The sequence below is a fragment of the Crinia signifera genome, chromosome 2 (assembly GCF_055691185.1).
Source record: "Crinia signifera chromosome 2, ASM5569118v1, whole genome shotgun sequence".
Classification (NCBI taxonomy): domain Eukaryota; kingdom Metazoa; phylum Chordata; class Amphibia; order Anura; family Myobatrachidae; genus Crinia; species Crinia signifera.
Genome location: NC_139218.1, coordinates 21,076,571 through 21,320,889, shown reverse-complemented (window position 1 = coordinate 21,320,889; position 244,319 = coordinate 21,076,571). Strand labels below are relative to the sequence as shown.

The 244,319-nt window shown below is 45.9% G+C and overlaps 1 protein-coding gene across 3 annotated transcripts; it reads right to left on the bottom strand.

Moving 5' to 3' along the window:
* Positions 1 to 41,954: 41,954 nt before the first annotated feature.
* Positions 41,955 to 242,656, bottom strand: KCNJ6 (potassium inwardly rectifying channel subfamily J member 6). 3 transcript variants are annotated; one of them, XR_014470243.1, is made up of 4 exons: positions 242,220 to 242,656; positions 95,983 to 96,895; positions 53,240 to 53,618; positions 41,955 to 43,223 (listed from the first exon to the last, which is right to left on the bottom strand). XR_014470243.1 is itself a non-coding variant. In XM_083171702.1 (3 exons), the coding sequence occupies exons 2-3, from the start codon at positions 96,869 to 96,871 to the stop codon at positions 53,293 to 53,295; spliced, it is 1,215 nt and encodes a 404-aa protein (XP_083027828.1). In that variant the 5' UTR covers positions 96,872 to 96,895; positions 242,220 to 242,656; the 3' UTR covers positions 48,981 to 53,292. The 3 variants fall into 3 exon arrangements, 2 of the variants coding, with proteins under 2 accessions (XP_083027828.1, XP_083027829.1); XM_083171702.1 differs by lacking the exon at positions 41,955 to 43,223 and having other exon boundaries at positions 48,981 to 53,618; XM_083171703.1 differs by lacking the exons at positions 41,955 to 43,223; positions 242,220 to 242,656 and adding an exon at positions 221,742 to 221,867 and having other exon boundaries at positions 48,981 to 53,618.
* Between the last annotated feature and the right edge of the window lie 1,663 nt (positions 242,657 to 244,319).

Below are 244,319 nucleotides of genomic sequence, written 5' to 3'. Positions count from 1 at the left end.
TAACGCATCAGTTACTCATCCATCATGGTTTGATAATCAATTTCCCAAAGTCCTAGTTTGAACCATCTTAACGAATTCAGTTATTGAGAATAATCCTAGACATGGAGCTTCAGAAGGTGTTCCTTTCTCTGGACAAGGCTCGGTCCATACGGGGGTAGATCAGATTTATACTGAAACTTCAGTGGGTTTTAGTTCACCTTTGTATTTGCCTTCTAGGTAAGATGGTCACTGCCTTCAAAGCTCTGCCTTATGGTTGCTTCCACTCCATAACCTTTCAGCTGGATCTCCTCTCCAATGAAAAGGGTCTCGCCTGCACCTACATCAGTTCATCTCTGCCCTCAGATGAAAATGTCTCTTCTGTGGTGGTTACAGTTTTCATCTGCTGGAGGGTCGTCATTACTGGAACGTGGAACTGAGTCGTCCTGGTGGACTACAGCCTCCGCAGCTTGGGACAGCAATTATGAACATTTACTTCCATGGCCATTGGTCACCACTAGAATCATCCCTGCTGACCAATGTCCTGGTGCTCCGAGCGATCTTCAAAGCTTTGTGCTAGGTGTTTCCTCTCCTCCTGAGGCAAGCCATTCATGTCCAATTGGACAAATGCCATGGCGGTGGCATACATAAACAGACAATACGGTATGCAGAGGCATAGCGGCCATGCGGGTGGTAACTCCCATCCTTTGCTGGGCTGAAAAGTAAACTCTAGCTCTCACAACAAAACTTATCACAGGAGTAGAAAGCTGGAAGAGGATTATTGAAGCATCCTGGGGAATGGGCTCTCCATCCTCAGGTACGGCAAGTAGTGGTTCAGTGTGGCCTTCCTCAGATCGATCTTATGGCATCCCAATGCAACATGAAGCTTCCTCTATTCTGATCCCAGAGCAACTGCAGTTGACACCTTGACAACTTTGGCGTTACAGCTGGTGTACCTGTTCCCTCCTTTTCCGTGGCTTCACAAGCAGGTGAAGCGAGTAGACATCATTGTCATTCTCTTGGCTCCAGATTGGCCTGGCAGGGCATGATATACTGACCTCCTGTTCCAGCTCGTAGACTATCCTTGGTCGCTGCCTCTCAGACTAGATCTGCTCCGTTTTTCTTTCCCAATTTTCAGTGGCTTAGTTTGATGGCTTAGCTGTTAAGAGGGCAGTGTTGTGGAAATGAGGAATTCCGGTGGTAGTGATTCCAGCTATGCTTCGGGCTCCTAAACCGGTGACCTCAAAGCACTACTATAGGATTTGGAAATCTTATGTGGTTTTGTATTAAGATCGTCAGCTCCCAGCCTCGTCTTTTCGACTAGGTCACCACCTGTATTTTTTTTTTCAGGCATGCTTTGGGGAGTATTCAATGCCGGGGTGAGCAGGGCTGCCTGCTCGCTGTCACCACTCTGAATCAGAATTCAGCTGACCCCCCTAATACACAGTTTTCTGAGTGAGGGGGAATCGGCGTCTGTGGCTGCAGAAGCAGCGAAACCCATGGTTAAATGCAGCGGGTTTGCTACATTAGCTTCGGGTCTTGCTGTTTGGGGGAATCCTCGCCGTGCGGTGACAGTGCGGATTCCCCCAGAACATTGAATAGGGCGAGCGGGTTAAACAGCGAGGATCTCTGGTTTTCTGCGATCCTCACTGTTTAACCCCCTCGCTGGCTGCTCCCCGCGGCATTGAATATGACCCTTTGAGGTGGGGTTACTTTTGGGTTTTCTGAAAGTGCAGAATTCTGCTCTTTCTGTGATTTTCGGACGCCGACCGGCTTCTACTAAGGAAATACAGACCTTTTTTTTTATTTGTTTATTTATTTATTAACAGTTTCTTATATAGCGCATACATGTTCCGCAGCACTTTACAGAGAATATTTGAACTTTCACATCAGTCCCTGCCCCAGTGGAGCCTACAATCTATATTCCCTACCTCATACACACACATAGACATTGTAGGGATCATTTTGTTGTGAGCCGATAAGCCTACCAGTATATTTTTGGATTGTGGGAGGAAACCGTAGTACCTTGAAGAAACCTACACAAGTACAGGGAGAATATACAAACTCCGCACAGTTAGAGCCATGGTGGGAATCGAACCCATGACCTCAGTACTGTGAGGCAGTAATGCTAACCACCATCCGTACTAAGCCTATTGCTCCTTGGGAACTCAAGTTGCTCTTGATATTTTTAGTCCTCCTTGTTTGAACTGTTGAAGACCACGGATCTCAAGTACTTTTCTTGGAAGACCGCTCTTCTTGCCCTAGCATCAGCTAGGAATGTATCTGAGTTATGATCTCTGTCCTGTCGTTCTCTGCATGTCCTCTTTTCATGGGTACAGCGAGGAGGTTTGTACTTGCTTTTGCCAAAGGTGGTTTCTGCGTTCCACATACCTATTTGGGACCGTTTTTTCCTGAAGATTCTCTGACCTCTAGGTCCTTGGTGCCCTTCGCATTTATGTAGATAGGACTGCTCAGCTGTAGGAGACTGACTCCTTTTTGTCCTTTATGATGCGCATAAGCAGGGCTGACCTGCTTCCAAACGGTCCTTGGCACGCTGGATTCAGTTGGCTTCCATCAATAGTTTGCCATGTTCTCTGCCAGTGGGTTCTTCTTGGGCACCTGCCTACAGGGTATGTGCTTTGCAGTTATGTCGTGCCGATACACAGTTTCTTAACTGGTCTTGGGGGAGGGACATAGAAAGGGAGGAACCAGTTACACTGCTAAATTTAAAGTGCCAGCTCCACTGAAAACTCATCTGTACCGCACTGTAAAAGGCTATCCAGTGTCCCCTATGGAATCCAAGAAAGGGATTTATCGGTAAGTACCAACATCTAGTTTTTGCTCTCTTGCTGAAGCATTTGGCACCAATGATCTTTTTACATTTGTGGAGGTCTTTCCCCTATCATTTAATACTTGTGCCCCTGGCCTACGGTGGAATACAACTTAGAAATGAGGACAACAGATTAAAAATAAAATTCAGCAATGTGAAATTTACTTATTTCTGTTGAAAACAATATCTGCACTGTTTTATGAACTTGTATGGTCAATGTATTGTAAACCTTTACCTGTGACATCACTGGGTCACTTTGTAACTCCATGATGTCACTGTTTTTTTTTTAGAATGAATATATTATACTACATTCTCTTAATTTGATTGGTTCAAACCACTAAATTATCACCTAAACTAGGTGACAGGTGTAATTGTGTTACGATTACCAGCTGCAGGGATATTTAGTGTTCTGCAGCAAAGATGGATGTGTAGTTGAATTTGGTGCTTTAGCCTGGCCGCATGATGGTTTCCATACTGAGGTAAGGTAATATTGTAGTTTGGAACTCCCCACATTTGCATAACGAAGGTCAAGTAAACCGAAAGAAAGCAACATTTTCATATATAATTGGAGTGATCGATCTCACTCTCGCTTTCTGCAGTAGCTCTGTCAATGACCACTTAATCTTTGTTTCAATGTTTATATATGTATCTGCAAATGCTACAAAGCCTTTTTCTTATTTGATCAATACATCATACTTTATTTTCAGTTTTATTGTACTTTTAAAAGGTTTAAAAAAGGCCTGATTCAGGTTGGCTTGCTAGATAGGGTACAGTGGCTGCCTAGCGAGCGCCTTCACGCTGCTCCGACAAACGCTTGCCCACCCCCTGCCGCCAGAACAGAATTCAGCCTCGCTCGATCAAAGCTGAATCACCCCCAGAGTGTTTAATTGATTACTAAAGTCTGCTGCATAGTACTATGCTCTTATGATATTCATTCCTATGTTTATGTTTTGTGCAACGTTATTGTTACAGAGGAGACTGCAAGACGACCATTTGTATGTGGTTTATTTTGCCTTCTTGGCACTGCTCTTATCCCCATTGCAGTGCGGTCTAGACCTAGAAGCTCCACCTCCCTTCCACAACATCAGACCTGTCGACCAGAAGAAGTGAAATGGAAAGAATGCTGGACCAATTAAATATCATTCATTTAGAATTGATGAAAGTCGTTATATTATGTAAGTCTCCAGTGTTAAGTGGATATTTTGGCACAGTTTGTGTGAAAACCTTATAAACCAGTAATATTTGGTCTGACAGAATGGAAAAGAAGATTATTGACCGGTTCTGGCATATGGAGACTTGCCTACCATCCGGTACAAAAGGTTATCACCCCGTGTAATGTATTATTGCAATTACCTGAGTTTCGTTATTTGGGATTTTATTACCGGTAACTCCTTTTTCGTCAATTTTTTATTACAGGACAGATAACTGCATAAGTAAATGGAAGGGATTGTCTTGGAGAATTAGCCAGTGTGAAGTCGCCAACCACGTTTTTAGCGATATTGAGAATATACACTAGATCAGGGATCCTCAAACTATTTTGCTCTGGGACCCCATCAGACAATAAAAATAATTGCAGGACCCCAGCAAGTTACTGCAGAAGGCCATCACATCACATGTGTAGTCAGCAGACAGCACATACATGGCAGCATTGTGGAGGCACAAAATGATGGAAGGAGTCTAATATAACAGACAATTCAACAGGCATTTCAGACTCCTTGAATCACTGACTGAGATTTGAAAAATCATCAGCCTGATGGTCAGCAACATGGAGTCGCAACCCCATGCTGAGAAGATCGGGACCCACTTTGGGGTCAGGGCCCACAGTTGAGAACCGTTGCACGACTAGATCATATGAACAAACCCGCTCTTTTCTTAATAAGCTGCAGCTCCTGTGATCAGGGCAATCACCCCCATCGCTGTGCTCGAAGTGTGCCCGATTTACTTCCAACAGCTTCTTCTCAAAGCCTGTGGGCAGCAGTGACTGTGCAGCCCATGCCTCGCCACACAGTGAGCGGCTGCATATCAGGCAGGCCGCAGTGCACCCCCATATGGCGGAGGTCCAGTGGCACCCTCCTCCCTGCTCAGCAGGGTGGCCAACGGCAACTCCCTACCTGCAAAGCGGGCATATCACAGCAACCCCCTACCTGTGAAGCGGATGGCCCGCGGTAACACCCTCCCCACACAGTGGGCAGCCCATGCACCCCTGCATAGTGGGCAGAACGTCAGGCCCAGCCACAGATAAATATATGGGGTACACACACTTGGTCTTGGCCTGAAGTTCAAGTGCCCCCAGGTTCATATGGGCACACAAAAAAAATAGCTGCTGTATCTGACTAATTTATACTTGCCGGCACAAGTAAGCAAAAAAAAAACATAATCAGGTTGCCAGGTCACCCACTTGGAGATTGCCCAGATCCCGTCCCTGCTTCAACTGTGGCCTGCTGGGCACCCGCAAGGAGATTGACAAGATCCCATCCCTGCTGCTGGAGCTCTACATTGCACCCTCCTGGGGTAACCGATTGTAGTGTGTACGTAAGGGTTTGCAAGTAGAGTCGGTATCTGTCTGTGTGTCAAAATCTATATTTGTGTTTGTGTCAGTTTCCTTCTGTCAATGACTGTATATCAGCATCCATGTGTCCTTGTCTGCCAGTGTGTAAGTGTCAGTGTGTCAACATGTGTCTGTACATCAGCACCTATGTTTCGGTGTCTGCCAGTGTAGCAGCATCAGTGTGTCAACATTTGTCTGTGTATCAACATCCATGTGTCAGCGTCAATGTGTCAGTGTCTGTCAGGATCAACATCTGTCAGTGTGTCAGCATCCATCTACATATAAAAAATCTGCGTTTCACTTTCAGCATCTGTCTTCGTCCATGTATAAGTGTGTCATTGGCTGTCTACAGCATTGTTGGCATTGTTTATGAATAACTGCTAGAATAACATGAGGTTGGCCTGTAAGGGAAGCAGACGTTTATTATTTGAAAGACTAACCATTTCAGATTGTGCTGAAATTTGGTATAAGAAACGCTGTCATTGGTGTATAGAAAACACCCAAATCTCAGAGTAATATATACCACACAAACAAAAAGGAAATCTAAAAAACTTTGCGTTTTACTTTTTTTAATATGTATTGTCATTTAATTGAATGAGAAAAACTTTGACAACTTATGCTCTCATAAAGATGATTTTGGTATAGAAGAAGAGTGACATTTTTTCGCAACTGCTCATGCTAAAGGTCCTTGTGATGGCATTGGTGGCACAGTGACGAGGCTAGCATCCAAAGCCACAATACATACAAAAAAGTAGCGCTGATGTATTCTAAACCATATATAAATAATAAAATTAGATGGGATTGCCTGCAATATTTTAACAATTTATTAAATACAAATATAATATAAAAACAATGGCATAAAAACAAGTGAATACTACAGTTTTGGTGTGAGCCTTGAGGGAGTATAGTGGCAGTCTTTCTGGTAAGGTTTAAATCCTCTTTGTAGGCTAGATAGACTGGGTATACAGCTGTAATTGTCTCACTATGATTCGGATGCGCAAATGATGGTAAGGGGCCGCTGGAGGATGATCACAGACCTTTTGGGGCTTCTCAAAAGTGGTGTGTTACAAGATCTTTGCTGTAGGGAGATGGAATCCAGTCTTTGTGGTTAGCCAAGATGAGGTTGGAACCTTAGTACCAGTCACTCCGTTCAAGGGTCTGCTCACTGTGCCACCAGGATCTGCTCACTGTGCCACAAACGCGTTTCACTGAGCTTGGTCAGCTTTTTCAAGGTAAAAAAATAAAAAAAGCAACCCATACCAGCGCCTAGTTCATTTTTTTTTATAAGAAACCCTGTAGCATCCAAAGCCAGCCTGCAACGTCCATATGATAATCCGATTCTTTTTGATTGGGCAGAGGAAAACATTACAGGAATGCATTTTGCTTTCTCAACACAAAAGGACCACGTTGAGACAACAATATTTCTGGATGATGGTTTCAAAAACAGTCACAATTCCAGACCCCAGATATCCTATGCTTTCATACCTGCAGCCTCCACAACAAAAATCTTTGCGAAGGTTTCTTAAAATATGCGAAAGACCTAAAATTATCACAAAAGTTTTAAAAATGAACATACTGGTTCATTGTACATCATATAAATCAAAGCAATTGTTTTACGGGCTAAATTAAAAGTAATTAACAGGCCCAGATAGATCTCATTTTCATCATCAAAGTGAAACTTCTCATCGCAGATGATCTCAAAATAAAACTTTAAAAACATTATGAACAATTTTTGAGATTTTTTTAAAAATTTTTTGTTTTTTTTGAGAAAATCGTAATTTACATTTTTACAGAAACATACCGATGTTAGGTAGCATATGAAAGCCCATACAAAGACGTTTTAAAATGAGACATTGCCCAACTCTACCTCAATTAGGTGAACTGGAAATCCAATTTTGAAAAATGTTAATAGCAAATTGTTTGATATAATTGAAGCTTTAAGGCATTATTCAATGTTGTCTGCTATTTACCACAGGGGAAATAGGGGCCACCTAGTCAATGCTGCCGTTTCCGACAGCATTGAAGGCGGATTTTGACAAAACAGATCCGACTTTAAAACAAGTTTAATCTGTTTTGTCAGAAACGGTTGTGGATTGTCGAGTTCACGGCCGTTTCTCGACAATCCAATTCAATACAATTCTGCCGGTTGAGTTGCAGGTGACCTGACTGAAAACGGCCTGGGATTCCGACTGTTGAAATCACACATTGAATACCCCCCTCAAAAGCATATACTTTAACTTAAAAAACCATTGTATGTATCAATCTAAAATTACACCGTTTTCTTTACACGCATGGCAGCATTTTGTATACCCAATTACATCGCAGTATGAAACCTTTATTAAGTTGGTTACTTTACACAAAAGTGTGTATGCCCCAGTGATGGCTGAATAGCGATAATGCGCGCTCCCGCACCACCGCTAGCAAAGTGGGCCGTCGGCTGGTTTTACCAGCACATCTAGTGATGATCGCTTGTTTTTGTGCCATCATCGCTAAATGTGTACGGCAGTCGGGCTGAAAGATGAGAGACTTTCAGTGCAGTTGACTGCCCGCTCCCTCCCTGCTGCTCATACTCACCCCACCTCGCTTCCATGATGCCCGGCTCACATGCGGCTTTCCTGCACGCAGCACGACCTCCTCTCTCCCTCCCGGCTTCACAGCCCAGCGGAACGCCACGCCCCTGGCAGAACGCCCTGCCCCTGGCTGACTGGTCGCTCCCTCCCCCTGCTCCACTGTGTGGAGCATACACACAGTCGCTGCCCCACCAATATTTTTAAGACAGTAATATATACATTGCTGGCACATGCCAGCAATGTATATATTACTGGCCCCACCGGGCCCCAATGTTATTTTAAGTGCAGTAATATATACAAAAAGATTGGTGGGCACCGACTGTATGTGCCACACAGTGGAGCAGGGGGAGGGAGTGACCAGTCGCATGCGATTTTGCAGCTGCAGCTCCAGGCTTCCACATAAAAATAATCCCATCATGATCACCAAACACAAGCTGGACACATGGTTGGCCATAAATGATACGTTTTACAATTGCATTATCCTATTTTACATATTTATGTAATTTTTTTGTATGATGTTTAACCCTTCAAGTGCCAACGTTGCTGCAAGAGATCCTCGAAATATCCGCTAAAAATGCGGATTAATTATTGCACCTGTTTTTTGGGGCGCAATATTTAGCTAACGTCAATGAATTGACTCGGCCGTATTTGTGTTTATTTCTACTAAAAGAACAGTCGCTGTGAGCGGCGCTGGCATTTTTAGCGGATATTTTGAGGATCTCTCGCAGCACCGTTGGCATTTAAAGGGTTAACGGCAGGAAAAAAAAATAAAAAATGCAGCATGCGGAAGCTACACAGTATGTGTCCAGGTTTACACAGCCAATCTCTTATCCGATAACACATAAATATAAAGTAACATGATTTACTGTAATCCTACTTATGCATTAATTATGGCTGGGTCATCCAGGGTCATTACCAAGGAATCTCCTGAAATAATTGGCACATTGGACAAAATGTGTTGAATGAACTGAAATAAACAATTTAGATCTCAACTGCTAGCTAGTGCCTGGGATATATATTTATTTATTATCCATTTTCTTATATAGCGCACACATATTCTGCAGCGCTGTACAGAGAATACTTGAACAGTCACATCAGTCCCTGCCCCAGTGGAGCTTACAATCTATATTCCCTACCACATGTACACGCACACACAGACATTCTAGGGTTAATTTTGTTGGACGCCAATTAACCTACTGGTATATTTTGGGATTGTGGGAGGAAACCGGAGTGCCCGGAGGAAACCCACGCAAGCACGGGGAGAACATACAAACTCCGCACAGTTAGGGCCATGGTGGGAATCGAGCCCATGACCTCAGCGCTGTGAGGCAGTAATGATCATCTTTGCTCACACGTTCTTAATGGGATTTTAATTTGAATGCTGCCGAACAAATACTGCAGCTGTCGCTAATCACATTTGGAATAGAAATACTGCAATGTCATTGGCTATAGTCCTGCTCCCAGAGGTCATAGAAATATCTAAGTGACATGCACATGGTCACTAACTATGCTCGGGTATAATGATTTTAGGGGGGAGTAGGCAAATATCCAGTTTTCCCCCCCTTTTTTCCATTATCGGGCAGAATGGTTAATCTTTGCTTTTCTGGTAAAAATCTGAGCTGTGGACAGAATTGTGTCCAGAGTGTGTATGGTGTCGCAGGGCAATGAAAGTATACAACTTTTCAACAGGAGATATAGATAAGGCCGAACGGAAGTAACAACAGTCCTATTAGTAAAAGTTAGATCAGTGTCCTCTCGGTTCATATGATGAAGGAGAGTGTCCAATCCACCTCTTTGGCCGTATAGGGGGGGCAGTACTTCCGGTCGCTGCATATTCCTTGCCATGTGGTGTCCCGCTTCCGTTCGCTCCTGCCCCACTTACGCTCGTGCTTCGTATCCGCTTCCTGTTGAGCGGTGCCCCACTTCCGGCTGTGGCCTCCCTTGTTTATTCATACATGGATGTTCCGCTTCTGATGTCCATCATTACTAAGGGGCTTTATGTGACCTATCAATGTCGGGAGTGGGCAGCTCATAAAACATTTAAATATAGAATCACCAAAAGAAATATAAAGAAACATGATAAAAACTCAAGATAAAAAGGTGTAAAAAATAAGATAACAAATGATAATATAAAAGGTATAAAGTAAACAATACAATATAAAAACCATTTAACCGCAAATTCAGCGTTAAGGTGCCCATACACGTTACAATTATTGTATACAATATTGTGCGCAATATCGCATCTCATTGCATATCGGTTTTGCGATGAGATCAGATGAGATGAGATCTAGTACAAAAAGTATGTGCTGCACATACTTTTTGTACTAGATCTCATCTCATCTTATCGCAAAACCGAGATGCGATGAGATGCGATATTGTAGACAATATTGTATACAATAATTGTAACGTGTATGGGCACCTTTAAGACCATTAGGTTTGAGTGTGTCATATTCATCTACCATCTTCATCTCTTCAAGTGCCAAATGAGTGGTATTATTCTTTTTCCTAAAATAATTATGTACAGTATGGCTTTGATGCCCAAAAAACCCCCCGAACAATGGTGGAAATTTACTAAGAATTTGTATACAAAAATTCGTATTCTTAATACAAATGAATATGACTGGCATCGCGTCGTGTTTCATTTAGGAATTCATATTCCGGAGGGAAATTTACAGAGCAGTCGTATTTGACTGCTTCGTATTTTCCGATGGTGTATGGATTTTTACCGATAGGAATTCAGATTTTAAAATACAAATTCGTATTGGCAGCCTGCACGGATCAGTCAGATCCATGCAGGCTGAAGTGTATAAAAAAAATAAATGTGAAAAATAAATAATTTTTAAAAAAGGGAGTGGTGCCCCCCCCCCCCCCCCCACAGGCATAACCAGCCCCAGACTCAAAGAGCCGGTCCTGGTTTTAAATAATCAGGATTCTATTAAAATAGTGGGCCCCTTATTTTTTAAAACCAGCACCAGGTCCAAGGGCCGGTACTGGTTCCCAAAATACGAGGGACACAATTAGTAGGGGTCTCCCTTATTTTAAGAACCAGCACCAGGCCCAACCACCCAGCAGGGTAATGCCATAGCCGGGGGAGACTTTTTATAAAAGTCCCCCCAGCCAAAACATTAACCCCCTATTCTGCCAAATACGCCTGGAAAATTAAATGTATTTTCAAGGCGTATTTTACTGGTAATTAGCAGGCATATCAATTGTAGTATATTAGGAAATGGTGATTCCTATTCGTCATTCTTTTGATGGTGTATACATTAGTATTTGCAAATACAAAAACGAATGGGCCATCAATACAAATATGAATTAACGTATTTTCGGGATAGTAAATCGAGAAAATACGAATACGTATAAAATAGGCGTATTTTTGGATATGAATACGTCTATATTTTACGTATTTTTCTTAGTCAATTTCCCCCATTATGTTTACTTGAAGCATTATAAACAACTTTAAAATGTTTAGACAGAGAATGAGTTTCCAGTCCCTTTTATTTAAATGTTCACCTAAACGAATTTTAAAAGTTCTCAAAGTTCGACCGGTATAAAATTGGTGACCATAACACTCAATCCCATAGACAAGGTTTTTCGTATTACAGGTCATAAAATCATCTAAAGTGAATTTTCTTTAATTAATCTTGATTTAATTTAGTTTACTTAATCCATGACTCTTAATTTCTCTGCATGTTTTACACAGGCCACATCTATGGAAACCTTTGGTCAAGATCTTTCCTATAGGTGAAGTCACTTTTAACTATAATCTATCATATATTAGGGGCCCTCCTATAGACAAACTTAGGTCATATTGGAAGAGCTTGGAAGATATAGGAGGTGAGATTTAATAGGATGAGAGATTCAGAAAGTGAGAGATTTGGTAAGAAATCCCCAGTTTTTTTAAAGCGGCAATCAAGTGTAAATGATTTCCGCTTTAAAAAAACTGGAGATTTCTCTCCAAATCTCTCACTTTCTGAATCTCTCATCCTATGAAATCTCACCCCAAATCTTTTTTTAAGAATTTTCCAGTTTTTTTGGAATGAGTGTTTGATGATTTTATGCTGGGCATTATCCCCCTCGTAATGAAAGCACAATTAAAGTCTCCTTTGGTTTTATTGTTAGGTTTAATATGCTGTAATAAATCCTCCCTCTCAATTCTTAACCAGAATTCAAATAGCTTCTGAATCGTAGCCACTCTATATAAATTTGTCTTCTATGCTATCGGCTTGTTCACGGAATATCTTCTCATCAGTACAATTGCATCTAACATGCTTTAATTGTCCACCTGGAATCAAATTAAGCCAATTTATATGATGGCAACTGCACTTCTGGATGTATGTGTGTGTTTGTTGGTTTTGATACCGTTTTTGTTTTTAAACCCCCATCTTTATAAATGTCAGTCTTAGAAGTTGACTGACATTCTACTGATAAATCCAAGGATTCAATTAAACCTTTCTCTGACCTCTCAGACTTCAAAGAATTCGAGAGCAGGATAGAGACTAACATTAAATGAATTGAGAATGGATTGATTGATAAAAAAGTAATGACATTTATTACAGATGTTTGGGTGTTCAAACATCAAGAGAAGTCAATGACTGATCAAGTGAGTGAGGAAATCCCCACACCGCATGAGGCAAGAGTCCATATCAACACAATGATAGATAGGAGGTACAATAGAAGATATTCTATTATCCATAGGGGTAGTCGCGTTCCCATGGAAATCACCCTACTGAATGCCCCCGCACATCTAAGGTTACCTCAGAGTAACCTTAGATGTGCATGGGCCTTCCACATTGTTCGATGGTCGGCATCAGAGGTGAAGATGACACACTCAAACCTAATGATGATTTTGTGGTTATATGTTTTATAATGTACCGTTTTCATTATACCTTTTTTATATTATCATTTATGTTATTTTATTTTTTACACCGGTTTTTCTTGTATGTTTTTATCGTATATTTCTTTATATGTTTTGTGGTGATTCTAATGTATTTAAATGTATCTATTTTTGTGTTATTAGCGGCTCACTCCGCACATTGATAGATCACATAAAGAACGCTAGTAATGACAAACACCAAAAGCGGGGCATCCCCGTATGAATAAATAAGGGAGCCACAGCCGGAAGTGGGGCGCTGCTCAACAGGAAGCTGATACGAGCTGCGAGTGGTAGAGGGGCAGAAGCGACCGTAAGCGGTGCATCACGTAGCAAGAAATATGCCGTGACCGGAAGTACCGCCCGCTATAGGGTGAAAGAGGTGGATTGGACACTCATATTGGGGCAGTATGGATGGTGTAATGGTTAGCATTACTGCCTCACAGCACTGAGGTCATGGGTTCCATTCCCACCATGGCTCTCCCTGTATATTATTCCCGTACTTGCATGCGTTTCCTCCGTGTACTCTGGTTTCATCCCACAATCCAAAAATATACTGGTAGGCTAATTGGCTCCCAACAAATTAACCCTAGAATGTCTGCGTGTGTACCTGTGGTAGGGAACATAGATTGTAAGCTCCACTGGGGCAGGGACTGATGTGACTGTTCAAGTATTCTCTGTACAGCGCTGCAGAATATGTGTGTGCTATATGAGAGACTGTTAATAAATAATAAAATACATATTAACTTGGAGGGGACACAAGACTCTCTCCTTGAAAAATAACCTAGCAAGGATTAAGACGTGTTGGTGCTTCACCAGAAGGGGGGGACTCCCATCCGTGTCTTCTAGTGGAACCATCCTGGGACTTATTACCATCTTATTATTCACTTATGCCCCTCTGAGTGCCTGGTTCTCCACCTTTTTCCGGTAAACTTCCCCCCTTCTATTTCTGGGATTCACTTATTTTTATTTATTTATTAGCAGTTTCTTATATAGCGCATACATATTCCGCAGCACTTTACACAGTATAGTTGAACATTCACATCAGTCCCTGCCCCAGTGGAGCTTACAATCTATATTCCCTACCACATGTACATGCACACACAGACAATCTAGGGTTCATTTTTGTTGAGAGCCAATTAGCCTACCAGTATATTTTTGGACTGTGGGAGGAAACCGGAGTACCCGGAGGAAACCCACGCAAGTACGGGGAGAATATACAAACTCCGCACAGTTAGAGTCATGGTGGGAATGGAACCCATGACCTCAGCGCTGTGAGGTATTAATGCTAACCATTACACCATCCGTGCTGCCACTTCCATGATTGTCCCCTGTGTGAACGCCTTTGGTGACATTTCTGACCCAAATGAAGGTCAGTATAGACCAGTGGTAGCCAACCCTAGCCCTCGAGAGCTACCACCAGTTCACATTTTCCAGACAACCTAGCTGCTGCACAATTGTACTCACTGAGACATTTTAAAAGATACACAGATGGAGCTAATTAGCTCAATTGTGATTCTGTGAGGAGAACTGCAAAACATGCACTGTTGGTAGCTCTCGAGGACTAGGGTCGGCTACCCCAGGTATAGACTGACTTTTGTTTGCCAACAGGGGAAAAGTCATTTGATGGTCGGCAAATTGCTTGCAACGAAGGTAGATGTTTCCCCTGGGCCCTTGTGGGCTAGTCCTGCCCTGCTGCAAGGTGTAGTTTGATAATAAATTGTACTTGTATAAGTATAGAATTTGAGGTCCTGATTGGTTATTAGCCCTGCATTCTGCTTTGGTACATCCCAGAAGTAAAGGCTGCCATGGAGCTGGACTACACCTGCGTTCTGTGGTCAGGGGAATGGCGGCTGTCGCTTTATATTATAGTAAGAGATGGAATGTTCTGAAACATTTTTTACATTTTTTTATTATTTTCCTGCGTTTTTTTTTTTTAAATCTAATATGTTTAATAATAAGCAGACTGGCGTTTGGGTTTTCGGCAGTCAGTATACCAATGCCAGAATACCGACACTGGTGGGAACACTTACAGTTGGCACACCGGAATCCCAGCTTTCAGCATTCCCAATGGAGTGTGGTGGGGATTCTAGGGAGGATTAGGGTTGGAACTATGGGGGTACGGTTAGGCTGTGGGAGTATTGTTTTGTTTGGATTATAAGGGGGCAGGTTGGGGTAGACTACATGGGGGGGGGGTTAGAGTTGGAATGCAGGAAGTGGTAGGGGGAGGGTTAGGACTGGGCACTATGAGGTTTACGGTTAGGCTGTGGGAGTGGTTTTGTTTGGATTTTAAAGGGGCGGGTTGGGGTAGATCACGTGGGGGGGTGGGGTTAGAGTTGGAATCAGAGGCAGAACTCTGGGAGGCAATGGAGTCATCTGCCGCCGGGCTCCTGCTTCAAAGGGGGCACCTGTCCTCCACTGCAAGTTTGAATTAGTTCATTGAAAGCTGTCAATATCGCTTCTGTGGCTGACTCCCCCTCCTAACAGGACAATATCATGCTCTCTTTATTTTAAACATAACATACATATATATATATACATACAGTACATGCATAAAGTTATATAAGGTGGTGTGTGAGCATGTATGTGGGGGGACACCAATATTTATCTTGCCTCCGGGCAACTGGGATGAACTTACGCCACTGGTTGGAATGCAGGAAGTTGAAGGTGAAGGGTTTGGATGCTGATGTTGGTCTGCTACAATAATATAACCACATGTTTCTAAAATATAATTAGTATGCGGATTATTTTTTATTTTAATACTGTAAACTGTCCTGGAAATCTGAAATAAATTCTACCTTTGCTGTTTACCCACAATTTAATTAGCAAAATGATGTTGCCCAAATACAGGATGATTATCCAGGCTTCTAATTCCCACTTGACGTTGAAATTCTATTTTTAGTATGCAAATTTACCTTCATCCTTACTGGTTCCCAGCTTCTATTCTGGGAACAGAGAAGGTTCCGTCTGCTTAAAATATAAATGTAAAAATGATGAGCTTCTAAACGTTAAAGTGAGTGCTTCAGTTGCTAGGAGAGCGCCCGTCGCTGTCCTTTGTGTGAGCTTTTGGCATTTCCTGTTAAGTGCAGGGTAATTACTGCTGCGGGCAATGAGCTATTGCTGTAAGCAGGATCTGTTTGAGGACAAGATTAATTACACTATTACAGCCAATGCTGCCGTGGATTTCTTCCTGCTCATGGTAACTGGGAAAGGGTTATCTATCATTCTATCTCTCATATAACACACTCATATTCACAAGGCTTCATAGAGAATACACATCAGTCCCTGCCCCAGTGCAGCTTACAATATTCCCTATTAGAGGAAATAAGTAAAAAAAGGGACTATGTAAAAACCGGACCCGAACTACACTCCGGACCGCCGGACAGGACATCAAAATCTGAAGTCCGGAGCTTGTAGGGTCCGGTCCAGGGGGTGTCCTGTCCGGGGGGTGTCTTGTCTGGGGGGGGGTCCCTGTTATAGCTATCACCAGGGACATGGGGGAGGGGAGATTACAGCCTCCCTGGGTGGTCCGGAACGTCCGGTTTTTGCTACATGCCCGGACCATGCAGGGAGGCTTTATTTTCCCCCTCCTCCTCTACCTGGTGACAGGTGTGACAGACAGCCCCCCCGGACAGGACACCCCCGGACAGGACACCCCCCGGACCGGAGGCTACAAGCCCCAAAATGCAGAGTTTGTTGTCCGGTCCGGTGGTCCGGGGGTTTTGTCCTGGTCCGGTTTTCACCCATACCCGTAAAAAAACGGCCCCGGAGCACCGGGCATCAAACTCTGCCTTCCGGAACTTGTAGTGTCCGCGGTCTGTGGAGGTGTCCCATCGGGGGGGGGGGGGGGGGGGGGAAAGGTAGGGGGTGTCTTGTCCGGGCTGGGGGGGGGGGTGTCTTGTCCGGGGGATGCCTGTGATAGCTTTCACCACTGGAGAAGGGGGAGATTACAGCCTCCCCGTGTGAACCGAACCCTTCCGGTTTTTGCTACATGCCCGGAACATACAGGGAGGCTTTATTCTCTCCCTGGTGACAGCTGTCACAGGCAGCCCCCCGGAAAAGGACACCCCCTATTCCAGGGTCTTGTCTGGGTCCGGGTTTTACCCATACCCCGTTTTTAAAATATAAACTATAGTTTTCTTCTTTTTGTTTTAACCCATTCAAACACATGGTGAGCGTGCAAAACTCTATAGTAGTATAGCTTTGGGGGATATAAACTTAAGACCTCAGTTCATGATCTATCTCATACTTACCAACATTTCTAAACACTTCCCCCCGGATAAGTCCGGAGAGGAGGAGCAGCTGAGGTCTTCTTGGGTCAATCATTAGGCCCCGCCCCCTTGACGGCCTTTCCCCCTAACACACAAAGCTAAAATGATGGCTTTTTGTGTCATGTGTCATGTTAGCCCCCCCCCCCCCCCGCCCTCTGCGAGGCGTATGGGTCATAATGCATATTAGATCAAAATGCATTGGGTTGACAACTGAAGTTCGACGGGGCTTAGGGCAAAACCTGAAATAGTTTGACATGAGTAAGGTTGACATGGTTGGAAGGTTGACACAAGCATAAGGTCGACAATGGGAAGGTCAAAAGGTCAACATGAGTTTTTCACGTTTTTTTGTCCCGAATGTCAACATGGACACCGTCAAAGTGTGCCGCACTATTTTTTTTCCGTAGTGGACGGTTGGGCATGAAACACCACCTGTCGGCACATGTCGGCTCAATACAAAAGTGAAAAACTCCACTTTTTTACTGTGACCTTCCCATTTTCGACATAGTGCTTGTGTCAACCTCCCAACCCTGTCAACCTTAGCCACGTCGACTTATTTCAGTTGTCGACCTAGTGACTGTATCCCCTCAATACCCTGCTTTATCTATGTATCCTGCCCACTGCTCTAGAAAGCATGTGATATGTGGAAGGCACACTCAGGCTAACCACCAGAGTCTCCCACGACTTCTGGGAAGTGTCGGTAAGTACCATCTACCTATCACAGGCACTTATGGCAGTTTCCAGTAAGAAAGATCAGCACCATAAAACAGTTGTTACACATTTACTGGCATCACTATGGGGGTGCCGGCTCCTCCTTAGTGACAGAAGCCAGATGCAGCACTTTAACACTACATGCAGCACTTGGCTCCTTTCTCAGTGTACTAACCGGCACCGCTGACCGTCTCCGGGGGCAATCCAGCATTTTTGGGATCCCCAGAGTGATGAGAATGGGGTCAGGTCACAAGCACACCCCTTTTAGTTGTGCGTGGCTATGTTTCATGCAAGGAGACTTTTATGCACACACGGTGTCACCAAAGCTAGCGACATCCCTGGGGGGATGTATGAAACATTTAAGAGAGATAAAGGGGAGAATTTGCCAATAGCAACCCATCCGCTTCTTGCGGTCATCTTATAGACTGTGCTAGATAAATGATGTTTGCTTTGGGTAACGCCACTTTTTCTGGAAGGTTTGCTACATCTTCGCCATTAAGTGGTAAAACAAGAGACCACAATATTTTTGTTTTGTATCTTTAATCTGTGATCTACCCTTCCCCAAGTCATAGCAAAGTCTAATTGTATTTGTATTCAGTTATTTTCTGTATAATCGATAACCACTACCCAGAGGTGGTACAAAAATGCCTCTATGGTGTCTCTGGCTCTCTACCCTATTTCTGTATATTACATCACCATTCTCATCTTGCCTTTACTATCGAATTGTTACGACTGAAATCTGTGTAATGTAAAATATAAAGGACTAGTAAGACTGCTCAAAGAAGAAGGTTCGAAAGCTAGTCTGCTGCCTTCTGTATTTGTGCATGTGTGAGAAAGAGATGATGTTTCACTCTCCGCCAGCAGATGGCAGTGTTTCAGAGACTCACGGACACTGGACATATATATATATATATACATATATATATATATATATATATATATATATATATATATATATATATATATATGTATATAGTTATATCTGCTGCATAGTACACTGCATTTTGGCCCTTTTTCAGATCTGATCGCAGTACAGATTTGTTCTCAAATTGGGCAAAACCACGTGTTCTGCAGGTGGGGCAGATGTAACAGGTGCAGAGAGAGTAAAATTTGGGTGGGGTGTGTTGAAACTGAAATCAAACTTGCAGTGTAAACATAATGCAGCCAGCATTAACCCTTCACAGAAACAAAAGGTACTCTTTACCTAGCACGGCGCCCATCGCGGGCATCGCGGCCATCGCATGCACTAAAAAACGGGTGCGACGCGATGCCCGCGATTTCCCATAGGGAACAATGTTAAAAGTGTCAATGGACGCGATTTTAGTGTTCAATGCCTCAATGCCCGCGATTTTTCCATAGGAAACAATGTTAAATGGGCCACAGAGCCCAAATAGTCCCCCTGAAGTCTGAAATGGCCCCCACAATTGTTAACGCCACCCCACGATCAACGTGAACCCAAAGCGTGGCGAGCGGCGGCGGTACGCGTCCTCCGACCTTTTCATACCCCCACTATCCACGTCGGCGTGGAGTTGAGAATAGAATAGTGTGGCGAGCGTAGCGAGCCACCAAGCCCGAAGCGTGGCGAGGGGACGCGGATACCTGTGAAGCCCGCGAAGGGACGCGTGGCTCGCTGCTTCGGGCTCGGTGGCTCGCTGCGCTCGCCACACTATTCTATTCTCAACTCCACTATCCCACGTGGATAGTGGGGGTATGAAAAGGTCGGAGGACGCGTACCGCCGCCCCTCGCGGGCTCGCTGCGCTCGCCACGCTTCGGGTTCACGTTGATCGTGGGGTGGCGTTAACAATTGTGGGGGCCATTTCTGGCTTCAGGGGGACTATTAGGGCTCTGTGGCCCATTTAACATTGTTTCCTATGGATTTTTTACCCCCGATGACCGCGATGGACATCGTGGGCGCCGTTCTAGGTAAAGAGTACCAAACAAAATAACTCACACAAATCTAACTCTCTCTGCACATGTTACATCTGCCCCACCTGCAGTGCACATGGTTTTTCCCATTTTGAGAACAAATTTGTACTGCGATCAGATCTGAATAAGGACTTTTGGCTTCTTATCCCACATCCACCTACTCACAGGTGTATCATTTATCACAGTGGTTCCCAAACTGTGTGCTGTGAAACCCCGGGGGTCTTAGGTCGACATGCATTGTGTTGACCACTGAATGCCACTGAATGCCGACATGGACTAGGTCTACACATGAAATAGGTAGATATGGCTAAGGTTGACAGGGCGGGAAGGTCAACACAAGCATTCCACACTCAAAAGCTTGGCACAAGTTTTTCATGTTTTTTTTGTCCCAAATGTCAACATAGTAGACATGGACACTGTCAACTTGTACCGCATGGCTCGCTGCACTCGGAACACTATTTTATTCTCCCTCTATGCTGTAATGGATGGTAGGGCATGAAATACCGCCTGTCGACACATATCGACAGGCAGTATGAACTTTTGACTGTTGACAATTGTGCCTTTGTAAGTATATGGCTTTGACTTTTTTGTTATGATGTATATGTTATACTGTATATTTGAAATCACATTAAGCATTCACTTGTAGTGATTTGCCTTATGTTATTTTCAGGCTCCTTGATAAAGGTCCAGATGTAGGACCGAAACTTCGGGGCTCTTATAATTTATGGCATAAGAATATTGGATATCTCAATATGAAATAAAGCAAAAGTTGGATTTTATCAGAGCAAGTTTTCTTTGATATTGTGGAGAGTGCACATTCCCTGTTGGGAGAATCTTCTACATTTGGAGGCACGGATCCTGGTCTGTACCCCCTATGCGCACCCCACCGATACCCCATTTCCCACAAGTGAGAGTGCGGTCAAAACCACTGGACTATATATATATATATATATATATATATATATATATATATATATATATATATATATATATATATATAGAAGAAGTAAATCACAACAGCGGCACTCTCAAGGAATTTTTCAGCGTGTAATAAATACCAAATCCAACGTTTCGGGGCTAGTGGTGCCCCTTTGCACCTAATAAGAAGTGACCGCAGCAGATATATTATGCAGCGGCTTATCCTACCGTTTTAACTGTTTTAATTATAAAATTTACGTTAAATGAAACCGTCAGTTTTTTTTTAAATGATCTGTTATTCCAGGAAATAATTCAAATAAATAAAACTGGTTCTTCATCTATGTAACCTATATAAATGCGATGTTCGGACAGTAAGGAGTTAATGTGCGGATATTATAGGAAAACCTCCGGCTAATTCTGGCTGCTCACAGAGCAGACCTAATTCTTTGTTGCAGTCACCCCCTATTGCAGCATAAAATAACAGGAATTCCAGATCTTCCCCTCAGAGTTTGAGTCTGTAGTTATTTCGCATTATAACAGGGTTTAATCGTGTGTCAGCAACGCTGCCTGTGGTTAGAATAAGTAGGAAGAGGTTCCTCATTAGGAAAGTGTTAAGGAGCGTAAACTCCCGACATTAATACAGGGACGTCGCTCTGCTGCGGCGAGAGGAATCGTTCTGCAAGTCACTGATATTCCTGAATAAGGTCACCCCAAAGACAAGTCACTTGATATGTAGATTGTCAGTGTGTGGAGTGATTGGGACTCCAGCAGAGTCTGGGGGATTACAGGAGTGAGTGCGGATCCTAGCACACTGTGTATGGAAGCAGCTTACTGAAGGGTTGTGATTACATTTCACTGCGCTGCCCGGGAGGCTGGAACTGCTGTCACTGTGCCTGGGCTTTCTTATGCCGACACGCCAGCAATGGGAAACCGAATCATAACATTCTGTAGGAGAAGGGGATCTGTGGGAATATTGTGAGGAACGCTCTGTACAGACATGTCTCTTACTCAGCAGGACCTGAGCACTGGCCATGACTATAATACATCTATTACACCCTATACTGACATAGGACACTACAGCCCAACATGTCCTGACCACTGGCCTTAATACATATATTACACCCTATACAGACATAGGACACTAAACCCCAACATGACCAGATCACTGGCCATAATACATCTATTACACCCTATACCGACATAGGACAATACACCCCCCAACATGTCCTGACCACTGACCATAATACACCTATTACACCCTATACAGACATAGGACACTACACCCCCAACATGACCAGATCACTGGCCATAATACATCTATTACACCCTATACCGACATAGGACAATACACCCCCCAACATGTCCTGACCACTGGCCATAATACATCTATTACACCCTCTACAGACATAGGACACTACACCCCCAACATGACCAGATCACTGGCCATAATACATCTATTACACCCTATACCGACATAGGACAATACACCCCCCAACATGTCCTGACCACTGACCATAATACACCTATTACACCCTATACAGACATAGGACACTACACCCCCAACATGACCAGATCACTGGCCATAATACATCTATTACACCCTATACCGACATAGGACAATACACCCCCCAACATGTCCTGACCACTGGCCATAATACATCTATTACACCCTATACAGACATAGGACACTACACCCCCAACATGTCCTGACCGCTGGCCATAATACATCTATTACACCCTATACAGACATAGGACACTACACCCCAACATGTCCTGACCGCTGGCCATAATACATCTATTACACCCTATACAGACATAGGACACTACACCCCAACATGTACTGACCGCTGGCCATAATACATCTATTACACCCTATACAGACACAGGACACTACACCCCAACATGTCCTGACCACTGGCCATAATACATCTATTACACCCTATACAGACATAGGACACTACACCCCAACATGACCTGATCACTAGCCATAATACATCTATTACACCCTACACAGACATAGGACACCACACCCCAACATGTCCTGACTACTGGCCATAATACATCTATTACACCCTATACAGACATAGGACACTACACCCCAACATGTCCTGACCGCTGGCCATAATACATCTATTACACCCTATACAGACATAGGACATTACACCCCAACATGTCCTGACCGCCGGTCATAATACATCTATTACACCCTATACAGACATAGGACATTACACCCCAACATGTCCTGACCGCCGGTCATAATACATCTATTACACCCTATACAGACATAGGACACTACGCCCCAACATGTCCTGACCGCTGGCCATAATACATCTATTACATCCTATACAGACATAGGACACTACACCCCAACATGTCCTGACCGCTGGCCATAATACATCTATTACACCCTATACAGACATAGGACACTACACCCCCAACATGTCCTGACCGCTGGCCATAATACATCTATTACACCCTATACAGACACAGGACACTACACCCCGACATGTCCTGACCGCCGGCCATAATACATCTATTACACCCTATACAGACATAGGACACTACACCCCAACATGTCCTGACCGCTGGCCATAATACATCTATTACACCCTATACAGACATAGGACACTACACCCCAACATGTACTGACCGCTGGCCATAACACATCTATTACACCCTATACAGACATAGGACACTACACCCCAACATGTCCTGACCGCTGACCATTATACATCTATTACACCCTATACAGACATAGGACACTACACCCCAACATGTCCTGACCGCTGGTCATAATACATCTATTACACCCTATACAGACATAGGACACTACACCCCAACATGTCCTGCCCACTGGCCATAATACATCTATTACACCCTATACAGACATAGGACACTACACCCCAACATGTCCTGACCGCTGACCATAATACACCTATTACACCCTATACAGACATAGGACACTACACCCCAACATGTCCTGACCGCCGGCCATAATACATCTATTACACCTATACAGACATAGGACACTACACACCAACATGTCCTGACCACTGGTCATAATACATCTATTACACCCTATACAGACATAGGACACTACACCCCAACATGTCCTGACCGCTGGCCATAATACATCTATTACACCCTATACAGACATAGGACACTACACCCCAACATGTCCTGACCACCGGCCATAATACATCTATTACACCCTATACAGACATAGGACACTACACCCCAACATGTCCTGACCACCGACCATAATACATCTATTACACCTATACAGACATAGGACACTACACCCCAACATGTCCTGACCACCGACCATAATACATCTAGTACACCTATACAGACATAGGACACTACACCCCAACATGACCTGACCACCGGCCATAATACATCTATTACACCCTATACAGACATAGGACACTACACCCCCCAACATGTCCTGACCGCTGGTCATAATACATCTATTACACCCTATACAGACATAGGACACTACACCCCAACATGTCCTGACCACTGACCATAATACATCTATTACACCCTATACAGACATAGGACACTACATCCCCAACATGTCCTGACCGCTGGCCATAATACATCTATTACACCCTATACAGACATAGGACACTACACCCCAACATGTCCTGACCACTGACCATAATACATCTATTACACCTATACAGACATAGGACACTACACCCCAACATGTCCTGACCGCCGACCATAATACATCTATTACACCCTATACAGACATAGGACACTACACCCCCAACATGTCCTGACCGCCGGCCATAATACATCTATTACACTCTATACAGACATAGGACACTACACCCTCAACATGTCCTGATCGCTGGCCATAATACATCTATTACACCCTATACAGACATAGGACACTACACCCCCAACATGTCCTGACCACTGGCCATAATACATCTATTACACCCTATACAGACATAGGACACTACACCCCCAACATGTCCTGACCACCGACCATAATACATCTAGTACACCTATACAGACATAGGACACTACACCCCAACATGACCTGACCACCAGCCATACTACATCTATTACACCCTATACAGACATAGGACACTACACCCCCAACATGACCTGACCGCTGGCCATAATACATCTATTACACCCTATACAGACATAGGACACTACACCCCCAACATGACCTGACCACCGACCATAATACATCTATTACACTCTATACAGACATCGGACACTACACCCCCAACATGTCCTGACCGCCGACCATAATACATCTGTTACACCCTATACAGACATAGGACACTACACCCCCAACATGTCCTGACCGCAGGCCATAATACATCTGTTACACCCTATACAGACATAGGACACTACACCCCCAACATGTCCTGACCACTGACCATAATATATCTATTACACCCTATACAGACATAGGACACTGCACCCCCAACATGCCCTGACCACTGGCCATAATACATCTATTACACCCTATACAGACATAGGACAGTACACCCCAACATGCCCTGACCACTGGCCATAATACATCTATTACACCTATACAGACATAGGACACTACACCCCAACATGTCCTGACCACCGGTCATAATACATCTATTACACCCTATACAGACATAGGACACTACACCCCAACATGAACTGATCACTGGCCATGGCGTGCGGTGAGGCTGGAGGCTGCGGAGGCACCCTGCCAGGCTCCATCACCCATCCACCCCTCCCACACTGGGGTTTTGGAGCTGGTCCTGGTTCCCAAAATACTGGGGACAAAGTTCAGAAGACTCCACTAGAGTCAAAAGAAGGTAGGTCTATTTCTAGGATAGAGAGACTGGGAGTATGGCTAACCGTCTGGCACAGAAATATTTGTGGCTTTCCTTCCCGTGCCCAAGCCACGCATCTGCAATGGTGTCATCCAAAAACAGCTGTATTATAACGTATGAACAAGTGTTTTTTTAAACCAGGAAAAACTAATCTATAGTTTTCATGTTCAAGAGGATGCAGAAGAACTTCCTGTATGACAAACACTTCCTGGATGACAAACACGTCCTGTATGACAAGGTGGATGACAATGATTCAGCCAGGGCCGCCAATAGAGGGGTGCTGTGGATACAGCTGTCCGGGGCCCCGGCGTCTGGAAGGGCCCGGGCAGCTCAATTTGCCAAACGTAAACTGCCCCCCCCCCCCACTGCCTCCGCTGTGCTCAGCGCGCTGAACATAGCAGGTCCCAGAGCGCAGGCTTATTTAACCCAATTAAAATGCTGCACCGGCTTATGATTGGCTGCCAGTACGTGAGCCCTGATTGGCTCACCAGCCGGTGCTGCATTTTAATTGGCTGTCGGCATCCTGAGTTGAAGAAGGTTGCTCTCCGGAACCTCCGGGCTGCAGCTCAGCGGAAGAGGAGATTGAGGAGCAGTAGCCGGGTTACAGTAAATCTAGTGAGGAGGGGGGCCCAGACTGGAAATGAGTCCCGGGCCTCAAAATTCTTGATGGCAGCCCTGGATTCTGCCTCCACCATCTGCAGTCAGTATTCATCTACAGTTGCAGCATGAGTCAGATATACAGTAGAATATACCTTATACAGATTCTGCTTTTCAGAACAGACATAAATGCAGTCACATTACGTAACGTAACTAAATTAGACATTTGGTGCCCAGTAATATCAGAAACACCATACACTCAGGCACCGCAGGCACTGAGACATGAAACCTATTCTGAAGGTGCTTGGATGTCCATTTATCTACATCAGAACCTGGAAATTTACTGTATGCTACTGTTACATCGACCTGCCACTAGATGGCAGCAAATTAAAAGTAAATTATCTGTAGATTTAACTTTTATTGCTTCTACTGTACAATTAATGTGATGATGAAAGTAACAAACCTATCTACAGAGCAGGAATAGAAGGAAGCTTTGGGTTTTGTCTACTGCAATCGATCATAGGTTGCCCCCATGATTGAGAGAGAGAGAGAGAGAGAGAGAGAGAGAGAGAGAGAGAGAGAGAGAGAGAGAGAGCAGACTCTCTCTTGTGTTGATCTGCTGCTATTTCTGAGTGTTTACTATTGAGGGTTTCTTCGTGTTCAGCACCACGGACTGTGGACAGAGGGCCCAATTCAGACCAGATCGCTAGACTGCGTAGCAAGCAGGTTAACACTGCCCCGCAAAATGCAACCCCCCCCCACTGACCAGGTCCCCTCAGTACGCTGCGAGCGTGTGTGTGTGTGCACTTACACATCTGGGCAGCATTTATATGGGTGTGGCCACCATTTTTGTGGGCACGCCAATGAATCGCCAGGTGCCCAGCCCAGAACGCCCCCTGCCTATCAATGACGCAGCGAGTGCCCCAGCAAATAAAACATTTTACCAAGGCGTTATCGCCAATGAACATGCGCAGACTCTCACCATCGGGGACAGGGCCATATTCAGATCTGAATTGGCTCCAGATAACGCCGACTGCATATTTATTTCTATGCTTAATGAATGAGCTGGGCTCGCTTTTCTATCTCGTATCCTGTTGATGGATCTACGATCTCTAGATCGACCAGTTTATGGTTGTCCATGCTTAGTCAATCACATCTAGTTAGAAGCCTAAATATAGTCGTCTAGATCATCAGTAATGGAAGATAGACACAAAAACGTTAGGTCGCCAAGAGTGTGGTGGACATGAGTTTTGGTGCAGGTCAACTCGGTTCATACTTTACTATCCAAGTGGGCGTAGAGTTAGATTATAATTGTGTGCCCGAAGCATGGCTAACCCAGCCTGTACACTAATACAGTGTCCACGTTAACCTTTACATAGCCACTAGAAAAACAAGAAAAGCTCATGTCCTCTATGTGCTCGTCGACCATCGGTTTAACGCTTGCGTCTATCTTTCGGTTAGATCTAGACGTGGTTGACTATCTTAAGGCATCTAATTAGACAAGTTTGACTTAGGGTGGTCAACCATAACTTCTATACCATAACCCCCTATCTTTCCTCCAGCCCAGGGGTTTATTAGGATAGGGATGAGAAGGGGGAGGGCACTGAGGGGCAAAACATGAGGCCTTGTTATATATGCAAATATAGGACAAATTAAAGAGCATGCGAGGATGGTATGATTTGAGTTAGGGCGTAGGGAAGGGACATGACCTGAGTTACACTGTAGGGAGAAGGTGTAAACTGACTTACAGTGTAGGGAGGGGGGCATGGCCTGAGTTACACTGTAGGGAGGGGGCATGACCTGAGTTACACTGTAGGGAGGGGGCATGACCTGAGTTACACTGTAGGGAGGGGGCATGACCTGAGTTACAGTGTAGGGAGGGGACATGACCTGAGTTACACTGTAGGGAGGGGGCATGACCTGAGTTACACTGTAGGGAGGGGGCATGACCTGAGTTACACTGTAGGGAGGGGGCATGACCTGAGTTACACTGTAGGGAGGGGGCATGACCTGAGTTACACTGTAGGGAGGGGGCATGACCTAAGTTACACTGTAGGGAGGGGACATGACCTGAGTTACAGTGTAGGGAAGGGACATGACCTGAGTTACACTGTAGGGAGGGGGCATGACCTGAGTTACACTGTAGGGAGGGGGCATGACCTGAGTTACACTGTAGGGAGGGGACATGACCTGAGTTACACTGTAGGGAGGGGACATGACCTGAGTTACAGTGTAGGGAAGGGACATGACCTGAGTTACAGTGTAGGGAGGGGACATGACCTGAGTTACAGTGTAGGGAGGGGACATGACCTGAGTTACAGTGTAGGGAGAGGGCATGACCTGAGTTACACTGTAGGGAGGGGCATGACCGAAGTTACAGTGTAGGGAGGGGGACATGACCTGAGTTACAGTGTAGGGAGGGGGCATGACCTGAGTTACACTGTAGGGAGGGGGCATGACCTGAGTTACACTGTAGGGAGGGGGCATGACCTGAGTTACACTGTAGGGAGGGGCATGACCTGAGTTACACTGTAGGGAGGGGACATGACCTGAGTTAGAGTGTAGGGAAGGGACATGACCTGAGTTACAGTGTAGGGAGGGGACATGACCTGGGTTACAGTGTAGGGAGGGGGCATGACCTGGGTTACACTGTAGGGAGGGGGCATGAATTGAGTTACACTGTAGGGAGGGGGCATGACCTGAGTTACACTGTAGGGAGTGGGGCATGGCCTGAGTTACACTTTAGGGAGGGGGCATGACCTGAGTTACACTGTAGGGAGGGGGCATGCCTTCAGTTACAGTGTAGGGAGGGGGGCATGGCTTGAGTTACATTGTAGGGAGGGGGGCATGGCTTCAGTTACAGTGTAGGGAGGGGGCATGGCTTGAGTTACAGTGTAGGGAGGGGGGCATGGCTTGAGTTACAGTGTAGGGAGGGGGCATGGTCTGAGTTACACTGTAGGGAAGGGACATGACCTGAGTTACACTGTAGGGAGGGGGCATGACCTGAGTTACACTGTAGGGAGGGGGCATGACCTAAGTTACACTGTAGGGAGGGGGGAATGGCCTGAGTTACACTGTAGGGAGGGGGCATGACCTGAGTTACACTGTAGGGAGGGGGAATGACCTGACTTATAGTGTAGGTAGGGGGCATGGCCTGAGTTACAGTGTATGAAGGGTGCATGGCTTGAATTACAGTGTAGGGAGGGGCATGACCTGAGTCACAGTGTAGGGAGGGGGCATGGCCTGATTTATAGTGTAGGAAGGGGGCATGACTTGAGTTACAGTGTAGGGAGGGGGCATGACCTGAGTTACACTGTAGGTGGGGAGCATGACCTGAGTTACACTGTAGGGAGGGGGCATGACCTGAGTTACACTGTAGGGAGGGGGCATGACCTGAGTTACACTGTAGGGAGGGGGCATGACCTGAGTTACACTGTAGGGAGGGGGCATGACCTGAGTTACACTGTAGGGAGGGGACATGACCTGAGTTACAGTGTAGGGAGGGGACATGACCTGAGTTACAGTGTAGGGAGGGGACATGACCTGAGTTACAGTGTAGGGAGGTGACATGACCTGAGTTACAGTGTAGGGAGGGGGCATGACCTGAGTTACACTGTAGGGAGGGGGCATGACCTGAGTTACACTGTAGGGAGGGGACATGACCTGAGTTAGAGTGTAGGGAAGGGACATGACCTGAGTTACAGTGTAGGGAGGGGACATGACCTGGGTTACAGTGTAGGGAGGGGGCATGACCTGGGTTACACTGTAGTGAGGGGGCATGACCTGAGTTACACTGTAGGGAGGGGGCATGACCTGAGTTACACTGTAGGGAGGGGGGCATGGCCTGAGTTACACTGTAGGGAGGGGGCATGTCCTGAGTTACACTGTAGGGAGGGGGCATGGCTTGAGTTACAGTGTAGGGAGGGGGCATGGCTTGAGTTACAGTGTAGGGAGGGGGGCATGGCTTGAGTTACAGTGTAGGGAGGGGGCATGGCTTGTTACAGTGTAGGGAGGGGGGCATGGCTTGAGTTACAGTGTAGGGAGGGGGCATGGTCTGAGTTACACTGTAGGGAAGGGACATGACCTGAGTTACAATGTAGGGAGGGGGCATGACCTGAGTTACACTGTAGGGAGGGGGCATGACCTAAGTTACACTGTAGGGAGGGGGGCATGGCCTGAGTTACACTGTAGGGAGGGGGCATGACCTGAGTTACACTGTAGGGAGGGGGCATGGCTTCACTTACAGTAAAGGGAGGGGGCATGGTTTGAGATACAGTGTAGGGATTGGGCATGACCTGAGTTACACTGTAGGGAGGGGGAATGACCTGACTTATAGTGTAGGTAGGGGGCATGGCCTGAGTTACAGTGTATGAAGGGTGCATGGCTTGAATTACAGTGTAGGGAGGGGCATGACCTGAGTCACAGTGTAGGGAGGGGGCATGGCCTGATTTATAGTGTAGGAAGGGGGCATGACTTGAGTTACAGTGTACGGAGAGGGCATGGTCTGAGCTACACTGTAGGGGGGGCATGACCTGAGTTACACTGTAGGTAGGGGGCATAGCCTGAGTTACAGTGTAGGAAGGGTAGCATGGCCTGAGTTACAGTGTAGGAAGGGGCATGGCCTGCATTACAGTGTAGGGAGGGGGCATGGCCTGCGTTACAGTGTAGGAAGGGTAGATTTACATTTATGATCCATATGTATTTTTTGCCGCTGTTTCCCCCAGCGCATGCATAATGTGTATGGTACTGTCTGTACTCATGTGCACACATCCGATAATAGCTCAATATCATATATTCTAATTAGCAATCCATGCTGAATTAGGCCCATTGTTACATATCCAATAGACCTAATATGAAGCTCTGCCCCGTTGGAGGCTGCTAGAAGAGTACCGTGCGCATGCTGCGAGCCTACAAGTTACATCAATAAAATAGGAAATCCTTCCAACTGTGTCAAACTCAATGGGACAGGCAGGATTCATGGCCATTGAAAGGGGTGTTGCTTACTGAGAAGTGGGAGGAGCAGTGTCAGAAAGGGGTTGTGATTGAGTGGGTTTTGGTAGTATCTATCTATCTATCTATCTATCTATCTATCTATCTATCTATCTATCTATCTATCTATCTATCTATCCATAGGTGTGTGCGGGGGGGGGGAGGGGGGGTACCGGGTGTGCCCAGTAACCCCCTAATGCCCAACACAACCACACCCCTTGGCAATGAACATGTAAGACCAGAGCCGAATTTCCCATTAGGCACGTGAGGCACGTGCCTAGGGGCGGCACATGTTTGGGGGCGGCACTTGGATGCCTGTGATAGTACTGTCAGCCCAAAATGTACCAATAACTGCAAAATATCCACTGTACTGTACTATATTCCATCTTAAATAGAGTGTAAATGGATAGGACATGCAGATACTGCCCCTATAAACTGTCCTACTTAGTAAACATTATTGTTGTGCCCCATGGGCGCCCTCATCCCTAAATCCGCCCCTGTGTAAGACCCTTAGCAATGAGAATGTAAGTCCCCATGGCAATGAGAATGCAAGTCCCCTTGGCAACAAGCATGCAACCCCTCCCACTGACAACAAGTATATAACTCCTCCCTAGCAACGAGCATATAACTTCCCCCTGGCAATGAGCACTGCCTCAGTGTCTGCTTCAACTGTCTTTTATTTACAATGTACTTGTCCTAATTTCCATCTGTACTGTAAATTGTTGTTTTGTTTTTTTGCTCAACTGTATATTGTTTGTTTTGTTTTTTTGCTCAACTATGTATTGTCAGGCGCTGCGGAATCCTTGTGGCACCATAAAACTATACGATAATAATGTTGGTAAGCTTCACTTATGTGGCATAATATGTAAAAGGCATTACAGTGTTTAGTATAATGTGGGTGGCAGTATGTGTAATGGGCATTATGGTGGATAGCATTATGTGTAATGGGCATTACAGTGTATGGCATTATGTTTAATTGGCATTATGGTGTGTGGCATTATGTTTAATGGGCATTACGGTGGGTGGCAGTATGTTTAATTGGCTTTACGGTGGGTGGCAGTATGTGTAATGAGCATTATGGTTTGTGGCATTATGTGTAATGGGCATTACAGTGTATGGCATTATGGTGTGTGGCATTATGTTTAATGGGCATTACGGTTTGTGGAATTATGTGTAATGGGCATTATGGGGGTGGCAGTATGTGTAATGGGCATTATGGGGGTGGCAGTATGTGTAATGGGCATTATGGTGAGTGGCATTATGTGTAATGGGCATTACAGTGTATGGCATTATGTTTAATTGGCATTATGGTGTGTGGCATTATGTTTAATGGGCATTACGGTGAGTGGCAGTATGTGTAATGAGCATTACGGTTTGTGGAATTATGTGTAATGGGCATTACAGTGTACATTTTTGCAGCGTGTCTTAATTGCGCACTGTCTCTATTTCTGGTGTGTGTGTGTGTGTGGGGGTAATGATTCATTCTGAAGCCCATATACATAAATAAGTCACCTATTTAGTTTGCATTGATGCCTAGTAGGCTGTGATAGACACGCCCAGTAGGTTGTGATGGACACGCCCCTCCAATGGTGCACCCCTTAAGAAGATGGGCTGCGCACGCCTATGCATCTATCACTATGTGTGTGTCATTGTCTTCTAAAAGGAGACAGAAATAAATGCAGCCTGGTTTTTTGCATTACGTTCCATGATTTCCAATGACAAACAGATCCTGATGACAAATCCAGACATGCCAATCACACCGCAATCTTGCACGTGTCAATTACAGCGTCGTTTTACTCTTCTTGCTCAGACCTGTGCATAAATCAAACTCTTTTCATAGAAGTGTTTATTACTTACATCGGTGTAAAACTAATCTGCATATTTAATTATAATAATCATTCCAGGATTGAGTTAACACTTTGTAACGAGCATGGTTTGAAATGTGAGTGTTTTGATTGGCTGCTCTCTCTGCCACTCAAGAGAACCAATCCCTGTGTGTTTCTGGATGCATTCTAGACCCTGTAATTAAAAATATACATTTCCATTTCTAAACTAAAAGGGCATGTACCCCTAGCTGCCTTTATGATATTCCAGACATTGGCCATGATTCAGTAAGGCCCGCTAATTTCCAAAAATCCGAAACCAACTGTGGTTGTGTTGTGAAAAATGTGACCGCAGTCTAGGACGATTGGGGGCGACGGGGTGTTTTTGTTGCATGGTCCAGACAATGCAGACATGCAAAACTAGATCAGTACACTTATGGCAGGCATGTCCAAACTATAGCCCTACAGCTGTTGTGAAACTACAAGTCCCATCATGCCTTGCCACAGTTTTGCTATTAGGGAATGCTAAAACTATGGCAAGGCATGCTGGGACGTGTAGTTTCACAACAGCTGGAGGGCCACAGTTTGGACATGCCTGGTTTATAGTGTGTCGTTGTGGCTGTTTTTTCCCCCAAAAGATATGCACAGGGGTGTAACTAGAACTATGTGGGCCGGATAGCAACATACTGTATTAAAGGTAATATGCCCCATTGTAGTGCCCTGGTTTATTTTAGGAACCATCGTAGTTCCATAGTTTACATGATGCCAGTATACATCATGCTAAATAGTATCCCCATTATTATGTCATACTGTGTCCCCAGTTCATATTATACCACATTACCGTAACCCCTGTCCATCCATGGCATACTGTGCAACATATTAAAGGGCCCAGTTCTTATATTAGTGCTATAAACAATACAATGAGCAGATCAGGACATGACACATTACAGTGCCCTCCCGTTCATATCATGCCACATAAAAGTGACTCCTTACCATTATAACACCCACTACACTCCCTCTCACTGAAATTGCCACGCGATTCAGGCTGGGCAATGATCTTTGTAAAGCTTCTTCCTTAAGAACAAAGTTCTAAGAGATAAATTTCCATGCAAACGACTACAGATGCGTGGAGCAATCACTTGTGCCGCGGAACTCGCTGGTGTTAAATAGGTTAATCCGTCTCTACGCTGCTAGCAGGAAGATTTTCTCATGATGAATGATCAGGAACTTAAAACAAAAAGTTCAAGCGGATAAAAGTCTTACAATGGGTGCCAAGTGGTTTTTCTTCTTCCTTTATGTTGTTTAATTGCTACTTTCTCGTGGTTTCTGAAACACTGCCGCAATAGAGCTAAATTAGAATATTTTGTCAGTTTACCTCCTCGGAAGTTATTATTTAAACGTCAATCAGGGCTGAGCTGAAACAGGTGAATTAGCAGCTTATTTGTGGTTCTAAATATATCAGTGCCCCCACAGCTCAGCACAGTGTCTCTGCTGTGTGACCTTTCCAGACTATTATTAGACACGCCACTTGTACTCTTTAGGTGTTCCGGTAACAGGTTTCCAGTAATAAGGGGCTTTTCACCGGTTCCAAGGTTCCCTTTGTTTATAAATACGCTATTTTGTCATACACGCCTATGCTGAAACATTTTTATTGTAGTTGACCTATTTTTTTTAAATAAGGTACCATTGAGTGGTAAAAAAAGGCAATTGGGAGATGTTTAACGCGTCTAAACATGTTATGCTAACTCTTTTTAGATTTCATTTGTGGCGTGATTGCCATACCTTGGAGAAAAAGAACCAAATAACTGGCATTATTATTAAGAATAGGGTATCATTTTACAGTTCTATTGAAAATGGTCTGTTGCCCTTAGCAACCAATCAGATTCTACTTCTTTTTTATTTAGCACATTCTAGAAGATAACAGACAGAATCTGATTGGTGGCCCACCACAACACCCCATCTTCAATAGAACTGTAAAAAAAAAACATTGTGTAGCATATTTATGAAAGGTGTGTTGGTTTTCATTCTGTGCTCAAAGATTGTGGTGATGTACGCAGTGGGGTGTGGTACAGAAGATCTGCAGTGTCTAGTGGCATCACTAGGGGGGTGCGGGCCCCACCTGGGAGTCACCCGGCCACCGAGGGGTGACATGAAAGTGCCGGCTCCTGCTCAGTGACCGGAGCCAGATGCTGCCCTGTAACATTATGTGCAGCATTCGGCTACTGTCAGTGTGTAGAAGCAGGCCCTTGCAGCCACAGCACTCACGGGGGGGCAGCCTGCACCACCAGGACCCCCAGTAGTGACATAGAATGGGGGTTCGGCTTGCAAAGCCATGCCCACTCCTGCAAAGCAACGCCCCTTTCCCAGGACGCACGCTATTGGTGCATGTTAAGAGTTCTAACTGTAGCAGCCAGTGTCATAGGGGCAAGTGACACCCCTGGGTTGACCCCATATGGTCCATGTATATTAGGTCGTCAGGTTCAAAAGGTTGACATGACAGTGTCAAACTGTCGACCTAATGCACTTTTGGTCTGTAACGTATCGACCTTCTGAGCATTTCAACCATATGTCTGTTGATCTAATTCATGTCGACCATCTGGTGTCGATCTATCATCCGGACCCTTATGCAATGCTGGTATTTATGTAGTTGAGCGATTATCTGCTACACACAGTTGCAGTGCGCATGGACCAAGGTACGTTGGCGACATCACTTGAGAATTTATTTGAAAAAGCAATTGTTGGATTGTTGCCACATAAATATGGAGTCGTGCTTATTCAATCCGCTGGAACGCCTAGAGCGTTCTGTCTTGGTGTGCTGTTTGGCGAGAACGGGATGCATGTGTGAGATGCTTACACGCCTTATTCGTGGCAATGGGACGTGCGTGCACGTGAGACACTCGCACGTCCCCATCTCGGCAAACGGCACGCCAAGACGGGAAATTTATTGTATTTCGTGCTCGGTCTTCATCTTATGTTAAACAGGTGTAGTTGCACCGAGGCAGCTGCTTCTTCTGTGGCCGGCCTTCCCTGTGTCCTGTGGGTCTAAGGGGGTTATTTTGGTTCACTCTTTCTGACAAATTCCTTCTTATACCCCTTTCACACCAGCCTAAATTCCCGGGTTGAGTCCGGGAACAACCCGGTACTACCCCGGTACTTACCCGGTTTGCCAGTCCTCGGTGTGCTGTCTGGCCGAGAATCCACGCAGGCGGCCGCAATAAATGACGGGACAGGCGGTGGATGATGATAACGCAGCTCTCCGGCGGCAGTGAGGGCGCCGGAGAGCTGCGTCATCTTCATCCGCCGCGTGTCCCGTCATTTGCGCCGCCGCCTGTGTGGATCCCTGGCCTGCGTGGAGGACCAATATTCTTACCACCTCCTGCCCACCTCCGCCACCATCCCAACGACTGCCCGACGCCATCCCGCCGACTGCCCGCCTCCTCCCCACCTCCTGACGGCCTCCTCCCCGCCCCCCAGGAATGTCCCTGCTTGTCCCGGGAATGTAATTCCCGAGTTTGTCCCTGCATTTCTGGTGTGAAAGGGGTATTGGATGGACAAAACCATGTGCACTGCAGGTGGGGCAGATGTTACTTGTGCAGAGAGAGTTAGATTTGGGTGGGGTTTTACTTCAAAGTGAGATCTATATTGCAGTGTAAAAATAAAGCAGTCAGTATTTTCCCTGCACAGAAACAAAATAACTCACCCAAATCTAATTATCTCTGCACATGTTACATCTGCCCCCCTGCAGTGCACATGGTTTTGTCCATCTAAGGAATTTGTCAGAAAGAGTGAACCAAAATAACCCCCTAAGTCCCAAACTGTGCATGTGCCTACGCTGTCATACACCCCTTACAGCAGCTACAGGAGAATTAGGGGCAGATGTACGAAGCCTGCTAAATTATTAAAGTAGCTAGTGATAAAGCAGCAGCCATTCAGCTGTCATATTTCAAACCCAGCCTGTAACTTGACAGTTAGGAGCTGTTTGGCTGGTGTATCGCTTTACCAGAATTAATACACCTATCCCTCAGTGTCTTCGCTGGGTGACCGTGCACATCTGGCAAAGGTATGTCACTGCAAAGTATTGATTGGATGTAATGATACATCAAGCCACTGTACATGAACCTCTGTATGATGGTGCAATGTATGGTTACATGCTGCATGTAACAACGCCACGCTGGACATGGAATTGTCCCATTGGAAGTGCAGCACATCCAATGGGGTGAAGCGACCACCCAGCTTATCAAATGAGGAATTGTGTGGATCTGAGAGTACGCACTGTATGATGGCTGTTAGGATCCATATGTGAATACTGAGTTTTACCGATCTCAGCAATTTGGCCCTTATTCTGATCGGTGCGGAAATTCCCGCATGCGGACGGACCGCCGATGTTGATCGTCTGCGCATGTGCAGAGGTCACTCTGCGCATGTGCAGGCGATTTCGCCGCACGGATTCTTTATACGCCGCACAGGGGGCGTAGAGGGGCGTGAGGGGCTACTTAGCCTCATTACCCTATGCATACGCCCCCCGTTTCATGGGCGTTCCCATGCAAACGCGGGGCGTATGCATGGTAATGAGGCCGTGACGCGTGGGTACGGGGCGGGCATCTGACATCGCCGGATGTCAGCTGCCCGCCCCTATACATGATTTCACACGGACAAGTGTCCGTGTGGTCTTGTGTTGCGGGACCTGGTGGAGCGTGCGGCCCTGCATTCGATGTTCGGCGACCATCGAATGCAGGGGCTGCTCCCACCATGGAGGAGGCGTATCCCCGTACAATTTCATGCGGATCGCCTCATATCCGCATACGGACGGCAGGTGGCGATCCGTATGGAAGGCGGGGATTCGCCTGCACGGTTGCGGCCGCATATTCTGATCGGGCCGCACCGATCAGAATAAGGGCCCTGGTGACCAACAGCTGAATGGTCATCACTGGGTCTTCACTTGTAGGTGTGTGTGATGACGACTTCTCTCCCGGCCTGACCTCTAGGGGCGGTGTATTCACGGCTGGTGCAGGTTTTTTTGGCTCCCTAGGCAAATGTTTAGCTTACTGCCCCCACCCCCTCCCACACACCAATACGACTTTCCAGAACCTCAGGTGAACGTGACGTCCTAGAAGGTCAACACTTGCCGAAGCTCAACAAGGACGCCTCTCTTTGAGTCAAAACAGCAAAATTATAAGTATAAAGTAGGAATATGGTCATGAGGTCAACAGTCGGTCAACATGGAAAAAGATTGACATGAATTTTTCATGATATTTTTTTTTTAATACCAACTTGTTCATACTTTACCATCCCAGTGGGTGTAGAGGGAGAATAAAATACTGTGCCGAGCGCAGCGAGGGGACGCGGAACACTTATTTATGTTGATATAACTTATGTCGTCCTTTTTCCATGTCGACCTTGGGCTTGTGTTAAACTTTTGAATGTCGACCTTTTTCGACAACCCATGAAATAATGGTGTTCTTGTAGTGATCGGGCTGAAGACCTGGACACATCAATACAAGGACTTGAGTAGACGTGGCCTTTTCTGTATTCCTTGTGTAGTGTTAATGACTTCACCCCTGGTTCCTATACTGTGTGTGCTGTTCCCCTGGTTCCTATACTGTGTGTGCTGTTTTCCAGAACATAAGTGGGACATTTCCATGCACTTATATATTTATGCCTGAGAGCTGTATTACCGTCTGATTGATTTCTCGTTAGGGCTGGAGTGAGTAGCGATATTGATTGCCGACACAATTTTTGCTGAGTGTCATAATCAACTTATGTTCTTTCTTTTCTTGCCTGCACATTAATCTCATCTAATTGTTACATAATGGCTCCAAGCTTCTGGATGCTGATGTTATGTCCTCAGCTTGTAACAGAACTGGAGGATACAGTTACATTTGTTGCTTAGCAACAGCGAATGTTGTATTAACTCTTGCCTCTAGGAATGACTGAAAGCTAGTGTGAGCCCTCACATATAATATATAACTCTAGGAGTGGCGGATCCAGAGAGGGGGGGGGGGGGTGCAACTCAGTTCAAAATGCAAGTAGGGGATGCACACCAACTGCCATTCTAAACTGGCTCACTGGCAGTTGGTCTTACTCCCCTATTTGAATTTTGAACTGTGCTGCACCCCCCCCCCCCCGGATCCGCCACTGCTCCCTAGAGTTGTGATTAGTATGAAATAAGCCGTGCCTGTTCCTCTGAACTATCCCAACCTCCCATTCCGTCTTATCCTGACTGTACCAGAGTCGCAACAGTCTCATATGTATTGGTCCTGCTCACAAAATGGCCGCCTCCATTGTAATCCGACCACAGGTGCACTTTAAGGCAGCCTTCTGGTTACATCTCTCGTACATACGCATCTGTTCCTGCATTACAGGTGACAAACTACAGGTTACGTGTCTGTGTGATTGGCAATATAATGATGGCCATCATGACGGATAATAGGGGCCTTGCAGACAGGCTGCCTGCAGCGTATACAGTCCTGTCAGCTGCTTAAATGATTCCTACAAGTGATGTGCTGACATAACATTGCACATATATTTGCATACAGCATGCATATTCTTTATGGAGAATTGCATAGATTACCATAATGAAGCAGCGTACCTCCATGACTGTTACCTGTTCCTCGCCGCTCTGGTCGGGTTCCCGCAATGTGGAAGATCGGGCGCTGTAGAATACGAAAACACTGGAGCAATATGAAACAATAGTGTACAATTATCACACATAATGAACAGATTATAAATAAACTGTGTGTGGTTTTGACCATCGATATGTAAAAACATTGATGGTCATCCATTCCATAGTTATACACTATCGATGGCCAGTTGCACTTTTACTGTCGATGGCAAAGGCATCGATGGCCATCCCTGGATGTAGTTGGCATCCTGACATTCACATTACCGGCAGTCAGGAGCCCGGAACCTGAATGCCAACAGCCATACTTTCTATTGCAAGCATCCTGGCTGTCTGGATCCTGTACCCAAACTGGCCGATCAGCTAATAATAATCTGGCTGGGCCAATAATTGAGCAGTGTATTGCCATGACCAATCAGTGTTTATTGGCCTGTCGAAGCATAGTCCCATAGATCCGATGATTTGTCATCCGTATCGGGAAGTGTGGGCGATTCCTCATTGGACTGCACAACGTCTTCCCCCTGTTCTTTCTTATTGGATAAATGGGTTGCCCCGGAACCCCCTCCTCTTGGCAAGTGGCTTAAATTATGACAAGAGCAATGCTATGTAATATGCTTACTAGAGCTGCCCCCACATCATGCAGTGTAAGGGACAGAGCGGAGCTGCTGCACATGCCCAGTCCTCAGTCAGCACGCTGGACCAGAGAGGAGCTAGCAACGAAGAAGAGACTGGAGCCTTGCCATGAGGTGGGAGAATATTTATAAAGTTCAGTACTGGTTCTATTATTTTTGTGTAATCATTTGTTATGCTTAAATATAGTTTTTTCCCGGCCCCTTATTTATATTATTTAAATGTTTGCTTCAGCCTATACTATAGACCAGGGGTCCTCAAACTATTTTGCTCTGGGACCCCATCAGACAATAAAAATAATTACAGGACCCCAGCAAGTGACTGCAGAAGGTCATCATATCACATGTGTAGTCAGCAGGCAGCACATACATGGCAGCATTGTGGGGGCACAGAGTGATGGGAGGAGTCTGATATACCATAACCCATAACATCACACGTGTAGTCAGCAGACAGCACATACATGGCAGCATTGTGGGGGCACAGAGTGATGGGAGGAGTCCGATATACCATAACCCATAACATCACACGTGTAGTCAGCAGACAGCACATACATGGCAGCATTGTGGAGGCACAAAATGATGGGAGGAGTCTAAAATAACAGATAATTCAACAGATTTTTCAGAATCCTTGAATCACTGACTGAGATTAGAAATGTCATCAGCATGATGGTCAGCAACACAGAGTCGCGACCCCATGCTGAGAAGGTCGGGACCCACTTTGGGGTCAGGACCCACAGTTTGAGAACCACTGCTATAGACTATCCATAGCATTAGATATTACTATTGTATTTCATACAGTGTCCAGTGTAGAAAAAGACCAATGATTACATTAATGTCCAGTGTTGTTCTTCTTCCGCTCCTCCCGGACTCCTGCTCTTGCTCCAATGTTCCGCAGAGTGGGAGATTGCAGACTGCATTTGGAACCCCCTCTAGGAATCCTGCGTTTGACACTGATTGAGGTGGAAATAACTGTTTTTCCTTTACACCGGAACAGTCTAATTAGCAATCAAAAAGTTCTACTGATTAATATCTTAGATCAACACTTTACCATATCTCGAAAAATCGCTGCTGCACCATTTTCCTGGTGAACCATGCTCCGTGGGCCCGATTCAGACCTGATTGCACAATTGCAAATTCACACAGCGGCCGATTATCGATTCAATGAGCATGCGTATGGTTCACAGTATGCATGAGCGATGAACTCCTGCAACTACTTCTGTGCGCTGGGCATTTACAATGTGATTGAAAGGTGGGGCGTGTGGGGGGTGGAAACCTACCGTTTTTCAAAAAAATATTGAGAGTATGGGGGGAAAACGCAGTCATGCCGAGTCGGCTTAGGGTTTGTGACTTCAGTTTCAGCCCGGATGTGCCTGTTTTTTACCACGGCGCCCAGTAAGTCTCAGGCTACGCGGCGCCGCCAATAACTTGTTCCCTATGTAAACATCATTCAATAGTGAGCCTGTTACGAAGGATTTCGGACATATTCGCACGGGTGCACCCATACACGTCCCTTCGCACAGCGAGCACATTAATCCGCAAGGTGGGATTTCACTGGAGCAGGGCGGCGGCTTAAGTGATCGCTGGCTCCTCCGAATTCGCAGCAGAGCGATCATCTCTGAATTACCCACTGTGCACGATTCTGAATCACGTTCTCGGCGTTCTCAGGCATAGTGTTCAATTCAGGAGAAAGTTTATATTTAAAGTCTTTTCCAGTGTATCAGGCATTGTAGGGTCAATACTGCTAGCTTTGATCAGACATGGAATATGGGAATATAGCTACAGTATATGAGTAATGATTTAGCGGTAGGCAAAAGAAGAGATAGACAACAGACTCGTTTTGAATAGTTTTTTTTTTTTATAATTGTATAACAACTTGCATAATTATTTTACATCTCTCATTCATTGATTTTTTTTTATTGATTACAGTTGGTCTGCAAGAAAAAATAAAGATACAAAGCAAGAAGACAAAGCTTGGTCATTTCAGTCTGAGTTCTTAAATGAGAGCGATCATCGGAATAAAATGCGTTGTGCACAGTTACATACAGTAAAATGGAACACTGCCAGGCATTACGTTAGCAAGGCTCCCATAGTGTTAATTTGGGATGCTCCTCCTTATTATCTCATTATTAGCTAAACGTTTGTTATCATCACAGAAAGCAACGGTGACACCTCTTATAAAATCACAGTAAAACCAAAGAGGAGGAGCCTCAGAATAGAACAAATATAATAAAAAAAACAACGATTTTTTTCCTATTTAAAATTGTGGTCTACATCTCATTCCAATAGAATTATAATGATAGTTTTCATCTAAAGTTTGCCTATTGCCTAGTCACAGTGGAGGGGCCATGTTTTTTAGTGGAACCTATATCCGGTACAGTATTAATGGCCAATTCAATAAGAGCCAGAGGTCACCACGGTTCACAGTCATTGCTTACAGTTGAGTTTTTAGGAAGACCCAGTACTATTGGGTGAGGCCACAACATGGCTGCCCCCGATGCGTGTAGACAATAGCTTTACTTCAAAGTAAAGAGGAATTTAAACTGTTGCCATCAAGTGGTGACATCACCAGAGCGGAAGATTTGTGTGTGTGGATATAGTGAACCTTTAGAACCACCTGATTGGCTTTTTATTTTTTACATTTTGACAAACGAGTAATCTCGAATTACAAAAATTAGACATAAGACACTTTAACCTCATCTGTAGAAAAATAGACATATCTCAACTTGGACATTAAGGTACAAAGATGGTCGTAGAAGCCTTGGAAGTTTTTATGCTTAAGTAAAAGACAGAGAACACAAACAAACAAGCCCCAAAAAAACCTGAAAACAAAACAATTTGGCCAACAATACAATTCTGATCTTAAACATTAAATTGAAAATATATATTTATTAAAAGATCACACTGGGTACAGACGCATAAATCTGGCATCTTCAGGAAGTTTATTCAGCTCTGTTTTATCAAAGTTGTAACTAGAGTAGGAAATGTATGTCGGGATATCGTCAACACTGTTGAAACAAGTCTTCACTGTAATTTATCACTGTGCACGGCTTGGGTGAGGGTGAGTAAAGTGTAAAGCACTTTCTGGTCCGCCATTAATGGATAACCTAAAATAGATAACAATTACTACCGTTTTTCCACCCCAGGGGTCATCTGCACTTAGACATGTGATACTTAGACAGCTCCACCCATAACTGGGGCATTTCTTCTATTTAAGCAACATCTGCAACTCGCAGGGAAGAATTTTGTGTCTACTTAGCTGAGAGACAAGAAACCCTAGGGCCTCCTGTGGCCCCCCAAACCATCATCTGCAGACCCCAGCTCATTTTTGCTTTATTGTCATATTTGTTTGTTATAGCTTGTTTAAAATGTCTGCTGATATGTCATTAACTATATTGTAAATGTAATGTTTTAACATATTACTAAGTTTAAGATAATGGGTGGCGCTTTTGAAACTTAGAGGACCGCCCATGAGGAACTGAAAATGGTTACATACAACCAATGTATGGGTAAGTCACATAAGTGGGAGCTGATAATAGGAGACTGGCATATTCCTTATCCTGTTAAATAAGGAATAAGATCTTTAAAGAGTTGTCTACTATAGGATGGTGCGGGGGACTTGGCTAAATACCAATATCCATTTATGGAACTCCATTTGGGACCACTAAACCAATCACTGAAATAGATGTTATTTATTGTAAAAGCAGTAATCATTCAATGCAAGTTGTTATAATTAGAACATACATAACAGAACGTAAGTTTAAAATGGTTTGTAGCCCTGTTATCACTAGAGGCCTTGGAAGACTATTCTATGATGTCCTGTGCGATGCTGAAACATAGGATGTCTGTTATACTTTGGAAAGAGAACTCTCCCCCCATGTGACCTGTAAATGTGTGTCCTTTACATATGCTCAAAGCTATATAATGTGCAGTTTTCAAGTTATTTTTACAGAAAAATGCTGCACTAAAGATTAATCTTTGAAGCGCTTTGTGCTGGAACAAAAGGTTCTACACTGTGCAGTCTTTATTTTTATCCCTCCATTTCAAACTCATGTCAATGTACAAATCATCATCATTATCATTGTAAAGTGCAACGGAATATGCCATGCTATATAAGAAACTATAAATAAATAATCATCATCAATCATCTGCAGGGGACCTCTTGGGTGGATACTAGGGATGGTCATCGATGGTTTATGGCCGATATCGAATACTTTTGCCATTGATGGGGGAGAACCAAATGGTTTCCCTCCATCGATGGTACAGCAAAACGATGTTTTGCTGTTTTTGTTTTTTTCAAAGTGCCGGAGGCACGGAGCATAGCCCCACCCCTGACACCCGAAAAATCCTGCCCCCATGTTTTGATTGGCACACAGGCCAATCAGTCAAACACAATGGATGACCATTGATAGTTAAAAATATCGATGGTCATTCATTGCATATTTTAACACTATCGATGGCCAGTTGCACTATAGCCATAGATAGCAATGGCAGCGATGAGACTGCTGTACTTGACTCTTGTGGTGACCCCATGAGGCCCTTCTTCACAAATGACTTTATTTTGTAAACTTCACCACATCCCTTGCAAGTGTTTTTGTTTTGTTAACTTAGGGGTAGATGTATGAAGCAGTGATAAGGAAGGAGAAGTGAGCCATAGAAGAAGTGGCCCATGGCAACCAATCAGCACTGAAGTAGCATCTATATTTTGCATAATATAAAATTATACAGAGCAGCTGATTGGTTGCCATGGGCCACTTCTCCACTGGCTCACTTCTCCTCCCTTATCACGTCTTCATACATCTTCTCCTTAACTACAGGACACCATACATTATTTAAAAGCATAGAAAAAAATAAGTATCAGTAAGCTTGAACCTTTGTAACCTCTGATAAATCACTGAAAAGTTTGGTTATATATTTACGAGCGGCATTTCCAGCCGGTATAATATAAATACGTGTTAAGTTTAGTGATCCATCAACAAAATGCCAATATTATCCAGGTATTGAATAAACCCCATCACAAAATGACCTAATACTCTGACCAATATGGTGCTATGTAAAATGCTGTGTCTTCCTATGTTTTCCAATGATTTGCAAATGAGGAAACTGCAACGGCACATCTATATATAGCTATGGTCAAGAGAAGCTGCAGATTATATTAAGTTAATTAAGCATATTCATTTGGTGCCCCCTTAGGCTATTGCTCATGAATGTGTATCTGATGTGTGTTGCTGAGGGAGTACAAACAAGCACAATATGTTTGTACAGGATTATGCTGAAGAACTCGGACCATGCACCGCTTGTATTGCAAACACAAGAACCCTCAGTGTTGTCAGATGGGATTTGACTTTTTAGAACAACACAACATGCTCTTTCTTTATGATTTTTGACCAGTTGATCTGCCCTTTCTCTTGTACTCATCCCCTAAACATACTTGTTCTTGAGAAAACAGCCTATCAATTTGCTAGGAACATGTGACATCACTGAGGTAATTTGTGTCTCATATCTCAGTGATGTCATCAGCTCCATTTCAACTTTAAGAGCCTATATGCTACTGAAGAGTTTGGCAGACCACAAAATGGCTGCCTCTGCAGTGAAGGGTATGTTTGAATGAGGAAATAGTCAAGAATAGATTACAGAACCTAAATAGTAACACATCTTCTGGCCCAGATGAAATACACCTTAGGATACTAAAAGAATTGCGTTCTGCCATAGCAGTACCATTATATCTGATATTTGAGGAATCAATAAACTCGGGGACGGTACCAAGGGACTGGCGCATAGCTAACGTAGCTAACGTAGTACCAGGATGAAAGGTAGCAAAACTAACCCTGAACATTAAAATTATAGAATGGTCAGCCTTGCATCCATTGTGGGGAGAATTTTAGAAGGAATAAGAGATAGTATCCAAAATTTCTTAGAACAGGAGAAGGTGATAAGTACAGTAAGTCTCAGCATGGGTTCCTCAAAAATCGATCATGTCAGACTAATTTAATTAGCTTCTATGAGGAAGTCAGTAGGGAGCTGGATTTAGGGAAATCTGTTGATGTAATACTGCTTGATTTCACTAAAGCTTTTGACACTGTGCCTCATAAAAGGTTATAAATAAAAATAGGTAATTTAGGGTCAGGAGATAAAATTTGTAATTGGATTAAAAACTGGTTGCACAATCGGGGACAGAGAGTGGTGATAAATAGCATACATTCCAGCTGGGGTAAGGTCTAAAGTGGAGTCCCACAAGGTTCAATATTGGGACCCACCTTGTTTAATATATTTTTTAATGATATAGGAAGTGACATTGGCCCTTATTCTGGTTGGTGCGGCCAGAGCCGCACACGGTGCTCTGGCCGCACAAACCAATCCCCGCCCACGAGACGGATCGCCACGGCCGTCCGTACACGGACGGCTGGCGATCCGCATAAAAATGGTGGAGGCGTACGCCTCCACCATGGTGGGAGCTGCCCCCTGCATTCGATGGTCGTCGACCATCGAAGGCAGGTCCGCACGCCCCAGCAGCTCCCGCAAGCTGAGACCACACGGACAATCGTCCGTGTGCTAGCTTGTATGGGGGCTGAGAGCTGACATCCGGCGACGTCAGCTTTCCGCCCCCATGAGTTGCGTCATACCCTCATTACCATGCATACGCCCCGCGTTTGCATGGGAACGCCCATGAAACGCGGGGCGTACACATAGGGAAATGAGGGTATGAAGCCCCTCACGCCCCTATACGCCCCCTTTGCGGCGGACGAAATACGTCTGCGGCGAAGGGGGCTGCACATGCGCAGATTGACCTCTGCGCATGTGCAGAATAAAAACATCGGCGGTACGGCCGCACGCGGGCCGTACCGTCCGAATTAGAATAAGGGCCATAGTGAGTAAAATTGCATTATTTGAGGATGACACAAAATTGAGTAAGGAAATTAACGCAGGAGAGGTTTCGGATACACTACAAAGTGATTAAATTAAACTGGAAAGGTGGAAAATGCAGTTTAACATTGATAAATGTAAGTAATTCATTATGGGAACAAAAAGGAACAAGCTACTTATAGGCTAAATTGAGTTATTATAGGGAATTCTGCTGTACAGAAGGACTTGGGGACTTGAAAAACTGGGTAATAGTGCACACTGCTCAAGTGCAGCAGCAAAGGAAAAAAGAACACTGGCATGCATTAAAAGGGGGATGGATTCAAGGTATGCCAATTTGAGAGTGCCTTTTTACAAGGCATTGGCGAGACGACACTTGGAATACTGTGTTCAGTTCTGGGCACCGCACCTTAAAAAGGACATAAATGAATTGGAACAGGTACAGTGAAGGCTGACTAATATAGTAAAAGGTCTCAAATCACTAGAATACAACGATTGGTTAACCAGGCTGAATATGTTTTCACTAGAGAAACAGAGGTTGAGAGATGATTAGTACTGTATGTTCAAATACAGGATTGGGAATCATATGGAACTGGGAGATGATTTGTTCACTAACAGGCCTACACGTGGGCATGTACTGAGGTTCGAGGAAAAGAAATTCCGTACTGAATTAAGAAGAGGATTATTCAACATTAGAACATTAAAATTCTGGAACTCATTGCCGGTTTGGGGGGGGGGGGGGGGGGGGGGGGGGTTTACAGCAACTACTGTTTAAATAAAAAAAAAACTGGATACATTATTGGAAACTAAGGGAATCCCATAGATATGACTTACTCATGTCAGTAGTTACAAGTCAAATAGGTTGAACTCGATGGACTATCGTCTTTTTTTAACCTTAATTACTATGTTACTATATAATATTGTGCCAAGCCTTCAAAATGGCTGTCTCCACCATGCACATCCTGTTTCCAGCTATTACTTCCTTATATCCCAGCTGAAACCATATTTATATATATAAACATACATGAATACAATATTGCAAAATGGCTCTTTAAATAAAACAAAGTTTTCAAAGTTAATTGCGTGACCGTATATTATTACTCTATATTTGTTCTAATTTTAAAACTGGCAATCTTAGCAGGTACAGATTAAGGGGGAGAATTATCAAAGCTTAGAGAGAGAATACGTAATAACCAATCAGCTTCTTATCTCTATCCAAGATGTGACGCATCTCCCCCTGAATCATTTAAACACCATGTGCTGCATTTCTGCAAAGCACTTGTCATAAGATAGTTGCATTGAAAAACACACAGGACATTGGGCCTTATTCTGTCTCATTCGCTCAGATGTGAATTTGGAAGGGGGGCCAATGTTTTGCATATGTGCATGTGTATACCCTGGGTGCGTGCGAATTCGGCGAGAAGTCTGGTTGCCGAATGCAAGCACCCCGCCATGTAAGCGGGGGGGGGGGGGGGGGGGCGGTAGGGGCGGGGGGTGCTGGGCTGGGCCATTAGCATATGTGCATGCCTTGCATTTCATTCCATTAAAGCGCTGGGCATACATATACTAATGCGGTCGTGACGCAAGTGCAGGGGGAGACAGCTGACATAGCTGGATTTCAGCTGCCCATCCAATGCCCTGCATTTCTTTGCTCATATGTATGAGTGGTCTGGGCCTTCACCATCATTTAATGGTCGGCGACCATCGAAAAATAGGGGAGACTCCCACTGGCATGCGAGTGGATTTTCATGTAAAACATCCGTTCGCAAGCCTTGCGAACTAATTCGGTGTGTGAATGGGTGGTGCAGGCTAACCATTCACAAGGCAGAACCAGAATAAGGCCCTTAGTATATGATGTGAAATTAAATGAGAAATCGTTATCACAATGCAACTACCCAAATGCACACGGGGTCTCTCCTGAGATTTATTTTTCCATTTTCTATAGAAATAAAAAAAATATTCTTCAAGATCAGACAAGGCAGAGTCATCATTTTAATTTTAAGTTTTTTTTTTTGGTGGATCATAAATTTAATATGAAAATATAAGTAATTCAGTTACAGCTGTCTCACAGGATGTTACTACGATCTGAAATCTATTAAGAATAGTGCAAAATTCACGGAATTTTGCGGATGCTCAAATAATTCTGTCCGGCTTAATCAAGGGTTTACAGTAAATTCTCTCATATTTATAAAGCTTTAGGTGTTATGAAGTTGATTTAAACTTTTAACCTTTAGAGAACAGATTTTAGGGTGGGATTCGGTCCATAGGTTGACGGTGTCTAGGTCGACACTATATGGTCAACATTGACAAGAGGTCTTTAGCGAATTCCGATGATCTCACAAAACTGTTAATATTTATAAAGTTGGTAATAACATGTTCATGGCTGGATCGAGAACTTTAGAGGCCCTAAGCACTTAAAACATTTTGGTGCACCCATGTATATGTATATCTCCACAAAGAAACGTTATCTTTAAAATTCTCACCCATAGTTCTTCCTCCTCAAGTGCTCAGTAGTTCCATATCCTAAAATACTCATTAATTCCTCATCCTTAAATACTCAGTAGATCCTCACATTCAAATACTGAGCAGTTTATCAACCCTAAATAATCAGTAGTTCCTCATACATTAATACTCAGTAGTTCCTCATAACTAAATACTCAGTAGTTCCTAATCCTCAAATACTCAGTAGTTCCTAATCCTCAAATACTCAGTAGTTCCTCAAATACTTAGTAGTTCCTCATCCTCAAATACTTAGTAGCTCCTCATCGTCAAATATTTAGTAGTTCCTCATCCTCAAATACTCAGTAGATCCTCATCCACAAATACTCAGTCGAGCCTCATCCTTAAATACTCCGTAGATCATCATCATCCTCAAATACCCAGTAGTTCCTCATCATCAAATACTTAGTAGTTCCTCATCCTCAAATACTCAGTAGTTCATCATCCTCAAATACTCAGTTGTTCCTTATCCTCAAATACTCAGTAGTTCATCATCCTCAAATACTCAGTTGTTCCTTATCCTCAATACTCGGTAGTTCCTCATCCTCAAATACTTAGTAGTTCCTCATCCTTAAATATTTAGTAGTTCATCATTATCAATTTCCTCATACCTAAATACTCAGTAGTTCCTCATCCACAAATACTCAGTAGTTCATCATCCTCATATACCAAGTAGTTCTCATCCTCAAATACTCAATCGTTACTCATCCTCAAATAGTTGACTCTCATCCTTAAATACTCGGTAGTTCCTCATCCTCAAATACTGAGGAGATCCTCATCCTCAAATATGCAGAAGTTCCTCGTCCTTAAATATTTAGTAGTTCATCATTATTAAATTAATCATACCTAAATACTCAATAATTACTCATTCTCAAATACTTGTCCAAAACACTCTACAGAAACTTCTCTGCAAATTCTCATCAGTTATACTTAATAGTTCTACCATACCATGCTATTAAATGTCATACACAGAAGAGGCTATTTATGTGATACTCCATGCCAAAGATCTTTATGAAAGTGTGTGCATCCATCTGGAGGAGATATGTGATTATTGAGAATAAAAATGTTTATCCACATTTCTACACCCATGTGATTTCTGTGCTGCACGATGTCTGGAAGCTAATGAAATAATAATCTCAGCGTTTTTCCAGCAGGAATCACACCGGATTGGCTGTTACAGAACCACTAAGGCAGCAGGCTGTCAATCACCAGTGTGTCAGGATGTCAGCAGGAATGGGTTCAGCACAGAATGGTGAGAGACAGTTCTGCAACCATCGCCTGGGTCAACATGCACTTGGGGATAACTTAATTAACAGCTTAATGAATTCTAGTAACATGTATAATTAAATAGTCAAGTCTGTTGTCGAGTGATAATCCCAAGTGTGCTTTGCTATTAAATTATTGCTAAGAAAGACTTCTGCACCTCTGTGCTGGGGAACTTTATGTGGTTAAAGCAAAAACAATGGAAAATCAAAGGTGTCTAATGTATAATTTGTAGAATGTGCATATTTATATATATATATATATATATATATATATATATATATGTATAATTTGTGTGTTTGTGTGCATTTACATTTTGCTGTAAATACTGTTTAGAACGGCACTCATATGGTCTCATAAATAATGATCAAAGCAGAGACTTGAGACCGCAGGAGTGCTGTTCTATGGAGGATATACAGTATAACATTATCTCTGTCCTATATATTGGAGTGTGGTTAGTTCCGCAGATTGACCTTTCAGTTGCCTGGATGTAGATTTGTTCCCATTTATGAGCTCTAGGTACATATATTGTAGGTCTGGATGATACTGTATGATATGACTACCACAGAAAGGTTCTCCTCCATAGGTGCAGATATCAGGTTGGGATAATCATTGAAAGCAATAAGATACCCTGGGGTAGATGTATGAAGCAGTGATAAGTGGAGAAGTGTGCCGTTGCAACCAATCAATTTTATAGAATGCCATTGCATACCTCTCCACCGACACACATCTCAATCATACGTCTACCCCCCCCCTCCATCCCCAGTGCCCTGCAGTTTTAATTTGATGGACCTAGAATAATCTAATATGACCATTAATGTGTTAATTGTCCATAGTTTTCATTTGTCCAGTGTTCTTCGAATCCTACTTGAAATCGTGGTAGTCTACCATACGGCCCCCTGATATTAAGCACTCCCACTTTGAACACATAGAGGATTCTTTGAGAAGATAATTTGTTGGCTTCTGAAACCTCAAGGAAAAGATCTCAACAAGCCTTCTTCGATGATCAGTAGATGCATTTATGTTGTTGATATAATGTTGACAACAACATATTGTTATAGTTACAGGCATGTCTACCTTTTAATGTATGTTGGCTAAATATGAAGGGATGTGAGTTTTGATTTTAAAAGGGTTCATTTGATTTCGACAACAATCTTCTAAGAATGCCTTCAAACATTTATGGGTTCCTCAAGCAGTTTTCAAAGTCATCAAGGAGGAAATGTATCACACCTTGGAAAAAGATAAAGCCTCTTACTGTCATTTATCGGGCACTGTCTTCAAAATGATAGTTTATTATATATATATTATTGGTTGCTTTTGGCAATCGCTCCACTTTATCACTGAGGCTTAAAAAAAGAGCAATCTTTATGTAATCATTTAAGGAAGACACTCTTAAATTGACCATGGACCTTCCCTTTTCTTTGTCCACGATGCCCTGATAGATGTGCATAACTCTGGTTCATGTGCTATTATATTGTGGATTAGATATTCAGTAATTGTTCCAAGTCTGAACAAAACTTTCAGACTCAGCCAGCAAAATCCCTCAGTGAGATTGATTAAAACGTTTTGTCCAAGTTTGGTCCTAATTATTTCCCGAGACTTTAATTAACCCCACAGTACTTTTTAGCTTTCTAAAACCTCAGTAGAAACAATCTAAAAAAAAAAAAAACCAACATAATAAAAAGAAAGTCCTACAATTTTATTCAGCAATTCTGCGGTTTTGGGCAGATAGGAAAAAAGGGCATCCATTTTGTCTGTAATGAATAATTTCCCAAAGAACGATGGGAATTGTGGTGTAATAAGAAGAGGCGTTAGTTAGATTATTATGTAAACGGTGTCACAGTTTGTTTGGTTCTCTGATCCTGTCCCTGACATCTTTTTTGTCACCTGGTATATGGCTTTTTAGAAGTCGTTTAATATATATAGAAATACTGAGGTACTTGAGATACTATAGCTGCCAGTCTGCTTAAGTGAAGAATACATCAAAGCTTTATACGCTATAATGTATGTGAAATTTTCATGAAGGACAAAATGTTTTTCTTTATTTTGTAAAAATTTAGTGCTTTTTAAGCTTACTTGAATTTTTTGCATCATCCGTCCTAGTATTATAAATCCAAACCTACAATTATTACACATCTATGTATATGAGTTCATTCCTTTGTACATGCGCGGTTAATTACCAAATTGTAAGAGAATAATATTACATAAGGCGTATGTACAGTGTACTTATGGACTTATATTTTTTTCCTGACCGTAAAGCAAGCTTTCTTTTGGGATTTAATATCCCCCCTCTCCTTTAAAAACCTTAATTCCAAGGAAGATGGAGAACCATCTCTCCACGTTTTTTCATTTTTTTTGGTGTCACTGCTTGAAATGTTTCAATTGCAAGCCCCAAAAATAAGAGCACGTGCATTGTAATTAGCAATTTGCAGTAATTGGACACGTATGTGGTGTCAGAGCCACGTGTTATACCAACCAACCTCCTTAACTCACTACCCACCGGTTCAAACAGCGGCATGTATACATCAGAGACTGTTTTTCTAATGGCTTTCTTTACACTTTTGACTCATTTTCAATGTTGGCAACATCCCCGTTCCTCTCTGTTGGGTCCTCAAGGTTCTTCTCTCCATTTTCATTGACCAGCTCTTGGTGCTGGTTCAGTTTGCTTGAGACTGACCAGCTGAGAGGCATCTCTGCCCTGTTCATGATTTCGGACAGATCTTTGGCGCTGCAGGTGGGTGTGTTGGTCTCGTACGCGTCATGGAAGCTGTTATAGTCCACTTCGTAAAAGCCATCTTCTAGGGTAAGAACTGGCGTGAATCGATGGCCCCACAGGATTTCTGATGTGACGTAAGAGCTCCGAGCTTGACAGGTCATGCCTGTAGAGATTAAAAGAAACAAAATTCCAGTGGCAATATGTTGAAGGGTTACATCAAGGTAGTTTAAACTTTGACAAGTGATTATAAACGTCTAAAGATGTCTAGTTAGCATAAAATGGTTCTAAAACTCATAAGTTGGGAACCACTTGAGTCCAGTTATCCTCAATTCCAGTGCTACTGTATGTCTGCCCACCAGTGATGGTTCCTCATAGGCCTGAGACAGTACAGTCCTACACAGGGCTTAATGTGGTCCAGGAGAGGTGGTGGAACTCATTTCACTCTGCCACCTAACACTCCCCTTCCCCTCCCCCATGAGGTAGAGCCAGAGCCAGTGGTAGTTTTTTTTGGCACTCCCTTGCAATCTGTAAAGCTTTTCTGACAGAATTACTGTGCATGGCCAATGTAAAAGTTGAACTAGTTCCAGATCACCATTAGAGGTGGTGGAACTCAGTTCCACCCTATTCCTTCCCACTTACCTTAATGGAAGTCAACACAGTTAGGATTTGAACACCTTGTTGCAAATCCACAGGTATATTTTGGACCACTGTGTGATATATTGAGACACACAGCTTCCGAATACACAGGGGTATGCACAGAGGTGTCCAAAAAAATCAGGCGCACTTTGAATGTATTATTGTAGTTTTAAAACATAAAAATACATATACTTACAGATTGACCTCCAGTATAATGATTGCTGCTCTTAATTGGGGATTTCTGTATACCCCACAAGACCAACCAACACATAAATTACCAACAAAAGATAATTAGAGAGCGCACTGGTACAATACTGTCAATTAATAATATTTATTCGCAAATAACAATGTAAAACAATTTAATAAAATCTAGGACAGGTCAGTGATACAATTCTGGGGACCACAGATTTTTAGCTGGATTATGGAAATCTTTCAGATTTATTTTATAGCGATAAGTCACTAATTTCCTCCAGACTTAATAGTTGTGAATCCAACATAAGTAATAGCCCCGATAATTTTATCCTTGTGACACCAGATCAGAAAAAAGAGGTGGTTTTAGTGAAAGTTACTGGCCAGTACTCGCCTGACTTCTTCTAATCAATCATGCAATCTGCAAACTTTTGCTTGACACAGTCTGTATACAACTCTACAATCGAGAACCACTGTCTGTGGATAATTGGTAGAATGGGTATTGCTCAATTGCAGTGGGATGGTAGATAGCAAGCGAAAAAGCCGGTGTTTTTGTCCTCCTTACCGAACCTCAGTCGGGAGCTGCGGCTTATGGGGACAGCCGTTCCTGATGTCAGCTCTCAGATCTCCACTCGGCCTCGCTTGTCCTGCTGCTCACACGCTCGCGGCTGGAGACTAGCACCTCCAGCTGACAGGATGAGGTGAAGTACGGCTGTTTGTGGATTAACCCCCCTCGTGCTGGCTCTGTTTATTGTTGCCGGTATCAAGCGGCATACAAGGTTTACTTGGATAAAGTCTGTTTGTGCAGACCGCCCGGGGCAATAAATTGGATAGTCGGTCCAAAAGTCCCACTGGTATCAAGACCTGTCACAGGAAACACCTTATTGGAAGAAGTCAGGCGATTACTGGCCAGTAACTTTCACCAAAACCACCTCTTTTTTCTGACCTGTTGTCACAAGGATAAAATTATCGGGGCTATTACTTATGTTGGATTCACAACTATTAAGTCTGGAGGAAATTAGTGACTTATCGCTATAAAATAATTCTGAAAGATTTCCAGGTACTTGTGAATTATCCGGGCTGCCGATTTTGTCCTTAAGTTTAGTTAACTTAAGGACACCCGACCGACGCAATGCCCGCGATTTACCCCCAAATCGCGGGCATCGCGTCGGTCGCGGCCGTTATAAGGGGCCGCGAAGCGATGCCCGCGATTTCCCATAGACAGTAATGTTAAAAGACGCGATGGACCCGATTTCCCATAGACAGCAATGTTAAAATTATTACAGTAATGTTAAATGATGTGCAAAATAAAATGACAATGTGAAATGGGCCAATATGGCCATTTCACATTGGATATGTTTTTTAAAAAAAATGTTTCATGGCCCCCCACCACCATTAACGCCACCCCGCTTTTGACGCCAACCCGAACTATCCACGTCGGCGTGGAGTTGAGAATAGAAAGTGTGGCGAGCGCAGCGAGCCACCGAGCCCGAAGCGTGGCGAGCGCAGCGAGCCCCGCGTGGGGACGTGGATACCTTCACAGGTATCCGCGTCCCCTCGCGGGCTTCACAGGTGTCCGCATCCCCTCGCGGGGCTCGCTGCGCTTGCCACGCTTCGGGCTCGGTGGCTCGCTGCGCTCGCCACACTTTCTATTCTCAACTCCATGCCGACGTGGATAGTAGGGGTATGAAAAGGTCGGAGGACGCGTACCGCCGCCCCTCGCGGGCTCACTGCGCTCGCCACGCTTCGGGTTGGCGTCAATAGCGGGGTGGCGTTAATGGGGCCATGAAACATTTTTTTTTAAAACATATCCAATGTGAAATGACCATATTGGCCCATTTCACATTGTCATTTTATTTTGCACATCATTTAACATTACTGTAATAATTTTAACATTGCTGTCTATGGGAAATCGGGTCCATCGCGTCTTTTAACATTACTGTCTATGGGAAATCATGGGCATTGCGTCGGTCGCGGCCCCTTATAATGGCCACGACCGACGCGATGCCCGCGATTTTTCGGGCGCGATGAAAAAATCGGCAGCCCGGATAACTCACAAGTACCGATTTCCACAATCCAGCTAAAAAATCTGTGGTCCCCAGAATTGTATCACTGACCTGTCCTAAATTTTATTAAATTGTTTTACATTGTTATTTGTGAATAAATATTATTAATTGACAGTATTGTACCAGTGCAATTATCTTTTGTTGGTAATTTATGTGTTGCTTAATGGAAGTCTACTTTTTTTTTCAAAATCAAATTACATTATGAATAAAACGGAACAATTCAAACATCCCATAACCACAAAGAATGCCTTTTTCTTAATAATAAGACTCATCTACTGATTGACTGCCTTACTATTATTACTTATTTATTTAATGTTATTTTCTATTGGGATCAAGACAGGAACAAAGTGAGAAAATTATTATTATAATTTGTTTTATTGTTTTTTTTTATTTTAGAATGGTCAACAGTGGCGTATCTAGCGTAAGGCAGCCCCCGCAGCCGCTTGGAGGAGCGGGGGCTGCGTGGGCGCCGACACCCTCCCGGCGCATTGACAAATATTTGCTTAGATTGTGCCGCTGGCTGCTGCCTGTGCGCTGGCTGAGCACAAGCTAGTCGGCCGTGGCACGGGCACGTACATGACAGTCACTGACAGTGACTGTCAGTCAGATAAAAAAGTCTCACTTGATTGGCGGGCGGGCGGGTGGGAGGGAGATCTGGCTTGCTGTAGAATGGACGGGCGGGCGGATGGAGGCGTGGCCTGAGATGTTTGTGTCAGAGCCTGTCTTCAACTTCCCCTATACGTGTGACGTCAGGACGTCACACGCTGGGGAAACATGCCAGGCCTGAGGAGCCGGCCCGGGAAACAATCAGAAGCATTGAGGGAGCAGAGACAGTGTCCCACCAAGTCAGTCAAGGTGCGTTCAGGCAGCGCAGCACTGACTGCCTGTATGTGCTGAAAAAGTTTACCTGTATACCTGTATATCTATATAAATATATATATATATATATAGCTATATACACACACATCTATCTATATACCTATATATATATATATATATATATATATATATATATATATATATATATATATGGATATGTGTGTCTGTGTATATATATATATATATATATATATATATATATATATATATATATGTGTGTATGGATAGGGTGCATATACAGTGTGTACAGATGTAGTGTAATGGGCATTATGGTGTGCAGCATGTGCAATGACCATTACGGTGTGTGGCAAAATATGTAATGGGCATTGCAACTTGAAGCGACCCTTTTTTTTAAATGTGCACACTCTTTTTTTTACATCTATTCAAGGGGTACAATTTTAATAAAAGGGGGGCGCCAGAAACATTTTTGGCTTGGGGGAGCAAAATTTATAGTTACGCCACTGATGGTCAACCAATAGAGAAACAAACATATATGCAAAGGGCAACAAAAGCCCAATACAGACCACTGTTTTTTTTAAATATATCAGCAAATAACAGGAAAACAAAAATCACAGGTTTCTAATGGAAAGTGGAGGGATCTATCGAGGGCAGGGGAAGAAAAGGGAGGAGAGGGGACCACAAAACAGTATCGGAAGGGTAAGCCTACAATAAGCATCCAATAAAAATATATATTTTTTCTTTTGTGGTGCCAATCTTTTTTTTTTTTTTTTTTAAAGTGTGCACTAATTAATAATTGATTGTATATGGATGCACTTTTAGTTAAGTGTAATGTTAAGGGGCCACATTTATATTATTTAGTCTAGTAATGGCCCCTTTGTTTTTAATAAATTTCAAGAATGATTCATATATTATTAACTGTTTTTACCTGGAAGTATAGAGCCACAAATTATATTATATTCATTATTATTGTCACCCTGGTACTAAAAACCAAAGGGGTAACACCATTGGTCCTGTACTATTCAGCATTGGCCCTGGGTTTCTAGGAAGGGAAGAGAGGGGTGCATGTTTGTGTGGACCCCTTCCCTTGATAACCAGCCCTGAAGCTTAACAGCTTGGATAGACCGGACAATTCCCCCAGGCATATGTAGGTTGTAGACCTTATACACTTCACTGGCAAATGGTTTCTCAGCCTCAAAAATCCCAGTGATTTGGAGGCTAAAACTAATGTCAAATAGCACAAAATGTGGATTCTAATACGCTCAATCCTAAATCTCATTATGGAGCATGCCAATGAAAAATGAATGCCCTCGGTACCAAACAATAGTGGCAGAGTTGTTCTATGACTTGAGTTCCTGTGTCGGTGGCCTCTACAGAGTTTACAGAGTATTATGCTTTAAATAAACACCCTGTTGCCCGACAGCCAACTCTCGTTTTGATACCAGAAATTGTTGCTTACATTAGCCAAGTAGAAAACTAGCAAAGCAATCGCCATCGCGATTAGTAGACCATGAACATGGGGAACCCAAGTCTGAGTTTTTCGCGCCATGCGAGAACCCTCCTCCTACAGACACGTGTCCTCCAGCTCATGGTTCATACTGTAATGACTGTGGCTGCGATGACTCTGCTTGCTTGCTTCTTGATCAATGTAAGGGCAAATTGCTTTATTTCTAATTAATCAAAAGCATTCAATCAAAAGCATTGATCAATGCGATTCTAATTTCCTTTATCGTACTCTCAATTTAAAGCAAAAACAGTGCACTGAAGAACTACAAGACATCCACAAGCAGAACTAGGAAAAGTACACTGGTTGTCAATAAAGCAGGTCATTCACTCATGCCCAACTGAAGGCATATGTTTGGAAAGTTGTATTTTCACATAAAATGTAAGGAGAACATATTGATGATCATTTACTTTGTAACAAATAACAAAACAGCTATTATATAATCCCATCTGCTTTAACAGATCTCCTTGATTGCCTGATTTCTAAACAACAAGGGCCAGTGAGGCCCCCCCCCCCCCCCCCCCCCCCTACTCCTCTTTCATCCAGCACAAACCCCCTTTTGTGCAACAACTTATCTGGAGGCACTGAGATGAGAGAGAAGGGACACTGATGAAAGTGATAGAAATGAGGGATGAGGACAGCGAGGACTGAAAGAAAATGGAGAAAGGGACAGATAGAGTGTGAGGGAGACAGTGATGGGAGAAGAGGATAGAGAGGAATATGGGGGACTGGGGCGGAGATGAGGGAGATGGGAGGAAGGGGAGAAATATGGATGCAGTGAGCAGAGATGAGAAGAGCAGAAGTTTGGGAAGGAGATAGAGATGAGAGAAAAGATGATGAGGGGAGGAGACATGTGGAAGATTGGGGCAGATTTATTAAGCTTGGAGAAGAGATAAAACTGGAGATAAAGCGGAGAAAAAGGTAAAAGGAGATAAAGCACCAGCAATCAACTCCCAACTGTCTTTTTTAAACACAGCTGATTGGCTGGTGCTTTATCTCCTTTTACCCTTTTCTCCGCTTTATCTCCAGTTTATCTCTTCTCCAGCTTAATAAATCTGCCCCAGAGAGTGGAAAAAAAAGGAAGATGGGGAGGGACAGAGATGAAGAGAGAGAATAAAGGGTGATTGAGTAAAAGAGAAAGATGGGTGAGGGGAGGCAGAATGCGAGAGGGGGAAAGGAGGGGCAAAGATGACTCAGCTGTGAGGAAAAGGGGGGACACAGATGACACAATGCAGGTGAAAGGTGGGACAGAGATGAGACAGCTGTAAGGGAAATGGAGGGCAGAGATGACACAATGCAGGGAAAGGTGGGACAGAGATGAGGCAGCTCTAAAGGGGAAATGGAGGGCAGAGACGACACAATGCAAGGGAAAGGTGGGACAGAGATGAGACAGCTGTAAGGAAATGGAGGGCAGAGACGAACAATGCAGGGAAAGGTGGGACAGAGACGAGACAGCTGTAAGGGAAATGGAGGGCAGAGACGACACAATGCAGGGGAAAGGTGGGACAGAGACGAGACAGCTGTAAGGAAATGGAGGGCAGAGACGACACAATGCAGGGAAAGGTGGGACAGATGAGGCAGCTGTGAGGGAAATGGAGGGCAGAGACGACACAATGCAAGGGAAAGTGGGACAGAGATGAGGCAGCTGTGAGGGAAATGGAGGGCAGAGACGACACAATGCAAGGGAAAGGTGAGACAGAGATGAGGCAGCTGTTAAGGAAATGGATGAAAGAGAGGACACAATGTAGGGGAAAGGGTAGGACAGAGATGAGACAGCTGTAAGGGAAATGGAGGGCAGAGACGACACAATGCAGGGAAAAGGTGGGACAGAGATGAGGCAGCTGTGAGGGAAATGGAGGGCAGAGACGACACAATGCAAGGGAAGGTGGGACAGAGATGAGGCAGCTGTGAGGGAAATGGAGGGCAGAGATGACACAATGCAGAGACAAGGTGGGACAGAGATGAGGCAGCTGTGAGGGAAATGGAGGGCATAGACAACACAATGCAGAGAAAAGGTGGGGCAGAGATGAGGCAGCTGTTAAGGAAATGAATGACAGAGAGGACACAATGCAGGGGAAAGGGAGGACAGAGATGAGACAGTTGCAGGAGAACGTGGGTAAACAGATGAGAAACCTGCAGAGGAAAGGAGCACAGTTGAGAAAGATGTGGGGAATGGGAGAATAGAGATAACACAATTGTAGGGGAAAAGGGGGACAGAAATGAGACTAGGGGAATGAGATGGCAAGGTGGGAGAAGACCTGCAATGCTGCGCACAATAGCTTCTAACCTGGTCTAATATCTTTATCTATAAGCCACTAACTGTAGCTTATATAATTTATTACTTTCAGTAATACACAGACGCTGTTCAATAAAGTCTCCGCTTCACTGTGCGCAGTGTGAGGATTATAAACCACGTTTGTATTTACAGATGGTATTGAGAGCCAGCTGGGTGCTATATTGTGGTGGATAAGAAATCTCTCTCCTCTGATGCCTCACACAGGGTGAACCTTCCCTCCTCCTATGTGCTGTACAGTACCTCCAGCCAGCACTCCCCATTATGTTTCCTATCAGCTGTGTTAGGAAACATAAAGAAAGCCAAATCCATCACTAAACACCTTGAGAATCCTATTTTCTGTCCGGTTCTGTTCAGTGAATGTAAAACAGCGACACCACAAAGCACAGATTCATTAACCAACAGCTTGTCCTACCTCCCACTGGCGTGCCATCTGATCACGCTGCTCTGATATTAATCTCAAATCTGCCCGATGTATAGAGGCAATCTCTGTCCCCAGTATAAAATTGGCTGAATGACCAGTAAGGAACATTGGACAGGTTTGATGATAACATAATGACTTGTTTTTCAGCCTCTTCGGCATGCATGATGCAGAAGGTCGTCCAATCTACTCTTCCGCTGGGAACTACCTGGAAATTCCCAGGTGTCCCAGATGTTCTGGGAAAGTGGGTAAGTACAGTGTATGTGCTGGTAGTTACTAATACCACTTTCTGATCACAAATGCAGGGACGGTTCAGTCCCGGTGCGACCCTGTATGTGCAGTCTGTTCAGATCGCATAAGCGAACCAGCATTATTGCCGGTTCACTGACATCATGTTGGGACGTGGCGGAGCGTAATCGGGGGAGGAGGTAGCGCGTAGAGCTGGCGCTGCTCCAAGCACTGCCTCCTCCCTAGTGTAAACGGGAAACGGGTCGCTTGACCCGATTAACCCGTTCACACTGCACAGCAACACGGCAACGAACCGGAAAGAACACTTCTCTTTACCCGGTTCATATTGCCGTTATGCTACCGGTTAGCTGTAACCGGTAACCCCTTTGACATCGCACCAATTACCGAGTCGTACTGGCAAGAAACCGGCATGAACCCAGCAATTTTGTGCAATGTGAAAGGGGTATTAGCCAATAAATGGAGAATCCCCATATTTTGTTCGGCGGGTGCAAATTTTTTTCACTGCTGTAATTCGGACTGATTTAGACTTGTACAGGTCCGAATTTGGCCCCTTCTCCAATGGTGGGGGTGTGCTCTGTGCGCATGCACATAGGGCCTTATTCTGGTCGATGCGTACTTTCCCGAACTCTTTTGGATGGCGTTTTTTAGCCGTCTGCGCATGCGTAGGCAACGCTATGCGCATGTGCCACGCAAGGTCTCCGTACTTGTTCTCACTAATACCGTACAGAAATGTGCACCGCATTCACTCTGGAGATATGGGCGTATTATGGGCGTCATTCGGAAGTACACAGGGGCGTAGTTTCAAAGTGGGCTAAACTGGGCGTAAACATGGGCGTACACGAGGGAGTGCACTAATTCTGGTACGCGTACATTCGAACAGCACACCGAATGCACACGAACAAAAAGGCAGGAAATATGCGGTCTTCATAAGCAAGTATTGCTTTGCGGACACCACTCGGTCATGCGCTAGGCATTCGGAACGCCCAATCAGTACGGCCACACCTCAACCAATGTCAGCTGAACACAATACAATCCACTCCTTTACTCATTACTCATTAATTACACTATTGTCATTGCTTCAATTGGAACCATTGCAGCTTAAATGGACCATTACTAAACACACAAATATATGCTGCATAAAGTGATAGTAAAGTGTTTCATTATCAATTTGAGAAATAATAGATGACCATTAAAAAAAATCCCTTTTTAATGAGGTTGCCTAATTGCATAAGTGGGTCATGTAACAGATTTCGGAGTTCAGATAATAGTGGTGAGTTTTGCGGAAATACACCGCATCGGTGCGTACGGGCACGTTCCCGTCCGTTCTGACGCGGTAAGACCGTGCAGACGCTGTAAGACCGTGCAGAATATGTGTGTGTGTCCACCGCACACGCAAGGTTTGGATGTCGTCCGTAAACACGCCCTCTTTTTAAAGTGTGAGTCCGTCCGAATGCGGAGGACCGGTGGGCGTTTCTTCGTACCATGTCTGCACAGCGTGGCGTGCGGACCGCTCCGAAATAATTCGGAAATTTACGCACCAACCAGAATAACCTCCATAGTCTCTCACACGCATGTGCAAACCCCTGGAGGGAAGGCATTCATGAGTTTTTCACTTGCCCGGGCGTTCGCTAAATGAGTGAGAGGGAGGGGCCAGCAGCTGGGGTCCACCCAGCGTTTCATGGCCATGCCCAGCATGACACATCACATGACATTAGCGCCTGCCCTGAATTCGTCGGAAAGCGGCCATTTGAGAAGTAAGTTAAGACTTTATCAACAAGTGATACAAGTAAATGGTGCTTCAGCCAATCAGCCCCAACTGTCATTTTTACAAACACATTGCAGTTGGGAGCTGATTGGCTGGAGCACCATTTTTCATTTTGCAAGGAGTTGAATTTTTCACAACGCGTTTACCACTTGGTGATCAATGAGCCCCTTCGTTTTTAGCTGAACAATGAACATTTTCACCATGCTGTTTCTCAAACTAGCCACGCCTTAAACTAAACCACACCCACTATTTTGCATAGTCGCCCTCAGTGTTTTCCATGATACCCAATTTGCCCACTGCATTAATGAGCTGATGCAACCACAAAACATATTCAATCAAATGGGTTGAAACATTGTAACAGAGCTTTAATTGCACGTGTTCCACCATAAGCTAGGCAAGAGTCAGAATCTTTTAACATTTTTTATTTTTTCTCTCTCACTATCTATACATAGCTTCGGCTTCCTATCACTAATATTTATTAACACTATAGTACAGGGGTTCCCAAACTTTTTTGAATCACGGCACCCTAGAGCATCAGAATATTTTCAAGACACCTCTAGGCTTCTTATCGAGAAATTCCGTAAAAAAATATTAAATTAAGTGCATTGTGTGTATATGTCACAGTTATCTGGTGAGGGACAGGATTTGCTTCTGTTTGTCCACATATATTATGATTGACAGCCACCAGCACTGATTTTGCCTGGTACATTGACCATGAATAATATGAATAGATCTTGGTCCACCAACCCAAGGCACCCCTGCAAGTGTCCTGAGGCACCCCAGGGTGCCTAGGCGCACAGTTTGGGAACCACTGCTATAGTATATTCACTGGTGTGCCGCTCTGAGCTTTCTAGCTTATGCTGTTTTTTTGGGGTGCCGCACTCTTCACCTAGATATAGTGCTAGGGACCCCCAATATACGGAGAAGCCTTAACGACGGCTTGGGGGCTTATACATAAATTTGCGCAAATATATGTAACCAATATCTCTGAATTCTATAATCATGTAGTGTTCTAGACTGGTTACTAATACCATTCAGTGAAACCTTGATTTTTTACTTAAGAGTCAGAATTAACTCATTAACGAAATTGCTGGCTTGGCAATGTGTAAACACGCCTTCAATCACTTTTTCACACCAACTATAAGCGAGGTCTCGTATAAGGGGGCAGATAGCTTGCAAAACTAACTCTATGGATGGCCATCGGTGCAGTCACCGTGGATACTGCAGCGATACTTCAACCAGCCATCGAGGGTAATAAACTATGTAATGGATGGTCATCTGTTTTATTTGACTGACTGGCCCATCAGCCAATCTGAACATGGGTTCGGTGCTATGCTAAGTGTCCCGGCACCTTGAAAAAAAAATATTGGTTCTACTGTGCCACCGAAGGAGGGAAATCATCTGATTATCCCCATCAATGGCAAAAGTATTCAACATTGGCCATAAACCATCAATGATTTCAAATCATTGATGGTTGATGGACATCTCTATGTAACTCTATATACAAGGGATTATATGCATTACCGTATATGTGTGTGTATAATGTCAATTATAAAAACCTCTGGCTTCCTAGACGGAATTTTGTTCTACTGTAGCTCCGATCAGATTGATGATGGCTCCCTTTATACCGTTTATGCCCATAAGCCATATATTATATACTAGGTGATTCATTGCGCCCTACGGGCGCTCTTCACACCGGCGTAAGGGGCTGCGCCCCCTTAATTTGTGAACATTTGTATATGAGAAAGATGGTTAGAATTGTATGAAAGATGGCCTGTATTGCAACTTGTGTTATAGGTGAAATGTGTTAAATAGAGAGCATATGATGTGGAAGGGGGTGTGTATTGTTTTGTTTAATTAAAAAGCGGGGTACTCTTTACCTAGAAGGGCGCCCGTCGTGGTGATCGCGGGTACATTTATGTCTGGCCGCGACGCGACCGACGCAATGCCCGCGATTTCCCATTGAAACCCATGTTAAACATGGAAATCGCGTCGGTCGCGTCGCGGCCGGCCATAAATGTACCCGCGATGCCCGCGACGCGATGCACCCGATTTCCCATAGGAATCAATGTTAAATGGCCCGACCGACGCGATTTTACTGTTAAATGCCTCAATGGACCCGATGTGGCCATAGGAATCAATGTTAAATGGGCTACAGAGCCCAAATAGGCACAATTAACCCTTAAATGTCCCCCCAAATTTTTAACGCCACCCCACGATCCACGCCAACCCGAAGCGTGGCGAGCGCAGCGAGCCCGCGAGGGGCGGCGGTACGCGTCCTCCGACCTTTTCATGCCCTACTATCCACGTCGGCGTGGAGTTGAGAATAGAATAGTGTGGCGAGCGCAGCGAGCCACCGAGCCCGAAGCGTGGCGAGCGCAGCGAGCCCCGCGAGGGGACGCGGATACCTTCACAGGTAAACGCGTCCCTTCGCAGACTTCACAGGTGTCCGCGTGGCCACGGACACCTGTGAAGCCCGCGAGGGGACGCGTTTACCTGTCAAGGTATCCGCGTCCCCTCGCGGGGCTCGCTGCGCTCGCCACGCTTCGGGCTCGGTGGCTCGCTGTGCTCGCCACACTATTCTATTCTCAACTCCACGCCGACGTGGATAGTAGGGCATGAAAAGGTCGGAGGACGCGTACCGCCGCCCCTCGCGGGCTCGCTGCGCTCGCCACGCTTCGGGTTGCCGTGGATCGTGGTGTGGCGTTAAAATTTGGGGGGACATTTAAGGGTTAATTGTGCCTATTTGGGCTCTGTAGCCCATTTAACATTGATTCCTATGGCCAAATCGCGGGCATTGAGGCATTTTACATGAAAATCGCGGTCAATCAGCCTTTTTAACATTGTTCCCTATGGGAAAATCGCGGTCATCGCGGGCAGCAGATTTTTATGTACCCGCGATTTACCCGCGATGCCCGCGATTTTACCCCCGACGCCCGCGATTTCAATCGCTGGCGCCCTTCTAGGTAAAGAGTACCAAAAGCGGTTACAGAGTAAGATGTACATTGATAGTGAGGAGGGTACAGTGACATTTGTGGGTGGGGGGGGGGCTGTGTGTGCATGTTGTTTAGGTGTGTGTGTGCAATAGTATAGTAGGGTGTTTTTGAGTCAGCAGCTCCCCACTGGCGGAGGTCACGACACAGGAAAACAGGAGGCTGGGTAGTGATAGGGGTGTATGGGCATAAGGGGGACTAAAGAGGAGGGTGGGAGACACAGTGCAGCTTCTGCCAGAGGGTGAGGGTCCAGTGTGGCAGTACAGGAGTACAGGATGGTGGCCCTGAGTCAGTGTCTCCTCCTACTGGGTGGGAGTTCGGGTGCATGAGAGCAGGAGGCTGGGCTATGAGGCATGATAGGGGTATGTGGGCAACACAGCGTCAGCGACTCCCCAGTGGTGGAAGTTACGGTTCAGGAGAGCAGGAAGCTGGGTAGTGATAGGGGTGTGTGAGTATACGGGGGACTAAAGAGGGGCTTAGAGGTGCCATGAATTGCGGGAGGGGCGGGATGGGGGGTTCCGTGAATCAAGGGAGGGAGGGGGCGCAGGTGTCCGCAAATCGCGGGAGAGGGCGGGGGTCCGCAAAGTGCGGGAGGGGGCGTGAATCGCGCTAGGGGGGGTTACGAATTGCGGGGGGGGGGTGCGCGGGGGTGACGTGAATCGTGGGAGGGGGGCGTGTATCGCGGAGGGGGGGTGCGCGGGGGTCCGTGATTTGCGCGAGGGGTGGCACGGGGTGCGATGAATCAACCTAGTTGGTTATATATTCTTGTAGAAGGATGGTAGGATGTTGCGGTCATTCAGAATGCATTTACATAAACAGTAATAGTAGCAGTAAAAGATCTGACTTAAAGCACCTACAGTAAAACAGAACAGGTGTTATATATTACACAAAGAATTGGTTGATGATGTCTAGGTTGACGTGCACATAGTTGTCACTGGAAAAAAATTGCCACAAGAAAAAATCAACACAGAAAGGTCAACACATGTAAATGTTGACATAAGTGTGACACCTCATTGGTGTCTATGTCAACACATGAGAATGAATATGAAAACATTCAAAAAACGAAAAATAAAATTTCAAAAACTCATGTCAACCTTTTTCATTGTTGACCATAGCCGTGTCAGTGTTTTGCATGTGCCATTTAATCCTGGGGTTGCCGTGAATCACGTGCGGGGGGGGGGAGGGAGGAGGTGAGGGGTGTCCGCGAATCACGGGAGGAGGGGTCGTGGGTGGATGCTGTGAATTGCGGGAGGGGGGGTCGCGGGGGGGTGCCACGAATCGTGGGAGGGGGGGTTGCAGTGAATCGTGGGAGGGGGGGTCGTGGGGGGGTGGGGGTGCCGCGAATCGTGGGAGGGGGGGGGGGCGCGGGGGGTTGCAAAGAATCATGGGAGGGTGGGTCGCAGGGGGGTTTGGCGCTAATCATGGGAGGGGGGTCGCAGGGTGTGGCGAATCGCAGGAGGGGGGGTTGTCACAGGGTGAGGCCGCGAATCACGGGAGTCGCTGGGGGTGCCGCAAATTGTGGGTGGTGTGCTGCGAATCGCGGGAGGGTGCTGCAAATCGCCACAAGAAAAAATCAACACGGAAAGGTCAACACATGTAAATGTTGACATAAGTGTGGCACTTCATTGGTGTCCATGTCGACACATGAGAATGAATATGAAAACATTCAAAAAGTGAAAAATAAATCTTCAAAAGCTCATGTCAACCTTTTTCATTGTCGACCATAGCCATGTCAGTGTTTTGCATGTGCCAATTAATCGTGAGGTTGCCGTGAATGAGGGGGGGGAGGTGGGGGTTGTCTGCGAATTGCGCGGTGGGGGTCACGGGGGGTGCCGCGAATTGCGGGAGAGGGGGTCGTGGGGGGGTGGGTGACGCGAATCGCGGGAGGGGGGTCGCGTGGGGGGTACCGCGAATCACGGGAGGGGGTCGCTGGGGTGCCGCAAATCGCCACAAGAAAAAATCAACACAGAAAGGTCAACACATGTAAATGTTGACATAAGTGTGGCACTTCATTGGTGTCCATGTCGACACATGAGAATGAATATGAAAACATTCAAAAAGTGAAAAATAAATCTTGTCAACCTTTTTCATTGTCGACCATAGCCATGTCAGTGTTTTGCCTGTGCCATTTAATCGTGGGGATGCCGTGAATGGGGGGGGGGGGGGGGAGGAGGGAGGTGCATACCCAACATGACCCTCTCCAGGAGGGACACATTGCTCTGTTTCTGGACTTTCTTCTTAATTTATGGATTACCATCACCTGTGCTTAAACACCTTTCTTATCAATTACCCTGTTTGAAATAACAGGTGATGACAATCATAAATTAAGATGGAAGTCCACAAACAGAGCATTCTGTCCCTCCTGGAGAGGGTCATGTTGGGAGGTATGGAGGTGTGGGGCGCTCACCTGGTGTGTCTGGTGTGTAGCTGTGTCTTTGCTGTGTAACATGGAGAGGCAGAGGGTGTCTGGCACTGTCTGTGGGCTCACTGGGCTGGTTCTCTGTCATGTGAGTCAGTCATGTGAGTCAGAGGCTCCACCCAGCGTTACATCTCCAGACACACTTTGAGTGACAGATGTAGCCAAATATATAAGATATATATATATATATATATATATATATATATAATATTCCTATAACAACCAAAGAGATTATGGGGGGGATGCTCTAACATCCGCGCCCCCTTACCGCCGCCCATCGCCGGCTACCGCAAACATAATTATTGCATATGTGATGATTATTACAAAAGACAGCTCTTGCCCTCTCTTACCCGGCTGGGGGGGCTGGCTCTCCTCCTCCTTGCACCTGGAAGAGGATGTAAAGTGCAGGGAGGAGGAGGTCACAGGTCTGGGCAGCACTGCTCTGCGGTAACCCAGCGGGGGATGCTTAAAGCATCCCAAAATGAGGTAAAAACCCCGATAACGGGGTTTTTACCGCATTTTTAGTTTAGAGAATCTCCCCCTATACCTGTAGCTATAATTTACCTATTACTGTTGCCCAGGGGTGCAAGTATGGCGGTACGGGGTGGTACGGCGTACCGTTAAAAGATATGTTGCCGGTACCCCGTACCGCCATAAAAACATCCTTGAAGTATTTAATGCGCATGCGCGCATATATAAGTGGCGGGGGGCGTGGTCTCCGACGCCCCGCCACAGCTGTTCTAAAGCGGGCCTACAGTGAATAACCCGGCAGCGGCTAACTACTGTACTGATGTACAGCACCACTTCCGGCTCCTGCATTGAACGAGGGTAGTGAAGGCTGATAGCGCCGGCTACCGCACTTTCCCCTCTCAGCTCCCGGACTCATCATGAGTTCAATTCACGCCCCCCAGCAGCGTGGCTCCCGAACATCCAGATCAACACACCGCCTTCCTTCCTCCATTATACAGAAGCGCCAGACTGTGGGGTGGGCGCAACAGGTGACCATTAGTGAGAACTGACAGGTGAGAGTGCCGGGAACTGCACAGGCTCATGAGAGGGGAGGCAGCAGCTCTGCCGCAGGCTGTCTGAGAGTGGCTGCACACGTATCTGGCGCTGGGGGCATACTTAGCACTGTGGGGGCATATATGTGGCACTGTGGGGGAATATCTGGCGCTGGGAGCATACTTGGCACTGTGGGGGCATATGCGTGGCACTGTGGGGGCATATCTGGCGCTGGGAGCATACTTGGCACTGTGGGGGCATATGCGTGGCACTGTGGGGGCATATCTGGGGATGGGGGGCATACTTAGCACTGTGGGGGCATACTTAGCACTGTGGTGGCATATGTGTGGCACTGTGGGGGCATACTTAGCACTGTGGGGGCATATCTGGCGCTGGGAGCATACTTGGCACTGTGGGGGCATACTTAGCACTGTGGGGGCATATATGTGGCACTGTGGGGGCATATCTGGCGCTGGGAGCATACGTGGCACTGGGGGCATACTTGGCACTGTGGGGGTATGTGTGGCACTGTGGGGGCATATCTGGCACTGGGGGCATACTTATCACTGCGGGGGCATATGTCTGGCACTGTGGGGGCATATCTGGTGCTGGGGGCATACTTAGCACTGTGGGGGCACTGTGGGCATACGTAGCACTGTAGGGCCATATGTGTGGCACTTTGGGGGTTATATCTGGCACTGGGGGCATACTGTGGGGGCATATGTGTGGCGCTGTGGGGGTAAATGATATCTGGCACTGTGGGGGCATATATGTGCACAAGCCCAAACAGAAATGTCATTGTGTTTTAAAGTTTTGTCATGTAGCCACTCCCCCTCGTGTCATATGACCACACCCCTGACCACGCCCATTTCCCCCCCCCCCCCGGCACACAGTACCACTAAGACATTTTTTCTACTTGCACCACTGCTGTTGCCTAATCTAGAATCCGATTGGTTGATGTGGAAAATACCCCACTTGACCTCTTTTATTGGTTTGATTCACCTCATCCTAAGATTGTCAGCTCCTTGGAGCAGGGCCATCTTCCCTCCTGTTCTCACAGCCCTCTTCTTACTGCTAGCTGCATCACAGCGACCTTCTATACCCAGAGCTACAGTATTCGCACTAGTAATCGTTCATCTCCTCCTACTGTAGGCCGCCCCTGGAAGTACGTGGACAACTCCTATGCTTCCCTACATCCCAGCTATATTGTGTACTGGGAATTGTGGTGATAATTGTTACCTGTGCTCTGTTTTTTCTGTTACTGTTACTGTTTTTTCTGTTACTGTTAGCAGTTCAGGGGGCATTCAGTGAACGGTACGGTAGTTGGGCTGACATTTTGCATGTAAAAGATAAACGCATCAGTAAAAAAAAAAAAAAAAAAGAAAAACCCTCGGACAAGAAAGTGGAGTAAAATTAAGTGTTTCATCTTAATGTCAGACGTGAGTATTTAACTATTAATGTTCTTCCCAAAGTATGCAAAGAGCTTATCGCTGCCTCAGTGACACCTTCGGACAATATGTGATTTATTATATAGTTTAGTTCGATTCCCTAGGTACTGTATGTCCGGAGAGTTGCTTTGTGTTCCCACTCGCCTCTCTTTTATATCACTGAAATATCAGGTGAGCGCATCCATCATATAATTCTAGGGTGTATGTGATATGTCCAGCGGCGGCTCTTACCTCTGTGGAGGAGGGGGGCTGCCGCGATGCAGGCCCCCTCTGCTGCAGCCACTTTGCTCATCCCCGCCACTGCCACCACCAATCACAGTCCCAGTCCTAACCGTCGGTCCCGGTTCCCGCCGCGGGATTGACGCATGTGCAGTGGTTTCTTCAGTACTGCACATGCGACGGCCCACAGCCTGTATTGGCTGCTTTTGCAGCAGCCCCCAGAGGCATATTCCGGGTCCGGTGCATGTGCAGTATCGTCCTCGTACCCGGTTTTTATGGGCTGCCGAAAAGCAGACCATGTAGAGGCATCCTGGAGAGAGGGAACAACTCCCAATTGGACTGCCTTGAGTGACTGGCAGGTCGGACTTCCAATAGGAAGGCACTGCCAGTCACAGTGAAGCCAGTGCAGGCTTACAGACTGCATCTGGCTTCACTTTTACCCCTTTTACACCGTCTCAAAAAGCCGGGTCTTCGGCGGGTCAGAGGCGGTGTAAATGTGACACGCTGTGTCCCTTTACACGGGACTTCTACCCAGGTCCTGACCTGGGTAGAACACGGCCAGGACTTGGGTAGAGGGTGGTATAAATGGGTACGCCGGGTGATCCGATCCGGCTCCCATTTACATCAATGCAGGACATACAACCTGCAGACCGCAGCGTCCGCAGGTTGGACAGTGGGGGGGGGGGGGCACAGACAGCCTGCGCTGCTGTCTGCTATACTCTGCAGACAGCAGCGCCGGCACCGGAAGAGGTGAATGGATGCCTGTGTGCGGCATCCATTCACCTCCCGGACGATGGCTGGGGGGGTGCACGGGGGCTGGGGGCAGCCCAGCAGATTACCTTGATGCTGGGCTGCCCCCAGCAAGGCGATCAGCGGTCCCGGCGTGGATGACCGCGGTCCCGGCGTTTGGAGATGATGTCAGCGTGTAAAAGCCGCTCCACTGCGTTCCCTACCCCCCGCCCTATGGGGGAACATCACTCACCATCGACTGAATTCCCCCTTTTCACAGCGCTGAGTAAGTCTAGACTTACCCTGAGCTGCGAAGGCCACGGGGAGAAGGAGCCCTCTGACGTCAGCAGCCCTTCCCAACGGCCGTGGAATGCCTGGACACTCCCAGAAGAAAGCCAATCTTCACATGGACCGTTCGCATGCGGGGTTTTTCGATAAACGTCAGGGCCGTGAATTTGCAGACCTGCGTACGGGTCTGAATCGTTCCCCCAGTCTGGATGCAGTGGAGCAATGTTTTTTTTCTACTGCGCATTTGTCCTGATTGATAGCACAGAACTGATACAGATACACCATGTCCTAACCCCCCCATGGCTAGGGCACTGCCATCTATGGCACCACCCCACACCCTGCCACAGTCACAGATGCTGGAAGTGTCCCTTCCCACACACCCCAAACACCATATGTACATGTATACGTACAGTATATAAGAGAACAATCCAGAATTGATTTCTATAAATCTTGCGAGCATGCGCAACATTTGTTACATTATACATTGTTTATCTACCCAGGATTAGAACCTGTGGCCTGTCTCACTGCAGGCAGACACCTTACTGCACAGTAAGTCTGCAGATTCTGACTATGTCTAATTGTTAGTTCAAATCCATTACTATTAGGCAGAGCTACAGTATGTAGTGCAGTAACTTCATATAGCTGGAATGTGCATGCTTCCTATGCAGGAGTAAACAGCTCTGTCAGTGAGGTGTCTGCCTCCAGTGAGAGACATCACAACTTTTCAGAGCCATTTATTATTACAGGCGTGGAAATGCACTAAGTTATACATTGCTAATTAATTAACGGAATGTGTGCGTCTCAGCCACGGTGACATTGTTTATTACTGTAGTTACTTCTTTTTAGTTGAATGTTCTTACATTTTTTATTTCTTGCTTTAATAACACATCACTGCCAGCGGAGTTCAGTATTTTAGTCCCGATCCCAGTATTTGTAGTAAAGCCTTTTGGCAATGCTGTAAAATAAATGCGACGTGTTCTGGTGCACAGGAACGTATGTCCCCAGGAAATCATTGTCAGGCAGCTGGGAGCTGCAGTAAGGGAGTAGCGCAGCTTTTCCTCTGCCTCCGTCTTCCTTGCAGAATAATGAAACTTTGTCTAAGAAAATAATTGATTTTTACATGCGCTTGGAGGGGTTGGTGATCAGGTCTCTGCGTGTGCCCTGAATAGGATTCCTCTAATAACTTCTATAGGTAATTTATATCAGGGTTGCCGACTTTTGTATTGTGGGGGGGGGGGGGGGGGGGGGGGATCTTAGAATGCACACCCAATATACATGAGGTGCTATAATATTTCACCAGCTTGGTCCCTGGTAGCCACAGACTGCAAACTGTAGGCACAATGAAGGTAAGAACTAAAAATTTACACTTATTGCTAGTCTTGGAGATGGATTTGGGGCGCGGCTCCCCTCGGGTTGGTGTACCCGAGTTGCCTCCAGGGTGGCACACCCTAACATTTATTTAGCACTATTTAATTTTCACTAATATTATACTTTCTCTAGCACTACACATTTTAACCTCTAGCTTCTGCTACTTTCTTATTAACACACTTCTAGCTTAGTTTTTTCACTTGTGTGCTGCCCTGGGGTGACTTGCTTATGCTGGCCTTTTTGGGGTTCCGCGCCCCAGATCCAAACTTAGTATTAGGGACCCACCATAAATGAGGTTACCGTGAAGCTGGTTGGTGGGCAAATATTTCTTGGCCAATTGATATACCAAGAACCTCTGTTATTGATTGATTAATAATATGGAGTGTGCATCTGCACCACGTGTTTTTCTTTGCAGAACTACAAGTCCCAGCATGATAGCACCTCATAGGATTCAGTAGGAAATCCCGGCGGTCGGGATCCCGGCGTTCAAAAACCGCCGGAATCCCGACCGCCGAAATCCCGACAAGGGGGGGACGTGGATCGCCCCCCTCCCCTTGCGGGCTCGCTGCGCTCGCCACGCAGCGGGCCCGGTGCCTCGCTACGCTCAGCACGCTAATTTATTCTCCCTCCAGGGGTGTCGTGGACACCCACGGAGGGAGAATGTGTCGGGATTTCGGCGGTCGGGATTCTGGCGTTGGGATTCTGAATGCCGGGATCCCGACCGCCGGGATTTTAACTGCATCCCACCTCATGTATATTGGGTGTGCATTCTAAGATCCCCCCCCCCCATAAGCTAAAATTGTATACACCTGTACACCTGAAGGTTGGGACTCCTTCAACTTAGAGTAGCACCCCGCCCACCTGATCTGAATATTATTTCACCAGCTTGGTCCCTGGTAGCCACAGACTGCAGACTATAGGCACAATGAAGGTAAGACCTAAAAATTTACACTTATTGCTAGTCTTGGGGATGGATTTGGGGTGCGGCTCCCCTCGGGTTGGTGTAACCTAGTTGCTTTCGGGGTGGCACACCCTAACATTTGTTTAGCACTATTTAATTTTCACTAATATTATACTTTCTCTAGCACTACACATTTTAACCTCTAGCTTCTGCTACTTTCTTATTAACACACTTCTAGCTTAGTTTTTTCACTTGTGTGCTGCCCTGGGGTGACTTGCTTATGCTGGCCTTTTGGGGTTCCGCGCCCCAGATCCAAACTTAGTATTAGGGACCCACCAGAAATGAGGTTACCGTGAAGCTGGTTGGTGGGCAAATATTTCTTGGCCAATTGATATACCAAGAACCTTTGTTATTGATTAACAATATGGAGTGTGCATCTGCACCACATGTTTTTCCTTGCCGACTTTTGTAGTCTCCTCTCTGGGAGTAGCGCGGAGAGGAGACTTTCAGCAGGACTTCGGGGGCGGGGCTTGAGTGTGACATCATTAAGCCCCGTCCCCAGAAGGGAAATTACCTGATTTGCCGATCTCCGTGGGGGGGGGGGGATTAACATTAACATGCTCATTGTCAGGGGTAATATATACCCTTCAAGGGCTGAAAGTTAACCCTAAGCACTGTGGACTAGACTCTCTGGGCTGCCGATTGGTCACCTGCACCGGCTATATTGTGTTGACATTAAACTGTGGTGAATACAAATCATCCTTACCGCAGAAATCAGCAGTTTAAAAAATTATGACGCTAAAAAATTGTACATTATTGGGTACTTGTGTAGTTTCACGGCACCGCCGCCACGCGCACATTCTGTCTCAGAAACTTAGCAGCCTGCCAGAGGCTCGCGTGCCGCTCTAGCTATAATGTAACGTGATGTAACGTAGCGCTGCGCGTGCCACTCTAGCTGAAATGTAATAAAATGTACCGTGTAAAAAGGAGACAAACGGGGCTTCTAAATCGCACACCCCGGCACACCACTACCACAGGGGGTGTCCCCAATGTAGACACTAACATTTTAGGCGCTTTGAGACGCATTTAGCATCTGAATTCACACTCCCGGCACTTCTGCTTAGCCGCGTGCGGACAGCGTTACGTAGTCAGTCAGAGCGCTATGCAGTTAGCGTAGTCAGTCAGTCAGTAGTAGCCCTGTGAGAGAGACGGAGGTGCATAATGGCAGTGGCGAACCTGACTATGGCGATGGAGCGTCTGACGCTGTTTAATCTGCTGCAGACGGAGGAGGAGGCGGTGGCTTTCTTGCAGGCCCACCAGTTCCTGCCGCAGACCATGACCTGCCCCAATGCCCTCCATGAGGCTCAATTTTAAAGGAGCGCATGTGGCGCTGCCACATTCGCAGCTGCCGGAAGAAGGTGAGCGTCAGGTCTGCTCTGTGGTTTCGGGGGTCTCACCTCAGCTTTGTGACCCTCATCCGCTTCATATATTGCTGGGCAAAAGAGCTGACCAGCATTAAATTCTGCGACAGACAGCTCAATATTTCGCAGAAAACAGCAGTACAACAACTTGATGAGGGAGGCCTGCACGGTGGACCTGCTGGCGCAGCCTCAGCGGCGAATCAGAGGCCCGGGTCATGTCGTCGAGGTCGATGAGAGCCTCTATGTAAAGAGGAAAAGTAATGTTGGACGGCTCCTGCCCCAGCAGTGGGTATTCGGGGGCATATCCAGGGAGACCGGGCAGTGCTTCATGACTGCGGTGGAGCGGCGGGATGCGGCCACCCTGATGGCTGCCATCGAGGCCCATGTTGAGCCCGGCACCACCGTCTACACGGACTGTTGGAGGGCCTACAACACCCAGCAACTCCAGCAGGCCGGTTAAGTCCACGGGAAGGTGAATCATAAGTTCAACTTTGTTGACCCGGACACTGGGGTGCACACCCAGAATATAGAGCGCCTCTGGGGCAGCTGCAAGTGGCGTAATAAGCGCCAAAGGGGTACCGCGCGCCATCACCTGGACTCCTACCTCCAGGAATTTATGTGGAGGCAGAGTTTAGGTGCCCAGGACCCCTTCCTACGCATCCTACATGCTCTGACCCTGCTCCCCCTGGTCGAGAAGGAGGATGAGAGCGCCGAGCCGGCCGACTCCTCTGAAAGTGCTGGCGGTGACGTCGACGCAGAAGCTCCTTCCTGTTCTACCGATTAATCATTACTTTTTAATTAATGTTGGACTTTTTGTTACGCTGATTACTTACATGTCATTCAAATCATTTATATTCTCAAGTTATCTGCCAGTTAAATTTCAACTAAAAAAAAGTTAACAGTTGCCGAAAATGTCGTCTTTACTGTCTCAGGTGTGTGAGTGTGCAGGTGTGAATGTGTTCCTGAATCAACACCACTATCCACGCCCACCCGAAGCATGGCGAGCGCAGCGGTACGTGTCCTACGACCTTTTCATTTGCAGATCTGGTGGGCAGCAGGCATGTGAGTAAAAAAGATGGTTGGCAGAGAAATATGTGGGTAAAAGATGGTGGGCAGGGGTTCATATAAGGGAAAACATATTCATGTTTGTTTGTTTGTTTTTTAACATCCCGTGTGAAATAGAACTCCCATGACAGTAAATTTCCCCCAACATATACACTACGAGAGATGTTACTCAACATGACTGGTCTGAGCTGTGGTGGTGGCGGTGTTTTTATTGGTTACAGTGTTTGACGTGTTACCCACCAGGCTGCTGCTCAGTCTCCCCCCTCCCTGGGGTCATGTGGGACAAAGACAGCAATCCGTTGTGCCACCAGACGCAGAATACCAGATGTCATGCAGAGGAAGATACAATAATGCCCAGTGGCCACTGAGGAATAGAATGGGCACCAGGCCAAAGTAGTTGGGTAAACAAATGATGAGGAATTATTTATATACAATCTGTCATTTAGAAACCCCTAAGCATAATGGGTCACGCTGGTTATATTACCGCATGATGTTATAATACGTCATTACAATATCTAATCTCTAGACATTGTGGCTTTATTGCATTATGTGTCATTAGTGATTTTCAGTATCACATCAGTACTCTGTCCGTAGCTTTTAACATTTGGACAAAGAGCTGACAATCTACACATTGTAAGACCCTCTCACTTTTTCCAGAATTGCGGATTCACATTGGCATAGTCCTAACACAAGAAAGCAGCAATGCAGGACCTGCCAGTATCTGCAAATGGGGTGGGGCCTTGGGGAGAGAGGGTGTTACCTTGGGTGGAGGGGCTTAAATGAACAACCCCCCTTTTTTGTCATTTTGGGGAGATGCCCTGTTCTCCCAGTGCAGCTGAGCACCCCCGGCTTCCTTCACATGAGTATAACATCTATTCAGTGATTAATGGCTGCTTTGCAGAGCAGTGGTGGTCACCGGCTCCCCCAACTCTCCCCCTTCCGCCTGGTTGACACTGCAGCCTGTGGGTGGGACAGCGGGACAGGGTCCACATAGCAGCAGAGTCCTGCTGTAATCGTGACCAGGGTTGCCTACTTTTAGGCTGCCCTCTCCGGGAGAAGCAGGCGGCATGGCCGGCGGCCATGTGGTGAAAGGGGCGGGGACAGGAGCAGGCTCAGCAACTGAGCCCTGTATGGGGGCGTGGCCATTGTGATCACATTATTGTGGCCAAACCCCCTTCTGTGCAATGCTGGTAGTCAGGCATTGCACAGTGCGAGGCGGGGCCACGATGATGCAATTTGTGTCATCAGGTCCCCGTGGACCCCCACTGAGGGGGAGATTTTGTGAGGCTAGGGGGGATTGCGGGGGACGTGCCTGCCTTCCCAGGGGGGCGGGAGGTGGACCCAATTTTCGGGAGCCTCCGGGCCTTTACGGAAGGGTATGCAAGTATGATCGTAACAGTTGAAACGTATGCATTAGAGTGTTCATAAACTCAAGGGTTCCGGGTTTATCTCTCTGGTTTGTGGTCTGGCTGTACATTGGGGAGTTATTCTGGTTCCATTGGGGGGTTATTCTGGTTGATTCACAAATTGGCAAGCAGGGCATGCAAATGGATGTTACACAGTAACATCTATTTGCTGCCTGGTGGGATCTGCCCTCATAATTCGATGGTCGCCGACCATTAAAGGATAGCGAAGGTTCATGGTAAGGTTGTCTCAGATGCCTGTCTGCTCGGGGTGAAGTAGGCGGGCAGCTGACATCCGGTGATGTCAGTTGCCGCCCCCCTGCCTGTCCGTCATGCCTCATTAGCATGATAACGCCCAGCATTCTCATGGGAACGCCCATGAAACGCTGGATCAGTGGCGTAACTATAGCCCCACAGCCACCGCCATGGCGGGGAGGCGCAGAGAAAGTGTGGGCACCAGAGGGTCTGCGGGGCTATAGTTACCCGCTGCCATCCGCCGTGACCTGCCACTGTCCGCATTGACCTGCCGCCGACTCATCTGCCCCCATACTGCAGACTATTTTTGTGGATGCTAGAGGAGGTGGCGGCCTCCTCTAGCATCCTTAAAAATGGTCTGCTGTATGGGGGTAGCCATTTTGTAAGTGTCCCTTCTCATTAACAGCAGGAGCCAGGAGAGCCAGGACAGGACCGCAGACAAGTCCAGCGGCGGACGCGGGAGGGGTAAGGCGCGGTGGGGTAAGGTGTGTGTGGGGGGTTAACTGTACTTGGGGGGGTGCTACTAAAAAAAATTGTGGGGGGGGAGGGGGTGTGCTGTCAACGTTTTTGGCAGGGGGGAGAAAAATTAATAGTTACACCACTGCGCTGGATGTTCCCATATGGTATTGGGGCAGCCTGCTGCTAATGACCTGTTAACCAGTGGTGAGTTTTAGCTGCAGATTCACCTGTGAGCATGCAGGAGCCGCGTTCCCACTGCACTGACACTGAGGTGTCTCCACTGCATTTACCACCAGTGGGTCTGCTGTTATTACACCGTCAGTTTATTTATCGCAGTACTGACTGGCACAATATATCTCTGTGTAATTGCTGGATCTGGACGCTATCTGCACTATACATTACAGTGACACTTTGATATATGATCCCATTCCTCAGCTCACTAGTACCTACTAAGGTGATTATTCAGCATGTGTCACATTCTGTTATGTTTATAGGAGGCGAATATTCATCTTGAGTTTGTGGTGATGATTATATTATACATACATTGATTTTAATACATTCCCAGGAGTGCTATTGCTATTTTAGGATTATATTGTGTTGTTTAATACACGTGCTTTATTCATAGTTAAAAGCCTATCAAAACGATGGCTTCTATAATGTACTTTCACTTTGAGCTGTGACCGTTTATGGCCCACAAACTCTCCACCCCACCCCCAGTCCCTATTGGCTCCTACCTCCAAAATATGGGTTCACAGCTCCCTCTCTCCATACCCAGCAAGTTTGAGTGTCCCTGCAAACACTGCTTTCACTTTCTGTCATGACATATTTAACCCTTTAAGTGCCAAGTGAATTTGTCAAAATGGGTGTGAAAATCGCTAAGCAAACATTGTTATTTATCATAACGGTCTTTTTTTTTTTTTTCACAACATTTTTTAATTTGAATTTATATAACAAATGTGAGCGACGCCGGCCCTTTTAGCGGATATTTTGAACATCTCTCATAGAGATGTTGTCACGCAAAGTGTTAAGCACACAAAGGTGTAATTTGGTCCATTGAATGGCCTCTAGTGGTCACTGGCAGTACTTCACTACATAGAGGTGAGGAGTAGTTAGCCATATATATATATATATATATATATATATATATATATATATATATATATATATATATATATATATATATATATATATATATATATATATAACAATTCCAAAGGGTGGGAGACACTCAAAACAATCAGCCAATATGTTAAAACAATGCTGTGTATTGCGCACCAAGCACTTTCGGGAATCACCCCGTCCTCAGGGCACAGATCACACAAGAGAGAAGCCATATTGGCTGATTGTTTTATTTGAGTGCCTCCCACCCTTTGGAATTGTTGGATGAATACATCGGGAAGGCACCCTGCATTGGCTATATTAGGAGAGTGCCGGCATATCGTGGACCTTTATATATATATATATATATAAATATATATATATATATATATATATATATTAGGGATGTTCACCGGCCACTTTTCGGGTTTTGGGTTTTGGGTTCTGATTACCTTGAGGTTTTGGGTTCTAATGGGTTTTGGCAAAACACCTCCTAAGTGTTTTGTGTTTGGATTTATTTGGGTTTTGGGTTCTGATTTTTTTGTTAAAAAAAGCCTAAAAACAGCTAAAATGGCAGAATTTGGTGGTTTTTTTGCTCCTACGCTATATTGACCTCAATAACATTCATTTACACTCATTTCCAGTGTATTCTGAACACCTCACACCTCACAATATTGTTTTTATTGCCAAAGTTTGCACTGAGGTAGCTGGATAACTATGCTAAGCCACACAAGTGTGCGGCACAAACACGTGGCTCATGTAAGAGTGGCACTGCAGCGGCAGACATGATGGCAGTTTAAAAAAATAGGCCCATAAAAGATACCTATCTGGCTTGATCATGCACTGTTTACCATGTGCAGCCAAGGAGCGGTGGGCATTTTGTGCAGCACAGAGTTTGTCTGCAAGTGTGTAACTGTTTCGATCACTTTAACATCCAACAAGACCCCTATCTGGCTTGATTGTGATTATGATTATTTATAATTAATTTCATCTGATTTTTAATTTGGTGATTAGTAATATTATTCATTTATTATTTATTATTACCATTCGTCTCGTCAATCATTGCCTAATGGGTGGAGGGGAGGGGGCTAATCAATGACTAGGTGGCAGCTGGAAGAGTTCTATCTGGCTGCGACTTCTGTAACTCTATTGATCGCTAGGGTGGATTCAGGTGATCTGGCTCGCTAGGCGGGTGTTCCCTTTGCTCACTGCTTCACATGCGTCCCTCGTGAAGCTGTGCGCTCTGTCGAGGAGGATGTCCTTTGCCGGTAGAGAAGTACTGATCTTCTCTCAAGGTGTTACGACTCGTAGCTGCACTCCCCTGCTACAACCTCAAAACAAGCACCAAGACCCCTATCTGGCTTGATTGTGCACTGTTTACACAGTGCAGCCGAGGAGCAGTGGGCGATTGGTGCAGCAATCAATTACTCTCATTAGTGGAATGCAATCAGTTGTATGCATTTAAAAGACAAGTCCCTCATACGAATGACTCTCAGCAGTGGGCACCAGACCAGACAGGTAGATGAAGCAGTACTAGACACCACACGGTAGATAAGTCAGTACTAGGCACAAGACCGGTAGATAAGGCAGTACTAGGAAGTACTAGGCACCAGACGGTAGATACGGTAGTACTAGGCAGTGGGCACTAGACCAGACAGGTAGATGAGGCAGTATTAGTTGTGTGTGTATCTGTTTTGGTCAGTTTAATATTTAACAAGACCCCTATCTGGCTTGATTGTGATTATGATTGATTGATTATTAATTAATTTTTTGATGTGATTGATTCATGGTCGAAACCCCGTTTAACAACCTGGTTGATCCTGACCCTGATGTGCAGTTTGTCTCTGTGCTGAAAGATCCCAATCTCAAATGGCAGACTGAACAACCTGTGGATAGCCATATTTCAAAAAATGTGAATGGGCTTGTGTGGCAGCCCACTACAGGATACCCCCTGTGCCCCTGGAGTGCCCCCAAAGAAGTTTAATTGCAGCCAATGCTGCTCAGAGGAAAACTGCAGGGATGTGAGGGGTTAAACAGCCCCAGCTCAGTCCACGTGCAGGGAGCCTGACACCCCCGATTGGCTGCCCAGGGATTGTGGCAGTCCACCCCTGGTGTACTCTTGTGCCCCCAAAGAGATTTTAATTGCAGCCAATGCTGCTCAGAGGAAAACCTCCTTTGCTTGTGGAAGCTGCAGGTCTGTGAGGGGTTAACAGACTCAGCTAGTGTCCTAGTGTCCCAGCTCCCCTGCACATGAGACAGGAAGCTGGGAGGTCAGAGGTGATCCCAGCAGCAGTGTGTGAGAGAGAGAGAAAGTGTGCAGAGGGGTGAAGAGCTTGTATCCTGAGCCAGGAAGCATGCAGACAGAGATGCTGTGCAGAGAGAAGCACACATCTGAGACCAGGCACTGGGAGCAAGGACCCAGCAGTTAATGACAGCCAGCACTGCTGACCAGAAGAAGGGGTGAGCAGCATGTGAAGGGAGATAGAGCCCAGTAGGAGTGACTGCAGAGACCTACAGCACGGAACTAGGCAGAGAGGGACATTGCCGCCCATCTGGGAGTCACCCAGAGGACCACACAGCACCCAAGACAGGCAGTGGCCAGCCAGGAGTCGTGACCAGCAGGAGCTGGCAACTGCAGCTGATTGTTCAGGTACTGGGGTGTTGGATACCCCCACTAACAGGACTGCCTGTTTGCCTCTGATACAGGAGATTGCCCTAAGGGATGGGAATCTGCCTGCCCCTCTTAGAGAGGATTTTTGATCACTTTTGTTATACATAAAAGTAGTGTGCACACTAAGTTATGGCCTAATCACCTTGTGAGGATTTCCTTCGCGGGACCGTTATTCAAATTCAGGAACTGTGTTGTTTTGCACCAGGGACTACCGCGCAGTGTATATAGGGTGCATAGCGCCACTTGGCGGACATGTTGTGACGTAATATTATTCTGTCATATTGTTATTGTTGTGATGTAATTTTTTGCGTAATCGTTCTCTCTTTAATCTGGTCATTGATTAGTTATAGCTTTAATTACTGAATGATATAAAGTGACTGTTTTGCATAAGTACGTGAGTGTATTGCAGCAACCCATTTACATATCTCCTTTAAATAAATATTTGTTGCTGCTAGCCGTAGTAGCCTTGTCTTTTGTGGGTTCTCCTTGGGTTGTGCCATTCCCTGCCACAGGTTCTCCGGAAGAAGCCGTGAGGAATCCAGAAGCTGCCGCCGTAATCAGCTCCAGATTCAGGTACTATTTTGCACCACACTGTTACAGGGGCACTGGCACAGGAGCGCAAAAGGAGAGGTCAGAGGTGAAATGAAACTGTGCCGGAGGAGGGTTTGCAGCAGCGTGAGAGAGGATGACACGTGCTTAGAGAGAGAAGACAGGCTGGGCACCCTAAAGATCCACAGAGAGGAGAGCAGCAGAGTGCGCAGCCTGGAAGCGTGCAGAAGTGAGACCCGCTAGAGAGGAGAGAGCCGGGCAGCGTTTCCGTGCAGGAGACCCGGCGGTGATGGACAGCAGCGCACACAGAGAGAGCCAGCAGCCAGCATCATGAGGGAGGCAAGAGGGAAGCCGTGAGGAATCCAGAAGCTGCCGCCGTAATCAGCTCCAGATTCAGGTACTATTTTGCACCACACCGTTACAGGGGCACTGGCACAGGAGCGCAAAAGGAGAGGTCAGAGGTGAAATGAAACTGTGCCGGAGGAGGGTTTGCAGCAGCGTGAGAGAGGATGACACGTGCTTAGAGAGAGAAGACAGGCTGGGCACCCTAAAGATCCACAGAGAGGAGAGCAGCAGAGTGCGCAGCCTGGAAGCGTGCAGAAGTGAGACCCGCTAGAGAGGAGAGAGCCGGGCAGCGTTTCCGTGCAGGAGACCCGGCGGTGATGGACAGCAGCGCACACAGAGAGAGCCAGCAGCCAGCATCATGAGGGAGGCAAGAGGGAAGCCGTGAGGAATCCAGAAGCTGCCGCCGTAATCAGCTCCAGATTCAGGTACTATTTTGCACCACACCGTTACAGGGGCACTGGCACAGGAGCGCAAAAGGAGAGGTCAGAGGTGAAATGAAACTGTGCCGGAGGAGGGTTTGCAGCAGCGTGAGAGAGGATGACACGTGCTTAGAGAGAGAAGACAGGCTGGGCACCCTAAAGATCCACAGAGAGGAGAGCAGCAGAGTGCGCAGCCTGGAAGCGTGCAGAAGTGAGACCCGCTAGAGAGGAGAGAGCCGGGCAGCGTTTCCGTGCAGGAGACCCGGCGGTGATGGACAGCAGCGCACACAGAGAGAGCCAGCAGCCAGCATCATGAGGGAGGCAAGAGGGAAGCCGTGAGGAATCCAGAAGCTGCCGCCGTAATCAGCTCCAGATTCAGGTACTATTTTGCACCACACAGTTACAGGGGCACTGGCACAGGAGCGCAAAAGGAGAGGTCAGAGGTGAAATGAAACTGTGCCGGAGGAGACACCAGGGACACCAGGGAGACACCAGGGAGACGCTACCGGCCGGAGCCGGCAAAAGCAGCAGAGTACAAGGGTGCCCTACCCCCACTCAGCCTGTACCCTTCCTGCCCCAGCCCTGACTCCCCCAAGTCAGGGAGATCACATTCTCACCCATAAAGATGGTGACACAATTTTAAAAGAGGACAGAGAACAATCTCATGCACATGAGACCACTGTGCTTGATACAAGACAGACCAGAGTCCACCTAAAGGTGTCGGCTAGTACAGCATCCCTAAAAGTCTCAAGGCTCCAAAAAAAATTAGGCAGTGAGCCCCTGACCAGACAGGTACAGCAGTATTAGGCAGTGAGCCCCAGATCAGACAGGTAGATACGGCAGTATTAGGCAGTGAGCCCCAGACCAGACGGTAGATATGGCAGTACTAGGCACCAGACAGGTAGATAAGACAGTAGTACTAGGCACAAGACAGGTAGATACGTCAGCAATACTAGTATTGTGCACCAGCAGAATTTATAATAATTAATTTTCTTATTAGGTACTGTTCGGCCGTGGCACTCAGTGGCAGACGTCAGTGCACAAGCAGCATGGAATTCTTTTTTACAGTCCCACACAGCACAAGTATTATTTTTATTTTTATCAAATTAGATATAGCAGCTGTGTGGTTGGAGGAATATGGCCGACGTGTCGCTGGATGAACTGATCAGGAAACGGGGAATGTCCGTGGGCACCGGGATGTACCGCAGGGTCAGTAACAGGGGAGGTATAGGAAACGTGAGATCCAGACTCCAACCATCTGTGAACAATCGTCCACTTGCCACCAGTTTTCAGAGAACATTTGATGCTCGTCAGAAAATTGGTGTGACTGATGCACGCCAAAAACTAGGGATAAAAGATGCCCGTGAAAAGTTGGTGGCCAAAGATGCTCGCTTCCGCATAAGGGGTAAAGTGCAGGACGCCCGTGAAATGCTGAATTCGAATAAGCAACAGATCATGGCAGGAGACAAGCCTATCAAAGTGATGGACGCTCGTGAAAAGATTACTTTAAGAGGAGTGCTCCAACAGTGGTCGAAACCCCGTTTAACAACCTGGCTGATCCTGACCCTGATGTGCAGTTTGTCTCTGTGCTGAAAGATCCATATTTAAAAAAATGTGTGGCAGCCCACTACAGGATACCCCCTGTGCCCCTGTGCCCCAAAGAAGTTTAATTGCAGCCGCCCCCAAAGAAGTTTAAATGCAGCCTCCCCCAAAAAAGTTTAGCCGCCCAAAAAGATGTGTAACTAATTGTACCCAACTGGTCATCAAAAATAAATCAATCTTTATTGTGAAAACAAGGTATCAAGTGGCAAAGAAAAGGAAGCCAGTGATGAGAATTTTGTGAGCTGTGAAAGTATTATCAAGGAAACATAACTTTACTTAAGTTTTGAGGAAAGGCTTTATCGGACCATTTCATGAATAAAGAACAGTTGATGAAGAAATTAAAGAAGTATTCATCGTTCTTGTCATTAAATAAAAAGGAGAGAGATGCGAAGGTCAAATCATTACAAAGGTTATCTGATGAGGAAAAAGCAGTTCTCTCTAAAAGGCTATGCACATATGACAAATACTACAAAATGTTTGCAAATCAATTAAAAATTGAAAAGGGGGGCCAGAAGGTTTGTACAGCTTTATCTCCTAAAAAATTTCCAACAACTTGTTCCGAAGCAACTGTGTCTGTTAGTAGGTCAGCCTGTACAACTAACGGCAAAGAAAGTGACTATCTTCAAAACAAAAGGATTTTTGCCGCTTCAGAAACTGATCATGCTCAAGGTGAAGGCAGTCAGTGTACACCTCAGAATGCTAACCAAATACACAAAGTCCATGCAAAGATAAAGGATATTGTAAAAGAAAATTGCACTGACAAGTCTTCAACTTACAAAAACCAAGCTATGTATAAAACTGCAGTAACTGGAAAACTAAAAAAAACTTTAGCCGCCCACAAAGAACTTTAATTGCAGCCGCCCAGGCTTGATTCTGATTATGATTGATTGATTATGATAGATTGATTGATTATGATTGATTGATTATGATTGATTGATTATTAATTATGATGTGCCTGATCCTGACCCTGATGTGCATTAAAAATGACTCTCAGCAGTGGGCACCAGACCAGACAGGTAAAAAAAGGTTAGCCGCCCAAAAAAAGAAGTGTAATTGAGCCTTCCTGCCCCAGCCCTGAGTCCCCCAGGTCAGGGAGATCACATTCTCACCCATGAAGGTGCAGCAATGAGGTGGAATGCAAACAGCTATATGCATTTGAAAGACAATACCCTCATTAAAAATGACTGTCAGCAGTGGGCACCAGACCAGACAGGTAAAAAAAAGTGTAGCCGGCCAAAAATAAGTGTAATTGAGCCTTCCGGCAACAGTCCTGACTCCTCCAGGTCAAGGAGATCACATTCTCACCCATGAAGGTGCAGCAATGAGGTGGAATGCAAACAGCTATATGCATTTGAAAGACAATACCCTCATTAAAAATGACTCTCAGCAGTGGGCACCAGACCAGACAGGTAAAAAAAAGTGTAGCCGGCCAAAAATAAGTGTAATTGAGCCTTCCGGCAACAGTCCTGACTCCTCCAGGTCAAGGAGATCACATTCTCACCCATGAAGGTGCAGCAATGAGGTGGAATGCAAACAGCTATATGCATTTGAAAGACAATACCCTCATTAAAAATGACTCTCAGCAGTGGGCACCAGACCAGACAGGTAAAAAAAAGTGTAGCCGGCCAAAAATAAGTGTAATTGAGCCTTCCGGCAACAGTCCTGACTCCTCCAGGTCAAGGAGATCACATTCTCACCCATGAAGGTGCAGCAATGAGGTGGAATGCAAACAGCTATATGCATTTGAAAGACAATACCCTCATTAAAAATGACTGTCAGCAGTGGGCACCAGACCAGACAGGTAAAAAAAGGTTAGCCGCCCAAAAAAAGAAGTGTAATTGAGCCTTCCTGCCCCAGCCCTGAGTCCCCCAGGTCAGGGAGATCACATTCTCACCCATGAAGGTGCAGCAATCAAGTGGAATGCAAACAGTTGTATGCATTGAAAAGACAAGTCCCACATATGAATGACTCTCAGCAGTAGGAATAATGAATGGTGATGCAAGATGGAATTGTCCTTGGGCCCTCCCACCCACCCTTATGTTGCGAAAATAGGACATGCACACTTTAACAAACCAAACATTTCAGCGACAGGGCCTACAAAACTGTGGCTGAAATGATTGGTTTGTTTGGGCCCCCACAAAAAAATAAAACAATTCATAATATCTCCCTGTATAAACTGGCTCTACAGTAACAAGATGTCATCGTCACTCATCATCATCATCATCATCCTCCTCCTCCTCCTCCTCTGATTCCTCGCCCCCTTCAGTGTGTACTTCCTCATTCTCAGAGATTATCAATTCGTCCCCACTGGACTCCACAATCACAGGTCCCGTTATAATCTCTGGAGGCAATTCCTGCTCTTCATTGAATAAGTGATAATTCATTTTTATAAACATCATTTTCTCAACATTTTTCGGGAGCAACCTCCTTCGCCGCTCACTGACCAGGTTCCCCGCTGCACTGAATACTCTTTCGGAGTACACACTGGAGGGGGGACAACTCAGGTAAAATAGAGCCAGTTTGTACAGGGGTTTCCAAACTGCCTTTTTTTCCTGCCAGTACAGGTAAGGACTGTCTGACATGTCTACTTGGATGCTGTCACCAAAGTAATCATCCACCATTTTTTCAATGTTGACAGCATCCAATGCACCGACAGTAGACATGTCAGCAATCGTTGGCAGGTCCTTGAGTCCAGACCAGATGTCCAAACTCCCTCCTGCCTGCCCTGCATCCCCGCCAGCGGGTTGTGTGGGAAATCGCAGCTGTTTCCTCACAGGCACAGGTGGGGGAGAAAATGAAGGAGGAGCTGGGGCCATGTCACGGTCCCCTTCAGATGACAATCTCCTGACCAGCAGGTCTTTGCACCTTTGTAGACTTGTGTCCGCCGGAAACAGAGACACGACATACGCTTTAAACCGAGGATCGAGCACTGTGGCCAAAATGTATTCCTCTGACTTTAACAGACTGACCACCCTCGTATCCTGGCAAAGCGTATGGAGGGCTTCATCCACAATAGCGACATGCTTTGCGGAATCGCTCCGCTTTAGCTCCTCCTTCACTTTCTCCAGCTGCTTTTGTAACAGCCTGATCAGGGGAATCACCTGACTAATGCAGGCAGTGTCGGAACTGACTTCACGTGTGGCTACTTCAAACGGCTGTAGAACCTTGCACAACACGGAAATCAGCCTCCACTGCGCTTGAGTCAGGTGCAGCCCCGCTCCTCTGCCTATGTCGTAGGTGGCTGTGTAGGCTTGAATGGCCTTTTGCTGCTCCTCCATCCTCTGCAGCATATAGAGGGTGGAGTTCCAGCGCGTCACCACCTCTTGTTTCAGCTGATGGCAGGGCAGGTTGCGGAGTTTTTGCTCCCGCTCCAGCCTTCGGCAGGCTGTGGCAGAATGCCGAAAGTGTCCGCAAATTTTGCGTGCCACCGCAAGCATCTCCTGCACACTCCTGTCATTTTTTATGAAATGCTGCACCACCAAATTTATTGTGTGGGCAAAACATGGCACGTGCTGGAAATTGCCCATGTTTAATGCCCGCACAATGTTACTGGCGTTGTCCGACACCACAAATCCCCAGGAGAGTCTAAGGGGGGTAAGCCACAGGGAGATGATTTCCCTCAGTTTCTCTAAGAGGTTGTCGGCGTTGTGCCTCTTCTTGAAACCGGTGATACACAGCGTAGCCTGCCTAAGAAGGAGCTGACATGCAGGAGATGCTGCTGCTGCGGAAGGCGATGCATCTACCCAGTGGGCTGTCACAGTCATATAGTCCTTAGTTTGCCCTGATCCACTTGTCCACATGTCTGTAGTTAAGTGTACAGTGGGTACAGCCGCATTTTTCAGGGCACTGAGGACACTTTTTCTGACCTCCCTGTACATCGCGGGTATCGCCTGCCTAGTGAAGTGGAATCTAGACGGGATTTGGTACCGGGGACACAATACCTGCATCAACCGTTTAAATCCCACTCCATTGATGGCGGACACCGGACGTACGTCTAACACCAACATAGCTGTCAAGGCCGCAGTTATCCGCTTTGCCATAGGATGACTGCTGTCGTATTTCATCCTCATGGAAAATGACTGTTGGACGGTCAATTGCTTAGTGAAAGACGTAGCGGTCTTACGACTTCCCCTCTGGGATGATGACTGACTTCCCCTCTGACTTCCAGGAGCAGCAGCAGCAGCGGCAGTAGTAGTAGTAGTAGGCGTAGTGCTGCAGGATCCTCCGGAGGAATCTATGGAGTCATTCATGCAGGTGAGATGGACTGCAGGACTCCCCCCTATCCGGATCGAGGAGGAATTTGTCGAGGAGGGAGTTGGTGGTGTGCTTTTCAGGCATTTGGCTCCAAAAGGAGGACCAAGTGATTTAGGTGTCGCTGGACTGCTAGCCGCACTTTCTGGACTAAACACTGAACCATGACGCTTCTTTAGGTGACGTTGAAGGGAGGTTGTCCCTAGGTGGGCAAGATCCTTACCCCTGCTTATTGGAGTTTTACATAAGCTACAAATGGCAATACTTTTGTTGTCCGGATGCGGATAAAAAAAATTCCAGACCGCAGAGGTGGATTTATTGGTCCTTTGTCCAGGCATGACGATGGGCTTTTTCATCCCATGGACAACAACTTTTTCCACCACAGGTGCCTCATTCCCCCCTGGTGCGTCATTTAAGCAAACCAAGTCTCCATCCTCCTCGACAACTTCCTCCTCAGTGACAGCTACATCAATATCCTCCTCCTGGTGTACAACATCATCTTCACTAATAAAATCTGGAACTAGACTGTGGGTCATCCTTCCAGCATATGCAGAGGGCATACTGCAAATGGTGGAAGGAGCCACCTCTTCACGTACAGTGATAGGAAGGTCCGGCATCACAACCACCGCCACCCTCGGACTCTCTGTGGGGATTTGGGATATGTCTTTAGAAGGATGAGTTATTTCCAGATTTATTTTCTGAATTTTTTTCTGTTTCTTTTTCAGAAATTTTGTCAGACTTTTTTGAGTCGGTGTCAGCCTAACTCTCTTTGATTTCCTATTGGGCGGGGAGAGAGGAGGAGGAGGACTTTCCTCGTCATCTGAAGCTGCACCACTAGTCATGAAGTTAGGCCATGGCCTTAGACGTTCCTTGCCACTCCGTGTCGTAAATGGCATATTGCCAAGTTTAAGTTTCTCTTCCAACGATTTACATTTCATAGTTTTATTCCTTTTACGGAAGTTTGGTTTCAATTGTACATGCCCTCTGCCTTCACACTGGGCATCGGCCGTGGCAGACGACGTTGTTGGCATTTCATCGCCTATGTCATGACTAGTGGCAGCAGCTTCAGAACTATGAGGAAGTGCATCTTCATCTTTCCTTTGTTTGTTAACCTCCATATTTTGGATCTCCATTATTATTGTGGAGTTATGTCACAGAACAGCGCCACTGGTGTGCAATTATATATGTCAGTGAGTATGCACCAGCAGGCAGTTATACAGATACAGCAGTATTAGGCAGTGAGCCACACACCAGACAGGTACGTCAGTATTAGGCAGAGAGCCCCAGACCAGACAGGTAGATAATGATATACGGCAGTATTTAGGCAGTGAGCCCCAGACCACAAAGGTAGAGATATACGGCAGTATTTAATTATTTATTAGGCAGGCAGTATTTAATTATTTATTAGCCGGTGAGCCCCAGACCAGACGGTACATACGGCAGTATAGCCAGTGAGCCCCAGACCACAAAGGTAGAGATATACGGCAGTATTTAATTATTTATTAGCCAGTGAGCCCCAGACCAGACGGTACATACGGCAGTATAGCCAGTCAGCCCCAGACCACAAAGGTAGAGATATATGGCAGTATTTAATTATTTATTAGGCAGGCAGTATTTAATTATTTTTTAGCCGGTGAGCCCCAGACCAGACGGTACATACGGCAGTATAGCCAGTGAGCCCCAGACCACAAAGGTAGAGATATATGGCAGTATTTAATTATTTATTAGCCAGTGAGCCCCAGACCAGACGGTACATACGGCAGTATAGCCAGTGAGCCCCAGACCACAAAGGTAGAGATATACGGCAGTATTTAATTATTTATTAGGCAGGCAGTATTTAATTATTTATTAGCCGGTGAGCCCCAGACCAGACGGTACATACGGCAGTATAGCCAGTGAGCCCCAGACCACAAAGGTAGAGATATACGGCAGTATTTAATTATTTATTAGCCAGTGAGCCCCAGACCAGACGGTACATACGGCAGTATAGCCAGTCAGCCCCAGACCACAAAGGTAGAGATATATGGCAGTATTTAATTATTTATTAGGCAGGCAGTATTTAATTATTTTTTAGCCGGTGAGCCCCAGACCAGACGGTACATACGGCAGTATAGCCAGTGAGCCCCAGACCACAAAGGTAGAGATATATGGCAGTATTTAATTATTTATTAGCCAGTGAGCCCCAGACCAGACGGTACATACGGCAGTATAGCCAGTGAGCCCCAGACCACAAAGGTAGAGATATACGGCAGTATTTAATTATTTATTAGGCAGGCAGTATTTAATTATTTATTAGCCGGTGAGCCACAGACCAGACGGTACATACGGCAGTATAGCCAGTGAGCCCCAGACCACAAAGGTAGAGATATACGGTAGTATTTAATTATTTATTAGCCAGTGAGCCCCAAGACCAGACGGTACATACGGCAGTATAGCCAGTGAGCCCCAGACCACAAAGGTAGAGATATACGGCAGTATTTAATTATTTATTAGCCAGTGAGCCCCAGACCAGACGGTACATACGGCAGTATAGGCAGTGAGCCCCAGACCACAAAGGTAGAGATATACGGCAGTATTTAATTATTTATTAGGCAGGCAGTATTTAATTATTTATTAACCAGTGAGCCCCAGACCAGACGGTACATACGGCAGTATAGCCAGTGACCCCCAGACCACAAAGGTAGAGATATACGGCAGTATTTAATTATTTATTAGGCAGGCAGTATTTAATTATTTATTAGCCAGTGAGCCCCAGACCAGACGGTACATACGGCAGTATAGCCAGTGAGCCCCAGACCACAAAGGTAGAGATATACGGCAGTATTTAATTATTTATTAGCCAGTGAGCCCCAGACCAGACGGTACATACGGCAGTATAGGCAGTGAGCCCCAGACCACAAAGGTAGAGATATACGGCAGTATTTAATTATTTATTAGGCAGGCAGTATTTAATTATTTATTAACCAGTGAGCCCCAGACCAGACGGTACATACGGCAGTATAGCCAGTGACCCCCAGACCACAAAGGTAGAGATATACGGCAGTATTTAATTATTTATTAGGCAGGCAGTATTTAATTATTTATTAGCCAGTGAGCCCCAGACCAGACGGTACATACGGCAGTATAGCCAGTGAGCCCCAGACCACAAAGGTAGAGATATACAGCAGTATTTAATTATTTATTAGCCAGTGAGCCCCAGACCAGACGGTACATACGGCAGTATAGGCAGTGAGCCCCAGACCACAAAGGTAGAGATATACGGCAGTATTTAATTATTTATTAGGCAGGCAGTATTTAATTATTTATTAGCCAGTGAGCCCCAGACCACAGACCGCCAGACTGGCAGATTCAGTGCAGGCAGCAGTGCAGCACCAGTGGACTATATATATATTTATATTTAATATAATTAATTAATAATTATATATATAATAAATGGCACAGCACAGCACCAGAGGTATGCCCCAGCACAGAGGAGACAGTACTACAGGCAGGTACACAGTTAGACTGTTCTCCTAAGCAGAGGAGAACATAGTACACAGCAGCACTGAGGGAGACAGCCCTAGCAAATAAAATAATTAATTACAGCACAGTTCACCAGAGGTAGACCGCACAGAGGAGACAGTAGTACTACAAGTACACAGTTAGACTGTTGTCCTAAGCTGAGAACAGAGTACACAGCAGCACTGAGGGAGACAGCCCCAGCAAATAAAATAATCAATTACAGGCAGCACAGCACACCAGAGGTAGACCGCACAGAGGAGACAGTAGTACTACAAGTACACAGTTAGACTACTACACAGCAGCACTGAGAGACAGCACCAGCGATTGCAAAAGCTCAAGGACAAGCTCAAGTTTAAGCCCCAGCAGCAGCACCAACACACCCTCTCCCAACCCACTACTTAACTGGAGTGAAGATGGCGGGGGCGCGGCAGCTGCTTATAAAGCCTCGCGAAATCCGACGCCGGGAGATGACGTTCTAATCACGCGGACGGACCGAGTCAGGCGGGAATCTCCGAGCGCTGCTCGGAATCGGGCTCGGAATGATGACGTCCGTGGGGGCTCGGATCTCTGATATCCGAGCCCGCACATCTCTAATATATATATATATATATATATATATATATATATATATATATATGGGGGTGTATATATATATATATATGTGTAAGTATACTATATTGATATTTTATTGGCATTCCGGCTGATGTGTGCTGTGCCTCTTACTACCTTTTTGTCCGCGTCTTATCTGTATCGGAATTTTGCCAGTCTCACTGGTTCATATCTCCCTCTCGCAGCATGTCAGTTCTCAGCCGTATACGATGAAACACTCGATTCCCTCCATAGCCTCTCCCAAAGCTAAGCATAAATTCGCTCTGCTTCGCTGAGCACTCCCTGGCTTTATCATCTTACATAATCAGGCCCCGCAATCAGCTCTCACTTCACAGCTCATAGAAAAATAAATGTAAAAAATATATAAAAAAATTTAAATTTAAAAAAGTGTTCTATGTACATTATCTGTCTTCCCCATATAAGTTACCATTGGCTATGGCTTCTGGTTATGGTTGGCGCTGACAGGGTTAAAATCAGGTTATAGAGTTAATAAGCCGTGGTTTGTTTGAGAGTTCGACCGATGGATTTCAGATGGTAACAAAAATAAAATACTGCCAGGTTTAGCCCTTGTGGCAGCTAAGACATATCACGGCTTAGTAAATCTACCACTAAGTCATTACATGCAGGTGCAAAGTTCCCAAGATACAAGGCCTAGTTCACAGGTGGACACACCAATGGAATCGGACTCAAAGGGTGGTAATTAATTGTTATATTGCGCCCGATCTTCTGTCTAGAGTGACGGGAGAATGTAGCGCGATATTCAATTGTCTTTTTTTGTGTGCATATCCCACTCATTATGGCCAGGTTTAACCATGCATTTGTGCATTTCAGCTCACCGTCCCCGTGGATAGCGTGCTGAAATTCTGGTGAAAAACAACTGAATACCGCCCAAAATGCTTTCAGTGTGAGTATGCTGGATGCTCTGGTTACTGCTCTGCTATGCAGAGTTGGAATGTAACAACGTAGAGCCATGAAATTTCCATGTCCGTATCTGGGTGGTAACTAGGGTGTTGGTGTGCCACACTAAGCATCAGTGCCTAAATCTAAAGTCTCTGATAGCAAGATTGGGAGCCTTGCCCAATCTACAATTCCTCATACCTCCCAACATGTGAGGGACGGAAAGCGAGTCTGAAATTTTGGGGGGCGGTCTAGTGGCAAGTGGGTGTGATATATACTCGCAAAGTTCCCATAAGGATACTCCCCCTTTTTTGCCACTCTGGAGGCATGGCCAGTGGCTCACAGCATTGCAATGCGTAGGTCACACCCCCTTAGTGCTAGGCCATGCCCCCAAATTCCATCCACTGGCCTTAACTCCTGCAGCTATCAGAATGTTGTGCGGTATGAACGGGCAATACGAAAGAAATGATCCAGACCTTGAGCTATATCTACTAAGCAATATTAATAACAAGTGCTTTGTATTGAATATTATTTCTGTTTCATATTTCGGGGCCAAGACAGCTTAGAACCGGTGGCTTGCAGCTGCCGCTTAGTAAATCTAGCTCCTAGAAATAAACACAATATAGTATAATTAAAAACACCAATTAGTTTTTACCTGTCGCTTCCACCATTCCTTCCAATATAACCACGATCTCGAGGTCTTCTTTTGGTAACTGAGCTTTTGATATATCCCAGAACGGGCTGTGTTCATTGATTTCATGGCATATAATAAGAGGGGAAACCAAAAACAGGCGGTCGTCCCCGGTATCGTACCCGACATTGATGTCCGTCTGGTTCAGTGGTATGAACTCGCCCTCCTTTGTCTGTTTGGATTTGATCAGTTTGGCTCTGATTGATGCCTCCACAATATGAGAGTTCCTGAGATCTCCCACCCGGAACATCAGACACAGTTTCCCATCCCTCATGGCGATGACAGCGTTGGTCGAAAAGACCAAGGTCTCGGCCCTCTTTTTCGGCTGGGAAATTTTTACAAACATGCAGCCAACCATAAAGGCATTCACAATGGAACCTAGAACGGACTGTACTAAAAGAAGTATGATACCTTCCGGACACTTATCCGTGATGACCCTATATCCATAGCCGATAGTGGTCTCTGTCTCTATTGAGAATAAAAAGGCGGAAACGAACCCGTTGAGGTTATCCACACACGGATTCCAGTCTTTGTCTTGCAAATGCTCCAGATCTCCTCGTATATATGCTATAAGCCACCATATCATCCCAAAGAACAGCCACGTTATAGTGTAAACCATGACAAATATTAATAGGTTTAACCTCCATTTCAGATCCACCAGAGTTGTGAAGATGTCACTTAGGTATCGGTAGGTTTCCCTCACGTTCCCATGGTGAACGTTGCATTTTCCATCCTTGCGAACGTATCTCTGGATTTTCCGTTTTGCGCATTTTTGTTTAACGTGGTCCTCCCGGGCTTGCTTGGGGAGCTTCTGTGGCCGTACGGAGATGGGACTCTCCACGTCTTGCTCCATCAGGGTTTGTTTGAGGCTCGGTAGCTGGCAGAAGGAAACAAAAAGGGAAGAAGTTTAAAGTTTTATGGTTAAGTAATGTGTCACATAAACTGGTGCCATAGCGTTTATCAAACTTCTTCTGCAAGAATACTGTACAGACTGCGCTGTAATGGGAAATAAACATTACATAGAATGGACCATTTTTCACCAAACTAAAAAAGTGTAAAGCTGGGTACACACATATACAATTTTTATGATTGATTTGCATGATGCATGATGCATGATTATGATACCATTAAAGATATCACCATGCATATCTTTTAGTGTGTACATACTATGGGGGAGATTCTCTAAAGTAAAAATGCGGTAAATGCCCCGTTATCAGGGTTTTTACCGCATTTTGGGATGTTCTAAGCATCCCCCGCCGGGTTATCGTGACGGGGGGGGGGGGGGCATCGCCATAAAAATCTGGCGATGCCCCATAGAAGCCTATGGGCTTCTAATGCGACTCGCCGCCCCGCACTGACCCACCGCCACCCTGCAACGACCCCCGCCGCCCCGCACAGACCCCCCCCCTCACCTGTGTCCAGGCAGCACAGAGCTGTGCTGCCCGGACCTGTGACCTCCTCCATGCACTATGATCCTCTTCCGGGTGCAGGGAGGAGGAGAGCCCGGCGCAGCAGCAGCACCGGGTAATGGAGGGAGCCGCTGGGTCCCTGTGGGAACCATTGTCTCCCACCGTAAAGGACAGCTCTTAACGCAAGAGCTGTCCTTTGCCATAATTATCGCATATGTTAGAGCATATGCGATACTTATGTTTGCGGTAGCCGGCGATGGGTGGCGGTAAGGGGGCGCGGATGTTAGAGCATCCCCCCTATATCCTTAACGATGACCCCGATCGTCTGATAATGACAACTGCTTTTTCTCTAATTAGCAATCCAAGCTGAAAAAAGCCCACCGACTGATCGGCATGATAATTAAGTATACGCAGGAGCACTAGCCAGTAAAGCTCCCTGTAGGATTGGGAGGGTGCATCTTTTTCTGTGCAGTTTAAGGAAAAATTATTATTAAATTAGGGAGAATAAAGGTATATAATAATAATAATAATAATTTTACTGAGAAGATTAAAGTATTGAGAAGTTGTGCGAAGATGTAACAGTCTGCAAATGACCCTGTAGTTATGCAGAATGTGGAATCGCCAGGAGGGTCCCGAAAAATGGGTCCCCCTCCCAGGCCCCTGGGAAGGATAGGCAAAACCCCATATTTAGGGGGGCTCCCACACCTCTGCCGGTCAAATACCGACATTCGTGGCTCTTTGGGGAGGGGCTAAAATGATGCGAATCACCTCCTCCCCCCTGCCCAAAGAGCCAGAAATTCATGGCATTTATAAGAATGGGGGTGGGGAAAAGCTGCAGAGAGTCTCCTCTCTGGGCTTCTCCTGGAGAGGAGACACTTAAGGTAGGTAAGTATGCATCAGAGAGAATATATATAACTAGCGGAAGGTGAGGCAGCATTATATAGGGAGTGTTATTATAAAACTAGAATACTGTGTAACTAAAATACAGGTTGGTTGTTGCTCTCATAGGTGCCGATTTGTTTTTGCTGGTGGGTGCTCAAGACAAAAATATAGGGGAGTGGCTTCATGGGGAAGGGGCATGGCTACAAAGTAATACCAATTTATATTACACAGCACAGTTGTCTCCAATATTCAAATTACGGCAGCAGTGCCAAGTACATAAATGGCCCCACAGTGCCAAGTACATAAAGTGCCTGTGCCAGCGACGAGGGAGGGGGAGTGCAGTGGGACACGAGCAGGTGGGTTGCTGCTGAGATAGTCAGTGTGCGCTATGCGTGCTGTGCGGCGCCAGCATCAGACTCCGGCACCGCACAGCACACACAGGCTGGCCCACCGCACGTCCGCGTATTACTCCGCGGATGGAATACACTCTTCCCACCGTCCCGACATACTGTTTCCCAGGCAACGGGTCTGGTGATGCCCGTGCTGCAGCCGCAAATTAGCAAGTTAATAGGACGGCCCAGCAGCAGGACTCAGGCCCGTGGGTGCTTATCAATTTCCGTGGGTGCTCAGGCCCTTGAGCAGAATCGGCACCTATGGTTGCTCTACGGTATATGTGTGATAGTTCCCCCAGGTATATAAATCTTCTGCATGGGGAGATGTATTTATGATACACTCATGAAAGCACCGCCACAGACAGAGTTTAGGAATCTAGGAGAGCGCAGAAGTGTCCCAGTAACAAGGACTTCCCAATGTGACTTGTGCACAGGGCCAGCATGATCAGCAGTGAAAGGATAATAACTTCAGTTCAGCTGCCTACGGACAGTCATGGAACTGAACCTGCTAAACACTGTATAATAGAGTTCTGTACAGAGAGCTGGGTCAATTATTATTTTAATGAGAGAGAAATGTAAAATTCTGAGTTTCTGATTTTTTATTTTTTTAAACCTACACGGAATTCTGTGAAAATGTGTTTTTCTTGCTGTACTCAGGGGCAATGCGAATGGGAAATGTAACCACGTTGCTATTGGAAATTGGGTCACTTTGGAGAAATGTGCGGACTTAATGCAGCTCAACAATATGCATTTTTAATAAGTCACAAAACTATTGGTCTCTGTCTGTAAACATCCAATGTTACCCTTCAGTAGGTCTGGCTTTGCCTGGCACAGTGGTCACCCAAGGTTCCGTTACTCCGTTACAGTGGTAGAAAGAGTTCCAAAAACCCTCCCACTGAAGGATCTTATGATAAGATGGTAGAGATTGCTGAAGATGTGACTAAGTAGAACCTACACCCAAAGCCGGATTAAGGGGAGAGAGGGCTCTGGGGGTGCGTACCCGCCACCGCAGATCAGATCTCTATTAGTGATCTGATCCATGGCGCTGCTCACCCCGCTGTCGCAAGCTGCCGGCGCATTAGAGCAGGGACTGGGAGATGCCGGGCTCAGTGACTGGTCTAGGTCAGGGCTGGCCAACTCGGCCCCCTGGGCCTTCCCATGGGTACACGGGTGTGAAGGCAGGAGAAATCAAGTCATGGTCGCATGGTTTCTCCTGCAACGGAGGCATGTGAGGGGTGGTATATTTTTGGTACACATCCCCTCGCATGGTACTGAGGGGAATCGTCAGGGCCGGCGCCACCACTAGGCAGGACTAGGCCACTGGAGGGCGGTACTGAGCCGCCGATGGAGAGGTACCATAGAGAGGTCTTCCCTCTCCCCCCACTCCCGCCCGTGAATCAACGCTGCCCCTGGACACAGGGGGTGCGGGCGCCCACCTCAGTATCGCTCGCAACCCCCCCCCCATGCCGCAGTATCATCCGCACCTTTCACCCCCCCCGGAGCGCGGGTAGTGCCACGCTGAAATCCCCCACTCCTCCAGAGGGGAGCGGGGAGCAGGCGGCGGGCGGGCGGCTCGGGGGGGATTTGCCTTGGGAAGGGGACGAGGACGACGGACGACTTGCACCGGCCCAAGGAATCGGCTACGAGGGAAAGCTTAAGGGGCCATAATATGCAGTACAGGCAAAAACACAGGAGTGTCAGGTTTTACGAGCTACCAACAGAGCTTCCCAACCAAAACAGACATAGGAGGGTGGAGGGATCTTTACATGACTCAGGTAGCACAGCTTTTCCAATCTGGGCATTATTAAGCTATTATTTTAAATGTATTATACACAATCCATATTTCCCGACTATTTACATCTCAGTTTGCACCCACCCCACCCCAATCTATGGACCATATTGGCCTGTAGCGATAGGTATCGAGGGAATAGCAAAGGTAAAACTGCCTATTGGCATGCAAAATGCGAAACTTAATATGTTGCTAAGAGCGATTGCGTCTCCTTAGGATCAATACAATAGTGATTACTTGTCTCTGTATAAAATGAAGAACACAGAAAAGCAAAGACAGGAAAGTGCCGGCAATTCTAGTATAGAGGTAGAGACGTAGTTACAGCAAAAGCCCTTAGAATGCATTAACAGGATTTGATTTCTCAGATCCCCAGGGCAAGCTTTAGTACCCACTCATTAAGTAGTAAGGGGTATATTTACTAAATAAAAAACCAATCCGATTTTGTCTATCATTTGGTAGGCTGCAATAGAGATTTGAAAGGCAAAATGTTATTGGTTGCTACGGGCAACATCACCTCTTTTCATTTTTTTTATAACCTTTAGTAAATTTACCCCTCAAAGTGCTACTTGCTCAGTCTGCGCTCCTGTAGAGCCTGTACACAGTGTCAGATTAACAACATTTTCACCAGCAATGCTGGTAGCTGCTTGAGGCAGAACACATGGGCGGTGATCGATTGGGGAAGTGGGTGGGGTTATGCAGACCACAATGGGGTGGAGCCACAGTGCAAACTTTGGCAGGGAAGTGGGGCACATAATTGACATCCAATCAGGGAAATGGGTGGGGCTATATAGGAGCAGCACGTGCTTCAGTAATTGCTGGGCAGCCTTGGCAGGGTGCTGGGCAGAGGGCACACATAGAGAATAGTGGGATGGGAGCCCCATTTGTACGGGCCCTTGGCCAATTCCCTGGTGGTTGTGTTTTCTGCTCATTCACAAAACAGGATGGTAATTGCTAAATTCCTATATAATAAAAGGCTAAGGGCCTGATTCAGATCCGTTCGGTACTGCGTGTATTCGCAGTACCGATGTTGTGTGTCAGCGCATGCGCAGGCGGGTATCTGCGCATGTGCAGGCATATGGTGCGTGCACCCACGGCGACCTTTCGAGGTCGCCGGGTGGACGCACCCATGCCGGCGGGGGGGGGGGGGGGGGGTTGGGGGGGGGTGGAGAGGGGAGGGGGGCGCCGCCCTGCCCCATTACCATATGGGAACGCCCAGCCCAGGATGTTTATGCAAAACATCCATTCGCAGCTGTTCAGGCGAAGCCGCACTATGAGGGGGCGGCAGGTGGGCGGTCGTTCGCCGGGCGGGGTTTGGTGGACTCGCAAGGCTGCGAATCAACCTGAATAACCCCCTAAATCTGCTTCCACCTCTTTTGGGGTGGGGGATTAAGTGTAGTGCGCCCCGGCGCCCAGTAGATGGCGCCTGATAGAGCAATTCAGGTGTTGCTCCGTATGGGTGCACACAGCCGCCAGTGCTGATATTACGGTTACGTTGTTCTGTCATTTGGGTGTGGTATGGCGGTCTGACAATCGGGATACTGGCGGTCAATATCCCGACATCGGAATGCCGACTGCCGGTGCTCTGACAGGGGGGGGGGGATGCAAAAAAGTCCCTTGTGGGTTGACAAGGGAGAATAGCCCCTGTCAGTCAGGATCCCAACTGTCGGGCATTTAAGCATTATATAGGGAGTGTTATTATAAAACAAGAATACTGTGTAACTAAAATACAGGTTGGTTGTTGCTCTCATAGGTGCTGATTTGTTTTTGCTGGTGGGTGCTCAAGACGAAAATATAGGGGAGTGGCTTCATGGGGAAGGGGCGTGGCTACAAAGTAATACCAATTTATATTACGCAGCACAGTTGTCTCCAATATTCAAATTACGGCAGCAGTGACAAGTACATAAATGGCCCCACAGTGCCAAGTACATAAATGCCCCCACAGTGCAGGTACATAAATGCCCCTACAGTGCTTGTGCCAGCGACGAGGGAGGGGGAGTGCAGTGGGACACGAGCAGGTGGGTTGCTGCTGAGATAGTCAGTGTGCGCTATGAGTGCTGTGCGGCGCCAGCATCAGACTCCGGCACCGCACAGCACACACAGGCTGGCCCACCGCACGTCCGCGTATTTCTCCGCGGATGGAATACACTCTTCCCACCGTCCCGACATACTGTTTCCCAGGCAACGGGTCTGGTGATGCCCGTGCTGCAGCCGCAAATTAGCAAGTTAATACGACGGCCCAGCAGCAGGACTCAGGCCCGTGGGTGCTTATCAATTTCCGTGGGTGCTCAGGCTCTTGAGCAGAATCGGCACCTATGGTTGCTCTATGGTATATGTGTGAGAGTTCCCCCAGGTATATAACTCTTCTGCATGGGGAGATGTATTTATGATACACTCATGAAAGCACCGCCACAGACAGAGTTTAGGAATCTAGGAGAGCGCAGAAGTGTCCCAGTAACAAGGACTTCCCAATGTGGCTTGTGCACAGGGCCAGCATGATCAGCAGTGAAAGGATAATAACTTCAGTTCAGCTGCCTACGGACAGTCATGGAACTGAACCTGCTAAACACTGTATAATAGAGTTCTGTACAGAGAGCTGGGTCAATTATTATTTTAATGAGAGAGATGTAAAATTCTGAGTTTCTGATTTTTTTTTTTAAACCTACACGGAATTCTGTTAAAATGTGTTTTTCTTGCTGTACTCAGGGGCAACGCGAATGGGAAATGTAACCACGTTGCTATTGGAAATTGGGTCACTTTGGAGAAATGTGCGGACTTAATGCAGCCCAACAATATGCATTTTTAATAAGTCACAAAACAATTGGTCTCTGTCTGTAAACATCCAATGTTACCCTTCAGTAGGTCTGGCTTTGCCTGGCAGAGTGGTCACCCAAGGTTCCGTTACTCCGTTACAGTGGTAGAAAGAGTTCCAAAAACCCTCCCACTAAAGGATCTTATGATAAGATGGTAGAGATTGCTGAAGATGTGACAAAGTAGAACCTACACCCAAAGCCGGATTAAGGGGAGAGAGGGCTCATGGGCGGTGATCGATTGGGGAAGTGGGTGGAGTTATGCAGACCACAATGGGGTGGAGCCACAGTGCAAACTTTGGCAGGGAAGTGGGGCACATAATTGACATCCAATCAGGGAAATGGGTGGGGCTATATAGGAGCAGCACGTGCTTCAGTAATTGCTGGGCAGCCTTGGCAGGGTGCTGGGCAGAGGGCACACATAGAGAATAGTGGGATGGGAGCCCCATTTGTACGGGCCCTTGGCCAATTCCCTGGTGGTTGTGTTTTCTGCTCATTCATAAAACAGAATGGTAATTGCTAAATTCCTATATAATAAAAGGCTAAGGGCCTGATTCAGATCCGTTCGGTACTGCGTGTATTCGCAGTACCGATGTTGTGTGTCAGCGCATGCGCAGGCGGGTATCTGCGCATGTGCAGGCATATGGTGCGTGCACCCACGGCGACCTTTCGAGGTCGCCGGGTGGACGCACCCATGCCGGCGGGGGGGGGGGGGGGGGGGGGTTGGGGGGGTGTGGAGAGGGGAGGGGGGCGCCGCCCTGCCCCATTACCATATGGGAACGCCCAGCCCAGGATGTTTATGCAAAACATCCATTCGCAGCTGTTCAGGCGAAGCCGCACTATGAGGGGGCGGCAGGTGGGCGGTCGTTCGCCGGGCGGGGTTTGGTGGACTCGCAAGGCTGCGAATCAACCTGAATAACCCCCTAAATCTGCTTCCACCTCTTTTGGGGTGGGGGATTAAGTGTAGTGCGCCCCGGCGCCCAGTAGATGGCGCCTGATAGAGCAATTCAGGTGTTGCTCCGTATGGGTGCACACAGCCGCCAGTGCTGATATTACGGTTACGTTGTTCTGTCATTTGGGTGTGGTATGGCGGTCTGACAATCGGGATACTGGCGGTCAATATCCCGACATCGGAATGCCGACTGCCGGTGCTCTGACAGGGGGGGGGATGCAAAAAAGTCCCTTGTGGGTTGACAAGGGAGAATAGCCCCTGTCAGTCGGGATCCCAACTGTCGGGCATTTAAGCAGTCAGAATTCCGATGTCGGAGTACTGACCGTCGGAATCCCGACTGTCGGACAGTCATCCGGCACCCCTGGCTGGTAAATAGTATATACAGATGGGGCAGGTCCCATCTTTGCAGGGGATGGCGATGGCGACGCCAGCCGCCACCCCCCACCACCATCTGTATAGCGAGAAGGGGACGCGCGTGCACGAGAGGCGCGCGCGTCCCCTTCCGACGGCGTTTCCAGCGCTTCCCCTGGGTCACCGCCGGCTTGTCAGCGGTCACCTGGGGTCCCCGCCGCCTGCCCGCACCCCCCCCCCCCCTAACCCTGTCTGTCTCCCTGAAGCGGAGATGGACAGGGTGTCTGAGTCAGATGGTGAGCCAGGCTGCTGGCGGATCGCCGGCGGTGACGTTCTGGCGATTCGCCAGCAAAGAAGAGGCCTGCCCCATCTGTACATAATAATAATAAGCACCTGTGGAAACAGTAGAAGAGAGTTGTCTTGCCAGGTCCCTGAGATGGCCACCAAGGCCATGGTACATACTTGCTATGGTAGTAGAACCCAAGGCTCAGAAATGATATCATTAGTGGTGAAGAGCAATACATCAGTTCGTTCTCTTGGATTGTGGGCATTGAGGGTTATCGTCCGCGCTGTTAACAGCATCTGGCAGGTGATTAACAACTGGCCAGTAATCAGATCCCGTAATTGACTTTATCCACGGAACGGCGAGTCTGCAAAGCTGTTAACCTCCCAATCAATTCATCAGCGAGGGGCAGATAGCGGCAAGATCTGTCAACACAGGGCTCATTTATAACATATAAAGCCGTTTGTACCTTCAGCTGTCAATTCATTACGCCTGAACTTTGATCGATTTGGCGTTCGTGCAGTGTCCTCCGCTGGGTATACTGTGCAACAGGAACCTCTGTCTTATGATGTTATATAGATATATGAACGTAGCACAATATCGTTGTTATATTAACCCTTCGAGTGCCAAAATCTCTGTGAGAAGTGTTCAAAATATCCGCAAAAAAAAATGCCGGCGTCGCTCACATTTGTTATATTAATTCAAATAAAAAATGTTGTGTAAAAAAAAAAGATTATACTTCCTATATAAGGTAATCATTACAGGACATTATGATGAATAAAAATGTTTACTTGGCAATTTTCACACCTACTGTATTTTGACAAATTCCCTTGGCGCTCAAAGGGTTAAGATTCATTTACGCAGCTATAAAACTGTGGACCCTAAAGTTATGGTTACTGTTTGTAAGTTGTATGTATGAATGAAGGCTGATGGGATAGTGCTTCCGGGTGTGGACAACTGTGCGTCGAAAAACCACAACCGCTATGTCAGGGCACACAGAGTACGACGCAAAGTACCATCATCACTTGCATATGTGCGGATGTGCAGTCACATGCCGAGTTTTGTGCATCAATGTCCCTATCCACCACCATTATCTATTGCACCATCCTGGTGCTTGGTGCATGCGATCCAACTGAAAATAGACAGATTCCTTGCATACCTACGCAACGTGCACATGGTTGGCCGGCGTACCATCATTCGTAAGGCAGGATCTGGGTGGCTCACAATGATGCTAATTTGCATTTGAGCAAATCAACCAGAATAATCCCCTAAGCAGTGGCGTAACTACAGAGGGTGCAGCCGATATCGGGCCTGGGCCTTTGGGGGGGGGGGGGGGAGGATTTTCCCTACATTTTTTAATATACTGTGGTGCAGACGGTGGATGCACCAATGTCCTGTGTCTCCCTTCAGCAGCGGAGACCCGGCTCACAGGAGAGTGCCAAGCTGAGCTGAGGAGAAAGGAGACTGATAAACAGCCAGCCAATCAGCTCCTATCTGCCATGTCACAGGCTGTGTTTGATAAACAACCAACCAATCAGCTCCTGCCTGACATTTTTCACTCTCCATTTTATCACTTTTGAAGCTTAGTGGATCTGGCCCTCTCTCTCTCTGCCCTAGTCTCACTCTTTCTCCTCTATTTTTCTCCTCCCTTGCTCTTTCCCCATACTGCCTCTCTCTCTCTCTCTCTCTCTCTCTCTCTCTCTCTCTCTCTCTCTCTCTCTCTCTCTCTCTTCCCTTCCTAACCCTCTCTCGGTCAGTCTCTCACTCTTTCACTCTTTACTCCCCCTCTCTCTCTACCTGAAATGAAACCTCTCTCTGTCATTTCCTGTCTCTTACTAACACCCCCTCTCACTCCCTATCTCTCCTCCTTCCTCACCATTACACTCCCTGTACCTCCCCCTTTCTCTCTCCCCTTCTCAATCACTATCTTTCCCTGACACTCGCTCTCACACTCTTTATCTCCCTTACACCATCTCTCACTCTGTCTCTTATCGAAAAAATGAGTGCAGGGTGTGCAGTCTTGGCCCCTCACACATTGCACCCATTATAGACGCTGCAATGCTTCTGCTGCAAGTGGAGATAGGACCACGTTTCATACCACTGTAGACATATGTGTTCAACTCAGAGCATGTGCAATGTGAAAGCATGTAAGGTCCCTCTGCTCACCCCCAACGTTACGGCTATTGGTGCCCCTCTCCCCTGCTGCCCACACCTCCACAGGGGGGTGATAAAGTTGTGGTAACACACTCTCTCTCTCTACAGCAGGTAAACTGTGTGTATGTACAAGCCTAGGGGTGGCCCAGAGAGTGCTGGAGAATCCACGTTCCTTACCTAGGCCACGCACAAATATTGTAGGTATGCGTTTGCAAAACAGTCTTGTTTTCCATGCAACATTGGCCCCACAGTTTGCTCACTTTACAAATCATGTATTGGTTTATTTATCCCTTCTCACATGAGAACGTCTATTCCAAGTAGGTTCCTAGTGTTGCCTAGCTATCAGCGTCAGTGTATGCTACAACATCTCGCTAACAGTTTACCTGTTTCCCACGCAGCTTGGAGAGCGGCCATTTTCTGTGCTGAGGTAACAGTCAGCCTATGGGAATGCTGGGAACGTGTCCTCAGTAATGTCCCTGAGGAGAATATTCCAACACCTCTCCGAGATCCGAATAGACCCGCGAGTTTTGTGGATCAGAATCAAACCAAAAACTAGACGAAGACAGGGCAGGTGGCTGATGTCCTGCAACGTCAGCAGCCCATCCCCAGCAGGCATCGGCCCGCATAACCATGGGAATGCCTATTAAAAACAATGGGCATTCCCATGGGGGCGACCGGCGGATCACCAGTGTGGGGGCGTGGCCAACATGATTGTGTCTTCATGGCCCCGCCCCCCTCTGTGCAATGATGGTATTTCAGGCATTGCACGGCGGGGCTACAGTGGAGTGATTTGCGTAATTTGCTCCCACGGACCCCCCCACCGCAGGAGACTACCTGGAATTCTGGAGTCTTGCCTACCTTTCTGGGGGGCCGGGACGTTGACCTGATTTCTGGGACCCTCGCCATTCCAGGAGGGTAGGCAACCCTGCCTTAGTTTAATGTAGGGATGGCCATTGTTGCCTTTGCCATCAATGGTTGCCATCGATGGTAAAAGTGCAACTAACCATCGATAATGTATATCTATTCAATGGATGACATCAATGTTTTTACATATCGATGGCCATCCATTTTCTTTGATTGATTGGCCTGTGGGCCAATCAAAATATGGGGGCGGGGCTAAGCTCCTTGCACCGGCTCCTTGGTGAAAAAGCAAAAATGAAACTATTCGTTTAAGTTTGACATCGATGGGGGGGAAACCATCTGGTACCCCCCATCGATGGCAAAACTATTCGGCATCGGCCATAAACCGTCGATGATTTCTGATCATCGATGGTCGATAGCCTTCCCTAGTTTAATGTGTCCAAATAAAAACATTGTCCCTTTCCTTTTATTTCTGTCCTTTTATCCTCCGTGTGATTTATCAGCCCGTGTTCTCTCCGCAACCACCACAGAAGTACTGATCACACATACCGCCCCCTCACTGTATAACTTTCCATGAATCCTGCCAGTCTGTCCTGTGTGCCGCTGCCAGGCCTCACTCTCTGTTTGCTTATCAGGCTGTAAAATGTTATCTGCGTTTACCTCAGCTATTCACACTATTGTAATTAGTCGCTGGGACCAGTGTAATAAAGCACGTTGGGCATAATTCATGTTTGTATGCTGTGCCAATGTTCTTGCACTGAGAACATCTACACAGAGTGACTGGCAGAGAGGGAGCATTTGGGGCAGTTAATGGGGAATGGGGGAAAAAACGCAAGAGCCTCTGCCTTCATCTGCGAACATGTGCGTATTGTAGGGCCTAGCGGTTGTTGGGAATAAGTTTATGATGGCTCTGGTGGGCGCCCGTCATCTCTTCTGGGCGGTCGATTCACCAGTTGAGATGAGCAGTTCCGAACACAATCGCATTTGAAAATGCAAATTTTAAAACTGCGACTGCTGTCTCTAACATGTCTAGTCCCATATCTAGTGCTATTTTATGGCAAGCACATCGCAAATATGCGGAGGACAGCCAGCTACAGGGGAAGGAGGCGTGACTGGTGGGCGTGTCATGAAAAGGGATGGAACCAGGGGCAGGGCTACCCAAAGAAACATGCAAGGGGGTGAGACCATTGTGATTTAATCATCATTGCCATGCCCCCCACCGATTAATGTCAGTATTACAGGCTGGGGGGCGGCACCACGGTGACGGGATTCACGTCATGTGGTCTCCAAGGACACCCCCTTCCCGCTGAGGTTCCAAAAAATTAGTAATGTCCCAACAGCATCATGCCAGCTGGTAGACAGCGCTGGTCTCCTACTTCTTCTTACAATGGGCCAGATTCTCTAAGCTTCAAAAGTGATAAAATGGAGAGTGATTAACAACCAGCCAATCAGCTCCTACCTGCCATGCCACAGACTGTGTTTGAAAAATGTCAGACAGGAGCTGATTGGCTGGCTGTTTATCACTCTCCATTTTATTACTTTTGAAGCTTAGAGAATCTGGCCCTATGGCTGGTGTATCTGACGCTGTTTGAGCATATCCAACAACAAAATAATAGGTACTATTCACATCATGGAAAGCAGAGCAACATAAAAATGTCACTCCCCCCTCCCCCTCCCCAAACAAACCCAATATTAAATCGATGGAAACCCCATTTCATATATCTCCCCCCCCAACTAATCCGTCATTTAGCTAATAGCCCCCACACTTTACGCAGAGACCCGGCATTGCATTACTAGGGACTACTTATATGTTATAGCGGCAATACCTGTATCATAGATATTTTTAGAAACATTTTTGCTTTTTGGAAATAACGTCTTTCTGTCACTTATGTAGACATAACGACTGTCCTCAGACGTATACAGATACACACAGAACAACCTTTGTGTATTTCATATTAATGCAGCCCGGAGCGGAATGAGACTGAGGTAATTAGTTAGCGTTCACCTGGCAGATGTTGCTGACAAATATGGCCGAGAGCACAGAGTCCTCCAGGGAAACATCTGACTCCAGTGGAGTTTGTAGCGGCAGTCACATGGTAAGAGTCAGCCACTGGTGGATGGGTTGTATCGCTGAATGTTACATGCGCCAGGAGGCATCTGTTCAACGCATGACTTTATTTGCAGGTCCTTCCACAGTATCTCCGTACTAGGGGCACATTTCATACCTGATCGCATGACTTTAAATCATGGCCGGAGGAGGGTCCTAAAAATTGGGTCCCCCTCATGATAGGCAGTCATATGGTCGACAGGGTCTAAAGGTCGACGGGTAAAAGATTGACATGGTTAAAAGGTCGACATTGAAAAGGTCAACATGGTCAAAAGGTCGACAGGTAAAAGGTCAACATGGTTAAAAGGTAGACATAAAAAAGGTTGAGATGGTCAAAAGGTCAACATGGAAAAAGGTCGACATGAGCAGTGCCGACGCAAGGCCCCGGAGGTCCCCAGGCGGGTGGGCAGGCTTTGGGTGCGCCGGTGCTCACCTGCTCCCCGGGGAGGGGGGGTGCTCAGATTCGGCCGCTCTACACGGGTGGGGGCCTGTGACGGTAATTGTGGTGGCAGGCTGCCACGGCGTTCCAGGGGGGGTGGGTGGGCATGGGTTGCTGGGTGATGCGGCGTCCGGTGCTGCTAAGTGTACCAGGTGATGCGGTGGCGTCATTCCACGGGGGGGGGGGGGGGGGGGGGGGTGTTCGCTAAGTAACTCCAGGGGTGGGAAGGGGGATCAGGTGATGCGGTGGCGGTCGCCTAGTCGCTCCGGGGTGGGGGGGGGGAGTTGCGTTTGCCGCCAGTGCCACTCACCTCCATCCAGGGGGGGGACCTGCTGCAAACTGCCGCCATCCAGTTGCCGGCACCCTAGGCAAATGCCTAGAGCTTCCTAGTGGTGGCGCCGGCCCTGGACATTAGTTTTTAACCCCTTCACGACATTTGACGTATATATACGTCATGGCCGGGAAGTACTTCCCGACCGTTGACGTATATATACGTCATGGCTTAAAACTGTCACTGCGTCTAGAGACGCAGTGACAGAGGGACGATGTCTGCTGTCCCTGACAGCAGACATGTCCGTGCATGCCCAGGGGGGGCTGCGATGCCGCTCCCCCGTCGGCGATCGCTGTGATTGGCTGTTCAGCGTGAACAGCCATTCACAGCGTTTTCTGTGTCACCGGCGAATAACGTTCGCCGGTGACACGGGATCGGAGGTGATTGGTGCTGTAAAGTACAGCACCAATCACCGCGGGGTGTCACCCCACCTCACCCCGCCCGCCCCCAAAGGCCGTGATTGGTCCGTCGGACCGACGGACCAATCACAGCCAAGGAGGGGGGTTTAAACTAACGGTGACTGCACTGCAGACGCCATTCCGGTCTGGAATAGCGTGCAGTGCGGTCACCGTGCCCAGCTGCCGCCAATACTGACCAGAACCCATCCAAATACTTACCTGATCACTGCCTAGATATTGCTTATTCTTGTGACATCTTGTGACATCCTGTGACATCTTGTGCTGCTGCGAGTTATTAGATAGTTATTAGATAGAGAGAGAGATAGAGAGAGATAGAGAGGCCTAGTGCTATATTTTGTGCTGCTGCAGTGTGATAGATAGAGAGATAGAGAGAGATAGAGAGAGAGAGAGATAGAGAGAGAGATAGTGACAGATAGTGACAGATTGTGCTATATATTTTTTATATAACTGAAAGAGATATAGAGAGATAGAGAGAGATAGAGAGGCCTAGTGCTATATTTTGTGCTGCTGCAGTGTGATAGAGCTATAGATAGAGAGATAGAGAGAGATAGAGAGAGAGAGATAGTGACAGATTGTGCTATATATTTTTTATATAACTGAAAGAGATAGAGAGAGATAGAGAGAGATAGAGAGGCCTAGTGCTATATTTTGTGCTGCTGCAGTGTGATAGAGCTATAGATAGAGAGAGAGAGATAGAGAGAGAGATAGAGAGAGATAGAGAGATAGTGACAGATTGTGCTATATATTTTTTATATAACTGACTGCTGCCCCCCCTTTTGTGCTGATCAGTATAAATTAACTGATCAGCAACTTTTTGGGGGCGCAGGTTTTTTTTTATATATAGATATACCTGTCAGTGCTGCTGCTGCAGTGTCATAGAGTGATAGATAGTGAGAGATAGAGAGATAGAGAGAGATAGTGACAGAGAGTGATAGAGAGTGCTAAATTTTGTGTCTGCTGCCCCCGCCTTTTGTGCTGATCACTATATCTGAGGTGATCAGCAACTTTTTGGGGGTACAGAGGTTTTTTTTTTTATATATACCTGTCAGTTGCTGCCAGTTGCACTGTCAGTTGCACCAAAGGTTGTGCACCTGCTGCCCCTCACTGGTAATCAGTGTCGCATCACTGATCACCTTTTTTTTATTTTTTGTGAGTGCTGTGGGGTCTTTTTTAAATTTTTTTTTTACACACACTGTGATTTTGTGTGTGTCCTGTGGCCACTGTGCGCTGATCAGTGACGTACATCACTGATCAGCTTTTTCGGCACAGGGTTGATCTATTTTTTTTTTTTTGATCAAATTCCTGTTGCCTTTGAGCGCTGTTCAGTGACGGACGTTACTGACCAACATCTGTGCTCAATTTTTGGCGCAGGACCTTTTTTTTTTTTTTAACCCCTTCCATTTTTTTTTTTAACCCCTTCCATTTTTTTTTTTTTAACCCCTTCCATTTTTTTTTTTTTTAACCCTTCAATTTTTTTTTTTTTTGTATTTTTTTTTTCTGCACTACATACACACCACACACTACATACCCCCCTGGTTGAAATAAAGTTTGTACCCCCCCCCTACACTATACACGTGTTGAAACATTTCACTACCAGTAACACAAAAATATAAATGGCATCCCAAATGTCATCCCAAATGTCGTCCCAGTCATCCAGGAGAATGTATTCAGTGGAGGAGGCATATGCCATGCTTGCCTCTGACTCTGACACAGCCAGTGAGGCAAGCGGGGAATTTGAAGGATTCGTCTTAAGCTCTTCTTCCTCCTCTGGTGATGAGGGACCCCCTCAAAGACGCCCCCGTAGAGCAGCTGAGACCCCCCCCCCAATAATTGATCTCGTATGGACCCCACCACCAGACAATTTTGAGCCCCAGGTTCCTGAGTTTTTGGCCATCCCAGGAATCCAATTTGATTCAACAGGTCTCAGAGAAATTGACTTTTTCAAATTATTTTTCTCTGATGATTTTATAAATTTAATGGTGGACCAAACTAATTTATATGCCCAGCAGTTTATTGCTCAAAACCCCACGTCATCATTTGCTAGGTGGACCCCTGTAGATGCAGTAGAGATGATGACGTTTTGGGGTCTGGTGTTACACATGGGCATAGTAAAAAAGCCACAAATTAGGCAATATTGGAGTACAGATGTTCTGTACAGCACCCCATTTCACCGTATGGCCATGCCCCGGGCTCGTTTTGAGGCAATCCATAAATTTATACATTACACCGATAATGCACAGTGCCCACCCAGAGATGATCCCACCTTTGACAGGCTATTCAAAGTCAGGCCGGTCATTGATCATTTCAGTGCCAAATTTGCAGAGCTATACATCCCTGATAAATGTATTAGTATCGACGAGTCCCTTATACATTTTAAAGGAAGGGTTAAATTCCGCCAGTACCTTCCCAGTAAGAGGGCAAGGTATGGCATAAAAATGTATAAGCTGTGTGAAAGCACCACAGGGTACACCCACAAGTTTAGGGTATATGAAGGGAAGGATTCAAGAATTGAACCACCAGAATGCCCCCCCTCCCTCGTAGGTGTTAGTGGAAAAATTGTCTGGGATTTAATGCACCCCTTCCTGGATAAGGGTTATCACCTCTATGTGGATAACTTTTACACCAGCATCCCCCTGTTTAAGGCCCTTGGTTCAAGAGGTACAGCAGCTTGCGGTACTGTGCGCAAGAACCAAAGAGGCCTCCCCAAAACGCACATTGCCCAAGTAATGAGAAGGGGTGAAAGCAGGGGAATATGCACCGAAAATATGTTGTTGGTCAAATATAAGGACAAGAGGGATGTCCTTATACTGACAACAATTCATGGAGACAGTACCACCTCCATCCCTGTACGAGGTACCAGTACCCACACCTCAAAACCAAATTGTATCCTAGATTACAATAAGTACATGGGCGGAGTGGATCTTTCAGATCAGGTACTGAAGCCGTACAGTGCCCTGCGGAAAACAAATATCTGGTACAAGAAGCTGGCCGTGTATATCATCCAGATGGCACTGTATAACGCTTACGTGCTATTCCGTTCTACCGGCCAGAGGGGGACATTTATGCACTTTCAAGAGGAAGTCATAAAGAGCCTAATATTTGGGAATCAGCAGGCAGAGGGCCCCAGTACTTCTAGTACTGGCCCCCGTATTGTACCAGGGCAGCATTTTCCCAACGAAATCCCCTCCACTGCAAGAAAGGGCAGGACACAAAAAAGGTGCAAAGTTTGCTATAAAAAGGGAATAAGAAAGGATACTATTTTCCACTGTGAAACTTGCCCCGACAAACCTGGCCTATGTATAAAGGAGTGTTTCAAAATATACCACACATCTATGGATTATTAGGTTCATCATTTCACCGTGCTTCGGGGGTCTTGCTAATGCCACATAGCACCCACCATTCATTCCACCAGAATCTGAGCTGCAAAATCCAAAAATCACTCCTTCCCTTCTGAGTCCTGCCATGCACCCAACTGGTATTTTTTGGTCACATGTGAGGCATTGCCGTACTCTGGAGAAATGGGGGCACAGATTTTGGGGTGCTTTGTCTCCTTCATTCCTTGTGAAAATGAAAAATTTTGAGCCAGAAGTACATTTTTGTGTAAAAAAATGTATTTTTTTCATTTTCACTGCCCAGTTGTACCAAAATTGATGAAACCCCTGGGGGTTTGAAATGTACACTATACCCCTAGATGAATTCCCTGAGGGGTGTAGTTTGCAAAATGGGGTCACTTGTGGGGGGGTTCCACTGTATTGGTAATGCAACATAGCACCCACCATTCATTCCACCAAAATCTGTGCTCCAAAATCCAAAAATCACTCCTTCCCTTCTGAGTCCTGCCATGCACCCAACTGGTATTTTTTGGTCACATGTGAGGCATTGCCGTACTCTGGAGAAATGGGGGCACAGATTTTGGGGTGCTTTGTCTCCTTCATTCCTTGTGAAAATGAAAAATTTTGAGCCAGAAGTACATTTTTGTGTAAAAAAATGTATTTTTTTCATTTTCACTGCCCAGTTGTACCAAAATTGATGAAACCCCTGGGGGTTTGAAATGTACACTATACCCCTAGATGAATTCCCTGAGGGGTGTAGTTTGCAAAATGGGGTCACTTGTGGGGGGGTTCCACTGTATTGGTAATGCAACATAGCACCCACCATTCATTCCACCAAAATCTGTGCTCCAAAATCCAAAAATCACTCCTTCCCTTCTGAGTCCTGCCATGCACCCAACTGGTATTTTTTGGTCACATGTGAGGCATTGCCGTACTCTGGAGAAATGGGGGCACAGATTTTGGGGTGCTTTGTCTCCTTCATTCCTTGTGAAAATGAAAAATTTTGAGCCAGAAGTACATTTTTGTGTAAAAAAATGTATTTTTTTCATTTTCACTGCCCAGTTGTACCAAAATTGATGAAACCCCTGGGGGTTTGAAATGTACACTATACCCCTAGATGAATTCCCTGAGGGGTGTAGTTTGCAAAATGGGGTCACTTGTGGGGGGGTTCCACTGTATTGGTGCTTGGGGGGTCTTGCTAATGCGACATAGCACCCACCATTCATTCCACCAAAATCTTTGCTGCAAAATCCAAAAATCACTCCTTCCCTTCTGAGTCCTGCCATGCCCCCAACTGGTATTTTTTGGTCACATGTGAGGCATTGCCGTACTCGGGAGAAATTGGGGCACAGATTTTGGGGTGCTTTGTCTCCTTCATTCCTTGTGAAAATGAAAAATTTTGAGCCAGAACTGCATGTTTGTGTAAAAAAATGTAATTTTCCATTTTCACATCCCAGTTGTACCAAAATTGGTGAAACCCCTGGGGGTTTGAAATGTACACTATACCCCTAGATGAATTCCCTGAGGGGTGTAGTTTGCAAAATGGGGTCACTTGTGGGGGGGTTCCACTGTATTGGTGCTTGGGGGGTCTTGCTAATGCGACATAGCACCCACCAAAATTCCACCAGAATCTGAGCTGCAAAATCCAAAAATCACTCCTTCCCTTCTAAGTCCTGCCATGCACCCAACTGGTATTTTTTGGTCACATGTGAGGCATTGCCGTACTCGGGAGAAATTGGGGCACAGATTTTGGGGTGCTTTGTCTCCTTCATTCCTTGTGAAAATGAAAAATTTTGAGCCAGAACTGCATGTTTGTGTAAAAAAATGTAATTTTCCATTTTCACATCCCAGTTGTACCAAAATTGGTCAAACCCCTGGGGGTTTGAAATGTACACTATACCCCTAGATGAATTCCCTGAGGGGTGTAGTTTGCAAAATGGGGTCACTTGTGGGGGGGTTCCACTGTATTGGTGCTTGGGGGGTCTTGCTAATGCGACATAGCACCCACCAAAATTCCACCAGAATCTGAGCTGCAAAATCCAAAAATCACTCCTTCCCTTCTAAGTCCTGCCATGCACCCAACTGGTATTTTTTGGTCACATGTGAGGCATTGCCGTACTCGGGAGAAATTGGGGCACAGATTTTGGGGTGCTTTGTCTCCTTCATTCCTTGTGAAAATGAAAAATTTTGAGCCAGAACTGCATGTTTGTGTAAAAAAATGTAATTTTCCATTTTCACATCCCAGTTGTATCACAATTGATGAAACCCCTGGGGGTTTGAAATGTACACTATACCCCTAGATGAATTCCCTGAGGGGTGTACTTTGCAAAATGGGGTGACTTGTGGGGGGGTTCCACTGTATTGGTGCTTTGGGAGTCTTGCTAATGCATCATAGTACCCACCATTCATTCCACCAAAATCTTTGCTGCAAAATCCAAAAATCACTCCTTCCCTTCTGAGTCCTGCCATGCACCCAACTGGTATTTTTTGGTCACATGTGAGGCATTGCCGTACTCGGGAGAAATTGGGGCACAGATTTTGGGGTGCTTTGTCTCCTTCATTCCTTGTGAAAATGAAAAATTTTGAGCCAGAACTGCATGTTTGTGTAAAAAAATGTAATTTTTCATTTTCACATCCCAGTTGTACCAAAATTGGTGAAACCCCTGGGGGTTTGAAATGTACACTATACCCCTAGATGAATTCCCTGAGGGGTGTACTTTGCAAAATGGGGTGACTTGTGGGGGGGTTCCACTGTATTGGTGCTTTGGGAGTCTTGCTAATGCATCATAGTACCCACCATTCATTCCACCAAAATCTTTGCTGCAAAATCCAAAAATCACTCCTTCCCTTCTGAGTCCTGCCATGCACCCAACTGGTATTTTTTGGTCACATGTGAGGCATTGCCGTACTCGGGAGAAATTGGGGCACAGATTTTCGGGGGGTGCTTTGTCTCCTTCATTCCTTGTGAAAATGAAAAATTTTGAGCCAGAACTGCATGTTTGTGTAAAAAAATGTAATTTTTCATTTTCACATCCCAGTTGTACCAAAATTGGTGAAACCCCTGGGGGTTTGAAATGTACACTATACCCCTAGATGAATTCCCTGAGGGGTGTAGATTGCAAAATGGGGTGACTTGTGGGGGAGGTTCCTAACTTTTAGCACTTATGGTGCCTAGAAACCTACATGGTGCCTAAAAAAAAATCTCATAAAAAGGAGGCTCCAAAATCAAGTAGGTGCTCCTTCTATTATGAAGCCTGTGGTTTGGTCAACGTGCACACTAGGGCCACATATAGGATATTTTTGAAAACAAAAGAATTGGGGGAATCAATTTTTAGTCACATTTCTCTAGTAAAATCTACTGTATTTGTTAGAAAAATGTATTAAAATTGAAACTCTGCAAAAAAAAAGAAATTTTGAAATTTCACCTACACTTTGTTTTAATTCCTGTGAAACACCTAAAGGGTTAACAAACTTCCAAAATGCTGTTTTGAATACTGTGAGGGGTGCAGTTTTTGAAATGGCATCATTTATGGGGGTGTCTCACATACAAGTCCCTCAAAGTCACATCAGAACTGAACTGGTCCCTAAAAAAATCAGTGTTTGAAATTTTCTTGAAAATTTGAGAATTTGCTAGTCATATTTGAAGCCTCCTAGTGTCCAAAAAAATGAAAAGGGGGTTGAAATAATGATGGCAACATAAAGTAGACATATGGTCTATGTTAGTTATTAACTATTTTGAGTGGTATGATTATTTGTCTCACAAGCAGAAAATTTAACATTTTGCATATTGCTAAATTTTCCATTTTTTCACGATATTTTGGTATTTTTCACAAAAAAACACAGACTGTATCGACCAAAATTTACCACTAACTTGAAGTACAATGTGTCACGAGAAAACAATCTCAAAATCACTGGGATAAGTAAAAGCAAAAAAAAGTTATCCCCACTTAAGTGAGACATGTCAGATTTGAAAAAAAGGGCTCTGTCATGAAGGCACAAACTGGCTCTGTCATGAAGGGGTTAATGCTTTTAGGTCATAGGACATAGGTCAACATGGACACTGTCTAAGTGTCCCGCAACCCCTTGCTGCGCTCACCATGCTTCGGGCTCGGTGCCTCACTGTGCTCACCATGCTTCTGACTCGCTGCGCTCAACACACTATTTTATTCTCCCTCCACGATGGTGGTGTGCCTGTTACGATAGATTTTGCACATTTTCGCCTGGCTGCAAAGAAATGTGTAGCCATACACAGCATGCACATTGATTTCACTCTAGCGGGACGGTGCCTTAACTGAATGCTGGCCGCTGCCAATTTGAGGCCGTGTGACATGTCTTTGTTAGAGTGTATTTATCTGAGGTAAAACGACAGGCTTCCTGTATACTTCACAATCGCCCAGAGTCTGTACGATGTGTCATAACCCGGCAACCAGTAATAATCCATTTCATGCATGGAGTGATAAGCCAGACTTTGAAAAGGACCAGAACCCAGGCGTTATATCACGTCATTCCATGCATTGTTAATGGCACAGGGAACAGCTTGCAGGAAAGGGACCTGAGAAAAAGCTGAGTGTAAAGTAGGTTTCGGGTCTGTCTATCGATAAATCAATTTATATCATTAGATTATTAGATGTGGAAACATTGTCATTAGAAGAACTTAAGAGGCTGTGATATAATTGTCATTAAGTCGCCACTGTTTTTGGAAAGTAAAAATGTAGGCATAAAATGAATGGGGACGTGTGTCCAGCGGGGAGATGGGTTGGTTGGGGGTGTGGTCTTACAATTGCACCATCATTGCCCTGTCCCCATTATTCAGGGGCGTAAAAACAGCCACTGTATAGCAGTGACCGGGGATATGATGACACAATTCAGTGCAAATACCATCATCGGGTCTTACTTGGTTCTCGCTCTTGCGCTAGGTAAGTGGGCTGCCGATTGATGGGGAGGGGGGTATTTGCCAAAATTCTGATTTTCATGACCTTCCTGGCTGTTCTGGTGGGGTGGGCAAGTATGAACAAAAGCCGCCTATTACATAGGCCAGAAATATCTTTCCAAACCAGAGATCGCTGGCCTCTTCCCTCCCCTAACCAAGGCTGCCCACTCCTCGCCCCACAAATGGCATCAGACTCTATGACGCAGATTTATTAATCTTGGAGAAGAGATAAACTGGAGATAAAGCGGAGAAAAGGTAAAAGGAGATAAAGCACCAGCCAATCAGCTGTGTTTGAAAAAGACAGTTGGGAGTTGATTGGCTGGTGCTCTATCTCCTTTTACCTTTTCTCCGCTTTATCTCCAGTTTATCTCTTCTCCAAGCTTAATAAATCTGCCCCTATATTACTAACAGCCTGCTGCCGTCCTGCTTCCACCATCGCAGGACCCACTCTAGCATGCACAGAATAGGTCCTGGGTAGGTGCAAGTACCGATAATCGCATTCCGTAGCAGATGCTCCGGGATTTGAATTACCTCCAATATCTTTATGAATGGTGAGGTCTTAAAATGAGCAAAGGCAACAGATCAGAGAATACATCTTCCTCTTTGAACTTCTTTTTTTTTCTTGACATTAAAAGTCTTTTCGAGGTGCCATGCTGCTCGTGCTGGTAGAATGTCACACACCGCCTGCCATGAGACAGTCTGCGCAATGAGACCGCCCCATCCAGCAAACTTCTCTCTTTGTAGTCTCAGATTGGCTTGTACAGGTCTTCTTTATTGCAGAGAGTTTGATTGAGAGTGTTCCATATCTGTCCCGGCTGGTACGGTTATGTATGGCTACGATAAGCAGCTATGCATAATAACGGGTTAGTGAAATAAGGACGCTACACTCAGGGCCAGATTTAGGGGTCAGGCTGCCCCTAGCCCTGGTGGTCTATGCTAAAATGCCCCCCCTCCGCCCTCCCCCCACTGGCTAATGCATCTACCCCAGGCGTGTTCCCTCGCAGTCTGCAAATGGATGTTTATGTTTAACATCCATTTGCAGCCAGTGCGTGCCAACACAAGCTGCAAATGGGTGGAGGCCGGGCCACCATTCGCAAGGCGGGGTTTGGTGGACTTGCAAAGCTGCGAATTCGAACCAGAATAACCCCTAAGTGCATTGTGAAATTGTTCTTCGAAGAGTCACAAGCCTTTGTTTGCACTTTTTTTTTTTTTTTAAATCCGATTATATATTTTCAACTTCCAACTGAAGAGTTGGTTGCTGCAGATATTTATTTTTTGGGGGCATTTAATTGCTTTAATGAGCTCATAGATAGACATATGGCTCCATAATGTAAGTAATGAATACATTTCTTCAGCAGATAGATAATAGCAAGCTGTTGTGCAGAAATAAGCAGAAACAGGATTGTCAAATGTAAAAGATCATTTTGCAGCAAATGATAGGCTTGGGGAAGTGTCCACTTTGAGAGAATCCCAGAGAGGAGAAGCAGTTTGCCACTTTGGGAGGTGGGAGCCAGGTCACTAGGCACTGCCCACAAAATGTGGCAATTTCCAGGTCCACAGGGAGGGGCTAAATTACACGAATGTGCTTTATTAAGCCCCACCCCCAATTCGGAATCACCATTTCCCATAAAAAAAAATCATCTTGCCGGCTTCACTAGGAAGGCAGGATTTGGGAGATCTGGCCACACTGCCATGGGTGCGGCGGGACAGCACGAAAAATCCTGAGTCTCCAGCAACTTCTACCCATCCCCTACCCATCCCCTCTCAACCCTCTTGGAGCTAAAGAGTTTGTTTTATACAAGGCATGCTGGCCAGCACACTCCTGTGCATATCTGTAGAGGCTGGCCCAGGAAATCAGTAAATAAGTATTTTCTGCTCTGGCTTGATATGAAGGGAGATTTATCAAAGCTTACAGAGAGATAAAGCTTCTGTAATTTTGCAGACTGTTTGAAAAATGACGAAGACTGATTGATTATACACTCCTTGTTATTCTGGAAGTATTTTTTATTCAGGATGTGGCTCTGCACAACATGACTTGCAGTTAGTAAAGTCCCACTTTTGCAGTTCCCCAGATTCCTGCAGTGATTTGTAAACAGTCCACAATTTCTGTCCGCATTTGGTGCTTTATGTTGAACTCTACATAAAGTCATACTTGTTTACACCCCTGTGATGGGTGACTCACCAAATATTTTTCAAAAGTAGGTCACACTCTCACCTTCAGCCCACTTACTATTGTGATGGAAGGAGGGGGGAAGGGTGCTATGTTGCGGTTCTGAAAGCATCATTTAATCTTTTTCGCAAACCAGTAATTTGTGGCATTATGTTGCGTGGCGGTGGAGCCTAACCTTTACAAGTGCCTGATTCCATGATTAGCAGCATATGCCCTCTAGGAAAAATGTCAACTTTGGCAAGTAAGCATATGGCCTGCAATTTGGGGAAATGCCACACCCCTTCCCTCATTATTTATGGTTATATTTGTTCCGTATCGGTAATGTGATACACCAGTGATCCGGTATTGCTCTGCAATTAAAAATGACTAATTTATATATAAAAAGCTTACTCCTCCTCACCTTTCTGAGGTGAAGTACCGCCAGTGAACACTTGGGGCCACTCAGTGGTTTAAAATTAGTCCTTAACAGAAAGTGAAACCAAAATGATATGGTTCAAACTTTCTGGAATGTGGACAGAGAGAGCTGTGAAGATAGAGATTGGAGTTAGGAGCAGATAGGGATTGAGCCGTCATTTTGACCGGCTTTGGACTAGTATAATATGACAAATTGCATTTCCGCTCATTATCACTATATATATATATATATATATATATATATATATATATATATATATATATATATATATAGTGATAATGAGAAGTTGTTGTGTTGGGCTCCATATCCTTGTCGTTGTCAGAACTCTCGGTTTTTCCGCTCACCCTGCTCGTGCTTAAATCGTAATTGTAAATATTGGTTTGTTGGGCTCCACTGCTCACTGGCACTTGCTGACTTCTGGGTTCGCTGGGAACGTATTAGGTGCTAACTTGCTAAATAAACTGAGAAAGCATTCAAGTCACAATCAATCAGCTGCTTTCTGAAAGTTCGTTACCAGAGAGAGACCGATCAACTGTGTGGTGTATAATAGCAAAGGCGCCCATATACTATAGAAATTTAGTGCAGGGTATATAACCTCACAGATCTTATGCTACATATGACTAAATTAATGTACTTGTTTTTGGATATAATTATGACTTCATTAACTGATGCAGTCTAATTAATGAACCAGATTTAATTGCAAATTAATGGTTTACTTTTGCATACACTACCTACCAACACACTGCGCACACTCCATATTGCTACTATACCAGGGAAGCTACATTCCTTGTACCAATATGGCCGCTGATGTTTCTACTGGGCATGTAAGGAGCCATCTTGAGACTGTGTGTTAGACTGCAGCAGTAGGAGACAGTAGTCTTCCACTTAGCAACAATACTGTAGATCTGGGATTATCGGCGGTTTTAGATGCTATTCCAGAATCCTGCATTGCTACCAAGTACCTACATTCCAACACTGCTCTGTACAAGCTCCGCTACATCTACCCAGGTTTATAACAGTGAGTACGGCTGTACCTGCTTTTTCCTTAATAAAACCACTCCATTGGCAAAGAAACTAGTCTTTTCTTAGTTTTAGGGAACCTGTTGTTGTGTACAGAAAATCTGCTACATTCTTAAGCCTATACACACATATTCCCAACAGTCAACGGTAAGCGGACATTAGGTCAACAGTCAAAAGGTCGACTTAAACAAAAGAATAAAGAAATTATAGTCTTCCAATGGGCTCAGACCATTTGATTGCAGCTAATAGAAACACATAGAAACTTTCCCCACAAGTTCTACAATAATAATCTTAGACAAAAATTGGGTATCGTGTTCTACAAAATAGCGCCACCAACAGTTAACTATTCACCGTGAAAAAATGTTTATGAAACACTTTCCTCTCAATTATCCATAAAAACAAGGTAGTCTCATTTTAATGAGAGACCAGAGCTATGATCCAATCAAAGCCCTTTGCTTGCCATTTAAATTGGGGGTTCAACCCATGCCATTTGTAGCTTGCATGGTCAAAAGTCTCACCTCCTATAGTGATGTTTATTAGCCACTGTGAAGGGTGCATCTGCAGTCTGATGGTGGAGAGTGGACAGTGAAGGCCTCCCAGAGAAGGAAAACTGCATTGAAGATGGCAAAAGAGAAAAAGAAGACCGGCAAAGAGAGGAAAAGAGACATCATAAAGAACAAATATGACACCGGAGAGACGTTAGTAGATGTCACTGTGCTGAAGTCAAAAAGAGTGCTGGACGGAACACAAGGCCAGAAAGAACAATAAGACAGATGATGCCTGATGAAGGTAGAAGACGCCAGATCAAAAAGAAGTGGAAGAAGTCATGGGACGGGAGAAAGAAAAAGTCAAGAGGGGACACTGAGATCAACTTCTGTAGAAATGTTAGGCAAACTGAGGAATCTGGTAATAGCTGAATATAGAGATATGAACTATTTTAAACATTTCCTCTGTATGCCAGCTGAGGTTGATAGAGCATCTAAAGGGCCCCTTACACTTGTGAGATTTTGTCAGATTTGACCCAATTTAGGTGGATTGGGGCAATTTATCTGACAAAATCTGATGTGCCTGTCTGCCAAAATCTTATGTGCCTGACGTGTAGGACCCAATGCACAATCCCGTGCCATTGGATATAACCAAGAAATTGCAAGAGATTGGTCCAACTTGTTGGACAATAAGTTGGACAAGTGTAAGGGGGCCTGTGTCCTTCTATAGGGGCACCTACTAAGGAGGGCAACCTATTCTTGTGGCAGTTGGTGGATGGTGGGGAGTCCATGAAACTTGTGGGTTCTGAGATCCCTTCAGTGTGAGCAAGTTTGATTTACAAGCAACAGCCCATACTCTTTGTGTTCATAATTGAATTCTTGGTAAATATGAGTGGGACAAAGGTTATCATTACTGCCAACCTGGGCACCACCACCATGGAAGTCACATGCTGCCCCTGATGTAATTTAAACTTCTGTGACTTCTAAAAACTCACTAGTATTTTGCTAGACCGCTAACAAAATTGGTAAAAATTGGTCCTGGAGTCTTTATAGATTCACTCAGACAGGTCCTACTGATCCAGTATGATCATAATCACATTTCAATGAATGACTGCACAATGCCACTTCTCTTGTTGTGATGGCTGAATGCAATCCTGAGTGTTATGTGTGTACAGATAACTGCACAGAACAACCTCTTCTGCAGGCTGGTGCCTGTTATCAATTTAGTGAAACCAGAGCTATTCAATAATAGCATCTAGGGTACAGCAGTACTGTATGACCACCAACAAACTCAGTCATTTTGTGATTTGGGGGGTTATTCAGTTCTGATCACTGGGCTGCTAATTTGCAGAACATTCAAGTATACTGTGAAATCCCGCCTCATGTAAGTCTATGAATTACTCAGCACAACTTGTGAAAATTACTCCGGCGGCTGTGATAGAAACAGCCTGATCGGGGCTGGAGCTGATGTCACACGCCTTCCCTTCAAATGGCTGGGCATGCCAGCGTTTTCCCTGACGCTCCCATAAAACAGATGGCTACCACTCCCAAACACCGGCTTCCTGTCAATCAAATTGCGTATGACCAGCGATAAAAAAAAGTAGCAGGATTTTATCACAGGACACTATTAGCGGCCTCTGGGAAGCGATTTCCAGGACACTGTTTATAATTTCCCAGAGAGGAATCTACCCGCTCTTCGCGCCGCAGACAGGACGCAGCTGTCTGGCAGATGAGCCGGGTCTTGCTGCAGTTACATGTGCACAATCGTGCGGGCCGTAAATAAGCTCGTTTGCACCTCCGCCACTCAAGTCCGCAAGCCCCCACAACTGCTAATAAATAATCTAACAATGCAAATGGAACAAATTACAGCCCACCGCTGCTGCTGCCTCAGTGGGCATTAAATACCCAGCTACAGCCAAGCCAAGCAATAAATTCCATTAAATTAAATAGATTTCTATGCTTAAATTATGAGCTGCTGCTGTAATCAGCTGCTTAACATTTCTGCAAGGCTTTTTTTTTCCTGCAAATTTGTATATTCAGCTTCATTGACACCTGTCAAGCCTCCACTGGTCTCAGCCATCACTTCGTTATACCATGTGACAGCGGCTAATAACTTTCTGCCTCTCCGCTAACCTCACGTTGCCGCTGCCACTGTCGTGGTTTCATCCTGTTCTCTCCAAGCGGCTTTCTCGACATTTCAATAAACAGGGGATGACAGTGGGGGGAAACCACACAAGAATTAGTCATGTTCTGGAGGTGGGCTTAGTTAATAAGTGTGACATTAACGTGGTACAAGAATCGGTCATCTCCTTTTCTGCCAGGGTGCCACTTAAAGAGCAAATACAGGTCCCAATGTTTTAAGTTTACTGTATGTTTTTATGCTTCCTTTGCATTTAGAGTAATACTGCTTTGAACCCTTGTACCCTGCCACCTAACCGTGCCCCCCCCCCCACCCCAGCGGCACCCTAACTGACAGTCTTGCACAGTATGCAGTGAAGAGATGAGGCACTGAAGAGAAGAGGAAGATTGTGGCTGCCTGAACTGACTATAGAAAAGGTGTAATCACCCTGATCCCCCATCCCCTGGATCTGCCACTGTGCATTAGGAATGGGCAGAGACAGTTTATAATTGAAAGGAGGATATGTATTAAAGCCTGGACATATATATATATATATATATATATATATATATATATATATATATATATATATAAGAGAGAGATAAGAACCAGCCAAACAGCTCCTAACTGCCATGTTTGGGCTATGTTGAAAAAACAACACCTTAGAGCTGATTGGTTGGTACTCTCTCCAGTCTCCACTCTATTGCTCTCCAAGATTTGATTGTTAAGTTTTTAATCACTGTGTGTAAAGAGCTTGTCTTCATCGAGTGTTTCCTCAGAAGACGACATCTGCAGCTGCCCCAATGGAGCTTACAATCTAATTTCCCTAACAGACTCTACAGTGAATGGAAGCCAATCACAAGTACTTTATGCAAATGAAATGGCAATAAGATTTGTATTTGCAGTAAGAATTGCCTTTCCTGGAAAAGCGGATAATATCCCAGAATATAAGTATATAGGGTGAGTTATTGTTAGGTAAGGGGGCTGGAGGGTTAGGCTTGGGCACTAAGGGGGGACTTAGGGTTAGGGTTTGGCTGCGGTGTGGGAGCACTAGGTTTAGGGTGCGTAGTAGGAACATTAGGGTTAATCACTAACAGGGATTGTTAGGGTTAGGCTGCGGAAGGAGGGTTAGGCTGTGGTAAGGGTTGGGGGGGGGGGGGGAAGAGGACACACATGCATACCTCCCAACATTCTGATAGCTGCAGGAGAGACCTCTATGTTTGCCGAAGGCATTCGTCCAGAATCTGGGGGCATGGGCTAGAGGTAAGGGGGCATGGCCTATGGATTGAAAGCGATGCTCACATGAGGCCACACCCCCATTTAGGCACTCTGGGGGCATGGCCAGCACAGGCACAGAATGTGCACTTGCACACAGCGTCTATTCACAGATGCTCTGCTGGGCAGAACAGTGCCGGGCCCCGGGGAGTTTCCCAACTGCCCCCCCCAACGGCATGACATGGGGCTGTCCCCAACAAATCGGGACACTGAGGAGGTATGCACACATGTACAGTGAGAGTGGGTGAAAAAAACATCAAGGGAGATAATACATGGCAGCCTTGGAACAATATGCCCTAGAAATTGGGAAAATAAATGAATGACCTGGAGATCAGCTTGGGAGCCAAAGCTTCTGCAGTTGTTGTTCAGCTCCGGTACCCAGCATGGTCTGCCAGAGAGGTTGCTTAATATTGATTTAAAAGAACAACACCAGAGGCTGGCTGCTGGTACGTGTCTTAAAAGGAATAAATATAACAATTGTCCATCCCGCGGAGGATAACATTAACGTGAAACGGATGGGAAATACTTTGCAAACTGCATAAAACCCCTACAGCAGATATCAAATGATCTGAAAACTAAAAGAAACTTTTCTTATTGCTCAGAAGTCAAACCACAAAACCTTTACTAACAGTAAATGGCCATCACTTAAAAAGGTGGAAATGTATCAAACCTTCTAAAGAGGAGAGAAGTGAGCAAATAGAGAAGTTATTCATGGCAAAAAGAAATTAACGTTTTTCCTGAATGTAAGCATGCATCTTTGCAATGTGTAAGAAGTCACATGACGTGTAAGAAGTCACATGATGTCTAAGGTCTAAGAAGTCACATGATGTGTAAGAAGTCACATGATTGTGAATGCGGTCATTTTAATCCTCTTTCAGGGTTCTGGACCCCAGGGTGCTACTGCGCATGTGTAGTGGCCATTGCTGAAGAAGGTTCCTCTCTGGGTAATTTGTACGAATTACAGCCCATAGGGTACAGAGGATACCGCCATCGGAAGATGCGGGGGCCAGCTTTGGAATACAATGTATAGGTCCAGGGCCGCTGACAGGGGGGTGCTGTGGTTACAGCTCTCCTGGGCCCGGCCTCTGGAAGAACCTGGGCAGCTCATTTTGCCCACCTCAGCAATCCATTGTGCACAAGTACAGGCTTCTTCAGTGTAGGACGCCGGCGGCCAATTCAAAAGCTGAACCGGCTTTTGAGCCAATCAGAGCTTGTGTACCATTAGCTAATCAGAGTGGATGCCGGTGCATGAGCTCTAATTGGCTGACCAGCTGGTGCTGCATTTTAATTGGCCGCTGGAGTCCTGCATTGAAGAAGCCTGTGCTTCGGGACCTGGAGGAGGGTATGAGGGAGCAGGAGTCGGGTGGTAAGTGAAGGGAGGGGGGGAGTTAATGGGGATGGGGATGGAGATGGGGGCAGCGGTGTGGCTAGTACTGGAAATCATTCCCGGGCCCCAAAATTCCTAGTGGCAGCCCTGTATAGATCTTCTGCTGTTAGAAGCATAGGGATATGCTGCATCCTTAATTTTTGTGGGCAAGCCCCAGGCAAATTGGGCATGTTTCCGAAATGAACCATGTGCAGGAAAATGCGAATCTTCACCCTTATGCAGAGTTGTGTAAATATAGAGCGTGTGTGTCCAAGTACAGAACCGTTGGCTAAGGAGCGCCGCAGACGCTCACAAGGTACTGTAAGCAGCTGTGACAGCCGGGCAGAGAGCTGCGTGCTGCCCGGCTGTATACACAAAGCAGGTCCAACACTGTGGCTATTGAATGCTACTGCTGGACCGCGAGCCAATAGGAGCTCGCTGTCCGGCAGGCAATAAGGTGTGGCAGTTGTGGCTCCTTATTTTCTGCCGGGCCGCAATCTTCTACTGGCTCGCGGTCCAGCGGGAGAATTCAAAATAGCCGCGGACCTGCTTTCAGTATACAGCCGGGCAGCACGCAGCTCTCTGCCCGGCTGTCACAGCTGATTACAGTACCTTGTGAGCGTCCGTGGCAGTGGTGCTTACAAACTCCCCGTTGACAACGAGCAATTTACTCCCTCTTGGCAACCAGCATGTATTCCCCCTTGGCATCCATCATGAAGCCCCTGGCGTCCAGCAAAACCCCCCTTGTAACGAGAATGTAGGTAAGTGGCACTTATGTTTCAAATATGTAATGTGCATCATGGTGTGTGGCATAATGTGTAACTGGCATCACAGTGTGTAGCACAATGTGTAATGGGCATTACGGTGTGTGGCCTTATGTGTTCTTGGCATTATGGGGTTGGGCTTTATGTGCAATGGGCATTAGGACTTAGAACCTGTTGTTACTTTATTTGAATTCCACCACTGCCCCCAAGGTATTGTTAGAGTCTGCAAAAACCCAGAGTAAAATACGATTTTTGTTATGTAGACCAGAAAGTTCTGCAAAAAAAAATACAAGAATAGAAGTGGAATGAAAAAGCCTGGAAAACTCTGAGAAATCAGAAGCCAAGAGACAAGTGGGACTCTTCCAGCAAGTTTATCGGCTGTCACACTGCTCTCAGAGATCTCTTGTTTTGAGTCCCTTTTCCCCTATCGCATTAAATAGTGACACATAATTCCAAGAAAAAAAGAACTCTGTATCATCCAGTCTGAGCTTCTTCTTGGATCAGGGAGATCATATACATTCAAAGTTGTATATTTTTTATCCTAAAAACTTTGAAATACCTGCAGCAAGTTGCCGGCTGATGGGTCCCAGCTGAGGTAATGAAATATAGTGTATCAAATTCATGTTATTTTCTTTTGGTTCTATCAAGTTGTTTTAAGTTAACAAATGTTTCCTGTACTGTATGTTTCTTGGGTAAATTAATAATTAACCCATAGGGGCCTACCCTCCCACATCCTGCAGGAGGCTCCTGTTTCAGTCATAAATCTTCTTATCGACTCTCATTGTCCCCACTTGTGGAGCTCCTGACAGAAGAGAGAGAGAAGCAGCACATGATCACACAGGGTCTTCTGTGCTGGTGTGCACTGACCCATATCCTGCTGCTGATTCCACTGTTAGTGAGTGACTTAGGGTAAGAAGTTTTGCTAGTAATCTTTCTTAAGTTAAACACATTTGTTTAATTAGAGTATTTTGGTTTCATGTATTAACAATAAAATAACATTTAATACATCAAAAACATACTAATTTGCTTCCCAAAAACTTCCCAAAATACATTGTTACTAATGTTATATGTAAATATCTTGCACCATCAAGCATTTAAGCATAGAGACACCCATATGCTAAACTAGACATGCCCTTTGGCACGACACGTCGTACGGTGCATCCTACTGCTTCAGTAATCTTGCCCCACATTTTGTGGGGCAAGATTACTGAAATGAAACAGAGTGGGGCAATTTTCGAGGTGCTTTTTGATATGCAGATGGGCCATTTCCACCTAGACAAAGGAAATGGTTTTGCACGAGCTCTGAGCTGGCAGATCTTGTATCATCCTGTATTTTTATTGTGGCGCATTTTGTAACTCTCATTTGAATCACAATAGAGAAGCGCATTTCACCCAAATGTGAATAAAAGAAACACTTCATACACACAAAAGTTATCCATGTAATAGAGCTCAGTGGCGTAAGTTCATCCCAGTTGCCCGGAGGCAAGATAAATATTGGTGCCCCCCCCCCCCCCAAATAGCTCAATCAATAAGGTGTCTGTCTCCAGTAAAAAAGGTCATGAGTTCTAATAGAGGGTGTGACACTTGCAAAAATGATGTTAGAAGGTGGAGTCAGCCACAGAAGCGATATTGACGGCTTTCAATTAACTGATTCAAACTCGCAGGGGAGGAGAGGTGCCCCCTTGGGAGCAGAAGCCCGGTGGCAGATGACTCCATTGCCTTCCAGAGTTCTGCTTCTGATAGAGCTCACTTGGGGGAAATAAAAGGAAGCTGTGTTTGTGGTACCAAGTATTTCGGCTAAGGGATACTCAACCTGTATTATTAATTGTAATAGTGCTTACTATTAAGGCCCTTATTCTGATCGGTGCGGCCGGATCCGAATATGCGGCCAGGACCGTGCGTGCCAAACCCCGCCTTCCATACGGATCGCCAACTCCGTCCGTGCGCGGTAAGAAGCTGGCCGAACGGACCGCACGTGTATTTTTCATGGAATACGCCTCCTCCATCTCAGGGAACCTCCCCCATCATTCGATGGTCGCAGACCATCGAATGCAGGACCGAGTGGTCCACCAGCTCCCGCAACCTCAGACCACACGGACATTTTTCCGTGCAAAAGCAGGGATCTGGGCGGGCAGCTGACATCCGGCGATGTCATATCTCCGCCTCCTACACGTGCGTCACGACCGCATTACCATACGTACGCCCAGCGTTTGCATGGGAACGCCCATGAAACGTGGGGCGTATGCATATGGTAATGAGCCCAAATAGCCCTTCACGCCCCTCTCCACCCCCTACTCGGAGTGTTCACATTTCATGCGGGATTTGGCCGTACGCCCCGCTCGCACATGCGCAGAGACGTTATTATCATTATAAGTACATAAGTTCATAAAACTGGCAGTTCATTAATACAGTGTATATCTTTTGACTCTGTGTTCATAGCACAACCTAGCTTGTCTTTTTTGCGTGAGTTCTAGAATTCCTCTTTGCAGGTCACTAGCTGGTAACCCCTTTTGGGTATCCAGATGATAGTTCAACATTGTCTAGGTCAACAGTCAATAAGGCGACACCAAAAGGTTGACATGGACCAAATGTCGACATGCACTAGGCCGGCATTGACAAAAGGTCTACATAATCATGTCGACAAGGCAATGGTCGACACATGGAAAGGTTGACATAAGTTTTTCACAATTTTTTTGACTTTTTCATACCTTACAATCCACGCATTCTACGATTGGGAATGGCAAAGTGTGCCGGGCACAGCGTCGGCATAGTTAGGCACCGTCCCCGGAACATGGCGAGCCAGTGAGTGTACACCCTAGACTAATTGGGGTTCCATGTTGACGGGTGTCGCCATTGTCACCTATTTTGGGACAACCTTTTTTCCCGTTTTGCTTGCGTCAATCTTTTGTCAATGTCAGCCTTTTGTCTGTCGACCTGTTGGTGCTGACCTAGACACTGTCAACACTTTGATCCACATCCATCCTTTAGGGCAGGGGTGTCCAAACTTTTTGCGACGAGGGCCAGATTTGGTGAAGTGTAAATGTGTGGGGGCCAACCATTCAGCCTGACATTCTTTTAATTATTAATCACATCAGAATGGTCCCCCACTCTGCCCCCATTCACTTTATGTCCCCCAGCCTACCCCTTCACTGTACTTCCCCCAGCCTACCCCCATTCACTGTATGTCCCTCAGCCTGACCCCCTTCTCTTAATGTCCATCAGTGCCTCCATTCATTGTATGTCCCCAAGCCTGACCCTCCTTCACTGTATGACTCCCATTCACTGTATGACCCCCATTCACTATGTACCCCACTCTGCCCCCATTCACTGTATGTCCCCCAGCCTGCCCCTGATCCCCCATCTCTGAATGGCCATCACTGCCTCCATTCACTGTATGTCCCCCAGCCTGACCCTCCTTCACTGTATATCCCCCACTCTGCCCCCTCCCTTCTCTGTCTGTTTCCCAGCCCCTTGTGTGAGCCAGAGGAAGGAGAGGCAAAGCAGGAACTGCAAGGACAGGAGATGCTTGGGCTCCCGCTGCTGCCCTCTGCATGTTACGGGAGCAAGCTTCCCCCTTGCTGCACCCCTCCCCAAACACTGCTGTCACTGTGATTGTGGAGTAGGGTGATATACGATTGCAGCAGCAGGGGTAGGACGCCAAACACATCTGACTGTGGCGGCCGGCACCTCCTCACTGCAGCAGACAGCAAGGTAAAGGCACGCTCGCCGGGGCCCCACCATTAGTGTCCTGTGCTGTGATTCCCACATCTGATGCTCTCCCGCTTCCAGCTGGAGGCTGCGGGCCGCTTCAAATGGCAGCACGGCCGCAATTGGCCCCCGGGCCTTACTTTGGACATGCCTGCTTTAGGGGGTATCCAATTACCTGTGATCATTGGTCGTGGGTTATTGCTTTGCCGGCGGCTATCCTATTCGCCCCGATAAGCCGCCTGGAGCTGCGGCTTGCCGTGTATTTTATTTTAAAAGTCTTTCTTTCACGGGAGATCTAATAAAAATATTGATTAAACATCGGGAAAAAAAATCCTGTTCTTCCCTTCCAATGTTCATGGCACGTAACTGATGCCTTCATTAGAGCCTTTTTCTGGACTCCACGCTGTTTGGCTGCAGGATTTGTTTGTGCTCGTGGTGTTCCCATGATTAATGAGCAGGAGGCCTGCACAACTTCCAGAGCAATCTTTTGCAATATATTTATTTTAATAACGTAAGAAAAACAAAAATCCTTAAACCTTCGCCATCGTAACGCCATGAAATTAAGCGTACAAGAAGACGCAACACGCGTTCCTGAATTCCCATCACTTTCAGGGGGCTAGGGTTGACTCAATGAAAGTTGACATACATTGGGATGACCACTAAAAGTCCACAGGGCATATGTCAACACCTGAAATAGGTCGACAGGGTCAGAAGGTCGACATACGGATTAGGTCGACAATGGGAAGGTCGAAGGTCGACAGTCAAAAAGCTGACATGTGCCAACAGGCGGTATTTCAGACCTTTCCGCTACGGGGTGGTGTGCCGAGCCCAGCGAGACATTATGCCTGAAGCATGGTGAGTTCTACCAGCCATGCAAGGGGAAGCGGTACGCTTAGATGATGTCCATGTCAACTATGTCGACATTCGTGACAATTTAAAAAAAAAACCTCATGTTGAACTTTTGACTGTCGGCCTTCCCATTGTCCTATTGCTTGTGTGGACCTTCCAACCCTGTCGACCTACAGCTTTTACAAACACTGCAAAAGGCTCCGACTATAGCAGCCAGTAGTCATGGTGCTGGGAAATTGCATTCCATATTTTCTATGACATTTTCTGTGTCATCCGTCCCTGATACAATGAAAGGGAAATGTATCTGACAATTGACTTGTGAAGAGATAAATCAGCGGCAGTGACAATTACTAGAAATCAAAGATGACTTTGATAATTCCGGTGATGTAACTGAAGTTTCCAAGGCAACGCCCAGCGTATATAAGTAGTAGAGAGAACATGGGGCCTCATTCAGAACAGTCTGGATGGTTACGAATTGTGAGCCGTTTTCGATGTTTGGGTTTGAGCATGTGCAGACCCCCTGTGCGCACGTCTTTGGCACATTGGCCGCGGCGTTTGCACTGTAAGAGAAGGGGGCGGTGGCGGACAGGGGGCTGGTCCCCATAAAAACACTGGGTGTGTCGATGCCCGCTCCATGCGGGCCCCAAATTCGGCCATCTTTGGGCAAGATAAAGTTGCCATCTAATGATTATTCACCCGTGCGGCCGCATGTGAGGGGATGCGCATACAAATGCGAGGATTCACAATTGCATGCAGGATGAACTATTGGACGGGCTTACCTATAGGCTGCAAACATACGTGGCCTAGCGAACCGGTCTGAATCAGGCACAGGCATTTGTCACCGGCTGTGTCTCACCCTAAGTGACAAACACAGGGGGCGGGCTCTCACTCTCTTGTCTGTACAAATTTGCAGATTTGCGATCAGGTCTGAATCAGGCCCTTAGTTGGGGCTGGTGTTGCTGGTCTTGCAAATTAGAGGTACAGTGGGACTTATGACTGCAAAATTGTCGGAGCGCACCTGAAATTTTGTGGGTGTAGTCTAGTGGCACAGGGTGTGGCCACGCCCCATTTTTGCCACTGTGGGGGCATGGCCAGTGGCTCTCTGGGCTGCTGGCTATGTCCCCAACCCTTAAGGCTACAGAATAGACGCTGTGTCTATTCAACTGTCCCCCCCCTCCCCCGCTGCGGGACACTGCTCGCCCCAGGCTGGATGCTGGAATGTCCCTAAAAGCTGGGACGTTCCTGTGAAAAGTAGGACAGTTGGGAGGTATGCCATTTACATCTCAGTTTAACCACCCCATCCAAATCTAACGCTCTCTGCACATCTTACATCTGCCACTCCTGCAGTGCAGCAGGGTTTTGTCCATCTTAGGCCCTGTGTCTCTGTAACTGATTGGTGCTGTGTGAATATTTATATTAATTATACCTGAATTTTTTTCCTGAACATGAAGGAGAAACACAATTAAGGGGATTACTGTGGACATCCAGTTCTAATTTTCACATTTGGAAATGTATTCACACATGTAGTCTCAGCTGAAACAATGTATTAATGCGAAAACCACAGATAACATGGGCAGTGAAGTGCCTAATAAGCCCGCGGTGCTGCTAATCTCCCCATAAGACCACAGCAAAGCTCTTGTAGCGCACTTCTTGTTATACTAGCTCCGTCACAGGGCCTGAGAGCCACCTGATCTGTACTAGTATTATTCTACTTTAATTATAAGGCGCCACAAGGAGTAAAATTATAAGGCGACACAAGGCAGCGCCGTACATAGGGCACATATTTAAACCATACAGGGTACACAGAAATAAAAATAACAGCAACTGACAAACTAGAACAGAGCTGTACTAGAGTACGTGGGAAGAGGACTGTGAGAACAGGAGAGAAGAGGGCCCGGCTCCAAGGAGCTTACAATCCAGTGGGAGGGGAATACAGACAGGTGACTTGAGGTGCAGGCAAGGAGGCCTGAAGGCATGAAGAGAGCATGGCATAGATGACCAGGACATGAGGTAGGAGAGTGGCCTCAGTACTACAGTAGGTAATGCAAAAGGGTACGTTGTGATGGACAGGTGGGTTTTCAGCGCCCATTTGAAGCATTTTAAGGTTGAGGAGAGTTTAATAAAATGAGGGAGCTCATTCCAATTAAGGGGGCAGCGCAGGCAAAATCTTGGATTCATGTTTGGGATTTGTTGACCAGGGTAGAGCAGAGGCGATGGTCATTGGCTGACCAGAGGGATGGGGGGTGTGTCTGTAGGGAAATTAGGTTGGATGTAGGTTGCAGTGGATATAGACAGGGCCTTGTATGGGGTATGGGTCACCAGCCATGGTGCTCATGGTACGGCCAGGGGAACTTGTATAAAAAGTGTCCCCTGGCTGTGGCATGACATCGTTGGCTGTTGGGGCCCGGTGCTGGTTCCAAAATACAGGGAACCCCAAGAGCCCAGGGCTGGTTTCAGAAATACGGGGGGACCCCTACGATTTTTGTCCCCCATATTTTTGGAACCAGGACCGGCTCAATGAATCAGGGGCTGGTTTTGGCTCAGGAGGGGGGACCCCACACCATTTTTTTTTTTTTTTTTAATTATGACCAAAAACCGCACATTACCATTTGTAAAAAAATCACACGTGTAAAAATTTGCACATTTCCGTGACCAAACATCGCCAGGAATCGCATGCAAAATTTGACTTTGTCCCATGACTCTGCTCTGGTTTTACGCCAGTCCTACAAGTATTACTGTACTAGCACCTGTGCCATGCTAGCGAACGTTGTGATGGTACAACAAAGCCCTATGGAAAACAGGTCAAATAAAGTGTGGAAATGAATTAGTCCGAAACCGGCTGCATGGTCACAGTGGTTTTCTTACGTTACGTTCCACACAGAGCAGAGGAAATCCTACAGATCCATCGATAAAGTCTGTAACACTGGTCGTACTTCAGAGGTCAGTAATGCGTACTATTAGTGTAATTATGTGTTTTCACAGCATGCAGGGTTCCTGCCTAATTACATAGAAGTGATTGCTCATTCATTTTATACCAACTAATTGATTTTTTTCTGTTAATAATAACAGGGTTTATACCGCATGGCTTTTGTGGAAAGTGCAGTCCGGCTTCATTGCAGGACCATAGTACGGATTTTCGCATTTTCATGATAATTATATGTTCCGAGCATAAGTTGAACAATAATAAACTGTAATTTGTTGGTTTTCTTTAAACTGATGGTTGCGGTGTAAGGTCAGTACAGTAGGAGCATGAAAAAAAAAATTACCCCCCCCCCCCCCCCAATTAGGCGAACCTGGGCCAGTGCCAGAGTTTTGGGCACCCCCCTGCAAACTACATTTTATGCCGTACCTCTCATACTTTAAAAAGGGACAGTGGTCATACAATTGCACCAGCAATTAAAATTATTTCACAGACTAGCACAATCTTGTTCACATTACACCAGATGTAGTGCCCCTTACTCACGGTATGACACTCAGTAATGCCTCTTTTTCATGTTACGCTACACAGTAGTACTTCGTATACATGTATCCAACACTACTTATACGCAATGCCCACAGTAGTACTGCCCCTTACACAGAGGCCATTATTCAGACCTGATCGCAGTGCAAATTTGTTCTCAAAATGGGCAAAACCATGTGCACTGCAGGTGGGGCAGATGTAACATGTATAGAGAGATTTGTGTGAGTTATTTTGTTTTGTGTCAACACACCCCACCAAAGTGGTGTAACTAGAAAATGTTCTCCCCCCTGCCAAAAAAATTTCCGGCGCCCTTCCCCCCTGTAAAAAATAAAAACAGTGCCTGCATTTTTTCAGTGAGGCCTGAGGCCAGGAGCAGGACTCGGAGGGCTCAAGTTAGCAGAACCAGAGGGCTCCTCAGGCTCAGTCTCATGGTAGGAGAAAGTCTGGAGGGCTCCTCAGCTGCAGGAGTGGAGGTCAGTAGGCTCAGGGCAGGACTGGCCAGAGAGCTCCTCAGCCTTAGCAGGCAGGAGCAGAAGCCTCAGGGCCAGGAACGGATGGCTCCGGCTCTGCAGCCTCAGCCCAGGAGCACTGGAATAGAGAGCTCAGGGCAGGGTGGCAGAAGAACAGCCTGGAGGTGCAGGGGCGCCGCTGGGCATTGCTGTGTTTCCTCTGCCAGCGGCAGGCGGCTGACAGTGTTGATCGGAGCAGACTCGGAGGTGCAGGGCCGCTGGGGCGAGATGCTGTGTTTCCTATGCTGGTGGCAGCTGGAGGTAAGAGTCCTGACTGCTGCCAGCAGCTGCAGGAGATCCGGACACATTTTGCGGGCACCGGTTGGCGATCAATCATGAGGGGGGTGCCGAGATCATTAGGAGGTGCCTGTGCACCCCCCCTGCGCACACATATACCTGCGCCACTGGGGCACTCGCTCCCCAACAACCACCTCTAGGGCTGCAGAGCCCTAGCTACGCCACTGCCCCACCAAAATGTAACTCTCTCTGCACGTTACATCTGACCCACCTGCAGTACACATGGTTTTGACCATTTTGAGAACAAATTTGTACTGCAATCAGATCTGAATAAGGGCCATAATGTCCACAGCAATAATACCTTGTGACAGCTAGAAATCACATACGGTATGCCAGAAAAGAAGGCTGCTGGGACAGTCTTTTCTGTTGAAATTACTGTGAAGGGCTGTGATGGAGTGGGAACTAGTTGTTCCTTGGGTTTATTCTTAGATGCCCCATTGGATTCGGTAACATACAAGGAGTATCAGAAGTCCGCAAGGACCAAGGGCGGGATGTATTAAGCTGAAAATGCGGTAAAATCCCTGTTTTAACGCATTTTCCTATGTATTAAAACCCGGCCACACCGATACCCTATAGAAGCCTATGGGCTTCTTTTCGACGCCTCCACCACAACCCCGACGCCTCGCCGACCCCCCTCTCCCCCTCCATCCAGCTTACCTTCTTGCAGGTCCTCCTGGACCCCGGAAGGTAAACCCCTCCTTCCCCTAGCAATGCAGCCGGACCTGGGGGAGGAGGCGACGGGACAGCCACGCTGAGCTGTCCTCGGCGTGAGGGGAGCAGTAGGCGGCTGGGAGGTGACGGAGACCCCCGCACACCACAGTACAGGTATTGTGGGGGGGGCCTCCATCACCACACCGCTATGCCAGCCGCATATGTTAGTACATATGCGCTGGCATCGTGGCGGGGGCGTGACCAAGGTGCGGCGATGTATATTAATACATCCCGCCCCAAGACTGGGAAAATAAAGGTGGGCCGCAGTCAGAGGTGGATTTTTCATATGGCTACCTGTGCAATTGCCTAGGGCCCAGCAGATCACATGGGGTCCTATAAAGATATTCTGGCCATTAAAAAACTTTCCCAGAGTGCATTGCATAACTACTGCGTGACATCATGATATCACATTTACCTGCGCACGCTCCCAAAGTCTCTTTGATTACATGTTTGAACACACAAAATGGTTTCATCCGGTCTATGTGGGCAGTCAGGTTACTGTACATGTGACACAGGTACTAAGCTACTTCCTGGAGCATGATTCAGATTTTTATGCAATGCCGATGTTCACGCAGCTGTGCATTTATCGGTGCACGCGTCACGGTACTCTATCGATGCCGGCTGCAATCAGCAGCAAATGGGTCCCAAGCCGGAATCTTGCCTAGGGCCTGATGAGGTCTCAATCTGCCTCAGGCAGACGTACTAATAACAGACCATGAACCAGTAGAACTCCGGCCAGGACCAGGTCCAGGACCCTCAGCAATGCCAATATAAGACATTGCTGGGAATTCAATGCCGCTGGGCTTGTTACACAGTATGTGACCATCTCCACCCTAATCCACTAGCTTGTCTTACTGTAGCTTTGGAAGATTCTCCACGCCTCAGCTATTTAATATTAAACTCTACAAAACAATGTAAAACACTACCATACCCTCCAACATTTAAAGATAAGAAATCGGTACACACCCAGAAAGGGGGCGTGTCATGAACAAATGGGCGTGGTCATGGGCAAAAAGGGGTGTAACCACGTCCCCTTTCCGAATGTGTACTGTGCACCAACTACTACACGTATCATGCAGCTCATGTCACATGGTGGCTTGGTGGGCTACTGGCATATTAAATAAGTATATTAAATATACTTATTTAATATGCCAGCAGCCCACCAAGCCACCATGTGACATGAGCTGCAGGCCTGGCAGTAGGTGCACATAGGCATACCCTCCAACATGACCCATTCCATTAGGTACAAAATGCTCTGTTCCTGGACTTCCCTGCCAGTGGCAGTTACAGATGTGAGCCTACAGCACAGTCCAATATTCAAAAAGGGGAGCCACACCAGCTGCCATCCAAAACATCACTGAGAGATGATGTGACCCCCCCTCTTTGAATATTGGACTGTGCTGTAGGCTCACATCTGTAACTGTCACTGGCAGGGAAGTCCAGGAACAGAGCATTTTGTACCTAATGGGATGGGTCATGTTGGAGGGTATGCATAGGTCACACGATGAAGACTGGTCAAGTGAGGAGATTATACATTTTATTATTGAAACTGCAGCCTGAGCCACCTACTCGCTGCACTGACTGACTTGCTCGGATCATGTGGAAGTGGCAGGCTCCGATGGCAAAGATAATCATCCCCCTTCACATGCGCCCGCCGCCGGGGCTGGCCACCGCATCCCTCTAAGCCCTCATGTAGCGCAGAATCGTGTCCACAGTTACAGTCTGCGCATGCGGAGACTGCGGGCTAAGTCTGTCCTTTCCTATGAGTGCGCAGGGTGCTGGCCCGTGACGTCATGACGCACGGGTCCGGACCCGCAATGCACTCTTGGGAACGGGGGAGAGGGGAAAGCCGGCGCAGCACCACCAGGCAGCTCAGACGGAGCGGAGCCAGGAGGATTTTGATTATGAGTGAGTAATAACTGACTGTCGCGGGGAAAAGCGGTACATTCGGTACAATTATAATTTGCCGGTACAGACTGTTAAAAAACGGTACTGTACCGGCAAATTCGGTACTGTTGGAGGGTATGCAATACTAATGATGAGGAAAATATTGTCCAATGATGTGAAACACCTCAAGATGAAAGTATGACTTGGGGCGGGATGCTCTAAGCTGAAAATGCGGTAAAAACCCTGTTATCGGGTTTTTACTGCATTTCTGCATTCTCTGAAGCCACTCTGTGGGGGCGGCGCTGCTGAGGAAATCACCAGCTTTTGCTATGAGCTTCTCTCTGCAGCGCTGTGTGAGGGACCCGTCACGGATTCCCCGCCATTCCGGTGCCATCACTACGCATGCGCAGCGGAACTCCTGGGTCCCAGACCTGGAAGTCAAGGAACGGCGCTGCATAGCAAGAGACAGCTCTTATCGCAAGAGCAGGGTTTCTACCACATTTTTGGTTTAGAGTCTACCGCCCAAAGAGCGCCTGCTGAGGCCTATTTTCTTTGCTGTCATGTGAACCCACCCCTCACCCTACAGACAGCCAATTGCATTGCATTCATTCTCTTATTCCGTCTCTGCAGTACGGTAACTCTGCCATCCAGTGCTGTTGCCATGGTTACAGGGCATGTTATACCTTTGGTGCTGCCTATGTTTGGACACTTCTACATCATTTTCCAGAACCCCTTTTAGGTTCCGATCCATCGCTGCCAATATGAACATATAATTGCTAGCTAAGCCCCGACCAAGCACTACTTCACATCCCTGGTGTGTATTATGGGGGGCGATTCAGCCTGCTCGGTGCAGGCCGAATTCACTACCATGGCCTATTGTTGGGGTATGTGCCTGTGAAAGCACCGGGATTTAATGCCTTCAGCGAGTTTCACACTCGCCAGGGCGTGCACTCCAGAGTGGGCGAGCAGGGGTCATACGCAGGCATGTCGGTGCCCAATTGGGGCGGGTGACGGAGGTCATATGACGTCAGCTCCCGCCCCCAATTCACCAGATAGCCGACATATAAAAAGTAAATATAGACTTAATTTTCAGAGCGAAGGCTTGAGAAATCATTGGATGGTGAGCCGCATGCGAGTACAGGGATCCGATTGGCCGGGGTGGGGGGCATTCAACGGGACTACAGTAAATGGGATCATCAGTATTTTTTCTTTCTCTGCCCTTACATGTAACACTTCTGTAGAACGTTGCCTGGATGTAAATGTGTAGTCGTTAAATATGACAAGTCGTTCACAGATGTTAATGATTGATGTATTCAGAAAGATCTAATTTATCTCCCTCTCATACATTCACAGACTAATGAGAATATGACTGCTCAATTAATTACAGTACTGCAGCTATCACATTTTGGCAGCAATTATGAAATTACCGTGGGTGTGCGAGGTTACAAGTGGGTTTTCATATCTCAAAATGTATATACCGTATATGGAGAAGAGCAAAGCTCCGGCTTGTTCCTCAACTACAGCTCCTATCATTGCCCAGCACTAGTGAGTTGTACTTCAGGCTTGTCATAGTAGTATATAGGAATATAGGGGCATGCTGTACAAAATCTCACCAGTAAGAACAAACGTATCAAAATACAATATTTCATTGATACAGAAAGATATATATATATATATATATATATATATATATATATTTAAAGACATGGTTTTCAACATCTTCCACAAATTTTGCAATCACACATTATCCATTGTTCATGTTCAATGGGAAACGGAATAAACCATATGCGTTTCGTCCATTAGGACTTCCTCAGGGGTGTAATCGTTTCAGCGGTAGATTGTGGTCTTATATCAAAAGCCTTTGTGGTTGAAACCAAAGTAAAATGATCCCTTTCATGGATTAGGGGCCTAGCAGCAATCCTCCAGGGGAATAGCAGAATGGGATATCTGTGAACAAATGTAGCCTCTATGGCAGGGGTGGGGAACCTTTTTTGTGCCAAGGGCTATTTGTATGGGGAAAAAATCCTAGTAAAAATTGCTCTTACAAATTGTCCTGCTGCAGCCGTCCCACACTCCGGTGGCTGCCACTGAATAGGGCTGACAGTCTCTGGCTGCTGTTGATTAAGAGGAATCTGGCAAGAACTACCGTCCTCTCAGGTGGGTGAGAGGGCCACTCAGACCTGCCACAGGGGCCGCATGCGGCCCCCTGGCCTGAGGTTCCCCACCCCTGCTCTATGGTATATTTATTTAATGCTTTTTGCGAGCTGTCAACGCTTGCATGGTCCGTATTTACAGTAACTGACCCCCTGCACATGCCGTTTCCACCTCGCTGGGTTTTTGTAGTGACTGAATTCCTGTCCGCACTGCATTACTACTGTAGGTGGAATTGATACTGTAGCATTTGAATGAAGCTGGGAAATACTTTCCTATCTCCCAGAAGCTGCGGGAGGCTCCAGATTTTTTGCTCATCTCCCACAGTCCTGGAAGCGTAATATGCGATTGGATGCGATGCAACATTGCAATGCGATGTCCCATAGCGTCCGATTGAATCTTGTGGTGCCCAAGTGCTTTTTTCCAGCACCCGATGTCATATGCCATCTGTGATGCCACATCCGGTGGTGGAAGAGGGCTGGCGGCGGGCATCGGTGTAGCGCAGCGCAGTGCAGAAGGGCTGGCAGCGGTGAGCGGCAGAATTTGAAAAAGCTATTTAAAACACTGGGTGGTCCACTGATTGGCTGAGGGAACTCTCAGCCAATCAGAAGCCTCACATTCAGGCGGGCGTTGATTGGCTGAGAGAGCTTTCTTTCAGCCAATCAGAGGGCTTCCCAGTGTCTCAAATTCTGAGCCCCATAGCCACCAGCCCTCCAGCACAGCGCTGCACCGCCACCAATGCTTCTGCTGCCCGCTCCCCAAACCCGCCGCCAGTGCTCCGGCCGCATGTGATCGCTCATACAATTAGATAGATACTATGGGCAGCACATCTATTGATGTGACACTCGACCAGCGATGTGACATTCGACTTCTCAGGTGTCTTAGCTTTGCGTGGGCCTGGTGCGAAGACAGGGCGGGCAGCTGATGTCAGCTGCCCACCCCCAGCAGCCGCGTCACTGCCTCGTTTCCATAGGAATGCCCAGTGTTTCCATAGGCGCGTCTATCTACCCCCGCCCCAAGTCCACTACCCACACTGTTGGGTGCAAATGGGACGACGGACTTGCAGTGCAGCGCAGAAATGCACATGCACATTATGCAAACTTAGCTCCCCTGTGAGGACATGCAGGGGAGCGTGTAAACCAAAACCAGGCCCAGGGTCTAATGGTAAGTATAAGCTGGGACAACCACAGATTTGTCTACTGCATGCCGGGGTTAGGGAAGCCCTGGGAACAATTAAGCCCAAATCCTGCTGACAATGCACATGAGTGCTACGGCAAGGTGCACATAATTCCACTCATCCTGCTAACACAAATCCTCTCTGTAGCTTCGGAAACGCTCCAATGTTATCTTTCCTATTGGAACAACCTGACAATTATTCATCTTTTTAAATTGTAAATAAAGGATCTCAGAGACCTTCCCGAGTCCTCACATACTATAGGAGAATGCGGAACCGGCTCGAGCGCTGCAGAATATGAACAAAACCGCAATCAGACATTTTTTTTCGTACGGGCTCCGGGTCTTTTATGCAGAACTGTAAAAAAAAATATCCAATATAATTTTCTATGGCGCCAATTCCAAGATCTCGTCGTCAAACTGTGTCACAGTGGGCTGAGTGAATGAGTTCATTTTCTTTAAAAATAAGTCTTACACTGCAGAACACATAGGACCGGCTTAGCTAGAAATCCCGTTCTGGAAAATGAATGTCAGGCAGGAAGGTTGGTTACGAAACAGGGAGATTTAAATGACTCAAGGGGCCTTATTTTGGTTCATTCTTTCTGACAAAATCCTTCTTAGATGAACAAAACCATGTGCACTGCAGGGGGGGCAGATGTAACATGTGCAGAGAGAATTAGATTTGGGTGAGTAATTTTGTTTCTGTGCAGGGAAAATACTGACTGCTTTATTTTTACACTGCAATATAGATCTCACATTGAAGTAAAACCCCACCCAAATCTAATTCTCTCTGCACATGTTACATCTGCCCCACCTGCAGTGCACATGGTTTTGCCCATCTAAGAAGGATTTTGTCAGAAAGAATGAACCAAAATAAGGCCCAAGAAGACGATATTCCTGGTGCTGTCTGCTGTAAAACATCAAACCACCGCTTCAAGATCCATGAATCTGCTACAAAAGGCTCCCTTTTACCTTCCAGAGGACCCAGCGCCAATCTGGGAGACTCTGGGAGATTAATCTCATTTTAGCAGCAGCTGCCTCTTAAACAGGCACAAATGATTAATATTCACCCTGTAAGTGAGGGCCGTTGCTGTGGATCAGTAGAAAGCTCTAAAGGCTGGCACGCTGTGTGTTGTTCGCTCTGTGTCACTGTACACATACTATAGTTAAAGGCAGGTAAGGTACTGGAAATGTCCTTATCCGTCCTGATCTCTTGTGCAGCGATCTCCCAAATAGAAAAGAGAATCAGGATCAAATCAAACAGAACGTGTGCACAAGTAGATCAAGCGATGGAACACGTGTAGCTAAGGCTGCAACATGCATGGAAGGGTCAGGAAGTCGCTGGTTAAAGCAAACGTGCCAAGGACTTTCATGTGGAAGATCACAAAGTTATACTTTATGGCTCGGGGGCTGCTTACAATGATGTCTGACAGCGGTTTCCTATAGCCTCAGATCAAGAGGCTCCTGGAACTCACTAGACTGACTTCTGTGTTTTATTCTTTCTTGTCTGACTAATCCCCCCAGGTCTGCACTCTCTGGCTCTAACTGACTATCCCGATGGCCCTACATCCCGGTCATGGCTGGCTGCCTCCCAGACATTCCCTTGCTCTGACTATCCTGCTGTCCCTGCATCCAGGTCATGGCTGGATGCCTCCCAGACACTCCCTTGCTCTGACTATCCCACTGTCCCTACATCCCAGTCATGTGTGGCTGCCTCTCAGACACTGCCTTGCTCTGACTGACTATCCCGCTGCCCCTACATCCCGGTCATGTGTGGCTTCCTCCCAGACACTCCCTTGCTCTAACTGACTATCCCGCTGTCCCTGCATCCTGGTCATGGCTGGCTGCCTCCCAGACACTCCCTTGCTCTGGCTATCCCACTGCCCCTACATCCCGTTCATGGCTGGCTGCCTCCCAGACACTCCCTTGCTCTAACTGACTATCCCGCTGTCCCTGCATCCTGGTCATGGCTGGCTGCCTCCCAGACACTCCCTTGCTCTAACTGACTATCCCGCTGTCCCTGCATCCTGGTCATGGCTGGCTGCCTCCCAGACACTCCCTTGCTCTAACTGACTATCCCGCTGTCCCTGCATCCTGGTCATGGCTGGCTGCCTCCCAGACACTCCCTTGCTCTTCCACTGGCTCCCACATCCTGGTCATGACCAGCTCATACGCTCTGACTCCACCTAGTTATCTTGCTGCCTCTATTTCCAGGTTCTGCCTCATTACCATCATTAGTGGAGCCCGGTGCTGGTTTGAAAAAATATGGGAGTTCTCTAGTTCCACCGCCCAGTATATTTTGAACCAGGACTGGCCCAAGAGCCTGCTGCTGATTCTTTAAATACAGGGGGGTCTCATGCAATTTTGCCCTGTATTTTTAAAACCATCACTAGCTTAAGGAGCCAGGGGCTGGTCCTGCTTAGGAGGGAGGACCCCACGCCCTTATCTTCATACTTTTTTTGCATGCCAGGGTTAGGGTAGCCCTGGGAACAGTTAAGCCCAAATTCTGCTGACAAGACCCGTAGGTGCACAAATTCCACTCATCCTCCTAACACGAATCCTCTCTGTAGCTTCGGAAACGCTCAATGTTATCTATCCTATTGGAACAACGTGCATCTTATTCATCTGTTTAAATTGCAATAGAGGATCTCCAAGACCTTCCCGAGTCCTCACATAGGAGAATGCAGAACCGGCTCGAGTGCTACAGAATATGACAAAACCGCAATCATACATTTGTTCATACAGGCTCCTTTGTGTCCTAGGCACCGGAACCAAGATTGTGCAAACCACATTTGGCAGAAACCATCCTGGAATACTCTGCATTCACCGCTGTATAAAATAACACAGGGAAAAGAGTTCCATCTACAAGACTTTCATTATACCAGCCTCAGCTCCTTAGCGAATGCTATGACACCTGCAGCACAGACTCGGACCGCTATGTATTCTGCACACATACCAGTGTGACATGCCTGCTAGCGCTAATTGAGGCCCTGTGCGACGTTTCCACTTCTATGTTCCAATTTCATATGTTTACTGTCATTACTAAAGGATGTGGCCTAGGTGTGCTCCAAGCCTACAGACAGAAGTATACAGTAAATAGTCTCTCGAGACTGCTAAGTGACCTGCTGCCAAGTCCTCATCCAGGGCCGGCGCCACCACTAGGCAAGTCTAGGCATTTGCCGGCCACTGGAGGGCGGCATTTCGCCCCCTATGCCACGGGGTACCTGTTGTGCCGTCTGGGGAGGAAGGGGTGTCTATTCCGGGATCTGACAGGAGCCTGCGCAGGTACCTGTCCTGCGACGCTTTGTGTATAAACCTGGCGGCGGGAGTCCCTGGCTGCAGTGAATAATAACTAACTAGCTCTATCCGGATTCCGGCGGCGCGGGAAGCGCTTCTATTTTGAAAACACTTGCCGCACGCTGATTCAGCCAATCAGCGTGCGGCAAGTGTTTTCAAAACAGATGCGCTTCCCGCCCGACCGCCGGATAGAGCTAGTTAATTATTATTCACTGCAGGGACCACAGCCGCCGCCAGGTTTATACACAAAGCGTTGCAGGACAGGTAGCTGCGCAGGCTCCTGTCAGATCCCGGAATAGACACCCCTTCCTCTCCAGACGGCACAACAGGTACCCCCCCCCCCCCCACACACACACACACACACACCATGGCACCGGGGCGCCTCCACCCCGACTTGCCTGGGGCGCTCTGGTGCCTTGCACCGGCCCTGTCCTCATCCCTGCCTATTGGGGATTCCCAGACCTAACTCCGCTTTCTGGATGACAGTAGAATTGTCCCCTCGCACAAGTCAGAGTTCAAATCTCCTTTCCCAAATGCACTGAACACTTTCCATGAACATCTAGACATGTATTTAATAAATATCCGGTATGATATTGGAATATCCCCTTTACATCCACTTAAAGAGTGACAAGAACATTAGAAATTAATGGCCGCACAAGAGAAAAATATAAAATAACTGATCAGGAGCGTATTAAGATAAGAAGAGGTCTGTGTGCAGCCTCCTCTGGCCGTACCCCCTCCTCTCTACTGGGGTAGTAGGGTGTGAGCACTAGTGTGCTAGACTGCAGGATGGTCATTCTTAGGAAAGTGGGTGCAGTGTACGCATTGTGGGCCCCCCTGGACATTTGATTTAGTCTGAGCACCTGTGTGTGTGTGTGTGGGGGGGAGGGATCTAGCATGTTCTGCAGGAAACAGCTGGTGGTCAGTGGGTTGTAAAAAGGTCCTACTTGCTGACTTTTTAATTTCCCAGTGATGAGAGTTCTGTGGGCTGTGGAGACATGCAGCAATATGACAGCTAAGCCCCTTACTGTACACTGCCATAATCCAGTCATTGGGCCTGATTCAGATCTGATGTGTGGGCTGCCAAGTTGCAGTTGAATGCTAGTACTGTAGGTAGCCACCGACCAGACAGAAACAAAGAATGCCCTATGAAAATCTGTGAATCTATTGCAGATTGTTATCCGTCCGCAAATGTATATGATTTTTTTATTACAAAAATGTAAGCTAAGAATAGGCTGATTAGATGTTAGCAGCTCTGCAGCAACTAATAATATTCTTGCTTTCTCTTTCATTACAACCCTTGTCAGGAATCCTTGGCTATCATATTAATTAATATAAATTATGGATTCAGAAAACTTAAGATAATTGGTTGGTTAGTTAGTTAATGGATTTAGTTTCCAAAAAGTTAAATTAGACATAAGGTGCCCATACACGTTACTATTATTGTATCCAATATTGGATACAATATCGCATCTCATCGCATCTCGGTTTTGCGATAAGATGAGATGAGATCTAGTACAAAAAGTATGTGCTGCATAGTACATACTTTTTGTACTAGATCTCATCTTATCGTAAAACCCGAGATGTGATGAGATGCGATATTGTATCCAATATTGGATACAATAATTGTAACGTGTATGGGCACCTTAGCCTGATTTGGATACTTGGCCAATAATATTGTATTAATTAACTCATTTAAATGATTGATTAAGAAAATGTAATATGGTTGATTGCAACTTTTAGTTTTCTTGGCTTCTCTTTCATTTCAACCCTTGTCAGGAATCCTTGGCTATTGTATTGACATTGTATTATTTTATGGTTAAAAATGTATTTTATTGCAAATTAGTAATGTATTAGAACAATAACAAATATGGGTTGTTAGGTCAACAGTATCTAGGTCGACAGTCAAAAGCTCGACCACTATTGGTTGACAGTCAAAATGTTGACACATGAAAAAGGTTGACATGCAGTAGGATGGCATAGTCAAAAGGTTGACTTTGAAAAAGTTGACATAAGGTGTCTGTGTCAACATAGGTCGACATGGACCTTGAATAAGTGTACCAAATCCCCTGGCATGACTTGCTGCACTCGCCATCCTTCGGACACGATGCTTTGATGCTGCGACTATAATATTCTCCTTCGGAGTCCACTGGGGTGGTAAAGTATGAACAAGTCCTTTTTTTTTAAATCAAAAAAGGAAAATTGTTTCAACATTTTGTCCATGTCCACCTAATGCATGTCAACCTTTTTCACATGTTGACCAATAGTGGTCAACCTTTTGACTGTCGACCCAAACACTATCGACCTAATGACCGCATCCCACCAATAAGAATAGTTGTCTCTACAAAATTGACAGTCCCCAATGCCGCACAAATTTACAGCCCATTATGAAAAGTGGCGCAAGATGGAATTGTCTTTAAACCCTCACACCTACCCATATGGTATATATTAAAAACATCATGTACTGCTTAACAAACCAAGCACTTCAGCAATAGGGTTGCCACTTTTGTGGTTGAAGTGCTTGTTTTGTTTGGGTGGCAGTAAACAGAACCACACATCTCTAAGCAATACCAGAGCGTGCTAAAACCTTCACAGGTGACAGTTCCCAAAGCCAAATGTAAGCAAGAAAATTGTATGCCCGAGTCTCAGCGTTCAGCTCAGGATTTGAATAAAAAACAATAATCTACTATAAATATTATTTTCCCTTCCCTGGCAAGCTGCAGTAAGGGTCACATTGCTGAAATTCTTTTTTTTCAGACACTTATTAATCTGCTTTTCAAACAACCACTGCTGTATGTTTCTTGTGCAGTATCAACAATATTAGGTTTGTACTTTCAAAGGCTGAATGTTATGTAACAATATGCATCTCTAAAATAAATGTTACGAAGCTTAAATCAACAAGAGGTTCTTTTATACAGAAAACAGGTTTATAGTATTTAATAAAAGCAGAGCGGCCTTTTCACTTCAATGTGTCTAGTTCCTACAACCCAGATTAAATATTACATAGGAAATAAAATAAAAACTGGTGTCTGCCCAGCTGCAGGGGGAGGGGGGGAGGGGGGTATACCTGTATGGGGCCCTGCCATTCAGGGAGGCCCAAAGGTAAGGAGCACTTAAAATTAGGCCACAGCTCCTTATAATGCTGTTAAAGTGAATGCTGTGGCTGTCCATTCTATCAGCACCATGCCCATACAGTTAGAGGAGGCAGGATACCACTCCCATCCGGGACATCAGAGGCTACACTCCCAGCACAGTGAGTACCCAGGAATGTACGGAACAACCCACCTGCCATGTTGCTCTCAGTCCTCACAACTCCAGAATGTTCAGCAGCAGCAGCAGCCCAACCAGGCGACTCCCATCACCTGGCCAGCAGCATAAACAAAGCAGATGAGTGGGCACAGCCTGGGCTGGCTATAATAGCAGCCTGGGATATGTCACTGTGTTGTCCATGGCCTGGGTTCTGCCCCCACCCTTAGGTGTAAGCAGCAGAGGCACAGGTTAGAGAGCTAAAGCAGGGAAAGGGCTGTGGAATGGACTGGACGGCAGCAGGGCACTTCCCCTGGGAGCATTACACAACCGGACCTCCAGCATGTAAGTACCGTTTTTTTTAAGCCACCATCTGCCTTAATAATGTGGGACGATGGGGAGATGAGAGGTCTCAGAGATATCAGTGTACCGGGCCCCAAGATTTATCTTTCTGTCCCTGCTTACACAAAAAACATCCACATCTTCCTCACCATCTCCTAATTAGTGTCAGATGGTACACAGATATCCTTCTCACACTGTTGCACTTCCACGCTCGCATCCTCAATTTGTATTATTTCATCATCATTATCTTGACTTGCATTGTTCATCCCCACATTTTGCAGAGGGTGCAAAATGGTAGAAGGAGACTTCTCTACAAATAGAATATCAATAATATCAGACACACAGATAGCTAACACGGATTCCCTCTTGACTCTCTTCACAATTCAATATATTTTTTAGCATTCGTTCTCTTTTGTTGGGCAATGATGGTTTTTAAGGTGACACTGGAGAGAAACACCAACTGCTATTCCAAAGTGACTGGCAGTTGGTGTTTCTCCCCTATTTGAATTTTAAATGGTGCTGCAGCCCAACCTCTGGGGCCAACATTGATGTTGACCTTATCAATAGGTTGACACCATACTGTTGGCATGTCCTTCTGTATTGACTTGTATCTCATAACTTCAAATGATGTGCCCTGAGCAGAACTCTGGACCAGTATCCTCCTCACCCACTCCCTGGGTTTATCAGCTGTATCTAATGCAGCTGGAGGTGGAATATGTTCTATGCAATTTAGAAAACTATCAGCAACAATACTTCAGGAATCAGCAATATGTGAGCAAATACTGTAACATTATTGTTGGGATTTGGGTGTAGGCGTGCGTAGTACTAGTATAGTCTTTTCCTTACGTGTTATGGTTTTCACATTTTATCTATTAACTGTTAAATCATTTAAAACAAAACTGCATCTACACCCACGCTCTCTCCTCCCACTCACCTGCGCCCACCTGTCCTGCTGCGCCTCTCCTCCTCACAGCGTACATCGCCTGCACTCTGATTTCTCTGCAGGATATTCCATTCAGGGATAAATCACTTGGAAATGACATTCTGCAGCCCTTTGGTACAGAGGACCGTGGCCTTACAGAAACGGGAGCTGTCTGTAAGGATCAGGGAGTGATTTGGGAGGAACAATGGCGTGTGCTAATTTGTTCTGAGCTTCCATTTGGCTATGCTAGGAGGTAGGGTAGTGCGTATTTTGTTATAAGCAGTTCTGCAACCAATCTAAATACTGTACAGTAAATACTGTAAATACTGGCTGCTTTATTTTTACACTGCAATTTAGATATCAGTTTGAAGTACAAACCCCCACCCAAATCGAACTCTCTCCAGGGCCGGATTTGTGCCTAGGCCCGTGAGGCACCGGCCCCAGGGCGGCACCAATTATGGGCGGCAGGCAGGCTGACATTCTGTTAAATAGCAGCATGGCAGAGCGGGTGGGCAGCGGCGAGTGACGAGTGCCGCCGCTGCAGACAGGAAATATCATATGTCGGCGGCAGCATCGCTCGTCACCCGCCACTGCCCACCCACTCTGCCATGCACATTACATCACCGCTTAGTGGCTGGGTCCGACGGTCCGACGGTCCGCCTGCGCATCCAGAAATAGCTCAGGCTCACTGCTGCCAGCCCCCGCCCATTGGCTACTCTACACACACACAGTCTATTGGCTGCTGTGTATCCAGCAGCTGAGCTGATCGGCGCGCAGATACTCCCTGCACTTAGTCAGTCACAGTGTGAGAGAGACTGACGGAGACACTGTGCTAATCACTGTACTAATAAGTGCCTCCCTCCGGTTCCTCCGTACAATGAGCAGTCCAGAGTGCTTAAAAAAATATTAAGGTGGGCTACAGTTAAATTTTAATGAAATTATATAAATAACAGTGTGTATACATATATGATTACATTAAAATAGGGGGGGGGGGGGGGGGCGGCACAAAAATGTTGTGCCTAGGGCCGGCCTGACCCCTAAATTCACCCCTGACTCTCTCTGCACATGTTACATCAGCCCCACCTGCAGCGCACATGGTTTTGTCCATTAGAGAGTGATTATGACTTTGCGAGTGAACCAGAATAATGGGGGCGGGGTTTGGTGATGTCAGCCTCGTCCCGCCCCTGAAACATAGCAACATGGCCTTATCCTGCCCCCCTTTCACTCCTCTCCAGGCCTCTCCCGGAGAGGAGTTATATAAAGTAGGCAGGTGTGTGATAGAGTACCTTGGCGTATGCATGGTCTACCAATAAAATGCTCAGCTGCATTAACATCGGCATTATTACAAATTTGAATAAGGCTCTAGGTCTTTTGTAAGTAGCCTGAGATACGTGTCACATTCACAGTAACCTGACTGCCCACATATAATGGATGAGACCATTCTGTGTGTCCAAACACAGGCGGGCGGGTCCATGTGATGTCATGATGTCACCAGGTAGTCGCACAATGCTCCTCTGTTAACATTTTGGATGCCAGGATATTTTTATGAAGGCCCCTTGGAACCTGCTGGGCCCTAGACAGGCGCCTAGGCTGCCTTGTAGAATATCTGCCAGGACTACATATCCTTATTGATACACGTCCTTATTAGCAGTCCCTATTACACAGTATATGCTTCAGTGAGACTTGTGCAGCCATTCTCATATCATGTCACCTTTAAGAAGCACAAATGGGTTTCATACTGCATTTATTTGTGTCTATGGAACTTATTCATGTCCATTCGCAAGCCCACATGTGTTCGCATGGGACAATGTTTTTTTCAATGCGTGCATGCGCAAACTGTTCGCTGGGTGGACGCACCCATCCTTGCAGGTGGAGGGTGGGGAGGGGGCGTGGGGCAGCAGGCCTTCCCATTACCATGGGCCATTAGCATATGGGAATGCCCAGCGTTTCACGGGCGTTCTCATGCTAATGTGGCAGTGACGGACATGCGGGGGGGAGGCAGTTGGGGGGCCGGATGTCAGCTGCCTGCCCACTTCCCAACGAGCGTCTATGTATATGTAAGGTTGCTCAGAGCAATCTTACCTTCCACATCGTTCGATGGTCGGCGACTATTGAAAGATGTGGGAGGGTCCCAGTGGCATGCGGATGGATGTTTGTGTGAAACATCCAATCGGACGCTGTGCGAAGGAATGCACTTTGCGAATGGTGGGCCGGCATACCACCATTCATAAAGCAGGATCTGGTTGACTCGCAAGGATGCAAATTGACCTCCGAGCGAATCAACTATTTGTACTGAACATTAGCAGTCCTTATAAGGACTCTCTTCTTACGAATAATTTCTTGCAGGAACTCTGCTACCGTCTCTTCCTGCTCATTTTCTGCGCCAGTGGTTCGGTTAGACTTAAGGGTGTACATGATACATCAAATGGCTAATCGTATTCCCCGTACAGTTCCGTGGAGCTTTCTACCGTCGCTCGCCCTATTAAACTTTAATAGGGATTACAAATATTACTCAACTCTCTTATTCATCTCTTCTCCTCTTCACATCTATCCAAGCATTTCATAATGCCTGCCATCTCTGGGGATCTGTGTTCCTGAGAACTACCCTGCGTGGAACGGCGCTGAGCGATCCACCAAAGTGATTAACCTCTTAGAAATCTACCGTTTCCTATTTTATTCTGATTCACTCGGAAAGGCACAATCACTCTCTAATGGACAAAACCATGCGCACTGCAGGTAGGGCTGATGTAACATGTGCAGAGAGAGTTAAATTTGGGTGTTTTATTGTTTCTGTGCAGGGTAAATACTAGCTGCTTTATTTTTACACTGCAATAAAGATATCAGTTTGAAGTACAAACCCCACCCAAATCTAACTTTCTCTGCACATGTTACATCTGCCCCACCTGCAGTGCACATGGTTTTGTCCATTAGGGCCAGATGTACTAAGCTTCAAAAGTGATAAAATGGAGAGTGATAAACAACCAGCCAATCAGCTCCTGCCTGACATTTTTCAAACACAGTCTGTGACATGGCAGGTTGGAGCTGATTGGCTGGCTGTTCATCACTCTCCATTTTATCATTTTTGAAGCTTAGTACATCTGGCCCTTAGAGAGTGATTGTGCTTTTCCAAGTGAATCAGAATAACCTCTTTTATTTGTATATATATATATATATATATATATATATATATATATATATATATATATATATATATATATATATATATATATATATATATATATATGTTCTGAAGACAGGAAGATCAAACCACGAAACGTTGATCACTAATAAAATACTATGGGTGAGATGTAATAGGATGAGAGATTCAGAAAGTGAGTGATTGGGTAAGAAATCTCCAGTTGTTTTAAAGCGGCAATCATTTACACTGCAAAATAGAATCGCCAGCCCCTGCAAAGTTAAAGCCGCCTCCATCTGTATATATATTTTATACATGAAAACCACCATAAATAGCCATTTTGAAATTGCTTTATGTAGCGTCCCCCCCTACCTCCGACCGCCCCGAAGGCTTTTGCAGTTTTATTTTTCTAACATGGGATTCTATGTATAGCTCTGCAGCCTGAGCGCTGAAGGTGGGGGGGTGGGGGGGATTCCTACACTTTCTACAGGGAATACCAGAAAAGAAGAATTTGTCTCCATGGGAACGTGTTTCTCAACACTCTCTCCAGAAGTAGGGAACACATATAATCTGCCAGGCGGGGACTTCTGCAGAAAGTATGACAAATGTCACTTTGTCATCCGAGAGATCTAAATTAGCGAGATTTTTTTTTTTTTTCTTTGTGATTTTTTTTTCTTCCCTTTTTAATAGATGAAGTAATTCCGCTCTGTTGCAACAGGCGCAGTTATTTATTACGATGGAATTAGAACTGTTCCGCAGCCACTTCCATCTGTAATATCCCATCGCGTTTCCATGGCAACAAATTTAATTTTCAGTTGTAATGTTTCTAAACTACTGAAGAATATGTGAAGTCTGTTGTGAACGTGGTCGTTCTATGTTTTAAAGGGGAACTAAAAATACTGAATACATTTGGGACACGTCAGGGTTTGTTATTAATATTGCGCAAGCCCTTGCAAATATATATTTTTTCCAGACATGTATACAAATATTATGGGGGATATATATCAAGCCTGGGGGACAGCGGGGTGTAGCAAGCAAAGCTTGGACCCCAGATAGGATAATTCCACGATTGCCATTTCCAGCCTATGAGGTGTTAAATTGTGTTTTGACTTGAAGTGGGATTCACAGGATCACCCTGATGACGCTGAGTAGCTGGAATAGGGTCATGGGTCATGACAGGGTTTGAAGGTCAACACCAGCATTAGGTTGGCAATGGCAAGGTAGACTGTGAAAATGGCCGACATGAGTTTTTCACGTTTTTTTTGTGCCGACAGGTGGTATTTCATGCCCTACCATCCACTGCGGTGTGGTGGGAGAATATAAATACTGAGGCACCGTGAATGAAGCATGGGAAGCGCAGAGAGCCATTCGAGGGGACGCGGTACACTTTGACGGTGTCCTTGCCAACTATGTCAACATTCGGGACCAAAGAACATTGAAAAACTCATGTCGAACCCTTTGACTGTTGACCTTGCCATTGTTGAACTAATGATTTTGTCGATCTTCCAGCATGGGGGAGCTTTCGTGTGGCCTCTCTACATGTCAATAATCGGTGGTAAGTCAATAGAAAGTCACACTGGTTATTCTGGAGAAGCAATATAAATCCAGGTGTTTATGAGGATTACAGGGCTCAGTGATACATCATAAACGGACTTAGTCACTCATCTGGGAAACTCGTTATCGGCCTCACTACTACAGGTCCTAATATATAGACGTAATTAGATGTAATCCAACCTCTAAAGGCAAAGAAGTAGGATAATGTGGTGCTAAGCCAAAACAACAATTTATATATACATGTATATATATATAGAGAGAGCGCCAAAGGATTTCACACATAAGGTGGTGGAATCCAGATTGTTCAAGTATGAAAGAACATATACAAGTTTCTGAAGTTTAACAATTTTTTATTAAAAAGTTATAAAATAGTGTGGTATCTTAATTCATTTCTTTGAAGACGATGACAACCCAACGCATTTCGTCTTTAGAAAGACTTCATCAGGTTTTTTTTTTTAAGATAAACACAATAAAAGAATCAATGAAGAAAAATATGGAGTTTTCTAACCATATGGTGAATGTCGATTTTTTTGGGAGAAATCGCAATCTTTAATAGGTGGTAAATATGAGTCTGGAGGCTACTGTTCCATACAGAATAAATCAATTATTAATCCCATGTTCAGCCTCTTCAAGGTATAAGGAGTCTTCCAAAAGATGTAGGTCGGCAATTGCCGTATGACAGGATGTAGTTCAATATAAAAATCGAGCAATGCTTTAGGACGATCTGTATTAACGCCCTTGGGGGTCAAATGGACACCTCAATCTCTATATGCCGGACGCCCTTGGGGGGTCAAACGGACACCTCAATCTCTTCCAGATGATAAAATAATAATGAGGCAGGATGATAAATGTAGAACAGTGTTCACACCTGAAAACAGCCTCTGTGAATTAGGGTACCTAAGGGATGGCTCCTCAAAATCAGGGTCTGCAATCAAGTAGCAATGTGGGGATCAGCAGCATCCAATGACAGTGGATGCTGCTGATCCCCACATTGCTACTTGATTGCAGACCCTGATTTTGAGGAGCCATATATAAGAGGATTTTGGTACTCACCGATAAATCCATTTCTCTGAATCAGCAGGAGACACTGGAGATTACATCGGGTTTAGAGCTGGGAATGCTGGGAGCTAGGCACTACTAAATTTGTTTCAGGGCAGGCTGGCTCCTCCCCTCTAAGACCCATCATACCCCCAGTTAGGAAATTGTCCTACTCGAGGAGATGGTAACAAAAAACATAATTATACAACTTGAATCATAACAACTTGCATACAACAGTCATATTTAACTTTTATGAACAGACCGGGCCTGAACTGGCCCCACAACAAACAGGATCAAGAGCTGGGAGGGCGTCCAGTGTCTCCTGCTGATTCAGAGAAATGGATTTATCGGTGAGTACCAAAATCCTCTTTTCTCTCTCATGCAGCAGGAGACACTGGAGATTACATCGGGGAGGTACCAAAGACCGTTCCCCGGGCGGGTGAGCTCTGTGGATCCTGCAACACCAACCGACCAAAGTTTGTCGCCGGTGCTGCAAACGTGTCAAATTGGTAAAAGCGAACGAACGTGTTCACTGATGACCATGTGGCTGCCCTACAAAGCTGAGATGCTGAAGCCCCTCGCCTGGCAGCCCATGATGTGCTTACTGACCTGGTTGAATGTGCTGTCAACACTTTGAGTCTTTCCTGCATGGATGTATGCTTGCCGAATGGTCAGCCGAATCCTACTGGCCAATGTCTGCTTCGACGCTGGCCATCCTCTGCGGAAAGCATCGTATAGGACGAACAAACGATCTGATTTTCGGATCTGTGCGGTTCTTTTGACATAAATCTTTAGAGCTCTAACTACGTCCAAGGAGGATTGAGACGTAGGAGCCCCTAGAAAAGAAGGGACTACTATTGGCTGATTTATGTGGTAGGAGGACACTACCTTAGGTAGAAAAGACGGGTGAGTCCTCAGTTCTGCCCTGTCTTCGTGAAATACTAGATACGGCGCTTTGCAGGATAGTGCACTCAGCTCGGACACGCGTCGTGCTGATGCCAGGGCGAGCAAAAGTACTGTTTTCCAGACCAGAGATTTTAAGGGAACTCCTTCCAGAGGTTCGAACACCTCTGATTGTAGGAACGTCAGGACTAAATTTAAGTCCCACGGCGGAGCCGGTGGAACGAAGGGAGGTTGTATCCTAAGAACTCCCTGTAAGAAAGTTTGAATCTCCGGAATGAGGGCCAACCTCTTTTGGAATAGTATCGACAGTGCAGAGATCTGTACCTTAAGTGAACCTAGGCGGAGGCCACCGTCTAGACCTCTTTGAAGGAATAGTAAGAGCCTGGATAATTTGAATATCCTAAACGGCCACCCTTTACTTGTGCACCACTCAGCATACGATCTCCAAATGCGATGGTAGTGAGCAGCTGAAGATGGTTTACGCGCCTTTAACATAGTAACATAGGGATGACTGTCCTTGGAATCCCCTTTTCCTTCAGGACCTCGGATTCAATAGCCACGCCGTCAAATGGAGGGAGGCTAGGTGTTGATGATGGAATGGTCCTTGTAGCAGTAGGTCGTGTCTCTGCGGTAGAGGGTATGGTTGGTCGGCCAGCAGCTGTTGGATGTCCGAGAACCAACTTCTCCGTGGCCAAAACGGAGCGATTAGAATTGCCTGTGTTCTTTCCCTTTTCAACTTCTTTAGCACCTGTCCCAGTAAGGGCAGAGGTGGAAATAGATACACCAGGCTGAACGTCCACGGAATTGCCAGTGCGTCGGTTGCTATGGCCCTTGGATCCCTTGTTCTTGCTACGTACCTTGGCAGGAGGTGATTTTTCCTTGACGCCATTAGGTCGACCTGGGGAGTTCCCCATCTCTCTGTGAGTTGCAGAAACACTTCGGGGTGTAGTGACCACTCCCCCGGGTGTAGATCCTCCCTGCTGAGAAAATCTGCTTCGAGATTTTCCACTCCCGGAATGAATATGGCTATGAGATGTACCTGCCAGTTTTCCGCCCACTGTAGGATTCTGGTGACCTCTGTCATTGCTTGTCGGCTCTTTGTGCCGCCTTGTCGATTTACGTACGCTACTGCTGTTGCGTTGTCTGATTGGATCTTTACAGACTTCCCTTGAAGGAGATCCTGTGCTGCTATTAGAGCGTTGAAGATTGCCCTTAGTTCTAGAACGTTGATCGACAATAGACTCTCTTCTGCACTCCATCGCCCTTGAAGCCGAAGGTGGAGTACCACTGCGCCCCACCCTCGGAGACTGGCATCCGTTGTCAATAGGATCCAATCCCATATTGCAAATCGGCGCCCCTGCCTGAGATGGTCGGAGTGGAGCCACCACAATAGGGCGTGGCGGGCTCGAGTGGATAATTGGATCTGTCTGTGTAGAAACAGATGTGATCCCGCTCCTTTCTTCAGTAGGTCTAACTGGAAGGGCCTCGAGTGGAAGCGCCCCCACGTTATGGCTGGGAATGCTGCCACCATCTTCCCCAGAAGTTTTACACACAAGTGTAGTTGAACCCGACGGTGACTCAAGGTCTGTCGAATGAGCCTCTGTATGTCGCTGATCTTGTCGTTCGGCAGAAATACTCTCCGCTCTCTTGTGTCCAGCCAGAGTCCCAGGAAAAGGATCCTCTGTGTTGGTCGGAGCGATGACTTCTTGAAGTTGATGATCCAGCCCAAACTGGTTAGGGTCTGGACCGTCAACAGGGCATGATGTTCCAGTACTGCTGGAGATGGTGCTTTTACGAGTAAATCGTCTAAATACGGTATTATAGTGACCCCTTGGTTCCGGAGGTGCGCTATAATGATCGACAGTGTCTTTGTAAAGACCCTGGGTGCCGATGATAAGCCGAAGGGCAGGGCCCTGAACTGAAAATGTTCCTTTCCTATAGCAAATCTCAGATACGCTTGATGAGGCCTCCATATTGGTATATGTAGGTAGGCATCCTTGATGTCCAGCGAGAGCATGTACTCGTTGTGTTCCAAGGATGCTATGACGGAGTGAATAGACTCCATCTTGAAGGGTTGGTAAGCCACCATCAGATTTAGAGATTTGAGATTTAAGATGGGTCGTACTGACCCATCCGGTTTGGGCACTACAAAGAGATTGGAGTAATATCCCTTGCTCCTTTGAGTAGAAGGCACTGGGATGATTACCTGTGCAGCAAGTAAGGTGTCTACTGCACTCTGGAGTGCTCTCCTTTTGTCTTGCGCAATGGGGAGAGCTGTAGTGAAGAATCGGGTGGGGGGAGGAAGATCGAATTGAATCCGATAACCCTCTGAAATTAGGCTGCGAATCCAAGGGTCCTCCGTTAGAGAGAACCACTGGGTTCTGAAATCCAGTAGCCTTGCCCCCACTATAGACTCTCCTAAGAAAGCTGGCAAATTGTCATGCCACTGGCTTTTGTGCTTGCTTGGGCTCTGTACGGGTGACAGTGGCCTGAGGTCTGCTTCTGGCACGAGTACCTCTAGTGGAGTGGAAACCTCGCCCCCTTCCTCGAAAGGAATTCTGTGGGCGAAAGGAATTAAATGACTGAAAAGACGGCCCTGTGTATTGGCGTCTAGCAGGTGGAGGTGCTGTTGGGAGGAAAGCAGATTTTCCACCTGTTGCTTGGGCTATCCATTTGTCCAATTCTGGGCCAAAGAGGACTTCTCCCGTAAACGGGAGACCCTCTACAGCCCTTTTAGACTCAGCATCTGCCTGCCATGAGCGGAGCCATAAAGCTCTTCTGGCGGATATTGCGTTAGCTGAAATGCGTGCGGATATCAAAGAAATATCTCTGGCCGCTTCTCCTAAATAGTTAGCTGACTCTTTTATATGTTCCGCCAGTTGTTTTATTTCTTCCGGAGCTATGCCTGAGTCTAGTCCTTCTATAATCATGTCCGCCCACTTGGCATTGGCCTTGTTTACCCAGGCGGAGACAATAGCTGGTCTGAGTTGAGCCCCAGCCGCCATGTAAATAGTTTTGAGGGTGGACTCTAACTTACGGTCTGACGGGTCCTTTAAGGAGCATGCGCCTGGGACCGGTAGAGTGGTCTTTTTTGATAATCTGGACACCGATGCGTCCACTGGAGGCGGGGTCTCCCATTTTCCTAGGGCAGAAACTTCAAACGGATAGACTACTGGAAAACGTTTCGGAATTTGGAAACGTTTGTCAGGTTGCTTCCATGCTGCTAACAATTTTTCCTGGTTTGGACAGGGAAAGACTATGGAGGATTTCTTTGTTTGTCCAAACAGGTCAAACTCCTGTGGTTCTGGAGTTGGATCGTCTGGTAATTTTAACACCTGTTTTACCGCCACAATAAGAGCTTCCACTCCCATGTGTGTGGGTTCAGGCTCAGGTTCTGGAAGAACCTCCTGTACCTCTTCCCATTCTCCTTCCTCCATTTCATTATAAGGAACATGATCCTCCTCTGAATCACCCTCCCCCTCAGAGTACACAACCTGTAGAGGACGCTTTTGTCTCACAGGTGCTGTTCTTTGGGGATTTTGCATGGATGTAGCCAGGGTGTCTACAGATCTAGCCAGGGTAGCCACCCATGGAGGTTCTGCACTACGGTTTTCTGCTAATTCAGCAGATAACCTCTCCATAGTACCTGATAAGAGAGATACCCATTGTGGTGTGGGTGCCTCCCCTGAATCACCTGCCTGGGAAGACGGTGGAGAAACAGTGCAGGCTTTACATATATTTGTCTTTCCATCAGCCGAGTGCTGTGTAAATCTAGCATTACACAAAGTACAAACATATAGCTTCTGTGAAGCCTTGGTGCTTGATTTGCTGGTCATGATTTCAGCACAAACCCGGTCTGAGAGTTATATTCACAGATACCTGCACGCACACACACACAAAACACACAACACAGATATGCTGTTTGGGGTGTTGGGTCCTGGAGGTTAGAAACTACCACCTATTTTCCCTGTGCTGTCCACACTAGGACAATTAATTTTCCCCACACTACTGTGCTGTGTAGCCAAATGCTGCTGAACACCTATAGGGAGAAGCAGACATTAACAAGGCTTTAGCGTGTGTGTTCTGGCCGCGCCATGCCGCTTACAAACAGCCTCAGGCTTCTTCCCGCCTGCACCCTCACCCAAAATGGCGGCTTCCCGCGCTCCCTCCGACGCGCTGCTCCGGGCTTCCAGCCGCGTACCTGTCCCTAAGCCTCTGACAAGCACCTGTGTGCACCGCCGGAGACCGGGGGAGCGCGGCTCTGACCCCCGCTGCCGCCTGAGGGATAGCGCGCGGTCGCGATGCAGTCTGCGGTACTCACTGTGTCTGTGTCTGACGGTCCCTTCGTAGGCGGCCGCAGGAACACTGGAAAGTCTGGCAGATGCCTTTTAGTGAGGCTCTGACAGGCTGCTTGGTATAACCAAGGGCGCAGGACACCCGGACCCACACTTTTAAATGAAGCAGGGAAGGGTTCCTTTTCTTTAAAATTCTTCTGCTGTTGGAGCAGTGTAAAACTGTGACCAGCTCCCGTGGCACAATTTTCTAACTGGGGGTATGATGGGTCTTAGAGGGGAGGAGCCAGCCTGCCCTGAAACAAATTTAGTAGTGCCTAGCTCCCAGCATTCCCAGCTCTAAACCCGATGTAATCTCCAGTGTCTCCTGCTGCATGAGAGAGAAATATATATATATATATATATATATATATATATATATATATAATATATATATATATATATATATATATATATATATATATGGCATATCTGCCCATCGCGACCAACCTCTGTCATCAATTGGGGTGCTCAACTATAGTGACATTGTATATGTCCAAATAATAGTATAGGTATATAGTATACAGTATACAGTAGTACATGAGTCTAGGTTGACATGCTGGAAGGTCCCCATGAGTCTAGGACGACATGGGTTAGGTCGACAGTCAAAAGGTCGACATGGGGTTTTTCACATTTTTCTTGAGCCGACATGTGCTGACAGGCGGTATTTCATGCCGTACCATCCACTAGGGTGTGGTTGGAGAGCAAAATATTGTCCCGAGCGTAGCGAGTGGGCCTGAAGCATGGCAAGCGCAGCGAGCCATGCAAGGTGAGACGGTGCTACATTTCAGTGCCCATGTCAACTTTGTAGACATTCGGGACAATTTTTTTTAAAAAACCCCATGTCGACCTTTTGACTGTTGACCTACCCCATGTCGACCTAATGACCGTGTCTGTCTTGACTCATGTCGACCTTCCTGCATGTCGACCTAGATGCATGTTGACCTAATGGTGTTGACCTAATGACTGTCGACCACCATGCTGGAGACCTAATGATCCATACCCCCTCCTACAATATAAATGGCCTGCTTCTGATTATACGTGCATGATAAATGGCAAACCTGGCCTGCAGTGCACGAGTGGAATCTGATACAGGGTTCCGGTATATGCCGGTTCCTGTCTCAAACACAGGGGTAGATTTATTAAGCTCGGTGAAGTGATAAAGTGTCTGAATTTTATCACCGGCCAATCAGCTCCTACCTTTAATTTTTCAAACCAAGCCTCTAACTTCACAGGTAGCAGCTGATTGGCCGGTGATAAAAACCAGACATTTTATCACTGCTCCAAGCTTAATAAATCTGCCCCACAGTCTGTAAAATATCAGTTAGGAGCTGATACTTTATCTTTGTCTACTTTATCTCTCTCCGGGCTTTGAACAATCTCTCACTATATCAGAAAAATGTCTTCATTTAAAAGTGTCTTCTTAGATCCTTTTATATAACACCTCCTCTCTCAGGTAGAGTATTAGGTAAATGTGTTTGGTAACAGACAATTTGCACATCTTCGTGTACTTCCCACACCTTCACATATCACCCTCTGTACGACTGGAATCATCCTCTCTAATTCCTTCTTAAATCATATTTCCTTTTTTTTTTTTTTTTTACTAGTTTATTTGGGCAGCAGTCAGTATCAGCGCGGTCAGAATACCACAGCGGAATCCTGGCAGTCACAATGCCCAGTGATCCTGACTGTAAGGGACAGCGTCAGTTTGAGGTTTAGAATTAGGTACTAGGGGAATGAAGCCACACACCCTTTTGACGAGGCCACCCCTATTTTCAGGCCTTATGGGAGTCCTGCATCGCAAATATGTTGGGGACAGTTAGGGTGAGGCATTAGGGAGAGGGCTAGGCTGTGGGAGGGGACATGTGGGGTTAGGTATGAGGGGGAGGTTAAGGCTGTGGGAGGGGACAACTAGAGTTAGGCACTAGGGGGGGATTAGGCTGTGGGAGGGGACAACTAGAGTTAGGCACTAGGGGAGGGTTAGGCTGTCGGAGGGGACATTTAGGGTTAGGTATTAGGGGAGGGTTAGGCTGTGAGAGGGGACAGTTAGAGTTAGGCACCAGGGGGAGGGTTGGAGTTAGGCTGTGCAGTCAGTTAGGCACTAGGGGGAGGGTTGGAGTTAGGCTGTGCAGTCAGTTAGGCACTAGGGGGAGGGTTGGAGTTAGGCTGTGCAGTCAGTTAGGCATTAGGGGAGGGTTAGGTTGCAGGTGGGGACATTAGGGAGAAATAGTGCTGCGCTGGTAGTTTCCCTGATGCTGCCCCCTTCAGCTGTTCAATTAGAGTGCCTTGAGCACTGGTGAGGTGGGCACAGCGGAGTAGGAGACCTGGCCCCTAACATAGAGGAGCAGGAAACCCACAGTGGAGGTTCTCATGTCACTTTTACTGGGGTGGGAGAGTGGGACAGAGTCCCCTCTTCTGGGGTGTAATTATGAGGGACAAAGTGATGTCTGCCACAGCCCTGTACTCCCTTCTTACCACCCTCCTCCTCCTATACGTCCTTGTCGCCCCCTTGTTCTCACCCCCCTTGACCTCGTCCCCCCTGTCCTCATTCCCCCCTCATCCTCATCTCCCTTGTCCCTGTCCCCTCATCCTCTATTATTAAAATCAGCACGCTGCTAAGTCTGACCAGTGGCCCTAGCATCGCAGCATTCTCCTGACATAGTAACACACTGATTGGAATAGCCGTTGGAGCTGCCTCCTGGCGTTATTCACAGTGTGCTCAATTAAATCAAACCCTTTGTCTATGGAGTGGGGGGGGGGGGGGGGGGCACAAAGTAGTAGTTACACCCCAGACTATGACTCAGAAGAACCCATAGGGCACATGTACCAGTCTGGCACATGCGCTGTACTAGGCCCCGCTGCAAACGTTCTTCAGTTTTGTTTTATTTCTCTAATTTTTTGTTGTATTTGTAATTCATTTTTAATAATTTCTACTGTGTAACAAACTCCCCTCCCTTCCATGCCCCCTTTCCCCATCCTCCAAGCATTGAATTGCAACTACTTTCAGTTAAATTTACCTTCAAGCTCTTCTCATCTCCAATTATACTGCCCCAAAACACCTGGAGCCTCTACTAATAACACTGCCAAAATCATATACTGGTAATGCTATTAAAAAGAAATATGGGTATATACTTCCAGCACACTGTAGTGCCCATTTCTCTTATGCTACTCAGGGGCAGATTTATTAAGCTTTGAGAAGAGATAAACTGGAGATAAAGGGGAGAAAAGGTAAAAGGAGATAAAGCACCAGCCAATCAGCTGTGTTTGAAAAAGACAGTTGGGAGTTGATTGGCTGGTGCTCTATCTCCTTTTACCTTTTCTCTGCTTTATCTCCAGTTTATCTCTTCTCCAAGCTTAATAAATCTGGCCCTCAATACCCCATTATGCTACATGGTAGTGTCCCCCAATTCACAATACTGTATGCTACACTGCCCCAGTCCACAGAATGAAACATCCCTGTAGTGCCCCCAGTTCACATTATTCCACACAGTGCCCCCAATCTACATTATGCCACAAAGTTCCTCCAGTTCACAATGTGCATACGTATTGCTATTCACCCTGTAACATGATCTTCTTGCTCCTCCTTGCCCCTCCAACTAAGCTGCTCCCATCCACTGTGCCTGCCACTGTGTCATTTGTTGCAGCCTGCCCCCTGACCACCACACCTCACCAGACAGATTGTTGCTAGTGACATAGATGTTTTTTTTGGTCACCCTTTGTGTAGGTGCCTCTGGGTGACTACTCTAGCCACTCTGCTATTAATCCACTACTGAAAAAATAGACATAAATAAAAAAGAGGCAAACTATGTGGAAGTTCAGATTCTCTAATATTCTAAGATTCTGTTAGTTTTGCCCCTAAATAGGTAAGGAGTGGCTCCTACTCTGATGGAGGAGGCGGACTGCTGATGGACATGCTGTCTAATCCCACCACCTACACAATGTATCAGACAGGTGCCAGGACTGGCGTACGAGCATCAGCTCTTATGGACTGCAATGGCTGCAGCCCATAAAAGACAGCTGTGGCTGATGATAAAGCAGGGTGTGGCTTTCTACGGGAAGCCAGGTCTCTGCTAACTGCAGCCCGGTCTGGCAGTCCCGGAAAGAGGGAACACCTCACAATTGGACTGTCTATAGTGTCTGTGACTGGCAGGTAGGACTTCCAATAGCAAGTCACTGGCAGTCTCATGGACTGCATATGGTTTACTGTTACAGTACTGATCAGGTTGGTGAATTTAGCTAGGTAAAATCCACCACGGGTGATGTTACAAAATGGTACCTTTGTAAATGACTGTTACAGAGGAAAGTATTGGTTGTAATAGCTATTATGTAAATTGTGCTCCCTAGAAGCCTCTTCTACTTATACATTATTATAAGTTATTCAGCATAAAGAGTCTTGTTTCTCGGCAAAAACAGAGTTATTTGCATGAATAGAAGCTGCATTGCTGCCGGCAGAGCTGATGTATACAGAAACTTCATACCCGGGGGCCCAGAATCGAGCTCCACGCATTTTACAGTCACCACTATGCTGCATATGCACACAGAATACAGTTACAAGTGACAGTAATAAAAAAGGACATTTCCATTTATTAAAACCATTCTACAGTTGGAGTCACTGCTTAGGAATATCAATAAGCTGCAATAAATCAACAAAAGCAATTTTTATTTTTTAAGATCTATTTGAGAGGCCTCTGAGCTTGAAGCGTAGATTTTGTGCACGGGGTACATTGTTATTCCACTCCCACAATTACAGTTCATGAAATTCTGTATCTAGTCCCAGTGAATTGATAGCGTAGTAAGAAAGACATTTATTTTTTATGGGCCCTGCTCAGACACCGAAGCTTTCTGTAAGTGCTACATCAAAACCGCAATCCAACATGAAAGGTTTATTTTCTTTAGATAGCAATGTCCTTAACCGTTCTCCTACAAATCATTATCCCCCGATCAATGGTCCCTTGGAGGGAAGCTCAGAATGGCTGCCAGATACACGCACACACTTACATCATACTGTATGTTGGCAGAAGGAGAGGGTGGATTTTATAATACAATCAGAGCTCAGAGCAATAATCCAAAGCTCTCTGCTCACTGTGTCATGTGCTGTGTGACTGTGGTTGCCATGGAAGTCACATGTGGGAACTCTGTAGAATTATGAATTATCAATAAAATAGCAGCCTGTGGAAACGGCAAAACATGCAATGGCTAGTAAAAAAACATTACTTTTTGCATAGCACTAATTATTATTTTCTATATCATGAAATCTAAGAACAGATAATATGCAATTCTTTTGTGCTGATGCCTGGAAGCAGCTAGTACCAGTAAAGGAAAGTTCACCAACTTTCTCAAGACATAGGATACAAAAAAGGGAAGTACCAGTGCATATAGCGCTTTCCAGGTATAACTTACACTAATGGTAGGTAAGTGTCCTTATTCGTAGGTAGAACAAGTTATTTTAAACTTGGGCCAATCCTAAAGTTCTTCAGAAGCAGAAGGACCCCAATGGTCCGAAATGCATTAAGCAGGTGTTCCTGTGGCTGGTAGAATCGCTGCTTATTTTTACCTGTACTGTTTGGACTGGAGGATCCCTGGAATTTCCATCCCGAGGAGAAAGGTGTCCGGAGCCTGGAAACATCGGTTAAAGGATTCCTGGGTGTAACCTCCCACATGTTATCACCGGCTGGTGATTATATGCTGGTTTTAAATCTGGAAATTGTGAGTGCAAAATAAATTGTTTTTCCCCTTTGAAAAAAGGTGTTGCACTATTTCTGTTTCCGTTTTAGAGCATTCGAATATCCAACAGTTATTGAAGAATTTGGTGAGCTTTTCCTATCTGAATAACTTTAGGATTGGCCCAAGTTTAAAAGAACTTGTTCTACCTACGAATAAGGACACTTACCTAGCACTAGTCTAAGTTATAACTGGAAAGCGCTATATGCACTAGTACAGTACTTCCCTTTTTTATATCATCAAATCTGCAAATTGACTAATAAATTGTATTAAACTTTGCATGTTATAGCAAGTTACAGCTCTTTGTGTTTCCTTGTAAGAAAACACAAGTAGAAATGGCTAGCTGGAAATGATAGGGCATGTGTAATAGGGTCCAAGTTCCATGGACCAAAGATGTTAGGGTTGCTTCCTTTTGAAGTCTCCTCTCCAGGAGAAGCCCCCAAAAAATCAGCACTTCGGGGGGTATGGTCTGATTTAGATGTCAACAAAAAGATTAGATATCCAAGAGAGGACATCAAAAAAGTCTCCCGGGTGGGGCACAGCCTTCTTTTAAGAATCAATAACTGTTAATACAAATTTTATTAGTTAAAACATGACCCTAAAATAGGGTGTGACAAAGACAGAAGACAAGGACAAACAGATAACAATAATGGAGAAATATTTGAGAAAGTAGTGAAATATTATTTCGTAATGCAAATGTCTATGGATTATACCATGGAAGAAATCTTCCGGTACTTGTTTCCTATCTGGGCGCCCACGATCAAAATCGCGGTGATCGGGGGTAAAAATCGCGGTGATCGCGGTCATCGCGGGCATCGCGGGTAAAATTGGATGGTCGCGATGCCATCCGGTACTTGTTTCCTATCTGGGCGCCCACGATCGCAAGATATAACTTGTATACCTTCCGGTACTTGTTTCCTATCTGGGCGCCCACGATCAAAATCGCGGTGATCGGGGGTAAAAATCGCGGTGATCGCGGTCATCGCGGGCATCGCGGGTAAAATTGGATGGTCGCGATGCCCGCGATGACCGCGATCACCGCGATTTTCCCATAGGGAACAATGTTAAAAAGGCTGATTGACCGCGATTTCACTGTTAAATGGCTCAAGCTACCCGATTTGGCCATATTAACCCTGAATTAGGCCCAATTAACCCTTAAATGTCCCCCCCAATTTTTGACGCCACCCCACGATCCACGCCAACCCGAAGCGTGGCGAGCGCAGCGAGCCCGCGAGGGGCGGCGGTACGCGTCCTCCGACCTTTTCATGCCCTACTATCCACTAGGGCGTGGTGTGAGAATATAATAGTGTGGCGAGCGCAGCGAGCCACCGAGCCCGAAGCGTGGCGAGCGCAGCGAGCCCCGCGAGGGGACGCGGATACCTTCACTGTGAAGGCCGCGAGGGGACGCGCATAATTGTGAAGGTATCCGCGTCCCCTCGCGGGGCTCGCTGCGCTCGCCACGCTTCGGGCTCGGTGGCTCGCTGCGCTCGCCACACTATTATATTCTCACACCACGCCCTAGTGGATAGTAGGGCATGAAAAGGTCGGAGGACGCGTACCGCCGCCCCTCGCGGGCTCGCTGCGCTCGCCACGCTTCGGGTTGGCGTCGATCGTGGGGTGGCGTCAAAAATTGGGGGGGACATTTAAGGGTTAATGGGCTCTGTGGCCCATTTAACATTGATTCCTATGGCCAAATCGGGTGGATTGAGGCATTTAACAGTAAAATCGGGTCCATCGCGGCTTTTAACATTGATTCCTATGGGAAATCGTGAGCATCGCGTCGCGGGCATCGCGGGTACATTTATGTATGGCCGCGACGCGACCGACACGATTTCCAAGTTTAACATTGGTTTCAATGGGAAATCGCGGGCATCGCGTCGGTCGCGTCGCGGCCATACATAAATGTACCCGCGATGCCCGCGACGGGCGCCCAGATAGGAAACAAGTACCAATCTTCCAGATATCACTGGCTGTATAATAATATACAAGTATCAAATCCTGATAGACAATGGGCACCTCAAATCGCAATATATGTTTAGGATTAAATATCAAAAATACATTGTATTTTAGGAGATAGTTTGAACAAATAATGTTGTTACAATGTTTCCTGTGGGTGACAGTGTGGTCTTAGCTTCAAATATCTGAGTATCGAGAGGTAGCAGTAAAATTAAGATATAGGGGTACCTGAGTTGTAATTTGCTAAAGAAGTCGCTGCTGCCTGTGCATGTGATGTTAGTCAGTGAATGCGCAGTTGAGCGGACTCCAAAAGCGTCACAGGTAACGAAATATAGATAAGGGGGTTTCTGCTGTTTCCAGGGGTGACCTGTCTGGCTCTGTTATATAAACTACAGCGCAGAGTCGGATCCCGGGTCCCCAAGAAATGAGAGAACCCTGAGTGAGTGTAGGATATAGATTACTCCCTCACTCTATCCCTGGTGTATGCTGCTATCCTCTGTGTACAGAAATAACTGTAGTGAACAGAGGTTGAGCGATGCCACCCTGGCGGTGAGGTGTGGAAAGAAGTTAGGTTTGCACTTGGATAGGAAAAGGTACGGTTACCTATGGTTTCCTATAGTAGGTTGCCCGGGGTACTGTGCAAGAAAAGATAGAAGGAGAGTTTTTAGAAGAAGATAGAGGTGGAACCCAGGCTTCTTCTCAAAGTGGTGTCCAACAATTGATGCAAGCACAATTTATTAATCCCTAATCTCAGAAAATATAAATGAATGAATAGCTGTAACGTTCATAGTAGTTCTATCTTTATAATGCTGGCACAGGTACTCAGATAGTGGATAAGACACAGTTCAATTGATACCACTAGTATGCAAATGATAAGAGCTAAGACAAAGGAAGTAAGTGGTTTCAAGCAATTAATTAGTACGTTTACGAAGTGACAATCAAACTTAGCAGTGGGTGTCTGTAATTGCAATTTACTGCAATGGATGTCTATACCTGTAAACACAGAGTAAAGGCCCCCATACACTATACGATTTTGGGACGATTTCATCCGATTTCGGCACTTTGGGCCGATAACCAGATGAAATCGCCCCAAAATCGCAGGTGTGTGATGTATGATCCGATCCGATGCGCGGTCCCGTGCGCATCGGACCGGATCAGGGAGGTCGGACGGTCAGCACATAAGATCATCCGACCTCCCTGTATGCTATGCATATGCCTGCCCACCTGTCAGGCATATGCATGCAGACACCGGGGGGCGGGGGAGCACGGCGGGCAGACACACTGACCTGGCCGGCTGTGATCACAGATAGCAGCGGCAGTAGTGGGGGCGGGCGGCGGCAGTAGTGGGGGCGGGCGGCAGCTCACAAATAAGTTCCCGGCGGGTGATGCTGACCTGGCCGGCATGCTGTGGTCTCAAATACAGTAGTAGCGCTGCCGCTGCGGGACGCACAGCGGACGGCCGGTCATTTGACAGCTATTTTGAAAATCTAATAGCCGCCGCTGTGCGTCCCGCAGCGGCAGCGCTACTACTGTATTTGAGACCACAGCATGCCGGCCAGGTCAGCATCACCCGCCGGGAACTTTTGTGAGCTGCCGCCCGCCCCCACTACTGCCGCCGCCCGTCCCCACTACTGCCGACGCCCGCCCCCACTACTGCCGACGCCCGCCCCCACTACTGCCGACGCCCGCCCCACTGCTCCTCACCGCCCTGCAGCTCCCCATTTGTTTTACATGTGATAAATCGCATGCGATTTATCACATGTAAAATCTGGCTCATCAAGTGCCAAATTTTATGTGAGCCTCCCGGGGAGCTGCCGGGCGGCTCACAGGAGAATTGGGTCCGACTTGTCCTAAGGACAAGTCGGCCTAATGTATGGGGGCCTTAAGCGCTACAGTTCAATTCATGCCACCTAGGCTCAAAAATTATGTCAGTGGCTACAAATGTAGGTATAATGCAACAGTTCAATCAGTGCACAATTAATTGGTGCGTTTACACAGTCACGATCAGATTTTGCAGTAGATATCTATAATTGCAGTACCTGCAGTGGATATCTTTACTTGCAAACACAGACTAAGCTCAACAGTTCAATTTATGCCACTGGGGCTCAAAAATTGCAATGGCTACAATTGCAGGTATAGTATAAAAATTCAAGAATAATGGAAGCTAAGACAGAAAAAGTAAATTGTTGCAGATAATCAATTTGTGCGTTGCAAAGTAACACTCTGTTTTTACAATGGATATCTGTAACTGTAATTGCAAAATAAGCGCTAGAGTTCAATTAGTGCCACTGAGATTGGAACAAATATAGCAGTTTGTGCAGACAATAATTTTGGACATTAGTATGATGATAGTTAGATTATATAGTAATTATTGATGACTACAATCATGTGTTTTAGCGCTAAAATGCAATAAGATGCCACAAGGGCAGATACACTCACGGACTTTGACCCGCAGTACTCACGTAGTTGATGATTCTGAAAAATCCACTGGATGTATGCAGGCAAGATGAGAGTACTGAAGTGGGGAGAACGTGGGTGCTAGTAAGAGAGACGTGTGTCTCTATGTGACAGCGGCGTCAGGATCCAGGCGTCGACACCATATATTATGAAGGTGCCGGAGTCCAGATGTCAATGGGTATATTCAGCGCTGGATGTAGGTGAAAAGCCGGCAGAAGGTGGTCGGATTGCTGAAGCCGCACTGTGTCAGTTTGAGTGGCAGGTGCGGTCTCTATGATGCTCCGTACAAAGAGCCAGCAGTGAGTTCAGAAGTAAGCCGCCAGGGCTACGGCAGTCCAGCGGGAAGTAAAGTCACTGTATTCCGCCGTGAAAGCCGGCAGGGTGAGCGGTCAGCTTCACACGGCATTCAAGGTCTGTTAGAAGGTTAGCTCTGTGGTCAGTCGCAGTCTGTCAGCCACAGGAACGCTGTATGACGATTAAAAGAGGTGATGTGGGTCCCGCTTGTGCACAGCGGGGAACCTTACGAACGAGACGTACGTTTCACCATTAGGCTTTCTCAATCTGATTGAGAAAGCCTAATGGTGAAACGTACGTCTCGTTCGTAAGGTTCCCCGCTGTGCACAAGCGGGACCCACATCACCTCTTTTAATCGTCATACAGCGTTCCTGTGGCTGACAGACTGCGACTGACCACAGAGCTAACCTTCTAACAGACCTTGGATGCCGTGTGAAGCTGACCGCTCACCCTGCCGGCTTTCACGGCGGAATACAGTGACTTTACTTCCCGCTGGACTGCCGTAGCCCTGGCGGCTTACTTCTGAACTCACTGCTGGCTCTTTGTACGGAGCATCATAGAGACCGCACCTGCCACTCAAACTGACACAGTGCGGCTTCAGCAATCCGACCACCTTCTGCCGGCTTTTCACCTACATCCAGCGCTGAATATACCCATTGACATCTGGACTCCGGCACCTTCATAATATATGGTGTCGACGCCTGGATCCTGACGCCGCTGTCACATAGAGACACACGTCTCTCTTACTAGCACCCACGTTCTCCCCACTTCAGTACTCTCATCTTGCCTGCATACATCCAGTGGATTTTTCAGAATCATCAACTACATGAGTACTGCGGGTCAAAGTCCGTGAGTGTATCTGCCCTTGTGGCATCTTATTGCATTTTAGCGCTAAAACACATGATTGTAGTCATCAATAATTACTATATAATCTAACTATCATCATACTAATGTCCAAAATTATTGTCTGCACAAACTGCTATATTTGTTCCAATCTCAGTGGCACTAATTGAACTCTAGCGCTTATTTTGCAATTACAGTTACAGATATCCATTGTAAAAACAGAGTGTTACTTTGCAACGCACAAATTGATTATCTGCAACAATTTACTTTTTCTGTCTTAGCTTCCATTATTCTTGAATTTTTATACTATACCTGCAATTGTAGCCATTGCAATTTTTGAGCCCCAGTGGCATAAATTGAACTGTTGAGCTTAGTCTGTGTTTGCAAGTAAAGATATCCACTGCAGGTACTGCAATTATAGATATCTACTGCAAAATCTGATCGTGACTGTGTAAACGCACCAATTAATTGTGCACTGATTGAACTGTTGCATTATACCTACATTTGTAGCCACTGACATAATTTTTGAGCCTAGGTGGCATGAATTGAACTGTAGCGCTTACTCTGTGTTTACAGGTATAGACATCCATTGCAGTAAATTGCAATTACAGACACCCACTGCTAAGTTTGATTGTCACTTCGTAAACGTACTAATTAATTGCTTGAAACCACTTACTTCCTTTGTCTTAGCTCTTATCATTTGCATACTAGTGGTATCAATTGAACTGTGTCTTATCCACTATCTGAGTACCTGTGCCAGCATTATAAAGATAGAACTACTATGAACGTTACAGCTATTCATTCATTTATATTTTCTGAGATTAGGGATTAATAAATTGTGCTTGCATCAATTGTTGGACAGCACTTTGAGAAGAAGCCTGGGTTCCACCTCTATCTTCTTCTAAAAACTCTCCTTCTATCTTTTCTTGCACAGTACCCCGGGCAACCTACTATAGGAAACCATAGGTAACCGTACCTTTTCCTATCCAAGTGCAAACCTAACTTCTTTCCACACCTCACCGCCAGGGTGGCATCGCTCAACCTCTGTTCACTACAGTTATTTCTGTACACAGAGGATAGCAGCATACACCAGGGATAGAGTGAGGGAGTAATCTATATCCTACACTCACTCAGGGTTCTCTCATTTCTTGGGGACCCGGGATCCGACTCTGCGCTGTAGTTTATATAACAGAGCCAGACAGGTCACCCCTGGAAACAGCAGAAACCCCCTTATCTATATTTCGTTACCTGTGACGCTTTTGGAGTCCGCTCAACTGCGCATTCACTGACTAACGTCACATGCACAGGCAGCAGCGACTTCTTTAGCAAATTACAACTCAGGTACCCCTATATCTTAACTTTACTGCTACCATCTCGATACTCAGATATTTGAAGCTAAGACCACACTGTCACCCACAGGAAACATTGTAACAACATTATTTGTTCAAACTATCTCCTAAAATACAATGTATTTTTGATATTTAATCCTAAACATATATTGCGATTTGAGGTGCCCATTGTCTATCAGGATTTGATACTTGTATATTGTTATACAGCCAGTGATATCTGGAAGATTTCTTCCATGGTATAATCCATAGACATTTGCATTACGAAATAATATTTCACTACTTTCTCAAATATTTCTCCATTATTGTTATCTGTTTGTCCTTGTCTTCTGTCTTTGTCACACCCTATTTTAGGGTCATGTTTTAACTAATAAAATTTGTATTAACAGTTATTGATTCTTAAAAGAAGGCTGTGCCCCACCCGGGAGACTTTTTTGATGTCCTCTCTTGGATATCTAATCTTTTTGTTTACACGTACCCCACTCCCTGGGAGCACCTCCACAATCATATAACGTAAAAATATTTACCTCATTGTATTGATTGGAGTATGCCTTCTCATTTTCTGTCACTATAGCCCAGTGCCCTAGGCCTCTCCCCATCCCCCTTTCCCTCTTATTTTGCAACTGATTTAGATGTCATCAAGCCCCACCTCCAGTGCAGCAAATCCCGCAAATTGTTCAGCCAATCAGCTCTCAACTGTCATGTATTTGAAAAATGGCAGGAGGTGATTGGCTGGAGTACTAGTTATCATAAGGAAAGAGTTTGAAATAGCTAAAACTCATTGATAAATTGGCCGCTTAATATGTCTGATGGAATGTAAACCTCCAGGATGAGTCAGCATACACTTGCCAGTGATAGCATACGCTAAGCAGCTGGGGTTTATTTTATTAGAGGAATGTGGATTGTGTACTAGCATGTTTTTTACTGTATCCTATCAGGGTTTGTGGGTGTGTTAGGGGTGTGGTTTGTATTTTATATCAGTGTTTCCTGGGTCAGAAGTTCTCTTGTTTTTTCAGCCACCATAATATCATAATTGCCCCCTCGAGTTTCTGTGGGAGGCACCTGATTTTTTGGTGTAGTCCCCAACTCCCCGTGAAGAGTAAGCACCCCTCCCACATTCTGCCCACTTACTAGTGAGTGGGCAGAATGCGGAGGTTAATTACAATGCCTCTGCATGCCCCAGAAAGGGGACCAGGCTTAATGACACAATTATATGTTAATAGTGTGGTTTTAGCCCCGCCTATATGCAAATTTCCCCCACTCTGCCCACTAATACATTAATTGATTCTCAGGGGCACGGTGAGAACAGGAGCAGAAAGTGATTACCCCGGCATGATATGGTTAGAGGCCTGCAAAAGGGGACATTTAGTGAAGGGGCAAATATCCCCTTTGCAGTTCGCAACAAAGGGGTCTTGCCGTACCTCCTGCTTCCAGAAAGAACCCAAAACAAACACACACACACACACATATATCTAGGGCCCAAACAAGTATCTGACCTGTGGCCCCATGGTGACATCATATTGTTCTGCACAGACAAGCAGGGGTCTAAGATAGACCCTCTGGCAGTGCCGGGACTAGATACTGTATTTGTAGGCCCAATAGAAAATTTTGTTAGGGCCCCTATATACCAACCAATGGTGATAAATGTATATTACAAATGTAACTTACACAGGTAAGTTGGGCCCCCCTCAGCTCTGGGTCACTCATCAGGGGCACCCCCTGCACCTATGGTAGTTACGCCCTAGGCCTCTGGCCCTCAATAAATGCACCTTAGTATACTGTACAGCACCATTCTAGTTAATGATCTTACATAATCCTTTCTGCATTTCCCAATGTTGCTGGACTTTCAATATTATGAATAAACAGGTCCCTGATGTTTAATATTCATTTGTAAGATTTATACAGTATGTGCACTGTTTCTACAAAACAGAAAGTGAGGAACTGTTTGTACCCTGCGTATTAATTAATCTAATTACTTGTATTGTTAGCGATGAATAAATAATCAGCTGAACAAATGTTACTATATTATTTTCATCCTACTTACCTACAGTACTGGAGTTTGAGAGGCTCTCCCAGAATCCCTAGAGAATAGGCCGGCCTCTTGCACGCCTCCCACTCTCTGAGTGTAGTGGGTTCTCTAGGGATTTAGAATTACATCATTGTGCCCCCCTTCCCTGCCTTACAGTGATATGAACCACTACTTAGCAGAGACCCCACATCACACGCCCTTCCCAAACCTCACGTCTGGCTGCCCAGTAACTGAAAGTTGGAAGTCCTGTGTATTCTGTTCTGTACTGTACTCAAGTCTTAGCTCTCTTGGCTAGCCTCACTGGGGCAGCTGAGTATTACCCATTGGCATCTGCCCCTACTTATATTATTTGCAATAAATCATGGTGGTAAGCTGATGTGTCACCTACCGATGTGGCTGTGAATGATGTATGTCCATGTAGAAGGCATGCAGCGGGAAAAGGTGTTGTGGTTTTGCAGGGGTGAGTTTGTGGCTTCAAGGAAGGGGGTGTGGTCTCGTGGTCTGAACCCATTTTCACCATTATGGGGGTACTGGAGATGCAGGATTCCCCTGGGGAGTGCTGTGGCTGCAGATCTCGCTCCTACACAGTGACAGAAGCCAGGTGCTGAATGTAATGTTCCTGTGCAGCATCTGGCTCCTATCACTGTGCAGGAGCCGGCATTTTGGTGTCACTTCTCGGCGGGTGCCCAGTATTGCAATCTTTGTCCTGAACCCAGGTGTATTGAAGGAAGGGGGCATTGGGGCCCTGATTATAAATAATAATCATACCATACACCACAGTAAGAGATCACAGCTGCAAGTTAATGCTAATAAACCTCTTAAATATTATATTACATCCCCAGTGCTATTGTTCAACTATGCAAATTAATATTTCCTCCCACGGTAATGTTAATGGCGTAATTAAACTCATAATATTAATACATCACTTGCAACATTCATTTTAAAGCGGCCTAAGTAAATGTTCTCTGAATTGAAATAAACTCCCAGACAATAGTAAGGAACCTTTGAATCTCATCACGTAAGGAGAGTCTATATAGTGATGAGCCACATTCCCCAGCTCCGCTCTTCTTTTCCATATCACCCCAGCTCTTCTGTACAGTACAAGTCCTTAGCTCCACTCCGCTCCAGTCCTCAGCCCCTCCACCCACCAATCCCAATATATGATACCCGCTATGTACAGTACTCCAGCTAATGCCCATCCTCGAGTCCCCAGAAACAGTCCAGTTAAAAATGGGGGATTGCGCTTGATTAGATAGTGGAGGGTCTGTCTAAGAAGTAGTGGAGTTATATATAGGCATTAGGAATGGGCATATGAGACACCTGTATCCAACCTTGAAGAGGGGATGCGGTCAAAATCATAGCAGTCGGGATCCTGACAGTCATAAGACTGACAGTGGAATCCTGACAGTCAGAATCCTGGTAGATCTTGGAGGTAAGTAATCATTATGGGGTTAGGGTTAGGCTATAGTGGTGGGGAAGGTTAGGGTTAGGCTGCAGAGAGGAAGGGGTAGGGTTAGGATGCAGGCGGGAGAGGTTACTGTAGGGCTGCAGGAGGGAGAGGTTAGGGATAAGATCACGCCTCCTTCTGTTGGAGGACGGCAGATGGCAATTGGCAATAGAATCGCCAGAAGCAGCTCAAATGACAGATGCTCCATCTCTATCAGGGAGCAATATAAGGAACTATCAGGCACCCTTTTTACTTTGAGGTAGGTGAACAGGAAAAGTTGGGCTAAAGCTGGCCATACATCTGCAGATTTATTGTCAGATCTGCCTGGTTGGAACAAAAACCTGGTAATGGATGAGAGCAAATGACAGTTGACCGTTTGCTTTGAAATGCTGGAAAGTTGCCAAAAACTGGCCTTCAGATATTACCAGGTTTTTGTTACAACCAGCCAGATCTGACAATCAATCTGTAGATGTATGGCCAGTTTTAGACTGGAGGAGAGATTTCGTACCCTCAGAAGAAAGGGTCATAGTGTTGGAAGACACAATAATACATTTAAGAAAGGGCCGGAGAAATACAACATCCAGGGTTCTAACTATCACGTTATGGTTTAGTAGAGAGAGCGGTTTTCAACACAATGGCGACAGAATCGCTAGTTTGCCTGATTAAGAACCAAATAAATGAATCTTAGTTGTGTATAACACGTCTAGACCTAACTATTTTAGTAAGTTATTTGAAACCGGTTAAACTTTGATGGACAAATGTCTCTATTAAACCTTACTTTGTTACCATTTATCATTTAATATTTGCGGCTAAATTCCCGAAAACACCCCACTGGGGCAGTGTGGTCAGCGAGGTTGGTGGGGGCTCAGCTCTGGGGCTCCTATGTCAGATCTGGGGTAGAGGCAGGGTTAAAATACTGTATTTATCGGGATGTGTCCAGATTCTGGTTGTCAAGATCCTGCTGTAGTACCAACCAATCAGCTTCTAGCTGTTTTTGTAAAATAACAGAAGCTGATTGGTTGGTACTTTGGGGCATATGTAATAGTGTTCACCAGAGGTGTAGAATCTGGACGGTTTTGCTTTGTAAATAATTGCCACTTAAAAAAACAGCGCTCCGGTTTGGTTCCAAGTTCTATTGATGCCTGTAATAGGAGAAGCCTCAGCCAAGTCTCTGTCTTCCTTTTATATGGAGCAATTGAATACTATCTATATTACATATTATGCCCTATTAGGTCTGTGCCCTCTTCTGGACCTACCCTGTAAAATACCCAAACCGGCTTTGGTACTTGTTTCCTAGCACGGCCACAATCGGGAGTAATCGTGTACCTTAACTTAAGGTACACGATTACCCCCGATGGACCCGATTTCCTTTGAAATCAGGTCCATTTGGCCGGCTAGGATAAAATATCGGGGGCATCGCGTCGGTCGGGACCGTTAACAATGGTCCCCTGACGCGACCGACGCGATGCCCGCGATTTCCCCATAGGCTTCAATGTTAAAAAATATTTTAACATTGAAATCGTGTCGGGAAAGGTAAAATATCGGGGGCATCGCGTCGGTCGGGACCATTAACAATGGTCACGACGCGATGCCCCCGATTTTTCCATCGGGTTCAATGTTAAAAAAATTTTTTACATTGAAATAGTGAAAAAATGTGAAAAATGTGAAATGGGCCAATATGACTCATTTCACATTATAGATGTCCCCGTCATCACCCCACGATAGACGCCAACCCGAAGCGTGGCGAGCGCAGCGAGCCCGCGAGGGGCGGCGGTGCGCGTCCTCCGACCTTTTTATTCCCCTACTATCCACGTCGGCGTGGAGTTGAGAATAGAATAGTGTGGCGAGCGCAGCGAGCCCCGCGAGGGGACGCGGATACCTTCACAGTTATACGCGTCCCCTCGCGGGCTTCACAGGTGTCCGTGGCGACGCGGACACCTGTGAAGTCCGCGAAGGGACGCGTTTACCTGTGAAGGTATCCGCGTCCCCTCGCGGGCTTCACAGGTGTCCGTGGCGACGCGGACACCTGTGAAGTCCGCGAAGGGACGCGTTTACCTGTGAAGGTATCCGCGTCCCCTCGCGGGGCTCGCTGCGCTCGCCACGCTTCGGGCTCGGTGGCTCGCTGCGCTCGCCACACTATTCTATTCTCAACTCCACGCCGACGTGGATAGTAGGGGAATGAAAAGGTCGGAGGACGCGCACCGCCGCCCCTCGCGGGCTCGCTGCGCTCGCCACGCTTCGGGTTGGCGTCTTTCGTGGGGTGCGGTGTACGCCGTTAAATTTGGGGGGGTTGGGAATATTTTTACATTGAATTCAATGTAAAATCGGGTCCCAGGGACCCGATTTACATTTCATTAAAAAAAAAAAATCGGGTCCAAAATCGGTCGGTCGTGTCGTTCGCATCGCATGCGACCAAATCGCATGCGATGCGATCGACCCGATTTTTCCGACACGACCACCCCGATGTAAATCGGTGTGGCCGTGCTAGGAAACAAGTACCCCGGCTTTTATTCTTCTTTCTACAAACCTGTATCCGTGCCATCTGTAAGACTCCCAGTAAATGCTATGGAGAACACATTAACACACATCCCATATTTAATGTCATGTTACTCATTAGAGCATTTATCTGCCTGAGGGGACCTCTCTTTTATGATTGGTGATTAAATTCTGCTTCCACCTTGTTAGGGCTTGTCTGGCAGTCACATTACACTGTTACGCACTGTGAGATGTGCTTGGTGCTGCACAGAATGAGCACATTACTCTAAGTTTGGGCTGAGCTTTGCTTTCGCAACATTCATGACACTATTTCCGATTCTCTTTGTATCTTTGACACCATGTTCTGTACATTGCTCTTTTCCCATCGCTTGTTAAAATTAGAGACATGGGGCCAGATTGAAAGGTTCACGCAGTGTCGTCGCTGCACGTCGCTGATTTTGTCAGTCTGAGCGATTTCAGTGGGTGTTTAGTTGCAGCTCTCGGCACCTCTGAATTGCACCTAGGTCAGAGTTGACCAGTTTCTGGCTGCAGTCTTCGGGAAAGTGCAGCCAGTTCAGTAAAGCAGGGGGTGGGGCCGACAGGTGGGGGTGGGACTCACGTGAGAAGGCTGTACAGGGGTGTGTGGCATATACAATTGCATCATCATGGCCACACCCCCGCTACACAATGTCAGTATTAGATTGCGTTATCTGGTCCCCGTGAACCCCCGCCAAGGAAGGGGTTTGCAGGGGACTTGCCCACCTTTTTTGGGGGAAGGAAAGGAGACCCCAAATATTTGGGAGCCTCATGGCCGTTTTGGAAGGGTAGGCATGGCCTAGTTGCACCTCTGAATTAGACTCGGGGTTGGTGACACTTAAGACAACTGTCCTGTGTATCTACAAATTGTGACATTTGGGGGTGTAGCCTAGCAGTAAGGGGCATGGCCCATGCTTGCAGCACTATTGCGAGGGACGCTCCATTTTTTGATGCTATGGGGGCATGACCAGCAGCTCTGTGAACTGCTGGCCATGCCCCCAGCCCCTCTGTCATCGGCATATTTGCCTACTTTGCTTTCTCCTCTCCAGGAGAAGCCTGAAGAGGAGACCATATGCTACACACACGTCAAAGGGGCGGGGACAAGGCTGATGCCACCAGGCCACACCCCCTTGCCAATGAAATGCTGCAATTTGTGGGTAAGCGGATTGGGGAGGGGCTAAAGTGACACAAAATTATGCTATTTGCGTCATGATAGGACCGCCCCCTCGCCACATACCCACATATTGATTGAAGCAGGGAAGGGGGGGCTGTCGGAGGTACTCCCAACTGCCCCCCCACTGCGGGACACTGCTGGCACTGGGCGGGACACTGGACCATCCCAAAAAATGGGACAGTCCAGTGAAAATCTGGACAATTAGGAGATATGTGTATCTACATTTCCCAGCATGCCCAGCGACAGCGACACCAGCGGCAGAGCCACAGGTTGCTGCCCTCTGGTTTAAAGAAAGTAATCATCAAAAAATTGCTGAAAAATATGTTTCTTTCCTCAAATAGTATTTAAAACAGTGTAAAGCTCTGAAATAACATATGATTAAAACAGCGTAATTTCTAGTTATCACATCCCATTTCTTGCGTAGGCAGAATGGTGTCACTTCTGCTGTTGTACTAAGGATATACACTGAAACTGCAATTGTATCTCGGGATCTGTTCCAGGGACTGTCATTTATTACTGTGCTGCAAACGATATTATGGATAATTAACTCATCGCTTACCGCGGCCTGCGAGGAGCACATGGCCTGAAGGTGTGTGCAGAGGGGCCTATGACAAAACATGTAGTCTTTCTGCTGGTGTGGAACTACACATCCCAGCATGCTGTGTCACACTTTTATTAGCATGTCCTAATAGCAAAACTGTGGAAGGGCATGCTGGGATGTGTAGTTCCATAACTACTGGAGAGCCACATGTTAAATATCTTAGTTGCCTGGTCACCCAGAATGGCTGGAAGGGTGCAGAAAATCATGTGGCTCTCCCAGTAGCACAGATCAGTGGGAAAGTCTCCCGGAGAAGTGAGCAAACCCAGCAGAAAGTGGCCACACCCCACATGCCATTGCTTGGCAGGGCGTGGTCATGATGATGCCATCGTGCTGCCACACCCCTTTGCAGCACCCTTTCTCCACATTATGCACCCACACTGCCACTTACAGTATGTCAAGCCACGCCCCCTGCTTTTAATGGAAACCATTAAAAGTATAGGTTGAAAGCCCAATATGCTGGATATAGTTCTTAATTGGCTAGATGTTAAACACAATAGGAAGAGCTGGTCCTATCTAATTTGATGCCCTAGCACCATTGGTATAACGCAGACCCCGCGGTGGCTTGGAGACGCTAGGCAGATTTGGGCGCCGCAGGGTCTGTGGAAGTTATTTCTACAGCTGCCACCGCCGAATCTGTTGATGCCGCACGCCGGGACCAGCTGAGCTTCATGTCTGCAGTCCCGACACTCAACCTGTTAGAATGTCACTTGCAAAATGGCTGCCCCCTCACAGCAGATGGTTTTTAAGGATGCTAGAGGAAGCGACAACCTTCTCTTGCATCCCAAATAATGGTCTGCTGTAAGCAGCCACTTTGCAAGTGACATTCTAACAGGAGGAGCGCCCGGGACCGCAGACAGGAGGATCTGCTGGTCCCGGTGGGCCTGGAACAGAGCAGCAATGGACCGGGTGGCGGCGGCAGCAGATACAGTGATGAGGGGTGAGGGGTAAGTGGGGGGGGGGGGGTGCACAAATTTTAGGTGGAGGGGGGGTGCACAAATTTTAATGGTGGGGGGCACACAAATTGTAGTTACGCCACTGCCTTATACACATAATGCCAGACAGTAATGCCTCTTACACATTATACCACTGATAAACCAGATATTTATCTGATAAGCTTAGATATGATAAATAACCCAAACCAAATTTATTTACTTTATTACCTTTAAATATAGCGGCAACGCTGAAATGATTGCACACCCACACAACCTTGTTATAAAAGGTATGACAATGCTTTACTTAAAGAATAGCTTCATTACAGAGGTATTTGCAAATGCAGACTAACACAAGAAACATAAAACTGACTAGCTAATACTTAAACAGTAATTCTAAATCAAATCAAAATGGACACCTTTCAAGGACAGTGATCAGCCATGATTAAACCTCCTTCATAGTTACCTCCAGCCCCCCCGTGCTTGCTGGTTCTTCCTCAACTGCCTTGTCCCTCCTTCTATCACTCTGATATTTAAACCTTTATCACATTAATTAATTAATTACTCATAAGCATTGAGTCTTATTGGAAAGCTCTGCTTTCAATCATGATGTCATAATTAACCCAACACCCAACTTCAGTGGCCTTGTGGGTCTACGCATGTGTGGCCTTGTTCCCATATAGTTTGTTCCCATTTCTAGACAAAACTGTGCAGACTGGCTGTCTGCCCTTGTCCTCTGTTACATCAATAAGGCATTCTTAAACCCAGAAATCCAAAACAATATCTCATAAGAAATTACTTATTTCAGCAGTATTCTGATTCCACACGCCATCTTGTAACGATATATGCAAGTCATGCCTAACAAAATGGCCGCAGTGTCTGACATATTATCACTGTTTAGCGCAAAGGGAAGGCCTCATACGCAGTGAATAGTACATTGTGCAACAGGCAAAAGTCATCTGCAGCAATAATAGCGGCAGTCAGGAAAACAGAATATAATAAAAGCATAGATTTATTGATTAGTTGATTTTCTGTATTATCACCACACATTAGTATTGCCCGTATACACATAATGCCACACAGTAGTTGACCTTAAAGATTATGGCACACAATAGTAATGTCCTGATACACATGATGCCACACAATAATGCCGCTTACACATATGCCACACATTATTACATCTCAGCCCCCTCCCCATACTGCAGAGCACTGACCCAGCTTAGGTTCTGCATATATTGAAGACTGGGTTGGCTGTAGGGAGTGACTAAATGCAAGCTCATTCATCTGGACTCTGCAAAGATTTCTGTTACTGCCCATTGCTGCCTCTCTGCACTAGCGCTCCCACGGTTGTTGGCTTATTTGTATGAGCTGCATGCCCCTGTAGTTTACCTATGCCTAGGGCCGGCTCTGGGAATGGGCTAGCATTTTGTATGGCTAGATTTGTAGCATGATGAGGGAGCGGACCACTGATTGGTTGAGAGCTAGACATCAGCATTGCATCACTTCCCCTTCTGGACCCTGGTGTAAATCCTGCAATATCTGCAGGATATATAACTACTAATCATCTCTATGAGACAAAGTCCCGGCAGTGACCACTAGAGGCCACCCGACAGACTAAATTACTCCTTTGTGCGCTAAAAGATGTTAAAACAGAAAGTGAAACTTTTTTTGCAGGGACAATGACCTGTTTCAAACTTGCTGGGTATGGAGAGAGGGAGGCTGTGAAGACAGATATTTGATGTAGGAGCAGATAGGAACTGGGGGTGGAGAGAGTTTGTGTGCTAAAAACTGTCACCGCTCAAAGTGAAAGTAAAAAAACGGTCACAGCTCAAAGTGAAAGTAAAAACGGGCACAGCTCAAAGTGAAAGTACATTGCAGAAGCTGTCATTTTGATGGGCTTTTAACTAGTAATAATAATAATAATATTAATAATAACATGCACTTATGTATTTTGCACAATAGGAAACGGTAATTTAACTGTAACAATAACAGGGGATTGTGCAAGTGATATCAGCAATATAAACCCTTCTCCCTCAATGCGTTTGCATTACCGACACATAATGTGGTGAATGTTCTAATGACGTAAAACATATTTTTTTTCATCCTCTAAAATCAAAAGACGTCTCTCGGCCTCCCCTCCGAATGCTAAGAGGGGATATGAAAGTACTGCTCGTGCGTAGACAGAATCCAATCGGAGAAGGTCCTTTTTTTCTCCTGCCAAACCAATCCATAGTCATTACCAGCGAGTGCAGTGAAACAAGCACGCTGTCTTCGTGAAACTACTTCAGGCTTCTCAGAATTTTTTTTATTTTTTTTATTTATCTAGTTTTTTTTTGGCCCTGGCTGTTTAAAGACGGATTATTGTCTTTCCGGAGATGCTCGAGAGAAACAAGAACAGAGAATTCTAATACTTCTTGACAAGGCTGACAGGACTTCTTCCCAAGACCTTAGATCATCCAGTAAATGTCGCCGATGCTGCTCGCACGCTGGGATTTTCACGTTGACTCCAGATTTGATGCAATAAATAGCAAACATACACACATACACACAGACACACACACACACACACTCCTATAAAAGCCACAAACTGGAAACAAAATTGCACAACTGGAGATATGTGCTGGATACAATTTAGTTCTGCTGCGTTAAGATTAACTTTGTCTGTTTTATATAAAATCTAATTGATTAAAATGGACAAAATCCATTTAAAAAATATCAACATCGCAGCATAAACTAATGCATCCTGCTAGGGACAATTGACTGGAGACATAAAAACATCATGATAATGCTCCATTAGTCTGCCGTCTCTGGTTAAACAAAAATACATTTTTAAAGTCCCAAGGTGCAACCAGAATCCTTGCTGCCCCGCCACAGATGAGGACCACAGGAAAATCATTCAACAAATAGATACAAGTCACAAGAAGTGGTGGGTGGCGCTGGATTCAGTTTTCTAATTTTTTAGTGCAGTTCTCAGAAATATTTCTGATGTGGCGATGAGTGGAATTGAAAAATAAAATAAACAATAATAAGACATACTGTACTGAGTGTACCCAACTCACATGGGGAAGGGTGAAGACGTGTGTGTAAAGGTTTCTTTACAAGACACCTTGGTGATATAGGGCCTTATTCTGGTCGATGCGCAAATTTCCGAATTCTTTCGGATGGCGTTTTTTAGCCGTCTGCACATACGTAGGCAACGCTATGCGCCTGTGCCACGCAAGGTCTCCGTACTTGTTCTCACTAATACCGTACAGAAATGTGCACCGCATTCACTCGAGAGATATGGGCGTATTATGGGCGTCATTCGGAAGTACACAGGGGCGTAGTTTCAAAGTGGGCTAAACTGGGCGTAAACATGGGCGTACATGAGGGAGTGCACTAATTCTGGTAGGCATGCATTCGGACTGAACACCGACTGCAAACAAACCAAAAGGCAAGAAATATGCGGTGTCCATAAGCAAGTATTTCTTTGCGGACACCACTCGGTCATGCTCTAGGCATTCGGATCGCCCAATTAGTACTCCCGCACCTGAACCAATGTCACCTGAACACAATACAATCCACTCCTCTACTCATTACTCATTAATTACACTCTTTTCATTGCTTCAATTGGAAACCTTGCAGCTTAAATGGACCATTACTAAACACACAAATCTATGCTGAAAGTACGGCTGCATTTGTTACACACATTTACACTGCAAGCAATGGCCAGAACTTGCTTTCACTAATATAAATATACATGTCACTTTTACATTTACCAATAACAGCACACATTTGGGGATCAAAAGATAGTAGTTTGTTTTGCGGAAATACACCGCATCGTGCGTACGGCCATGTTCCCGTCCGTTCTGACGCGGTAAGACCGTGCAGAATATGTGTGTGTCCACCACACATGCAAGGTTTGGATGTCGTCCGTAAACACGCCCTCTTCTTAAAGTGTGAGTCCGTCTGAATGCGGAGGACCGGTGGGCGTTTCTTCGTACCATGTCCGCACAGCGTAGCGTGCGGACCGCTCAGAAAGAATTCGGAAAATTACGCACCAACCAGAATAACCTCCATAGTGAGCAGAAATTACCAAGTTCAGAAGGTGTATGATCATGTGCGTACTCACACAGCATTAAGTCGTGGTCCTCTTATAAAGGTATCTTTGCCTATGCTTTCCTTGGGATTGATCTTCTCCAATTTTGCCAATAGAACCAGTGGAAACATAAAATTTATGGAAAATATATATCACTTGACAGAGATGGGGGCAATAATCCTACTACAAGGGGACCCTACTCACAAAAATGGGGTTGTTAAGAAACCTATAAAGGTATCTTTGGGTCTCTCTTAGGGATCACCTCATGGAACAACCAATGTGTAATTAAATCAGGGAATGAAAAAGTCCTCAGAGGCATACCGCACTCACATAGCACAAGGTTTTAGGTCCTCACATAAAGGTATCTTTAGGAATGAGAGTCAGTCCCAAAAGTTTCCTTTTTGCTTTCAATTGGTGCCGTGAGGATCAGAAGGGAAAGAAAACTCCACTTAGTAAAACCGAGTTTCTTTTATTTATAAAATCAAAAAAGTAGAACAAATCGCATGAACTATAAGGCACCTGGGTGCGGCAAAAGAAGTGGCCACTTATTGCTAACCCAGATGTCTCACAGTACAGTCAAAAGGATGCCAGTCAGTCACTCCTCGCCAACACGTTTCAACAGCACCTGCTGTCTTTATGCCTTCTCTGGCAAATTTTCCACAAGGCAACCTAGGCTCTTGCCTAGGGCCCATCAGATCCCAAGGGACCCCATAAAAATACCCTGGCCATCCAAAATGTTCCCAGAAGACATCACATGGACCTGCTCACACTCAAAAAGTACCTTTGATGTTCTTTGACAGGATGAAGAATATCTGGAAATGGTTCCATCCACTGAATGTGGGCAGCCAGTTTACTTTTAATGTTACACAGGTATTAAGCCTATGTGCTTACAAAAGATCTAGAGCTTGATTCAGATTTGTACGCAATGCCGTTCACGCAGCTGAGCATTTATTGGTAGACTGTGCACGCGCCAAGGTACTCTATCGATGCTGGTTGCAATTATCAGCCAAAAATTACTGCTATGGATTGTTGGAGGGAAGAGGGCTCCAACCGGTATCGAACCCAATGAGTTGTAAATCCGCCTCTTCTCTGTACGCGACATCTGTGGTTGTTTGTCGAGTCAAAGGAATTTGAATTCATAGGTACTCTTTACCTAGTACGGCGCCCACGATGTCCATCGCGGTCATCGGGGGTAAAAAATCGCGGGCATCGCGGCCATCGCATGCACTAAAAAAACGGGTGCGACGCGATGCCCGCGATTTCCCATAGGGATCAATGTTAAAAGTGTCAATGGACGCGATTTTTGTGTTCAATGCCTCAATGCCCGCGATTTTTCCATAGGAAACAATGTTAAATGGGCCACAGAGCCCTAATAGTCCCCCTGAAGCCAGAAATGGCCCCCACAATTGTTAACGCCACCCCACGATCAACGTGAACCCGAAGCGTGGCGAGCGCAGCGAGCCCATGAGGGGCGGCGGTACGCGTCCTCCGACCTTTTCATACCCCCACTATCCACGTCGGCGTGGAGTTGAGAATAGAATAGTGTGGCGAGCGCAGCGAGGCGAGCGCAGCGAGCCCTGCGAGGGGCCGCGGATACCTTCACAGGTAAGCGCGTCCCTTCGCGGGCTTCACTGGTATCCGCGTCCCCTCGCGGGGCTCGCTGCGCTCGTATACCTGTGAAGCCCGCGAAGGGACACGTTTACCTGTGAAGGTATCGCTGCGCTCGCCACGCTTCGGGCTCGGTGGCTCGCTGCGCTCGCCACACTATTCTATTCTCAACTCCACGCCGACGTGGATAGTGGGGGGTATGAAAAGGTCGGAGGACGCGTACCGCCGCCCCTCGCGGGCTCGCTGCGCTTGCCACGCTTCGGGTTCACGTTGATCGTGGGGTGGCGTTAACAATTGTGGGGGCCATTTCAGACTTCAGGGGGACTATTTGGGCTCTGTGGCCCATTTAACATTGTTTCCTATGGAAAAATCGCGGGCATTGAGGCATTGAACACTAAAATCGCGTCCATTGACACTTTTAACATTGTTCCCTATGGGAAATCGCGGGCATCGCGGGCATCGCGTCGCACCCGGTTTTTAGTGCATGCGATGGCCGCGATGCCCGCGATGGGTGCCGTGCTAGGTAAAGAGTACCAATTCATATACTAGGCACAAATAAATCAGAAGGCAATCAGAATTCATAGCCACAATAACCAGCTGTGCCCATGTAGCCAGAATGCCAATATTTGCAATGGCGACACAAAATGGACATTTATGATGACATTGTTGAAATGTCAGTATCGACATTACGCAGGAACAGGTTGGTTAGGGTTAGGCTGTAGCAGCAGAGATATATGGCAGGGTTGGGTTGGGTACTAGAGGGAGGCAGGACCATCTTACTTGGTGACTATATGTCTGGGGAAGTGTGACTGATACATTCTCAGGTTGTCACTTCCTGGTGAGAAGTAAGAGAGAGAAACAAGCTGAGAGACATATTGCTCCTATGGCCAGCGGAGCATTGGCTGGGGGAGGGTTAGTGACTAAGGGGAGGGTCAGAGTTAGGCTACGGGAGGATAGGTGAGAATTAAGCACTAGGGTGTGGATTATGCAGTATGGAAAGGGTTAGGCTACAGAAGACTAAGGTAGTGGTGGGTTAGGGTAAGCACCAGGAGGAGGGTCAGGATTAGACACTAGGGTGACGGTTAAGCTATGGGAAGGTAGGTTAGGGTTTGGAACTCGGGGTTAGGGATTTACCCACTGGTGGACATGATGAGCCAGAAAGTCATCTGGAGGTCATCACTGGACCCAGAAGACACCACTGGCCCCTTGGGATGTTCTGTCAACATTCTAGTCATGTCAACATTTCATCAGTGTCGGCATGAATGTTGATGTGATCAATGTCACCATGCCAAGAATGTTGACATTTTCATTTCGACCTTATAAATACCAACATTATTATTATTATTATAATTTTATTTATAAGGCGCCACAAGTGTTTCGCAGCGCCGTACAAAGGAACAATACAGGGAGACAAAACTTGGCATAACATTGAATAAATAACAAAAATAACAAAAATACAGTACAAATAAAGAGCACCACAGTTCAATACACATTACAGCTTAAATGTAAGTAGTGAGGACCCAATCAACATACAACTAGAGGCTTGAGGCCAATGATGGAGATGAGTATGAAGATGGTCACTGAGTGTTGGAGTAAAGGAGAGCTGTGAGTGAAATGTGAAGAGAAGTGGGCTTTGACAACAGGAGGGAAGAGGGCCCTACTCGGAGGAGCTTACAATCTAGTAGGAAGGGGAGACAGACAGATTACAATGCATGATGAATATACTGCACCTGCTACGCACTATACAACCATTTCCTCTGCTAACCTTTGCCATACACTAGGTAACTACTAAAGAAACGCGTCAGTAAGTGTAAATGTTTTGGGTCCGTGTCAGATGGTTGCAGGAATACAGAGAGACCGATCATCTCCTCTATCAGAGTGCAAGGACAGTAACCAAATACTAACTATGTGATTGGATAGATGACTCCTTAAGTACATTTCTGCTGGATCTGATACAGTGGCTGCCATATATTACAGTTATGCTCAATCATCTTATGATCGATTGGCTTTTGCCCGCAGTACTGGAATTACATTAGGATTTATTATATTTGTTATTGAGCTGCTGTGAATCTTGTAGCTATTACAGTTGGGTATGATTATTATTTTTATGAGTAATAAAGAGAGAGATGTATGATATTACATTTTTATCTTTTTTGCAGTATAGATCAGCGCCCCTGTGTTTGTTCTTACTATACTGTAGGTAACTACTTGTACTTACTTTACCTGATTTTCCAACACATCTAACGGCCGCCATCCCTCCCCACCTATACAGCCACAAATATGTCGTTGAGAACTGAATATTAATTTGGGGGCAATTGGCAAAGATCTGGATTTGAACAAAAGATGCTTATGAGATTTAGAGTTCTCTAGACTGTAAGTTCTCTCAAGCAGGGTCCTCCTTCCTCCTAGTTCTCACCATTGCACCATCCATGTGCACAGGGTACTCCCACACAGTCTGCATCTCTAAATTGCTCTGCAACTCTAAATCACTTGTGCCCGACTGGGGCATGAAGATGGACGATCTAGATGGCGTCGGTCCTCTCTACCATTACACCCAACAACCCCCCTTGAATGCCCACGATAGTTCACAAGTATCCCTACCCTGCGCTATACAGTGCCGCACAACTGATCAACCAATCAGCTCCTATCTGTTATTTTTCAAGCTCAGCCTGTAACACGGCAGGTAGGTGCTGATTGGCTGGTATATTATCTCTCTTCAAGCTTGGAGTTGTATGGGCCAAAACTAAAAGGGTGTGGCCAGCCTCCAATGTGGGTGAGACCATCCACCACTGAGGAGTGGCGAAACATAAAGGATGTGCAAGGAACAGGGCCTCTTTGTAAAGGAGACAGGGGCGTGTCATGAGTGGACCACCAACTTTGAATGGCAGAAAAGCTAATCTTGATGTAGTATCCATAGAAACAACCCGAACACCCAAGTTCATCCATGTTACTCAAAATAAAATGTTCTCTACTGTTACCAAACAGCACTCAAACTGCAATGGTTTTCAAGTACTGTAGTTCGTATAACTCCTGTGTCCTAAAAATAGGAGGAACTCTATTTCTATTCTCTTCCACATGGTAGACAAAGGTCCATATATAAAAAAAGAGGGAAAAGAATGCAAAATATAGTGTAGTATGTCTTGACTTGAAAACAGAGAAATATATTCAAATCTATATGGAGCCAGTAAGGTGCTTTCTATTAATGGTGTACTGTACTCACACCAAAGTGGAGTTAATTTCACACCTAAAGGTATCTTTAAGACGTGGCTATATATATCAAACACATTCAGTGGCATTCCGTACTCACACAGCTACGATGTGATCTCATACAAAGGTTTCTTTACCAGAAAAATATCTGTATTTTATAATAAACACCCAATGGTGATGAAACTACAGAAGTAATGGCAAACTCAACTTACAACTTTATGATCTGTATGACTCCTATAACAGCTTCTTTGTGGACCTCCTGACCCTAAGAATCCTGATGGATCCAGCAGGATATAGGAACCAGAGAAATAAAAGGTTGATTCAATAAAGTGTTTTTAATGTACCACATTAAATAAAGAGGGATAACCAGTGAGATTAGTCTATGCCAAGACAGATGGAAATTACACTTAGCTTTGTTACAAGGGGCAAAAGTCCTGACTAGTGGCCCCCTTTAAATGTCGACAAGCTCTTGGACATAAACAAAAGCTCACCAGGGTCCCAATTCTCTCCTCCAATGCGTTTTGACTATGGAAAGTCTTTCTCCGGTTGTATGAATAGGTGAAAGAATGCATTGTTCAAACAGCAGTAAAAATGGAAGTAGTTTGGGATGCACCCTGACTAGGCTGCGTACTGTCAACAGACTTCTCGCTCTTTGCCTCTTTCTATGGCAGCTGTTTGAACAATGCATATTTTCCACCTATTCTCACACCCTGAGGAAGACTTGCCTTAGTCGAAACGTATTGGTGGAGAGAATTGGGACCCTGGTGACCTTTTGTTTATGCCCAAGAACATGCTGACATTTATTTATTTATCAATTCTAAAATAATTCAGTTCTGTAATAGCTCTACCATTATATCTGATATTCGAGGAATCAATAAACTTGGGGACAGCACCAAGGGACTGGCGCATATCTAATGTAGTACCTATATGGAGGGAAGGTAGCAAAACTAACCCTGAAAATTATAGACCGGTCAGCCTTACATCCATTGTGGGGGAAGTATTATAAGGAATAATAAGAGATAGTATCCACAATTTCTTAGAACAGGAGAAGGTGATAAGTAAGGCTCAGCATGGGTTTGTCATGGATCATGTCAGACTAATTTAAATAGCTTCTATGAGGAAGACAGTAGGGGGCAGAACTTGGGGATATCTGTTGATGTAAAACTTAGTTATTTCGCTAAAGCTTTTGACACAGTGCCTCATAAAAGGTTATTAACAAAACTAGGTCATTTAGGGTTAGGAGATACAATTTTTGGTACTTGTGAGTTATCCGGGCGTCCGATTTGTAAATCGGGTCGGATCGGGACATCGCATCGCATCGCATGCGACCATCGGATGCGATGCGATGCGATGCGATGACCCGATTTTTCCATAGGAATCAATGTTAAAATGGACTGAGTCCATTTTAACATGGAATTCAATGGGAAAAAGGGTCCTTTTCATACCCCTACTATCCAAGTGGGCATGGAGTTGGATATAAACCTGTGGCGAGCGTAGCGAGCCACCGAGCCCGAAGCGTGGCGAGCGTAGCGAGCCCCGCGAGGGGACACGGAATACCGTCCCCTCGCGGGGCTCGCTTCGCTCGCCACGCTTCGGGCTCGGTGGCTCGCTACGCTCGCCACAGGTTTATATCCAACTCCATGCCCACTTGGATAGTAGGGGTATGAAAAGGACCCCTTTTTCCATAGGAATCATTTTAACATTGATTCCTATGGAAAAATCGGGTCATCGCATCCGATGATCGCATGCGATGCGATGCGATGCGATATCGCATCGCATCGCATCTGATTGTATGCCTTAACTTAAGGCATACAATCAAAAAATCGGACGCCCAGATAACTCACAAGTACCCAATTTTTAATTGGATTAAAAACTGGTTGCACAATCGGGGACAGAGAGTGGTGGAAATGGCATACATTCCAGCTGGGGTAAGGTCCAAAGTGAAGTCCCACAAGGTTCAATATTGGGACACACTTTATTTAATATATTTATTAATGATATAGCAAGTGCCATTTTGAGTAAAATTGCAATATTTGTGGACGACACAAAATTGAGTAAGGAAATTAACTCAGGTGTGGTTTCGGATACACTACAAAGTGACTTAATTAAACTGGAAATGTGGGACGAAAGGTGGAAAATGCAGTTTAACATTGATAAATGTAAAGTAATTCATTATAGGAACAAAAATGAACAAGCTACTTATAGGCTAAATTGAGTTATTATAAGGAATGCTGTAGAGAAGGACTTGGGGGTCATCATATATGAAAATTGGGTAATAGGGCACACTGCTCAAGTGCAGCAGCAAATGCAAACCGGACACTGGCATGCATTAAAAGGGGAATGGATTCAAGGGATGCCAATGTGATAGTGCCTCTTTACAAGGCATTGGTGAGACCACACTTGGAATACTGTGTTCAATTCTGAGCACTGCACCTTAAAAAGGACATAAATTAATTTGAAGAGGTACAGAGAAGGGCGACTAAGCTAGTAAAAGGTCTTGAATCACTAGACTACAAAGATAGGTTAACCAGGCTGAATATGTTATCACTGGAGAAATGGAGGTTGAGAGGTGATATGATTAGTATGTTCAACTACAGGACTGGGAATCATATGGTACTGGGAGATGATTGGTCACTAACAGGCCTATACTTAGGACATGCGGGCACGTACCGAGGCTCGAGGAAAATAAATTCCGTACTGAATTAAGAAGAGGATTCTTCACCATTAGAGCAGTAACATTCTGGAACTCATTGTTGGTGGGGTGGTTACAGCATCTACTGTTAATAAATTTAAGTCAAAACATGACACATTATTGGCCACTAAGGGATCCTATAGATATGACTTACTCAAGTCAGTAGTTACAAGTTAGATAGGTTGAACTCGATGGACTAACGTCTTTTTTCAACCTTATTTACTATGTTACTATGTTATAGGGGGCTAACAGTCTACCACGCGTAAGAGAAAATAAATAGAATGAATCCTATCTTTACGACACAGGAGTTATATGGACAACTTGAAAACCATTGTAGTTTAAGTGCTGTTTGGTAACAGTAGAGAACCTTTTGTGTATATTATCGTATAAGGTTCGAGTGACCTTTTCTTTACTGTATCCTCAAATCAGCTCTTGTGTGTGCAATTTAATACTCCTGCAACCATTTTTGCCTCATCCATGATAATGCTCCACCAAGTTACAGACCACTAGTGGTGCGGGTGGATTGGTGGATCCCTTGGGCAATGGGTCACCCTAGGGATTTTCCATGTACACCTATCGGTTCGTCCAACCCTTCATGTGGTCACCGACTACTATTGTTTGTTTGTTTATTGTATTGTGAGTGTCACTGTGGGCCTTATTCTAGTTCACTCTTTCTGACAAAATCCTTCTTGGATGGACAAAACCATGCTGCACTGCAGGGGGCAGATGTAAAACGTGCAAAGAGAATTAGATTTGGGTGAGTTATTTTGTTTCTGTGCAGGGTAAATACTGGCTGCTTTATTTTTACACTGCAATATAAATCTCACTTTGAAGTAAAACCCCACCCAAATCTAGTTCTGAGAGCACAAGTTACATCTACCCCACCTGCAGTGCACATGGTTTTGTCCATCTAAGAAGGATTTTGTCAGAAAAAGTGAACTAGAATAAGGCCCTGTGTGCGGCGCTATGTACAGTACACTTGGTGATGCTATATAAGTATTGTACAATCATAATGAAAAAAAAGGGTCCAATGTTTTGCAATTTTGGAGTAATAGTACTTAGTGTATAGCTCAACAGAATATAATATCCAGCGTATTACAGGGAAAGCTGATGTGTGCACCATAAGCAACCACCTCCATGTGTTGGGCCCTTCATAGTTTGTTTCCATTGCAGAGATACAAGAGTCAAACGTGCGCACGTCTAGTCATCTTATTTTGGTCTCGAATCACATTTTCCCGATAGGTTTTCCTGCAAAGCGCTGGAGAGAAATTCACAGTTTGGCCAAAAACCCGACAGCTGCTAACCTTGGATTCAATTATAGATTTGTTGGTTTGCAGACACCAAGTGACTCAGAAATTTGTAGACACAAACAAAGCCTGGTGGAGCTGCACGTAGACTCGTAGAGGAACCGACGTGATTCAGAGAGGAGACTGTGTAAGGAATTAGTGCCCTGGCAGGTAGTCTGGCCCAATCCGGGACATGCTGCCATTGTTACAGCATAATACAGCACAGTCATACTGGCATAGGCTACAGAAAACCAGGTCCCCGGAAAGGTGGGAAATCCTCCCGCATTTACCTGGACCCCTTTTCCCCTGCAACCTCCACCTCTGCCGGTGAAACACTGGGACAAAAACGTGAAAAAGTCATGTTGACTTTTTGACTGTCAACATTCCCATTGTCGACCTAATTGTTGTGTCGACCTTCCAACACTGTCAACTTTAGCCATGTCGGCCTGTTTCCGGAGTCGACATAAGCCCTGTCGACCTTCAGTGGTCGACCGAATGCATGACGACCTGAATAGGGTACACGAGTTAGACGTGACCTCGATGTCAACACTGTCATTTTTGACAGGGTCTACAACTTGACATTTAACATGTCGGCTTTCAGGATGTCAACATTCCCTAACTGCAGCCTAATCCTAACGGTGCCCCCAACGCTGCTATGTTTAGCACGTCCGCAGCCTACCGGACAGGTAAACGCCACCAGGCTGAACGCCCGCCCCGCCCTCGCCGATCGAATCCCCTCAATAGCAGTTAGAATCCGGTCTGAATCGGCCCCCATTGTTCTTCATTATTTCACTCTCTGTCTATACACAGGCTCTGTGTTTTTAACGGGTGTGGATCGTTTTATTGACCATAGTTAGGTCGACATTCATTAGGTCGACACCGTTGGGTCGACAGGTGGGAAGGTCGACAGGGTTCTATGTCGACATGGGTGAAGGTTGACAAGTGTCTAGATCAACATGGGACAAGGTCGACATGGGTTTAGGTCGACATATGCGTTAGGGCGACATGGGGTAGGTCGACAGGTCGTTAGGTCGACATGGGTTTTTTCACTGTTTTTATACCGGAAGGTCGACACAGTTGACATGGACACAGTTGGAAGTCAACCGCAGCCCCTCACATCGCTCGCTGCGCTCGGCACACTATTTTATTCTCCCACCACGCCCTAGTGAATGGTAGGGTATGAAATACCACCTGTCGGCACATGTTGGCTAAAAAAACAGTGAAAAACCCACGTCGACCTAACGACCTGTCGACCTAACCCAGGTCGACCTAATGCATATGTCGACCTAAACCCATGTCGAACTTGTCCCATGTCGACCTAGACACCTGTCGACCTTCACCCTTGTCGACCTAGAACCCTGTCGACCTTCCCACCTGTCGACCCAACGGTGTCGACCTAATGACTGTCGACCTAAGTGCTGTCGACAATACGACAGTATCCCGTTTTTAACCCCATCTCTGACTTTCTCTCCCGTGCTGAGCCTAGTCTGTAACCTTTGAGCTCATCTCATTCTAACTTCAATAACAGTCGTTTGTCTGACCCCTAACCGCACAAACAATAGGTTGTCATTGGTTTATAAATAGCGGTTGGTCTTCCAAGAATATTACCGTATATCAGTAATCCCAGAAGCAGCCAATCAGAACACTGTCCGGTAGATTATTTGTGTCGTTTTTGTTTATAAAGATCAATAAAACACAAAAGAAAACAAACAAAAACGATATATTGGGAAACTTTGCGTCTCGATGCTAATTGCAACATTTTTCCTACTAATAATATGTGATTATTGACTTCGACGGACGTTAATAAGTCCATTCTCTGTGTAAAGGTCAGCAGTGAGTCCTTCAGCTCATCTCCTAATCTTATTTTCTCCAGGCAAAGATGTCTTTGTCTTAAGAACATAAAGTCGTCTCCGACTCATTACAGTCATTTCCTCCAAAGGCTTCTGTCAATATGCAAATGATTTCAAACAATTATAAAGTTGTATAAGTCTGATAGCATTATGTCAGGCAATGGAGGAAGAGATTAAAAGGTCTAGGTAGACAGTCAGTAGGCCGAGAACAAAATGTCAAAATGCAATAGGTGGACGCAGACAACAGGTCGCGAAGCGCTAGGTGGACACTCACAAAAGTTCAACATTTTTGTACTTCTCCATCTGCGTGCAGGGCCGCTGACAGGGGGGTGCAATGGGTACAACTGTTTCAGGCCTGGCCGCTCTGACAGAGGGTAGGGCCCAGGCAGCAGCCCGCCAGCACCACCCTCCCCTACAGCTGTCCTCCCCCTCTACACTGCGGCAGGCCGCAGGCCCCCGCAGCCCGCCGCACATAGTCCCCAGGCCCGGGCGGATCCTCCTGCTGCGCGCTACCCGGGGACATACACAGTCAGTGCAGTGGCCAGCAGGAATGCTGGGCACCCGCACTGTAAGCCGCGTGTGGTGTGACACCATCCCGCGGCTTACAGTGTGGGCGCCCAGCATGCCGGATGCCGGAGGAAACGGGAGGAGAAGCTGCTGCTACCGCCGCAGCCGCAGGTATCATTTCAATAAGAAGGGGGGGGGGGGTTGGTAGGGGGCGTGGGGTCCGGTCAGTCAACACTGACTGTCCCACAGCTTTTGAGGCTTTGCAGACCAACTACAGGTAATACCAATGTTTAGTACTAAGTATAAATAAGTTAATAACTTACTGTATTATGGCTCATGACTGTATTGAATCATGAATTCTTCCTTAGAAATGTATGTGGCTGCTGAGCATATGCTACCACTTGTCATTGTGCATTGCCGTACGACAAGTCACTGAGCAGACTGCTGGGGAATGTATTGTGCCGGCTGCAGACTGTATATCATTTTGCTTTGTCCTGCTACAAATCAGCGGAATAACCCGCACAGCAGCTGTATAATTATGTATTATTTATGGCTGCTTAGAATGTTACAGGTGATCTGTTACTCTGACGCCGTGCGCTGTGAAACACCCGAGGACCAGACTGTACCAAACTCAAAGATCTTTATTTATGGCGAGCGAAAAATGTCCCTGGCAGAAACTGTAAAGCTTCTGTTCTGAGAATTTCCCAGGACAATCTGTTTAATATACAGTGGGTGGGAAAAGTTGCTTGTCATTTAGAAACTATGTAAATGCCTAGGGGCAAACAGCTCATACAACTGAGCCAGCAGCCTCTGGCATTATGTGTATAAGGTGCACTACTGTGTGACATAACATGTATAAAGGGCAGTGTGAATAAGGAGTGCAGTGTAAATAAGGAGCAATATTGTTTGGAGTAAGGTGAATTATACACAATACAGTGTGGTGTAATGTGAATAATGAGCTATACAGCACGGTGTATTGTGAATAAGGAGCAATACAGTGTGGTGTAATGTGAATAATGAGCTATACAGCACGGTGTAATGTGAATAAGGAGCAATATAGTGTGGTGTAATGTGAATAAGGTTCAATACAGTGTGGTGTAATGTGAATAAGGAGCAATACAGTGTGGTGTAATGTGAATAATGAGTAGTACAGTGTGGTGTAATGTGAATAATAAGCAATGTAATGTGAATAATAAGCAATGGGTCATGGATGGAACTAGTAACAGTGCTAGGGGGCACCCCCAAACTATTGCCTACTGTAGGTCATCAAATTAGCTAGGTCCAGCTCTGCTGATCAGCAACAGTATATAAACACTACATGCAGCATTGCCACAATGAAAGTGCCCTGAGGAAAAGACATAACAGTGGGCATTTGTATCTTAGTCCAGAGGTTACAAAACACGGACCTCAAGGCCCAGGTGTTATGTATATCCATGCTTGGCCACAGGTGACTTAATTAGTACCGCAGTCAATTTAATTTAATAATCTCTGCTGCGCCATGGATATACTTGAAACCTGGACTGTTGGGGTCCCCTGAGGAACCTCTGTTGGGGTTCCCTGAGGAACCTCTGCCTTAGTCTCTGGCGTTTCACCTTCTTCTGTCCCACCAATAATATACATAAAAGCTCTCTACCAAGAATGGTTATCCAACACATGAGAGAAGGAAGATCCTGTGAGTGGCATTTATGTGATCGCAAATAGAGGGCATGGCCAAAGCTCATGGCCTCCATAGCTGTGTATGCTGGGTGGCTGAGCAGATTTAGTTTTTTGGGTTTTGGCAAAACCACCCTCTAATGTTTTGCTTCAGAGTTGGTTTTGAATTTTAGGAAAATTTAGAAAAACAGCTGAAGTCATATTATTTGTTCCCGTCCTATTACTAACAGCAATAACATTCATCTCCAGTCATCTCCAGTCAATTTTGCCCACTGAAATGGCTTCTAAATATTTTTCTAATCTTCAATGCAAAATCTGAAATTTGGATTTAAAATACGAGATCCTATATTACGGGCATCCAGCCATCCAGATATCGTTGTGCAAATGCAAATGGGGTTTATTATGTATTTGGAGACATCATGTCACCGTGTTGTCTTTTTCCCATGAACCTCTTGGAGAGCAACACATTTTCATTCGTTGAAGGCTGATGCAGATTATAATGTTAGCACTTTTGCAGAGAGCGTAGTAAAAGCATCTATTGGCTATTTAGGGTCATATGCAACTCATCCCATCCTGAAGGGTCATAACTACAAATTGGTCCTCATCAGTGTTGGCTCCAGAGGTGGAGCTGCTGCACAGTCCAAAATTCCAATAGGGGAGCCACACCCACCGCCAGTGAGTCAGTTTGGAATGGCAGTTGGTGGAAGTGGGTGTGGCTCCACTTTTGAAATTTGAACTGTGCTGCTGCCGCCCCTCTGGAGCCGCCACTGGTCCTCGTGCAACTAGCTACAATACTCAATTATGTGATGCAAGACACCAATACATTGTTTGTGTCTTTACTTAAAAATGCATCTGATTAATGAAGTTATGGAACTAGGAGGCTACTCCAGACCTGTATCTGTTCGGTGTAGTGGCGGTTTTCCTGCTCGCTGGGCAGTGTTGCATGTAGGGAAGGTTTAGAGAGGGAGCGTGCTAAAGACGTTATAAGAATTGTGGGCTATATACTGCCGTCTGTGTATGTGGTCACATTCAGGGCAGCCGAGAAGTAGGCCGGGGTAAACTTTTTGGGGTGTGGCCTAATTGTGGGAGGCATGGCCACCTCCCGCGATTAGGCCACACTCCCAAAATATTTAGTGGGGTGAAAACACACTTTAAAGTCGGGTGTGTGTGTGTGTGTGTCATTGTCGCCCCACCTCAGCAGTAGCACATACCTACAGCATGTGCTGTGCTGACAGGTACAACATGAGTTCTCATGCTGTCAGTAAGACGCTCATGCTGAGCCTGCTGTCAGCACAGCGCACGCTGTAAGTGTGTGCTGCCTGGGAGGGATGGACGGGGAAGGGGGGGACCAGGGCCCCCATCAGTCCCCTCCAGCAAGCCTGGGTCCGAGTAATTAGTACCTGCTCCCCCCCCCCCCCCCTCGGCTGCCCTGGTCACATGTCTGTTACCAGTGTACACTGTTATAGCAACTATCAAAGCAAGCATTACGTATACCCCTTTTACACCAGAGGTTGGACCCGGGATATTGCCTCTCCAGTCCGGGGCGGGGCGTGGTGTAAATGGGCTAAAAAAAAATAACCCGGGTCCTGTTTCCCGGGGATCTGACCCGGCAAATGTTCAGGGTCGGACACGGGGCTTATCCGGGGCTCAGGGTGGTGTAAATGGTCATTATCCGGGTTATTTAGCAGGGAGAAGGCCACGAAGAGCTGATTGGTGCTTCTATGGCTCTGGCAGAGATGTCATCTGCCAGAGACCCACACAGGGCACATGGAGCAGCAGCAGAAGCAGCGTTACCACGCTGTTTGCAGCCTGTACCCTACACTACAGCAACAGTCTGTGCTGGAAGCACTCTCCCCAGTGAGTTTACAGCCTCAGCTGCAGCAACACATGCTGGCTGTCACACAGTGTGTCCCAGTGTGTTACGAGTTTTTATTCATACGCATCTTCATCTTTCTTTATGAGAATGCATTACATCTATAAAGCTTCCAATGTATGATGATTTTATGCATATTTTCAGCTTAATAAAGCAAAAAAATTGAAGAGTGTCATGTTCCATGTGTTATGACCTCATCATCAACAGAACAAAAAGCCATTTTTTAATGACACCAGCAAGGAAAGGCAGGGCTGATCTGTTTTCAGTGTAAAAGGGCATTACCCGGGAATAACCTGGATTGAAGTGCAGTGTAAATGGGGTCTGAGGCAGGGCATGCCCTGGCAATTTCCCGTGTTCCATTTCCCGGGTCCTACCCGGCATTCTGGTGTAAAAGTGGTAGTAGAGGTGCAATTGCATCGCCTACAACTTGGCATAGAAGGGAGCGTCCCATTTCTCTCTGTGCATGCAATGTAGGTGTATTTGCAGCCAACAAGTACAGTATTACAATCTGTTTTGGCAGAGTTCCCTGCTATGGTCCAGTCACAGTAATGCATCGAATCTAAATCCAAATGCAAATATTTCATGCTGTGTCAGCATGAAATATTATCTTGAATATTCCCTCGAAACCGCAGTTTGCGGAGGTGTTCCCAGTTTAGCAGTTATCTAAAAACCATTTTACATTGTATCCCAATGACAGCTCCCCCTCTCCTGTCCTGGGTGATTTACTCCATAGTTACCATGTGTTAAATCAAATCAATTATTTCAACGTAAAATTGAGAGTGATTTATGAATATAGTGCATTCTATGGGCTGTGCTCCACAGTTACGTCTGGCAAGGGCACCAATTAAACCTGATTTATTGCACCAGAAGCCTGGAACAGAGATCAGGACCCTGGACAGCGTTTTAAAACTGAGAGGTTTCATTAAGAAGCTTAAAGCATCAGAGTAACCGCAGCACAAGCTGCACACACACACGCACATGTGCACACACGCACATACACATACACAGGCGGTTATTCTGATTCAATCGATTGCGCAAGTGCATAGGTTATTCTGCGCATGTGCAGCCGCTGTGTGCAAGTGCCCACAGTGCTTGCACGCAGAAGTCCGGGCAGGGGCATGGAGGAGCGGGGGGTGGGGGGGAGGGTGGGAGGGGGGGGGCATAGGCCTGGCAATTTGCATATGGGAATGCCCAGATTTTCGTAGGCATTCCCATGAGAATAGTGGGCATTACCATGCAAATTGCCCTGTGATGCAGGTGCGGGGGGGGGGGGGGGGTGGGTCTCAGATTTGCGAGCGCTGAAGAAATTTTCTCCCCCGCACCCAAGGCTGCAAATAGCTGATTGTGCAAATCATCCACCCGGGGCTTCGGGGGGTGGGGGAGGGATTGGGAGGAAAGCCGTTGGTGGACTCGCATGGCTATGAAATTCGCAACCTTGCGAGTCAACCAGAATAAGGGCCACACATACACAGAGGCGTAATTACTCATATGCACCACTATTCATTGCCCATATTTCCGTCAACTAAGTGACAAAGTTAAAACTCACGGGGTTGTTGCAGGGAAATGCAGGCGGACCGATGGCTGGTCAGGGCGGGCTGCTGATGTCACATGACATCAGGCCCCGCCCCTTTTTGGTGATCTCCGATGGTAATAGAAGTCCGCATGTGAGGGTTTGTGTTCTCGTACATATCCCCGTGCATGATAGCGAGGTGTGGGGGATGTTCGGTGGGGCGGTACTTACCCGTTCGCTAGTCTGCGAGTATATGCGGAGAGAGATAAAGTACCCTATAATCTGTTTCTTACTGCTATGGTATAGGCTGCATTCGAATAATGACTGGCGCCGATTGTTTGGCAGTTTACCTTTCTCTCCGTTTTATCACTTTCCAATACTTGATACATCTCCCCCCACCCCCAGAGTGCCTGGATAATTTGGGTGTGTATGTAAACTGTCGGGACACCTTTACGCCCTAATGCAATTAATTTATGTTACAGATCTGTTGACTGTTGTGTCTGTGGAATATCTACTTAATTCTCTCTCTACAATCAATATATGTTACATGTAGATTTATAAACACCCCCCCCCCCAGATACATCAGCTGCCACTTATTGTCTAATGAGCTTCATTGATTTATATCAGACTCCAACACCTAATAACACACCGCGACGGACGAAGACAGCTCGTCCGTTATCCTTGTAGTATATAACCACTGAGCCAGCTTCATGATACGGGGGAAACAGAATTTTTGTGAGATTCCAAAACCTCAATTATTTATAGAATTTTAAAATGTGTTTGTCAAGACGGAAATGTAGACTAGTGAATAATTCAACCCGTTTTGCACCGAAGCGCAAGAAATTTCCATCGACTTCAAAAGGACGTGTTTGTGAATTTCAGCACCCCAATGCCTAAACCTGTGTCTACAAATGTGCTAAATTCTAGTAATATACAGAATATTAATTATTCACTTACAACCGGTACATGTCATACAGCGCATCTGCATAGGGTAAAGTGAGATCAGTCCTACCTGATTCTGGGATTGAGGCAGTGCCGGATTATCCACCGGGCCGTTGCCCTGGGGTCCCCAAACATAAGGGGCCCCCACAATGGCACTGTGGAGGGTGGGTGGCAGGCAGCAGGTCGGGCAGCGCCGGGTGGGCAGGGGATCCACGCAGCAGGGTCTGTGCAGCTTTGGGATTAAGCGGGGTCCCTATGGTGGATGGAAAGTGAGCGGCGGGGTCCCTGTGGGAGATGGAAACCAGTAGTGCTACTAGTTCCCATCCGCCACAGGGACCTGAACTGCATGGTGCCCAGGTACCACCTGCCTCCGGGGGTGGTGGAAGAGTTAACCTGACTCCGCCCGGGTGGGGCACCACAATTTTGTTGTCCAGGGCCCCCACTAGGGTGACCAACTCATCCCTTTAATCCAGGACACATATTAATTACACAGGTTCTGTGGCTGGCTTTCACCTGGTTTTAAACTGCCACACCTCAAGACTCCATTTCACCTGGTTTTAAACTGCCACAGAACCTGTGTAATTAATATGTGTCCCGGATTAAAGGGATGAGTTGGTCACCCTAGCCCCCACAGACTTTAATCCGGCCGTGGATAGAGGTATGCAATTATGAATAACGTTATGTGGGCTTTAGAATCACATTGAGCACAAGGCAAAGTAGGTCTGTGCCTAGGGTTGGCAGAGGCTGGCACCGGGTTATATGGGAATAATTGCACTGCATTTGCCATGTAAAAAAGGCCTTTGACGATCAAAAATGTTCTGAAGAAAAAGCAAGGGGGACTCAAGGGTGGGGTGGGCTAAGAGTTGCATGTCTAGAGGCTCCAGCAATGTAAATCTGGCCTTTGGTGATTTATTTATTGCAGTCAAGGATTCACTGCCCAACATTTGCCCCTGAGATGTAAATACTGTATTCTGAGGAGATGTCTACCCTTATTACAATGTCAGCTGAGCATTTCCTAATGCAGCCATTTTCCAAATATATGATTTCATAAAACTCAAATAGAAGATGCAGCTGGTCCTAACCCTCACAGACCCCCCATCCCTGGAATTCCTGTTTTGTCCCATCTTTCTTCCTGTCCTACAATGTGATTGGATGTCCCAGCAAAGTGAAATACAGAAAGGAAGTGGTCAGACTGGCAAATGCACCATAGAGATGGTTGCCAAGGAGATCAGGACCACTAAACTAATAGACTGTAAGCCTCCGGGGGACAGAAATGAACATGCAATGGTATCTTCTAAATGGAGGTTATTTTAATATCTGAATTTGTTTATCCTGCAGTCATTGTGTTATCTATTTCTTATGTTAATGCAATCCCCATGCAGTGACGAGTCTGCAACAGATTGAACGACTGTAGGAAAAAAATAGATCTCCCTGAAAGTTAATTGAATTAAAAAATTGAAAAAGATGTTATTGGCTAGGATGAAATAAAAATCTAATTTAGACTAAAAAAATACTGTAATTTCATTCCCAATCTCCATCCCTGTAGTTTGTTTGGTGTCGCTGTTTCACATTTGTAGCTGAAACTGTCTACATATCTGGTTGGAAATACTGATACCGGCATCCCGATAGACGAAATCCTAACAGGGGTCCTGTAGGTATTTTTATATTTCCCCTGCCGCTCCCACAACCTTCCATTCCTACAACCTAACCCTAATCCTCGATCCCCCACTGCCTTCTTCTCTCCCTAACCCTAATCTTTGTACCCTGCCCATACCTTAGCCTAACCCTGTCCTCTGCAGCCTAACCATAACCCCCCAGCAGCCTAACTTGAAGTTCTCCACTAATAATAATAATACTTTTATTTATATAGCACTCTTTCTCCAATAGGACTCAAGGCGCTTATCAGAATGAATATAATACAGTACAGGAACAATAAAGTACAAAACAGCTTTTCACAAACTATACTTAAAGGAATTACGGAAATGCTTGAGCAAACAGGAAAGTCTGTTTTTGAAGGATTCTAGAGTGGGGGTGTCTCGGATTGTGAGGGAAATCGAGTTCCATAGAACATGGCTAAAAGCTCGACCCCCAGATGAATTACGGAAGATTATAGGTATTGCTAAAAGTCCTTCAGCTACAGATCGCAGTAATCGGTGGGACAGAAACTGCTTCAGGTACCTTGGGCCATGGTCTTGAAGGGCTTTGAAACTCAGTAATTTAATCTTGAAGATGATTTGCCATTTTATGGGCAGCCAGTGAAGGGAGTAGAGAATGGGAGTTATGTGGCTAGAACGGGGTTGGTTGGTTAACAGAAGAAAAAGACCAGTAGGCGCCTGCTGTACACTAAAAAAACAATTTAATTAATAAATAACAAATAACATAAAACAATAAATTGCATGCATGCAATAACACAATTAAATTATATTAAAAGACCACATCAATGCAATTTCAACTTATAGTTACCAAGTCCTGATTGGACAATTAGATTGCGTAGATTGGACAGGTGTTCCAGTCACACGATGAGGGATATTTTCCCAAAGCACAATATAGGGTTTGGCGATAAATGATAAGTCCTCCCAAATGCAGCGAATGGTTAGCGGATGGATTCCTTACTCACTTTTAGGTTTCAGCTGTATGATGACCAATCCTTGTTGGTAGTGTTGGTAGATACCCGGATGGTTTGAAAGATTATCTTTCAAACCATCCTGGTATCTACCAACACTACCAACAAGGATTGGTCATCATACAGAATCGGGCGCCCAGATATTACATAAGTACCAAAAAAATATATATATATTTATATTATATTTAAAAAAATGTTTCTATATTATATTATATTTAGAGTATAATAAGAGAACGTATATAAAGACAGTCTTCGCTTTTGACCCAGGATGGAGGTACAGTCCCTCGGCCGTATGACTGGGGTGCCTTCCCAAAGATAAGTATAATGGTAGCGGTGGATTACAGTGAGCAATCACCAGGCGGCACTCTACGGAGTTTTGTGCAAAATCTTGTATTCAAATCACGGCAAACATATCGATTGTGGGTCATATTATCGACAGTTTCGGGGTACATTCCCCTTCATCAGTAAGACCTCTATCTCAAAAGTGCTAAGTGCATAAAACAACCAAAAAAAATATGTATAGACTCAAAGTAACTTCTCATATACTGCTCTGAGCAGTCAAAGAAAAAGGAAGAGATTGTCCATGTAAGGCGCACGTAAAGAGAAAAAGATTTATAAAATATAACTTTTATTTCTTATTTTAAGAACTGCGACATATAAAACACATATAAGGGTAAGACAAGGTAAATATAAAAGTGGGGAATGACCCCGCGTAGTGGATCCCCTCTATCCCCAATTAATCTGCTATGATGCGTTAGTACTAAGTGTCAGGTAGGCTCGGCGCATTAAACAATATTTCCTTGGTTCTTTGATTTATAACAGAGCGGAAAAATATGTATAATGTGCTGTTTCCAGCTAATGTGTACAGGTAGCAGACAGGTGTTTATTGTGGTGTGGAACACCTCAGGTACCTGGCTATTTTATTTGCCGTGGGTGTCCACTATTATTTATTTCTGCTTACAACAATAATACTTGGTGTCATTGTACATGTATTAGACACAGGGAATAATCTTTGAGTCCGGTGCTATTGCCCCTGGAGTAATCGGCTATTGCTATCGCCGGGGGTTATCCACTGAACTTGACCTGTGTATATATATATTGTTTGACACACAGTGCCACAATGCTGGGGAACAGCACACAGGGATATCTCTATCAGTGCTAATCCCTGTAATATCGTGTCCGCTGCCGGCTTCTCCTTAGGTAGTAGTGGGAGAGAGCCGTGCAAGACACCGCGTGCACTGGCGCTTCTGTGTCAGTGTAGTCTGTCCGCCGGCTTCTCCTTGTGGTAGTTGGAGAGAGCCGCGCCGGACACTAACTACATGTGCGCCCGTGCAGTGAGGGGTCTCGGACTCGTGTTGGTATCACCAGCAGTGAGTGCTCGTGTGATCCAAGTCCGGTCACCTTTAGTTCAAGGAGCGCTGCCTATCCATACCTCCCAACTTCTGCGCCGAAAAGGGGGTGGGGCGTATGCAAATGAGGGTACGGCTTATGCTAATTAGCCGCGACCTCATTTAGGCCCTTATTCTGAATCGTGCGGTACGGCCCGCGTGCGGCCGTACCGCCGATGTTTTCAGTCTGCACATGCGCAGAGGTCAATCTGCGCATGTGCAGCCCAATTCGCCGCAGACGTAGTTCGTCCGCCGCAAAAGGGGCGTATAGGGGCGTGAGGGGCTTCATACACTCATTTCCCTATGCATACGCCCCGCGTTTCATGGGCGTTCCCATGCAAACGCGGGGCGTATGCATGCTAATGAGGGTATGACGCCAGTGATGGGGGCGGGAAGCTGACGTCGCCGGATGTCAGCTCTCAGCCCCCATACAAGCTATCACACGGACGATTGTCCGTGTGGTCTCAGCTTGCGGGACCTGGTGGGGCGTGCGGACCTGCCTTCGATGGTCGCCGACCATCGAATGCAGGGGGCAGCTCCCTCCATGGTGGAGGCGTACGCCCCACCATTTTCTTGTGGATCGCCAGCCGTCCGTGTACGGACGGCCGTGGCGATCCGTATCGTGGGCGGGGTTTGGTTTGTGCGGCCGGAGCACCGTGTGCGGCTCCGGCCGCACAGACCAGAATAAGGGCCTAAGATTGGGGGGTCTCCCAACTGCCAACCCCCGCAGCGGGACAATGCCTGCCGCGGGTGGGACAGCGGGACAGGACCCGAAAATCGGGACTGTCCCGCTGTAATCGTGACAGTTGGGAGGTATGCCTATCTAGTACATAAATCAAAATGCATTCAAGTGGGGAGGGGAAAGGGGGGGATAACACACTACGTGACACACTACTGGATAACACACTACGCGGCTCTCTCCAACTCCCACAAGGAGAAGCCGGCGGACAGACTACACTGACACAGAAGCACCAGTGCAGTCTTGCGCGGCTCTCTCCCACTACCTGGGGAGAAGCCGGCAGCGGACACGATATTACAGGGATTAGCACTGATAGAGATATCCCTGTGTGCTGTTCCCCAGCATTGGGGCACTGTGTGTCAAACAGTATATATACACAGGTCAAGTTCAGTGGATAACCCCCGGCGATAGCAATAGCCGATTACTCCAGGGGCAATAGCACCGGACTCAAAGATTATTCCCTGTGTCTAATACATGTACTATGACACCAAGTATTATTGTTGTAAGCAGAAATAAATAATAGTGGACACCCACGGCAAATAAAATAGCCAGGTACCTGAGGTGTTCCACACCACAATAAACACCTGTCTGCTAACTGTACACATTAGCTGGAAGCAGCACATTATACATATTTTTCCGCTCTGTTATAAATCAAAGAACCAAGGAAATATTGTTTAATGCGCCGAGCCTACCTGACTCTTAGTACTAACGCATCATAACAGATTAATTGGGGATAGAGGGGATCCACTACGCGGGGTCATTCCCCACTTTTATATTTACCTTGTCTTACCCTTATATGTGTTTTATATGTCGCAGTTCTTAAAATAAGAAATAAAAGTTATATTTTATTAATCTTTTTCTCTTTACGTGCGCCTTACATGGACAATCTCTTCCTTTTTCTTCGACTACAATTCCATTGTCCCTAGGCAGCACACCCCACAATCAATATTGTCCTTGACTGTAATAAAGGGGTCCAACAAATATATTTAATTCCTACCTTCCAGTGCGATTGGCAAACCCCCTTTTCTGTTGCTACTGCTCTGAGCAACCTTACATATGCGTTCATGTTCAGGCGGAATTGGGCGGTCAGCTGACATCCAGTGATATCAACTGCCCGCCCCCTGCCTATCTGTCATACCCGCATTAGCATGTGAGCGCCCAGCATTTTAATGGGAAGGCCCATGAAATGGTGGGCGTTCCCATATGCTAATGGGGCTGGCCGGTGCCCCATGCTCCCTCTTCGCCCACTGTGTTGGGTGCGGGCGCCCGGCGAGCAGAACAGAACAAAACATTGGTCCCTGTGCGAATGCAGGCTATCTGCGAATGCACCTGAATAAGGTCCATCGTGTATACTTTACATATCAATGCATCACATAGGGTAACATCAAATATTATCTTCCAGCACAGATTTATTAAGCCTGGTGAAGTGATAAAGTGTTGCCGGTGATAATGCACCAACCAATCAGCTCATAACTGCATGTTACAGGCTGGGTTTGCAAAATTGATAATTAGGAGCTAATTGGTTGGTACTTTGGGGCAGATTTATTAAGCCTGTTGAAGCGATAAAGTGTTGCCGGTAATTACGGATCAACCAATCAGCTCCTAACTGACATGTCACCAACTGGGTTAAAGATTGTCAGTTGGGAGCTGACTGGTTGGTATTTTGGGACAGATGTATTATGTGAAGTGATAAAGTGGTAGGTGATAATGCAGCAGCCAGTCACCTCCTAATTGCGATTTCTCAAACCCAGCCTGCAACTTGACAGTTAGGAGCTGATTTATCACCTTCTGCTTTATCACTTCAACAGGCTTAATAATACATCTCCAGATTCTGGAGCCAGTTAATACGGAAAATAAAGAGTTAACCTACAAAAGTTATTAAGGTAAAAAAAAAATTCCGTGCGTTCTCTTATTCCAGAAAAGAGAATTGGCGTCAATGCGTACATTAAGTCCTTCTGATCAATATTTTAGGCTGGTGATGAAGTATGTATAAGTGAGTAGCTGGGACACAGGCCAGAGCATTCCTGTCATCACAGCTGGGGAGGTGTTTTATATAAATACATTCATGAGCCTGACAATACACGGGAGATTGAGGAAACCTCTCATTTGTTACCAATGCCTCACTTTTCACACATCGCAAGATATCATTAAAATATGAACGGTAATGATGAATTATACAACGATAATGCTATCGTTGAGCTTAATTGAATGAAAATTAATGACTAAATGGATTTTGGATTTGGATTTTAAAATTTGTTTAAGCTTTGTGATATTATATATTTCCAGCCCTTGGTTCATTTTATATGTTAGCTGAGGCTAGCAGGAGAACTGAGGCCCCACACATAGAAACATAGAACATTACCCATTGCCAAACATTGCATGAAGATTTCTACAGTGGCTCAAGCCTGATTGGCTCACTGACAATATATTTCAAAATGTGGACCGACATACCGTCCAATCAGCTTCACCCATATTATCACTGCTACCTCAAGTAATACAAGTCTGTATGACATGGACAGATGTTACTTGTGGTTCTCTCTGTTCCTGGCCGCACAGCGTGGGTCATTCAGACCTGATCGCTGCTCTATTAAATTGCAGGGCCCTGCAATCAGGTATATGCCACCCAGCCAAAGTAAAATCCTGCCACGTGCAAGCACGCTCACCATCAAATTATTTTTCCACTGTGTGCAGTCTGTGCGTAGTCGTGGACTTACTCGGTGGCTGAGAAAGAAGCAGTTGGATCGGGGCAGGAGCTGATGTTACACTGCTTCCCCTCAAATGCCTGGGCATGCCTGCCCTTTCCCTGACACAACCAGAAAACTGCCAGTTACCACTAAACGCCTGTTTTCTGTCAATCAACTTGCCTATGGCCAGCGATAAAAATCTGAGCCATTGAGTGCCTGAGTAGGACCCCCAAACAGAACCACTGAGTGTCTGACTATGGCCTCCAAACAGAACCCTTGAGTGTCTGACTATGGCCTCCAAACAGAACCCTTGAGTATCTGACTATGGCCTCCAAACAGAACCCTTGAGTGTCTGACTATGGCCTCCAAACAGAACCACTGAGTGCCTGACTATGGCCTCCAAACAGAACCACTGAGTGCCTGACTATGGCCTCCAAACAGAACCCTTGAGTATCTGAGTATGGCCTCCAAACAGAACCCTTGAGTGTCTGACTATGGCCTCCAAACAGAACCCTTGAGTGTCTGACTATGGCCTCCAAACAGAACCCTTGAGTGTCTGACTATGGCCTCCAAACTGAGCCATTGAGTGTCTGAGTATGGCCTCCAAACAAAACAATTGAGTGTCTGAGTATGGCCTCCAAACTGAGCCATTGAGTGTCTGACTATAGCCTCCAAACTGAGCCTTTGAGTGTCTGAGTATGGCCTCCAAACTGAGCCATTGAGTCTCTGAGTATGGCCTCCAAACTGAGCCATTGAGTGTCTGAGTATGGCCTCCAAACTGGGCCATTGAGTGTCTGAGTATGGCCTCCAAACTGATCCATTGAGTGTCTGACTATAGCCTCCAAACTGAGCCTTTGAGTGTCTGAGTATGGCCTCCAAACAGAGCCATTGAGTGTCTGAGTATGGCCTCCAAACTGAGCCATTGAGTGTCTGAGTATGGCCTCCAAACTGGGCCATTGAGTGTCTGAGTATGGCCTCCAAACTGGGCCATTGAGTGTCTGAGTATGGCCTCCAAACTGAGCCATTGAGTGTCTGAGTATGGCCTCCAAACAGAGCCATTGAATGTCTGAGTATGGCCTCCAAACTGAGCTATTAAGTATCTGAGTATGGCCTTCAAACAGAACCACTGAGTGTCTGAGTATGGCCTCCAAACAGAACCACTGAGTGTCTGAGTATGGCCTCCAAACAGAACCACTAAGTGTCTGAGTAGGGCCTCCAAACTGAGTCATTGAGTGTCTGAGTATGGCCTCCAAACAAAACAACTGAGTGTCTTAGTATGGCCTCCACAACTGAGTCATCTTGCATCTGAGTATGGCCTCCAAATTAAGCTATTATGTATCTGAGTATGGCCTCTGAACTGAGCCAAGGTGAGAGAATCAGAAAGTGAGAGATTTGGTAAGAAATCTCTAATATTTTTTAAAGTGGCAATCATTTACACTGCAATATCGAACTGGTTTAGCAGTGTAAATGATTGACGCTTTAAAAAAACTGGAGATTTCTTACTAAATCTCTCACTTTCTGATTCTCGTCCTTTTACATTTCACCCCATTGTGTTCCCGAATCTGGCCTCCAATCTGAGCCACTGAGTGTCCGAGTATCGAAACAAGTCAGTGACAATCCTGCAACACTCTGATTACAGGCCCATAAGTCGGACCATTTACCCCCACATTTAGCCCCCTCTTAATACAATTTCTAAGCACTTCTGTGTGTGCGTGTCTTAAATTGCAACTGTGACTCCTGTGTGAAAACAATTGGGATGCAAGCATGACTTCCATACCCAGTAGCGAGCAATCGCTCAACTCCATCAGCATCGGCATTGTGTGTGACTCACACCCCTATGTGATGCGTCCCTAACATCCCTGGCTATCAGTGTGTAAGCGCGGCCTTAGGCAGGATCATTATGATGCTATTAAAGATTTTTTTTTTCAACTCCCATTGCTCAGTTTTGTCCAGACAGCACCAGGTTATGTAACGCAGTGTGGGTGCTATATCATGCTCCCACATAGAGGGCGCTGCATTATTTATTACATTTAATGTATGTGTGTCTAGCCATATTTATATAATTTATTGCATGCATGTTGGAGTTGCACGGTAGAACGCTCCGTGCTCCAATGCTCAGTGTATGGCTGCTGTGAGACATAGAGACCGGACACGCAACTGTAATGTGCTCATTATATTTAAGACCTTTTACAGAACCTTCCATTGTTTTATTAAAACAAATGGTTCTATTCCGTAGCTAGGCGCGGCGCTGCTTGGCTTATGCTCTATTTATTGGTATAATCTTTATCCGAGGTTGAGGCAGCGCGGTGGGTTCAGCACATTATCAGACGGGAGCAACATAAAGAACAGTCATGTATCAAACAGACAGACTGCTTATGTGGGGAAGGGAAAGGGTAATGTTGGGAACAGTATAACCTTCCAGCTGAGCCGGTGACAGAGCAGCAAACCAAAGGGACCAATTCAGATCTGTTTGGTAGGGTCCATTTTCGATGGGGTCTGCGCAGGGGCGAATATGACCATGTGCAACCCCCCTGTGCGAATGCCTTTGGCGAGTATCACACACACCGAGGCGTTTGCACTGACGCCTCTAGACTGACTGTGACCTCCTCCTCCCTGCACTATGATCCTCTTCCGGGTGCAGGAAGGAGGAGAGCCCGGCGCAGCAGCAGCAGCACCGGATACGGGAGGGGGGAGCCGCTGGGACCTGCTGTCTCTCTCCGCAAAGACAGCTCTTAATGCGAGAGCTGTCCATTGCCATAATTATCGCATTTGTTAGAGCATATGCGATAATTATGTAGGTGATGGGGGGCGATGTGCGGCGGTAAGGGGGTGCGGATGTTAGAGCATCCCCTTAATGTATGATTACCATCACCTGTTGAACAGGTTAATTGATAAGAAAGGTGTTTAACTACAGACAGGGCCTGTGATGCGGCTGCTGTATCTCTCCATGGGGGGGGGGTGGCAACTGATGCGGCGAGGGCCACCGCGGGAGATGCGGCGCCGGGGCCGCCGAATCACTCCAGGGGGGGGGGGGGTGTTTGCTCGGTAGCTCTACGGGGGGAGAGTTGCTCACCTCGATCCGGGATGGGGGGGGAACCTGCTCCCAAGTGCTGCCCTCCAGTGGCTGGTGCCCCAGGCAAATGCCTAAAGCTACAGGTTACTACATACATTAAGAGGAAAGTCCAGAGACAGAGCATTGTGTCCCTCCTGGCGAGTCCATATCGGTCACATGAGTATTTCTATTTCCAAACGTTGTAGAAAGTTAACAGAACATGTCATAAAAATACTGTATCTATGTTATTTATCCTGTTTGTTCCTTAACTAGACTGTGGTCTGAATGCAATCTCATGAAGGCACTCATCCAAAGATTGTATCTCCGAGACACAGCGCTCAATGAGGTCTCCGGCGTGTAAATCTCGCTGGCTAATGATCTGCGTCCAATGCAGAGATCTCGTTTAATGAGCTTTTTACAGTCAATGCAGAAGCCACAAACAGGAAAAGCAGCAACGGCGCTACACCGACCATTATTAATAATTTATTTTTATTGGTTATTTGTGTTTTATTTTTAAGGAAAAGAAATTGCCATATTTATTTAACTGGTATTATACGTCTTCCAGCGTTTTCATTTAGCCTGTTACAATTCATTTTCTTCCTCTTAAGGAATGTACGGTTTGAGTAATGGTTTATGCCTCCTTTCACTCCACTCTGTTCGTCACATTAATTAACCCCCCAGGCACTGATTTTTTTTCCTTATTTAAGTCTTTTGCAAAACAGGGACTCATTTAACTAACGATGCATCTGTTAATCAAATTCTGAAATTATTTTTAACAACCATTCAAACATTTGCTATCATTGCCTAAAATGATAAATCAGATAAACGCTAGCTTCTGATTGGTTAATGGTGTTTACTGCAAAATTTCCGACCAAATGCAACGTTAATCCAGAAATCCTAGCGTTTTATTATAGCATATCATATTTTTGTTATAGTACTGAGGTTCCGCTTGATCCCGACCCTCTTTTTCTTTCTGTTGATTTATTTGATAAAATAAAAATTCACATGATAAAGAAAAAAAACCTGAGCAAAATATTTACCACTGCGATCACAGTATTAGGACTGCCAGGGCTTCAAGTAGTCCTGGAGAGGTGGTGGAAGTCATTTCCCTCTACCACCTAATTTTGTCCCCTCCCTAATTTAGGCACATGATGTCACGTGACGGTAGGCACATGATGTCACATGAAGTCACATAAAGGTAGGCACATAATGTCACATGATGGTAGGTGCATGATGTCACATAACGTTAGGCATATACGGGGAAATTTACTAAAGGAAATTTGTAAAAAATAGGTGTATTTGTATCCAGAAATACACTTATTTTTGACATTTACTATCCCGAAAATACGGCAATTTGTATTCGTATTGATAGCACATCATTACGAAGACGAATTGCCGTATTTTCGGGATAGTAAATGTCAAAAATGTATTTTTTGTGTGTACTGCACCCATACTATACTGTCAGAAGTTCTGTGTGTGATTGTTCTGCCTCCATGCAGTTTTGTACAAGCTGCGCATAAAAAAAAAAAAAAAAAAATTATTTCGCTCTTCTTTATTGTTTTGTGTGTACTGCACCCATAGTATACTGTCAGATGTTCCGTGTGTTAATAACAAGCCAGCTTGCTGCAGACCATGGCCTAAATTGAATGAAAACATCATTGTGAGCTGTAAAGTGGTCAAAATTGTCTGGAGAGGGCTGGAAAGTATTGTTATTGAGGTTAATATTACTCTAGTTTTTTGACCATTTAAAAAAAAAATCCAAACCCAAAGCTTTTCACCACCACTTGACAAGGTCAAATCCAAATCCCAGTGACGAATCCAAATCCAAAATCTTCAGCCCCGATGCCCATCTCTGCACATGATGTCACATGACGGTAGGCACATGATGTCACATAATGGTAGGCACATGATGTCACATAACAGTAGGCACATGATGTCACATAAGGTTAGGCACATGCTGTCACATGACGGTAGGCACATGATGTCGCATAATGGTAGGCACATGATGTCACATAACAGTAGGCACATGATGTCACATAAGGTTAGGCACATGCTGTCACATGACGGTAGGCACATGATGTCGCATGATGGTAGGCACATGATGTCACATAATGGTAGGCACATGATGTCACATAACAGTAGGCACATGATGTCACATAAGGTTAGGCACATGCTGTCACATGACGGTAGGCACATGATGTCGCATGATGGTAGGCACATGATGTCGCATGATGGTAGGCACATGATGTGACATAACAGAAGGTACATGATGTCAAATAATGGTAGGCACATGATGTCACATGACGGTAGGCACATGATGTCACATAATGGTAGGCACATGATGTCACATAATGGTAGGCACATGATGTCACATAATGGTAGGCACATGATGTCACATAATGGTAGGCACATGATGTAACATAAAAGTAGGCACATGATGTCACATAACAGTAGGCACATGATGTCACATGACAGTAGGCACATGATGTCACATAACGGTAGGCACATGATGTCACATAACGGTAGGCACATGATGTCACATGACGGTAGGCACATGATGTCACATGACGGTAAGCACATGATGTCACATAACAGTAGGCACATGATGTCACATAACGGTAGGCACATGATGTCACATGACGATAGGCACATGATGTCACATAACGGTAGGCACATGATGTCACATGACAGTAGGCACATGATGTCACATAACAGAAGGCACATGATGGTAAGCACATGATGTCACATAACAGTAGGCACATGTCACATAACAGTAGGCACATGATGTCACATGATGGTGAGCACATGATGTCACATAACAGTAGGCACATGATGTCACATAACAGTAGGCACATGATGTCACATGACAGTAGGCACATGATGTCACATGACAGTAGGCACATGATGTCACATAACAGTAGGCACATGATGTCACATAACGGTAGGCACATGATGTCACATGACGGTAAGCACATGATGTCACATAACAGTAGGCACATGATGTCACATAACGGTAGGCACATGATGTCACATGACGATAGGCACATGATGTCACATAACGGTAGGCACATGATGTCACATAACAGTAGGCACATGATGTCACATAACAGAAGGCACATGATGGTAAGCACATGATGTCACATAACAGTAGGCACATGTCACATAACAGTAGGCACATGATGTCACATGATGGTGAGCACATGATGTCACATAACAGTAGGCACATGATGTCACATAACAGTAGGCACATGATGTCACATAACAGTAGGCACATGATGTCACATAACAGTAGGCACATGATGTCACATGACAGTAGGCACATGTCACATAACAGTAGGCACATGATGTCACATAACAGTAGGCACATGATGTCACAACTAGGGGATAAATACTGCACTCTTGCTGGTTATTATGGTCACATAGTGGGAGCTTGTGTAATAATTACATTTCCAACTGTGTCAGGTCATGTCACATTATTTAGCACTAAAAACACGAAGGGGCAGATTTATTAAGCTCTGTGAAGCGATAAAGTGCCTGGTTGTTATCACCGGCCAATCAGCCCCTAACTGTCATTTTTAAAACCAAGCCTGTAACTCCACAGTAAGGAGCTGATTGGCCGGTGATAAAAACCAGACACTTTATCACTTCACCGAGCTTAATAAATCTGCCCCGTAGCTTTTAGTTGTCTCTGCCTACATCTGTGTCCGAGCAGTCTTACGTCGCTGCTTTGTGCCCTTCAAGTCCCAGCTCTCAGTCTCTGGATTCCTGCATCTCTCCAGGACCTGGAAACTGGCATCTGCCAGAAGGGCTGCTCTGCCTGACAGCAGCAATGGCCATTAACAGCATTAACGTATGTTAAAATGGATTGCTCAGCATCAACATGCCCTCCAGCCCTGCTTTTAATAAAATAGATTAGTGCCACAGAGTCGGTATGCTTGGCACAGGGTTGGCACTGGCGCCAAAAGACACAACTGCAATCATTAGACTGTGTAACAGCAAAATGTGTACATGTGGCATAATCTGCATTTACACCTCAGGACTATTTACTAGCCCCAGTCTGCCTCCACTTACGGTACACTTTTCCCATCCTCACATCATGTCACTGCCCCTGTTATATACAGCCATGTGATCCTCATCACTGACTCATCACTCACCTCCTGATATACTCTGTGCTGCTGGGGACCCTGCTACTTCCTCAATATAACTCTCAGTCTGTGGCTTCCTGCTACCCCCATTCTCCTGCTCACATCATATAACTGCCGGTCTCTCCAGAGCCATAATTAGGCTTTTAAGTGCCCTGTGCCATACAGAGAATTAACTCCCTCCACACATATTTCCACTAGAGACATTCCCTTATGGGGGAGGGGTAGAACAAAACTCATCCCAGAGAAAGCCCACGCCAAGAAGACCCTTTCCGTGTACCAAGGATTCAAACCCATAGCCTGTTGCATTCCAGTTAAAGACCCTAATAATAATTTAATCCTGCATGAAAACTATGAGATTTCTCACTATATGAAGCTACTTGTACTGTGCAACTGAGCAGGTATATGTAGTGTGCAGCCACACATCCAATCCCCTGCAGCCACACAATACATAAATCTGCTCAGCTGCAATGTTGATCATTTTTTCATGAAGCACAAGATGAGTTTTAAATAGTTAGAATTCTCAAGCTTTCTATGCAGGGTCAAATTTCTCGAAGAATACAGATTTTGATTGCAATGACACAGGCGATGGGTTTGAATCCTGCATATGTTAGCATTTTGAAATGCAATAAAAGACAGTGTGACTGAATAAAAAAGAGCTCTCAGGATAAGTTTATGGCAGGAAGACAGGGGCTGTTAGGAGATGACAGGTGTCACAAGTAGCCAGTGACCTCATTAGCATGCACACAATACAGATGTAGCGCAGCTCATTGAGCTGGGGGCTGGCGATAGAATTGCCGGCCGCCAGCCCCGCCATCTGGCAGAAGGGGGGGTGCGTACATGAGGCACTTGCGTGCCCCGTTCCGACAGAGCTCTCTGCTGCCTCCCCGTCGCTTCCTTGCCAGTCCCCGCTGACTGGTCCTAGTCCTGAGGTATCGACATAAAATATCGGTTAATAGAGGCCTCCAAAAAAATCCAGACCTACAGTTGGAGGCTCTGTCAACTTTTTTCCTTAGGTCGTGGCTCAACTATCCTATTGTTCTCAGAAGCAATACAATACATAGAACAATACAGTAGGGGATTAGCATAGTAATCCTATTACTCACTTAATCCAATGAACAGGCTAAATGAGGAGGGCTGCATCTGTACTTGGTCTTACAAGTGTAGGAGATTTGTTACCCCTGATGAAGTCTTGTGTAATATGAAACACGTTGGGTTAGGCTACTTCTATGGTTATAAACAACTGTTAATACGAAAAACCATTCTAGCTACAAGAAGCTGCCTATATGTATTTTTACATTATATTTTATTAAATGTCTTTTTTGTATGAGTTATCATAGATTGTGTTTATAATCTTGAAGGATTCCTTTTTAAACATTTGGGGCACTGATATCATTATCAGTTGGTGATATATATATATATATATACATATACACAAAAGTATACACACACAGTGTGTGTGAGTATATATATATATATATATATATATATATATATATTGTATATCATCTGAATATATGTCTAGTGTCCGTGAGTCTCTGTAACACTGCCATCTGCTGGCAGAGAGTGAAACTACATCTATTTCTCACACAAGCACAAACACAGAAGGTAGCAGACTAGCTTTCAAAGCTTTCGTGTCGAGCGGGCTTACTAGTATATATATATATATTATATATATATATATATATATACATACATACATACATACATACAAGCAGGCCGGTGGCCTCATTGGCGTGCACACAGTATATATACACATACACACACAGTATATATAGACACGCACACATACACATACATGGTGTATATATCATACAAGCAGCCGGTGACCTCATTAGCATGCACACAGTAAATATATATATATATATATATATATATATTCGTCCTTGTGGTGTCGGCGGCACTCAGAAAAAAACACAACACACCCCACTGTGATGCCAACGTTTCGAGGCGCGGCGGCCTCTTTATCAAGGTGCTATGAACAACCAAATACAATCCAAAACGTGTTTAAATACCTGTACAGATCCTGTCTGTTCCCGCGGCTTGGTCCGGCGTCTCCGGCGGCTGAAGATGACGTCACCCGAGACCCGTCACAGGCCGTGGGAACGAGAGGTAATCACACATCAATAAACATTTGCGCTGTGAAAAACAATGTGCAGAACAGTGTAAGATCACTATATGAAAATCACATGATGTACATGCAGTAGAAAAAACAGTTTGATTAAAACCAGAGAATGAATACTTTCATTCAGTACTAAAGTGACTGGTGCAAACGGCTGACGTATTAATCTTTAAAGTGACAGTGCTGAATAAAGTGCATATACATACGAAGATCTACAAACATATATAATCACAATACATAAAGTTAAAATTGCTACTGCTGTACTTCCATCATAGTGAAAGCAACCTTTGATGCAATACTAGGATTAATTTAAGCCGCTCTGCGGGCCCAGTGTCAACACTGTGAGCTGTCGATGACTAAACTGGGCAAAACCAATCACAAGAAAAGCTAGATGTTAGGTGTTAGGGAACTGTTAAGGCGCTGTGCATGTATGGATGTTATAAGAAACACGACAACCCTGCATGCTCGTTCAGGCCTCTAGGGGCCAAGGTACCCAACCGGTGTATCCAACGGCACTCCAATTGGAGTAACCTCAGTGACCTGTCACCCCCTCTAGATAGGGGGGGTACATGGTCAATAATCCGATACCTCATAGATGTGAGGCTGTGTCGTGCCTCCACAAAATGTCTGGCGACCGGTTGGTCGCTGTGTCCAGTGGCTAAAGCTGTCTTGATGGCCGACCGATGGGCAGCAGCCCTCTGTTTGAACATACAATCGGTCTTGCCGACATAGTGTCGACCACACGGACAGCTTATAAGATATATCACAAATTTGGTGGAGCACCCGACCCTGTGAAATATTCTGAACTTCTTTCCAGAATACGGGTGATGGAAAGTGTCACCTGGGATTAAATAGCTGCATGTAGAGCATCCACAGCATCTATAACAACCCCCCTTGGGTTTACCCAAAAAGGAGGGGGTGGCTGGGAGTGGGAACACCACATCATTTTTAACTAAGAAATCTTTTAAGTTTTTACCACGAGTGTACGAACTCATGATTTTTTTAGATTGTAGAGAGGGCAACCCCGCATCCGAAGTGATGATGGGCCAGTGGGAGTTGACAATCCGTCTCATCTCTCCACTAGCAGGATGGAACTTGTTAACCCAGATAATTTTATCATCAATTGAACGTTTATTAGTTCTGGGTAAGAATGCATCCTCTCTAGACAAATTCAAAACCTTAGTTTTAGTTGCTTGTATTTCCTGGGCCGGATATCCCCTTTCAATGAATTTATTGCCCATGGTAGTGAGGGCTTTATCAAGCCCCTCTGGTTCACTGCAAATGCGGCGGGCCCGCAGCATTTGGGAGAAGGGTAATCCCTTTTTCAGGGGTAAGGGGTGAAAGCTTGTAGCCAGGAGAGTGTTATTCCGGTCCGTGGGTTTTGAAAATAATGTTGTTTGAATGCGACCATCCACCAATGATATGTCCACATCCAAGTACTGAACTGAAGTTTTGCTCAGCTTGTATGTGAACTTCACTGGGGAATCCGTCCCATTATGGGTCACAATGTGGTGTTCCAATTGTTCCTGATCTCCTGACCAGATGATCAGGAGATCATCTATATACCTGGTGTACAAAATTAGGTGGTCATTCACCAAATTATTTTGCGTAAATAATTGCTGCTCAATGATGAACATATAGGAATTGGCGAGCGATGGGGCCACTGAGGACCCCATCGCACACCCCCTGAGCTGCAAAAAAAATTTGCCATTAAACCTGAAATAGTTCCGTTTCAAAGTGAGCTCAAGCAGCTGCATAAAGAACACGGTGGACGGTCCAGCATACAATGGGTGATCAGTGATGAGATGATTCACCGCATCCAATCCCGCCTGGTGTGGGATAACGGTGTATAAACTGGACACGTCCACCGTGCCCAAGACGCAGTCTGCCGGAACCGTAGGAATGGCTGACAATTTCTGTAACAATGCATTAGTGTCTTTTAGATATACACTGTCATTTTGGACACATGGCTGTAAAAAATAATCAAGATAAATCGACACCACCTGATACAAAGATCCCCGGGCAGATATGATGGGTCTACCCGGGGGTCTATGTGGATCCTTGTGCACCTTGGGGATAGAATACATAATGGGGACAATCGGGTACTGTACAGTCAAAGCTTCCCTTGTGGCTGCATCAATAATGCCCTCCACTACTGCCTTACTCAAGATGTTGTCCAATTCCATTTTATATTGGCTGGTTGGATCATTGGGCAGGGGTTGGTACGTGTCCACATCCCTCAACTGTGCATCCAAGTCCTGAACATAAGCACTGGTGTCCATGACAACTATGCCCCCGCCTTTGTCGGCGGGACGGATCACTATGGACTGGTCATTACTCAAATTTTTCAATGCCTTCCATTCAGAACTTGAAAAATTGGATCTACTGGGGGGTGGATTGGCTAGTGAAGTGTCAATATCCCTTTCAACCAAACGAATAAACGTCTTAATTGAGGGATTAAAAGTTTGTGGTTCGAATTTAGATTTCTTTTTGAGTACTTGAGGGAACGGGTTTGTGACAGCCGCCTGCTCAGACCCTTTAGCTTGGAAAAATTCCCTTAATTTGAGCTGTCGGTTCAATTTATACTGTTCTACTTTAACAGCAAATGGGTCAGTGTGAGTGGTAGGAACATATTTCAAGCCTTTAGATAATACCTGTAACTCAATTGTGGAAAGAGTCCGGGTGGATAAATTGAAGACTATTTCTTTATTTTTCGTTGTGGTTGGAAGCGAGTCTTGGTGCCCCGACCTCTGATTCTGCCTGCCGCGCCGCGTATATCTCCGGGTTCTTGGTTTGGAAGTAACCCGGAGCGTACCCCTAAAGGGGGTAACCCTTGATTAGAAGTAGCTTGATCTCTGTCGCTGTTAGAGGAAACTTCCTCTCTCGAGGAGTCTGTGTCTCTCCCCCGTCTGAAATTGCGCACTTGAGTTCTTTTACGAAACGGGCGGCTGGATCCATCTCCACCTGTCAACCAGGGATACACGTTGTGTTTATCGTAGTCCTGATTGACCCGGTCTTTTTTGTTTTTTTTATAGGCGATCAAATCTTTTTTGTATTTTTCCACCTGAGTGTGTAGGCGCTCCATCCAATTGACCTCCGCATCATTGGTCAGTGTTGTGCGGTGTTGCGTTTCAAATGCTGACAGTTTGGTGCGGATGTTTGTTAGCTCCCTTGTCACTTCCTCTATGACCGCAACCATTAGGTCAAAGGAGCATTTATTCAGGATAGATGTCCAGACTTTACAAAATGCTGTATTATAACGTCCAATTGTGGGAACATTATTAATTCTAAAACCCCGGGGGATCTTCCTTTCACGGACATAGTCTGAAAGCGTCACCCCGTGGTAGAAAAAATCCAGCTCTTTCCTTTTCATATTCAACCACTCATGATATAATTGAATGTGGTCTGGAGAGCCCACCGTCGCTTGCAAGTCCTCTTTAAATAATACCCTATCGTAATCCGAATCCGAATAACTGAATGTAGCTCCAAGGGTTAATTCAACCCTGCCTTGTGAGGGTGATGCTGTGTCAGCTTCTGTCGACATGATGGCTGGCTGTGATGGAGTCGACATGTAGCAAAGTACCCAGCTGGTACTCTGTGTGATTAGACCCTCTTGGGATCTGAATCAGGTTCAATGAATAATGGCGCTGGGTGCCCTCCAACAGGGTGACCTACCGGTGACCCTGGTATACAACAAGTCCCAGGGGGGCGGCACTCCAAGCAAACAAATCTGGCGTGAAAATACTGTGATAGTCCGGTGCCCTCCACTGACAGTTTGGGCTGTCAAAATCTATTCGTCCTTGTGGTGTCGGCGGCACTCAGAAAAAAACACAACACACCCCACTGTGATGCCAACGTTTCGAGGCGCGGCGGCCTCTTTATCAAGGTGCTATGAACAACCAAATACAATCCAAAACGTGTTTAAATACCTGTACAGATCCTGTCTGTTCCCGCGGCTTGGTCCGGCGTCTCCGGCGGCTGAAGATGACGTCACCCGAGACCCGTCACAGGCCGTGGGAACGAGAGGTAATCACACATCAATAAACATTTGCGCTGTGAAAAACAATGTGCAGAACAGTGTAAGATCACTATATGAAAATCACATGATGTACATGCAGTAGAAAAAACAGTTTGATTAAAACCAGAGAATGAATACTTTCATTCAGTACTAAAGTGACTGGTGCAAACGGCTGACGTATTAATCTTTAAAGTGACAGTGCTGAATAAAGTGCATATACATACGAAGATCTACAAACATATATAATCACAATACATAAAGTTAAAATTGCTACTGCTGTACTTCCATCATAGTGAAAGCAACCTTTGATGCAATACTAGGATTAATTTAAGCCGCTCTGCGGGCCCAGTGTCAACACTGTGAGCTGTCGATGACTAAACTGGGCAAAACCAATCACAAGAAAAGCTAGATGTTAGGTGTTAGGGAACTGTTAAGGCGCTGTGCATGTATGGATGTTATAAGAAACACGACAACCCTGCATGCTCGTTCAGGCCTCTAGGGGCCAAGGTACCCAACCGGTGTATCCAACGGCACTCCAATTGGAGTAACCTCAGTGACCTGTCACCCCCTCTAGATAGGGGGGGTACATGGTCAATAATCCGATACCTCATAGATGTGAGGCTGTGTCGTGCCTCCACAAAATGTCTGGCGACCGGTTGGTCGCTGTGTCCAGTGGCTAAAGCTGTCTTGATGGCCGACCGATGGGCAGCAGCCCTCTGTTTGAACATACAATCGGTCTTGCCGACATAGTGTCGACCACACGGACAGCTTATAAGATATATCACAAATTTGGTGGAGCACCCGACCCTGTGAAATATTCTGAACTTCTTTCCAGAATACGGGTGATGGAAAGTGTCACCTGGGATTAAATAGCTGCATGTAGAGCATCCACAGCATCTATAACAACCCCCCTTGGGTTTACCCAAAAAGGAGGGGGTGGCTGGGAGTGGGAACACCACATCATTTTTAACTAAGAAATCTTTTAAGTTTTTACCACGAGTGTACGAACTCATGATTTTTTTAGATTGTAGAGAGGGCAACCCCGCATCCGAAGTGATGATGGGCCAGTGGGAGTTGACAATCCGTCTCATCTCTCCACTAGCAGGATGGAACTTGTTAACCCAGATAATTTTATCATCAATTGAACGTTTATTAGTTCTGGGTAAGAATGCATCCTCTCTAGACAAATTCAAAACCTTAGTTTTAGTTGCTTGTATTTCCTGGGCCGGATATCCCCTTTCAATGAATTTATTGCCCATGGTAGTGAGGGCTTTATCAAGCCCCTCTGGTTCACTGCAAATGCGGCGGGCCCGCAGCATTTGGGAGAAGGGTAATCCCTTTTTCAGGGGTAAGGGGTGAAAGCTTGTAGCCAGGAGAGTGTTATTCCGGTCCGTGGGTTTTGAAAATAATGTTGTTTGAATGCGACCATCCACCAATGATATGTCCACATCCAAGTACTGAACTGAAGTTTTGCTCAGCTTGTATGTGAACTTCACTGGGGAATCCGTCCCATTATGGGTCACAATGTGGTGTTCCAATTGTTCCTGATCTCCTGACCAGATGATCAGGAGATCATCTATATACCTGGTGTACAAAATTAGGTGGTCATTCACCAAATTATTTTGCGTAAATAATTGCTGCTCAATGATGAACATATAGGAATTGGCGAGCGATGGGGCCACTGAGGACCCCATCGCACACCCCCTGAGCTGCAAAAAAAATTTGCCATTAAACCTGAAATAGTTCCGTTTCAAAGTGAGCTCAAGCAGCTGCATAAAGAACACGGTGGACGGTCCAGCATACAATGGGTGATCAGTGATGAGATGATTCACCGCATCCAATCCCGCCTGGTGTGGGATAACGGTGTATAAACTGGACACGTCCACCGTGCCCAAGACGCAGTCTGCCGGAACCGTAGGAATGGCTGACAATTTCTGTAACAATGCATTAGTGTCTTTTAGATATACACTGTCATTTTGGACACATGGCTGTAAAAAATAATCAAGATAAATCGACACCACCTGATACAAAGATCCCCGGGCAGATATGATGGGTCTACCCGGGGGTCTATGTGGATCCTTGTGCACCTTGGGGATAGAATACATAATGGGGACAATCGGGTACTGTACAGTCAAAGCTTCCCTTGTGGCTGCATCAATAATGCCCTCCACTACTGCCTTACTCAAGATGTTGTCCAATTCCATTTTATATTGGCTGGTTGGATCATTGGGCAGGGGTTGGTACGTGTCCACATCCCTCAACTGTGCATCCAAGTCCTATATAAAGTGGATAAGCCAATATAAAATGGAATTGGACAACATCTTGAGTAAGGCAGTAGTGGAGGGCATTATTGATGCAGCCACAAGGGAAGCTTTGACTGTACAGTACCCGATTGTCCCCATTATGTATTCTATCCCCAAGGTGCACAAGGATCCACATAGACCCCCGGGTAGACCCATCATATCTGCCCGGGGATCTTTGTATCAGGTGGTGTCGATTTATCTTGATTATTTTTTACAGCCATGTGTCCAAAATGACAGTGTATATCTAAAAGACACTAATGCATTGTTACAGAAATTGTCAGCCATTCCTACGGTTCCGGCAGACTGCGTCTTGGGCACGGTGGACGTGTCCAGTTTATACACCGTTATCCCACACCAGGCGGGATTGGATGCGGTGAATCATCTCATCACTGATCACCCATTGTATGCTGGACCGTCCACCGTGTTCTTTATGCAGCTGCTTGAGCTCACTTTGAAACGGAACTATTTCAGGTTTAATGGCAAATTTTTTTTGCAGCTCAGGGGGTGTGCGATGGGGTCCTCAGTGGCCCCATCGCTCGCCAATTCCTATATGTTCATCATTGAGCAGCAATTATTTACGCAAAATAATTTGGTGAATGACCACCTAATTTTGTACACCAGGTATATAGATGATCTCCTGATCATCTGGTCAGGAGATCAGGAACAATTGGAACACCACATTGTGACCCATAATGGGACGGATTCCCCAGTGAAGTTCACATACAAGCTGAGCAAAACTTCAGTTCAGTACTTGGATGTGGACATATCATTGGTGGATGGTCGCATTCAAACAACATTATTTTCAAAACCCACGGACCGGAATAACACTCTCCTGGCTACAAGCTTTCACCCCTTACCCCTGAAAAAGGGATTACCCTTCTCCCAAATGCTGCGGGCCCGCCGCATTTGCAGTGAACCAGAGGGGCTTGATAAAGCCCTCACTACCATGGGCAATAAATTCATTGAAAGGGGATATCCGGCCCAGGAAATACAAGCAACTAAAACTAAGGTTTTGAATTTGTCTAGAGAGGATGCATTCTTACCCAGAACTAATAAACGTTCAATTGATGATAAAATTATCTGGGTTAACAAGTTCCATCCTGCTAGTGGAGAGATGAGACGGATTGTCAACTCCCACTGGCCCATCATCACTTCGGATGCGGGGTTGCCCTCTCTACAATCTAAAAAAATCATGAGTTCGTACACTCGTGGTAAAAACTTAAAAGATTTCTTAGTTAAAAATGATGTGGTGTTCCCACTCCCAGCCACCCCCTCCTTTTTGGGTAAACCCAAGGGGGGTTGTTATAGATGCTGTGGATGCTCTACATGCAGCTATTTAATCCCAGGTGACACTTTCCATCACCCGTATTCTGGAAAGAAGTTCAGAATATTTTACAGGGTCGGGTGCTCCACCAAATTTGTGATATATCTTATAAGCTGTCCGTGTGGTCGACACTATGTCGGCAAGACCGATTGTATGTTCAAACAGAGGGCTGCTGCCCATCGGTCGGCCATCAAGACAGCTTTAGCCACTGGACACAGCGACCAACCGGTCGCCAGACATTTTGTGGAGGCACGACACAGCCTCACATCTATGAGGTATCGGATTATTGACCATGTACCCCCCCTATCTAGAGGGGGTGACAGGTCACTGAGGTTACTCCAATTGGAGTGCCGTTGGATACACCGGTTGGGTACCTTGGCCCCTAGAGGCCTGAACGAGCATGCAGGGTTGTCGTGTTTCTTATAACATCCATACATGCACAGCGCCTTAACAGTTCCCTAACACCTAACATCTAGCTTTTCTTGTGATTGGTTTTGCCCAGTTTAGTCATCGACAGCTCACAGTGTTGACACTGGGCCCGCAGAGCGGCTTAAATTAATCCTAGTATTGCATCAAAGGTTGCTTTCACTATGATGGAAGTACAGCAGTAGCAATTTTAACTTTATGTATTGTGATTATATATGTTTGTAGATCTTCGTATGTATATGCACTTTATTCAGCACTGTCACTTTAAAGATTAATACGTCAGCCGTTTGCACCAGTCACTTTAGTACTGAATGAAAGTATTCATTCTCTGGTTTTAATCAAACTGTTTTTTCTACTGCATGTACATCATGTGATTTTCATATAGTGATCTTACACTGTTCTGCACATTGTTTTTCACAGCGCAAATGTTTATTGATGTGTGATTACCTCTCGTTCCCACGGCCTGTGACGGGTCTCGGGTGACGTCATCTTCAGCCGCCGGAGACGCCGGACCAAGCCGCGGGAACAGACAGGATCTGTACAGGTATTTAAACACGTTTTGGATTGTATTTGGTTGTTCATAGCACCTTGATAAAGAGGCCGCCGCGCCTCGAAACGTTGGCATCACAGTGGGGTGTGTTGTGTTTTTTTCTGAGTGCCGCCGACACCACAAGGACGAATAGATTTTGACAGCCCAAACTGTCAGTGGAGGGCACCGGACTATCACAGTATTTTCACGCCAGATTTGTTTGCTTGGAGTGCCGCCCCCCTGGGACTTGTTATATATATATATATATATATATACACAAGCAGCCGGTGACCTCATTAGCATGCACACAGTGAATATATATATATATATACACAAGCAGCCGGTGACCTCATTAGCATGCACAGAGCGGTCGGCAGTAATGTGATAATGGTTCCTGTAACATGCTGTAATGATTGTGTGTCACAGGGGTAAGCGTTGGACATAGCTGCGACGTCGGGGTGGTAGATATAAGCAGTATACAATACCCTGTATATATTACCATGTGGCTGCGCTGACACATGTAATACAATGTCAATGTGCCCCGAGGACACAGGAAGCTCTGTAATTGTGATTGCATTGACAATGCATGATGTCCTTATCCTTTTACTACGTACATTTCCATCCCTTCTCCCACCCCGGCTCTGTGTCTGCCGCTGTTGTGTTGCCAGGGCACGCATCAAACACTTCAGGCTACAGGGTGAGCTAGAATCTCTCCATCCATTTCACAGTGTGCTTCCCCAGTGCTCCAGAACTCCCCATGGGGTCCTCTCTCCTGCAAGTACTCGCCGGCTTCCCTGACTGTAAATTGATTTTTTTGCCGATGTGTTTTTCTGTTACCAGCCTTCTACCGTTTGTCCTTCGCGTCTCAGGATCACTTAGGAATCTGGAGCGCAGTCATACGCCATTTACAGCTTGTATAGCAAGTACCACGGTGGGGGCATGAAGTGCGACCCGCTCACAATCTGAAATAATCACAGCGCTTTATAAACAGCATCTGTTATCCATGACATGTCATACAGGTTTGGAAGCCGGGAAAAAAATGGGGCAGCGAAAACTTTTGCGCGTCTATAAGGCCTGATACAGCCCGGCAGGAAATTAGCAGCGCCGTCCAATCACTGTGCACATAGTCAGCCACCGCCCCACCGCCCTTCCCCAGCCTACGTATGGCTAGCAGAAGCTGCATTTGTTTTTGCAGCTCACTCACTATTGAATGCAGAGCCGGTGCTAGGGTGTCCGGCGCCCTCCTGCAAACCATACATTTTGCGCCCTTTCACATTGCCATTGCAACAAGCTGCAGCCCGATTGTGGGAGTGTATGCAACATGTGATCCTATGGAGGATCTAGGGTGCATGTACATGTATGCATACACCGTCTCAGTGCTGTGTCCGCAAAATGATGCAGGCACTAAGGTTGCCCATACACACTGGGAGAATCGCATACGTTATGGGCTAGATCGCATTACACGGCATGCATGCAATGTGTGTGCGATGCGATCCGAAAGCAGTACAAAAAGTATGTGCAGCACTCGTGACTGAGGGGTAAAGGAGGGGAGAGAAGGAGGAGATGGAAGAAGAGGGGAGGAGATAGAGGGGGTGGAGTGTTGATGACTGGCAGCGGCACTGGCACAGCACACTGAGAAGAGGGAAGGAAGGGGAGGCGGTGCTGCTGCCTGTTCGTCATCTGATTGACAGCTGACAGGCGCAGGGAGCAATGGGTAGGGGGCGGATCCAGACATGACATGTCATCCAGGCATTCACAGACAGCGCTACATGCCTCAGCGCAAGTGCCCGTGAGGAAGAGGGGGCAGGTCGCAGGAGGAGGACAGTGTGTGTGTGGTGCAGGGAGCTGCTCAGCCTCTACATACTGCCGCCCGCTGTGGGCGGCATGCAGGCACTGCGGGCGGCATGCAGGAGGCAGTGACAGTGAGGGCTAAGATAGCTTTAGCAGAGCAGGGAGGGAGACAGCGCCTTTTCAGCATGGCGCCTCCCTGCTTTGCAGGAGCTGCTGAGTGGGTAGCGCCGGCCCTGATTGAATGATATCCCTACTGTATGCATCTGATGTGGAAACAGGTTTGAAAGGTTAAAGATGCACTAAAGGGATGCACTAAAGGAAAAATGCAGTAAAAACTGTTAACGTGATTTTTGCTGTGGGGGCAGCAAAATTTGGTGATACACTATAGAAGCCTATGGGCTTCCTACTGTGACCCATCCCCGCCTCACACGGCCCCCCGCAGACCCCACCTCACCTGTGTCCTGGCAGCATCCTGCTGTGCTGCCTGGACCAGTGACCTCCTTAGCCCCCTACATCCCCTTCCGGGTGCAGGGTGGAGGAGGCGGAGCCTAACCCGCAACACCTGCCTGGTAGAAGGTGGGGGAGCCATAGGGGTCATGCTCACCCCTGCTGGCTGCTTCCCAAAGGGTATCTCTTATCGCAACAGCTGCCCTTTGCGATACTAATTGCATATGTTAGAGCAAACAGTATGCCATTAGTATCGCTGCGGTAGCCGGCGGAGGGGGGGGGGCAAAGGGGGGGTGGCGGATGTTAGTGCACCCCCCTTTTGCCCTTTCCATCTTTAAACCCAATATGTAAGGGACATATCTGTACTGTAATAATTTAAAAGGCAAATTTTCATTAGAACTCCCATCTTAGTAAATTAGCATGAAGTAGTAAATCTGGCTGCTGGCGATGGCTGCACTTACAGTACGGTGCTTTTGCGTCCCGACTCAGAATCAGTGCGTATATGTATAACAGTTTATCTATGCTCACCCTATATACTTCCCCCTTGTTAAACCACCCGTAAGTGCAATTTCTACTTTAATTAAAAAAACAGACTGGCCGTTTTGTAGTCTTAGCCACTGAGCCAGCTCAGAAACCATTACTTCCGAGACAAGGAATGTGCATCCTCGGTTCTAGACTTTCTTTGTTCCGGCCAAGTGAGCATGACAAGACAGGGTAAGCACAGATATCATTCATCTGTAAAATCCATTTATCTCGTTGTGAACCTGATTACGTTAAACGTTGGTGATGTATTATCCCCAAGCAGGAAGAGTCCCTGACAATGAGGAAAGTTTAAGCCAGCCTCTGGGGGAATGCGCTCCGTCTCTCGCTGGGATAATGCATGTGCAGCCCTGAGGTAACACTTCTGAGTCACTCAGTGAAGGTGGGAGAGAAAGGAGAGAAGGGAGGCCGAACGTGAGAGAGATTATTATAATAATCCTGTGATTCTCAGGTTTTCTTATCTTGTAAATAAAAATATATGACTATAGAGGAGCGATCCCATCAGGATTACATTTGAGGATTGCCTAGATACATTACAACACCTGGGCTTATTAAACACAGGAATCAGGTACATTTACTAAATTGCTTGTTTATCAGAGTGGATGTGTTTGTCATAGCAACCAATATATCCAGCTACAGTATCATTGTGTAGTGCAGGGATTCCCAACCTCGGTCCTCAAGGCATGATAACAGTCCAGGTTATAAGGATAGCCATAACTGAGCACAGTTGACTTATTTATATCCTCAGATATTTTTTTAACGATCTGGAAAACTTCCAACATTACCCATTCCATTAGGTACAGAATGCTCTCAGTGGCGTAACAATGGCCCCCGTGGTGGCTTGGAGGCCCTTGGTGGCTTGTGGGCGCCGGGCGTCTGCGGGGGCTACTGCTACCACTGCATGAAGTTGTCTGGCGTTGCACCTATTTAAAAAATCCCTCCCAAATTGGAGTGCGGTGGCCATTTTGGGAGGGACAATTTAAATGGGGGTAGAAGAGAGAGACCTCGCCAGCCTACAGAGGACAGCGAAATTCCCTGAAACCAAGCAGGTTGTTGGCCGGCGAGCAGCGCGGTGGGGTGTTACGTAGGGTAGTCGGTGGCTGGCAAGAAGTGTTGGAGGATTGGTTGGCTGGTGAGCGTCAGGGAGGAGGGGGGGCGGTTGTCCACTTTACCACTGGGGAGGGGGACAACGATATTCATAGTTACGACACTGATTGCTCTGTTCCTGGAATTCCCGGCATGGGGCTGTGCCAGAGGTGGGGAGCAGCACAGTCCAAAATTCAAATGGAGGAGTCTATTTTGGGAATCCCAACTATAGAGTGTACAAGATAAATATTCTGCAAGCATGCCCTCTACTTCCCTTCAGTGTGTATAAACGTAATACATACAGATGACCGGAGGATGGGATGCTATTGGTCAGAATACTGATGCCGGCATCCCAATGCAAGGAATCCTGGCAAGGATCAGGTATGTATACTACCTCCCCCCTCCCCTAACCCTAACTCTCCCTTACTACAGCCTAACCCTAACTCTCCCTTACTACAGCCTAACCCTAAAACTCCTCTCCCCTGCAGCCTAACCCTAGCCACTAGTGCCTAACCCTAACTCCCATACCCAAACTTGTTCCCGGACACCTGCACATGCACAGAAGTCTCTGGCACAATGCCACGCCCCCTCTACCTAATGCCATGCCTTCAACCGTACGGCTCCACCCCTATTTGGGACGGGCTTGCCTCCGGCACTGCAGGTCCCGATCAAGAAAATAAAAGAGGTACATGATGAACAATTTAAACTAATATCAGATGGATTAAAATCAATCTTAATTGATGTCAGGATTCCAGAACTAGAATACACATTTACTAACATTTTTAAAAAAAAATCTGTTAGTAAATCTGTGTTTTAGCCTTAGAAGCCCCACATTGAGTGATACCCCTTTTAATCAATCTAAAATCAATAAAAAGCAATAAAAAAAACAACTAAAATCTACGTTTATTCAATATACCCCAAAGTACAAACCAATCAGCTCTTAACTCTCTTTTTTAAAACACAGCTTGTGAAATGTAAGGCAGGAGCTGATTGGCTGTTATTTTTTCACTCACAATTTTATCTCTCCAAGCTTTGATCATTAAATCTTTAATATCCTATACTCCTTTTTATCATCTGCAAAGATAAAAGCTCAGTGGGCTGTTTCTCCCCTTATTATCCCCCTTCTTGCTGCCTTGTCCTACGCTTTATCCTGTTATACTGCACCAGCGAATAATCTCAACGAGTTAAAACAACAGTGTGTTATTTTAATTAGCTAATGTTATTATGTATCAGCCTGTCGGCGCGGGTTCCGCATCCTCTCCGGCTGAGCGGGTTTTACATCTCCTGTGTTACAGCAAATAACGTGCACAATGCCAACCTCGGGCATGAAAACCTTCATCAAGTTCTTTGCGTTATCACGTTGGTCCTGGAGAGAAGATATTTATCATAAAAGGTAAAGGATATGTAACTGGCTAGCACTGAAGGTATTTCAGATTATAATATGGAAAACACACACAACCGTAGTAGAGGTAATATGGTCATTTACATGTTACTGTTATTTTATTTTGCTTGTTGCTTAGTTTGATTACTGGGAGATGGGATGACAGAACTGCATATGAATAAAATGAATAATTATATAATTTATGGGAAAGATATAAGTTCATCAAAATTGTTTCTAAGCAGTCATTATACATCATATGACGTCAGCCGGCACACTTCATAAAATAACCCCCATAATGCGGTTCTAGTCTGGCGGCCGCACAGGATGCCGGCTGAACTTGGGGATTTTTTTAAAGTGCTAATCCCTTATAAAGCATGGTTTTACCCAACATTTCCTTTTTTTCATTCCTTTGAGTGCCAACATCTCTCTCTCACATATGTTATATAAAGTCAAAAAAAAATTTGTTTAAAAAAAGATAATATTTTCTATATAAGGTAAACATAACAGGTCATTATGACGAATAAGAAGGTTTGCTTTGCATTTGTCACACCTATCTTCAGGGAGATGGGCAGGGTGGGGGTACCTGGAGGCGGTGGGGATGGGCGATGTGGACCGGGGAGGAGGTGGACAGCAGTGAATGTTTTTTTTTATCATATACATCCCCTAACAGTACAGTAAATTAACTCCCTAGAACATGGGTCCTCAAACTGCGGCCCTCCAGATGTTGTGAAACTACAAATCCCATCATGCCTTGCCACAGTTTTAACACTCCCTTATAGCAAAACTGTGGCAAGGCATGCTGGGATTTGTAGTTTCACAACATCTGGAGGGCCGCAGTTTGAGGACCCATGCCCTAGAACAATCTAAGGGGTCAATTTACTAAAACTTCTAAAAATAAGAAGAGGGGATGATGCCCAGAGCAACAAACAAGATTCTGTCTATCATTTCTCAATTGCATGCTAGAAAATTGTAGAGTCTGATTTGTTGCTATGGGCAACATCACCTCTTTAGAAATAATCATAAATTATTTTTGCCAGCTGGCAGGTTCTATATGTGAATGACAATCACAGTCCCCAACCCCTCTACACATTATTGAGCTATTGCCATCTGAACAGTACAGTGAGCAATATGTCAATCCTGCTGACCTCACTGGCCAACAGCGTTTATCATCCGGTCCAATCAAAATGGCATCAGATAATCATCAAGCCCCTTCAAGCTTGTGTGCACCGCAATGTCACATGCTATCAATTAAAACAATCCCACATGACAGGCATCTTCCATTATGATGCGTGGGCGATGCTGTGATGCGTATACCGAACGCAAAATTATATAATGATGCAAATGGTATTTAATGAGTAATTAATGATTCTGAAAATAAGATTGCACAATAGGATGCTAAAGTGAGGTGACGCCGGCTGTCACTGACATCAGGCATGTGACAGACTTTTACAGAATATGGCAGTGTGCACTGAGCAACTCTTAGATAATGTTGAGTAGTACATTTGAGAGAGTCAGCACAATACAATTTGCCCCAATCTACATTTGTCTGTGTTTAATTTCAATTTATTGTAAGATTTACTTTTATTTAATAGATCTGTCTTTCAAGCTAGTGTGGTTTGTTTTGAATCAATTAACCCCTTCACTGGTAATCCTGAGAATTTTCAGGGCTATGCCTTAATGCGCAGGCTGGCAATCCTGGGAAATTCTCGGGATTGCCAGTGTTTAGCGCCGGGCAGCGCTGCTGAGTTCATCGATGAACTCAGCTGGCTTCAGTGCTGCCTGGGTCCCTCTCCACCGCCGCGCTCCCGGCTCACCCCCCCCCCCCCGGCTGTTGCATTACTGTGGCGCCGGCTTATGACAAGCCGGGTTGCCGCATGTTGGGACGGGGCACCGGGGCCCAGGGCCGGGCAGCGGCTGATTGAAGGTTCAGCTGTGGTTTTTTTTAGGGAGCGCTCCCCAGAAAAAACACCCAGTGGGGAGCGCTCCCTAAAAAAAAACCCACCACTGAAGGGGTTAATATACAGATGGAGCCAGCCTCTTCAGCATGGGAATAGCCAGCATTTCCCACAAAACCCGGTACACGCAGGCTGAACAAATATATGCTGCTTAGCAAGCAGGTCTGAATAGGGCCCAAAGTAAAAACCAAACAGCTTCTAACTGTCATGTTACAAGTTGTGCTGGACACATGACTTGAATGGAACATTTACCGTCTATTGGCAATAACATAATACATGTTGGTTTTACCGTGAGAACGTGTGAATGAAGCTGCTGTCTGGCCCCAGAGCCTTGTTATTCCTCCCGGCAACACAGCATTGTCTTGTTTCTGCAGTAAGCCGTTCTACGGACACTGTTCTGTAAAACCGGCCTTATCGTATTGCTTTCAACAAAAGAATACTTAATAGACAACAATGTCAAATATCATGATTTCCCTGATTCTCAATAGCTCAATGATGACGGTAAATAGACAGATACAGATGATTAAGCATGGTCTCTAAAATAAAAAGGTTATGTGTAAAAAAAAACACATTTTAAATGTGAGTATGAGTGTGAGTGTGTGTTTGTGAGTGTGTGATAACACTGGGCAAATCAATGTGGGACTCCGGAAGGGTAAGTATTCAAGAAATGTGTGTGGTGTGGGCAGGGGCGCCGACAGATTGGCCAGGCCCCAGTGAAATGGAGGGGCGTGGCCACCAAACAGGGGCATGGCCACCGAGCAGGGAGGGGCCTCTGAAACAGGGCATGGCCACACCCTTGTGAAAAAAATAAACAGAATTTGTGCAGGGTGCAGGGCAGGGGCGTAACTAGCTATTCGTAGGCCCCATAGCAAAAGTGTGTAAGGGCCCCCTATTTAGCAACAGATGGTGATAAATGTATGGAAAACATATTACTTAGACAGTAAAGATGGGCCCCCTTCAGCTCTGGGCCCCATAGCAGCTGCACCCCCTGCACCTATGGTACTTACGCCCCTGTCGTCTCCAGTGCCTGGCTCCCTGCAAGGGGGGGGGGGGGGGGAGTTGGATAATAAATATATAAAACGCCGCTCGCACAGCCCCCCGCCTACCCCCCTCCTTGCTCGCTGAGTTCCCCACACGGCTATAAATGGATGTTTTGCATAAACATTGATTCGCAGCCTTGGGTGCTGGGACCAAATCATTTGATGGTCACGAACATCAAATGATTTGGAAGGTACATGCAAAACTAAGACTCTCTGGTGTCTTAGCTTTGTATGCTCCCTCTATGGGAGGAGGGCGGGCAGCTGAAACCGGGTAAGCCGCGTCACTGCCTAATTTCCATGGGCGCGTCGCATCGCCGGTGCCCAACGATCCCCGCCTGCACTGGTAGGTGCGAATGGGATGGTACACTCGCAGTTGAACTGTGCCTGTTTGCACCCAGCATATGCAGATGCGCAGAAGAGAAACATCGCTCCCACGTGCGAATGCACGGGAAGTGAGGCGACTAAAATAAGGCCTTACGTGTATTGATGACCAACTAAATGATGCGTTATGATGTAAGTTACTAACAGTTCTCATTATACTGTATTTAAACAAGTTGCAGAGGAAAACTCACAAAGAAACGCCTTTCACGCCACAAAGAAACGCCTCATATATCAGTGGATGACCATTGATTTATTTTGGGCCTGATGAGGCAGACACTAATGCATGGCTGGGACTTTTTGAGGCCTTGCAGTAGAGGTAATATGCAAATGACAGTTTCAGCCTTCGCCTTGTGTACTACTGTGCGCTGTACTGTGCAAGACCTGACGCACCCGCTTTCAATGCTTGTGGGCAGGGCATTGCTGCAAGTGGTTCCATCAGCACTTGTACCAGCCTATGGCAGACAAAGTGTCTCCTTCTGAAAATCATGGTCCCTGTGGCTTTGGATGTGCAGCCGCTTTCAATGGCACCCCCCCCCCCCATGACACCCCCATAAGACCACCTTTTTTGTGCATTCGCTCCAGGCCACCTTTCAATCACTGCCCACAAACACCCCCATCACTGTGCCAGCTGCTCAAACACCAATGAGTCCTTACATAACAGATTTCTGCATACACTCAGTGGCACAGGGATTTACATGGTGTTTTGTGCATGCACAGCAAGAAATACTCAATTTCACAAACTTCCACTACTGATACGCCAACAGCAAAAACATTATCATATGAAATGGGTTTTATAAAAACAGACCCTTAAAGTTGCATTGGTTCTGTTAAGGCTAGGGATGAGACTTCCATACAATTAAAGAACAAATGCAATACATAAACGACAACAATATATACATATATATACAGTATATATATATATATTTACATACATTGAATAAATCGGTTTGTATTAACTACAGTACGTTTAGTATAAATTGTCAGAGGGTACAGGAATATTACCATGCCCTTATGTAAGTAACAGTGTAGAGGCTGAGTTGGGAGCATTGGAAACTTGTCCAACTTGTTAAAATCGTGTTATACTGAAGGTGGAAAATATGTGAAAATGTGAGAGAATAGATTTGGGAGGGGTGCATCCAAACACAAATCTAAATTGCATTGTAAAACTAAAACTGTATGACATGTGTGGACTACATGCAAAAGCGGTCAGTATTTACCATGCTACTTTCTTTAATTCCCAGAATCAGCCCCATAAATTATATACAGTAGCTGCACAGACAGATAACTGCAATTAGATATGATCACACAGACTCGGGCAACATGTGCCACTTCAGCTGCTGCAACCTGTAAGCAAGCTCTGTGAGCCTGCTGTAAAAGTTCCCACAATAAGGAAATACAGAGCAGACTCCCAACCTTTGGACACAGGTGTACAATTAGACCTTTGCTCTCTCCATGGTGCTGAAAATATTCTTATATGGGGTCTGCTCTCTCCATGGTGCTGAAAAGATACTTATATGGGGTCTGCTCTCTCCATGGTGCTGAAAAGATACTTATATGGGGTCTGTTCTCTCCATGGTGCTGAAAATATATTTAGATGGGGTATGGGGTCTGCTCTCTCCAAGGTGCTGAAAAGATACTTATATGGGGTCTGCTCTCTCCATGGTGCTGAAAATATATTTATATGGGGTCTGTTCTCTCCATGGTGCTGAAAATATATATATATGGGATCTGCTCTCTCCATGGTGCTGAAAAGATACTTATATGGAGTCTGCTCTCTCCATGGTGCTGAAAAGATACTTATATGGGGTCTGCTCTCTCCATAGTGCTGAAAAGATACTTATATGGGGTCTGCGTTCTCCATGGTGCTAAAAATACTGTATACTTATATGTAGTCTACTCTCTCCATGGTGCTGGAAAGATACTTATATGTTGTCTGCTCTCTCCAAGGTGCTGGAAAGATACTTATATGGAGTCTGCTCTCTCCATGGTACAAAAAAGATACTTATATGGAGTCTGCTCTCTCCATGGTGCTGAAAATATACTTATATGGAGTCTGCTCTCTCCATGGTACATAAAAGATACTTATATGGAGTCTGCTCTCTCCATGGTGCTGAAAAGACACTTATTTGGAGTCTGCTCTCTCCTTGGTGCTGAAAAGATACTTATATGGAGTCTGCTCTCTCCATGGTGCTGAAAACTATTATATATTTTGAAACAAGACAAATAAAGACATATCATGTTTTCTTCCTATTAAATAAACAACTTCCCCTCCCCCAATCCAAGTCACCATGGTGACACACAGCTAGTGATATCTTTATTAACTCAGTGTAATGCACAATGTTTTTCTTCCCTATCCGTTGCTAATATAGAAATCCTATTTCTAAGAATTGCTCTGCATATACAATAAGTATCGCATAGGTAACACGTAACATGACAATAAAATATCTGCTGCCCCTGTGTCATTCTGGGAAAAGTTGATGGTTTTTCCTTACTATATGTTTGGTCACAGATAATGCAGGATGGACTGAGATGAGGGTGGTCACTAATATGTATTCCCTGCTGGGACAATGATCCCCCCCCCCCCCCCCCACACACACACACACACACACACATAGACACACACCACCACCCCCACGTTACATAATGAGACGTTATGTAAAGATACAATTAGAAACCAAAAAGCAGGACTCACAAAGTTGAAATAAGATATTTTGACATTTGTGGGTACAGTATTGCTATGTGTACGGTTTACAGGTTTAAACGATTCGTTATCTTCCTATCTTTTCATCCAAGAGAAACAGAGGGTTAGATAAGGGACGTTGATTAAATCAGTATGGAAATCTCTAATTGGTTTCCCTTATATGACCCAGGCAGTACATGTAATACAATTAAATATAAATGACACTTTTTAATAATTTGCAGAATTCTAAAGAAAAAAAAATCTTTCATCTTTTTTTTTTTTTTTAAAGTTTGTTATTACAATATATATGTTGGTACCTATAGCTTCTACTGATGTTCCCCTATGGACTTTCCTGCAGTACTTCCTGATCTCATTTGCCCTGTGATATAGGCAATGCGATTGTAGTATGATACTAATGAACGGGCAAGGGAATGATTATTACTAGTGCAACAGGGATATGAAGCATGTACCTTATTTTGATGTGTTGGTCTCAGATCCTCATGGTGTTCTTGCTGAAGTGTCTCTGCTGGGTGGTTGGATGTTCAGTAGCTTGGCATAAAAAAAGGCTTTTTTTAAGTAAAAGATCTGATCAAACCTTGGTCTCCCTCAGTGGTCCTCCATCCTGTTGTACAGACATAGCTCCCCCTCCAAAAACATAGAAAACCACTAGATGAGCCTGAATCAAGTCCTCATTAGCTTTTTGGGCCAGCAAAAGGCAGATGCAATGAATTCAGCCAGCAGGGTCAAAGCCTAACGCTGTATGAAAGCACAGGCAGCAGGTAAAGTGCTGGAAACACGTTAGGAATCGTCAGGAAATCTGCAGATACAATGAATCGGGCTCATTCTAATTGCAGAGGAGATGCTGTGTATGGTGAACCGTGCAGTAAAGGCTGAGGCTGGCGCTGCGCACAGCGCCACCTACTGGGGGAAGGGAAAGATGACAGCATCCCATTGATGTTCTGGATCTGGAATGCTAAATAAATTCAATCTCTGAGACCTTTCATGTCCATTCATGTGGCTGTCGCTGCAAAAAAAAAAGAAAAAGTGACATGACATGTGTACAATAAAGTTGTTTTTTTTTTGCAATACTTTCAAGTTAAAAATTCAGAATAACAGTTTTATGGGAGACTCTTCCACCATGCATTACCATAGGAAATGCATGCAAAAATATTCATTTTTACGCTGCGAGTTGGGGTGTAATTATCACCTTACAACTGCATTAAGTATGTGTCTAGTAAATACTCTATTTAAAAATTTACAATACTCAGGGGACTGGAACAATTCGGGAAAGAAGCAAGGACATAAGAAACACATAACATAATTTTTTAGTATGTGCCAATTTTATAACGCCCGTTGTCGCTGCAGAATGCATTGCTAGTGTTATGCAAATGATTTGGGGGTTAGGCTGCGGGGGGGTGGGGGGGTGGGGGTGTTAGGTAGGTTAAGGTGGCAGCGTACGGGACTTAGGACCAGATGTATCAAGTTTCAGAAAAGTGATAAAATGGAGAATAATAAACAGCCAGCCAATCAGCTCCTACACATGTTACAGGCTGGGTTTGAAAAATGACAGGTACAGAGGGAGCCTTCTTCAGTTGTCTTTCTTTGGAAAGCCATAGTGAGCCAAGGCCTATTGTTCTCGACTGCACTACAATACGTAGAACAATAAGGTAGGGGATTAGCATAGGATTAAGTCTGACAGCTCTGGCTCACTTAATCCTATTAAAGGGCTAGATGAGGATGGCTCTATCTGTAGGTGCTGATTGGCTGGTTGTTTGTCACTCTCCACTTTATCACTTTTTAAAGCTTGATACAAGGCACTAGTAGTGAGGGTTAGGTTCAGGCTGCAGTGGTGGGGGGGAGGAGGTTAGGATGCTAGGTGGGAGGGATAGAGTTGGGGGTTTAAGGGGGAGGGTAATGTGCAATGGAGTTTATGTATTAAGCCTTAACAAGAGATAAATGCAAGGGTGATAAAGAGAGATAAACATCCAGCCAATCAGATCCTTAGTTACTTTTTTCAAACACAGCCTGTAACATGGCAGTTAGCAGGTGATTGGCTGGATGTTTATCTCTCTTTATCACCCTTGCATTTATCTCTTGTTAAGGCTTAGTACATCTGCCCCAGAGATCCTTAAGCAAACTTGTAGGTTTATTGTAGAAACAGCGGTAACCACAGCAACTACTGAAAGAGGGAGGCCGCTAATGTACAGACTCTATATTGTGCCTCCAGGAAGGCTTCATATCCTGTACCAAGATGTCTACCAACCTTTGGACTGCGTATGCATGGTACCATCTTGTCACTGTAGTAGCGTTCCACAGGGGAACACCGTAGCCTTTCTCTTCGCCCAGGGGGCTACAATAACATATAATACTTGCCACATCCAAACTACTGTTCCAGCATCCTGCACCGCTAGCAGTTAGCCAACTGCTGAGCTGTATGAGACCCCGTTCCACTCCATGGGAACCAGAGTGGTTATAACAGTGAGTACGGCTGCACACTGTGTAACATCAGTGAACCACTCCGCTGGTTACGTAACTTGGGATATCTGGCGGTGTGTACAGATACTCTGCTT

What these genes read in the sequence shown, in the direction of transcription:
- KCNJ6 (XM_083171702.1), bottom strand. Translation starts at nt 96,871, where the DNA reads ATGGAGCAAGACGTGGAGAGTCCCATCTCCGTACGGCCACAGAAGCTC. An exon ending in AGGAATGGTGGAAGCGACAG is followed by an intron (nt 53,619 to 95,982) that starts GTAAAAACTAAT and finishes TAATCTCTACAG; the next exon opens with GCATGACCTGTCAAGCTCGG.